At 40.8% G+C, this 288,358-nt stretch overlaps 8 protein-coding genes, 2 long non-coding RNA genes, 6 other non-coding genes and 3 pseudogenes across 18 annotated transcripts; 12 read left to right on the top strand and 7 right to left on the bottom strand.

Moving 5' to 3' along the window:
- Positions 1-21,973: 21,973 nt before the first annotated feature.
- Positions 21,974-24,335, bottom strand: LOC142107007 (uncharacterized). The gene is made up of 3 exons (XR_012679842.1): positions 24,254-24,335; positions 23,610-23,725; positions 21,974-22,582 (listed from the first exon to the last, which is right to left on the bottom strand). It is a non-coding gene; the product is annotated as an uncharacterized LOC142107007 (long non-coding RNA).
- A 96,125-nt stretch (positions 24,336-120,460) lies between these two features.
- Positions 120,461-126,304, top strand: LOC142108013 (uncharacterized). Of its 2 annotated transcripts, XR_012680071.1 has the most exons (11): positions 120,461-120,566; positions 121,029-121,120; positions 121,967-122,022; positions 122,212-122,320; positions 123,221-123,305; positions 124,134-124,186; positions 124,376-124,484; positions 125,288-125,340; positions 125,645-125,714; positions 125,988-126,020; positions 126,196-126,304. It is a non-coding gene; the product is annotated as an uncharacterized LOC142108013 (long non-coding RNA). The 2 variants fall into 2 exon arrangements; XR_012680070.1 differs by having other exon boundaries at positions 120,467-120,566; positions 125,645-126,304.
- On the top strand, positions 121,559-121,628 carry LOC142108069 (small nucleolar RNA SNORD50). The gene has a single exon (XR_012680092.1). It is a non-coding gene; the product is annotated as a small nucleolar RNA SNORD50 (small nucleolar RNA).
- LOC142108061 (small nucleolar RNA SNORD35) lies at positions 122,060-122,149 on the top strand. The gene has a single exon (XR_012680088.1). It is a non-coding gene; the product is annotated as a small nucleolar RNA SNORD35 (small nucleolar RNA).
- Positions 122,599-122,666, top strand: LOC142108065 (small nucleolar RNA SNORD50; annotated as a pseudogene).
- LOC142108070 (small nucleolar RNA SNORD50) lies at positions 123,729-123,798 on the top strand. Its single transcript, XR_012680093.1, has one exon. It is a non-coding gene; the product is annotated as a small nucleolar RNA SNORD50 (small nucleolar RNA).
- LOC142108062 (small nucleolar RNA SNORD35) lies at positions 124,224-124,313 on the top strand. The gene has a single exon (XR_012680089.1). It is a non-coding gene; the product is annotated as a small nucleolar RNA SNORD35 (small nucleolar RNA).
- On the top strand, positions 124,768-124,835 carry LOC142108066 (small nucleolar RNA SNORD50; annotated as a pseudogene).
- LOC142108064 (small nucleolar RNA SNORD35) lies at positions 125,482-125,571 on the top strand. The gene has a single exon (XR_012680090.1). It is a non-coding gene; the product is annotated as a small nucleolar RNA SNORD35 (small nucleolar RNA).
- On the top strand, positions 125,848-125,915 carry LOC142108068 (small nucleolar RNA SNORD50; annotated as a pseudogene).
- LOC142108059 (small nucleolar RNA SNORD34) lies at positions 126,054-126,130 on the top strand. Its single transcript, XR_012680087.1, has one exon. It is a non-coding gene; the product is annotated as a small nucleolar RNA SNORD34 (small nucleolar RNA).
- Positions 126,305-129,131: 2,827 nt separating the features above from the next.
- LOC142106569 (trans-1,2-dihydrobenzene-1,2-diol dehydrogenase-like) lies at positions 129,132-141,127 on the bottom strand. The gene is made up of 7 exons (XM_075189553.1): positions 140,954-141,127; positions 138,189-138,300; positions 135,357-135,520; positions 132,705-132,957; positions 132,260-132,384; positions 130,476-130,626; positions 129,132-129,278 (listed from the first exon to the last, which is right to left on the bottom strand). Exons 1-7 carry the CDS (start codon positions 141,044-141,046, stop codon positions 129,175-129,177), a joined length of 1,002 nt encoding a protein of 333 aa, XP_075045654.1. The 5' UTR covers positions 141,047-141,127; the 3' UTR covers positions 129,132-129,174.
- Positions 141,128-150,831: 9,704 nt separating this feature from the next.
- On the bottom strand, positions 150,832-167,953 carry LOC142106891 (trans-1,2-dihydrobenzene-1,2-diol dehydrogenase-like). The gene is made up of 7 exons (XM_075189938.1): positions 167,075-167,953; positions 162,635-162,746; positions 159,399-159,562; positions 153,690-153,942; positions 153,484-153,608; positions 152,896-153,046; positions 150,832-152,825 (listed from the first exon to the last, which is right to left on the bottom strand). Exons 1-7 carry the CDS (start codon positions 167,162-167,164, stop codon positions 152,716-152,718), a joined length of 1,005 nt encoding a protein of 334 aa, XP_075046039.1. The 5' UTR covers positions 167,165-167,953; the 3' UTR covers positions 150,832-152,715.
- Positions 167,954-171,258: 3,305 nt separating this feature from the next.
- Positions 171,259-183,610, bottom strand: LOC142106579 (tubby protein homolog). Its single transcript, XM_075189568.1, has 15 exons — positions 183,533-183,610; positions 182,281-182,336; positions 180,899-180,940; positions 180,661-180,712; positions 179,909-180,050; positions 179,381-179,521; positions 178,551-178,658; positions 177,517-177,669; positions 175,997-176,115; positions 175,586-175,762; positions 174,924-175,036; positions 174,232-174,346; positions 173,176-173,274; positions 172,625-172,796; positions 171,259-171,736 (listed from the first exon to the last, which is right to left on the bottom strand). Exons 2-15 carry the CDS (start codon positions 182,334-182,336, stop codon positions 171,603-171,605), a joined length of 1,623 nt encoding a protein of 540 aa, XP_075045669.1. The 5' UTR covers positions 183,533-183,610; the 3' UTR covers positions 171,259-171,602.
- Positions 183,611-187,401: 3,791 nt separating this feature from the next.
- LOC142107260 (nucleobindin-2-like) lies at positions 187,402-223,367 on the top strand. 2 transcript variants are annotated; one of them, XM_075190569.1, is made up of 13 exons: positions 187,402-187,509; positions 191,955-192,069; positions 193,825-193,932; positions 194,939-195,071; positions 196,516-196,619; positions 206,075-206,260; positions 206,445-206,535; positions 208,422-208,480; positions 210,719-210,811; positions 211,263-211,352; positions 214,169-214,339; positions 220,044-220,155; positions 222,406-223,367. In XM_075190569.1, exons 2-13 carry the CDS (start codon positions 191,959-191,961, stop codon positions 222,525-222,527), a joined length of 1,380 nt encoding a protein of 459 aa, XP_075046670.1. In that variant the 5' UTR covers positions 187,402-187,509; positions 191,955-191,958; the 3' UTR covers positions 222,528-223,367. The 2 variants fall into 2 exon arrangements, with proteins under 2 accessions (XP_075046670.1, XP_075046671.1); XM_075190570.1 differs by having other exon boundaries at positions 187,449-187,505.
- Positions 223,368-224,309: 942 nt separating this feature from the next.
- LOC142107259 (uncharacterized) lies at positions 224,310-228,825 on the bottom strand. Its single transcript, XM_075190568.1, has 3 exons — positions 228,559-228,825; positions 226,240-227,428; positions 224,310-225,395 (listed from the first exon to the last, which is right to left on the bottom strand). Exons 2-3 carry the CDS (start codon positions 227,413-227,415, stop codon positions 225,186-225,188), a joined length of 1,386 nt encoding a protein of 461 aa, XP_075046669.1. The 5' UTR covers positions 227,416-227,428; positions 228,559-228,825; the 3' UTR covers positions 224,310-225,185.
- Positions 228,826-245,134: 16,309 nt separating this feature from the next.
- LOC142106839 (ferritin heavy chain B-like) lies at positions 245,135-252,018 on the bottom strand. The gene is made up of 4 exons (XM_075189875.1): positions 251,782-252,018; positions 248,656-248,802; positions 247,352-247,477; positions 245,135-245,452 (listed from the first exon to the last, which is right to left on the bottom strand). Exons 1-4 carry the CDS (start codon positions 251,881-251,883, stop codon positions 245,297-245,299), a joined length of 531 nt encoding a protein of 176 aa, XP_075045976.1. The 5' UTR covers positions 251,884-252,018; the 3' UTR covers positions 245,135-245,296.
- A 9,832-nt stretch (positions 252,019-261,850) lies between these two features.
- LOC142106586 (ferritin, lower subunit) lies at positions 261,851-267,323 on the top strand. The gene is made up of 4 exons (XM_075189586.1): positions 261,851-262,003; positions 263,332-263,478; positions 264,358-264,483; positions 267,036-267,323. Exons 1-4 carry the CDS (start codon positions 261,902-261,904, stop codon positions 267,180-267,182), a joined length of 522 nt encoding a protein of 173 aa, XP_075045687.1. The 5' UTR covers positions 261,851-261,901; the 3' UTR covers positions 267,183-267,323.
- Positions 267,324-272,800: 5,477 nt separating this feature from the next.
- Positions 272,801-279,432, bottom strand: LOC142107067 (ferritin heavy chain B-like). The gene is made up of 4 exons (XM_075190208.1): positions 279,174-279,432; positions 275,092-275,238; positions 273,832-273,957; positions 272,801-273,144 (listed from the first exon to the last, which is right to left on the bottom strand). Exons 1-4 carry the CDS (start codon positions 279,273-279,275, stop codon positions 272,989-272,991), a joined length of 531 nt encoding a protein of 176 aa, XP_075046309.1. The 5' UTR covers positions 279,276-279,432; the 3' UTR covers positions 272,801-272,988.
- Between the last annotated feature and the right edge of the window lie 8,926 nt (positions 279,433-288,358).

The following is a 288,358-nucleotide window of genomic DNA, read 5'->3' as shown; positions in this document are numbered from 1 at the left end:
TAAGACATACCCCATTGCCCAAAGTCATACAGAATCCCTACTGGAACACACTAATATCTGCTCCACAAAACATCATTGCAGTCAACCACTTCATTGCCCATCCATAACCCACGTTTGGGGACATTAAAGGAACGTGCTGGGGCAGCACGGTGGCATAGTGGTTAGCACTTCTGCCTTACAGCACTGGGGTCATGAGTTCAATTCCCGACCATGGCCTTATCTGTGAGGAGTTTGTATGTTCTCCCTGTGTTTGCGTGGGTTTCTTCCGGGTGCTCCGGTTTCCTCCCACACTCCAAAAAAACATACTAGTAGGTTAATTGCCTGCTAACAATTTGACTCTAGTCTGTGTTTGTCTGTCTGTATGTCTGTGTGTTAGGGAATTTAGACTGTAAGCCCCAAGGGGGCAGGGACTGATGCGAGTGAGTTCTATGTACAGCGCTGCAGAGTTAGTGGCGCTATATAAATAAATGGTGATGATGATGATGATGGTTATTCTTACCCTCTAAGACATGTTGGCCTTATTCAGTGGACTTTGAATTCATAGTTTTGCTTTCTTATGATCAAGTCTGATCACTTTAGTTTTTATTCATCTATATTATTAATTTCTCTTACAGAGATTCTATTCATTTATGTTTTTTCCAGCTTTTATTTTACTTTAGATTAGATTTATTCCTGTTGCTAACACGATTGTTACAGCCCTGTTGACAACGGCGTACACCTCTTTCAGCTAACACCTTCAATAGTGATGATTTATTTCATTCCTATTCATTTGTAAGTATATTAATTGTACTTTGAAGCAGCCCACTGAGCAAATACGCATTTGGAAGACTTTATCACTAACAGATAGATAAACACATTTCAAGCACAGGAATATTGCAATATCATATTGTGAGCTTTTCATTTAAAATATTCTATTTGCACTAGCTTTACTAGTTTACTTTAACTGCTAGAATAATACTGTATATTATTTTATGATGTCATAATCTGATTCTGATATATTTAGCTGCTTGTACCTTTATAAGTAAGACTGTTTTAGCAACATATTTATATTTTAATCTGTGGCAATACACACCTACATATCCATATATTCATAACTAACTGTGCTAGTCCAAATGACGGGCCTATCATTATAGGTCATCAATATACATTTCAGTTGAACGCAATATTCCAATTGCACCTGGACTAGTTATCCTAACCACTCCCCTTTCCTAAATATCCCGAAGTCTTTAGACCCTTACCCCGCTTTATATGATGAAAAGTGGTGCTTCTTATTAAAGGATCTAGGGGTAAATGTATCAAGTTGCGTGTTTCCGGCGGGTTTGAAAAGTGGACATGTTTGCCTATAGCAACCAATCAGATTCTAGCTGTCATTTATTTAGTACATTCTACAAGATGACAGCTAGAATCTGATTGGTTGCTATAGGCAATTTCTCCACTTTTCAAACCCGCTGGAAACTCGCAGCTTGATACATTTACCCCCTAGACATACCTTTTAGGAATCCAGGCAGCACATTAATATCCCTTCCCTGTGTATACCATATGAGCGCTACCCCTAATTTATTTTGATTAAATCATGAACAAGAATTAACTGATTAGTATTTTAGGAGGAAAATAGAATAGTTTTGTTTATTGAATGGGATGGGTCTCAATTGGTGGTAGGTTGGACTTTGATAAGACATTATATTCTTGTACAGTGTGTCTTTGGAGATTTCTCTGTCTTTCTGCACAATGAAGCACACTTCTAATTTGTAGTGGCATATCCAAAAAGCATAGAGTATGTGCAAACAGTTAAGTTTACTGGGTGGACCATCCAAGTGCACTGGTGTTAAGCCAAGGTTTTGAGGTGGACATTGGGTATGCTTTAGGGTCAGTTTAATAAATAAGAAAAAAGTGCATTGGTATATACTAGACTTCCTAGCAATGAAGCTTGTATAGGGTTAAGCCCTTAGCTTGACCACCTAGTATCCTAGTAAAAGAGTGTACTTCTTTAAGGAAAAGGTTAGTTAATAGATCCAGGTGATACTAAAGTGTTTTGAGATAATAATCAGGTTATAAAAACATAAAAAGATATAGTACATAAAACGATATAATACATAAAACATAAAAAACACTCCACATGTACAGGTTGCTGCCTCACAACCAAAGAAACTGGATGGTCGGTCCAGATATGTTAAAACAACGTACAAAAGACAGGATGGGCGCCTAACAGTGTATTGTTTCCAGGTAATAGTCCTATATGCGTACCAAATATGCGTAGAAACGTGTACATCAACAGGTTAATTATGCAGGTCCGATCCAATCTATTCCTTAGACCTATGGACTAGTCACATCGATCAGGGTAACAGAAAGAACACATATAGTGTAATAGCGTAATAAGTTATAACCACTGTGGGTCCCACCACCACACTGCACACTCCAATTGTGAGTAAGCGTACCAAAAATATAGAAAAAAATGGGCTTATCTGTATCTCTTATTGCATATTCTTCATAGAGATTCCTCTGCATTTCTCCATGAAGAAAGTGTCTTTGTCTCAGTAAATCCGGTGTCTGCACAGTGAGATGAGGCAGAGGGGGTAGGAAATGCTGCTGGATCCTGCTTCAAACTTTGTGTCCCCCACCTATATTAATGCCAAGTATAGTCAAGTCCTAACTGCAAGTGTGAACCAAGCTCTAAAACTAATGCTCCTACCTGTCTCTGAAAGGCACATATCTAATACACCCGTAACATAGAAAATATTCTAATAATAGTGGTAAATAGAGAAGATGCAGTCTAAAAACACTTCAGGTTACCACCAAGGATATGGAGCAAACAGTATGCTTCTACTCCATCCGTTTTACGCTGTGGACTAGCTCACCTGAAGAGCGAGTGACAGGATAGGCCCCAGCACTAGCACTACAAGGGAAAGTAAGAGATAAGAGAAAGTAATTAGAACAACCTGAGAGGTCAGCTGAAAATGTGGCATTGGTCTGACCAGGTGGTAGGATGAACAGGCACCTTAGAGATTTTCTAAACCAATGTAAAACATATTTCTCACAAGTACATTTTTTGAATAAGGAATATTTATGAAGAATGCACTATAAAAACAAATGTATCTAGTGCAACCTTAGAACATGATAGTTTTTTGATCCAATAGAGACTGCTAGGAAAGGTGCAGAGACTGATAGGACAGGAGTGTTCCCATTACCTACACAATGGAGGCTGCCATTTTGTTGACTGAAGCAATGTTTATGAGAAAACTGTAGTATGTTCTGATCGGAGGAGCAACTAGCGAGCTGTGGGCCCCGGTGCAGGAAAGCGGGGAGGATGGCTGAAGGGAAATGGGGCCCACAGCTCGCTAGTGCCGACCCTCTGCATCAGCCGTGCAGCAGGCCCCATTATCTCCATGGGCCCCGGTGCCTCGCACCTGCTGCGCCAATGGTATTTCCACCAGTGGTTCTTATCACATTAAGAACAGATACTACAGATGTCGTCACTTTAAGGATGTTATAGACACAAAAGATTCTCATCTGCAAGCTAGTGATCACCAAAACCGGTCATGAAGCATTGCTCCGGTACTACCTACTCGGTCGATATTTCACCTCGGTTACCGACCACGCCCCATTACAGTGGATGCACCCCAATAAGGAGGTGAATGCCAGGGTCACAGGGTGGATCCTGGCATTACAGTCCTTTAGCTTTAAGGTGGAACATAGCCCAGGAGCTTTGCATAATAATGCTGATGCCTTGTCACGGAGAGATACGCTCCCCGGTCGGCTGAGTCGCCTGATTTGGTGAAGCCAGAGAAGGGCGAGGTGGCAAAAAGGAAGTTTTTGCCAAGAAAAATTTCCGCTTCGCCAAGTATGGCAAAGCTAAGGGGAAGGGTATGTGACAAAGAGGGTTATTGCCACACCTTACCTGCATAGGAAAAAGTTAAATCTCAGAGAGTTTGCAGGTACAGCCTGTAACATTGTTAAATTCCCACTCAGTCTTTCCCACAGCACACAGACACACAGATGCACAACATGGGTGTGATTGATGTGTATGTGTATAAAAGGTTTGTGGGATCTGGTGGGCGGGGCTTCCGATGCTGGCAAGCAGCCGGATGACAGTCAGGGACTGTGGGCTGAGATAGTGTGTTAGGAAGCCATGGATTATTTGTGCCTGTGATGAGCTGTATTATGCTGCAAATAAAACAGCTACTGCCTGAGAATACCTGGAGCAAGGAGTCTCTATTTGGTGATTTCTATAATATATATACCCATATGTATATATATATATATATATATATATATATATATATATATACAGAGTGGAAATGTATTGCAATAGCCTTCCATTGAAATTACCAGTAGATGTTGTGTGTATACTGTTTTGGCAACCATGCTCAGCATTCATTCCAATAAAGAAATTCCTCAAATGCAAATCAAAGGTTGTAGAGACAGTCAATGGAAAAAGGGAAGGCCCACACCTAACACACATAGGTGTGGACCCTCCCTTGATATATATTGGTTTGTTTGCTAGTTACCCTGGTCTCACCTCAGCTATATAAATGCTGTGATCACCTTAACAAAGCAAGAAACATTTCATGCTGCAGTGGATTATAAAAGAAACTTGAAAGTACAATGAAAAAGAACCAGAGACCGTGACGGATGAAAGGAATTTTGTACCAAACATATAGATGTATGAAGCAAACTCAATTCAATATTTCCCATTTACTCCAGTACATAATTGAAGTCGGACATTTTATGGGCTGAACCAATATTGGAGTCTCAAAAAATGCCTCAGTGACGTGACCGCTGTTTGGTTTTAGCATTTTTGACATGACATATCCATAAATGAATAACATGGCAAAAAAAATGAACAGTTCTGAATAGAATTATAATGACTTTCTATGACTTACAAAACTCAAAATACAAATTTAGCTGAAACATAAGTAGTAGATACCTAAACATAAAAAATATGCTCAACTATATCATGTCCCACTATATTGCTTTTTCCCCATATTGTGCGCCCTAATATTGAGTCTTTCCATATTATGTCTCCTTTGTATTGATTCTACCCCATATAATGCCCATGTGTTGATCCTTATATTATTTGTGTGTTCATGCCCTCCATCATAGCAGAGGTATGATCTCAGTGTTAGTCCTGTGAGATTAAAGTTTATTTTTATCTCCCCATTAAATAATACATAAATGTTTTTTGTTTTGTTTTTTTAAACATCATAGGGCCACCAAGGTTCTGCCTGAAGGCCATTTGAGACATTTTAGATATTTTTTCCTCTCACCATTCTACATATACTTTTCCAATCCCTATGCTGGCTTTCTGAGTTCTCCAGAATCCAATTCAATTTGTTGACCCTTAACTACAAAGTTTTCAACAAACCCACCCTTCATATATCTCAAATCTCATCACAAAACATTCAACCTCTTGCCCTCTTAGATCTATCTAACATTGTATAACAGTAATCTCCATATCAGGAAAGATCCTCATGCCACTGGGCTCTCTCTCTCTCTCGTCTTAAAGAAGGACTTTGAAACTGCTGATATGTCCGAATCTATTGTCACCAATAAATATTGTCCGATGCGATCAATGTGGTTCAAAAAGCGCGACTGAGATTTAATAGCAATAAGCAGTAAAATACAATAAGAATTTACAACCGATAGATACGCTCCACGCCCTGGATCCAAGATCAGTCCGTCAAAGCTGATGTCTGTTGGCAAGAGGCCATTCCTGAATACTGTTTGGTTTAGAATAAAAATGATGATGTCACAAATATACACAGATAACACCAAGAAAGTTCTTCATTGGTCCAGGGTTTATGATGTTCCAGTAGACTGCTGGTCATAGGTCAGTTCATTGTATCCTCCTTCCAAAGGTGGCGGCAACTCACTCCAACTGTTGCATAGGTGTTACGTGTTTTTCAGCCGAAAAATCAGTTTAAACTGACCCATAAATAGAGTGCTTTTGAGTATTAAACTCGTACTATTCATAACTAATGATCGCTACTCTGTTGAAACTGAATTTCTGCTGGTAAAATAAGGATTAATATGAGACCAAAACACCATACGTTTCTGAGGACCTGAACCATAAATATCTTTATTGCAAAATTATCTATGTATAAATAATCTTTTATTAATTTATTAATAATTGTGGATTGAAACTTTAGAAAATGTGCACTATTTACAGGTGTAAGTGTAAATGTAAGTGTGTAGGTTGTTTATCCGTGTGATTGTGTTAGTAGATGTAACATACTAATCAATACTAAACCAATATTAATCAATTTAGCCGACTTTATCCAATTATTCGACTTTGACACTGCCATTGTTGCATTTGGCTTATCCAAATGAATTCCAAGAATAAATCTATACGGTTCTGTAACTCAATCACATAGCATAAATCGTCAACCATCATATCTCCATCTATATATGTATTTTTGCCAATTTCTGTCCTCTTAATCTTTCAGAATGTGGAGTTTCATTTGCATTGTCAGACAAATGTTTTTGGCAACCAAATTTGCATAAACTCCATCTCGATGGCCTGCTGTTTATCTAATGAGCTCTGCTTCTTTCTGCCCCGTCAATCTCCATGATGCATGTTGTCTAACTTTCAAAATATAGTGTACGGTGATCTTTTATGTTTTTTGCTATGGGTAAAGCCCACCTTCAACTATCTAAATGTTTAATGATGCTGCTGTCAGTTTACCCACCTCTTTTCAGGTCTTGTAGCTTCACTGTCTAGGATGGATGCCCTCTACCATTAAAAATTTATTTTGTGCTTAGTCTGTATTTTTTTTTACATTGACATTTTAATCACAAATTAGAAAACATGAAGAACATTCTCACAAAACTATGCAAAATCTGACATTAGCACTTCTGCCTCACAACGCTGGGGTCATGAGTTCAATTCCCGACCATGGCCTTATCTGTGAGGAGTTTGTATGTTCTCCCCGTGTTTGCATGGGTTTCCTCCAGGTTCTCCGGTTTCCTCCCACACTCTAAAAACATACTAGTAGGTTAATTGGCTGCTATCAAAATTGACCCTAGTCTCTCTCTCTCTCTCTCTCTCTCTCTGTGTATGTTAGAGAATTTAGACTGTAAGCCCCAATGGGGCAGGGACTGATGTGAGTGAGTTCACTGTACAGCGCTGCGGAATTGGTGGCGCTATATAAATAAATGATGATGATATATATGAGTCCCCTTGTTTAATTCACAAGGGTAGCATTACAGCACATATTACTATTCAGCCAGATCTACCTTACTCATTGCATAAACAACCACTTTTAAGTAAAACAAAGTATCTGGAAGCTCCTCTCTTGCCTCTCAATGAATGCTCTGCTCAATGAGAATTGTGCAGTCTTTCAAGTTTTTCATTATGGGTAAAGCCCATAATACATCATTAATATTCAATGGCAGTAGCCCACTATTAAAATAATAATAAATCCAGACCAGTGGCACAGTGGTTACCATTACTAACACAGTGCTACGTCATGGGATCAATTCTGCCCTGGGCCCTTTGTGTGCGGAATGTTTGTTCTCCCTGTGTTTGTGGGGGTTATCACTCACACATCTGGTTTCCTTCCACAGTCCCAAACATATATATTGATAGCTTAATTGGCTGTTGACAAAAAGGATCCTAGAGTGTATTTTTCTGTGTTAAAGATTGTAGGCTGTAAGCTTCAATGGGGCCAATGACTGACGTGAATGATTACTTATTCTCTGTATAGCACTGAGTAAGACGCAAGCACTGTATAAATAAAACATAATAATGTAAGTGTTACAGCTGTTGGACAATGAAATACACCAAAGTTTAGTATTTTCCATATATGTTTTAAAGAAAATATGTTGGTTTGACTACAAAATAAAACTCCTATGAGTTATACTGGAAGTTGTAATCTAAAGATGTCTCTGTGATATATACATTCAAAAGGTGGTGTGGAAGAGGAAAGGAGTGGAGTTGTCACTGATACCAAGAGGCTGGAGGTTGTGCTGAGAAGGTGCTTAGATACTTAAAGTGAACTTTACAAATTGTTCCATCATTCACACACAACAATAACAATCACATATTAAACAGTGTCCTCACATGTTAAATCACCAGTGGTGACCCCCTCATTATGAGCACAGTGAACCCACACAGTAAATCAGCACAGTGATCCTGTCTTGTATAGAATATATTATGGAGATCAGTACACCATGTAAGGCCCATATTGGTAAATGATACGTCATGCAGAAGACACACTGAAGGCCAGAAACCATACAGAGCCTCAGTTAGAACTGGATTAAGGCTTTGAGGGCCTATGACACTTAGGACAGGGGCCCCTATTGTCTAAAATTAAGGTCATAGTGTCATCATTCAGAAGAGGGAAAAACTATGTTATTGTTACCCTCATATCTCCCCCCCCCTACGTGTCGCTCTCCCATTGCAACTCCTTCCTTGACGCTCTCCCATTACAGCCCCCTTTGTGTCACTCTCCCATTGCAAACCCCCTCTTTGATGCTTTCCCATTACAGCCCCCTCTGTGTCGCTCTCCCATTGCTGCCCCCTCCGTTTCACTCTCATTGCAGCCCCTTTCATGTCTCTACCACTGCAGACCCTCCATTTCTCTCTCATTGGCCCTATCGTGCCTCTCTCATTGCTGCCCCATACCTATAGCTGATGTAAATTCTCACCCTTGCAGCCTCTCTCTCCCCATAGGTCTCCTTGCAGCCCCTCTCCTCTCCCATAGGTCTCATTGTAGGCATCCCCCCATAGGTCTCATTGTAGCCTTCCCGCCCCACCATAGGTTTCATTGTAGCCTCCCCTCCCCACCATTGGTCTCATTATAGCTTCCCCTACCCCCCCTATAAGTTTCATTGTAGCCCCCCCTCATAGGTCTCATTGTAGATTCCCCATTATAGGTCTCATTGAAGTCTTCCCACTGTAGTTCTCATTGTAGCCTCCCCTACTCCCCCTATAAGTTTCATTGTAGGCTTCCCCCTTATAGGTCTCATTGAAGCCTCACTAACTTATTTTTTGTTGTGCTGTAGAGACAGGTTAAGGGGGGCATCAGGGGCATGTCTCAGGGGGCCGCCTTGCGCCTAACTCTCGCTGCCATACAGAATTATTAGTCTCATACATTTTTAAATGCATGAGTTTACTCTTTCTGTATAGACTCCTTGTAGCGCTGTCTGAATTCTTTGAGAAGTTTGTACAGAGAGATTAGCCTCATGCATTTAAAAATGCAATAGACTAATAATTCTCTATGACTGCGGGACTCAGGTGCCCAAAGGCCCTTGTGAGGGGGAGCCACCAGGCCCCCACTTTATCCATCTCTAGCCTCAGTGTAATCTGTCCTACTTAACCAGGCTTCAGTGCTGCATCTGATGTAAAGTTGCTTGTATCTTCTTGTCAACAGACGACATTACACTCTGTATTTATAAACTGTAACAGGAAAGAAGATTACCATTGTATTATTATTAAAGTGGTAAACAAGGGATTAGGGAATGTTGGTATTTCATTACATTTTATATGGAAAATGTGACTTGCACACTGTTATTGTATTGTGTACAAGTGGGGTAATGCGACTTACTTCTAACTCAAGCCACATTATTATACTACAAGTTAACCCGTGCATGATACTCATGTATTCTAGTCAAATCAAGCTACTTAAGGTGTTAAAAAGGTTCTTGTCATGCATTTGGGGCTAGGCCAGGCCTCCTCAGGGGAAGAGCGTTACTTCCCGATGTAAACGCCCTTTTTTATAAGTGGTTTTGTCCACATGTCACCACCTCATCATTCTTCTCAATCACCTCATCCTTCATCTTCATCGCCACATCCTTAATCTCCATCGTCTTACTGTTCTAAAACCTCTCGATACACAACGTTTCTGCTAAACACCTTATCGCTGTGCTCAATCAGTCTTCCTTGAAGGGCAGTATTTATAACCTGCACTTTCACATCACTGCTTCTCCGTACTCATGAAAATGCGACATACAATTGTCCATGGCCAAACACAGGCTCTGGTAAATAAATACCCACACGGTCAAGAGTTTGAGCCCTCAACTCATAAATTTAGCCTTTACTACCCCTCCCATGGGGGGAAGGGGGGATGATGGAAGTTAACTGACTTCACTATTATAATTTTTTTGTCAAATAATGTCAGTATACCAAATTTCAGGTCAATTGGATGAGCCCTTTCTGAGAAAATAGTTTTTTCCGCACACACACACACTAACACACGCCGCTAGGCTTATATATATTAGATTGTTATTATTTAAATTTTTATTCATGATGTACAGCTGATTCCAAAATACTGCTGTTTTTAGTTGGATGTATCTTGAGAAGACTCCCCTTTGTCTCTCCCTCTTTCATGCTGCGCCCATCATGTTGTTTTTTTCTCCCCTTCACTCACCTTTCGATTGCCTTCTTTATTCTCTGCTGTTTTCTTTTCTACTTTTTTTCTTCTTTTCTTCAAGTTCTTTTTGGTGTTTGCGAACTCCTCCCTATGTGCTCCTCCCTGCAAATGATGGGCGTGATGATGTCACGCCCGACATTGAGTGCGCAGGAAGGAGGGCAGGAGAGGAGGACTCCGGTCCGTCAGAGAGGAATTTTGTTTTTATTTCTTTTGGGCCGGAGTAGAAGCGGGGGATGGCAGGCAGGGGAAGCACCTCTCAGGCTTCACCCCTTCCCCAGCCTTGCTTACCGTATTCCACCTACCCTATATTTCCCAACATAAATCTGGATAAATTAAGTCATGGCCCCTAAATTACAAACTATCTGTACCAGACGTTGCAACTTGTTTTTACTTAGCATAGTGTCCATCTAACTAGGTTTCCACTTTGACCTATTGTACTCCAGTCCAACATTTATTTTAAACATAACATATAATTATATACTTGTTCAAGCAATTTATATTGCAACATTACTTAAAGGGGTAGCCAACACCTGGCAGCATTGCAACCTTTATAGCAATGTGGCCAGGGGACTGGAGAGCGGTGGTATGTACCTAGCTAAAAAGGTTGCCCCAGGCTTGTTTGTGGGTATCAGATGATTGACTCACATCCTACCTTGGTATTACTTCTGCAGCCACTACTGTCCAGTCCCACAACCCATGTCTATAAATGTTGCAATGTGACTGGGAATTTCCTGACACTTTGAAACAGTGTATTTCATTGAAATTGTATACCATGTTTATACTGCGTATTAATTGTTTACTCAGTAATGTGTGAAACGGTGTCATAAATTGCATGTCTTTATTGAGCAAAAGTTTTAACAGATTTAACAGAATAAATCTGTCTAAATTGTAGATATTAAAAAATTTCTTGGGAGCAGTCAAGAGATTTTTTGCAAATGTTACAGTTGACTCATTGTTTAAATATAATGTTGTCAACATTACTTGATAAGTAATACCAGCATGTCATGACAGGGGGTTATAAATGACACATTTCTAACATATTCTCTAAGGGAAGGGAGCTTCAGTAGATATTTTTATTATATATATATATATATATATATATATATATATATATATATATATATATATACACACATATATTTCTAGACACGGTGTTACCACCACATGGCTGTTATTGGGCCCAGCAGTGAGGATGGATGGACTATGCGCTATGGCGGCCTCCGCTCTGCTCATCTGTGAAAGTGCGGGGTCAGGGTTTGCTCAGTGGAGCCCATTTGGGTTTTCAGTCCAATGTGTCACTCACCGGACTGTGAGTGCTTCTTCCCGGACATTTAGGAACCGTGGTCGTCCTCCATCCTGAGGGACTGCGCATGCGCAGCCCTTTCCATACCTCCAGTGTATGTTCCTTTAACTAAATTGGCAGATCAGGCAACCTCCCTATATTAAGCACCTGTGGTCAACACCACGTTGCCTGATCTTGGAGTCTCATTCCCCATGAGTCTCTGAAGGTGTTCCTGTGTTTCCTCGTTTATTCAGCCCAGCTGATCCCTGTGGTTTCCAAACCACTTCTACCTCTGTGGTTTCCAAACCACTTCTACTACTGTGGTTCCCATACCACTTCTACCATCTACTGTATCATCGTGACTGTGAGCTGATTCCTATCCGCTGCCTCCGTGCACTACAGTCTTCTAACCACTTCAACTCTACCATGTATCATTGGGACTGTTAGCTGATGCCTATCCGCTGCCTACGTGCACTACAGTCTTTCATTCACATCCACTCACCTGTTCATGATTGTGACTGCCAGCTGATTCCTATCCGCTGCCTCCGTGCACTACAGGCTTCAACCTGCAACTCGTCTGTGTTTCATCATCGTGACTGTTTGGCTGATTCCTATCCGCTGCCTCCGTGCACTACAGGCTTCAACCTGCAACTCGTCTGTGTTTCATCATCGTGACTGTTTGGCTGATTCCTATCCGCTGCCTCCGTGCACTACAGTCTTCAACCTGCAACTCGTCTGTGTTTCATCGCGACTGTTTGGCTGATTCCTATCCGCTGCCTCTGTGCGCTTCAGTCTTCAGCCCTTGTCAACTCTCCCGTGTTTCCTTGAGTCTGCTGCCACTATTGCTACCCGCTACTCTCCGTGACCAACTGTTCCAGTTCAACTCTGCTCCGGTGTCCCATCGTTACTGCACCTACTGGTTGCTATTGGCTACCTCCGTGTTCCCGCAGAGACCCGCTGCTGTTACTTCTCAGCGCTACTCATCCATCTACTACTGATCCGCTCTCCACGCCTTCCTGTGTTCCCTGCTGGTCTACCTACCTGTGCGCTGCACCTGCTAGACCACCGCTTCACCCATCCAGGGACTTTGGATCCTGCCGGCCTCCTGCCCTTCAGGTATCTCTGCACTCCTGTCTGACTGCCTTCTCCTGAACCACGGTATGCATACTTCCCATTGACTGTGCTGTGTATTGCATACCTTGCTGGACTGTGTTGGTTCTCCTCTGGAGTGTACTATCCGCTGAGTCTATTGCCATCATTGACTGTGTTATCTCATGCTGGATTACTTCTAGAGACTTTCTATATTGACAGTGTTGTTCAGTCATTTATACAGTTATATTGTGCATATTACTGTGGATCAAAGTCAAGGTGTCCGTGTATATATTGTGCATATTACTGTGGATCAAAGTTAAGGTGCCCGTGTATATATTGTGTTGCAGTCTCTCCCCGTGCACCTCCTCACATATATATTCAGTGGTACAACTTGCTAGTAGCAGACCACTGACTCCTGTTTACAGTTTCACCCGTTCCAGTATCCTCTCACATAGCAGTGGTACAACTTGCTAACGCAGACCACTGACTCCCCGGATACCTCCACTTGGATTCCATTCCTTCACTCAGACAGCGGTACAACTTGCTATCCGCAGACCGCTGACTCTCATCACCTCCTCGTTTCTGTTGGACATTCCTCCTCACTATAGCAGTGGTACAACTTGCTACCGCAGACCACTGACTACCTTCACGTGTCCTTTGTCCATACAGTTCCTCGTGTATTACTACTTCCATATTGCCAGTGCTGCTAGTCATAGACTTTCCTGAGCATCTCATCATCTGCTATTTCCTGTTCCGTGATCACCCTGCTACCAGAGTACCATATTACCACCTATACTGCTCTGGTAAGCCTATCACCTGGTGATCCCTGGGTAAAGACTCCTAGTGCCCGTGACAGTAAGATCAGGCCATGACAGACCCAGATACGGAACCTACCGCTAAAGAGATGCTGCAGCATCTGGTCAGCCGTGTGGAGCAACAGGATGCTCGCCAACAGCTGTTACTTCAATGTTACCAATCTTTAACCTCCCAAGGAACATCTGGACAGACCGTTACAGCTAATGTTGAAGCTCCTGTGCTTTCCTCCGTTTCCCCAGTGCCATCCTAGGTGTCTACAGTTCCTACGCTTCACCTGCCTACTCCGTCAAAATATGACGGGGACCCCAAAACTTGTAGAGGTTTCCTTAACCAATGTTCAGTCCATTTTGAACTTCAACCTCAAAATTTTTCTACCCATCGTTCCAGAGTGGCCTATCTTATCTCATTGTTTTCTGGACAAGCCCTGGCTTGGGCTTCCCCTCTGTGGGAAAGAAACGATCCATTGTTACAGGATAGTGCCGAGTTTATTTCCACCTTCCGAAGTGTATTCGATGAACCAGGTCGTGTTATTTCCGCTGCATCTAGCATTCTCCGTCTTCGCCAAGGATCTCGCACTGTGGCTCAGTACGTCATTCGATTTAGGATCTTAGCCTCTGAACTTCAGTGGAACACTGAAGCACTAGTTGCCGCCTTCTGGCAGGGGCTTTCCGATAAAATTAAAAACGCACTGACTTCACAAGAACTACCCTCCTCTTTAGAAGATTTGATCTCTCTTTGCCATCGGGTAGACCTGAGGTTTCGTGAAAGAGAACCTGAGAAAACAACTTCGGTTAAAACACCTCTTCTCTCAAATCCTCAATTTCACCCAGCTTCATCTCCGGTGATACCCATGGAGATAGGTCGCTCCAAATTAACTTTGGAGGAGAGGGACCGAAGAATAAAGAATAGACTTTGTATCTATTGTGCCGATTCTACGCATATGCTCAATTCTTGTCCCAGGAAATGCCGGGCTCTAACCAATACTGGGGAGATAAGGTTAGGGTTCCTGGAGTCCTCTCCATCTTCTACGAAATTAAAAGCCTGCGCTTTTGATGTTATGATTTCCTTTGCTACCAAATCCTTTGAGTCACAGGCATTGATTGATTCTGGAGCAGCAGGAAATTTCATTTCTAAATTCCTAGTGAATCAATGGTCCCTACCAGTGATTACTTTGAAAACACCGATTACTGTGACTGCTATGGATGGATCACGTCTCATCAATGGTCTCATCACCCAGAGTACGTCTCCAGTAACGCTTCAGATTGGTGGGTTACACCATGAAGAGATTTCGTTTTTTATTCTTCCTGTTACGACAAGTCCGATTGTCTTAGGCCTTCCATGGCTTCAATGTCATTCTCCCCAGATTGATTGGCGCACTTCTCAAGTTACATCTTGGGGAGCTGAATGTCATCATCGTTGTCTCTCTCAAGTGGTTTCATTCAAAAGACAGCATTCGTCTATTCCACCAGGTCCTCCTCCACAGGATCCTTCATCTACGGATCTGTGTGATAAGGTTCAGTCTGAACGCCTTCCTCCTCATCGGGCGTTCGTGACGTCATCGGACGTTGAAGATGGATCTCAGGAGTCATCTTCAAAAAGTCAAGTGATGGTGGTTCACGGTCACCATCCGTCTTTTCCGGAATTTCCTGCCCTCCCTCCCACCCAAGTTCCTGCTGTGGAGACTGCTTGTCAGACCTTCAAAAATATCTGGTCTCAGGTCAAAACCTGTTTAAAGAAGACATCTAACAAATATAAGTCTTTCGCAGATAAGAAGAGGCGGGCTATTCCACCACTAAAAATTGGAGATCGTGTCTGGTTATCTACCAAAAATATTCGTTTGAAGGTTCCATCTATGAAATTCGCCCCTCGTTTTATTGGTCCATATAGGATCATTCAAGTTATCAATCCAGTATGTGTTAAACTTCTTCTTCCTAAGAATCTTCGGATCTCCAATGCCTTCCATGTGTCCTTGCTCAAACCTCTCATCATCAACCGTTTCTCGACTCCTCCCTCAGCACCGCAGCCAGTTCAAGTTCATCAGGAGGAGGATTTCGAGATTACTGAGGTATTGGATGCAAAAATTTCGCGAGGAGTCCTCCGTTTCCTCGTTCATTGGAAGGGCTTTGGTCCTGAAGAGCGTTCATGGATCAAAGCTGAGGATCTTAATGCTCCTGCCCTTCTGAAGAAGTTTTATTCCAAAAATCCGGACAAGCCCGGTTCCAGGCGTTCTGTGCCCACCTTTAAAAGGGGGGGTACTGTCACTCACCGGACTGTGAGTGCTTCTTCCCGGACATTTAGGAACCGTGGTCGTCCTCCATCCTGAGGGACTGCGCATGCGCAGCCCTTTCCATACCTCCAGTGTATGTTCATTTAACTAAATTGGCAGATCAGGCAACCTCCCTATATTAAGCACCTGTGGTCAACACCACGTTGCCTGATCTTGGAGTCTCATTCCCCATGAGTCTCTGAAGGTGTTCCTGTGTTTCCTCGTTTATTCAGCCCAGCTGATCCCTGTGGTTTCCAAACCACTTCTACCTCTGTGGTTTCCAAACCACTTCTACTACTGTGGTTCCCATACCACTTCTACCATCTACTGTATCATCGTGACTGTGAGCTGATTCCTATCCGCTGCCTCCGTGCACTACAGTCTTCTAACCACTTCAACTCTACCATGTATCATTGGGACTGTTAGCTGATGCCTATCCGCTGCCTACGTGCACTACAGTCTTTCATTCACATCCACTCACCTGTTCATGATTGTGACTGCCAGCTGATTCCTATCCGCTGCCTCCGTGCACTACAGGCTTCAACCTGCAACTCGTCTGTGTTTCATCATCGTGACTGTTTGGCTGATTCCTATCCGCTGCCTCCGTGCACTACAGGCTTCAACCTGCAACTCGTCTGTGTTTCATCATCGTGACTGTTTGGCTGATTGCTATCCGCTGCCTACGTGCACTACAGTCTTCAACCTGCAACTCGTCTGTGTTTCATCATCGTGACTGCTAGCTGATTCCTATCCGCTGCCTCCGTGCACTACAGTCTTCAACCTGCAACCCGTCTGTGTTTCATCGCGACTGTTTGGCTGATTCCTATCCGCTGCCTCTGTGCGCTTCAGTCTTCAGCCCTTGTCAACTCTCCCGTGTTTCCTTGAGTCTGCTGCCACTATTGCTACCCGCTACTCTCCGTGACCAACTGTTCCAGTTCAACTCTGCTCCGGTGTCCCATCGTTACTGCACCTACTGGTTGCTATTGGCTACCTCCGTGTTCCCGCAGAGACCCGCTGCTGTTACTTCTCAGCGCTACTCATCCATCTACTACTGATCCGCTCTCCACGCCTTCCTGTGTTCCCTGCTGGTCTACCTACCTGTGCGCTGCACCTGCTAGACCACCGCTTCACCCATCCAGGGACTTTGGATCCTGCCGGCCTCCTGCCCTTCAGGTATCTCTGCACTCCTGTCTGACTGCCTTCTCCTGAACCACGGTATGCATACTTCCCATTGACTGTGCTGTGTATTGCATACCTTGCTGGACTGTGTTGGTTCTCCTCTGGAGTGTACTATCCGCTGAGTCTATTGCCATCATTGACTGTGTTATCTCATGCTGGATTACTTCTAGAGACTTTCTATATTGACAGTGTTGTTCAGTCATTTATACAGTTATATTGTGCATATTACTGTGGATCAAAGTCAAGGTGTCCGTGTATATATTGTGCATATTACTGTGGATCAAAGTTAAGGTGCCCGTGTATATATTGTGTTGCAGTCTCTCCCCGTGCACCTCCTCACATATATATTCAGTGGTACAACTTGCTAGTAGCAGACCACTGACTCCTGTTTACAGTTTCACCCGTTCCAGTATCCTCTCACATAGCAGTGGTACAACTTGCTAACGCAGACCACTGACTCCCCGGATACCTCCACTTGGATTCCATTCCTTCACTCAGACAGCGGTACAACTTGCTATCCGCAGACCGCTGACTCTCATCACCTCCTCGTTTCTGTTGGACATTCCTCCTCACTATAGCAGTGGTACAACTTGCTACCGCAGACCACTGACTACCTTCACGTGTCCTTTGTCCATACAGTTCCTCGTGTATTACTACTTCCATATTGCCAGTGCTGCTAGTCATAGACTTTCCTGAGCATCTCATCATCTGCTATTTCCTGTTCCGTGATCACCCTGCTACCAGAGTACCATATTACCACCTATACTGCTCTGGTAAGCCTATCACCTGGTGATCCCTGGGTAAAGACTCCTAGTGCCCGTGACACAATGTGATGGAACTGAAAGCACAACTGCGTCCTCACTGGACATGCTCAAAATAGCAGGTCTTTGGAGAGGTGAGAATCCATCTCTACCAAAATACACATTTTAGCACTTCCACTGAACTTATGAGTGATGCCTATGAATGAGATTAGTATGTGAATACAACTACATATTTATATTAGTTACTGTTGGCTAATCCAATCATGCTCCAAATCAATAGTTTTATTACTTGTACCTGCAAGAGTTAAAGTGAATCCATCATCTCAATCAGTAGAGGCAGACATTTTTTCGGATGACCAATAATTATGGGAATGCACAGTGTCAAATTACAGGATCTAGTAACAATGAGGACGGGGTGCCTAAAGCTGAATTGTTATTCTGCCCTCATTTTGCGTAGGTGACCATTTTAAAGATTGTTTTGGGTTGCATTCACAAAAGATATTAAGGGGCATTTATGTTAGTTTTGGGCAGCACAGTGGCTCAGTGGTTAGTACTTCTGCCTCACAGCACTGGGGTCATGAGTTTGATTCCTTACCATGGCCTTATTTGTGTGTAGCTTGTATGTTCTCCCTGTATTTGCATGGGTTTCCTCCAGGTGCTCTGGTTTCCTCCCACATTCCAAAAACATACTAGTAGGTTAATTGGCTGCTAACAAATTGACCCTAGTCTCTCTCTGTCTGTGTGTATGTTAGGGAATTTAGACTGTAAGCTCCAATGAGACAGGGACTGAAGTGAGTGAGTTCTCTGTACAGTGCTGCGGAATTAGTAGCACTATATAAATAGCTGATTATTATGATGATTTTTGTACACATACAGGTGAATTTGAGGGGCAAATTCCCTATATCTGTGAGTGTGCAGATCAGGTGCGCTCCTTGCTGAGTGATGGCTAGCCACTTGATTGCTCCTACTGATGCTCCCACATACAAAAATAGGATTTTCTACAGTGCGGACAAATGTTTTCCTCTCTTGTTGGTACGCACCAGGTAAGTTGTTCATTTTTAATGGGATGATTTTTGCACCTTCCAGGAGCATTTTTGTGAGAGCATCTTTTTCTAGCCACATGTATAGCTATGTAAAGAACATTCAAACACACAACAGTGACACATATAGTAAAGACATTCCCATGTAATACCCTGCATATCACAGGTATATTACTGTATGCACTTATTCAAAAAACTACAGCTCCGCAGAGTGCCTCTGGGAAATTAAATGGAAATTGCATCTGCTATTTTGGAATGAGCAAACTGCAGTGAATGAACTAGAAGGTTCCAGGAGATTTTTGGGGAAAAGGGGAGGAGGCAAAAATGGGCTGTCTAGTGTGAGAAATTATGTGTGTGACTGCTGACTGCTGGCTGAGCTAATGTAGGATCTCCTCACAAAGAGAGTCTTTCACAAAATTAAGAAAGACTCGTTCCAAGTTGAAAAAAAGGGAATTTGGAGACCCATGTACCAACTTGCTTTGCATTGCCTCAGCTGCCCACCCTCCTGTGTGTACTCGGAAAGAGTTTTCAGCACACCCGGGAACCTTGTCAATGATCGGTGTAGGAGGCTACTTCCTCAAAATGTGGAAAAGAAGATGTTCATAAAATGAACTTCAAGTTCCACGAGGAAGGCCTTTCCTGCCAATTACATCAAAATACTGAGACTTCTGGAACGGTGGATTCCAGCGGTGATGAATTAATAATGTGTAAGGATGATGTACAAACTGATGAGGGTGAGGATGAGGCTGAGGATGAGGCTGAGAATGATGACAACAACATCTTGCCAAAGTAGAGGTCATTAACAGCACTGTTCCCCTAGGTGCCTTAAGCCCATTGTTACCTTGATTTGTGGTGGCCCAAACAAACCAAACACTTCAGCCACAAGGACTGGCACTTTGTGGCTGAAGTTTTTGGTTTGTTAAAGTGTGCATGTCCTTTTTAAGATACAACATAATGGTGGGTCGGAGGGCCCAAGGATAATTCCATCTTGCACCACTTTAAATTTCTGCTACCGCTGTGTGCCAATGTTACCTACATGTACTATATACTGTTGTGTGCTTAGAAAAAATCTTAGACACCCATTGATTATGCAGATGACTCAATACAACATTTTGACATCTGGTCTTGTCTACTGTAAAAGAATTGACCAGAATTAGTGACACCTCTGCTGTAACTCCACCTGATCCTACTATCAACTATCAACATCCAAAGAATGGTGGAGGATTATTTTATATTTTTTTTGAACGGTATAAAGACAACAGTTTTATTAACAAAGAACAACGTTGCTTGCAGAAGTAAGGTAAGCATGGATGTCTAAATAGACGTGTATATGTATTACCTTCCACTTTGCTGATGTTTCATGAAGTGTTTGTAACATCAAAGGTACCTAACTATATTATAATTTTGTGGGAATTGGGGCTGATTCCAAGCTCAGTGATGAACTTGCTTTTTGCTGTGAATTACAATGGCTCTTTTTAGTGCATTTTCTGGCACCCTGGATTGGTGTGTGTCTGATAAAAGCACGCATCCCAGGGGGGTCAGCGCTCGTTGCCATGTATTAGCTGTAGAATTACTTCAGTTATCCAAGAAACGGGTAGAGCGATCAAATGAACCATAACGGGTTTCATGATCCAAGGACAATTCCATCTTGAACCACTTTTCTTTTCTGCCACTGCTGTGTCCCAATGTGTCCTGGATGTGCTAGGAACTGCCGTGTGTTTGAGTCATTGCTCTGTCGCTTAGCATTCAGCCAGGTCGCTGCAGTATTTGTTCGAAAGTTTATGAAAATAATAATGTGACCTGCAAATGACTTGCAATTAGTGTTATTGAGGTTAATAATAATGTAGGAACAAAAACAGAGCAAAATTATGTGATTTTAGCATATTTTAGCAATTTTTCTAAAAAATACAGATCTAATACCAAAACCAGAACACGGGGGTCAGTGAACAACTCTAATTATATTTGTGGCCATATTGAATTTGTGTCTAATTTCATTTGTACACAAGAAAATTATTCCTGGATTTTTTTTATTTTTTTTTTATTAAAATCAAACCTAATAGTGAATGCATTTTTCATTATCAAAACCAATATAAACAAACTTTTCTTGTGCTTATGACCTGGTTGGGTGTAAGTGCGTCTAACGTAAACCTGGCACATATGTAACTGGTGCAGCTCTGGATGTATCTTCAGATGCCTCTGAGTCAGTGCATGGGTGTAAATGCGCTATTATTACATGCAGCTTTTAGAGCTTACTATTTTTATGCTTATTTGTCCAACTCAGCATGTCCCCCAACCTGTCTACAGGTTACATGACCAGAAATTACTGACACTGACCACTGACACAAACAAAATGTCATTTAAAAAATGTAAAGAAAAAACAAAACGCAAGATATAAAAACAACAAAAGTAAAATATGTGCTCCCTAAATAGACTGTTGTTGTCTTTATTTTTATTGTCAGATATTATATTTCTGTGTAAAGGCTGCAACATGTGTCAGACTCCTCTGTGCAGCTTTTCACTCACTCCAAGTCTCACAGTCGGGTCTGTCTCCATCTTCCAGGAACAATGTGACGCGGTGGTGCCTAAATACGCTCTCTGGGCTCCTCTACTTCCCAATCATATATCCAATAATAATCGTTATATCAGAGAACACACCTCATATATGGCATTTGTATCAAAAAGTGATCAGAGCTGGTTTATTGTGATACAGGTGGGTGTCATGACACACAATGATTTGGAGGTGGGGCCCTGCACCCCCCCCCCCTTCCCCTTCTTCAGGTGAAGTCACTCCAAGCAGACAGGAAACAGGTGGATAAAAGCAGCAGCTGTATGTGACATTGATGTATCTTTCATTTACACACAGATCTGTTTACCTCTTTTTGACCACATATCTCTTTTATGTATATTTCTTATGAATAAATGTAATTTAAATCATTTTAATACCTTTATCTTCTCTATACCTGTGGTTTACTTTTAATAAGCTAAATTTTCATTCTTTCAGCAACTCCTGTACTGCCCTCCATTACCATCTCTGCCCCCAGTCATTATCTCACACACCACTTCTCTTCCCATTTCAGGAGTATTTATTAAAAAAAACAAATGAAGAACAAGCAAAGTATATTTTAAAATATATTTATTAAGGTTTTTTATAAATTAAAATGTACATTTGTTATTCTGCATAATAAAATAGGAAAATATGGTTACAGATTGGCCTATGGCTCTTACAAACTTGTTCTATAAGAGAACCAAGATAGCGGATACCCCTGGACTCACTAGGAGTCATCCTTCAGCTCTCAGGAGAGGAAAAAACCCCTGTGGAGGAAACCTCTGGGGAACCATGGCTGCAAGGACTGCCCTTCCCTCTGGGCATTAAGGGACTATGCAGAATTAAATTACTGAGCCTTAATGAAATATTCATGTACAAAGTTAAAATGAAATGTTTGTTGCCCAATTTGTATTTCTCACAAAGATGCGCAATTTGCTGAATCGGACGACCATCCCCTTTTTAGAATCGCATATAGTAGTAGCACCCTGCTAGAACCACAAATCTTAGAATGTCCAAACAAGCTCAAGGTCATTTTTTTAGGGTAGTCAAGCTCCAAGTCTGCAGGCACATCCAAGTGAGGTATACATTTTTGGACAATATACTTACCTAATGCAGGCACATCCACAGGTTTATGATGACATACATGTCAGAGGATGGCGAGGTGCAGAGGATGTCGTCAGTCTGTGCAGGAGAGCTGGTGATGTCTGCTGGTGCTGGGTCAGTGTCCTGGCTGTGTGTGACAGAGGTTGGAGTCTTGAAGCAGTGATATCAGCAGTTACCATTATGATGTCACATCATGACCTCACTCAGCTCAACATTCCATATAGAGGCAGAGTCCACAGGCTATTTATCGCACATCTGTCCATATAGTCCTCTGTCTCCAAGGATTTATTTTCTTCTCATTTACTTTCATTCAACTCCTATCACATCCTGTCATTTAATATATATTATTTATCTGACACACTTTTAAGTTTATTTCTAGACATCCAAATGTACTGTTAATTAGATCCATGACTATTAGAAGATTGCTGTTATTAAAAGAAAATGTGTTTTACCTCACAAAGACACAATGGCCAGGCCTATAGTATTTATCCCTGTAATTGACATTATTAAAATATAACTAAAATAATGATGTCCAAATAAAACACTGCTCCCCATCACACAATACACTGTTATTGGCATTACAAGAATATTAATATTATTTAAGTAGTTTAATGAATCTCCTCCTTTCCCAATAATACTCCTTTGGTGATGGTCCCTCCCCTCTCCATAGCAGGGGAGATATGACATAGAGGGTCTGAGGCTTTCAGTTAATGACATTAGGTTATGTATTTCCTACTGTGGGGAGACAAGTAGCTGGAGGTGATCAGTAAAGGTGCCAGTTATATGTGACACCAGGACCCTGCTTTATAGAGTACATGATGGGTGAACAATAAGAGGGACTCCTGAGGTACCATTACTGGGACGGGAGGGGATGTAGTAAATGTAAATAAAGTTTAAAAAAACATTCAACAAAAATGAGCAAACAGTTCAAATTTGCTCTTAATTCTACATGAAACTCACTTACATGAGTGATCAGTAAATGTCATTATCTGCTCTGATAAATCTAATTATCTGATAATTTATACATAACCATACTTGCCGCTAGTGGATATCCCCTCTGGGGGCAAGCACACAGCACTGGCTCATGAGCAGCGGCCCATCCTCAGGGGTGGCTTTAGTATTGAAGTAAATATGTAGTAGCTGTGTTAACTCACCAGCGCCGCTTCTTCCACTTGTACTGATGTTTTCATATCTCCCACTGTCTGGCTCAAGTCAGTGAATAAGTCATCGCAGCAGATAGGTAGCAGAATATTTTGAAACAGCTCGTATCCTGGGGTTAGATGGTGGATAGTGGGGTGTATGGCAGATTGTGCAGACTGGCTGAAGTATGTCCTTACCACACATTCTAGTGAATGCCCGCAGGCCTCACCTCCATAAGAAAATATTCTGCCTCCCAGTAAATGCTCTCTGCAACCCAGAATATAAGTGCTGGAGCCTGTTACTCTGCATAAAGGACTGTCTAATGGTAGCTGATTGGGCTTTTCTAATGAAATCTATTCCTATGAATCCTGGTAACTGAAGCTTCTCAAGAATCTGAATTCTAGGCAAATAAGCATTTTTGTTAAAGAGTGTATAACTTTTCCTTTCGAAGAGCATTGTTAGGACATGATGTACAGATGAAGAACTTGCTTGCTACCCTGTAAATAATAACTTTCTGGGCACAATAGCAATTTTTAAATGGCTCCCTTCAAAAAGGTTTCTAGATCGGGATACCCTTTCTCCCCTGCCTTCACTTCCCACACTGAGTCTCCAGCTGCCCCCTCTTCCACCACTGCCCCCCTCTCTGCCCCTCACTTACTGCTCAGAGAGGAAGTAACACCAGAGTAGAATCCTGGATAGAATCTAATCTCGAGACCCCAGAATGTCACCTCACGTACATGGTATTCTTGACCTCAAATCATAATAACTATTTTCTTATAGCACAGTAAAAGGGTAAGCACCTAATTAGGCTTTCACATTGATAAGAAACCACTTCCTTAGTAGACAGGATAAAGCAGCTTTATCCTACACAGCAAAATACCTATAATTTCTATGTGCATTCTATTAAGAGAAAGTGTTAGAAGTAAGAGTTAAATTGAGTACATCATACCTCACACAATTTAGAATCATGACTAATCAGGACAAAATAAGCACCGCCCACGTTCGGCCCACACTCTGTTCACAAATGATTACATTTGTGTAAAATCCACCAAGCCCCATCTTTTTTGCAGGCTGCAAATCAGGATGTCCCTCAAAATAGGGACAGTTGGGAGGTACGGATCATTCAAATCCTGTAAAATAAACTATCATACATTGTATAGAGCAGTGTTTCTCAACTCCAGTCCTCAGGACCCCTAACAGTGCAGGTTTTCCAGATGACAAGGGAAATAATTATACCACCTGTGGATCTGTTACACTGTGTCAGTCAGTAATGATTACACCTGTGCTAAAGCAAGGAGACATGCAAAACCTGTACTGTTAGGGGCCCTGAGGACCAGGTTTAAGAAACACTGTATAGTACATATTTTTACTGTGTTACTTGTGGCCTATTCCATTTTTTAGGATTCTCACCTGCATACATCCCAATATGTAGCTCAGAAACCAATCTGCTCTTTATTATAACTTTCCTCCTCCAACCCTAGTGATATTGCTGCCCATTCAATTAATGCAACTTAAGCCCTGCTCATCTTGGGTGCATGGAAGGGGAGGATATTGGTTCTAAATCAGTGTTTCTGAGATTTTCAAGTGCTCCAATGGTGGCTGTTGCCTTTTCGGAGACGGGCTGAATACACATTGAATAATTTTTACTGTTATTAATATTTTACAAATTTAACTTTACCTGTTTGAAGAATTGTGATTATTATATGTACATTGTATGCCCGTTTGGTTAATGACAGCACAATAAAACGTGTGTTTTAATTGAAATCCATGTTCTTTTTTCTTTCTCTCTCATGTGATGATTTGAGCTCAATCAATTATGCATCAGTTGCGGACGATTTTCAGTAAAAGAACTTTCTGTAGGTGTTATTGAGAAGAGAGAAGACTTCTTATTCAGATGAACATTCTTTTATTTATGCTGATATATCGGCATTTATGGGAACTCTGTCATTGGAACACTAGGAACTGTGAGTGATATTGTGATCAATAGGACTAATTCATTCCTTCTGGATACTTATATTAAGCCAATAGTATTGAGCTATTACTTCTCTACACTGCTGCTACTTATCTGCTGCTGTGGTAAAGTCTTATGCCACAAGCAAGGAGAATAAACCCACAAGTTTATGCAGTTTTGGCCCTGGCTTACTTATTTTATTTCAACACTACTGGGGGGACCTTTACCTCTCTACCATACCACCGGGCCTGTACAATCCTTCCTTATACTACTTTTGGGATGCCAACCATCTGCCACGTTATACCCATACCTCCCAACCATCCCGATTTAGGCAGGACAGTACCAATTTGAGATCTCTGTCCCGCCATCCGATCGGGACAGCTTTGTCCAACAGGTTTGAAAGTTGGGAGATATCACCTGTCACTGCTGTTCACAGATCCCTGTGTTCTGGTTTTGGTTTTGGTTCTAAAACCATCTTTGTGTTTTGGTTTTGGCCAAAAATTCTCATATGTTTTGGTTTTGGGTCTGAATTTAATTAAAAATTGTGAAAAATAGGTAAAATCATGTGATTTTGAGCTGTTTTTGTTCCTACATTACTATAGCATTAATATTCATTTACAGTCATTTACAGCCTATTTTCTAATGAAGTCACCCAAAAACTGAAATGATTTGAGAAAATTGCTGAAGCATATAAAGTGTGGAATTCTACCTCGTTACTATCTCTTGCTGGGTGGGATACATATGTTCGACAGTTACATGATCGACACTTATATGGTCGACACATAATATAGATAGGGTTGGAAAGTCAACAATAATGACATCGACAATATTATTAGTTCGACAATTGACATGTAGACAGTATTATTAGGTCAACAATTCGAATGTGAATTAGTGGAACCAGTGAATTAGTGGAGTCAGAGAAACAGAGAGTTGCTCGTCTGTGTTTGACTTTAAGCAGCACACTACCCCCAAAAATATCTCTTGATCATAAAACCCAAGTTTGACTGTGAAAGCAATTGTGTGAGGGACCCTATCACGTCTGTACTAGTAAGCGACCAAAAGACAGGGAGCTGTATTTAACACCACAAACCAAATAAAGCAAAACATTTTCTTTAAAGAACCAATTGTATTAATTTGAATGATATTGTGGAGCAGCGTCTACACTGTAAGGTAACAGTGCCTGCTTTCCCTATCTCATTGGGCATTCACATGGTGTGACTCCACTTCAAGTAGCTTTACTCCTGTTGCCAATCATGGCTCAGTCTACAGATCAGGAGCATCCCAGTACTAGTACTGTCAGTAGTAATACTTTTTCAACCTCTCTGAGTAAAAAGTCTATGGGGTATATTTACTAAACTGCGGGTTTGAAAAAGTGGAGATCTTTATAGCAACCAATCAGATTCTAGCTTTCATTTATTTGGTGCATTCTACAGAATGACAGCTAGAATCTGATCCACTTTTTCATACCCGCAGTTTAGTAAATATACCCCCATGTGGGTAGAAAGTGTAAGAAAGGGCGATCCAAATGCAAACAACTTATGTCAATCTCTTGATGGAAGTTATTAAAAGTAAATCAGTGAAAGTTCAGTCAGGTTGTGGTTCCAAAGCACAAAAAGATTATTTCGCAAGAGAAAGTAAGTTCAAAAGTACCGCCAATATAGTGCTAAATTACGGCTAGTAGCAGCAGGAAGCTTCTATAAGAATGCTCTGCTGTCTAAAAGGCAGAGCTGATTTATTTATGCACAAGAGGATACAGGGGGTCAATTATATAATAGGAGTTTCAGTCACAGTTACTATGGTCACTTTCCTTTAGGTCAAAGTCCAAGGACAGTCCAATAACACAGTTCACTATATGTCAGCTCGTCGGTTCTTTGTTTTTGAGGCTTGGGTCTCTCCATGGCAACTGTGAATGTGACCAACTGCTCATCCCCCCAGTCACCCACCAGGTACTGGTTACACATTTCCCCTTAGGCTCCCGCTATTAAAGAGTTACATAAAATATGATTTTATACACAATGAAACATTAGTATTAATAAATTAGATGAGATCACAACAGTGTATGATATGATAGCAACTAACAAAAATGTGTGCGCTTTATTGCATTATTAATATGTAGTCCAGAATACAATTTTCAAATTTAAACTAACTCCCCTAATGCAATCCATGATTCCCAGCAGACATGCTTGCGCGTTACAGCTGCTGCGTTTGCAAGAGGAATCAAGGGGGATAATTGTGGATATGAAAATGTTACAATGTGTTGTACTTGAAGAAGATAATGAGGAGAATGATGTTTGTGTCCAAGTAAGTCAGTCATCAGTAGTACCACCTCATGCCCATGATAAGTGCATTATCATACATGGCAAATAGACCAAAAAATCTACCTCTTACATGTGGAAATACTTTTAGCCAAACCCAGACAACATTTATCAAAGCATCTGTAGTCTTTGTGACACCACAGTAAGTAGAGATAGGCACCACCTACCTTCATCATCATCATCATCATCATCACTTATTTATATAGCACCAGCAAATTCCGCAGCGCTTTACAATTGGGTACAAACACAGTAATAAAACTATATTGGGTAATACAGATAAACAGATTTCAGATTTAAACACTTGGGATTTTAAAGCAAGAAATATATTTGTTTTTTGGTGGTGTGCTACTCAAAGTCACACAGCACCCTGCTTTTTCTCCACTAAATAGTTCAGATATCTATAAGATCTATAAAATACTATTACAACAACCAGTAGTCACTGCTTGTCTACTTTTCAGTCTCTCACACCCAATTGATCAGCACACAATTCTAGCAGATTGATTTCTGAATAAACTGCAGTAAAATCATAGCTATTGCAATAAACATAGCCTCTGTCACCATGTCCAACCCTCTACAAGCAATTTTCTGATCACAGAATTGCAGCAAACATCCTACCCACATGCTATCCAGTGTCGGACTGCGGCATGATGGGCCCACCGGGAAAACCAATGTCTGGGGCCCACCTAATACCATGTAGTGCTGAAAAGAAGGTGTTGGGGGGCCTGGTGAAATTAAGACAGGGTGTTATAATTTTAGACAAATTTTAGACAAATACACAGGCAATACTGTGTGCACTACTGTTAGTTGCACGCAGTTCTTCCTTCACAAGCAATACAGTGTGAAGCGGGACATAGCTCCCAAATCTCCTTGTAGTCGGACCAATTCCTGACTAAGCAAGAGAGTCACCCAAATTTGGAACTGCCCCACCAGATTCACGACAGTTGGCAGACTGTCCTGCTCTCTCCTACCTGTCTTGTCACTTTCACCACCTGTGGCTGCTGGTGTCTTTAGATCACCTGCTGCTTATCTGGATCCTTAGAGGCCCTATTGGAAAAAAAATGGGTAGGTAAAATTTAGAAAATTCCAACCATCCTCGGCATTAAATCAATAGCGCCCACATTTAATAATTAGGCCTCTCTCCAGGCCCAACATTAAAATATTAGTACTCACATTTGATAAATAGATCTATTTCCCTCCAACCAATCCCAACATTGAATTAATAGCATTCCCATTTAATACCTAGTACCCTCCCTTTAAACAGCCCCAGCAATAAATTAATAACATTTACTTTTAATATAACCATTTCCCACGACCATCCTCCCAAACTCAGCCCCACATTCAATAATAGACCCAAACCACCCCAGTATTAAATTAAATCTCCCTTCACCCAATCCTAATTTAATAGGCCCCACCAATAAATTAAATTGCTCCACTATCACCCCACAAATAAAATAGCATCCATTAAATAATTAGCCCTCACCTAAACTCCACCATTAAATTAATAGTCTACCTTCCACCCATGTACTATTAAGACAGCCCCCCCATTTACTCACACATTATAGCCCCCCTTATAGTTTAGCATAGACAGCCCCCCTATAGTTTAGTATAGGCAGCCCCCCTCTTACCATCCCTATAGTTTAGTATAGTCAGCCCCCCTCTCTCCATCCCTATAGTTTAGTATAGGCATGCCCCCCCTCCCTCCATCCCTATAGCTTAGTATAGGCAGTCCCCCCTTTCTCCATCCCTATAGCTTAGTATAGGCAGGCCCCCCTCTCTCCATCCCTATAGCTTAGTATAGGCAGCCCCCCTCTCTCCATTCCTATAGCTTAGTACTGTCTTAGTACTGTGGCAGCACTACATTTATATGCACCTAGAATCTGACCTATGGGCACATAGCAGGCCCCAGTTGTCTCATGGGTTTGAGCCTTGGGTGGTCACACCTTCATCGCTACTACCCTGGCAGCCACTCTGTATTGGTTAGTTCTGGTGAGACCTCACACGGAGTACATTCATAAAATGTAGTTCATTACAGCTAGTGGTTAGACTCAAAGTGGGGTCTCACCATGCTCATGTGTCCAACTCATATCAGGCCCAATGTCCTTCCACCACTATGATTTAGTTCAAGTGCTGACACTATTGCAAAGTACAGCAGTGGAAGTTGCTCAATCAATTTATATTGCAAAGTATTCAGTTAGTCACTGACTTATGTCAAATTTCAATCACAATTTAAGTTAAGTAGAGATACTGTAAAACAAGTAATTCCTAGCATAAATGTTGCATAAGAAAACCAAGCCCATGTAACACATGAATTCTTTAAGAACTTAAAACTGCCTTTGACACTGTTGATTACCCTTGTCCTATACACCCTTCACTCCATTGGCCTTTGTGACACACTTTTTTCCTGGTTTACTTCCTACCTATCGAACTGCTCCTTTAGTGTTTTTACCTCTGGCATATCCTGCCTTCCACTCCCACTATACGTTGGGGTCCCACAAGGCTCTGTTCTTGGCCCTTTACTTTTTTCATTAAACACCTCTTCTCTTGGGACACTAATTCGCTCATTTGGTTTCCATTACCACTTCTATGCTGATGACACCCAAATCTATATCTCTTCTCTAAACCTCTCTCCTTCTGTACTATCGTGTAACCAACTGTCTTTCTGCTATCACCACATGGATGTCCCAGTGCCACCTAAAGCTCAACATGTCCAAAACAGAGCTTGTTATCTTCCCTCCTGCCAGAGTCATCACCTGCCCTCAAATCTCTCTCACTGTCAATAACACCACAATTTCGTCAGTTTCCCAAGTCTGCTTCCTTGGTGTCACACTTGACTCCACCCTCTACTATATTCCTCACATCCAGACTCTCTCCCAGTCCTGTCGACTCCACCTTAAAAACATATCCAGAATACGCCATTTTCTTACTCAACATGGTTCCAAAACTCTTTGGAGTTTTCTCCAATCATCTCCCGTTTTGACTATTGCAACCTCCTGCTATCTGGCATTCCTAACACCCATATATCCACACTTCAATCCATCCTAAATGCAGCTGCAAAGCTGATCCTCCTCTCTCACCGCTCCACATTTGCTGCATCCCTACACTGGCTCTCTGTGTCCCCCAGAATCAAATTCAAATTACTCACCCTTACCTACAAAGCCCTCAACAACACTACCCATGTATACATCTAAAATCTTATATCAAGATACTCTCCCTCCCACCCTCTTAGATCTACCTCTGACCTTTCTCTTCTCTGGTAACCACCTCTCACTCCTGCCTTCAAGACTTCTCCCGTGCTGCTTCCCACTACCAGCCTCAATCAGAATTTCCCACAGCATGGAAATCTTTAGGCGCGCTTTGAAAATCCATCTTTTTTAGAGGTGACCTATAACACTCAAACTAATATACCGTATTTCCCCATGTATAAGGCGCTCCCATGTATTAGACGCACTTTACTTTTGGCCCTGAAATTTGTAAAAATTTTTTTACGGTAGCTGTCAAAAAAAGGCAGGGAGTGTGTAATGGCCGGCTGCTCTGATTGTGATCGGAGCAGCCGGGCAGCACACTCTCCCTGCAATCGCTGCCACTGTACCTCTGCCCCCCTTCTCCTGGATCCCTGCTGACACTCTCTGCCTGTCCCCGCCTGCTGGATACCCGCTGACACTCTGCCTGTCCCCGCCTGCTGGATCCCCGCTGACACTCTGCCTGTCCCCACCTGCTGGATCCCCGCTGACACTCTGCCTGTCCCCACCTGCTGGATCCCCGCTGACACTCTGCCTGTCCCTGCCTACTGGATCCCCGCTGACACCCTCTGCCTGTCCCCGTCTGCTGCATCCTTGCTGACACTCTCTGCCTGTCCCCGTCTGCTGCATCCCCGCTGACACTCTCTGCCTGTCCCCGTCTGCTGCATCCCCGCTGACACTTCTCTGCCTGTCCCCGCCTGCTGGATCCCCGCTGACACTCTGCCTTTCCCCGTCTGCTGCATCCCCGCTGACACTTCTCTGCCTGTCCCCATCTGCTGCATCCCCGCTGACACTCTGCCTTTCCCCGCCTGCTGGATCCCCGCTGACACTCTCTGCCTGTCCCCGTCTGCTGCATCCCCGCTGACACTCTGCCTGTCCCCGCCTGCTCCACTCTGAACCACTCCTCTTGATTCAGCTGTGCCCTCTTCCACTTAGAATGTATGCTCTCTAATAAACAGAGTCCTTCATACCCTTTGTTTTCATGTCTGCGCTTATTTTGTCTACCTTGTATGTCACTGTTTTATGTATGTGCTGTTTTTCCTACTGTACGGCACTGCAGAGCACTGTGGTACCTTACAAATCTACGATAATAATAATAATAATAATAATAATAAAAAATAAAAAAAAGAACACTATTAAATGGGGTTTAATATGACAACAAGTCACAATGCTTATTAAATAAAAATGATGATAGCAAATTGACATACAGAAAATATAAATGTAAAAGATTTTTTTAAAAACATAAATCAACACTGAAATGGTCATAGTATATTTGCATACTTTTTTGCATAATCTGCTGTCTGGGGAATTTTAAGTGGCATTGACAATTCACCAGTAGAAGACTGAGTCCCAAGAACTGACAATTTCTAATATAATTTCATTACTTTTATGCAGTCTTCCTTACCTCAACACTCCTTTCTCGGTCACACCACTGAAAGAAGTGCGCTGAAATGCTATTGTTTTACAGCCATTTTGAAGCCTTCTGTACAAAACATCTTCTAATTGTGAGTGTTATAAATAGTGTAACTCTCTCCTAAAACATAGCAGACGTATGATATAAAGTGCATAGGAAACATGATTGTTATATGGATTCTATAGGAAGATATTGCTTCACTATGGAGATGGTATATATTGATGACACATTTAATTTGGCTGGTTCCACTGGTTACAAATTTGTACAGAGGTGTCCACAAACATGGAGTAAGGAAAGAATTGTTTTGATGTACTTCCCCTATGGAGAAATTTATAGCTAAAGGAGTATGGTTTACTTGCTGTCTGTGACACCAGGCATCTCTAAATAAAGTTTTAAAGAAAGGGGACAAAAGATAGGTCTCTGAAGCATACATCAACATACAGTAACTCCTTCTTTGCATACACATAATGCTTTGCTGGAAGCTATGTTATCTAATACCAGTCCTGACCTCAATTATATGTTTTGGTTTTTTTTGTTATGCATTTATTTTTTAGTGTTCATTAGAAACAAATAAACATGCCTTTTACAAATTAATAAACATTCAGTAACATCATTAGTGGCAAATTATAGCAGTGTTAATTAAATATTCCACATTTTATGATAAGAGGAATGTATACATCTAAGATATAAGGGGGGGCGTGGGGAACAACAACTAAATGTTTCTCGAGGGATGTAAAGGGAAGGCAGTAGGTTAAGGAGAAGGGAACTGTTGAAGTAATAATTAACAAAAACCCTATATTACCAATTAGTTCAGTAGAATGAACCAATGAACTTGAATGTTGTGTTTGTGCTTTTAAGAGAACGGAAAAACACATATTACATAACAAGAGACATGTTTTTAGTAATGTTCCATTATTTCACAATATCTGGATAAGGCCAAAGATATATTGGCTCCACATAAGGTTAGGATGACCCTTCCGAAAGGCCCTCCAAGAACATTTCACTTTAATGGTAGAGACTTAAGCTGGGTACACACTACAGAAATTTCGACCAACTTTTTATGCAGAGCGATTTTACATGCGATCGATGATCCGATCGCTCGGTCCATGGACTGCATACACACTAGCCTTGTTTAGGACGATAAAGGGAAGAGTGAACGTCTCTTTAGCGACTTTTTACAGCCATGTTGTCGTGAGCAATGACTGTAATTTCGTACTCACTGTTGTGGATCGGTCGGAAATTTATACACACTACACAGCGGAAACGAGATCGGACCGAAAATATTAAATTGGTACGACCAACCAAATGAGGCGATAATCGTCCATTTGGACAGACTTTTGACCATCGTGTCACTGCACACACTGACCCGATATTTTGAACGAGCGGTCGTATGTCGGCTGTTTGAGCTGATTATTGGATGAAAACAGTGTAGTGTGTACCCAGCTTAAGAGTGCCAGCAGTGATGTAAGCTGGGAAGGTATGTTTTAAAGTAATAAGGAGTAACATCTCTATAAAAGTATGACTTAATCAAATATAGAGGGCCAATTGGCATTTGAGACCCTGGGCGTATGTCTGCTTCGTCCAGTATGGCTGTATCTATGTATAATATAATTTTAATAATAAACTATAGAAATATTATATTTTGGAAACCTGCTCATCTAGTTTATTATTTAAAGAGAAAAAAAAGAGAAAATCTTAGACAACATATAGTAGATCCTCTAATCTATTATCAAGTATTACATTACATGAGAGCTTAGTACAAATTATTGAATTAGTACAAATTATTGAATTAAATAGTTGGGTATTTTAAGTGTGAAGTCATGGGTGTGTCTAAATATGTTTTATACGTGTCTGATTCTTTGAACTTCAGCGAACTAAACTAGGTTGACAATGACATAAATCCTGCATATCTATCTTGGTCTTCGATAATCTTAGAAAAGCCGATCCTTTTAAACCACTTGGTTATAGATGGGGCTTTATCAGATCTTTCATGCATGGGTATTACTGCCTTAGCAGCGTAATTTAGGTGTTTATATTCTTTTTCTACATTTTCTGAGCTTGATAGATTATTGCCTAACCTGATAGGCTGAAATAAACTGTTAAGTATCTTCTTGCATTTTACCATTTTTTACATTTTTGTTGCAATTGTATTTGACAAACCTGGAAAATATTATTGAAACTTTATTTACACTTTTCATTATAATTCTTTAACAGTGAATCATCCTAAACATTTTTTGCATTGCTTTGACATTTTCTTTCTTGGGTGTTGCTGTTGTCTGCATCTCGTGTTTCTTTTTCTGAATATCGTTTATTTAAGCCCTATAGTAGATATCTGTTCATGCTAGTGAAACCAACATTACTTGTTGGATATAATTTATGACGGGATGTCACATTATATAAATACAACATAAATACAACAATAAAGACAGCACTACTTACATTCCTTTAGATAAAAGCTAAATGAGGGCCAACAGAGCAGTGCAGGGACGTCCTAATAGAGATTTAAGGCGTGCTTGTCCTGACTTTTGAAAGCACAACAAACAAGACACAATAAGGGGCTTATGTAGAGTTCAACCTGTGACTTATCTTCTTTCGTGTTTCTTTTGCATTTCCGTACTGCGCATGTGCCCCAAAACAACGTTCTCAAACATCCATATCCATATGATCATCATCACGGACCTTTGCACTGTAAAAAAAGAGAAACTAGTTTTCTTTTTTACACTTTGTAACCTCCCCTCCAAAAAACATAATCTAAGTACCAGCATTCAATAGCCTGGGTTGGTTGCATCAATTGAAATGGGATGAACAGGTCAATCTATGACAGTTTGGGACAGTCACAATATAACAGGTCAAAAAAATACAGTACTCCTTTTCCACCCTCCCAGAAAAAAACAGCTGTAAGCACTAGGGCTGACTTCCATGGGGGAATCAAGCCAAAAAAAACACGTCCCCCTTCTAGGAAGAAACAGCACCCTCATCAACTTGATAATGATGACTGGTATCGCTACGACATCATGTTATGCTTAAAATGCATGAACATATGTTTATACTTAAAATAGTATGTTACATGTATGTTGCGATAAGTGCAACTCTACACGGGGCCCTTAATGATTTAGGCATGTTTACCAATTCAGAATTGTAATTACTGTACGTCATTTCTAAGGAACGCTCTGATTCCTTCTTAAGAGCTAAAAAACTGCTCCATCGCAAACAATCTTCATAAATATCTATGCACCGGTGGTAGTCACTTTAACGATGCTGATAACACCGACAGTGACTACCACCGCCAAAAATTCACGAAACCCACTTACCCGACTTGTAATAATTGGTGACTGACCTTAAGAATGACCAATGCAGTACCCGGCAGTGTATTAATAAATCACGATCATCAGGAATAACGGCAGCCTCTTTTCACGTCATTGTAAAGTGCGACCTCTAAATCACTATTTTTAAAGCAGCAATGCCGCTTCAAAATCGGAGATAACTGTTAAACTTAGCCTTAGGGTTAGTTTTAGCGTTAACCCTAACGCTAAGTGTAATGCTAACCCTAACGCTAAAACTAACCCTAAGGCTAAGTTTAACAGTTATCTTCGATTTTGAAGCGGCATTGCTGCTTTAAAAATAGTGATATAGAGGTCACACTTTACAATGACGTGAAAAGAGGTTGCCGTTATTCTTGATGATCGTGATTTATTAATACACTGTCGGGGGCTGCATTGGTCATTCTTAAGGTCAGTCACCATTCATTACAAGTCGGGCAAGTGGCTTTCGTAATTCTATTGTCAGCCTACTGCTTGTCCTTTAAACCAGCTCCGCAAATTCGTACCCCACCCCTATGCGCAGTGGCGTAAAACTCAATGCAATAAGCTGAAAAGCAGTCACAGTGCAAATGAAGAAATACAGCTCTTGTGCTCAAGTGTACTACACCGCCCGGTCGTAAGTGACCTCCAATGACTATAGTCACTAATCATCACTGTTTTCAGAACACAATGTCAATCTGCTAAGAACTAGCAATCCCTCAAATGAAATGTAGCAAACTTGAACTTTCTTCTTCATCTATGATCAATTGTAGCCAGGGGGTGAATTTCTGAGGTGACATAGAACCGGTTTTCCTCTCTAGAAATGACTCATAAATCTAAGTTAAATTGCTTTTTCTTTAAAGCATTTTTTTGCTGGTTCAAGGTTCTCAGCTCTCTATGTCCCCCCAAGAAAATAACCTATGATTGTTGCCACATAAAGCTTTTAGATTTAGGCAAATCAAGTAAATCAGTTATTAGACAGTATCGGATGCATATTGATTTAGGTGGTTGTGTTTCCACATACATTATATTCTACTAAAGCAGGGATTAAGGAAAGTTAACTCAGAAGAACATAAAGACTACTGAAATGGAAACATCGGAAGCAATAGCATTTATTACCCCCATATTTAAATAAGGCCCTGTTTAATAAGAACCAAAATGGGTGTAATATATGTAAAAAAAATAGTTTATCGCATTTGTGTAAAGACAGTTTACTTTGATACATAACACACTTTGAACCAGCTCTATGTGTCCAACATATGAATTAAATTTCCTAGGACGCTGTAATGCATCTAAGCATGTTCTCTGCAGTACAGTCTATGGTATGCCAACCTAGAGACACTAGAGCCACCAACTTAACATGTTCATTGAAAGTGGTTACAGTGTACGGTTATTGTTTAACTGTGTTTATAATACTTATCTGCAACAAATCATAATTTATAAAGCCTAAAGAAGTGATGGGCAACAGGTGGCCCTAGGCTTCCGAGCCTTTACCTGTGACCCCTCCTTTATTGCTAGATTTGTTTGTTATAACTTGTAGCAATTGTTTAAAATGCTTGCTAATATGATATTACACATAGTTGTCTCTGTCTTTGATAAAATGGAATATTTTAACTCATTGCTGAGATTTACGGTAATGTGCTGCCCTTTCAATGGTTAGATGGCTGGCCAGTGTAACCCCCGAAATGTATCAGATTGCTATCACTGGCCTAAAGGAAGAGAAACAGCATAAGAGGGACTGTACTGTATGTAGTGGTCATTATTAGAAAATAGGGAAATTGTCAGGACCAAAAAAATGTATGAAACATGTATAAATGAATGTCATATGTATAAGACTGGCACTGGAAATTAGGGACAGTTGATAACTATAAAACTGTGTAAGATCATCAATATTTATATATCATCATTATCTATTTATATAGCGCCATTAATTCCACAGCGCTGTACAGAGAACTCACTCACATCAGTCCCTGCCCCATTGGAGCTTATAGTCTAAATTCCCTAACACACCCACACACAAAGACTGTGTGACAGAAGCCAATTAACCTACCAGTATGTTTTTGGATTGTGGGAGGAAACCAGAGCACTCGGTGGAAACCCACGCAAAAACTGGGAGGACATACAAACTCCACACAGATAAGGTCATGGTCAGGAATCAAACTCATGACCCCAGTGTTGTGAGGCAGAAATGCTAACCACTAGACCACCATTCTGCCTATTACAATAATGCTGCTTTACTGATCAAATACACTTTAAATGCTTCTTTAACACATGGCCTCTGGTAACATTTATTTTAATTATTGTTTATTTCACCCTCTAATTAACAAGTATGTCTGGGCTGATACATACTTTCTACAGTTGCACAGTATACAGTTATTCACAATGCCTTCAAGGGACAATGGCATACCGGACAAACAAGTTTGGCTGGTTGGTTCATTCTCCCTGATTCATTGCAATGTAATGTGTCTTTTGTCTTCATATGAATAACTCAAGTACAATCTTCCGGCATTTTACTGTAACATTAAGATCACATAGATAGCAAATAGAACATTGTTTAATGTATACCAGAAATTCCTTTGAGATTATAGTGAGCCTGTATTCAGGTGGAGAACTGGGGGGTTATTTAATGTAAAGTGACTTCCGCACTGAGAATTAAGAAAACAAGAAACATGTGTCCTGTCTCCTTATTCCCCCAGAATATTTAGCTCGGCCCAGTATGTTAATTTGCTTAATTCAGCAGAGTCGATTTTTCGGATTGAGCTTTGCTCTCTCACAGACTGTCTTCCTGCTTATGTCACAGCTACCCTGCAAAAGCCACCGCGCGAGAGAGCACAGCGTAGTAGAAAGAAGGACTCAGAAACTGAGCTACACAATTAACATACTGAGCCCCATTTAAGGAAGACTCTTTCCTGGGATAATAGGAGATTGCAGATATCGCATGCTCTTACAGGCTGAACACTCATACTTGGCCAGCTGTATTTCTACACTGCATGTTAGAGTTGGGCTAGAGTAGACCATGCTCAGCTTACAACTGTAGATCATGTGGTGCATTCCCCCACTGCAGCACAAAGTGGGTTTGCTGGGTGCATATTTTGCACTCATTAGCTGAACTCTTATTCAGACCTATGCTCTATATTCCACCCATCCCTGTTCAGCCATTCACCTTTGTAAGGGCTCATATGGACTGTAGTCCCTCTTTCCATAGAATTTAGTGAAGTTCAGAGCAAAATCCAAAATAAAATATTGCCCTGGATACCAAACACAAGTAAACTATATTACAGGTTTTTAGAAATTGTCTTATTTTGGGTGTTTTGGTAGTCTCAGTCCTTGGTGGAGGTTTGGGATGTACTGTATTTGTCTTAAAATGGTTGGTATTAATTACAATTTAAATGCAGCTATTAAAGAACATTGTGGCAGAGTAGTTGTACAGACAGTGGAACAAGCTTTGAGAGAAGGGATGTTATGTGGTGTGGGGGGGGGGGGGGGGGCAAGATATGCAGGAAAACAAAAAAAGGTGGTAGATAAAGAGGACTGATGAGAAGAGAGCAGAGAATGAAATAGGGATAAGACCACAAACATGAAATGAAAAACTATATGGAGTTAAACAGGAGGTAACAGAATAAAACAAGGTAGCAATAAAAATCAAGCTAAGTATCTTCTAATCATGTGTCTGATCATTATCCCCGGTCCAGAATCTGGAGGGAATACAATTATGGCTGACAGTTGCACTGACTGGCTCTCAGACTCATGGCATGTCATTTAATGGCAGAGGGGTAAAGCGAGCAGTATGATCTCCCAGGGAAGATATAACAGACAAAGCTCATAGGGGTGTTCCAAAGACTATCTGCTCACTACAACATGTGTCACGTGACTGTGGCTGCCATGGTTACATGACACTGTGGAAACTGCAAAGGTAAAAATTAGTATTAGCAGAGTGAAACCAAGGAGAAATCGTAAATATCAACATTCTTTTTATAGCCTGCAACTGTGATTTATGTTAAAAAAAAACACACCTCATTTTTCATGGGATTACGGCTTTAGAAGCAGCTCTCATATTTTTGCAGCATTGTGTGAAAGCTTCTCATCTGCACATAGATTGAACTTCACAGCTTTGAAAAGCTCAGGCAAGTGGGGGAGACACGGACACTCAGTAGGGCAGGTATGAGGCAAAGGGGCAAAGCAGACAATGGGGAAGGGGAGACATGAGGCAAGGAGAAAGAAACAGAAGAACTCGCATTAAAGAACACCATGCTGAAAGAGAAGGCAGAGGAAATATTGGAAATAAAAGCATCACAGGAAAAATAGTTGGGGGCAAGGTAAGTGTTGTGTATGTTTTAAATGTGTAGTAGCCAGAAGAGCAGCAATAGGGGTTGCTGCAATCATTTTTGCTCTGACATGTGCTATTATCACTCTGGCTGTCTCTCACTGAGTAACATTCAGCAGCCAATTGGAGTTCACTGAATGAGATACAGAATACTGATAATATAGGACAGAGCAGGATACTAGCAACTAGAGATGCTCACTGACCCCCGAGAAGTGGTTTTGGTTTTGATTTTGGATCTGGATTAGCTTCGTGTTTTGGTTCATTTGAAGTCAATTTTGAACACCTCACAGGTCACATTATTATTTTCATATACTTTCAGACAAATACAGCAGCGACCTGTATGGATACTAAGCAACAGAGCAATGACTCAAACATACGGCACTTCCTACCACATCTAGGACACATTGGCACACAGCAGTGGCAGAAAAGAAGAGTCAGAAGAAAAGCCTGCAATGCCTAGTATTTGTATTTCAGCAATGACAATCAGTAATGGAGCTCTTGTCCTTGGGCGTATATAACGCCATACACTTTTTTGTGCAAATTTAGAAGAAAATCCTGCAAGGACTAGTAGTTGTATTTCTGCAATGAGAATTACCAATGGAGCTCTCCTTTCTGTGTGTTACCTATATAACACTGTAGAATTGGACTGCAGAATTACATCAACCCTGTAAGCGCTATTATTTGTATTTTTCTGTAATGAGATTTAACAATGGACCTCTCCTATCTGTGTGTTACTAATATAACACAGTAGAATTGGACTGCATAATTACATCAACCCTGTAAGCACTATTATTTGTATTTTTCTGCAATGAGATTTAACACTGGATCAATGGAGCTCTCCTGAATGTCACTTGTATGTTCGGTTTTTCCGATGAACCGAGCCTGAGCCTCTTTACTAGCAACTCCTCGCTGTCTGCACACGGGTGCTCTCTTCCATTACATTGACAGCACAAGAAGGGTTTAATTAATACTGCTTTATGGCAACTGTACTGCATAATGAAGCCAGTGACTGAGCTGTAGCGTCGGGTCATGGGCACAGCACTGTGTACTGAGAAATGTGAGCTCAGTTCCAGGATCTATATAAGTGTATATATAGTGTTGGCATGGGCGCTATAATATATTCTTTTGGCATGGGGTAGATTAAAGTGAAGATTCAGCAGTCCTGACAATTAAAGATGTATTTATTTTCCAGTATGGTGGAAAAACACTTTAGTCATTTATTCTTACATGATCAGAGTAATTCTTTTATTAAATAAAGGCAAATGATAACAAAAAAGATAGATTTATTTTGGGGATACCAAACACAGTCATTATGGGCTTAATGTAGGTTTGCACACAATATAAAGAAAAGAAACGCAGACCAAAAAGAAGATGTATTTACTTACTAAAGATACGCATGCCTCTGCATAGTATGTAAAATGCGTGTACTGCATGAAGTCACTTGATGATGATGATGATGATAGTAATAATAACGAAGATAATAATAATTAGGGAATAAGGTAAAAAGGTTTTTGTTGCTGATGAACAGGTTTCAGAAATCCCTGTCATACCTAAAGTATTAACGTATGCGGATGCTTGTAGAAAAGAAGCGCCGGAATGCCCTGGCATCGAGGGGAACTGTAATTCTATAATAAACACTGTGGCAAAGTCACATTTATTTAAATAAACATTCCCTGAGATATACCCTCTTTAATCCCCTTTATTGCACACCTAGATCCAGAAAGAGTCCAATCAAATTCTAGTTATCATTTGTTTAGTACATTCTACAAAATGAAAGCTAGAATCTGAATGGTACAGGTGTAGAGCTGGCCCATCTTGCTATACACTGTTTTTACAGGCGGCTTTCTTGGGCATCGATTATGCCCAACATGTGTCCAACTCAGCCTCAGGCCCAAAGTGTTCATAAATGTTGTTGAGAGCATAAACATGAGTAATGACTGATAAGGTTACTAGAAAGCAAGTATAAACCAGATCTATATGATAGTCCTGTTTACGCTACCTGATTCCTAAGATCACGCAACTTGACACATTTTAATTAGTGCCAGAGCAAGTTCATCAGGCAGTTTTAGGCCAAGCAAAACAAAGGGACTAACAAAATGATGCTAATCTTATAGGTTGTTTAATTTATTTGGGACTCAGCCCAGTCTAACTGCTTATTGTTGATGCTTCTTTCCACTGTACAATAAACCTTCCAACATGTTAAAAACTTATACTGTAAACCATAAATAACAACTCAGACACAGGCATAAATTTGGCAAGACCTAGGTCCTAGTTTAATTAGAATAAATTGTTGGGAGAGAAAGTAAAATGCGAAACAGCTAAAACAACTAAATACTGAACCAAACGAGTGGATGGTCAATTGGGCTTCTCTCCACTAAACCAAGGATATCACCCCCTACCAAATGGCCTCCAAAAAATCCGTTCCATGAACAGCCACAAAAACTGTCTTCAGTGAGGTGAACCCATCTTGTCTAAACCATGATTAAGGGACGTTTAATTATCAATACCCTCGAGAGTCCAACCAATAATGGCCATCGCCCCAATTATTATTCTTTAGTTTTTTTATTTTGGAGACATCTCATACTATGATTTAAATAGTAGGCCCTCAACTGGAAGGTGAAGCCAATCATGCCTGATGACGAATGACATGGTCCACTGCAATCAAGCTGTGTGCAATTTCCACTTCCCCGGAGCTCTTTAACTAAAATGCCAGTGGACATGTTCAGTTTGCAGAAATCTCTTCATGCTGGAGTTACTAACTATCCCGGTCAGGAGATCCTAGGGATATATTCTACCAGCACAACTTACCACTGGACATCTAACTTTGATTGCACTCTAAAATCCAGACTGATTTAAATCAGCAACTTGACGGATCTTTTGTAATCAAGTAGTACGACAGGTATGTTGGGAGAGTCTCAACTACTGAGACCAACATGACCATAAGGATGACCACATGGGTCATATAGTGCATGGACATCCATAACACAACTGAATGACCAACCACCCATATCCATGTCGACACCATGAGCACAGGTTCATGTCAAATGGTGTCAGGACGGATAAATACACCAGCAAAGGGATGCTGGGTAAAAGGAAGGGAGGTAGGGTGGAGCTAATCAGGCCTTTGCACGAGGAATAAAATAGGAAAGAATCCCTTGACTAAAATTGACAAGCAGCAAAGCCTTGGATTGCCAAATGTAGGAGTCGGACATATTACTTTCTAGCAGGTCTGACCAATGTCTGGTAGGCATCAGACTTGCATCACCCTGTGCTATAATACTGCGGCGGAAGACCCATATAAAGCCACAGCAGTAGCGGCCCCAATCCTAAACAATTGGGTGCCATCATGTTTTGGGACAAAGTTAATAAATTCCAAGAACCTCCTAAAAATTGGAACACCTTGACATGTAGTTAGAGGTGAAGCATTTCTGTGTATCAACAACATCCCTCTCCAGTCCCCTAACTATGTGCCGTACATAAGGCAACCACACATATAGTTGGATCAGCCAGTGGAGGGTCAGTGACCCAACATTGTTTACCCAGATCGGTCGTTCTTCGACCTGTGAATTTGGAATCATATGTGTGCCACGGAATAACATGTGTTTAGCTAGCAACCTGGACTTTGCAGTGTGTGTAGATTGCGCTATTAGTTCTTGTAGCTATTGGACTTCCAACTTCCTAAATGCCTTATTGCTTCTTCCGAAGAACCTTCTAAAGCCGCAGCTCTAATCAAATGGGTGTCAATGGAGCAGAAGGGCTCTGTCCGGTCTGCTTCACATGCAGACCGGACATACAGTCAGGTCTGCATGTGAAGCGATGAACACCTGTCACCTAAATGGTCTTTCATGGGCCTCCAAATTTAGTCCAAAACAGCGAGTATTGCCGCTCTAGCCCCACCTATGAAACCAATAGTGGCAGTCGACTCACAGATTTTTAAAATTTATAGAGTAGTAATAGAATCCATTCTGTATAGATCATAATAAGTTATAGGCACAGGGAGGTGCTACCACATAGCAGAGTAGAGATTGACCATATCAGAAAAGAAGAAAAGTGTGAAAATGTGGTTCAACAATACTAAAGAGTCTGAACACTGTCATGTGAATTTGAGTTAAAAAGCCAAGGTATTTTTTCCAAGTAAAACATGTACCTATATGAAAGTAATGAAGGTAGTGTTCCAACGAAGTTACTAAATGTGTAATATGTAGTGGGTCAAAAATTGAACTTTGGAATGAGCTCATCATTATAGTATTTGTCTAAAAAATATATTTTATAATATATTCTCAAAATAGAAATTAATGTAGGATAAGTATACTGAGATAAGCATGTCCCCTAACTAGAATTCAGTGTAGGTAAATAATCTAATCTAATTTAAAGATAAGCCCCTTGGCAAACACTGACTAAAAATCTATTTACGCTCTGCAATCACAAATCGTTGGATAGCTGAGATTTTCCATATAGCTTGGCACAAGTTTAATAATGGACCAAATTAGTGTCAAATCACACTGAGCAAACTGCATATCACTAATACCACTTTCATACTGCCGCCCCGGCAATATCCCGGGTAGTTAACCCGGGATATTGCCGGGGCACAGGGCAGTATATATAACAAGATTCCCGGGTCGGGCGGGTTCATACTGCACCTGCCCCACCCGGGTTTTAGAAAAAAAATAAGTGTTAAAAAAGATTTTAATTAAAAAAAAATACATAAGATATGTTTACTTAACTTATTTTCAGCCAGCGGTGTCTCCGGTGCGTTGCCGGCTGTCAGGGGGACCTCTGGATACTAAAATTACGTAATTTCTAGTCCATTAGAAGGAGACACCGCTGTCTGAAAATAAGTTAAGTAAACATTTCTTATGTATTTTTTATTGATTAAAATCTTTTTTTTTTACCTCACAATTTTTTTTTTTTACAGTATGAATGGTGAGACCCGGGAATTACACGGGTTGCACCATTCATACTGCAGGCTAGCGGGGTCCAACACGGGAATTACTCCTCGCAAAATCCCGGGTCTAAGTCCCGGGATTTTAGACTCGGGATTTTGTGGTTGGACTATTCATACTGCACCAAGACCCGGGTTTTTCAGCGTGCCTCTGCAAAAACCCGGGTTTTTGGTGCAGTATGAATGGGGTATAATTGTGTGCCACCAATAAGAAAGCTACAGAGTATACCCACTTCCTTATAGATTAAATCAGAATTCAGGGACTGCAGTTAATAAAATCACAGAATAGTCATAGTTTTTTCCCAGCATTAGTGAGTCACTGAGTGGTGGGCAGCCATGAGAAACTAACAATCCCTCGCTACTATGCCGCATACCAATACAACATAAAAGTTGTGTGATTCCTTGAACTTATCCCAGCAAAGATAGATAAACTGAAAGGTACGACACATTAGCTTTGCAGCTGTGCCGCATCCTCACTATCCCTAGCAGACCGAAGCCGCATTGTAAATCTACACTAGTAATATACACTGTTAGTTGGTGTGTTAATCCTGTAGACATGTAAATGGTGGACACAAAATCCCCAGCGTAGGCGCCAACTCACGTGTAGTTGCTATGCTTTTTCAAGGCAAAAACCAAAGTAGATGCAACGGACATATAAACTTGCATCAACCAATCATCAGGTAAATGAATAACCGTGCACAGGCTCTAGATGTATCTGCCTCTAGTATTAACTACTTCCTACAGCTTCTAATCCTGTAAGAAAATGCTGTTAAAGGTACGCACCAACCTTGTCTGGATATTTTGGTACGAAACCTGCTGACCTCGGTCAGAAAGCTGAAGATACAGCGCAATTTCACCTTCCAACATGATAACCATCCAAAAACACACCCAAGTCAACCAACTAATGGCATCAGATAAAGAAAATCAAAGCGCTGGAATGGCCATTGAAAACCTGAGGAATAAACTAAAAAGAGTTGCACCAGAGCTCTCTCCAAAACTAAACTAAAGAGAGTGCACCGAAGATCCCTTCACAATCTGGTGAACCTTAAACTTTTTTGCAGGGAAGAGTTTAGTGGTGGGCACACTTATGCAACCAGATTTTTTTGGGGATTTACTTATTTTTCCCTAACAATGATCTTTTTGTTTTTCACTTGAATTTTCTTGGTTGCAAGGTCCCAATAATGGTGGAAATAAGTCTGACATGATTTATCTTGATTTCTGGTTATGCATACTGTAGCTCCAGCATACTCTGCTATACAATTGGGAACAAACACAACTGAAACAGATATTAACAAACAGACAAAGGCAGCGAATAGCGAGTGTAGATCCTGAAGCATAACCATATAACCATAGCAGTTGCTACAATTTTATCAGTTAGATTGAAAACATATATATTTTCTGCATAGAAAAAATAATGTTATAAGATCAAAAATGGCACATTGCTGTAAATAAACAATGTATACAACTATGCCTGTACACTCTCTAACAGCATTAAGTACTTCCTCTTAATAACACTGAACAATACTTGTTGTTAATAGACCAAACAAAGCACAGTTTGAATACTGCTATCGAGACGCTATAGATCTCTACAGCCAGCCTCTCCCTAATGTAAACACTTTAATGTATTTTTAGAACATGAGTGCATTTATAGCAAATGCTTAAGCATACAGTATTTTTTATTATGCTGCAGAATCTACTTTCAGTAAGTGGAAAAAAACATGATTGTTTGTAAATCAAATCAATATAGATTGAAAGATGGATTGGTTTGCTAGAAAAGGGAAACACATATTTATAATCTCATTAACATGCACATTAAATGACACTAACTAAAAGCTTTAAAACTAATGTGTTACTGTCATCAACATACAGAATTGTAGATGCTTCTGCTCTTTGCATTCAGGAAAGTCACTTACTAAAAGGCATCAATCATTAGTCACTAAGTGTATGTCTCAGGTTTTTCTAAGAATATGTAACTTAGATTAGTCACTTGTTTTCATACTTTCATAGACATTTAGCACAGTCATAGGAAAAGGAAACCTTGATACTTTTTAATTTCATAACCCTGCACATGTGCTGTAGGATGGAGGGGATGCTGGCCCATACAGATTGGAATGATATGGTGGAAGGACTTGATCAGTTCCTTGCCCTAAATGGCTGAATGTGCCCTATCTGTCAGCCTAGGCAATCTGAGCCAGTCAGGGCAGGAGACTGATTCCTTTTTTATTAACATGAATATGTGGTTGTTTGATTTTTGGGTTGGTCATCACGATTGATCACTAGACAAGAATTAAAAAGTTACACCTTCTTTTGAAAGAGGAGACTCCCCTCTTTCAAACTAGGGTGTTTATTTTATTAAGCAATGAGAGAGAGCTTGGTCTTGCCTCTGAAAGGGTCTCCTTCCCTTCTAGTCCGTGTACTGCCAGGTGTAATAATTTATACCACTTGGTTGAGCAATTTGTAACTAGGAGGTTGGAGCCCAGTGCTTGGTGACCTCTGTCGAGCAGAAACTTGTCTTTAAAAGCAATAACTCTGAGTGAACATTTACAAACAGTCTTAGAATAAGGCATGTAACACTCTGGGGAATGGCAACAGCAGGAAGCTGTTCCAGGCATATCATTCACTGTGTAAGATTAGTGTCACAGCTTTGTATATTTTGTACCTCTATCACCGCTCTGTCACTTTCACTCCAACACAGTTAATCATCATCACCATTTATTTATATAGCACCACAAATTCCGCAGCGCTGTACAGAGAACTCATTCACATCGGTCCCTGCCCCATTGGAGCTTACAGTCTAAATTACCTAACATACACACACAGACAGAGAGAGAGAGAGAAAGAGACTAGGGTCAATTTGATAGCAGCCAATTAACCTACTAGTATGTTTTTGGAGTGTGGGAGGAAACCGGAGCACCCAGAGGAAACCCAAGCAAACACAGGGAGAACATACAAACTCCACACAGATAAGGCCTCTTTCTCTGCAGAGACCTTATCCTTTAGACTATATCACGTGCTTGTTGCACTCTCTCTGCCCCTCCTGGGATTCTAACGCTCACTGGAATTTGCGCAGGCTCGGACAGTCTTTCCATCTGGTGCACTCTCAGTCTTTCTTGGTTGATTTGACACTAGTGTCATCTTGTTGTCCCTTTACTCACTCATTGGGCTATAACAACCTCTCTGGTGTCCTCTCTGCCCCTCTGGATCACATGAAGTACGGCTACACTGCGTCTAGAAGCAACCCCCTCCATAGAGTCTCTTACATTTTCTCTACTCTCTAGACATGGGGATTCGATATGGCAGATTCTCAATGCTGCCACTATCAATTGGCTTCATGCTGCTTTGGCAGCGACCCCCCTTCTTTAATGGGGGTCTCTTTTTTTTCTATCAGTGTTTCCTCTTTAGTTTTGTGGGGACTCCTCCCCACTATATATGCAGCTCTGCGGTCATTACTCCCTCAAATCTGACCCATGTCGGTCATCTTCTCTCAGTTATGTTGTTATTTGAACCCTCATGGCAACAGGCCAATGTTGCACTCCCAAATTTGCCAGGGTATCCCAGGACCACCTTCTATCTGTCCCTGGCTCTCATTCTCTCTCCACACAGGTCCACATCAGCTCCTACCAGCCTTATGTTGCTAAGCAACTGTGCCTGGTGTGTCTCCTCTGAGACTTAGTGCTGGGCCACACATTCAGTCACTGAGAGGTCTGAATAAATGATCCAGAGGGGTGTTACATTTATATATAACCAGGTCCACCATTAGAGTCATACAGGGGTACCACAGTAAGGGGCCCAGATGCGTTAAGTGGCCCGCTGCCCACTGATAATCGCAGGGCCTCTCTCTCAGAGGGCCCCTTGCCGGTTGGATCATGTTTGATCCACTATGTCGGAATAACTGTGTCCATATCAGACACACTGCGGACACATCTAACACTCATAGGCAACCTGCACAGGCTCTGAGTTCTGACACTGGCCACCCAGTGTAGGGACAGAAGGGGAAGGCGACAAGTGACATCATGGAGGAGTGTCAGTGAGAGAACACAGACGTGGTCCATCTGACTGCAGCTTACTGGGAGAGGACAGAGACATCTCACTCATATACTGCTGCTGAGGAAGGATTAGTGCAATCAAGGCTGCAATCAAGCTCATTGATAGTGTGGCAGACTTGATAAGTTTGAATGGGCATGTGGAGTTTGAGGGGATGGCATGCGGGAAGGTCTGCTGGGTATTTAAGGAACATTTTGTGCAGTCTGAGGGGCATGTAAATGGCATGTGGGGGGGACTGATGAACAATTAATTGGCATATGGGAAGGTGCATGTAAAGGGCACGTGGCAAGGTCTGATGGGAATGTAAGGGACACATGGTGAGATCTAATGGTAGGTGAGAAGATCTGATGAGCATGTAAAGAGCATGTGGGGGTTCTGAGGGCATGTGGGAAGGTCTGATGAGCATGTAAAGAGCATGTGGGGTTCTGATGATATATGGGGAGGTTTGAGGAGCATGTAATGGGACTATTATGAGGATGTGGGGAGATCTAACGGGCATGTAATGGGCATGTGGGGAGATCTGATGTCAAGTGTGGATGTCTGATAGGCATTTAAGGGGAATATGGGGAGGTCTACTGGTATGTGTGGCGGTCTGAGAGGCAGGTAAATGGCATGTGAAGAGGCCTTATGGATATATGGGGCGGTATGATGGGCATATAAGGGTCTTGTAGGGAGGGCTGGGAGGCATGTGGAGGAGTTTTGGAGCACATAAGGGATCTGAGAGCTTGTGGGAAACTGAGTGCATGTGAGGCTATTGTGGACCATGTGGGAGGTGTGAGTGGCATGTGGTGGATTTTGTAGCAAGTGAGGGGCATGTGGGAGTTTTGTGAAATAAGTGATGTCGGAGTGCCAAGGTCATTTTTGGGATGTTTTTTCATTCTCAAAATGTAGGGTAATGTGCGGCCCTTTTGAAGTTTGATTGTATGTAGTATATACTGTGTGATCTGTGTTATGTACTGCATTTGCTTATTGATCAGCTTTCAAAATTTCATTCTCCTATACATTTTTCAAACAGGCCCCAACAGACAAGAAACCAGCAACATGTTGTGGTTAATAACAGGTAGGAGAGATCAACACAGTCCACCAACATGGAAGGTGTATTGCATTTGTGTGCTTCAGTCTCCATGGCTCTACACTACACTTCTCTGTCCACTGTGCCCAGGGGAGATGAGGGTCAAGTGTATGTGCACAGGGGTGGCCTTGTCTGTTTCATTTGTACTAGACCCAACAATTTTTGTTGACAGCCCTGTATAGAAGTTAGACTGATTCAAGTTAAGATGAAAGCCCAGGGATTAATAAGACTCATAGTCACAACCAAGGGCCTGGAACAATGGAGGATCAGAATAACATGAAAAGTTGTAGTCTGGTTGAAAGCCAATATATATATTTTAGGCACAGCAGGCGTTAACCCCTAAATGGCTGTACAGGTGAACACAAGGGCAGTGCAAAGATCACAGTCATAGAAGAGCCAGGGTCTGGTACACAGGAAATTGTTAAGTGCATAGCAGGAGTGAGACAATGGTGCTAAGGATTTGCATAAATCCATAGAACCCTTCTATAATCCCTATGGAACTTATGCAGTTTGGGGCTTTCCTATCGACAACTAAGAAAAAGTCCCTGGGCATCTGCCTTTACTATGGAGTAAAGGGTCATTACGTATATTCCTGCCTTAAGAACCTCCAACTGTATAACATTGCCCACATCCGGCCCTGCCTATCTCAGGATACCACAAAAACTATCATCCATGCACTCATTATTTCATGACTTGATTACTGTAACCTTCTCCTCACCGGCCTTCCCCGCTCTCACCTCACTCCCCTTTGTTCTATACTCAATGTGGCCATGAGACTTATCTTCCTTTCATGCTGCTCTTCTTCTGCCTCCCCTCTCTACCTGGCCTTACACTGGCTCCCCTTTTCAAACTCCTGACCATCACTTACAAGGTCCTCTAACACACTACTGCCCCTTATCTCTCCAAACTCCTCTCTATCCACCCTCCCTCCTGCTCCCTGCGCTCATCCAACAGCCGTCGCCTCTCCTCGACCTTGATCACCTCCTCCTTCCCACTCCCGAATCCAAGATTTCTCCCGAGCTGCCCCTCTCCACTGGAATGACCTCCCAGGCTCCATCCAACTGTCCCCTAACTTGTGCTCCTTCAAATGGGCACTTAAAACTCACCTCTTCCTCAAAGCCTATCAGCCTTCCACCTAATCCTCTCTCCATGCTCATTCTCTTCCCGGCCTTTACTCGCTCCTCCTGCGCTTGATCCCCTCTTCTGACTCCCTTTGTATCTGGTGTCTGTCTGCCCTCCCTTTAGGATGTAAGCTCTTATGAGCAGTGCCTTCCTCCCTTCTGTCTTTACACCATTTCTTCTGCTCCAGCTTCTTTGTAATTGCTATGTCTGGAGCTTCTAGAGTCTTGGTTTACTCCGTTTTTGTTTTGTACTGTTCTACCCTGTAATGTCTACTGTTTGTACTGTGTAGGGTGCTGCAGAAACCTTGTAGAGCCTTACAAATAAACAAGAATAATAATAATAATAATTAAGAAGCCAGGAAATGTTAGGGCCTATGTCTGTAGAAGGAAGCACATCTAGGTCCAAAGGTATTACCTTGCATGCTGGAAACTTTGTTGTTGCATGTCAAGTTATTATTTGGGGAGTTGCCTGTTGACAATCTTGCTTTCATTGATAGCTGTTCAGCAGGGAATTTCATGGACATGATGTAAGCTAAGGCAATGAAGGTATCCCCTTTGATACTTGAGTCGGATATCAACCTTTATGGGTTGGAAGGTAGTCCATTATCTGAAAGTTCTATTGTTTTTAATACTCCCCAGATTATGTTAAATATCGGTTCATTGCATAAGGAAATTATTTACTCTTCTCTAATGCATTCTCCCTCATTTCCTACTGTGCTAGGATTTCCCAGTGTTGAATGCAATCTTGAGATAAAATGGAAATAGAAAGAGATAGTAAAATAGAGTGAGTATTGTTCAAAATAATGTTTGTCCTTGAATATATGGTTGTCTATAGCATGTATAAAGAATGTTCTGGCATAGCATGCTGAATGCGAGGATGTGTTTTGCAAAACTCTGCAAAGAAAATTGCCTCTGCATTGAGACTACTATTGTGTCATTGAATGCATGCCAGGTGCTACATTTCCTAAGAACAACGTTTTTGCACTATCCAACCATGAATCTCAGGCTATGGAAGCCTATATCCAAGAGAATTTGAAGATAAAGGGATTTATGGGACATCTACGTCCCTGGTGGGGACTGAATTCTTTTTTGTGTCTAAAATAGATGGGAAATTATGCCCTTGCATTGATTGCAGAGAACTTAATAAAATCACCATAAAAGGCAATACTCCCTTTCATTAATTTCTGCACTCTTGTCTAAAATTGACCTCAGGGGGCCTATAATTTAATCACTATTAAAGAAAGGTATGCGTGGAAAACTGCTTAATGAGTACTTAGTAATGGCCTATGAAACACCCCAATTGTATTTCACGATTTTGTGAATGAGGTCTTTAGAGAATAAATGGGCAAATTAATGGTGCTATATTTTGATGGCATACTCATATTATCATCTTCCTATAAGAAACAACATTATCAGGTCAAAATAGTATTGAAGAAATTAAGGGATAATCAGTTGTGTGCTAAACCCCAGAACTGTGAATTTGAAAAGGATAAAGTAGTGTTTCTGGGCTATACTATTTCTCCCAGTGGATTCTGAATGGATCTAGTTAAAGCCATAATCAATAGAATACTACCTTGTAATCACAAAGCCGTACAGAGATTTCTGGGGTTTTTCAATTTTTACACCATATTTAGTAAATCATTTTCCACCATTGTGACACCTATCACAACCATGAGTAAAAAGGGAGCTAACCTATCAGTATGGTCACCTGAAGCTCTAGTGGCTTTTAAACTGTTAAAGGATAGAACTGTACCCATCCTACAACATTCTAATACCAATCTTCCATATCTTGTTTAAGTGGATGCCTCATAGATAGCTGCAGGAGATGTATTGTCTCAGAATAGTAGTGTGGATGGTAAATAACACTCTTGTACCTACTTTTCTAGAAAATTTGCTTTTGCAGAGCTGAATTATGATGTAGGTATGAGGGAATTATTGGCCATTAAATGGACAAGCGAGGAATGGAGGCATTGACTGGATGATATGCTCCATTCTATCATGGTGTGCAGATCACAAAAATTTACAGTATATTGAGTCTGCCAAAAGAGTGAATCCCAGATAGGCTCTCTGGGCTCTTTTTTCCTAAGGTTAATTTCACAATTTCCTTCAGATCTGGGCCAAATACCAAGGCAGACACTAGCCCCATAATGTCCGTTCTGGTAGTTTTGTAAAAGAACATGCTGAAGTTTTAGAAAGTGTACCTATCATTTCATGATCATATATTTTGTCAGCTCAGGATGTGCTCTGGTTTTTTATTTGCCACTCAGGAGCAAGCCCCATTGGAGACTCCTAATAAATGATTATTTGTACCTGAAAATCTTGGACAGGATAACTTAGCTGAGATTCATTATATCAGATATCAGAAGATATCAGGTCCCCATGGTATCAGTGAGAACTGATATAGGGGGTTTATAGGGGGTATATTTACTAAACTGCGGGTTTGAAAAAGTGGAGATGCTGCCTATAGGAACCAATCAGATTCTAGCTGTCATTTTGTAGAATGTATTAAATAAATGATAACTAGAATCTGATTAGTTGCTATAGGCAGCAACTCTACTTTTTCAAACCCGCAGTTTAGTAAATCTAGCACTGGGTTAATTGAAATGCAGGTGCTTGTAATATAGAAGTGCCAGCATATCCATGGCTGCCAGGGCATGCTGGCACTTGGTGAACCAAAACAAACCAAGGGCCCACTGGGACCTGTAGTGTACCAGGGAAAAATATAACTAGAACACAAACACGCAATTTTGAAAATTCATATATTTGAAATAAAAACACCCTTAAACTCCCCTCATCCCTCCCCTGTTATGCAGTCACATTTATAACCAAGGAATTTCCCACATCCTGAACTCAGGGCATATTCTCAGCTGTAAATACTTGAATTGATTAATCAATAAAACAAATAATTCATACAACATTGCACAGGATTAAATACATAAAAGGTTAAAATACAATAAGGTTAGGATTTACATACAAAAAGGATACAAAAATCATAATGAGAACCAGTACTATTCCTTATATAATAGACAGAACATCCCTCCTTCAGAATTTATACACACTATTGGAAGCTTCAATCATCAATCCGGATTTGTACACCATAAAAAATGCTTCAATCATCAGTCAGGAACCATTTAAGTTCAAAATTCTGATTCAGCCCCCTTGGGGATAACTGTACTACAGTGACCTGCAAAAAAAAATACTTACCAGGATGCAGATGACTTGATGGGACGACTTGCTCTGTTGCCGACTGTTGAGAAACTGCGACATATGTAAAAGCGGCGATGGACGTACATGCCTGTCTTATTAATGTCATGTAAGTATTATTTTAGGAGTTAGGATTAGGGTTAATCTAACCTTAATTCCTAACCCTAATACCACTAAAATAATACTTACATGACATTAATAACAGACGGGTCCGTCTATCGCCGCTTTAACACAAGTCGCGGTTTCTGTTTACATCATTTTGTAGAGTCGGCAACAGAGCGAGTCGCCCCATCAAGTCATCTTCATCCTGCTAAGTAGTTTTTTTTATTGTAGTACCGTTAATAGGTACTACACCCATCCAAGACATCAGGCTCACCCTGAATTCTTTATTATTCCATATGGATTGTTATTCCCAATATGCCAAAAATAAATTAGCATAGATCGGGGCGAAGCTGGTGCCCATGGCAGTCCCAATGCACTGCAAATAATACCATCCCTCATAGCAAAAATAATTATTAGTAAGAGTAAATTGGATACCTTCCAATATCAACTCTTTCATTGGAGGTTCTATATTTTCTTTATCTAAGAACAACCTTATGTCCTCCAAATCAACTTTATGTACAATACAAATATAAAGGGATTTAATATCTGGGGCAAACAAATACATCCCTCCTCCCATGTAATGTCTCTAAGTTTTATTAAGACATCCCAGGTATCTTTAAGATAGGAACGATTCTTAATCACTATGGGTTGTAGATGATGATCCACACATTGGGATAAATTAGATGTCAACGATTTTGTTACTGCAACAATGGGACGTCCTGGCGGGTTCTCAGCATCCATATGGACTTTGGGGCAAATATATAACACAGGAGTAATAAGATACACAATGGTCAAATATTCTATATCTTTTGCATCCAAAGAAGCTTATAGGCGTTTTCTTTCAGCTTCACACAGATTGAGCTAGAGGCCGTGTTAGACTTTATTTCATCCCAATCCTCTCTATCCAAGGGGCCTCCCAAATCCTCCTCCCAGGCTCGCTCATGGGAATCTTGGATGTCTAAGTAAGGGACTCTCAGCTCTCAGTATAACTGAAATATAAGGCCATTTGTAGAGGATCACCGGAGAAAAAGTGACTCGAATGAGGTCAACGGCCTGATTCTTAAAGTTAATTTAGTGGTGGAGTGAAAATTTCTTAGTTGTAGGTATTGAAAAAAGAAGGTGTTGGGAATATTAAATTTGATTTTTATGTCTGCGAATAAGGGAAAAGAAGCGTCTGTAGTGATATCATTAAGATAATAAACATCATTGCTTTTCCAAAATTCAAAGGATGAAGCTATACGACCTGGTGGAAAATCTGGGTTGTCAAAGAGAGGAATGATTGGACTAGGAGCCGGGGCGAGATTAAACTTTATGTTTGCTCGGTCCCAAATTAAAAGTGAATGCGATACAATTTGGTGATGAATAGCGGACCGAGGATATTTAGTGCGAGGGAGCCACAGGAGAGAGGAGGCGGAAGAAATACTCAAGCTCTCAGCTTCAATCGAGACCCAGACTCTGGAGGAGCCTGAGGAATTCCACAAAATACATTGGGCAAGTTGCGCTGCCAAAAAATAGTTTCTATAGTTGGGGACCCCCAAACCACCATCCTGTGTCGATCTTCGTAGAACAAGAAGCCAGACTCTTGGGTGTTTCCTACCCCACATAAATTGTGAAGTGTAGTGTTGTAAGAATTTGAATACATACGGGGGGATGCATATGGGAAGGGTTTGAAAAAATTATAGTAACCTGGGCAAAATATTCATTTTGACTGAATTAATACGTCCTATCCAGGAAATTAGATTTTTACTCCAGGTTTCTAAGTCAGATTTAATTTGGGATAGTAGTTTTGGGTAATTAGCTTGGAAAAGCTGATTATATTGTTTAGTTATATAAATACCCAAGTATTTTATCTTTTTTTGGTGCCATTTAAAGGGGAATTTTTGAGTAAGAGAAGATCTCATACTATCTGTGAGGTAGAAATCAAGAGTTTCTGTTTTTTGTGGATTGATTTTGTATCCCGAAATGTAACTGTAGGTTTTGATGTCTGCGAGAAGGGGGGGGGGAGAGAAACAGCGGGATCCGAGAGAGTCAAAAGAACGTCGTCGGCTTATAATGATATTTTGTGTTCGGATTTCCCTGTTTTAACTCCATGTATCGCCCCGTTAGATCGGATCTTTGCCGCTAATGGTTCAATTAACAGGGCAAAGATTAAAGGCGAGAGTGGGCATCCCTGCCGAGTCTCATTAGAAATTGAAAATGAGGGGGAAGCGACTCCGTTGGCCACTACCGTTGCTCTAGGGGACTTACACAAAGCTAATAGGCCGCCTAAAAACTTACCAGAAAAAACTATCGACCTCAGAACCCTAGACATAAAGGTCCAAGAGATGCAATCAAATGCTTTTTCTGCATCAAGTGCCATTATTAGTGATGGTGATTTACCAGAATGAATAGAATGTATGAGGTCAATGGCCCGTCTGGTGTTATCTATAGCTTGTCGGCCTGGTATAAATCCAACCTGATCTGGGTGGATCAGGGAGGGAAGAAGGGTGTTCAAGCGGGTAGCTAAAAGTTTGCCATAGATTTTAAGGTCCACGTTTAATAAAGATATAGGTCTATAACTGGAACAGGAGGTAGGATCCTTATCTGGTTTTGGTATAACAACGATAGTGGCCAAGGTCGTCGCCTCGTTAAAAGATGAACCTTTTAAGATGTTGTTAAAAAAAATCTGTAATATGTGGAGCAAGGTCTCTAGCAAATTTTTTATAATATTGCGCTGTGAATCCGTCCGGGCTAGGAGCCGATGACGATTTCATTGCTTTTATTGCTGAGATCATTTCTATTTGGGTGATGTCCGCATTCAAGAAAGTGGCATCAGCGTCCGAAAGATGTGGTAAAACAATCTTTTTTTAATTACAACCACAGTTGTAAAAAATATCAATGTAAAGTGGTTGATGGGTCTAACAGTTGGTTGGTATTTGTAAAAAAAAAACCAGCTAATAATACACTAATATTAATATGAAAGCATAACAGCTTAATTTGTTAAAATTTTTCGGATAAATTGTGCGAACTTAAACCAAGAGTACTCTTGCATAAGGAACACATAGGAAATTCACACAAACATGGCAAGGCTATACAAACTCCAGAGAGATAAGGGCATGGGGTGAGGATTCAAACTCAGGTCTCCACTGTTGAAAGTAGAGATGCTCAGGCTCGGTTTTCTGAAAACCGAGCACACCCGAACTTAGGGGATCCAAGTAGGCTCGCGAGACAGCGCGTTACTTTCACACATCCTCGGATCTGAATCGAGGCAAAACCGTCATTTTTGCATTGTCGGATCTCACAGGTTTTGGATTCCATAAGTACCTCCCTCCCCAGGAGATCCAGCGCCATTGCTCACACAGAAACAGGGGCAGCAGTGTTTTTTTCACTCTCCACTCTCCAGTGACATTGCTCAATGCCATTGCTCACACAGAAACAGGGGTAGCAGTGTTCTTGTCACTCTCCAGTCTCCAGTGCCATTGCTCATACAGAAACAGGATGGGTAGCAGTGTTCTTGTCACTTGACAAAAATTGACTGGAAATTATTGGAAATTAATGTTATTGAGGTTAATAATAATGTAGGGATAAAAAAAAGAACCAAATTATGTGATTTTAGCAAAAAAAAAAATAAGGATTTTTAGAAAAAAATCGGGGATCCAAAACATGCGGTGGCGCTTTTGCCAAAACCAAAACACGAAGTTAATCCAGATCCAAAACCAAAGCACAGGGGTCAGTGAATATCTCTAGTTGAAAGGTGAATTTTATAACCATTAAGCCAACGTGCAAGTGGAACAATATGTGCAGGATATAGACTAGAAGGAAAAGCTGAGCATAAACTTCTCTCATAACAAACTTTTTTACTTTTATAATTTTTATTAATGTCAATAATTATACAATGATATATTATACCCCTAAATCTTTGTTAGATGCAGAATTTAAATAATTAGCTAAGAAAAATTATTTATGTATTATATAATAATAATAATTGGACTTAAAATTGTTTGGCATTTTTTGCCTTCTGTTTTTTTTGGGGGGGGCGGCACTTATAAAAAACACAGATAAGAGGAAAAAAAACTATATTTGTTTGGGTTCACTTTCACTTTTTTTGGAACAGGTCCTTGTCTGTGTTGAAGCTTAACACAAATTTCCGTGTGAATATAGGCATATTCCACAAAATGAGTCAGGAATCAAACTCATGACTCCACTGATGAAAAGTTGATTGTCTAACCACTAAGGCAACGTGCAAGTTGAAACAATATGTGCATGATATAGACTAGAAGGAAAAGCTGAGCATGAACTTCTCTCCTAACAATCTTTTTTACTTTTATCATTTTTATTAATGTAACAAATAATCAATTATATTATTATTATCGATTATGCAATGAAATATTATAGCAATAAACCCTTGGTACATGCACAGTTTAAATATTTGGCTATGGAAATTCACAACACAACACATGCATTACATGAAGGTTTGAGGATAAACAATAAAGAATTACACACACACATTCTCTTATTCTCCGACATAAAAAAATGTGTCATCTGTAATTTAGAACTGTAAATAGCCGTGGAATGCGGATGTAACGGCTAATAATTCTCAAACATAAATATTCATGCACGATACAATGTGATCACCAAAACATATACTAGCGTACTCTTCTATAAGTTACACATTGGAGTACATCCATAGAAATATGGGGATATACAAAGTCCACACAGATACAGGCATGATTGTGGATTCAAACTCATGACCCTACTGTTGGCAGCTCATTTGTCTAACCTGTAAGGTCAGATTGAAACACACATACAACACAGCACAGCAACTAATAGCAACCTAAAGTGTTAATGAGTATAATTAAATGAACAATTGCACACACCTTCTTAGTAACCGACATAACGGATCATGTTTTGTTTTATAGAAAGTAAAGTAAGAAAGTCTATGCTAATTCATATCAGAATAATTCGCATCAGTAAGAAATGCAATTATTTTTTTAACCAGTATAAAAGTAAACAACAGATTTTCATAACCAGCACTGCACAGACCCAGCATCAGATCTCGTCATATGATACCACAGTAGGTCATACACCTGTATATATTTGTCTCATTACAATCCACAATAATAGACTGCTTCATGCACACTTGAAGTTTGTTAGGACCATATAGTGTGTTTTTCTGGTGTGGCTTTGCATAGTGATCTTTTATTTGTATTGAGAGTTATATTTCAGTTTACTCCTTTATAGACACTTCAAATGTTTGTGTTTGTAAGATATTTTATGTTACACAATAACAGTGTATCTCTATTTTCATATGTAATGTGCATTTTATTGTGTTTAATGTGTTAATGTTTAATGTGACTTAAAAATTTTAACCCAATTTTTGTATTTTTTAGTTGGGGAGGGAGGAGTGTTGTGAAACTTTTCAATCTAATATCTATTAAGATAATTCTTATGTGTTTTTGCATTTTCCCATGTTGCATGTTTATCTGACAGATCCCAAGCTCTCCTGAAACTGGGGAGGCAGGCCACTTCAGGTTCAACACTGATTTGCAAGGTAAAATATTTTTCTAATATGGCTTATATCACACTTTTAAAATTCTCTGACACCCTAATAATACAATTGTTTGGTGATGAAAGTAAAGGCCTGTTTCATTTTTATAAACATAAACAAATGCATGCACCAGATAGTTTAGACTTAAATAAATGTTTGCCTTTGAAATCGTGCTGTAAGGGCTGCGTCTGCCCCTGCTGATATTATAAGATGTGACATTTATAGCCATAGCACTTCGACAAATAATGATGTAGCTTGACTGTTAGAGTTTTGTTTAAGATAGACCAAACTAAAGGCTTTCATTGAAGTACTACCAGGCCTTAGCTGGGACATGTCTGCCTCACCTGAAAAATATTCTGTAATTAAGCATAGTCTGTTAATCATATATCTAACTCACTATATGAATTTTCTTTTCTGCCCAGGTAAAGTGCATAAACTAAGTGTTGTGTGTTCATAGATTTTAAGGCACTCATTTGTCAAAGTTTTAGAATGGAGATACTTTTCATTCTGTTTCATTTGAGGATAAGTGAGAAACAGACACCATTTTAGAAAATAGCTAAATGTTTGTAATTTTTTCCAACAGACCTTATGAACCAGCTGTCAGCTGGAATACAAAGGAGGTGCGGCAAGGATCATTTCATGGAGTAAGAAAAAGACATGAAGGAGTTGCCCTTTTCAGCATGTAAGTATCTATAGTTAACAATTTTATTCCTTTTAAGTTATTAGGGGACCTGTGTTACAGTAAATGCAAAAAATTGTAGATTTTACAGCTTGAAAGTACAGGTGTGTACAAAATACACACAGTCAAGTAATAATTTGTTTCAAAACGGCCTAAGGTTCTCTTTTTCTCTAATATTTTTAACATATAAAGAAGACAGCCATTATGGGTTCCAGCATGACCTGCTTTGCAACACCTCTAACCAATGAGAGAAAAGCAACATGCATGTGTTTGCATTTGATATTTGTAATTTTTTATTTTACAAAGGAGTTTGTATTTTCACTTTGTTTTTATTTTGAGTTTCATTTGATTACTGAAATAGTGTTAATAAATAAATATTAATAATTTTTTATTGCAATACTCATTCTCCTGTAACTCTCTGCTGCTTTGAACACTGGTTACCACCCTCTTCTCATACACATCCTTCACTCCATTGCCCATCTAGACACAATTCTCTCCTGGGTCACTTCCCAGCTCACTAACTACTCCTGTATTGTACCCACCTCTGGCACATTCCCCCCTTCCACTCTCACTCTCTGTTGACGTCTCACAAGGCTCCTTTTTTTCTAAATGTTATACTTTAATATTGTACATCTTTTGTTTTGGGGTACTAATTTGCTCATTTGGCCTCCAATACCACCTCTACGCCAAGGACACCCAAATGTACATTGCTTTCCCTGACCAATTTCTTTCAGCACTATCTGTTTAAAACCACTGTGCTTCTGAATTTGCCCCATGGATGTCACAATGATAGCTAAAGCAAATTATGTTCTATACAGAGCTCATTCTTGTTCCTCATGCCAGAGTCACCAACTGGCCTCCAATCTCACTCACTGTCAATAACACCAGTATATGCTCTGTGTTGCTTAAAATTTAATTCCTCAGTAAGTTTGTTAGGAGGATAAGAGAACCAGATTCATGAAGTAAATTAGGGTCAAAAAAATGTATTACTTTGATCCTTATCAAAACCATATAAAAAAAAGTACCGTATATACTCGAGTATAAGTAGACCCGAATATAAGCCGAGGCACTTAATTTTACCACAAAAAACTGGGAAAACTTATTGACTCGAGTATAAGCCTAGGGTGGGAAATGCAGCAGCTACTGGTAAGTTTCAAAAATAAAAACAGTGCTGGATATCGTTAACACTGGGCTCCCAATAATACAAACGTGAGGTTGTAAATGAATATATCAAAATTTATTGTTATTAAACATCAATAAAATTTTATAAGTACATAATATATACCCATATCCTAATAAATTGTACACAAATGGTTAAACTAAATCCTCTGCACTTGGTATCAAGCCTAATAGGTGAACACAGATATAAATAACATTCACTAAAGACAACTCAGATCATTAATATATAAATCAATGAGACAGTCTGTGGATACTAAATACATGTGCCAGTTAAGTTTATTCGCCTTTAGAAGGTGATGAGCAGTTACTCCTAAGTGTTCAGAACACTACAGTAATTTAGGCTTTAGTAATGCAAAAGATGCTGCACATACACTAAATAGAATTTGATAAAGCTCAGATAAAGATAAGTTTGATTTTGTTTGCTGGAAGAAATATTTTAACAGAACAATACAATTTGCTTTGTGTGATTTAACCCTTATTATACTTAAAGTTTGGGATGTTTTTAGACTTTTCAATGATTTCACAGTTATGCAAAAGAATCTTCAGACACTTATTAATAGGTGACAAAAAATTAAAATATTGGACTTTATAAAACTGCTGCAAATAATTGCAGTGGACAAGTCAGGGTACTCACATGTGTCTCTGACCAGCGGGGCTAGATGGAAATGTCCCGGTCTTTAGCTTTGACTGACAGGCTCCTTTTCATTTAACTTTATTGTTCCATGTGCAATGAACACACAAAAACGGGCTACAATAAAATGGTGGCTGACAGTGATCCACAGAGGCTGCAGATGCCTGCAGATGAGCGGGGGAGACTGGAAAACGGAGACCAGGTAAGTGGGACTCGAGTATAAGCCGAGGGGGCTTTTTTCAGCACAAAAAATGTGCTGAAAAACTCGGCTTATACACGAGTATATACGGTATTTAAATTACAGACACATTTTTAAACCATAAGTAAATTACTGTCTCCTTTTTCTGGTAGTTACATCTCAATTTTGCACTTTATTTATACTCTTAAATGTACAACTCAGCTAGACAAAAACTATCACACTTATAAATCTAGTGCCTGTTATCAGTTGCTTGCAATTACAGGTTCCTGCTATATAAAGAGCCAGTAATTACGAATAGCAGAGTACATTTCCCATCTATCCGCCCCCTCTTTGCTAGGATACGATGAATGAATGAATGACAGGCAACCATTTTACACACAGGTGTCTAAAAGATCCGCGTGTGATGTTATCTCGATCACACGCGTGCATATAACCAATCAGAGCGCAGAAAATTGGAGAGTAGTATTCTACTCGTGTCATACCTTCGCGAGGAGAGAGCTGAGACTGCGGACCGAGGGATGCCCTCAGGACATTATGTCTGGAATGAGATTAAGCTGCAGGCCTTCCAAAGGGTCTGCAGATACATCTGGCGGCGTTTTCAACGCCGCCGCACGGTCGTGCAGCTCCAGCCTCGCTGGAGCAACCTTCGCCAATGCCAGCCCCAGCTCTTTGCTGAGCTTAGAGAGGAGATTAGGAGATGTGAGTTCTCTATTATTCATATAAAATACTATAAGATACTGTAAAATACTAAGCCAAAGATGTCCTCATACACGATATCTTGAAATATCGTCGAAAAATCAAAATATATTAAAAATTATTTTAAAAAATGAATATGTTGGCCCAAAATTATTAGTTATTTAAAATATTTATAATGTTGATATTTTGAATATTACCTTTAAAAAATTGTTATAAAAAAAAATTGTTGTGTGTGTCTTTTGCAATTTAATTACAAAAATATGTGTTGAGGGTATTTTAGTCAATAATGGATGGTCATTTAGAACATACCTTAATATTTAATTTACATTGGTCCCTTTGCACTACATCTTAATTTATTTTATCATTATTTATTTATAATGGTACCAGCAACTCTGAGGCGCTGTACAGAGAACACAGTCCCTAGCCCAATAGAGCTTACAATCTAACAACACCACACACAAACTGTCAAAGTAATTATTAACAAAAACCCTATATTACCAATTAGTTCAATAGAATGAACCAATGAACTTGAATTTTGTTTCTGTGCTTTTAAGAGAACGGAAAAAAACACATTACATAACAATAGACATATTTTTAGTAAATTTCCATTATTGCACAATTCATGAACAAAACAACAGGTTATATAATTGTCATGTGATTGTATTTTACAATATCGCCGGATAAGGCCAAAGAAATATGGGTCAAGATGACCGTCCAAAATGAACATGTCATTTTAATTATAGAGACTTACATTGCCAGCAGTGATGTAAGCTGGGAAGGTGTGTTTTAAAGTAATAAAGAGTATCATCTCTATAAATGTAAGAGTTAATCAAATATAGAGTGTCAATTGGCATTTGAGACCCTGGGCATATGTCTGCTTCGTCCAGTATGGCTGTATCTATGTATAATATAATTTTAATAATAAACTATAGAAATATTATATTTTGGAAACCTACTCATCTCATTTATTATTTAAAGAGACGAAAGAGAATATCGTATACACAAACACACGCACTTTGATTGAAGAAGTCAAATTGAGTTGAGGTGGGAAATAAAAAAAAAACATGGGGAGAACATACAGGTAAGAATCGTTAAGAAAAGTGAGTCAATAAAAGGAGTAACTTGGTGAAAACATGTTTGATTGCTGGTATATTGAAAAAGTTGTTATATATTTAGAATTTGGGTAAAGCTTGTCATAGATCAACTTTCAATGTGTCAGTTTGGTACCTGAAAAAAAAGAGCCATTAGTTTTCTTTGGTGCCAAAAAAAGAAAATGTTAGTCAACACTAACATTATTCAAAGATTCTCTAATTTTGTGTTTACATAGCTTAACGGGCCACAAAGACCACGCAGACAAGTTCATGTTTGGTATTTTAAATTATGATACCAATGCTGTGAGACAGAAGTTCAAACCACTAAACGTGCAAGTGTGGCCAATGAGTACTCTCTTTTGTTTGTAAATTAGAGCATGTCTTTTTCACAATTCATGTAATGTTTAAAGCATTTGCACATCATATAGTAAATTTAAAGTGCACTACATTGCAACATCTTTGGCCTAAACTGCATAATCAAACATTTCTTCCCATAATGAGCCACATAAGGAGGGGGGGGGGGGGGGGTTGGGGTACTTGTTTATGTGTTTGTTTACACTTACCAACAATTGGACAACAATCATCATTTGAGTGCTCGGCCATTTGCATAATAAACAGTAATGTTGTGGTTTGGAAATTAAGTTATGTTTTAAGTTATGTTGAGTCTGTGTACTAAATTTACAGTGTACTCAATATAACATAATGTAATATAATATACATTAATACAATGTAACAATATGTTACCTTTATCCATGTCTGCATAATATTTTTTTTAAAAATACAAACAAACATCTTCACAAAAAAGTCTAATTTTATTTGCAGTAGACAATCTCTATATAAATCAAAAAATCTTTTTTTTTTGCCTCTTTTTGCCTCTTTTGGTGGTGGAAAGTTTAGATCTACTTCTAGTCACCCATGATGTTGAGGGCTCGGAGGAAGCATCACAACTCTCTTGGTCAGCAGGGTGTGACCGATGGAGCGACGAAGAGCCAGGGGGTTAGGCAGGGATAGGCAGGGGGACAGGCGGGGTGTGCCGAGGGGTGTGCTGAGGGGTGTGCGGAAGGATGAGAAGAGCCAGGATGATAAGAAGGGGAAGGAGGCAGATAAATATAAAGTTGTGTATTATTAGGATTAGTGAGCTGAGGGTCTGGAGTAGGTGAAGGAGTGACATTTACTGAAGGGCGTTGTGAAGTTTGCATAATATTGACAACTTGAAACAAGAGGGTGCACATATTTGTGAGGGTAGAATTTTTCATGAGTTGGTCAAATTAGTGCTCAACACGGGTGAGGGTATTGGCCATATTACGAACGCTGAAGTCAAGGGACACAGTGGCAGATTCAAAGTGTTGGCTTATGTGCAAAAGTATCTGCTGCCTCAAGAGTTCCGCAGGCTCCCTCTGAGGGGCCTCAACATCACGGGCAGCCGCCTCCATATATATATTGGTAGGTGCAGCTTTACTTTGTGCCTCCTGCAGCGGCTCTGTCAAAATAATTAAAAAAAAAAAAAAAGGTTAAGTTTACATTGAAAATATAAAACATTACATTAATGACAATAGTGATGCATCCATTAAGATGAATCAGATTTTATGTTTAGGGTTAGATTACAACCAAAGATTAACACATTTGAGAACGAGAAAAGAAATTAGAGTCAGAATGATGTGCATACTGATAGAGATGCAACATCTTCATAAATAAAACACAAACATTAACAGACAACAATAGTATATAGTCCAAATGTACCTAGGGGAGATAACGGCCGTGTTAGGGGTGGGTCGCTGGCGGTATCAATTCTACCCACCCTAACAAGAGACTCCTCTGAAATTGCCACACTTGCTCGCTGCTCAAGGAGCGTTAATATGACGTCCTGGTGCGCAACCACCCGTTCCTTGAGCGTGCCTCCCTGCCTCTATAGTTTTTTTTCTTGAAATTTTGTTTATAGTCAGCCCAGCTGTACCAAAGAGATAAATATAGTAATTTAACAATTTTTAAAGTAAAAACCAGGGAACATCAAATTGTTCTGTTACAATTTACATGTCAAAAAAACATACGCACGCACACTGCTAAATGTGTGTTCCTTGGCCCGGGTGGATAATTGACTGAAAGTAACATGTAAATTTGTAAAACTACTCTTTGACACTACAATGCACATTTCCTAGGTACAAATCTGGCCTTCAAATACCAATGACTTACACTGTTAAAATATGTGTCAAGGTATCATGAGTCTTGAACTATGTTTAGAGTAATCTCAAAATATTTATGGATTTTGACAACCTATTAATTTTACCGTTTCCTAACTTGATTGTGCGCCTGCCAACAAGGAGCAATGGCATTTACTTGTTACATTATTTCTTCCTAATGGCGTGTTTTTTCAATGGCTGACAGACGTCTATTGTGCAAGTGGAACTTTTCAATTGTCAGTTCCACCAATATTTCTATTTCTGGAAATGTAAAGTTGTGTTGCCGCCTGGTTCTTGCCCCTTGGCCAGCATCTGACATTTTTTACTATAATCTTAAGAGAGTTTTCCAAATTAACAAACAACTACAAATGTAAAACATTTACATTGTTTAATCCCTCCCACCACCCCTAAATCGAATTGATTGCATGCTTAAGAAAATCAATGCATTCCTCAGGTTCCTACATAGTTTGCAAGTACATGAACATTAAAACATAAATGCTTATGCATTTGAATTATAGACCTGTAACGTGTCCAAAGGTGGCTTTGACTTGCCCCTTAGATTGGGCAGAACAGTCACCAAAAATCAGGAATGTCCCACTAGACCAAGCTTGGCTAACCTGTGGCACTCCAGGGGGTAAATGTATGAAAGTCTGATTTCTGCAATTCGCTGGAAATCGTCGACTTTGCAGCTTAAATTTAAAGCGGCGATGGCTTGTAAAGGCAAACTTGCCTTTACAAGCCATCGCTTCTTTAAATTTTCACTGCAAAGTCGCCGATTTCCGGCGACTTGCAGAAATCGGACTTTCATACATTTACCCCCAGGTGTTGTGAAACTACAAGCTCTAGCTTGCTTTGCCAATATATAGCAGCTTATTGCTGGAAGGGTATGCTGAAACTTGTAGTTTCACAACAACTGGAGTGACACAGGTTAGCCAAGGCTGCACTAGACTCAGAACATTTGTTAGACTGTCCTACCTGTTCTTGTCACTTTTACCACCTGTGGCTGCTGGTGTCTTTAGTTGTGGCTTGTCTGGATCCTGGAATGTTGGGAGCCCTATTTGGAAAAAATAATGGATACATTTAGAAAATTCCAAACAGCCAACTCCGGCGTTAAATCAATAGGACCCACAATTAATACTTAGGTCTCCCTCCCAGCCCCAAAATTAAAGTAATAATATTCCCATTTAATAAACCAATTTCCCTCCCTCCAGACAGCCCCTGCAATAAATTAATCGCATTTACGCATAATAAATATACCTATTTCCGGCAACTGTCACTGCCTTTAAATGATTCATATTCACATTTAATAAATAGACCTCATGCTCCTAAAACCCAGCACCACATTCAATTAATAGCCCGCAAACCACCCCATCTTAAATTAATAATCCCCACTATAAAATTAAATTGCCCCACCTTCACCCTACAAACAAAATAGAACCCATTATTTAGCCACCACCTACCACACACACATTACATTGCCACAAGCCCGCAGTGCCATCACACACAGATTACTGTGCCACTTACTCACCATGTTGTGCCTCTTTATGATCACACTGTGCCCTCCATACTGCTTTCGCCACCCCTTCTCCTGGCCCCCTTTTATCACCCTGTTCCATGCTGCTTTTGCTCCCCCCTTCTCCTGGCTCCCCTTCATAACCCTGTGCAATGCTGCTTTTGCTTTTCCCTTCACCCTGTGCCATGGTGCTTTTGCTCCCTCCTTCACCTTGTGCCATGCTGCCTTTGCTCCCCCCTTCACACTCTGCCATGCTGCTTTTGCTCCCCCTTCACACTCTGCCATGCTGCTTTTGCTCCCCCTTCACACTCTGCCATGCTGCTTTTGCTCCCCCTTCACACTCTGCCATGCTGCTTTTGTTCCCCCTTCACACTCTGCCATGCTGATTTTGCTCCCCCCTTCACACCCTGCCATGCTGATTTTGCTCCCCCCCCACATTCTGCCATGCTGTCTGTGTTCCTCCTTCACTCTGTCATGTTCCCCTCTTGCTTCTGTTCCTTCACTTACTTTATCTAATGGCTTCTTTCTTCTCTTCTTCTCTTCTGTCTTCTGCCTTCTGTAGTCTTGCTGACTCCTCTCTGCAGCGCTCCTCGCTGAACGTCGGGCGTGATGATGTCACGCCCGACATTCAGTGTGCACGGAGCAGAGAGGAAGGGCGGCGGCGGCGCGGTCACGTGACTAATTTTGTTTTATTTATTTATTTTTTTCAAGTTTTCCATTCCTCCCACCAATGAAGAGGGGAGTAATCATGGTCGGGGCCTACCGGGGGATAGCCCGACCCGCCCGGTGGGCCAGTCCGACCCTGGGTGTATGTAATTGAAAATAGTGCAATTCATTTCTCATCTATCAGTAATGGCCCTCAAACCCCTTCTAAGGACCTGAAAAATGAAAGAAAAAAAGGACAGATTCCATTCCTAGAGCAACTTCATCTGCATTTTTTACGGCACAGAGTACTCACCAGTATCAAAATGGTGGGCCGGAGCACCAAAAAGCCACATTTTTAAAATTTCTCTTAAAGGCTAAAAATTTTAAGGAGAGGGCAAAAGAGAGGTATAAGGATTATTTATATTGCTGTTGATATATGCACATCTTAACTGGCATTTATTTTTTGGTAACTAAGGAAGAGTGGCTGTGTTGTGTTGTTTTTTTTCTTGAAGTACTATTATCTAGCTCTTACATCTGTAGCACTCATGCTCTATTTTTGAACTTCTTGCTATTTTTTCTAAATGAATGTTGTCTTAGTGGATAGCCAATCCACCTTCCAACAATGGAGTCATGAGTTAGATTCCTGACTCACGCCCTTTCTCTGTGTGGAGGTTGTATGTACTCTCCTTTTTACCTTTGCAGTCTGGCTGGTCCATTGTGCAATATGATGTAGCACATGCCCCTGTGTTTCTAACTCCCATTGTCCTATAGACTGTAAGCTTTCGAGCAGGGTTCTCTTACCTCTCTGTCTGTATGTATTACCCAGTATTGTCTTATTAATGTTTGTTCCCAATTGTAAAGCGCTACGGAATTTGCTGGCGCTATATAAATAAATGTTGATGATGATGATGATCCTATGTATTGATTATGGAAGAGTACGCTACGCATTTTGTAGCAATCAGGATACAATTTTTGGGCATATATTATTTCTTAATATTAATACGGTGTTAGTCGACATATTGATGCTGACTACCACGACAACACTTACCCCAACATGATGACTCCGAAGGGTTCCTTTCCGGCAAGGATCGATGACTGCTGTGGAAAGCGACTGCAACCAATCCCGATGACTGAAGAATCCGGCGCGACTTCATGACGTCACTTACATCCGCTACGATGTTATCACTGCTGCTAAGGGGGTAATGTAAGTTAATGTAAGTATACGGCCATGGACAATCTACTTTACAAAGCGCTGTACATTGTCTATGGCCGCATACTTACAACTAATGCAATTAAACCACACCCACTAGCTCTAACAGAAAAAAAAGACACTTGATAAACACACAGAAAAACAAATCCCCTTCAATAAACACTCAGAATAATTCCCCAATGTATATCACTCTCTTAACACAGCACAGCAATCCTTACTGGATCTAACTCCACACTTTAAACAAACAGCACTTGAAATCAAACAGCAGTAGAAATCACAAGCTCCACTTGGGTCCAGGCAGTCTGCCAAAAATTATGTGAGGCTGGTACTATAGTGGCAAAGATTTTGTTCCTTCTCCCTGATGTTCTCTTGGACTGACAATGGTCATCTGATACTGTCAACATGCATAAACTCTTCATCAGACTCAGAAGTCTTGGGAACTGGAGCTAGAGCTTCTGCTTTGGGAGAGTTTAGAGTTACAATCACCTTTAAAGAAACCAAGTTATAAAAGGGAACATTTGAAAAATCAGTCAGCACATTGGGTAATAAATGACCATTTCTGTAAACACGCTCCTCCACATTTTTTGTGTAATTTCACCCTAGGCTCCAATTACATTAAGCCAGACAACATGACAGGAGAGGCAGGATCAGTCAAAGGCATGATCACTTGCAAGTCTACCAAATGAGTCTCTATTACTATGACTTTAGTCAGCAAATTCTGCAGATACCATAGAGGCTCCAGTTAGATCCATGGTAGTGGGCCAGATTATTCGGTAATGATTTATACCACTGGGCTGAGTGGTTTCTAACATGGAGTGGCAAGCTAGCTTGAAAAAGTGGACTCCTCTCTTTAAAAAGAGGATGTCCCATGTTTATTTCAAGCCCGAGGAAGATGAGATCTGTGCCTGACTCTCTTCTATCTACTTCAACGTTAGTTACTGCCTGGTGATCAAAGACAATCAGCAGGCAATAATTTAACAGTAGTCCTCTCGTTTGAAAGAGGAAATACTCACCTTTAAAAAGAGTTTTTCACATTTAATTAAAAATGAGGGGAGATTAGATCTCTTATAGAGATAGACCCTATCAACATTATCGGTCTCCCGCTTCTGCACTACAAACTACAGACACTGGCAGACTCATGGAGTTAGCAATAAAGATGATAGCTGTGCCACCTGAAAGTTAGTGGGGTTCAAGGGCATACTTACCTACTTTTCAGACCAGCTGTCCGGGAGGAGGTCCGTCGCGGGGGCTCTGCCCCTGTCAATCTTATGAAATTCTGGCCAATTGTAGCAGGAGGCGTGGCCACGATGCAGCAGTTAGCCCCGCCCCCACCATCTACAACAACGGGGAGATGCTGGTTCTGGGATTTTTGCCTGCTCTCTTGGGAGTCCGGGAGAACTCCCAAAAATTCGGGAGTCTCCCAGACATTCCGGGAGAGTAGGCCACTATGTTCAAGGGTTAGTCCAGGATTTATGTCAATTGATCACTTTTATGTTGTCAAGTGGATAGAACTTTCATACTGAACACACTGAAGGCAAAAAACGTTCTCTGCACAGTGCAAAATTCAAAACCAACTTTGGACCTGTCATGACCTCATTTGCACAAGTGTGACTAGATTTGCGCTGACGCACGTGGGTTTAAAGAGCAAGATAACTGCATTTGCAGATAAGCAGCAGTTTATTTATTATACAAAACATAATTAGGTGTTTTTCTGAAAACTATACCATTGTAAATGACAATACATATCAATTTAAAAAAAAAATAACAAGAAATAACTCCTCACATACCTAACACCTGCAGGACTAAAGAATGAGATTGTATAGAATTTTATGTGAAAATAGTTTGTACAGGCAGAGGGGGGGATTTGGGTGGAATTATAACATTCCTGGTCAAATGAGTAGAGCAGAACTGTGACTTCCTATTTTTGGAGCAAGATTATTAAAATAAGAAAAAGCCATGGTCCTTGCTATATGGAGGGGTGCGATTTCCACTCTGCAGACAGATTTTTAGCATCACCTCAGAGCATTTAATGTACCCATTTTGAGCCCCCATGTGGCACTTTAACAATAGAGATAGTCATCAGGTCCCCCTACTCTGGTCATTGATTTAAGCCATAATTGAAGTTAACTGAGTGATGTTTCAGGTGAAAACCACAATAGTTTTATGCAATGAAAGGGGTGAAAAACAATGGGCAGACTAGTCAGATGCTCTACTGAGGTGCTCATGGAGGTTCCTCAGCTATATTAGTCGGTATGAGCCTAATGATAGTGTGTTCCCATTATCCTAATAAAACATTCAGTAGTAAACAGAGCACTAATTAACATTAAACCTACGAAAGCACCTTTGAATCAGAGCTGATATTATATCGTCTTTCTCATTATATCATATATGTACTACACACCTTACAGTGCATATAGCAATGCTGTAGTACTTGTTAGTGGCTGCAACTTTTGCCCTTTGACATAACCAACCAACGTTCAAAGGCTTTTTATCTACAGGCATTGTCATTTCTGCCACTCAGGGTGACAAATCAGGAATGTCGTTGATGTGTGAAACAGGTCCAAGATCCTGGGGGCAATTCTGAGAAAATGAAAACACATTTTTTTAAAAAATAGAGAGAGAGAGGGAGTTATTGGAAAAACACAGGGGTAAAATGTGTTGTGTTACGCAAAAAAACGGACTTATGTGTTTATTTTGAGATGTACTTATCTTACGATACGTGCAAATCAAAATCAAAATAAATGTGTAAATGTGTCAGCAGATTAAAGTGTATTTTCATGTACTGCAGCATGTTGAGACACCAATCATCATCAAATGCTGCAAATACAGGGGGGTGCACAGCGTGGGATTTATGGGAAAAAGCCATAACCAGCACCAGGCTATAACAGGCTCGGTTGGTTATACTATAACAGGGAAACAAAGGGGCTATTGCCAACACCCTTTCCCGGTGGATGTTAGAGCAATAAATAGTTGGTTTTTTTTGTGGCACTACTGGTTCCAGGAAGCCAAGTATAGAGCAGTATCCATGTCTATTGGTTTTTTTTATTTTTTTGCTCATGGATTATTTACCCCCTCCATGGCCTTAGTGAATAATAAATTGGCTAGAGAGTGTTCATTTGAATTAAATTCATTTTTATGATGTTTTTTTTAACAGTATTTAATTTTGGTGGCACTACAGGTGCCAGAGAGCCCTGGATGCTAAGGCATGTTGGCGCTTGTAGTTGTTCAAACTGCAGCATGCCTAGGCAGCTATTGGTAATTCTACAAGCACCAGCATAGCAAAGCACTTTACAGCTGCAGGGCATGCTGGGACGAGTAGTGTTACAGAAATAAATGCTAATTTATGACATTTGTCTATTTAATACTCCAACATCCATCGTCATGGGTGTTAGGAAGATCTCTGGTGCTTTCAGAATAGGGTTGTGTTTTTTCTAGGGGAAAGGGGCACATTTTTGAGTGTGGGGGGGTCTGATGCCTCTAGGGAATTCAGCCCCATGATGAAGAAGGTTTCCCTGCTATAGTGTGACCAGCCCATCCTGCCATAGCCTAGTGCTGGCTACAAGGCTTCTATGGGGGGACCTCACACTGTTTGTCCCTCTGCACTTGCAACAACCTTCCCAAGCTATGATCACTATTGCTGGTATCACTGATAAACATCTTGGCCGTGAATCTTTGCTCCAGAGGTAGAGCAATAGCAAAAGATACATCTACTTAGAGGTGTTCCTGCAGCTGCCTTGTACTTTAGGTAGGTGAAATAACATCAGGGATATGCACAACAGTGTAATATGGACACAGTTCAGTACATGAGGTGACAACATAGCAGCAGCACAGTCAGAGCCGGCGCCACTATTAGGCAGCTTTAGGCAGCTGCCTAGGGCGCCGGCTCTGGGGCGGCAACACTGTGGCCGGCTAAAAACACTAATAATGTCGCATAATGCGGCCCAGCATGCCTTTAAATGTGGCCCAGAAAGAGTTTTGGTTGTGGCAAGGGAGCAGCACTGTTAATGGAAAAAAAAATCCTGCAAAAAAAAGAAAAGAAAATACTTACCTTGCGGTCACGCGATCACGTCAGCTGGTACTCCGGCTCCCTCCCTTGTCTCCTCCTCCGTGCGGTGCTTGCAGTGAATGTCGGGCGTGATGTCATCACGCCAAACATCCATTGCGGAGCGCAGCACAGAGGAGTCACCTGCGCTAGAAGAACAATCAGCAGCACAGAATTGGAAAAGAGAAGAGGACAGGAGAACAAGCCGATTAAAAGGTAAGTTAAGGGGGAATTTTTTTATTATTTCAAGGGACGCTGACCAGTGAATAAAAGTCACCTGGTCCTGGAGCATCATGGACCTTATCTCCCTGCTACATACTTCTACTTGTATTACTAATGGGGCATTATATATTATTCTCTTTGGCCCATTATAAGTTGTTATTCCTTAACTAACATAGTGGTGTAATTATCAAAACAGGTCACAATTTGGGGTCACAGTGATGTATATGTCAGGTACCGCAGGCCTGGTCAGGGCACCCTGATATACAATGCCTGGCTTAAATGCACTTTATTGATATTGCATCGAAACAATACAAAAAGTGATTATAGTATAATAACTAGAGAGGATTTTTTGAACAGGGCGATTGAAAGGTAAGTATAGGGGGATTTGAAAAAAAAGTGATATATATATATATATCACTTTTTTTCTCATATATATATATATATGTTAACTATGTTTTCTATGGTTTTTTGGATGATCAACTATCGTTATTGTTAGTGTATCTTATGTGTGGCCCAAACCAACTCGTCGTCTTCCAATGTGGCCCAGGGAAGCTAAAAGGTTGGACACCCCTGTATTAGGGGGATGCAAGGTTCACAATAAGAGTCCTAACACATGTGCCCTTGTATTTCAAATGTTTTTAGTCCTTCATTTTCATCAGATGTAAAAGAACTTGTCTGTCCTGTTATAGAGCAGTCTACATTTGATACAATATATTGAGATTAATGACCCCCTGAGGCATAGCATAAGTGGATCCTGTACATGAATGTGATGTATTTAAATCCTCTGCAGCACTTGGTGTTCTTCCCTTTAAATACCACGTACCAGAATCCTTCAAATTGATTTGCCCAGGGCAGCTAAAAAGTAGTCAAGTATGTTCTAGCTACACTTGTAATAACATAAGTATGCCCATCCATTTATCAAAATATTGTAAAGTTCAGGCTCCACTGCCATCCACATTGCACAACACCAGCCACAATGCCATTGAGAGTGCACCACTCAAGATTTACAACACAGCCCCAAACATATTGAAGATCCCCAACTCATATAAATAACCACACAGAAGCGGAACTAATGAGCTGTGGGCCCCGGTGCAGAGAGGTATGGAGAAGGGAACTGAGCCCCCCAAACCTCTGCATCTGCCATGCAGTGGGCCCCATTATCTCCATGGGCCCGGGGGCACGGCACCTGTCGCACCAATGGTAGTTCCGCCACTGCAGTCACATCATTTTTCAGGTCCAGTCATGTTGCACTGTCCTAATCATATTGCAGAGCCCCAGACAAATATATTGCACAGCGCCAGACAGATATATTGCACAGCGCCAGACAGATATATTGCACTGCCCCAGCCACATTGGAGAGGCGCACACACACACAGTGTTAGATCTAACACCACTGCAGGGTGTGTGGTTTCTAAGGGCCTGAGTACCTTTCTCTGTTCTCACAGTAGAACCCGCACATGTTCAGAAAAGGCCCATGATCTGCTCTTTTGAGAGCTGAGTGGTGGCCAGGGAAACTGGAGCAGCTCACCCAAATTTTGCTATGGGGACAACTATGCTGCGTTCCACCCCTTCCCTAGACATATTGCACTGCACCAGTCACATTGCACAGCTCCAGCCATACTACAGAATCCAAGCCACTTTGCACTTTTACAACTAAGTAGCACAACTCCAGCCCCAATACAGAGACCCACACCATTTGCACAGCCCTAGACACATTGACCAATTTTAAACATATTGCACTCCCTAGCCACATTGCAGACCCCAGACTTATTGTGCTGCACCAGTTATATTACACAGCTGCAGCCAAAGTGCACAGTCCAAGCCACTTTGAACTGCCACAACCACATTGGAGAGTCCCAGACACACTGCACAGCCCCCCAGGACTATGTGGAGATTCCAAAGTAATCCATCCCTGAGTGCCACTCCACTTGATTACCAACACTATCAGCAGCTAATTTTTGGTGGGGGCCTGAATACTGGTGGATAATGTTGGAACACTGTGATTGTGGAGGTTATGACAGGTGTTTTTCTCTCTGTGGGTGTGCCTGTGTTGCTTTGCTTTTAACCTTGCAATGATATGCATCATATATATTAAAACTAACCATAAACAAGTGACCTGGACCTGGACATGATTCTATACAGGGGTAATAGACCATCTGGGTCTTTCTAAACATGTCTATCTCTTCTTCATGTACCACCTCTTTAATGAATTAGTACATGTGATAACCCATGGGTTAGGAGTTACCACCTCTGAGGTGTTTCTGATTATATATGGTGGAGTAATAGGGTTTAATAGAGACCCTGTCCAATAGCTAAAAAAAAAACTTTTAGCTAAGTGCACAGGGGAGTGCTGTGACAATATATACTCTAGTCAATTTCATGTGCTGTTCCCTTGAGTTATGCTTGACTTTGTCCTTGAGTACTGAAAAACTGTATAAACTCTATTTGACTGTAGTTAGACTGAATGTTGTTAAGTGTGTTGCCAAGCGAGTCTGATTCCAAGCGTGAGCTCCGGAACTAAGTAAATGCCGTGAGGGGTCTAAGAATTACTGACTACCTGACAACTCCATATAAGAAACCATTGCAGATTGTAGTAAACCTGACCTCTCATGAAATTGAGTAACGAGGGCTTTGAAGCCTCACATGGGGAACTACTAGTAGGGACATGTGCATCTAGTGTATTCCTGAGGTGCCACAATGTGCCAACTACAAAAGCAGAGAAACCCAATGCTGAGTGAGAGCAAGGAAAAATAGAAATAGGCTGCAGTTAAAGAGATGTGAGGTTGTGAGGCAGAATGACAATCCCGAAGTAGAGAGAATGTAAGCTCTTCAGACCACCTGTGTGAGCCATTGTCTAAATGCGCACTGTAACAAAGAACTGTGCAGGAGAGAAAAGATTTTTATATTAACATGATAGAGCAAATAGGGTGATTTACCACTTACATTTTTTTTGTATGTATATGGTTATTTATATAGCAATACTGGATACATAGTGCTTTATAACATTTCCAAGAATACAAAACATGGCACAATATGAAATGATGGAAGATAAATACAATTTCACTACTAGGAGAAACATGGGGAAGAAGTCCCTGTCCCAAGAAGTTTACAATAGTAAATTAGGTATAAATTAGAGATGAGCGGGCTCGGTTCCCCGAGATCCGAATCCATCCGAATTTCGTCTATCCTAGTACCGAGCCGAGCAGGCTCAGTACTCTCCCGCCCATTCCGAATCGAAATCGAGGCAAAACGTCATTGTGACGTATTCGTATTTCTGAGCTCGGTTCTCGCGAGATTTGAAAAGCATAAATACCAGCCTCCACGGCGATCCATCGCCATTTGACAGAGGGAGAGAGCAGGGTTAGGTCACACTGGCTATATCAGCACAGGGACAGAGCAATAATTGGACACATTATTGTTTCTATTCAATACAATTCTAATATTAATACCAATTGTTACAGCAGTAAGAGGAGGATAGAGGAGGGGTTTTTTCAATTTCTGGCACTCCAAGTGCTTTTGGGGTGTCCCTTATTCCCCATTCTTTTGCAGTAATTTTTCTGGCTGTCAAAAGTGATATTTGTCAGCAGTATCTAAAACAATATTTAGCACTACAAGTGCTTTTGGGGTGTCCCATATTCCCCAGTGATTTTCTGAAATTTTTCTGGCTGTCAACAGTCATATTTGTCAGCAGTAGGTACAAAAATATTTTGCACTCCAAGTGCTTTTGGGGTGTCCTTTATTCCCCATTCTTTTGCAGTAATTTTTCTGGCTGTCAAAAGTCATATTTGTCAGCAGTATCTAAAACAATATTTAGCACTACAAGTGCTTTTGGGGTGTCCCATATTCCCCAGTGTGAAACACTAATGTTTCTGGCTGTCAAAAGTCATATTTGTCAGCAATATCTAAAACAATATTTTGCACTATAAGTGCTTTTGGGGTGTCCCATATTCCCCAGTGTGAAACAATAATTTTTCTGGCTGTCAAAAGTCATATTTGTCAGCAGTATCTATCTAATTAAATTTTTGGCACTACAAGTGCTTTGGGCTCATTAAAATGGATTCAAAGCAGTCCACATATGAGCAGAATCAGCAACCAGGTTCTGTCACCAGTCCTGATGGTAGTCATATTTGATGGTAGTCACTCACCTTTCCCAGTACGTTATCTGGGAAAGGCGATGTCAAAGTACATAGTCTTTTTAAATCAGGCAAAAAAACACACACCAAAAAAAAATTTAAGCGAAAAAGAAGTGTAACTGAGGAAAAGGTAAATGCCGATAAAAAAAAATTGCCAACATGCCATTCTACACACGCAGTGGCAAAGAAAGAATGAGGCCTTCACCTTTTCTATTAGTGGCAGATCCAAAAATGTTACCAAGCCTTCTTCTTGTTTCGTGACCAAGCAAGACCAAGTAATTTGGAGTCTAAAAGTGGTGCACAACTACTGTTACACGTCAAAGCCGAGCTGCAAGATAACAGTAAGGCATTAGAGGATAATGTATGTTCTGAATCAGAAATAAAACCAATCCCTGTGGAGAGTCCATCCAACAGTGGTATGTCTAATCGTGAGCATTATGTTAGTGTACCCATAAAGAGGGGCCCTTTCAGCAGTTCTGCTGATGTGTGCCTGAACAGCCCGAGTGTAGCCGGTGATACACAAATTGAGGATGCCCCTTTGGAAATAGAAGAGGATGAGGGGGAGATTTGTGTAAGCGACGAGGGCGCTAATGAGGATGTTGATGAGGATGAGGTTGTTTGTGTAAGTCCTGCACCAGTGGCAGCAGTTCTGGCACGTGACAAGAAAAAAGGCCATTGTCATGCCTGGGCATAAAACAAAAAAATCCACTTCTTATGTGTGGAATTTTTTCTACCCAATCCAGACAACAATTGTATAGCCATTTGTAGTGTATGTCAAGCCACAGTCAGTCGAGGGAGGGATCTTAACCATCTTGGAACCTCTTTTATGTTACGCCATTTGACGAGAGTTCATGGCAAAGTGTTGGGAAAAGCTGAAAGTTCTTCCAAAAAAATTACAAGCACTCCATCATCAGCTAGGACCCTCCGGTCACTGACATCCCCACGGCTACAAAATACACCCACCACACCATCCTCATCAATATCCTCAGTAGCGCACAGAGTTAGCCCTGCATCCCGCTTATTAAGGCTGGATGACTCCTGCACTATAATTGATTCCTCTGAAGAAAGCGTTAATCCCACTTCTGCTGCTGTTGCTGCTGCTGGGGGTGAATCGTCAGCCCAGAGGACGGACAAGAAAAAGACCAGTCCTACATTTCAACAATTAACTGTGAAACAATCATTTGCTAGGGGAAGCAACTATGAGAGCAGTCACCCAGTAGCCAAGCGAATCACAGACACCATGACTGCCATGTTAGTGTTAGATCTGCGTCCAATATCCACAATAAACGCAGGTGGTTTTTCACAGTTAATTGAGGTTTTGTGTCCGCGTTACAGAATTCCATCGCGACACCATTTTTCCCGTAAAGCTATTCCACAACTAAAGCAAAAAGTGTGCACAAATGTAGAGATTGTGCTGAAAAATGCCATTCTGCCCACTGTCCACTTAACCACAGATATGTGGACAAGTGGAAGTGGTCAAACCAAAGACTATATGACTGTGACAGACCACTGCGTTGGTCATTCACCTTCACCAGCAGGAACAGGAGCAGCATGTACACCACTACGTAACATTTGTCATAGGCAGGCCACTCTTTGTATAACCGGCTTCACTAACAGGCATACAGCTGACAATTTGTTTCGCAAACTAAGAGATGTGATTGATACATGGCTTATCCCACTTGGACTCTTCCCAGGATATGTCATTTCTGATAACGCCAACAATATAGTGCGAGCATTACAGCTGGGTGATTTCCAGCACATTCCCTGTTTTGCTCACACCATCAACTTGGTCGTGCAGAGCTTCCTACAAAATAACCGTGAGGAGCAGGAGATGCTTTCGGTGGCCCGTAAAATTTCAAGCCATTTCAGGCATTCTGCCACAGCATGTAGGAGATTGTAGCAGCTCCAAGAGCAGTTTAATTTGCCCTGCCACCAACTTAAGCAAGAGGTGGTAACTAGGTGGAATTCCACCCTGTACATGCTTCAGAGGATGGAGGAACAGCTCAAAGCCATCCAAGCGTATTGCACAAGCCATGACATTGGGAAAGGAGGGGGGATGTATTTCACTCTTGCACAGTGGGGAATCCTTTCAGTGCTGTGCAAGGTGCTGAAACCATTTGAAGTTGTGACGTGTGAAGTGAGTGCAGATTCTGCTAGTTTGAGCCAAGTCATTCCTTTAATTAGACTATTGGAAAAGCAGCCTGAGAAACTGAAGGTGGAGATGAAAGCAAGCAATTCCGCAAAGTATGTTGGCCTTGTCGATCAAGTACTTAATTCGCTTCACAATGATCCTCGAGTTATTAAGATCTTGAACTCGGATAAGTACGTTTTTGCCACTGTGCTTGATCCAATCTTTAAGACCTACATTGAGCCTTTGCTTCAAAATGAACGAGATGTGAACTTTTGCAAGGAGCTATTGCTCAGCAAGTTGTCCGCTGAACTGGGCCTTGGCTTGACAACGTGTCCTCCTTCAGTTTCTCAAGCAGCTGCTGCTCGTAAAAAATTGAATTTTCAAAAATGAAGCAGGGAAGACACAGGGGGCAGACAAGAACAGTTTAACATCTGGGCTGGTTTGAAGGATTTTTCAAAAAAATGTGTGACCTTGCCCATAACTCCATCCAATATGAGTATTAACATGCAAAGGATGGTGGAGGATTATATTCAAGAGGTAATTGATATGGAAATGTCAGACAGTCCCTTTCCTTACTGGGAGGAAAAGCAGGCCATTTGGAAACCCATTTACAAACTTGCTTTGCAATACTTAAGCTGCCCACCCTCCAGTGTGTACTCTGAACGAGTGTTCAGCACAGCAGGGAACTTAGTCAGTGATCACCGTAGAAGGTTACTTCCCAAAAATGTTGAGAAAATGATGTTTATAAAAATGAACTACATCTTCCACGAGGAAGGCCTTCACCATCCAAGACATCCAAGCACTGACTGTTCTCTAATGGCAGATTCAAGCTGCGATGAATTGATAGTCTGTGATGATGACGTACACACTGATGAGGATGAAGCTGAAGATGATGACGATAACATCTTTTTAAAACTTTCTATTTAAGTTTAGGGTGCAATCTACCCCCAAAGAGGAAAGGGACTTGGGGCATTTCCATATCACGTACCGTCTTGAAAGGCTGCTGTTTGGGCAATTTCTCCTTAAGGGTAGGGTGTCATACACAGAGTGACCCAAAACTGTCTTTGTCCATTTCTCTTAATATTGTACAGTCTATAACAGCTGAATTGTTTGGTATTTTATACAAGTGGAGAGGGGCCTAGAGAGACAGAAACCAAACTGGCTTTCTCCATTTCAATTAATATTGTACAGTCTATAACGGCTGAATTTTTTGGTATTTTCGACAAGTGGAGGGGGGCCTATAGAGACAGAACCCAAACTGCCTTTGTCCATTTCAATTAATATTGTACAGTCTATAACGGCTGAATTTTTGGTATTTTATACAAGTGGAGGGGGCCTACAGAGACAGAAACCAAACTGGCTTTCTCCATTTCAATTAATATTGTACAGTCTATAACGGCTGAATTTTTTTGTATTTTCTACAAGTGGAGGGGGGTCTATAAAGACAGAAACCAAACTGCCTTTGTCCATTTCTTTACATATTTAAGTATAAGTGTAGAGTGTAATATACATCCAAAGACGATGGCTGCATTGCGTATATGCATAGATGGAGAGGAAGACAATCTGGTTTGTGTGTAGAATAAATGAAGGCCTACCAGGAATTAAAGTTTTTTTTGATAATTTATTAGCTTTACAACAACATTACTTATCCAAGAAACAGGTGGAGCACTAAATTTGGTTCTTTTACGACCAAAAACATTGATTTTTGAACAAAATAGCAAAACAAAACAAACAAAACCAAAACCAAAACCAAAACACGCAATGGCGGTTTGGCAAAACCAAATCCAAAACCAAAACACGACGGTAATCCAGATCCAAAACCAAAACACGGGGGTCAGTGAGCATCTCTAGTATAAATACACAGAAACAGTTGAAGGCAGTTTAGTGCATATATTAATGTGGATCAGCAGTGTAAGTGCATAGCCGGGGTTATGGGTTTACTTAATTGCTCCACTGAACAAGTTATTCTTTAGAAAGATTTTGAAGGTGTGCAGGGTGAATCAGGGCCAGAATAAGGGCCACATGGGCCTGGAGCTGGAAATCATGAAGGGACTATTGTGAGCAACACTGTGTCACCAGAATGAGTGTGGCAAACATCATAGAGGGCATAGGATAACATTTATACATCCCATCCAAATAACATCCATACACCCCCAGATAACATTAATCCACCCCACAGATAACATTAATACAATCCCCTCCCCACTTACCGATCCTTGAAGAGAGCACTCTGGTTTCTGTACCAGCCAGTGTGCAGACTAGAGGAAAGAAGTAGAAATAGAATGAAGAGGAGAAAGTGAAGGAATGGATCCTTGATCTGCAGCACAGTTCATTGGTATCAGATCAATTTAGGCCCCCTTAAGGCCAGGGCCGACCCCAATGTAATGTAATGAATTGTTGATCACTCGGATGGGGATCTAGGCCTTTCGCTGCTATCTGGTTGGCCTAGGAGGCCTGGGTTGCCTAATGGGTGATGCGGCCTTGGCTCCTGCTGTCTGCCATTATAGCCTGTCAACAGAGAAATCCAGAGTGGGTTCATTATAACTCATTCAATCTTATATGCTCGCAAATTTTCAGCATTCAAACATTTACATGAAAAACATACTCTGGTTGCTGTATTATGCTCAAAGTCCCCCCTGCCTATCCTAAAGAATAATAAACACAAAGGTCCTTCTCAAGCACTCCTACATGATTAGCACACTCCCTATCTAATGGTTCCACCAAATCTTATACATAGAAAATTAAAAACAAAAAGATGGGGAACACAGGCGATACTAATCTCTTAGTCCTCCAAAATTTTGAAAGCAGAAGATAAATCATTCAAGGAGACCTGTAGGTAAATTGGAATCTCCTGAAGAGTACCTGAACAATCTTCTATGTGCTAGTCTCGCTCAAAAAAAAAAATACTCAGAAAGGAAGACAATATTTTGTGTAGCATATTTAGTGGTGGTGAATGGTTCGGAGTTGGTGAAATCCATCAAGTGAAGACGAGTCATGACTCACGTGCCAGTTTTGAATCTCAAAATGAGGCAAAACGTTATTTCCGGAAAAAGTTTTTGCAAAGCTCTCGCAAGCTTTGGATCGATATCTTCGGTATGTAAAGCCCTCCCTCATTTTCTCAAGTGTCATTTTAGAACAGATAGCGTATAGGAAGGAGGTTAGCTGTAGTGCTCTGCTCTTAAAATAGTTTTCATAGAAAACAATAGAATTGTGTCGTTATTGTAAAGCAGTTCTGTAAAGGTTAGTCAACAATAATAGTTTTCTGATCAATTGCTTTTAATTTCAATCCCTCAGAGAGTTTACACTGACTAGTAGCTACTGGTTGTTGTTAATGCACATATAATAGTACTAGTAAATAGACAAAGTTTGATATCATTCTTAACTATGTAGTATATTTAGTGGAGGAAAACTGCTTTTGCTGTATGACTATTAGCAGCAGAATCCAAAAAACAAATAGATTTATTTCTTTTACAATTATTAAGATTTTTCCATTGAAAGTAATCTTGTGACATCTGAAATCATTTACAAAAAATCTGTGCGTTTGCGGGTGAGGTTCAGCAGCAGCTGCACACCCATAAAAACGCTATATATTCTGCTGTTGCTGACCCTTACATGCAAGCCCCCTTTTTAAATGTAGATTTCACTGAATGACCCTTTTAAAATTGACAAGTATTAAAAAATAGAAAAATGTAAAAACGGGTGTGCATGTGAGGGTCAGCAGCAGTTATACACACAACCAAAAAATACTACATATTCTAATATTTCTAGTTCTAATACTTGTCAATTTTGAAATGGTCATTCAGTGAAATCTATATTTAAAAAAGGGTGTGTGAGGGATTTTTATGGGCATTTTCGATATTCAGTGACTACATGTAGAACATTGTAGCTTCTGCAAAAAAAAAGTCATCTGCCATGTCACCAACTGAAGCAAGCCCAGTAGATAAATTAGACAACTACAAATATTTAGCATAAGGTGCAAGAGATAAAAATGTTGAAACAGTACGAACACACTAAATTTGGAACATTAAAAAGCATGCATCATTTAGAGTGCACAGGCGGTAACAATCAGATGTCCTTAGATGGACAGAGGCATCAGTAGATATTTAGACAACAAGATAGCCAATTGTAAAGGGCTACATCATTTGCTACCACTATATAAATAAATGATGATGCGAATAGATGAAGGTTGCCTACACCCATACTAAAAAAACATTAAAGACTATGCACACAATACATTGCCAGAGCCTTTATCGGTAGCCAAGAGCAGGATTTTCCTTACCTTGCCTATATATAAATAAATGATGATGCTGATAGATGAAGGAGGCCTGCACTCATACTAAAAAAAAATGCAAAGTCTACACACAAAATGCATTTTGAATGTTACAGGGCATTCATCATAGACAGTGAAGGTACAGTACCAAACAGAGGTCATTGGATGGACAGTGGTATAAATGAGTTTGACATTTATAAAGTAAATAGATGAAGGAAGCCTGCACCCATGCTACAAAATGTCAATGTCTATGCACACAATACATTTTTTAAAGGCCAGAGCATTCATCGGTAGCTAAAAGCAAGGCTTTCCTTACCTTGCCACTATATAAATAAATGTTGATGATGATAAAAGAAGGTGGCCTGCGCTCATACTATAAAAATTTAAAGACTTTGTACAAAATACATTTTTCAATAGCCAGAGTATTTAATCAGTAGCCAGGAGCAGTGCTTTCCTTACCTTTCTGCTATGTAAATAAATGTTGATGATGATAGACAAAGGTTGCCTGCACCCATACTTAAAAAATTCAAAGACTATGTACGCAATACATTTTTCAATGGCCAGTGCATAGTCGGTTGCCAAGAGCAGGGCTTTCATACCTTGTTTTACTTATATGCTCTGTGTCATAGTACTGCCCTTCTGAATCAAACCAGGGGTCTGGTATATATTTATGGGGAGGGAGGGCTGAAGCATCATTACTCCAGGGGAAGCTTCATCCATTCCCAGGGTAAAGGTAACTGCCCAAGACTTGCAGCAGTGGTGGTCCCCTAGACCCTTATATGGAATGTATATAAATAATATATTTATATGTTCTATTAGTGAAGTGTAAGAAATATTGAAAACAGACTTTTCAGAAAGACCAATAGTTGCCCTTCACACAAATGTAAGTATGTATAAAACTCACATTGATGCAGATTTGGTTGCCCAAAACATGTCTTGACAATACAATTGAAAGTCCACATTCTGAGAAATTAAGAGGACAGATTGTGGCCCTGGCAAAAAATGCATGCAGAGATGGAGATATGATGGCTGACAATTTACGCTAAGTGATGTAGTGAGAGAACCATATAGACTGATTAATTATTTTTGGAATTGAATTAGAGAAAGCAAATGCAACAATGGCAAATTACAAAATCCATCATTAATACAGCTCGTTGTATATCAGGGGAGGGCTGGCAAATTTTAGACCGGGGGGCAAGATTTAACTCAGCAGCCTGTTAGGAGCATTTTATAGGAAGAAAATGCAGGTGGCCCACTGATCCAGCCCATATAGCCCACAATGGGACCGATCCAGGGGGCAGATGCTTCCCAGCCTGCCCCTGCTGCAGGCTTTGGCCAAAATTGATGACGATTGGCACTGTTGTGAATGGTTCATTAGAAAATAGACTGGAAATGACTGGAAAAGAATGTTAATGCTACAAAATCACAATTGTTAATTAAATCTAGATCACAAAACCAAAACACGAACACGTTTTAGAACCAAAGTCACCTCCAACCAAAACACAGGGGTCAGTACACATCTCTAAAAAATTAGTACAACAAATAATAGAATTACCACCAAGGTGGTATTTATGGGTGGTATTAACAACCGTTTGTCACTGCATTTGTGGCAGATAAGAAAACCCTAAGACCATACTGAGTAATGATCACCAACACTCTTTTGTGCACAATCTTACTAGACATTAGGTGCCTGATACCACCCTTAGCTGGGATGGCAGTTACCCTCTGTGGGATTCAACTCACTCAGGTAGAGCAGAGTATATTCAAAATAAGACTTTATTACGACAGCACAACACCAAAAGACATTTACAAGATACAAGGTAATGATAGCATGTATCCTCCAGCAGTCTCTTGCAGTCAGCACTCCAAAGTAATAATCTCAGTCTCTTTCAGAGTCTTATCTTCCCGCAATATTACCACTACCTTTTAGCTAGACAGTTACTATGCTTGGGAAACTGGCTCACACAGACTCTGTCCTGGTAGGGTTTCCTCCAGCGGCACTACAATGCCTGCCCAGAGTCCTTTTAGCTGATGTCCTGTACAGCAGGATCCTCCAAGCTAGAATAGCTCTCTTGGCATTCTGCTCTCCCTATATTCTTTGCTGTATACACAGGGAGTAGGGTCAAATGTCTTAACCCTCCCCCTTACAGCAGGGGTCTATCAGTGAACACTTTAACTGATAGACATATGGTCTCTGTTACCTTGATTATACAATGGAATGGCTTGACTCAATTAATTATTTGGCTGCATACACTAAACAAAGGGTTACAATATAACATCAAGGAATGACACTTCACACTTGCGTGAAACAACAAGACATTTGACACATTTTATCTGCAAAATTACACAATCTGAGTCTGTGATACATTTTGATACAATAACATTTATATTGATACATATTAATATTTCCCAATGCTATTTCAGCCAGTATATTACTGTGCAGGCACATTGCATATCATCTAGAAGTTCTAATTAATTACCTCTCGGATTACCTGTTGACCTAGCTAATTAACATGGGCTGCCAGCTAGCTATGTCAAGTTACTTAGACATTGTTCTGATTACAAACCAGGTCTATGCCACACCTCATAACAATGGGCATTTGAGACAAATGGTAATTACTTTAGCCAAAACAAGCAAAATGACTTCTGCTGTCCTGTTATTTTCACACAATATGGCAATATTCTTTCTATTTCTAATAATACAATATTGCAGGTAATAGCAAGGGCAAAATGTACCTAATAACATGAAATACTAATACACATAATACACTGATGCTCTAGTGTATATATTTAGACGGGCCAAGAATTAAAAAGTACATTAAAAATGGGTGAGAAACGGGTGATGAATAAAAAGTTCTCAGTCCAGTAGCACCCTATTTCGTGATAAACACTAAGGGCCTGATTCATTAGTGATCTTATCTTGTGCAAAAGTTAAGATGCTTATTTTTAAGAAGAAACTGGGAGATAAGAGTGAAGTTAAGATGGATTTTCATCTTACCTTAAGAAACTCTTCACTTACGCAGTTGATTTTGCTTCTTCTCTCCCTTTTCTGAGCATGCACAGAGTGGATTTGCTTAAGATAAGCAAAAAACTGCAGATAAGATCACTAATGAATCAGGCCCTAAGAACGGTTTTGTGCATACAATCTGCAAAAACACTCTTTGCCACAGAATGCAGTCACACTCAATTCATCTTCGAGTGCAAAGGACACTTACTACAGCCTCTGATTTCTGGGTAGAAATAGGGCGGGGAAGGGACGGGCGCACGTAGGCAATGTACAGTAATGGCGTTCCTTTGGTGCTACGTCCGATTCAAACTCCGGCGTACACAGATGTATGCTGTTTTTCTACTGAAAGCCTGTGCCTGCTCGCAGTCTAGTCTACATCATAGTGATGACCATACATAGTATTGACAAGCTTGCTGTCTAATTGGAGATTGAAGTATTCACCTGCATACAAGTACGAGATCACTATGGTGCCATTTAGATAAAAGGATTGTTTTTACCAGTGTTTGCTGAAAATGATATGATTGTTATATACCAAAGAGGTTGGTGTCTATTTTAAATTTTACAAACAGTGCATACTTGGGCGAATGTTTATGTGTTTTTTTATGGTTTGTTATAAATTTTTTACATTTTTAACACATGAGTCTGGACGTTAGCAATGTTTTATATTATTAAATGTTATGTGAGTGTTGTCTAGTTACTACATGCTTGCATACATGTGGATTGCGGTTGTGTGCTTTAAAATATTTGTAACATTTTGCTTATTTTATGTTTTATGTATGCCTATGTAGAACCTATTTTTTTTTCCTTCTAGCTACTCTTCATAGGATTCCCAATACTCTTCCGGCTATAAAAAAAAACTTAAAAGCTTTTGGCCTTTGCGTCAAATGTAATGCTTAAAATAAATTGAAGCTGGAGTCTCTAGGTTTTTTTTTAAAAAAAAAAAATGTGTATTAAGGCAAACACAAACCACAGATGTCCAAAGTAAAATAATAACCAAAAATGTTTTATTTTTTTCATGCCCGCTTGCCCCTTGTGCCAACATTGGAGGAAGATTTGGCCTTGACCCCTGGCTTTTGGTTATCTATTTTGTGGAGGACAACAGTGGGGAAGAAGCAGAGGGCAGTGGGACAGCAGAGAGAGCTCTACTACCAGCTGGACCAACACTTCCACCTCCCAATTATTGAAATTTAGCTGCCTCTGAAGCAGAAGGGCTAAAGGCCTGACTTGGCCCTGCTTGCTCTTGGTCAGCCATGTTAACTAAAGAGGAGTAAAAAGATGGTCATTATTAACAATACTTAAATGGCCTGTGAAGTGGCTCACATAGGGCCTTGTACTCACCAGTGGTTTCAAAAATAAACTTCAGATTCATTCAAGAAAATGGACTACCTCAGAACAAGTGATGATCTCACAAAATGGTAGGGCAGAATGATTGTCTCTTCAGCTGCTATATTGGATATGCAGGTGTGTTCTCCTGCAATTACCTGTGTATGAATGGGCAGCCGTTGTCATGCCCCTAATTGCCTGGACAAGGTTGATGATTGTAAGTAATTGACAGGTAAAAGTCAGTAATTATGGATATGGTATTGAAGGGAACCATGACTGACGTGCATGCGCCCATACGTGCACTGAGAACCATCTAGTGCACAGTATATTGAAATGTTTTATTCACTTGCAAACATGCGCACTGCGACGTTCGCCCATGCTGAGCTGCGGGTACTAGCGGTAATGGTGGACAATTGTTTTAGACCTGCAGCTCTGTACATTACAAATGAGCAGAAAGACAATGCATACAGGACTGTACGCAGGCGTCTGAGGTTACTATTCAACCAGAGATGGAAAATTGTGCAGCTCAAGAGGTAGTAGAGCTATCTGAGGAGGGGGCAGCCCAAACTCCTCGCAGGCTTGAGGTCCGAGATTGCTATGTGAAAATTCCTGTTATATCTGGCCCATTACAAGGAAATATGGCTTGTAATAACCTTCACTGGACTGAAAGTGGTGCAGAGGTGTGTTTATTTTGACAATGATGGTAAATGTGTGGTATTTGATATTTGTAACCTAACATTATCTTGATGTCTCTTTGTATGTGGGAGACAGAGATAACATTTATAAATAAACCAATGCGTTAAATTTTTTTCCAACAATGCCTATTCCACCACCTACAACTACAGCAAAGGCCAGTGGCTCCAGGGAGAAGCAAGCCGCAGAGAAGTCGGCATCTGAGGAGGATTCTGAGGCGGAGTGTGTGTCTAAGTAGGAGGACACAAAACATCGAGCCCATGAGGAAAGGGGGGCCAGGAGGAGCATCATATCCCAGCTTTCCTCTTACTATATTCCCCATCCCCTGAAGGAATCGGAGGAGGCAACTGCCTAAAAATTTAAGTTATCTCGATGTTATAATATAGTTTTCACACACCGGGCCCGCCGATTTGGCGGTCGCATCCCGGCTTACCTAGTCAGACTAGCCCTCCGCTGCTCCCCAGCATGCAGAGTTGCGGTCCCTGGTCGGCACCATCTTGAAATCATGCGCAGACCCGTCTTTTGAAGCCTCCTTTCTACTCTCCTTGGCAGACGCCCCCCAGTGGACACAGTATTTAAAGCATCCTTTTTCATTCATTCAATTGCCAGTTCTTCTATGTCTCTCACCCTGAATGGACGTGTTTCTTCTGGCTCTCAGTAATCCTGCAGTTACTAGTTGCTATACTCTGATCCAGCTCCCCTGCTGCCAGCATTTCTGGACCTCAGTATCTACCAGCCGCAGACTATTGCACCCCCTTACTCCACTTACTGTGCATCCAGGCATTATCGGAACTATTGTGTATCCTGCTGTGACCAGTTAATATATTCTGATCCAGTTTCCCTACTACTAGTATCTCTGGATATCTACCTTCTACTGCAGATCGTTACCTCTCCTAGAGTTCGTTCCTTGCTCACATACCATACTCTTCCTGAGGACTCACTCCTCCTGCAGCACACCACTACCTGTTTATATCCTCTTCTTCCCAATGGAAGAAGAGGATATAAACAGTTGCTAAGATGCTAAGTGAAACCCGATGGAGAAACAATATCCTATTGTTTCTCCATTGGGTTTCACTTAGCATCAGCTCGGAGAACCACGACCTGTGGCACGAAAGCAACTAAGCCCATATTCCCTTGTGGGGGTCACTGGTGAAAACCTTTGTGTCATTAGACTCTGCGCCTCCCAGTAGGTGGCGCCAAACTAAGTAAACCCATAAAATGATTCTCTGACCTTTGAAGTGTGACAGTAAGTACTGGTCAGAGAAAATGGATCCTTCTGGAGAGCCCTCGGCATAAGATATGTTGCAACATTTAGTGGCACGTGCGGACCAACAGGATGGAACTCTGCACCAGCTACTTCAATGTCTTCAGGCCCTAGCAACCCATCTGGATTCACTTCAGACCTCACTTCCTAGCACACCACCAGCTTCAGCACTGGACTCGCGGTCTTTCCCCACTGCATCCTCATCTTCCGCCTCCCCCTTGAAGCTACTCACGCTTCCAAAATTCTCCGGTGATCCCAAGGCTTGTCGTGGGTTCCTCAACCAATACTTTATACAGTTTGAACTTTTACTTCAGAACTTTCCGACTAACAGATCAAAAGTGGCCTATATTGTTTCCCTTCTCACTGACCAAGCTCTGACCTGAGTTTCCCTACTTTGGGAATCGTATGATAGCACAGCATTTATTTCTGCCTTCCGTCGGATCTTTGATGAGCCGGGCAGGGTGTCATCCACAGCATCTAGCATCCTCAGACTCCATCAGGGTTCTTCCTCTGTAGCCCAATATGTTATTCAATTTCGCACTCTATCCTCCAAGCTATAATGGTACAATGGGGCCTTTTAGAAAGGCTTGTACAGACCATGTCAAGGATGTGCTAGCCTCTCAAGAACTACCCTTTACATTAGACGCTTTAATCACCCTGTGTAATCGAGGAACGTCAGAGATGGATCAGGAACCATCTCTGCATTTATTGTGGCGAGACTGGTCACATTCTTTCTGGTTCCCTTAAACGTCAGGGAAACACCAAGCCCTAACTCGCTCTGGGGAGATCAGGTTCGGATCATCTAAATCCTCTCCAAATTGCTACCACGTTTCCTCCCTGTCTCTCTATCCTGGACCATGGGGCAAGTCTCCTCATCCGCCTTAGTGGATTCTGCTTCCGCAGGAAACTTCATCGGCTCTGATTCATCAATGGGCAGTATGTTATTACAAAGCTAGAGAAGCACACCGCACCAAGCCTTCCATAATACTTCTCATCAGATATACATTTTACTATAATTGCTGTGAAGATATCGTATATCTGTGGGAAGGGTGCTCCCTAATCATTAACAGTAATCTAGTACAGAAATCCAGTAGAGAGGATAAGAAATGATTGTGTGGGGCACTCAGATGGAATATAAGGAAATGGTAGGTCAAAAAATAACTGTTAAATACAACTTTATTAAGTAATAATACTAAAACCATCTAGTAGCGAAATACTAAAAAGTGTATATGTGAGACATGAAAGACTGATATATATAACTGATAAAATGGACAAAAAGTGTCCAGCCGTGGCACTGCTCGAGATTTAGTCCTAAGCACAATCCATTCAGAACTTATATGTGTGCCAGAGGAGTGTGTTAATGGACGAAATATACTCTCTGTGGGTTAATAGTCACTATCTAAAATCAGATGGCATCAGGCTGGGAGATACTTATATTATTTCTTTCCCTTTCTACCCCCGTTACACCCTAGCCGTTCATAGACAATTAAGGTGGAGGCTGCTGAAGTAATGCAGGTCAGTATACTGAGATATAATGATCTTTAAACGGGCTTTATATATATGCTCTTAAACAGTAATCATCCTTAGACTCACAATATATTCTCTCCGATACTTCCACTCAATTCCCCAGAAAGCCTGATCTAAATAATGTTGATGCGGAGGCTACTCTCCCTGATAAACAAGTAAACTGCATTCACTGTTAACTCAGGTATTGGGTGTGAGTTATATAAGTGGACTGCAATATAAGTTAATATTGTCCTGTCTATTTGTATGAGAAAGCAGATCTCAATCGTCGGCGAACCCATCCACATTACCCAACACCCCAAATTGAAGTCCCCCGGGCAGGTGTAAATGAAAACAATTTAAAAAATACCAACGAAAAAAAAAAAAAACATGCCTCAAAATTATTTAAAAAATTAAGTGTTAGTTTAAGTTAATTTATTTGATACAGCTTGATAAAAAAAATGTTATGTGTGTGTTTGATTTAGGAAACGCAAATGCATCCTAAGTTACATTCGTTCCGTAATAATGGGACATTTAGAACATAACAGAATATCAGAAAAATATTTGTCTCTTTTGACTGGGTATTAACTAAATTACCATAACTCCCAGCAGGGCCAGCGGAACATGGTAAGTGGGGAAAGTGGATGAAGGAGGGGGGCAGCAGTGTGGATGAAGGAGGGGGACCGCAATGTTGATGAAGTAGGGGGGCAGCAGTGTGGATGAAGGAGGGAGACAGCAATGTTGATGAAGGAGGGGGGCATCAGTGTGGATGAAGGAGGAGGACAGCAATGTTGATGAAGGAGGGGGGCAGCAGTGTGGATGAAGGAGGGGGACCGCAATGTTGATGAAAGAGGGGTGCAGCAGTGTAGATGAAGGAGGGGGACAGCAATGTTAATGAAGGAGGGAGGCAGCAGTGTGGATAAAGGAGGGGACAGCAATGTTGATGAAGTTGAAGGGCAGCAGTGTGGATGAGAAGGCGGCTGCAGTGTGGTGGAGGAGAGGGCACAGTGTCATGGAGGAGAAGGCACAGTGGGATCAAAAGGGGGCACAGTGTGATGAAGGAGGGGGCACAACCAAACTAATTTGCCAAAAATGTAAAATCCTATCACAAAGAATACATATTCTTCATTTATATTATTCATATAGCAATTCTTGTTTGCTATATGAATAATAGCATGTTTAATGTATTTATTAGAGAACCGAGCACACGCGATCTTCGGGGATCCGAGTACCGAGCTGAGCCAGCTGGTACTCGGTGGTGATGGTGGGAGATTTTAACTGCCCCATAGAGGAGGACTGGTGCAGTTCCAGCAGCACCTGCTAAGCTAGATATTACATCAAGGCTGCTCCAGAAGATGTAGCCGAAGTATCCTTACGGTATGCAGTGTAATGCATGGGGGCTGGCTCTATTGGTTATACTGAGCTTCAAGGGCAAAGGTCAATTACGGAAAGTCAGAGGTGATGCTCTTCGGGCAGTGGCATCTGTCATCCCCTGCTGCATTCCACTTCACAATCAAGTCAGTCTTCAGTAGCATTCTGGGAGTCTGGTTTTAAAGAGAGGAGGTGGCCCTGAAGAGTTGGGAGAAAACACTGGAGAGGCTTAGACAGAAAGTTGGTTTGTGGAACCTCAGAGACCTAACCATCGAAGGGAAATCATTGGTGCTGCACAATGAGATCCTTCCCGTTCTGCAGTACATGGCACAAGCTTGGCCACTCCTTGCTGTGGTTTGCAAGACCATCACAAGGTGCATTGTCAGTAGAGAAACATCTCAACATATCTTTGGGACTGCCCCCATGCACAGGCACTGTTGGATTCCCTGGCACATGACCTTTAGGACAGTGTACCAGAGACTTGCCTTACATACCATTCAGTATTTCATGGAGTATTTCCAGGACTCACACCTATGTGTCTGTTCTTCAATAAAGCTTCAGGCCTGTGATCTTCCACCATTACTGCTTTCACCTACCTCCCCTCTGACATCCATTGCTTATTTGAAACTGTTGTATTGTTAAAGTGATGCATGGTTAGTACAGTACTTGATGTATAGTGTAATTGTAAAGCGCTACGGAATTTGCTGGCGCTATATAAATAAATGTTGATGATGATGATAGTGTAGGATATTATATCTTGAGTCATATGTCTTGTATTGTACTAAAAAGTATGTTTGATCATGTTTCACTGTGTATTGTGCTTTCAGCTGCGCAGTACACCTGCATGTAATATCTCATGTCTGTTTTTTTGTGTATGTATGCAAAATAAAGTTACATTATTCAATCGAAAAATCTGATGCCAGTGGGGAGTGTACAGAATGGTCTTTATTAAACTGTTGAGACTCTTCTTTTCACTGCTGTTGAAAATTCACATAGACCTGATAGAATCAACAAATACAATTGAGATGACACACATATGAAAGTTAAATGAAAATTACCACAATAGTGGAACACTTATACGTCATTCAGACTGCAAACAATTACACTAACTCTAAGCTAAACAGGTTTGGCATACACATGCATAAAGATAAGGCTAACAAAATATACTGAAATAACTATAACTGATTTCCTGGAATAAATTCTCTTCCTTCAATTACCTTCAATCATCAATCCAAAAGGGCACTATTTTTAAGATCCCTGCTGCAGGGTAAAGTGTTGAGTTGAATGCCACACAGCTAGAAAACATGAATGGGTTCATCATGTCTGTTATTTATAAACACTTTATTGGATAATGCACCCCTATACTGTGATGTATGTTCCTACTGCCAGCTAAGCATATGTTAGACATACTGTTATGCTATTTCTCTGTACAGGTTATGAGCAGCTTTAGGGAGATGCATCTGCGACCTCTTTGTGTAATATTTTCAGACCCTGACCACACCCATGATGCCATACTCTGCATCCAATGAAGTCAAATCCATCCCTTGTTAATTGGCTCTGCCCCCTAAGATAAGAGATTTTGAAAAAGAGAAAGCAACCACCTTTGCTGATTGGTAGCTCATGGGTGTCAACCTATGGGGGTGTGACTGCGTGGACCAATATGAAGCTGCAAGCTGAGATCTTCTAGCTTCCTATTGGTCCTTGTGATCATGCCCTCATTTAGTAGACATATTAAACTAGGAAACATTTTTAACCAGCCTAATATGCCAGGACTCATTTCAGAGAAACTGTTTCTGCATGTAGTTCTTGAGGATCTGCTAAGTGGAAAGAGCTGCTCAAATAAACGTTAAGCTGTTTAGCAGGCAGAGCTTTCTAGGAACTAGACATACCCCTCTGTGAGTCTAACCACATTCTATATGGCAATAACCGTGCCCCCTCCAATGGAATAGGAAGGTCTACTCATTACATATTGCCCAGTGCTGCAGATTGCAAACACCAACCCTTTATATGGGGGCCTGGTTATAATGCACCGGACTCATATCCTGGTTATATGCAGCCTTCCCTTTACACTTTAAGGGTGAATATACCACTGTAGCATTAATCAAATATCACTATAAGCTTAGTAAATAACCAATAGAATGGTATAGTAATAGTAAACTATAGTTGTAATGTTCTCCAAGTCCTATGTCCAACTGCAGCACAACTAAAATTAAAACAAAAATAAATGAAAAACATAAATAAAATGTTGAAAGGATCACACATATGCAGAATCTATAATTATGTAACATTTCCCTAAACATCACTAAATAAACATATATTTGGTATTTAATAAATGGGTTAAGTAGTTTCACTTCCTTTTAAAAATTATAGTTGTGATGCAGTATTCAGGGGAAACAGGGTTAGTGTTGTTTTTTTAACTATATTGACGACATTTGCTGATAAAGTCCAAGTTATTTTAACATGAAAAATGTTACAGAAAAGAAAATCCTACTGATCATATCAACAAAATAAATTTAAAAAAGTACAATTTACCTGTTAACCAAGGAAAAGCTATCCTATAGCCAGCGCAGTCGTGAAGGGGTTAAGCTAAAGTTTTTTATGTCAAATCTCAACAAGAGAATCATGACAAAAAAGCATACAAAATTACAATTGAGAACACAACCTTAATATACAACTGGTAGCGATCTGCAAGAGATATTGGGAGGCGGTGCAAACTGCAAGACCTGAATCCCCATTTGCACACTGTCCCATAGAAACAGAGGAAAGTAGGATGACGGTCTCCATGAGAAATTCTCATACATATTTCTAGCTTTCTGAGTTGCTTCTGCACTGTGATCAAGGACCCCTCCAAGAACCACGACAGTAAGAGCTTCTCAACAGGAAAGTGGTCCAACATGCTCAGACTGAGGGAAAAGAACAACACTTTCAATGGTCTCCAGCATCTGCCACATAGTTTTTCCTTGGGGGGCTATTATTATATATTATTATTATTATTATTATTATTATTATATATTTATTTATTAGGTGCCACAGATTCCGTAGCACTGGATATAGAAGCAAATAACAGATGAGGTAATGCACATAAGTAGCACCGATGACAGGACATGACATACGAAAGAGTCAAACAGTAAACAGACATTGAACAATAGGTAGAGAGGACCTATTGCTATTTGGAGGCTTCTGGGGTACCTCTTTGGTAAGTTAGCTCTCAATTTAAAAACACACATGTATGGCCCAAATATATGGGACTCTCATGGTTTAGAGTTAGGACCACCCTATTAGCAAAAGCGCCGTGGAGAGGCGGGTGGCTTCAACATACATTTGCAAATGTGTGCAACTGAGACTTTTGCATTTTTATCTACAGTAGAAATAGCAGACCTGTTGCTGGCTATAGCAGTGTGCTGGGGGATCTCTCTGTGTTTGTTCCTTTTAGGATAACCCCACCCTTTCATGCACCTGCTATAGCCTATAAATTGATTTGAGCAACTTCCATTTCTTTATTTGTCTGAGAGGCATGTTGGTGTCAGTAGCTGACGGGGAGTGCTGACATTGGATTGCTATTTGGAGGCTTCTGGGGTACCTCTTTGGTAAGTTAGCTCTCAATTTAAAAACACACATGTATGGCCCAAATATATGGGACTCTCATGGTTTAGAGTTAGGACCACCCTATTAGCAAAAGCGCCGTGGAGAGGCGGGTGGCTTAAACATACATTTGCAAATGTATGCAACTGAGACTTTTGCATTTTTATCTACAGTTTAAATAGCAGACCTGTTGCTGGCTATAGCAGTGTGCTGGGGGATCTCTCTGTGTTTATTTTAGAGGCTATGCAAGTCTTCTTCATTATGTTGATCAGCCAAGGTACTTCAAGAACTGTGGTGGGGCTGACCACATGTGGAGAAACTGCAAGGACTCAGCATACAGGAACTGTAGAATTGCAGGACACGAGACCAAAGACTGCCCCTAAAAGACATTCTGCAACCTCTGTGGCCTAAAACCTTTACTGCAGCAGCAGGAAAAGGACTGCCTGAAGGTGGGCCAGCTCCTACCCTGCAGCCCAAGCCAGCACAGAGGATGCAGAAGCCTCAATTGCAGCAAAAAGGAGGTTAAGAAACCTTCCAAACCTCCAGCCTCCTAATCTCTCTCCCTACTCCACTTTCCCCATCTCCCATTTTGATAGCATCTCCCTCCTCTCTTACAGTCTCAACCACCCCACCCTGTCCCTCCCGCTCCTGCAACCCATTCCTGTCTCACTCCCCCACCACTCCTCCCATCCCTGGAAGATTTCCCCCTCTTTTGCCCACTGCAGGGAAAGAGAAGAAATTGAGAAGAAAGAGGAAGGAGCGAGACAGTATAGTTGCAGATTGTGATTCCTCAAACAAGATAGAATCTTATTAAGGATCACTTTAGGCGAAAGTCTATTTTTACATTTCTAGAAGTCAGAAATGTGATATTTATATACTTCAGGAATGTTCTCTGCCTTTCTCTAGGTCCAATAGACATCTGGACATGTAGTGATCTCATGGGCCTTCCTATTGATCTGAGGGAGAGGGGTGTGTGTAAATCTGCAGGGGTTACCATTCTTATTAAGGGAATCCTCTTCACATTAGATTCTGTTCAGGAGTTTGGCTGCGGCAGATTGCTTATTGTAGATGGTTCCTGGTTGGGTGAGCCTATTAGGCTAATCTGTCTATATTTAACCCCCCTTAAGAATGAGCATTTAGAGCTATTTCAGACCGTGCGGGCCCACCCCACAACCAGCAGGTTGTGATGGTGGGAGATTTTGACTGCCCCATAGAGAAAAGCGACCAGCGAGCTTGGCGAAGATTTAAGCATTGGGCAGATTGAAGGTACAGAAGGCTTTTATGGTCTGTAAATACTGTAACAACATGTCGGGCCACTTCCAACAATGAACGCCATTCGCAAAATGCTAATTTAATGGCCAGTAATTCTTTATCGCCTATGGAATAGTTCCTTTCTGCTGGTAGAAATTTACGGGAAAAGAAAGCGCAAGGATGGCGTTTCCCTTGAATAGATTTCTTTTAAAGAACAGCTCCAACTCCCATCGTAGATGCATCAACTTCGAGAAAAAATGGAAGCGAGAGGTCGGGCTGTTTCAGAACAGGAGCAGTAGAAATGAGGAAAGAGAATGCTTCAATTGCTTCTGGAGACCAATGTCCTATAGATTGTACGCTTTCGAGCAGGGTTCTCTTACCTCTCTGTCTGTATGTATTACCCAGTATTGTCTTATTAATGTTTGTTCCCAATTGTAAAGCGCTACGGAATTTGCTGGCGCTATATAAATAAATGTTGATGATGATGATGATAATGAATGTTGAGTATTGGCACCTTTCTTGGTGAGAGCCACTAATGGAGCCACAATGGTGGAATATCCAGAAATAAAACATTTATAATAATTGGCAAAACCCAAAAACCTTTGGATGGCTTTGAGAGTATTGGGACAAGATCACTCCAAAATGGCCTGGACTTTTTCAGGATCCATCCGCAGACCGGTACCAGATACAATATACCCTAGAAAAGGCAATTCAGTGGCTTCAAAAGAGCATTTCTTCAATTTACAATACAAGTTGTTATTTCGTAGTCAGGAGAGAACTTCAATGACATGAAGACGATGAGACTGAAGATCTTTAGAAAAGATTAATATATCATCAAGTTACACCATCACAGAAGAATACAGAATATCACGGAAAACTTCATTGACATAGCTCTGGAAAACTGCGGGTGCATTGAACAAACCAAAGGGTATAACAAGATATTCATAATGGCCATCTCCTGTGTTAAACACAGTCTTCCATTCATCACCAACTCTTATTCTAATAAGATTGTATGCTCCTCGAAGATCCAGTTTAGAAAAAAATTTTGCACCTTTAATGTGATCAAATAATTCTGTAATTAATGGAATAGGGTAACGGTTCTTCACCGTGATGTTATTGAAGCCTCTATAATCAATGCAAGGGTGAAGGGTTCCATCTTTATTATTTACATAAAATAAACCAGCTCCAGCTGGAGAAGTAGAAGGTCTAATAAAACCCCTTTGTAGATTTTCCTTAATGTAATTTGTGGTAGCTTCAGTTTCAGGCAATGATAAAGGATAGACACGTCCTCTGGGTGGCACCTTACCGGGAATCAAATCACTGGGGCAATCCCATGGACGATGAGGAGGCAACCGTTCAGCGTTAGATTTATTAAATACATCAGCGAAAGAGGAATAGTGTGGTGGCAAAGCAGAGATGCTCAAGTCTGGTGAAGCAAGGAAAGTTCTTAAAGGCTTAACTTGAGTAAGACATCTACCTGAACAGGCTTTACCCCAGTCGGTGATCTGAGAAGAAGACCAATCCAATTGTGGCGAATGGAGGCGAAGCCATGGTAGACCTAATATAAGTGGACTGGTAGTAAGAGGCAAAACAAGAAAATAAATTTCTTCCCGATGGAGTGCTCCTACTTGTAAACAGAGTGGACCAGTACGATACTGAATAAGACCGTTGGTGAGGCGAGCTCCATCAGCACCAGTAATCGTAATCGTCTTCTCCAAAGGCACTGTAGAAAGAGCCAACTGCTTAACAATATGTAGCGAGATACAGTTCCCTGGAGCACCTGAATCCAACAAGGCAGTAGTATGAGCAACTGCAGCACAACTAAAATTAAAACAAAAATAAATGAAAAACATAAATAAAATGTTGAAAGAATCACAAAGATGCAGAATCTATAATTATGCAACCTTTCCCTAAACGTCACTAAATAAACATATATTTGGTATTTAATAAATGGGTGAAATAGTTTCACTTCCTTTTAAAAATTATAGTTGTGATGCAGTATTCAAGGAAAACAGGCTTAGGGCTAGATTTACTAAGCTGCGGGTTTGAAAAAGTGGGGATGTTGCCTATAGCAACCAATCAGATTCTAGCTGTCATTTGGTAGAAAGCACTAAATAAATGAAAGCTAGAATCTGATTGGTTGCTATAGGCAACATCCCCACTTTTTCAAACCCGCAGCTTAGTAAATCTAGCCCTTAGTGTTGTTTTTTTAACTATATTGTCTAAATTGGCTGATAAAGTCCAAGTTATTTTTACATGAAAAATTTGACAGAAAAGAAAAACCTACTGATTATATCAACAAAATAAATTTAAAAAAATACAATTTAGCTGTTAACCAAGAAAAAAAGTTATCGAAAGGGTTTAAACTAAAGGTTTTTTTATGTCAAATCTCAACAAGAGAATCATGACAAAAAAAATACAAAATTTAAATTGAGAACACAACCTTAATATACAAGTGGTTAATTAATTCAGGGATGGAACATAGAGGGCCTGAGTCACTAAGGAGAGCAGGGCAAAAAAAGGAGGAAATTTAATCCAAATTCATTTATTATTTTGCACGTAAAGAAAATACTGGCTGTTCTGTCATGTAGCGCACAAATACTTGATAACTTTATTTTTACACTGGTTGATCTAGGACATGTCCTACCCCAACTATAAATCTGTCCCCACATTTTAAATTTACCTCCCCCCTCCAATGCAACATAGTTTTGCCAAGGTGCAAAGTTACTTTTTTTTTTTTTTTTTTTGCTTTGTTCATACACGAGCCGCTACGGCCGTAAGAAGAAATATATATTGGGCTGGTTATACACATATTGCCCATTTGGACAAAAACAAGTAAGCAATCTGTGATTTACCTTGCACAGAGATCATTAAATGGTCAAAAGAATTGACTCTTATTTAACTTCACAGCGGAGTCTTTAAACAACTTTCCATACGTATGATAAAGATACATCTTATCTCGCTTGTGATACAATTTGGTTACATCATCATAACTTATACCGCTTTCATACTGCCGCCCCGGCAATATCCCGGGTTTTTAAAGCCGGGTTTTTGCCGGGGCTCGGATCGTCCCAGCTCAGAAACACCATTCATACTGCACCTCGGACCCGGGAATTTCCCGGGTTGACCCCATTCATACTGCACAAGTCTGTGCCCTGGCAATTTGTGGGAGTCATCACCAGAGCAGTTTTCATTGGCTGAAAAATGGTGATGTCATTGAAAGGTGACTGGTTTTTTGACGCATAAAGATGATGCAAAAGTGGGTGGTGATTTCAGTGAAATAAAAGCAATTTTCTCCAACAAACTCCGATTCTGCTTCAGCTTGATCTGCACTCCACCATCCACCATTTCTCCTAAACTCCTTCTCAAATCTTCCACAGGCTCCCACCGATGACATCATCCTCCAGAGACAGGCAGACGGCCAATCTGCTTGTTTTCTGTGCAACCCGGGTTGAAAAATCCGGGTTGCACCATTCATAGTGCAGGCAACCCGGGTCCGACCCGGGAATTACCCCTCGATAAATCCCGGGTCGTTTGAGCTCGCCCCGGCAAAAACCCGGGATTTTGGTGCAGTATGAATGGGGTATAAGTTGCAACATTTGGATTCCAACAGGAATAGACTTTTTTCAAATCTATTTATTGAATGTGATATGTTCATGTTATTGATTTCCACTTCATGACAACAATAGTGGATATTTTTACTGGCAATTTTTGATTACTCAACCCATGTCATGCATATTTTGCTCTCTATGCTGCTTGATTATCTCTCAGTGTAATTTAGTGAAGATCGGATCTAAAAGGTCCATATATGTTAGTATCAATGCTGTTATGTGGTAATTTTACCATACTTGATATTCACTGTATTTTTATTTTATGTCTATTTTGTGAGTGGTAGCTATCACTCGTCTAGCTATTTATTTATACCCATTATGGTTACTTTTTTATATTAAACATCTTTATATGCATCGGTGATTCTGTGCAATTCATTTACCTGCTTGTTCTGCTTATTGACTCAGGCCCAGAGAGTCCTGAGTGAATGCAGAATTATTCATTTCATAAATATTTAGAAAAAAAGAAAACTGCAAAAACAGTAAAAAAAAAAAAAAAGTAAATGCAATTAAAAGAAAACTAAGATTTTAACCCTTACGAAATTACGATGAGGCTTTGACATACAGTAGCTCAGTTCTTGCTTTCAAAATATAATACGGGCTGGGCTACTTGGGAACTCTGCACCTACATCCACATTTGGCTCTGGGTCACAATCGCATGTAATCAGGTTGATAAGAAAGATACCAATTCTATCGCACTTTTACAATTGTATGGGGAAAATTGCTGCAAGCTCTGACTTATCACAAGAAGGAAAGTGTGACAAGTACAGCTGGACCTAGAGGGGTTATTGAGTGGAATTTTAACTCATGAGCATTTGCGTTCTTACAATAGTTTACAAGCTACATAGGTCATAAAAGCAAATGTGTGTTTGTAGGTTGATCTTATTAGACTTTATCTAAGATGTGATATCTAATTATACATAATTTGTTTTAGGCATTTAAGACTTTCAAAAAAAGTGAAAAACTATCTTATTGAAGGAAGACGAAGCGTTTGACTCAGATGCGCCATCTCTTCTGTTTGATTTTACAGGACGTTTACTATATTGTTTTTTTATTATGTTTCTCTATTTCAAATGGGTTCTTTCAAGGATCAGATATGTTCTTTGCACAAGTAAAAATAATAAAATAATAATTAGGTCATTGCACAATCTTGTGTTCACAAAGCTGTAGTATCTACTGTACAACAGGATAAATATGTGGGATAGGATTCTTTGGTCTACAGCCTTGGAGCATAAAACTGGACAGGGAACTGTTTTTTTCCCATGACATTAGACTTCAGTAAAGTCACTTAGAATTTATCCTTAGGGCTGGAAAAGAAAACTACCCCTCAAACACGCAGGTACTGACAGCTTGTCACTGCACTACATACATATTTCACACTATTTTACATATAACTCAGTTGTCACTGTCCCCAAGCTCCAAAGACAGTCTGAGGGTTTTAAAGATATGTCTTTGAACATGAGTGTTCTTGAAAATGACCCTATATTTCAATATTGCTGAATCGCACAGTACAACTCATGTTATTCTCTATATTGAAAGTCATTCTAACTACCAATTATTATTTAACGAGCCTTATATTTCATAATGAATTTATTTAAAAGGAGCATTTAAGATGCCAAAAATGACTCTCAAGCCTTGGTGAGTTAACATCTCATGATGGGAATTGAAGTGCACAGAGGATCACTTAGCCAACAGCAAAGTGTCCCTGGGAGGTATTTAAAAATGGTGGCAGCATCAATTCCCAATCATATCAAAATCATTGTTCTCATACCTCCAGACAACAAGCTATATATAAATAAAAACCTCTATCCACAATCTAAAGCTGTAGATTCTCCAATAGTGGTAGCCCAATATTGATTTTTCTGGTTATGGCCAATCATTTAACTGGATTTAAAAGGAGATGGATGATTTTCTCTAGCTATATTTATTAGATTGCATTATCGTGGTAATTGATCTAGAGAATTAATTTAATTTGCAATTTATGGAGTCAGGAATGAATTTTTCTCACCATAAGGACAAATTGGCCATTGCGTTGCTAAGATTTTTTTTGCCTTCTTCTGGAACCTTGAAGTGTCAACCATGAAGTTCAATAGCTTGATATAGATATATGTGGTGGGTTACTGCAGCTAACTCAAGTTTTTTCAATTGATGACTAGTACTGCTAAAGGAAACTAGGTTTGCTTTTTTTCACATTGTTTTGCATCACTGGGAGGTGTTGGTGTGTTATTGTAACTTAGGTAAGAGTCATTACTTTTATTTTACAAGTCACGCTAGACAAGCTGCCATATTTGCCAACATTTTAAAATAATTACCAGAGACATTGTGTTGCCGGGCAGGTGCACGGAATAACAGGAAATGAATGACTGTGTGCTCTGAAACCAACAACATGACTTGTCTTTACGCTTTAAATACATCTCTTCAAAACTATTCATTCCTCAAGCCCAGAGAATAAAGTAGATGCTAAGAATAGCATAGTATACAAAATAAGAGAAATTCTACAGTGCGGTTGCCCAATACTGAAAAATAGGAATTATTTCAGGGATAAATCTTTAAAGACTGACAGTCCATGCAAATTAGGGACAGCTGGAAAATATTCCAATTGAAAAGTAAAATATCTGCAACAAGCAGCTCTAGCAACATATGCAAATAATCCATGTGATACTTTTACTCTTTGCTACAAAGTATTTTACATTTTACATATACAATATTTTACATATTTTCCTCAAATGTAAGACCATTATTATGGCTTTGTAGTGTATTTGTTAAAGTGACTTCTCAGTTCATTTGTGCAAGCACTTTTGCTCAATTGTAAAGCTTTAAATAAGAATGAGCACATGCAATGCATCTGCACAGTCAGTCTGGGAAAATACTACAGGAATAATTCTTATGCATGCCAGGAAGCATGCGCAATATCAATTATCCTTATTATCGTACATTTGTAAGGCGCCACAGTGCTCCGCAGTGCCATACAGTAGAGAAAACAGTACATACATAAAACAGAGACATACAAGGTAGAAAAAATAAAAGCAGACATGAAAACAAAGGGTATGAAGGACCCTGCTCAGTGGAAGTGGAAGAGGGCACAGATGAAACAAGAGGAGCCAGCGTGGCTCAGAGTGGAGATTGGGACAGCTGTGAGGGTGCATTAGTGTGAATAGTGTTATCGGGGATAAGGTAACCTCTAAAAAAAGAGATGGGTTTTCAAAGAGTGTCTAAAGATTCGAAGGCTGTGGGAAAGTCTGATTGAGCATGGTAGGGAATTCCATAAGTTGGGAGCAGCACTGGAGAAGTGTTGTAGGCGACATATATCAATCACATTTTTATGGACGTAGCCAGCAATCTACATTTGAAACCAAGTCAAAAAAGTAGAATACACTACAAGAGTTGTTATAACTGCCCTGGCGCCATCTTGTGGAAGTAGCTGAATAGTACAATAATAGTTCAGAGGACTGTATATTAACATTAAATAGTAAGTTTATTGATAAGTGGATAACTTTATATTAAACACCCTATGGCACAATATGACACAACCACAATGGAAGATGAAACTGAAGGACCTTTCTGGTGTATTATTTGCACAAATGTTAAAATAAAAAGGTAAACTCACAACTGTTGGGTCCTGCCTGACCCGACTCCCGGCTGCCGCATACCACCGCAGCCTGCGGCCTCTGCCTTCAAACTACCCGGCCTCTACCTCCCATCCTCCACTCACCGCTTGGCCCCACTGTGCCGATGGACGCTCATCCTGGTCCTCCTGCCTGACTCCCGGCTACCTTGAGGTGCACTTCTTGGGCGCTCCTGGATCTTGCTGCCTTGTCGGCCGCCGCCATTTCCACCTACTCTAGGCCGCGGCTTGGGCCTTTCAGCTGCTTCCGGTTCCAATTGCCTCCTGTAGCCTCCGATCGGCTGTTCCTGCGAGTCTGCGACCTGCTCCACTGCCTCCGTGGCCTGCTCTGGCGCCTTCGGTTCTGTGACCTGCTCCATCACCTACTCCGGATCCGTGACCCTCCATTACCTGCTTCTTCTGCCTGCCACGGGCTGGTTCTTCCGCCGCCTGGTCCGCTGCCATCTCGTCTCCTGCTGCCTGCTACTTCTTCCTGTGCCAGCTGCCTGTCTACCCGCCTCGCCTCCTGCTGTTTGATCCACACACATTGGCCTGGTTCACGCTCCCTGGTATCCGGAATTGCTCTGGTACACAGGCTCCATCTCTGCCTCCAATTTGAGCTCTGCATAGCCAGATCCTGATCACTGCCCGGACTGCTACAGTGACTATCTGCTGTGATCGGCCCTGCACTCCACCACCCCGGTCTCTGGACTCTGATCTCTCCAACCTGGACTCTCCTACCTCACACCTGGTACCGGCTCTCTGAAGCCTTCATTTACTTCTTTTACCTTCTTTCAATTGCATTTACTGGTAGTTAATCTTTTTACCTCTTCAATTTTATCATTTTGTACCGTATTGTACTGTACTTTATTTTAATTTATTGCACCGTACCTTTATTTGCTCTATTTCACTTCATCTGCACTTATTTTAATTTTACTGCACTGTATATTTTGCATTTCATATTGTCTCCGCCTCTGCCTTTGTTCCTTTATTGTACAATGCCGCCCCGCACCTTTCCTATACCTATCCTTTCCCCCAGCCCCCTTCTTCTGCCCAACCCTCACTGCCCTGCCTCTCACCCTCCCCCTCGCCCTACCACCCCTGATAATCTCATCCGCATCTCCCCTGCTCCCTCCCTCCCTTTCTCATGTGCCCTCTGGAACTCCAGGTCTGTCCGCAACAAACTATCCTCCATCCATGACCTCTTCATTTCCAAATCTCTTGATCTCCTTGCCATCACTGAAACCTGGCTTACTTCTTCTGACACTGCCTCTCCTGCTGCTCTCTCCTACGGGGGCCTCTCCTTCACCCACTCCACCAGGCCGGATGAGCGTCCTGGAGGAGGTGTGGGCCTCCTCCTGTCCCCTAACTGCACTTTTCGGGTAATTCCTACCTTACCTTCCCTCTCCTTCTCCTCCTTCGAAGTTCACTCCATTCGTCTCTTCTCCCCTATCCACCTCCATGTCTCTGTCATCTACCGTCCCCCAGGCCCCTCGTCCCTCTTCCTTGACAACTTCGCTGCCTGGCTCCCCCATCACCTCGCCTCTGACCTGCCCTCCATCATACTTGGCGACTTCAATATCCCCATTGACAACCGTTCTGACCCCGCCACCATCAAACTTCTCTCCCTATCCTCCTCTCTAGGGCTCACCCAGTGGACCTCCACCCCCACCCACTGTCTTGGTCACTCCCTCGACCTTGTTTTCTCTAATCTCTGTGATCTCTCTGACTTCTCTAACTCTCCATTCCCACTCTCTGACCACCATCTCCTCTCCTTCACTCTGTCCTCCTCCCCTACTCCCCCCTCGCCTAAAGCCACCCTAACTAGGCGCAACCTCGATGCTATTGACCCTATCTCCGTCTCCTCCTCTCTTGAGTCTCTCCTATCTACCCTCCCCTCCCTGGCCTGTCCTGACCAGGCGTCCTCTCTCTACAACCTCTCCCTCTCCACTGCCCTGGATGCTGTCGCCCCGGCCTCCGCTATCCGCCGTCGCCGCCTCATTGCTCAACCCTGGCACTCCAAACTCACCCGCTTCCTCCAAAGGTGCTCTCGCACTGCTGAACGCCTCTGGAGGAAATCTCGTTCCCTGGCCGACTTCCTTCACTATAAATTCATCCTCTCCTCTTTCTGCTCCGCCCTCTCCCTCGCTAAACAATTCTTTTTCAAATCCCTCATTTCTTCCCAGTCCTCCAACCCCCGCCGCCTCTTCGCCACTTTCAACTCCCTCCTCTCTCCCCCCCCTCTGTCCCGCTCTCCCTCTCTGCTACTGACTTTGCCACCTTTTTCTCTTCCAAAATTGAGGCCAACCGACTTAAGACCTCCTCCTCCCCCTCTCCTACCACCCACACCGCCTCACCCCCCTCCAACAACCAATTCTGGAGCTCCTTTCGTCCCACAACTGGGGAAGAAGTTCGCTCCCTCATCCTCTCCTCTCCTCCCTCTACCTGTCCTCTTAATCCCATCCCCTCCCACCTCCTTCGCTCTCTTTCTCCCACTGTCTGCTCCTACCTCGCTCACCTCTTCAACTTATCTCTCTCCTCCGGTGTAGTCCCCTCCTCCTTTAAACACGCCCTTATCTCTCCCATCCTTAAAAAACCTTATCTTGACCCCACCTCCCTCGCCAATTATCGCCCTATCTCACTCCTCCCCTTTGCCTCCAAACTACTTGAGCGGATTGTCTGCAGCCGCCTCGCCAGTCACCTCTCCGACTTTTCCCTCCTGGACCCCCTCCAATCCGGCTACCGTCCTCTCCACTCCACCGAAACTGCCCTGGCCAAGGTTACTAACGACCTCCTATCGGCCAAATCCAAGGGTCACTTCTCCCTTCTTATCCTCCTCGACCTCTCTGCAGCCTTTGACACTGTGGACCACCCCCTCCTGCTGCAAACTCTTCTCTCTCTTGGCCTCTCCGGATCTGTCCATACTTGGTTCACCTCTTACCTCGCTAACCGCTCCTTCTCTGTATCCACTTCCGACTCTTCCTCCCCCCCCCTACCCTCTCCCTGTTGGTGTCCCGCAGGGCTCTGTTCTTGGCCCTCTACTTTTTTCGCTCTACACTTCCTCCCTTGGTGCTCTCATCTCCTCCTTCGGTCTTCAGTATCACCTGTATGCTGACGACATTCAACTCTACTTCTCTTCTCCTGACCTTTCTTCCGCTGTCCTCTCTCGCGTGTCTGACTGCCTCACCGCCATCTCCTCCTGGATGTCCGCGGAAACCTTGTGGCGCCTAACAAATAAAGGATAATAATAATAACTGTTGGGCTTTGATCACATATATGTGTGTAGTGAAAAATGATGTGGATGGTGGCTTTAGATCTACCACCCTTAAGATGTACAATGGTGGCAAAATGAAGAAAAGAAGTGCCAGTGAAACGCGTGTTGGGTAAACACTGACCCAGCGTGCTTTCTCCACTGGTCGTTGAAATGCTGATTGATTTTGAATGATTAACTGACTGTAGAAAAATAGATCCCAAAAAGATATAAGCATTAGATTCCAGAATTAAGCCCTCAATTCTAAGAATAGCAATGATCTGCAAAGTAGTCATATAGGAATGTCCCAGGAATCTCATGAATGGAGAAGTACAATACGCTCTCACTGAGTAGTATTAGAGTAGTAGTGCGGCTATTGAAACAATATTGCACCTCTATTATTAGATGATGAGATACATCAGACAACTAATGATTGTGTGGATCCTAAGTATCCAGCATATGAACCACTTCAAAATAGATATTAATTAATTATGGTATGTCTAATTACCGAGACCCAACATGCAGAATACCTGCTAATTATTACTACATGTAAGATCACATTATTTATAATATCTGTTTGAATCTTATTCTATCTCACTCGAATTCGACTAATGGGAAATTGCTGTGAGCCACCATCTAAACTACCAATGTGCAATATGTCATTTTCACACTGGATTAAATACTGGTTGTGTATAACATAGTGAGATTATTAAAATAGTAACACTCCTTCGATATATGAATCCCTATAGCTGGATGACAATACAAGATTACTAGTGTCATGATAGACTACATCCCTGTATTACCAGAAACTCTTCAACACTTGTAGAAAATGCTGAAAAAGACTCTGGTTCACACATGAGATTGCTAAAAGTTTGAATGCGGCATATACGCAAATTGTTGTGATTGATATCACACGTACTACTAGGATACCACTATAATATATCTCAGAGAATGAATAATGGTAAAGTGGTAATACCTTTTTGAATCGCCAATTTGGATAAAGATAATAAATCACAGATAGAACTATTTTACCTACTATATGAATTCATTTGATATCTGCATCTATAAGGAGCAATTATGACTGACTGATGTATTATGGCTGCTGTGTGAGAATGTTATGAACTTGAATGCGGAATATCTGCTAATTATTGCTACGGACAGCATCATACAAGCTGTGAGGGATTTGTTTTTAGCACATTAGAGTTTACATATACATTCGTGAAATGGTAATATCAGTTGTGTGAGAGTAAAAGTAACTGTTTATTGCAAAGCAATATAAAACAGTCCACAATCATTTTGGAGATAATCCATTATAATTTAACTCCATGCATCTGAAATAATTCATTTCCACTATTCAATACTCACTTGCAACATATAATTCAATAAGGGCCATGAAAAGTAATATTGTGACAACTAAAGGATACATGATTTTCATTAATATGTAACCTCTATGAATATAAAAGAATGTAGAACCATATGAATTACAGAACAGAATTGGCCTAATTCATTAAGGGATGTAAACGTAAATTTTGTGCGTACGTCTCCAGACGTTTAGCAGCTGCTCCAGTTTAAACACGATCTCCTGTTTGCCCAGGACAATGGATTGATTTGAAATTGAAGATACAACAGTAGGTACTATATAGCGTAACAAAAGAAAGTCTAGAATGACATTAAACTCATAAAAGAGTTTATCAGTATTCATCAGACAACTACACTCCCAAGATATTAATCCTCCTGCATAGGATACATTTCTGTGTCTCAGTTGCGCAAATCCAAGGATTGCCTTATGGGCAGCACAGTGGCCTAGTGGTTAGCACTTCTGCCTCACAGCGCTGGGGTCATGAGTTCAATTCCTGACCATGGCCTTATCTGTGTGGAGTTTGTATGTTCTCCCTGTGTTTGCGTGGGTTTCCACCGGGTGCTCTGGTTTCCTCCCACACTCCAAAAACATACTGGTAGGTTAAATGGCTGCTTTAAAAAATTGACCCTAGTGTCTGTGTGTCTGTGTGTGAGTGTGTTTCTATATTAGGGAATTTAGACTGTAAGCTCCAATGGGGCAGGGACTGATGTGAATGGGTTCTATGTACAGCGCTGCAGAATTAGTGGCGCTATATAAATAAATGATGATGATGATGCCTGAAGGTGGACCAGCTCCTACCCTGCAGCCCAAGCCAGCACAGAGGATGCAAAAGCCTCAACTGCAGCAACAGGAGGTTAAGAAAACTTCCAACCCCCCACCATTCCAGCCTCCCTCTTAACTCCACTCTTCCCATCTCCCATTGTGACAGCATCTCCCTCCCCTTCTGCTGTCTCAACCACTCCCCCCTCTCCCTCCCGCTCCTGCCCCCATTCCTGTCTCACTCCTCCACCACCCAACCTAACCCCTCTCTCCCCTAAACCATGTCCCCAGCTGCTGCAGTACCCCTCCCATCCGTGGAAAACTTCCCCCCTCTTGTGCCTGCTGCAGGGAAAGGCTACAAATTGAGAAGAAAGAGGAAGTATATATATATATATTGGCTCGGTACTTTCGTGCTTTTTCGGATTCCAAAACTAGGCAAAACGTCATTGTGACGTCGTCGGAATCTATAAATACCGCCCTTCACGGCGAACTAGCGCCATTTGAGAGAGGGATACAGAAGGGGTAGGATAGAGTGTAGAGCAGTTAGAGAATTGAAAGAGGAGGGTGGTGGTAGTAGTGTTAAAGAAAGTAATCAGTGACATTGAGGAGAGCTCCATAGCTCCAGTGTTAAATCTCATTGCAGAAAAATACAAATACTATTGCTGCTGGTAGTGTTGGTGTAATTCTGCAGTCCAATTCTACTGTGTTATATAGGTAACACACAAAAAGGAGAGCTGCGTTGGTAATTCTCATTGCATAAAAATAAAAAAAAAACTAGTGCTGTCAGGGTTGGTGTAATTCTGCAGTAAAATTTTGTTATATAGGTAACATAAAAAGGAGAGCTGAGTTGCTAATTGTCATTGCTGAAATACAAATACTAGTCCTTGCAGGCTTTGCTACTGAATTTGCAGGCAAATTCAGAAGTGTTATATAGGTAACAGACAAAGGGGAGTGCTCCATTGCTAAATGTCATTGCTGAAATACAAATAGGAGGGCTAGCAGGCTTTTCTTCTGAATTTGCAGGCAAATTCTACTTTGTTATATAGGTAACAGACAAAGAGAAGAGCTCCATTGCTAATTGTCATTGCTGAAATAGAAATTAAAGGGCTGGCTGACTTGGTCTAAATCTGCAGTTACATTTTACAGTACCATAGGTCACTCAGAAACAGGAGAGGTGGCAGGGTTCAGTGCTGAAACAGAAATTGTAATAATAGGGCTGTCAGTGTTCTTCAAAGCCTCCAGTGACATTGTATTGTGTCATAGCTCATACAGAAACAGGAAGGGTGACATTGTTGTTGTCACTCTCCAGTCTCAGTCATGATGATACTAATCCCTCTACCTCATCTGCTAAGTTCAGGTGCATAGTGGTTTTAAGTCAGGGAAACAAAGATGTAAATAAAAAGCTTGTACCTTTTTAAAGAAAAGAAAAAACCTCTCTAAAAAGGTGAAAGTTTACTGTAGAAATACATAAAATTGCCAAGATACCATTCTACCCAAAATATTAGCAAGCATATCAGCATCAGGTAGCTCCCTTCTCTTAAGCTGGGGACACACTACAGAAATTACGACCAACTTTTTATGCCGAGCGATTTTACACGCGATCGATGGTCCGATCGCTCGGCCCATGGACTGCATACACACTAGCCTTGTTTAGGACGATAAAGGGAAGAGCGGACGTCCCTTTAGCGACTTTTTACAGCCATGTTGTCGTGAGCAATGACTGTAATTTCGTACTAACTGTTGTGGATCGGTGGGAAGTTTATACACGCTACACAGCGGAAACGAGATTGGAACAAAAATATTAAACGGTATGACCAACCAAATGAGGCGATAATCGTCCATTTGGGAAGACTTTCGACCATCGTGTCACTGCACACACTGACCCGACTTTTGAACGAGCGGTCATATGTCGGCTGATTTAGCCGATTATTGGATGAAAACTGTGTAGTGTGTACCCAGCTTTAGCTAGATTTCAGCACCTGCAATCTACACTGTCATTATATTCACCCTTATCATTGTGTATATCTTCCACAAACAATACTAATTGATCCCCGCTGGAATCCACCATCACAGAAGTCTGTGTACTTTGATGTAATTGTCGATAATGGCCTTCCTCATGGAATTTGTAGTTCATTTTATGGCAGAGCTGTCGTGATTTTTGGGCAATTCTTTTAGAGCAGAGCAAATGTCAAAATGTTGTGCTGATTCATCTGCATCACCACTGGGTGTCTTGTGAGACCTAAGGTTTTTCCTAGAACCAGTTTCCAGAGAAACTGGAGGAGACGTCATTACAAGATGTTGATAGCTCTTTGATCCTGTCAAAGCGAATTAAGTACTTACCCTACAATTACACTATAGTTAGTGGATTTGTTTAGTTTAATTCCCTCCTTCAATTTCTCTAGCTGCTTCTCAAAAAGTATAATTAAGGCAATCACTTGACTCAAGCTAACAGTGTCTGCACTCTCTTCAAAGGTGACTACTTCGCTGGACTAAAGTACATTCCCCCTCAAATTCTAGTCTTCTTGCAGCTGCTGCATTCTCCTACATGCTGTTGCACAATCCCGAAAATGACCCAACATTTTTCAGAACACAGACAGCATCTCCTGCATGTCATTGTAATTTTTTAAAAAGCTCTGTACCACCAAGTTGATTGTGTGAGCAAAACAGGAAATGTGATGGAATTCCCCCCCTGTAATGATCTAATAATATTGGTGGCGTTATCAGTAATCACATATCCTCTGGAGAGTCCAAGCAGGATAAGCCATGTTGCAATGACATCCCTTTGTTTTTAAAACAGGCTGTCAGCAGTATTACCTCTGACCTGCGCATTGTCTCATCTCTGATAACCACCTCCCACTCCCGCCTTCAAGACTTCTCCCGTGCTGCTCCCCACTTATGGAATTCCCTACCACGCTCAATCAGACTTTCCCACAGCCTCCAAATCTTTAGATGCTCTTTGAAAACCCATCTCATTTTAGAGGTGACCTTATCCTCAATAACACTATTAACACTAATGCACCCTCACAACTATCCCAATCTACACTCTGAGCCACACTCGCTCCTCTTGTTTCAGCTGTGCCCTCTTCCCTTTAGAATGTAAGCTCTCTAATGAACAGGGTACTCCATACCCTTTGTTTTCTTTCTCCATTCATTTTGTCTGCCTTGTCTGTTCTTGTTTTACGTATGTCTTGTTTTATGTATGTCCTTGTCTTCCTTACTGTACGGCGCTGTGGAGCACTGTGGTGCCTTACAAATCTACGATAATAATAATAATATGCCTCTTAGTGTAGCAGATGATACACAGAGTAGCTTGCCTCTGAAAAATGTGACGTACTTGGACATATGCTGCTGCTGTTCCTGCTGGTGAAGGTGAATCACCGACCCAGTGGGCTGTCACAGCCATATAATCTTTAGTTTGCCCAGTTCCGATTGTCCCCATATTTGTGGTTAAGTGTACAGTGGGCAGAATGGCATTTTGTAGCAAAATAATTACATTTTTATGAACCTTCTGGTGGAAGTGAGGAATAGCTTTTATAGTACAATGATGTCGTGATGGAATTTGGTAACGGGGACACAAGACCTCAAGTAATTGTCTAACACCAGCTGCATTAATAGTGCATATTGGACGCAGATCTAATACTAGCATGGGTTGGGTACGGTTTTTCGGTTGTGAAAACCTGACACCCAGTTTACCTACAAAGAAAAAACTAAGGAGTTAAAAACCGATGCAAATATTAATAGACCTTTAAATCAACTCTGAAGATCACCGATGATGCACAATTCTGACTGCAAATGATTTCTACTAAAGAGCTGTCCGGCACTACTGTTTCCTGTCATCGCGACTTGTATTCATCGGAATTTCAAGCGGCAATGTCGGGCCCCCACAGGTTAAGTGTTATAACACTTAACTCAACATTACCGCTTGAAATTCAGATGAATACAAGTCGCGATGACAGGAAACAGTAGTGCCGGACAGCTCTTTAGTAGAAATCAGTTGCAGTCAGAATTTTGCATCATCGGTGATCTTCAGAGTCGCTTTAAAGGTAAGTCTATTAATATTTGCATCGGTTTTTAACTCCTTCATTTTTTCTTTGTAGGTAAACTGGGTGTGGTAATCGTAGTAATCGTATTAACGATTACCACCGACTAGCATAGTCCCCATGGCGTCTGTGATCTGCTTTGCGACTGGGTGACAGCTTTCTTACTTCCTTATTCTAGCAAAGGATTGTTTAACAGTCAATTGTTGTAAACTACTAGTAGTCTTCTTCTGGGTTGAAGATCCACCCACAGCAGCAGCAGCAGCGGGACTGACGCTCAATAATTCTTCAGAGGAATCATGGTTAGTGGAGGAGTCATCTAGCCTAAGCAGCTTGGATGCAGGACTAACTCCCATCACTTGTGAGGATATTGATGAGGAAGGTGTTGGGGGTGTAAATTGCAGGTGCTGGGATCTAGATGAGAGAAGGGAGGTAGATTATGCTGGACTGCTTGTTGTTATTTTTTTAACATATGTTTCGGATTTTCCCAACAGCCATGAACTTTCTTCAAATGCCGTAACATGGAAGGGGATCTACTGAGTGTGGTTTTACAAACGCTACAAATAGCTAGACAACTGTTGTCAGGATTTGTGTAAAAATAATTGCACTCATAAGCGGTGGATTTTTGGTCTTATGCCCAGACATGACAATGGCCTTTTTCTTATCACTGGCAAGAACTGCTGCAATCTTTGTTTGAAAGTGTATGAAAATAATATTGTGACCTGTGAGGTGGTCAAAATTGATTGCAAATGACTTGAAATTAGTGTTAGTGAGGTTAATAATAATGTAAGATCAATAAAAGAGCCAAATTGGGTGAATTTAGCATATTTTAGCAATTTCTCTAAAAAATTACAGATCCAAAACCAAAACCAAAACCAAAACACATGAGGGTGGTTTTGCCAAAACCAAAACACAAAGCTAATCCAGATCCAAAACCAAAACCACTTCACGGGGGTCAGTGAGCATCTCTAATAATAATGGAGGAGCTTCTTTGTGAAGTTAAGTACTTTCGTGTCATAAAAGACAAAAGTATTATAGGAGTGATACCTTTATTGCCTAACCCCAAAAAATTATTATATTTGCTAGCTTTACAAATGAATGACTGGGGAAAAGGCACAACATTTAAGAGCTGTTACATCAAGAAAATTGTACAGGGGGGGGGGGGGATACATCATCAAGATAAGCTAAAGTAATAAAGAGGAGGTTTTCGTTATAGATGGAAGAGTAACAATCCTGCGAGTTCAGAGGTCTGCACTCTGCTGTGGGGTGAAGTATGTCAAGGAGCTTCTTGAGAGTTATTACTTTCATTAAGAAACGTTGACAGTCGACCCTGGATAACTCCTTTTAGCTTCATTATAGAGATCTCTTGGAGAGACCATATAAAAAAGACAATCCAAAATTGATCAATAAATGTCTTGGTAGGCTAAGAAGAGCTTTTTGGTGTTGTATAGTCGATTTGAGGTTATATATCCCGAGTTCCTTGTAGTATCATTTGTGACCACTAGATGGCAGTGCTACCTTAGGAGTGATAGATTTAGTCTAATACTGTACAGATGATAGGTTACTATTTGTAAAAATCCTTCTTAAAGATCAGTATTTGAAAAGTGATCCTTTGGCTCTTATATTCATTCCTTGTATCTTCAAGGTTTCTATCTCCTAGACTCCTTCCCACTTTTAGTTGTGTATGATAGGGACAATCCACATACACTTATTAGGAATAGGTTATGTTGTATAAGTGGCAAGTGCAGGCAAATCAATATGTGATATAGTTGCTATTAACAGACATTTAGCCAAAAGTGTAATTTGGGGATTCTGGGTGAGTAAGGTGGGTGCAGGCTTAAGCGTTTGCTCCTATTTTGTGAAAGATTAAGCACCCCCCGAATGGTTGCCACTGTTGATAAGAGGTGTCGCTTGAGCAGGTACGTCAGGGCTGGTGCAAGGTTTTTCAACAAACTAGGCAAAGCTTTTCTCACCCATGCCACCTCCATTTTACCAGCTTTTCTCACATGCCTCTCCCCTCTAGCTTATCTTTCATATGCACCCCTGCCCTGTGCGCCCTAGCCAGTATTTTTTTACCCATGCCCATTGCCCACCAGCATTTCTCAAACATGCCCATCTGCCAAACAGCTTTTTTTTCCTCTTGCACACACAATTTTAATAAACAGCTTAATGCTGTATGTATGACATTTACATTAGCTTTGTTTATGTGTTAATGTATTCTGCAGATTTAAATTAATTATACTAATTAACAAGGGAGAGTCAAATAGCGTGCAAATACTAATAAAATAATTGGTTGTTCAAACCTTAAGTTCCTTGAAATTTATAGTATGTAACTTGTTAGGTTTTCTGATTGTAACCCTCCCCCCCCCCCCCCCCATTTTCTGTAGCCCCCCTCTCCCTCCGTTTTGTTTGTATTACTGAAATGACCTTACCTTTTCTCATCTTCTCTGCTTCTTGCTTCTTCTCTTCCTTTTTCTCAGCTCCTCTAAACTGGCATCGCCGTGACATCATGACACTGCTGGAAGCCCCGCCTATCTTATCTTATATGTAGGGACAGCAGCATGAGGAAATAGCGAGTCGGGAGGGTGACCACAGTGATCGCACCGCCCTGGCCGACTAACTAACAATTCAGAGACATTTTTAGTATGGGTACCCGGCTACAGTGCCACCCCTAAGAGCCTGGAGCCCTAGGCAGCTGCCTAATGGTGGCGCAGTTCCTGACACCAATTGCACCATTAAGTGTACTTTGTGTTCTTCCATGATCAGGTGGCCTGAAATACAGTCCTCAACCCAGTGGCTACTATCGTTCTAGTTCCTGGTGAATTGGATTGGTGAATAATGAGCGCCAGTAGGTTGAGCTGGCTGGTGTCATAAAGTTGGCCATGGGGACTGTAGACAGCAAGGTATGACGGGAGACCAAGCTGCCTTACAAGCTATTAGACTCCTTCTGATTTTGTCCTGTTCCAGGTCAAATGCAACTTGTATCAGCTTCCAGTAAGGGAATAGGTAGAAGCCGCTGTGATGATTCTGCGGCTCTTAGCGGCACTTTCTCCCAGTGGATTAAGCAGAGTTACAACTACTTGAGCCACTCAACCAGATTCTCCAAATGTTAGGTACGGTCTTTCATGCACTCCAGCTTTTTTTATGATAAACTAGCTTGTAGAATGGCACTAGCAGCTGTTAAAATGGCTTGGGACCAATATTTTAAGAAGTTATCCCGGAAGTGAATTTGGCAGGAAAAGTCACCCTCTTAAGCTCTAGTAATAGGGCTGGAAGAGAAAAAGAAAATTGTCTCACGTGCTCAGATTTTTGAATGGTTGTGTTCCTGGCTGAACTCTGCAGTATAATCTGCAGTTTGTTAGTAATGTCAACAGTCTTGTTGTGCTGGATGTAGATTGCTGATCAGAGCATGGCTTGCCATTTTGGATGCCACGCCAGCATTATTAAGTACAAATCTTTCTTAGGGCATCACTGCAGACACATGCAGATCATAGGACACAATGGGGGAGGTCAATGTTTTGCATGACCACAGACCGGCCACCAGCTGCGCAAATACGCAATTGCATCACAATGTAACGGGTGTGGGGCCATGATGACATGAATCCAGATCTCACCCTGCCCTCTTTCAGGTGGGATCAGGGAGGTTGGCCTACTCTCCCTGGAGTCCGGAGAAAATCCCAAAAGTCTGTAGACTCTCGGATGTTCCGGGAGAGTAGCCAAGTACTCAATCAAATTCATCTTTTTCTGCATGCTAGATGCAATTCATTTATCATTATCCTCTGGCCTTTATACATTAATATTTATTAATACTAAAAATACCATATAAGCAAATTCAATAAATAACGTGATGGGCATGCAGCACTCAATGGTCCAGTGGGTCCAAAATCATAAATTTGTTTACCTGAACTGATTAAGTAGCAAAGTGTCCGTGGAAACTGTTAAAACATCTGCAACTATATCATTATTTTATCATTCATTCATGTACAGTCCAGGTTATCATTAGGAAACATGTCACGTTGGAAGAACTGCCTTTAGCATCTAACAATCACCAAGTGAATGTAAAAACAAACGTCTTGCAAGCTATAACTCCAAAGTAAAACTAGCTCTTTAGAATAATTATATAACACATTAAATATCAGGGGGCATATTTACTAAACCATATTTGCCTACTTTCTCGGAATTTCCGGGATGATCCCGAATTTCGGGGAGTCTCCCAGATGAGTAGGCAAACCTCCCGGATCCTATAAAATGCAGAAATTCACGGCATTGAAAAGCGGGGACAGGGCTTGAGTCAATAAGCCCCGTCGCCATTATTTAACACCTTGAATTGTTGCAATTTTAGTGGAAGCGTAGCTATAGTGACACGACAACGTTGTCACGCCCCCTCCTACCCTCTGTCGCATGACCTGTACTTCAAGATCTTCCGGAGTACAGATTTAAATAGTAGACAAGTATGTATTAAACTGCGGGTTTGAAAAAGTGGAGCTGTTGCCTATAGCAACCAATCAGATTCTAGTTATCATTTGTCTCACACATGCTACAAAATGACAGCTAGAATCTGATTGGTTGCTATAGGCAACATCTCCACTTATCAAACCAGCAGTTTAGTAAATATACCCCCCCTCCCCAGGACTATAAACTAGAAAACACCTAGGTCGCTTTCATTTGTGTTTTATACTTTATAATATAATAACAACCCCCCCCCCCAGAGATAAGCATTAATTTCACTACCCCAAAATGGCAGCTGCACAAATCAAAACGTGGGCATCCACTTCCCCCAGTGTTCAATATAACGCCACTTCCTGTGTAACGCCCACACGTTCCAGTAATGGCGCAGCACTGCACAGCTTCAGATTTCATTCAAACAGCTTGACGAAGGCACACCCATTGCCAGGCTTCTGAGGTCACATCCGCCGCTGTGCTGGCTATTTAAGAGGCCCCGGAGCAACATAAGATTCTCTTTCCTCGTGGTGCTCATGTGGCAGAGGTGAGTGGACGGAGCTGGTGGGTGGTCACGTGTGCTGCCCATGTTCCACGATGGGTTTTTCCTTTGTTAGAGCCTCCGTTTAACTAGTCGTTATATGAACCATGTTTATATTGCAATATGCAATATGCAATTATTTACCGGCTACTGTGGATGTACACAGCACACCCTGCACAAGTTGACAGCGTTCATCTTGAGCATGCGCTTTAGAAGCACTTTATCTCCTAATTAACCCCCATCTAGTTATGTTAGCTGTGCAATGATTTGCATAGGAATCCTTGTGCTCTGTATATATTCTGCAGCTGTCTTGGTATGGCCGCCCTGTCTACTGAGCTGACTCACAAGTGAGTTGTTTAAGCTTCCATTGGTCCCTATTACCATTACTGATCAACTACCTGTGTAAATTCTGCTTATAATGAAATGTCATGCAACTATATTGAAATGTATTTTCTCATTTGTTTTCAGTCTTGACGAACCTCTATTTGCTGTGGTGGTTAATAAATAATGGATCGGTCTTGTACAGCAATGCACAACAAGAGCCCTAATCTGCATGACAGGTATTCTACAATCCCTGATTATGTGTATTTCCTGTGAGTTTAAATCTCGTATTGCTGGCTTGCTAAGATCTGCACTGCAGTGTGCGTTTTAAAATAGGAACTTTTTCCATGATTAATCCGCAAAACAAGCCTATGTCTTGGAAAGATGCATCAGATTTGATGAGTGCCATGATAGCCATTCAGTGGTCTCGGTGCAACCTCTTGACCACTTATTTGTGGCTTTGACCCTTTTTGGAGTCGGACAATCTCAGTTTTAGCATATACTGCGTTCATGAGGTAAATGGGGTCCTAGGAAACTTGCGCTAGGCTGTAACATAGGATTTGGAGCTTCTATAAATGGATACTCTGTAGCTTGATTTTCAACAGGAAGCAGAAAAAAACACTTTTTCAAATCTTGTATATTGATGAACATAAAGGTGGTAAAAGTTAAATTTACCTGAACTGTGATGAGTCTATCCCGAACCTGACTTGTGATGACACACTTTATTATGGATCTGACTGCTGAGTTCATTTACCTGGTGATAAAAGCTAGGTATCAGTGAATGGTTGGGAGTATCTTGTATGGAGAAAACTATTTGGTTAGTTTCTAGACATGAAGTGTGGTGACATTGTAATATATACAGATTATAATGTAAGCACTGAGGATTGCTTGTTTCTAGTTCATATTGCTGTAAGGCCTCATAGGGATAGGTGTTTGACTTGCAATACTGTTTCTCTACTTTAGGGTCCTAAAACTGCATAAACATGAAGTCTGGTGGCCATAGTCCTGGATACTATTGGTTAGCAGTAGAAAATATCTTTGTGTATTTTACACTGAAGGTTTTTTTTTTTTTTGTTTTCTTTTAGGTATTTTGGACAAAACCCCAGCTGTGGAACCTGAAATAATCTATTTCAAGATTGACGTAAGTGTTAACTACACTTTTTGTTAGATTGTTTCAATGCAAATGATGTCTATTCTCACGATGGTCTTCCAAGCCTCCATGAAGAGGCTTTGACGATGATGCCAATTGGCTTTACTGATGCAGAATAGCACACTTGATCATGCAAAAAAAAATGTATTGCGGAGGTAAATATATTCTGCTGTGTTCTAGGTCTTTATATGAAGATGGAGTGAGATGTGTGTGGTCTGACATATCGGATGTCTAAAATGCTGATGGGTGGCCTGACTTGCAGTATGAAGATACCACCAATAAGTACCAGGTATGCAGCAACTTGTGACCATTTGGGCATAAAGCAAACGTGAATGTGTGCATGCTAAGGATCTGCTAGTTCCCTCCTTGAAAGGACATAGAATGGTTTTCTGGTTCAACATTACTAGCAACTACATGCATAGAGTATTAACTGGGTTTGGATATGTTACTAAATGTGTCCTCTTGTGGCATTGTGTCCCTGAAGTAACTCGTACACAATACTTCTATGACCCATGCATCCTGAAATAACTGAGGCTTGACTAAAAAAAAATACATATTACATACATTGAACAATGATGAGTCTATCCCGAACCTGAATTGTGATGACATAACTTTATGGATCTGACTGCTGAGTTCAAGATTACCAGAGCTGATCGGCGAACCAGGAACCAAATTTTCCATATACTATCTGAAGGCTAATTTGAGTAAAATGTAAATTGACCTCCTACACCCCCCCTTATCTGAAGTGACAAACGAGGTTTAGGCAGAGTAATGACTTTGTCCTGTAATGGTGGCCTGGCTTCCTCTGTTCTGTAGGTACCCCATCCTAAAGCAATCATGTTTATAACATTAGGCAATTATTTTCCGGCTGCTGTGGAACTACACAGCACACCCTGCACACGCTAACAGTGTTCATCTTGCTCAGGCACTTTAGATGGGGGTTAATTGGGCGATAAAGTGCTTCTAGTTATGTTAGCTGTGCAATGATTTGTATAGGAATCCTTGTGCTCTGTAAAGGTCCTGAAGCTGTCTCGGTATGTCCGCCCTGACTACCGAGCTGACTCATAAGTGAGTGGTTTAAGCTTCCATTGGTTCCTTTTACCGTTACTGATCAACTACCTGTGTAAATTTTTCTTATAATGAAATTTCATGCAACTATATTGAAATGTCTTTTCTCATTTGGTTTCAGTCTTGAAGAACTTGTATTTGCTGTTGTGGTTAATAAATAATGGATCGGCCTTGTACAGCAACGAGAGCGCTAATCTGCATGACAGGTATTATACAATCACTGATTATGTGTATTTAAACTGGTATTGCTGGCTAGCTAAGATCTGCACTGCAGTGTGCGTTTTAAAATGGGAATCTTTTCCATGTTAAATCCACAACAAGCATGTGTCCTGTAAGGATGCATCAGATTTGATGAGTGCCATGATATCCATTCAGTGGTCTCGGTGCAACCTCTTGACAACTTATTTGAGGCTTTGGCCCTTTTTAGAGTCAGACAATCTCAGTTTTGGAGTATATTGCATTCATAAAGTAAATGGGGTCCTAGGAGACTTGCGCTTGGCTGTAACCTAGGATTTGAAGCTTCTATAAATGGATACTCTGTAGCTTGATTTTCAGAAGGAAGCAGAAAAAACACCTTTTTAAATCTTGTATATTGATGAACGTAAAGGTGGTCAAACTTAAATTTACCTGAACTGTGATGAGTCTATCCCGAAACTGACTTGTGATGACACACTTTATTATGGATCTGACTGCTGAGTTCATTTACCTGGTGATAAAAGCTAGGTATTTCAGTGAATGGTTGGGAGTATCTTATATGAAGAAAACTATTTGGTTAGTTTCTCTGCATGAAGTGTGGTGACATTGTAATATATACAGATTATAATGTAAGCACTGAGGATTGTCTCTAGTTCATCCTGCTGTAAGGCCTCATAGGGATAGGTGTTTGACTTGCAATACTGTTTCTCTACTTTAGGGTCCTAAAACTGCATAAACATGATGTCCGGTGGCTATAGTCCTGGATACTATTGGTTAGCAGTAGAAAATATCTTGGTGTATTTTACACTGAAGGTTTTTTTTTTTGTTTTTTTTCTTAGGTATTTTGGACAAAACCCCAGCTGTGGAACCTGAAATCTATTTCAAGATTGACGTAAGTGTTAAATACACTTTTTGTTAGATTGTTTCAATGCAAATGATGTCTATTCTCACGATGGTCTTCCAAGCCTCCATGAAGAGGCTTTGACGATGATGCCAATTGGCTTTACTGATGCAGAATGGCACACTTGATCATGCAAAAAAAAATGTATTGCGGAGGTAAATATATTCTGCTGTGTTCTAGGTCTTTATATGAAGATGGAGTGAGATGTGTGTGGTCTGACATATCGGATGTCTAAAATGCTGATGGGTGGCCTGACTTGCAGTATGAAGATGCCACCAATAAGTACCAGGTATGCAGCAACTTGTGACCATTTAGGCATAAAGCAAACATGAATGTGTGCATGCTAAGGCTCTGCTAGTTCCCTCCTTGACAGTACATAGAATGGTTTTCTGGTTCCACATTACTAGCAACTACTTCATGCATAGAGTATTAACTGGGTTTGGATATGTCACTAAATGTGTTCTTTTGTGGCATTGTGTCCCTAAAGTAACTCGTACACATAATGCTTCTATGACCCATGCATCCTGAAATAAGTGGGGCTTGGCTATAAAAAAAAATATATTACATACATTGAACAATGATGAGTCTATCCCGAACCTGAATTGTGATGACACAACTTTATGGATCTGACTGCTGAGTTCGAGATTACCAGAGCTGATTGGCAAACCAGGAACCAAATTTTCCATATACTATCTGAAGGCTAATTTAATTAAATATAAATTAACCTCCTATCCCCTTATCTGAAGTGACAAACAAGGTTATTAGGCAGTCATGACCTGTAACAGTGTCCTCTGCTTTAGGATAGGGTACCTACAGACCAATCCAACACCATTCAGCTAATAGCATAGAAGATTACGTTTTAAATGCATATTTTTTTTTTTGTTTGGGGGCAATTACGCTGAAAGATAATTGGCTGCTTGAAGAGAGGTAAAAATGGTAATCCCTCCATTGCAGTACAAATGAATGTAGTAGTGTTCATTAAAGCTCATGCATGTAAAAGCAGTTTTCTTAGTGATCATGCTGAGTGCAGGACAGTTACTACTTGTGCAGTGATGGGGTTCATGCATGGTCTAATACTCTCTCCTTTTGCAGGAAGTGCAAATCATGAATCGGCAGATGGCAAGGAGACTCAAGGAGAAATAACGGTATGTTGCTCAGTTAGTCTGTTGCCTAGCACAATATATTTTAAAAAAAAACTAAATGGTTACCAATTTTGACCTATAAATCATGCTTGTCAGCTGACTGCATTGCAAGATATAAATAGATGATTATTTAGGATTCTACGGTGCAAATGATGTTCATTCTCACGATGGTCTTCCAAGTCTCATTAAAGAGTCTTTGACGATACTGCCAAATGGCTTTGCTGATGCCCTTCCAATATCTAGATTTGTGGTGTAGGTTTGTCTAATGTGACTGAAAACACTTAAATATTTTTATTTATATTTTCAGGTCCTGAAAGTCTTCCAAAAAGTAATGCCTTGGACCTGTATTGGCTCTTCAGAGGACATGAGGCTGTCAGGTATGCTGTTTTGTAAATGTTCTGTAATAATCACTTAATAGGTTGTGCTTGCAGAGCGCTGTAGGATTCTCATAGCTAGATTAACAAAGCTAATTTAAATGGATAGCTGATCTACTGCCATAGACTATAGCCTGAACTATGATGAGTCTATCCCGAACCTGAGTTGTGATGACACAATATTATGGATCTGACTGCTGAGTTCTAATTACCCCTGTAACCAATCATGACAAAAATATGGCATGATGGATACTAATGGTCGTCTGTCTCTTACAGTACGTTGAAAAGCAAAGGTGGCTGAACTACCTGGTAAGTTACATGACCTACTAAAACACTTATTTAATCTGTCAATGATGCTTTGTATTTTACCTACATTGTTTGAGTTCTCTATGAGAAAATACACACCTACTGAGACATACTGGGCCATGTGTCTGGTACATGTCATGATTTCTGCAGACTCAAGTTTATTCTCTTTTATTTTCAGTGACTTGGAATCTGGAGATGACTGAGGTGTTGCAGTATATCTGTTCTGCTGTCAAACTGGATTTAAAGACTTGTACAAAAAGTTACCAATAAAGATTCTAAAAGAAAAATTGGATTTATTTTTATTTCTGTAAAGGATGGAAAATGTTGGTTATTCTAGTAAAATTACTGGGTTAAACATGATGCAGCTGTTAAACATAAGTGTATAATATCCTGGGGAGAGGGGTAAGACAAAGTCTACTTGATTTCCAATCTGCACAACCAGTTCACTACCATTGTTGCCACAACGTCTGTGCTGTACAGTGTAGATGGGGCATAGTATGTATAAGTGGAGGTCCAACAAGCAGAACATGTGGGGCATAAATGTAATGTTGCCAAGAGACTAGACATAATATGGCAGGTACAAAAATGCAAGAGGCATAAAACAAGGTGGCTCATGATAAATGCATGTATTTGCAATGTGAGTGATTGTTGCACCCAGTAAGTATCTCCTGAGAATGTGGAGTGAGTCAGGCTGGGCTGGTGAGAGCTTGAACATGGTGTATGTTTAACTAGACATGGAAAGTGTGTAAACAGTAGCTGCCTAAGTGATCTCTATGAGGAATTGCAACCCACTGAACATTGGTTACTTCTGGTCAGTGTGATACTAGCCATACTTTCGGGGACATGTGCCTACATTAAAACATTTCACACAGGCCTCAACATTGGTGGCATTATATTCCTAGATACATGGGAAGTATTTATGCACAAGTTGCAATTCTGTATCATGCAGTGACAACTTGGCTTCAGGGACTTGAAGCATTTTCAGCATTCTACTGCCATGATGGAACATTTCTCCATTTCCCTCCTCGTATAAATGTTCTCCTTCATAGTTATAATCCATGTAGAGCTTTGGTCACTGGATAATTAATGTTTCTCTCTACAAAGGATTGTACATGGAGTGACAATGCTTTCTGGGTTTGGTGCTTGGAAGAAAAAATCTTCCACATTGAGGATTGCTCTAAAAATACCAGGGTCACTCTTGAGACTCTACCATGAAAGATGTCTTACACTATGCAGGGGATGTCATCAATGTCTACAACTGCAATATGTCAACATTTAAACTTCCTAAACTGTCCTAATGTCAATATTTATGAGAAATGCAAAAGCAAATTGGTTGGGTGGGGCACACCCCTACAGCTTAACTAGTGCTGGTATTGGCAAAATCAAGGGGGCAAAAAGAATGGTGTCCTACACATATATTTGCCAGCCTGGGCAGCTGGAAAATCTGCAGTGTGTGGTCCCCCTGCCATAATGCCAAGCCAGCTCCAGGCCTGTTGGTACAAATCTGGATTCACTAGGGAGATTGGGTCCATTCTGTTTAACCAGCCCCATGCTGATGGCATTAGCACTCTGCCAACATTCCTGGGTTGTGGGGTAACATTAAATAAATCTGCATTGTCCTTGGTGCACAACAGGTCCCAGGCTGCCATTATGTGGGCATGCTGACACCTGAGGAGCCACAAGCGCCAGCATGCCCTGGGACCATAGTACACCAAGGAAACATAATTACATCTGCAAGTGTAATACAATTTTATTTGAAATAAAAAGATCCCACATTCACACTCTGCTTCTTGCCTAGATCCAGGCTCTTCATCTGTAACAGAGCTAGGGATCACTGGCTTTGCAAAATAAAAAAAGATCTCAATACGTGACAAGCTGCTGCTGCTGCAAATGAGCTTTTAACGTCCATAGTCATAACGTGGGAATTTTCCATGGCTTGAACTCAAGCCCTGAGTGTTTGTACCTACTGTCCCTAGAGAATCCATCCCTGTGCTGGCTTAGTATTGGCAGGGGGAGGAAGGGAAATGGCATGCCTTTATTTTTATATATGTATAGTTGTCGACGCTGACATTGCAACACTATAGACCAGTGGTCAGGGAACGGGTAAATATGAAATTCCTGGGGGTAATGCTGCCGATTCACCTGCTGTCAGTTGGATTGTAGACCCCTTTAAATGTGAAATTGCTGTTGTACCAGAAGAGCCTCAAGGGTTGGCAGAGGCACTTCTTGAGCTTCGATGCAATAATGAAGCACATATTGGATTTGAAAACAAAGCAGATCTGTCATTTTTTGATGTCAACAGCTGCAAAGGCATTCAAAATTGCACATGAGGCAGCCAAGCAGTTGCTGCCTTTTACAACAACCTACCTTTGCGAACAAGGATTTTCCACTCTAACATAAAAACAAAGCAGAGAAATCAATTGGACACTGAAGACTGTATCTAAATTGCTCTGACACCAAAATGCCCCAATATTGATGCTCTCGTATCAAAAATGAAGCAACATTTCTCCAAAACCTGAAGTTTTGAAGCTGAAGCTTTTAAAGAAATTTTGAAAAGATTCAATAAAATTTTGAATTCCAATAATTAATATATGATTTACTTCCTTTCAAATCAAGGGGGTAACGTCGGCGTATCTAAATATATTTTGGGGTAAAAGGTAAAGTTCACTGACCCCTGAGGTAGACCTTTATGTCAGTGTCAACATATTAGATGTTGGTATTTTGCATGTGTGAACATTATGCATGTTAACATTTCAACTGTGAACATGTAGACCTTTTGGGGGTCTAATAGTGTAGACATTTTCATACCCAACCCAGATGTGTAAACCTCCCATCACTTAAAAACAAATTTGTTTCATTAAATTTCATGTAATACATTTTTCCTACAACTTGTGCTTAGATTAGCCTTTTGCTAACGGATCTTGTGAGGGGAAACCAGGGCTGCTTTCATGAAAGTGACTGGAAACTGCAAAATGCATTCTATCAAAAGTAACAAGTTGAGACCTGGTACAAAGATTCAATTTCTTTGGAGTAGACATGTATGTGCACCTCTCATTGCAAACAAAAAAAGCACCTACAAGGGCCCCCCTTCATCTCAAATAATGACACAAAACCTTGTGTTTTCCACTATTTATTTATGCACTTTAGATTTCTATATTCATTCTCTATTATAATTGATACCAAGTTGTATGTGGACCTCATCCATGATGCTGGCCAGCAACTCGCTCTCGGCTAAGCTCATTATTGGACTCTGTTTTAATCCTGAAACACCAAAGGGTATAGTTATGCACAGCTGAATTTACATATCTCTCACATTTTAAATTGTTTGCATTCGATCAGTGTTTCTCAACTCCAGTCCTCAGGACCCCTAACAGTGCGTGTTTTCCATATCTCCTTGCTTAAGCACAGGTGTATTCATTACTGACTGACACATTGTAACTGATCCACAGGTGGTATAATTATTTCTCTTGTCACCTGGAAAACCTGCACTGTTAGTGGTCCTGAGGACTGGAGTTGAGAAACACTGCATTAGATCATTATATGGTAAAATGTTTCTTATGATTTGTAGATGTGTTGTATCCCCCATGTGTGTCCTATTCTTTGCATTTTTTTTTAACAGGTGCAAAATTCAGTACAATTCAAGTTACTGCAAGACAATGCTTGTATGGCCACTGAGTTCATATTCCTCTATTATCCACTGAATTCATGTGGCATAGAAATAAAATGATTACACATCTCCTTTACGCACAGAAAACAGGTTTCTGAAATTTGATGTCCTCTGTCAATGACAGGCTGGAGTCCTGATTTAGGGACTGGAATCATTTTTGTTGGTATCCTGGTCAGACTGTCTGTGGGGCAGCACAGTGGCTAAGTGGTTAGCACTTCTGCCTTACAGCACTGGGGTCATGAGTTCAATTCCTGACCATGGCCTTATGTGTGAGGAGTTTGTATGTTCTCCCTGTGTTTGCGTGGGTTTCCTGCGGGTGCTCCGGTTTCCTCCCACACTCCAAAAACATAATGGTAGGTTAATTGGCTGCTAACAAATTGACCCTAATCTGTGTCTCTGTGTGTGTTAGGGAATTTGGACTGTAAGCCCCAAATAAATGGTGATGATGATGACTGTCTACAGTATAGACTATACACATAGGGTTAAACATGCAGCTTTGTGCTTCTAATGTTGAGCCAACAGAGGAGATTTGTTAAAGTCTTGCGTTTCTCCGAAATGTTACCATCTTTCTCCCTTACACATCTATATCAGCTATTATAGCAAAGTACATATTTTGTATCGCTGTACTGTAGGGAAAATGGATGGAGAGAGGGGGAATTATTAAGGGGGAGGGTAGATGTTTCTCTCCATTTACATTTCATGTGCTCTTTATCCCTCTCTTCCGCCTATCCTGGCCACGGCATAACATCATTCAGACCAACAGACAGGAAAATGTTCCCTCTTCATGTTACCTTTTAATAGACACTGTCGCACATGCTCAGCTTCATAACTCAGTCCTGTGCTGTTACTGAAGTTCAGGGCCTTTGTAGTAGGAGGAACAGGGTATTTGGTTTCTTTTCCATTAACGATTATTGAAGTTGGAGACCATATATGGGAAGGAATCTGGACATAAATTAAAAAGAATTACAATATGTAGTATCTAATAAAGAAGATAACAAAACATGGTTTGTATAAAGGAATCAATTTGACTATAGCGCTAATCTGGTCAATAAATTGGCTGCAAATGGGGGTTCTGCTCCTAAAATACAGCAGTACTATTGAGAGAAGCACTTTTACAGGGAACTGAGGCGATAACTTATTTTAGTTTCAGAGAACAGCTGACCAAAGTTCTAAGATGCACTGGTCCCAAGCCGTGCGTTATCGACTCTTAAGACAAGTACGTTTCTCAGAGAGGACAAATCGTTATAATCTTCCACCAATGCACAACTTCATTGTTTCTTTAAGGGCCTTAGGAACTATAGGCAAGAAATGCCTTAGGCTAGGTACACACTGAAGAATTTTCCGACCGACGTGTTATCTCAAACGATTGTACAAACGACTGATGTAGGCGATTCATGCCTACACACTGACACGATTCACCTTTAGATCTGTGCTCTTTATGTGGTCCTCTAGTCTTCAGAGAATAACAGCACAATATTCATTATTGTCACACTGTCACACTGATTAAAACCGCCTTGTTATAGCTATTCCACATGTCCTAACGAATTTCGTTCGCTTCTGTGACTCTGAAACAAAACTTTCTGTCTCAGAACGAACAAATTAATTATTCCTTCTACAGCACTCTCTACATTTATTCACCAGGACATGCATTGCTAGCATCGGCTGGAAAGGACACAACTCTGTAAACTCTATGAAGATCGTGAGCATGAGTGCATAGACACTACATGATTGGTCGGAAAATATTAAACAGTACAACCAACCAAATGAGCCAACGATCGACACTTTGGAACGACTTTCGACCATTGTGTCACTTTACACACTATCCCGTCTTCCGATCGTATGGTGGCAGATTTGCCCTATTATTGGACGAAAACGCTCCAGTGTGCACCTAGCCTTACTGCACTGTCAGACTTTTAGGGCATTTGGATGAACAAGTAATTAAGGAAGTTCCTGCTTATCACACATGGTAAGAATTGAGTTTCAAGATACAGACCAGATAGATAGGACCAAGTTTCATTAAGCATGAAGTCTGTCCAACCCAAGCCCTTCTATCGGGCATCATTCTTTACACTGCTGCAGATCTAAATGTGCTTTAGGTCCATGTTAAAAAGTTCTCCACATTCTGGAGGAAAGACAAGACAAAGACCCGGGGAAACAAACAGTCAGATTCTAGCTGTCATTTTGTAGAATACACTAAATAAATGATAGCTAGAATCTGATTGCCTATAGGCAACCAACCTCTCCACTTTTTTAAACCTGCAGTTTGATAAATTTACCCCCCCCCCCCCCCCGGACTGTAAATGTATCAAAAGGCAGTTATTTAAAACCACAGGTTCTCTGTAGCTGCCGCCATTTTTTAAAACTGAAATTTTATTAAAGGCAAAGTCCATCGTCTTTAATAAAATTGCCATTTTAAAAATGAAACAAAAACAAATGAAGTAGCACACAAAACATGGAGGCGCCAAAAATCAATAACTAAGAGGTACAGTACAAAAAAAAAAAAAAGGTAAAACATACATTAGAAGAATGATAATTTCCTTTGGCCATTGACCTGCTCTGGAGAAGAGGTGCTTACCTGAATCATTCCTTTGGTGCCACAGATGGCAGCTTGGTTTGGTAGTGCAGTCACAAGGGTACAGGTGAGTATAGCCTGGCGTTTCCCCAGGTACTGCAGGATAACTGTCACAGTTTCATCAGCACCTATTATAGAAATATAATTAATGTTAAAACTATTTTTGGATAACTCAGGCATACCTATAGACAGTGAAGACTGGAAACTCAGGGCGAATTAGGTCAGTTGTCAATCCAACCAAAAATGCCACTACCCATTTCCCTGTGACACTGTACCCCCCTCTAGCAGGCCATGTCCCTTTTGGTCTTCAAAAATCATGACTGTCTTGCGAAAATCTAAAAAGTTGGGAGGTATGTTATGTTTTCCATACCTTGTCTTGCCTTCAGGAAAAGTTTCCTAGTTTGCGAGTGTGCAGTTTTGGAATGATTACGGTGTGAGTAAAGCTTACCGGTCTCATACAGAAATCCTTTGGCAGTAACAGACTCTGGTTTTTCTCCATTGAAAACCATTAAGGCAAACTGGATACAGTAGCAACCAATGTCCAAGATTGCCCCTCCACCGAGTTCCTTCTCCACTGCCCGGGGAACACCAAGTAAGTTAGCACCAAATTCCGCCCGTACAACTTTCACCTCTCCAATCACTTTCTGATCCAGCAGGGAGCGGATCTGTTCATAGACTGGAAAAAAGCGGCTCCAGAAAGCCTGTACACAAATTAGAAAAAAAGAAACGTGGCTCATACAGTCTGTTAAACACCAGGGGGGGTAAATTTATCAAGCTGCGGGTTTGAAAAAGTGGAGATGTTGCCTATAGCAACCAATCAGATTCTAGTTATCATTTATTTAGTGCATTCTACAAAATGACAGCTAGAATCTGATTGGTTGCCATAGGCAACATCTCCACTTTTTCAAACCCGCAACATGATAAATTTACCCCAAGGTCTTACTGCACCAGTTTCACCAACATCTGATATCTCTTCTCTGAGATACATAGTGGAAGGAGCAAGGTTCCCAAAAGCTTCCAGCTTGCCTCAGTTCCCCTTTTCACGTCATGACTCTACGCAATGGGGCACTATTTTCGTACATTTTTATGGCATTAAACAGAAGAAAATAAATTTGAAACATGCGCTTCTTTTGTAAGTATTTTACAGAAGTTAACCCATAAAGAATATATCTTGGTTTTATTCTGCAAATTTTAACATTTACAGAGATACCAAATATGTGTAATATATTGGGTGCTTGGTTTTTCTTATGTTATTATGTGGAACAATAAAAAAATTTGTTGTAAAGAAGGTACCGTTTGTTTTGCTACAAATATCAGAACCTCCATAGTGTCTGATACATGGGAAAGCATATACTAGGTATTGTTTAAGTTTACCTCTCTATATGGAATATGAACAACTGTAGGGAGTTGTGCCTGCTACACAACTCACATATTTTCAGACATCTGCCCGTCAAGTCCTACCCCAATGATAACATAACCATTCCTTGCCCCAAGGACATACCACCAGGTTAATGTATTGAGAGGGTTATCACACATGAACAATATTGACAAGAGGCCTCTGGGAAAAAATAAAGGAATTATGGGGAAGATGTGACAAATAATCTCAATCCTAACACATGATGATTTCTGCAAGCAGACTTCGCAACACCATACCACCCAACAGTCTAAATATAGGTGGAACAATGCTCTGAACATTTTTCTCAGTTCATCCTAAACATTAATTTGAAGTTGGCATGTCTGTTAATGTATGTGTATTTGCATTTCTCCAGCTTGTGCAGTGGAAAACTGGTTAATGGGCCGGTGGTAGAAGACAAAGTTGGGGTCAGACTTCAATCTTCCTTCATTATCCTAAGTTGTGTGGGCAGTAGGCATGACAGAGGTTGACTGCCATGCTCCACTGCTTTGGGTTACTGAACCTAAGGAAAAAACATAATTTTTTTAATTTTGTTTTTTGCGATGTTTATTAATCATCATGATTACTTTATTACATGTATCATACTTGCTTGTGTGCATTTGTGATCCGGGTACCCCCAGGCTTTCTGACGATCTATGCTTAGAACGCTAAGTGAGCCAATGCAAGCAGTGTAGGATCAGTGGCCTCCTTAATGTTGGACAGGGCCTGAAGTAGACCCTACATAATTGGCAGTACAAGTGTTAATATAATATAAAACTGACAAATATGTGTTAATCCACTGTGAACCATAACTGTAGGACTAATTGTTTTGTAAAGTATGTTATAGTGTAATTATGCCAAACACATGTGATTTATTGTGCTGTAGGTTAATGTGGATGAAAAGTTTATTCAACAGGCAATAGATGACACAAATATAAGAAGGGTTTATAGCATATCCTAGGCTTGTAAAGTGCAGTCCATTTAGAATTATTATATAATGGTGCAAATTTGGGAGTAGCTAATGTTGGTCAGTTCATAATTAAAACGATGATGTTGGGTGTAGGGCAGAAGAGATATTTTGGTTAACACTTTGGAAGCATCTGAAAGGTCCAGGAGAACATCAGGTTCTCTAGGTTCAGCTACTACTGCCTGCCCGTACCCAAAGTCAAAAGCGGGGTTTGGAGCCTGCAGCTTACTCAGCTTTGCTGTAACATACAAGCTGAAAGCAAAAGATCTAAAGCATTTTTTTTTAGGTCCAAGCCTTTCCAATGTCTTCTATGGGGAAATAAACACAATAGCTGGACCTCACCACAAGACAACGCTCCAAAGAGCAGCCAACCTTGAGTCACTGCATAGAAACAAATAGTCCTCTCTAGCTAAGATGTGTTTATATCTGACATGATATCTAATTAATTGCTGAATGCAGTCCAAGAATGTAATTACTTTCTGCTAGCGTATTCCATACAGCAGAAGAAGAGTCTTAGATCCAGACACGTTCCCCCAATAGACCAAGACCTTTGGGTTTCTGTAATCATGCAGAAGTGAATTAGTCTATAGCATTGGGTCAGTAATTACCCTATCTTTTTCTAACTGAGGGAAATCCTTAAAACATGACCTGCTGCAGGCACTGGAGTTGGGAAATCCTGCATTTAAGAATACACTTTAAACATTCAGAGAGAAAATAAAGAGTGTACATAAATAACATACTTCCATTAAAAAGACATTGTTTTTCCTGGCAGCTGAGGTCATCTCTTTAACCTCCGTGATGTTCATGGCCAGCGGCTTTTCACATAGCACATTTTTTCCGTTCTCCAAAAACATCAGCACCACGTCTCTATGGACTGTATGGATGGCGCCAACATAGACAACATCTGGGGATAAAGAAGACACACATGTAAGTATGGAGGAGGAGATAGACACAATCATGTAGTTTAATTTTTAGACATTCTAAAACTGAATTGTATAACACATCTACCACCTCAATGCTTCTAAACATTAACAAAAATCCCCATTTGTTGTATTAAATGTAGTATGAATAAGGGAGTAAACAATTGCACGCCTATACAGTCCACTTCCATCAATGATACTGACCAAGCATTCACTAGTAGGCTAAAGCTCCATTTATTATTAATCACCTTGCAGAAGCAGTGATTAAAAAATTATATTTTCACCATATTCATCTATCTATATAAGTCTGTATATCTACATCTATACAGGAATACACTTTTTGGTTTTTTTTTTGGTTTTTTTTTAAGACAAGTTTTTATTAACAGTCAAGAGTATAAAATAACAGAAATCAGAGGCATTTACAAAATGACATAGCATGAACAATTGAAGGGTTGCTTCAGTCAATGAAAGGAACCATATTCGGGGTCCATGTAAAAGCGAGAATAGAGTGACTGTCTAGATTTTTGTATAGTTAAGAAAAGTCCCAGAGGGAAAGGAAGATGGAGTAAAGGGGAGAGAAAGGAAGCGAGTGAAAGATGGGAAACGCTGGAATAGAGAGAAGATAGAGAAAGAAAAAGAGGAGAATAAAGAGTGCAGAAGGCGATGAAGAAAGGGAGGGGGAAAAAAAAGGGGGATAGGAGTGGTGTGGCAGAAACCACCATTAGGAAGAAGGGGGGAGAGGGGTAGGGGGAAGGGAAGCAGAGTCTATGTAAAGGGGAATTGGTATTGGAAATAGTACATACAGTGTTCCCAAACCTTATTGAAGGTTTTGGAGGTGTTGCATAAGATACTGGTAATAAATTCTATTTAGTGAACTTGACAAATCCTGGCGACCCTTGTGGAGATAAGGGAGGGAGAAGTTTTATTCCAGTCTGAGGCAATTTGGCATGTGGCAGCAAAGAGGATGTGGTGAGCCAGTTTGTTTTGATGTGTAGTGGCAGAAGGGAATCCAAAGGGGCAGAAGAAAGAATTTGGGAAGAGAGATTTGAATTACTGATTCTATCAGGGACTTAACCTCGTGCCAGAAAGGAATTAGTTTTGGACAAGACCACCATATATGCAGGAATGTGCTTGCCTCAGAGCATGAACGCCAACATCTGTCCGAGGAGTCAGGTAATATCTTATGTAGACAGGTAGGGACATAGTACCAGCGAAACAAAAACTTATGGGGGGGGATAAGGCGATACGAGTAATTTCATTCAAATACCGGATCTCTCGGGTGTGCCATGGGGAGAACGAGGAGGAGGTCAAGCCATGGGGGAAATCTGGAGAACTGAAGAGAGGGATTACTGGGGAGGGGTGATGAAAGAAACCATGAAGTCGGGAGGCTAAGTACCAAATAGACAGAGAGTGGGGGACCATGGGGTGGTTCAGGGCCCTTTTAGGGTGAAGTGCTCTTGGGAGCCAAAGGAGGGAAGCAGGGGTGAGTAGACTCAGACTTTCTGCCTCAAGAGTAACCCATACCCTAGAGGATGTGGGACCGTTCTAAGGTACACATTGAGAAATTTGGTCTGATTGATAGTATCCCCCACCCAGAGACTTCTGAAGGATGAGTAATCTGTGTGGACATTTGCCCGCCTACATAAATTTAGAAGTTTCGTATTGGAGGAATTTAAAGACATAGGGGGGTATTCGGATAGGGAGGGTTTGGAAGAGGTATAATAGTCTAGGGAGTATGTTCATCTTGACTGCATTAATACAGCCAATCCAGGAGATGAATTGGTGGTCTAAAGTCTAATTTTATTCTAGAGAGGGTGTGAGGGAAGTTGGCCTGAAAGAGATAGGAGAGGTTTTTGGTTAGGAAGACCTCCAAGTATTTTAATTTTTGGAGTTGCCAGGTGAATGGAAATGTGTGATGTAAGAACAATTTGTCAGAATGGGGGATGTAGAAGTCTAGGGTCTCTGTTTTAGCCGGGTTGATCTTGTAACCTGAGAAGAGTCCGTACGTATCTAGCTCGGAGAGGAGGGGTGGAACGGAGGTAACCGGATGAGATATGCTAATGAGGACATAGTCTGCATATAAAGCAATCTTGTTTTCGGTTGAGTGAACCCGGATGCCCGAAATGGATTGGTTAATGCGTATTCTGGCCGCTAGTGGTTCCATAATAAGGGTGAATATTAGAGGTGAGAGGGAGCATCCTTGACAAGTGCCATTAGAGAGTGAAGCATTAATGGCCAAGAGATGCGATCGAAGGCTTTCTCGGCGCCCAGCGCCTTTATTAGGGAGGGCAGTTTGCCGGCATGAATGGCGTGTATCAGGTCGATGGCCCTCCTGGTATTATCTGGGGGGCTGCCTTCACGGATTAAAGCCGACCTGGTCGGGATGGATTAGAGATGGGAGTAGGGGATTGAGTCTGGTTGTTTTAGCCCCTACACCATTGCCCAGTTTCCTCCTTCACTCACTGTGTGAGGAGCATAGTCACACCTAGAGCTAGCGGAGCTGGGAAAAATGTAATTCGGTCCAGGTTTTGGCATTTATGTATAACATGTGACTAACCTAGGTACAGCATGATTCTAATGTTCAGGACTGTTCCTGGGAATAAAATATAGAATATATCTGACTTCCACTTATGCTTCAGAGTAACTGCTTACCAATGTCAGGATCTTTGGCAAGCTCTTCATATGAACCATACACCTTAGGAATTTTAAACGTTTTGGCAAATTCCTTAGCACGGCCGAGATCCCTGGCAGCCACAGCTATTGCCTGAGGGGGAAAAAAAAAAAATCAGAATAATTTTGTATTATATAGATATTTATACAGGAGATAAGAAATAACGTAAGCCAACCAACACATTGTCAGTGCTATAGGAGTGTAAAGTAGGATCTTGTCTATTGAAATTAATGTAATACCATAATAAAGAGAGGGTGATACAATTTACTAGTGAATGTAAAAAGAGTTAGACTAACCATCCTGGTCAATAAACCCATGAATTACAGACAGAGGAGTCATTTCTAAGGTAGGACTCAAAGCCACTTCTCTCTCATGCTTCACCTATACCAGTGTTGGCTAACCTGTGACACTCCAGGTGTTGTGAAACTACAAGTCCCAGCATGCTTTGCCAATATATAGCAGCTTATGGCTGGAAGGGTATGCTGGGACTTGTAGTTTCACAACACCTGGGGTGTCACAGGTTAGCCAACACTGACCTATACTTTAAAACTCCCTTCCTCATTCCACCACATACAAAGTCTCCAAGTTTTCATGGTCAACAGTGATAGAGAGGTCGGAAGGTGAGGAGACTCTTGATGGAGGGAAGACCATTAGTTCGACCCCTGTGAATGCTCCTGTACCTAATGTACCATTCTACTTTTTTTGTATCAAATGTACTTTCTCTTTCAGTTGTAGAATGCTTTGAGTCCTAATGGGAGAATATCTCTATATAAATTATTAATTATTATTGTTTTAGCAAACATGTGTACTGTGGGAGCATTCTTTTTTAGGAGTAACTGATCTGAATTCAAAGTACTAGCTAATATGGATCAAATCCATGAATATGAGCCCTTTATTTACCTTATTGTACAGCACTGAAGAATGTGTTTAACTGACACAATATAATTTGGTTCTAAGCTTTGTTTAATAAATCAATCTGTCCGTCTGGGGGCGGACTTAACACATTAGGGGTGATGTTTGTTAGAACTTTCACTTGTCTGTCACCGTCAACACCCAAACCTCCCAACTCCCCCCATTTAGGCAGGACAGTCCCTACCTGCAGGCTCTGTGCCACCTGTGTGGAGTTTGTATGATCTCCCCACGTTTGTGTGGGTTTCCTCCGAGTGCTCCGGTTTTCTCCCACACTCCAAAAACATACTAGAAGGTTAATTGGCTGCAATTAAATTGACCTTAGTCTCATGCGGTCTGTGCGTGTGCATGTTAGGGAATTTAGACTTTAAGCTCCAATAGGGCAGGGACTGATGTGAGTGAGCTCTCTGTACAGAACTGCAGAATTAGTGGTGCTATATAAATAGCTCATGGTGAAGATGATGATGACTGTCCTGATCGGGATAGCTTTGTTGCACTTGGGTCAGAATGTTAGGAGGTAAACAGAAAACAGAATGTTGGTATGTAGAATGTTGGGAGAAAAACAGAAAGTTGTAAGGTAGAATGTTGAGAGGTAAACAGAATGTTGGGAGGTAAACAGAAAACAGAATATTTCGAGGTAGAATGTTGGGAGGAAACCAGAAACCAGAATGTTGGGAGGTAGTCACGTGCCGCGCGCACCTGCCTCTGATGCACAAGGCAATGAAAGGGTATTTTGTGGATGGGAGAGGAGCTTAAAGGGTCACCTAGCACTATCAGAATGCTAGGCACTCCCCAGGGATGTAGCAATGCCCTTTTGTGACATGGACACGCACCCTTTCATCGACTGTCCCTCTTTGAAATCCTCCATTGTTGGGAGACATGCACACCATAGCTTCAGAAAGAAGATGGAGCCTTAGGGCAGGGCTGTAACTAGGGCTGTGCCATAGGGGGCGACCACCCAGGGCGCAACGCTAAAGGGGGACGCAGTTTAGGAAAATTTTAGGTTAACTTGGTTAAAATTGAGGGCTAGGGGGGCGGCATTTGCCTTTCTCGCCCCAGGCACTAGAATGCTAAGTTACGGAACTGCCTTATGGGTATATTTATCAAAGTGTGAAAAATACATGTATAACCTTTTTAAAAAATAAAAAAGGTTAGTGATTATGAGCCCTTAAAAGGAAAAAAAGGTCTTTCCTGACCCCATACTGGCAGTCAGACAATTACATGAAACATCACTCTATATTGTATTATTAATTCCACTAGCCATGTATATTCTATTTTTTTAGGAAAACGTCAAACATTTATTTTATTTTAAATTATCACACCTAATAAACATTGCCCTGATAATATTTTCCCAGAGTATGCAACTGTATCCAAATATTTATTTAAGGTAGGAGAATACAATTTCACTAGCCTCTAGCCACAGAGTGACCATGTTAGGGCTTCAAAGACTCCAGGTTTTCATGTTCCCTTTTTTTACAGCACAAAATCTACAAATTTGCAATGCTTATTTTTCCCCCATTATGCCAATTGCTGTAGCACCCAATTTAAGAAGGTAAGTGGGCATTGCACCTAGAAACAAATTCTTTTTATTTATCACCATAAGTATTGGGTGGATTTCATTTATCTCCAAGACACATGGTTGTCCCTTTTTTTTTATTTCAAAATTATGGAAGCACCAGAAAAGGCTGCTAAAAGAAAACCTCTGGGCTTTAAATGGTTAATGTGGTTTAGACGTTGTGCAGCAGGCAGTGTTGATTGGCCACACGGCTGGTCAATTTAGAACATGCAGGAAGTAAGTATGTCAGGTAATCAACTTTACGTTAATCATTGCACCTACCCGGTGATCTTCAGCTGGCAGCGTCTCCAGAGCAACCACAAAGTCATTGCTAATCTTTCCTGCAGAGCAGATACCCCACTTTGTGGCCATCATTAAAAAAAAAGAAGTGTGAGCTCCTGAACCTGAATGTATCCGGGAACTGCCAGAGAAAGGGGAATTTTCTGTGTCTGTGATTTATAGGACAGTCAGAGGGGAGTGTCTAGCTTGGCACGGTGTGCTGATCATTGCTGAAACCAAGCCAAAGTATTCTGCTGTGTTTACTTCCCTAAGCAGACATGTTTCCTGTTAATGTAGGTGTCTTGTTTTGCTATTGAAATCATTCTTTTTATTGTGGTGGAAATTTACAGTGCAGAATTTTGCATTTAGGGAGTGAATTGCAACTATAATACTCTAGTAAAAGTTTAAAGCTGGTACAAATCCAGTTTAAACAAGAGTCCAGTTGCAATTGAAAAATAATTAGATGATAAGGAAGGCAGCTATGCACCTAGCTCTGCATGTATAGAAGACAGCCTCCAGCCACACTGATCCTTTCCTGTTGCAACTATAAGGGGTACATTTATCAAGCTGTGGGCTGGAAAAAGTGGAGATGTTGCCTTTAGCAACCAATCAGATTTTAGCTGTCATTTTGTAGAATGTACTAAATAAATGATAACTACAATCTGATTGGTTACAATAGGCAACATCACCTTTACAAGCCTGCAGCTTGATAAATTTACCCCTAAATGTTTAAAATACAGGAAAACAATTATATACTTAAGTTAAAAATAATTAAAAAGCTCACATCATGTTCATGCTTGGAATAATATAGAAACAGGCTGAGGATTGTAATCGGTCCCCAGTCCTGTATTAGTAGAATATATTAAAATGGAAACTACAACTAGCCATGATCCCACACAGAACAGCTGTTGCAGGGGGTGGAGTGGTTATGGGGCCAGGAGGTAAGTGGGCCACCAGCTGGTGAGGTGCCCGCTCTAATAAGAAGCGCATGCTCAGAAGAGCAGAGCTGGAGTATTTGTAGGATGGACGGACATCACACCCCTCCCCCCCCAATAAAATTGCTGTGGTGTCTGGCGATGCAATGTTACATCCCTGATTCCATCCACCCCAATTTGTAATGGTGCCATCATCAACAAGTCCTGCTCATCTGCAATGGCCAACAGTGTGATGCTGTGGTTGACAGTAATTACAGTCAAGTACAGATTGTTCTTGGTGAAAGAGAAAAATTGTAGTGAATTACCTGCAGGACACATCTTTAAGAAAGAAAGGGGCCATCGGCCTTTGAGTCGGCAAGTGGGTGTGTGAGGCTTATTGTGAAACCCTTGAGGAGGGCAAGTCTTAAATCACTAATCTGGGGGAAAGATCGTGATCTTGCCTTTGCAGGAAGTCCGAAGGTGGCTTTAGGGTCTGAACAGGAGAGTGCTACATGTGGAAGAATGGGTACTTGTGGATGTACTGTAATTGTCAATGCTGATAATAAGTTATTGAATATGTAGCACTAATTTCAGGTATTGAGAGAGCAGAGCACTTTCTGTGTGTAGAGGACTAGGTGCTTATATATTACTGGGGTTGGGATATTGTGAGTGTGTAGGACTGTTATTATAGGCATGCAGCAAGATATTTTCTTGCTCAATGCCTATAACGACGCTCACAATTTTGCCTAAGAACACAGCCATGAATAAAGAATGGTACCAAAACATCCTCCAACTTCTAACCATTCAAGAACAGTTTGGTGACGAACAATGCCTTTTCCAGCATGGTGGAGCACCTTGCCATAAGGCAAAAGTGAAAACTAAGTGGCTCAGGGATACATGGCCAGGAAACTCCCCAGACCTTAATCCCATTGAGAACTTGTGGTCAATCCTCAAGAGGCGGGTGGACAAACAAAAACCCACAAATTCTGACAAACTCCAAGCATTGATTAGGCAAGAATGGGCGACCATCAGTTAGTATGTGGCACAGAATTTGATTGACAGCATACCAGGGCGAATTGCAGAGGTCTTCATACAGAAGGGTCACCACTGCAAATATTGACTCTTTGCATAAACTTAATGTCATTGTCAATAAAAGCCTTTGACACTTATGAAATGCTGTAATTTTACTTCAGTATACCATAGCAACATCTGACAAAAAGGTCTAAAAACACTGAACCAGCAAACTATGTGAAAACCAATACTTGTCTCATTCTCAAAACTTTTGGCCATGACTGTACAAAATCTACTTGTCCATATCTGTGTAACATATCTACTTGGGATACATCATCAGCTGATGGTGTCTAAATCGAAGAACAGGTATTTGGCTACAAAAAGAGAGTGTTTCCAGTGGCCTTTGGAAAAAAAGGAAGCAAATCAAAAAGTCTATATTAAGGGACATAAAACAGTATATATACTAAGCAATCTTTGTTGCACTTGAACAGAAAAATTAACACTATAATATGAAAAATGTGAGGAACAAGGGGTTAATTCGACACCAACATCGTTGCACCTCCATTCACACAAAGTATGGACTGTGCTTGGTAAATGTTTGACAACCATATTGGCAGTATCTGAGCCATGTTCAAGCCGCCAGGGTTAATTCAGGTAGGATGGCAGAGGTAATCGCATCCCCAGTGATTAGGCTCTTTTGTTTGAGATCCACGAAAATTGCCTTTTTAATTTCGTCAATGGTGAGTCAAGCTGGGTACACACTACAGAAATTTTGACCAACTTTTTATGCCGAGCGATTTTACATGCGATCGATGTTCCGATCGCTCGGTCCATGGACTGCATACACACTAGCCTTGTTTAGGACGATAAAGAGAAGAGCGGACGTCCCTTTAGTGACTTTTTACAGCCATGTTGTCTTGAGCAATGACTGTAATCTCGTACTCACTGTTGTGGATCGGTCGGAAGTTTATACACACTACACAGCGGAAACGAGATTGGAACAAAAATATTAAACGGTACGACCAACCAAATGAGGCGACAATCGTCCATTTGGGCAGACTTTCGACCATCGTCTCACTGCACACACTGACCCGACTTTTGAATGAGCGGTCGTATGTCGGCTGTTTGAGCCGATTATTGGACGAAAACAGTGTAGTGTGTACCCAGCTTAAGTTCCTCTTGAGAGACCAATTGTGTGCTCAGTGGGCCTGATTCATCAAGGAACGTATCTGGCGTTTTTTGCGGATAATACGATAATTGTCTCTGGGCATGCACAGAAAAGGGAGATGAGTAGTGAAATCCTTTAGAATCCGTCTCGCAAGCTGATATAATCTGTTGCGTAAGCTAAGAGTCTCTCAAAGTTAAGTGAAATGTCATCGCAACTGCATTTACGAAGTTTTCTGACCACTTATGTAAAAAAGGATGGGAGTGGAATGGGCGGAGATCTTAAATACGTTGAGAAGAGTAGGCATTACTTGTACTGACTTGAGAATAGTAAGCGTTCCCTCTGTCTGTGTCGGATAGTGAAGTAGATTGTTATCTTAACTCCTTGCTAAAACTTAATGAAGCTCAGGGTCATGTTTAAATCCGCAGCAGCTAACTAACAAGAAAATAAACTGGTCGAAAAGCATTGTTCGTTTAAAACACAACTAAATATGCGCCACATACATACATCTTAATACACTTCACATAAAATATTTTTGATTTTTTACTATTTATTTTATATTTATATCAAACATTAAACATTGTGTACATTTTGTTTAAAAGGAACCTCTTTTAAATCACAACCACCATTGTAACAAATTGCAATTTAAAGTGGTTGATGTGTCAACAGGTAGGTGCTGATATTTGGGGTTTTGGTTAAACCCGGAACGCCGGAATGAGTCAGCTTAATATTGCGCCCTCTCCTGCTTGGTGTGTCTTGAGTAAAGCTTGCTGAATTTTCTATGCCTGTATTGTGCATTTTGTTATGCTACACAGATATGTTCTCTGGAATGACTATTACACATATAACACATATTATATATATATATATATATATATATATATATTGGATATCCCACCCGGAATGGAGCGCTGAGTGCATTCCCCATCCATTCCAGCAGCCGGAATAAAACGAAAAAATATTTTATATGTTGCTTCAATATTAAAAAAAAAAGAAATTTTTTTTAATTCCAACCACAATTGTAATAAATCGCAATGTGAAGTGGCTAGGATGTAATAAGTCACAACTGCAGCGTAACAAATGTATTGCAAAGTGAGTTTTGCAAGAAGTAAAACCTCAGATCGTAAATTGTTTGGTATTTCCTTTATCTGATATTACAGCAATTGTATTAGTAATAAAACTGCAATTGATACATCTTCTTTTTGAGCTAAAGCATTGTGTAAACCCGACCTTAAAAAACGAGGATCCTGTAAATTTGTTAGGTTGGTTCCTCTTTGGAATATAACAACTGGAATAGAGATAATAGAGGTCTTAGTGTTGCATCTTGTTTTAAGATTGGATAACTGTTTTTGTTAATCAGCTTCATTTCATATGATAGCCTACTTGAATTTGGAGATAAAAGCCACATTGGAAAAATGTTGTGACGCTGTATTCTGACATTTTCTATCTTGTTTTTTTTATATGTGGACATGATTATGGTATCACCGCTGACCAAAAGGAACAAAAGGTCCAGGAAGCTAGTAGAGGTCCTGTAATACTTGTACACAAATTTAATCATTGGTATTAAGAAAATTAACAAATTCCAGCACTTCGTGTTCTCCACTTCCCCAAATAATAAACAAATTGTCAATATAACGGCCGTAGAGGACCAGGTCCATCCCAAATTCACCTCCAAAAATGTAGTAAGATTCACATAAAGGTTCATATAGCTAGGGGTGAACTTAGTCCCCATGGCCGTACCCATACCCGAGGAACCTGGATGGACTTTTCTTGAACTTTCGGAACTCTCAGAAATGTTACTTCCTGCATGGTATACAGACTTACCACTCCACACTGCTAGTGACGATTGTGTACCAAGACACGTATTCGTGTCATATAAATACACTTAGGTGCAATTCTAAACAAGGCCCATGATGGCTGTAGGGTGCATACACCCATTACCTACTGCTAGACTCCCTGACAGTCGTTCAGTTACAGCCTGCGGATACCTGGCCACCACCTTGTTCTGCTCTTATATAAGGCAGACATCTGCATGTTGCAATAATCTCTGTACTTATCTGGTTTAAAATTATTTGTCTTTGTTTAATAGTGACATCAACAAGCCTGTTACTCCAGCCCTAGGAGATGTTTGTAACCATTTGACTTGAGTTTACTTGTTCATTTTTAGTGCAACATTTTAACATACGTGTTCCAGAGCCTATGGAAAAAGGATGGATATCCAGGTTACCTGCAACATATTCTGGTGGGAAACAGTCTGCAAATGTCCCACTGTTCTTCTATCACCGCCTGTAGATAAGGGCAATTTTATTTCTTAATTAAATTTATAATAAACCACTTGATCTATATTCGGTTTCGTTATTGTTTACAGCACCTTCCAGATGCATATTGGTATTAACATTCTGGACTAATACCGGACAAGATTGTCCCCTGGTTGTCCTACTTTAATATCCCAGAATTTCCAGAGTTGATAGAAGTTCTCTGTCAGTGATTGGCCCTCACATCACCCCCCTCCTCGTGCTACCGCTCCCCTCTGAGACAGGCTGGTGAAAACACACACTGATGATGATGATGATGACAGTCGCCAGTGCTAGCGGCTTCTGATTGGCTGATTGCAATTCACCTCTGCAGCTTTCTTGATTGATATGATTTTCTGGGCCTATTTTGATTTAAGTTTTTGTTACTTTCTTACCTGCACAAGAAGGGAGATTACCCCGGTGTCTCTCTTTCATGCAATTCAAACCTAATAGTGCATGCATTTTTCACTGTGAAAACAAATCCTGGTGCATATGGGACTGGTGCAGAGCTGGATGTATCCGCTGATGTATCTGACCCAGCAGGTGGGTATAAATATATCTTACCTTTTTGATGCTTATGTGTCTCAAATGTTACGTGTCAATGATCACTGACACAAAGAAAATGTAATTTTAAAAATGTAAAACACAGATTTATAAAAACAAAAAGCAGGAGATATATATATATATATATATATATATATATATATATATGTGTATATATTTGATCCCTAAACAGACTGTTGTTGTCTTTACTTTTATTGTCAGATATTATATTTCTGTGTAAAGGCTGCAACATGTGTCAGGATCCTCTGTGCAGCTTTCTACTCACAGTCGGGTCTGTCTCCTTCTTCCACGACAAATGTGACGCGGTGGTGCCTAAATACGCTCTCTGGGCTCCTCCACTTCCCAATCATATATCTAATAATAATCGTTATATCAGACAACACACCTCTTATATGGCATATGTTTCAAACGCTGATCAGAGCTGGTTTATTGTGATACAGGTGGGTGTCATGACACACAACGTTTTGGAGGTGGGGGGGGCTGCACCCCCCTCTCCTTCTTCAGGTGAAGTCACTCCAAGCAGACAGGAAACAGGTGGATAAAAGCAGCAGCTGTATATGGCATTGATATATTTTTCATTTACACACAGACTTTTTTGTTACCTCTCTTTGACCACATATCTCCTAGATGTATTATTAGTTCTTATGACGTCTTATAAACGTCAGCTGCCTCTTTCAGGTGATCATCTTCCCTCCTTAGAGCTAGTGCCCCTGGTGCTCCCCATGTTTCTACCAGTAGATGGAGGAGACACACTAGGGAGAGAATGGGGCACTAGGAGTCATTGATACATGAGAAGAGACAATGCCTGTGCACAATGGGGGTTTGTTCACAAAGACCAAGACTACTGTGGATAGAAAGGACATGTCTTATCTTGTCTATCTACAGAAGACAGAAAACTGGAAATAACAAGGATGCATTAAAATCACTTGTGTGCACTTAGCCTTAGTCTATTCCTCCTTAACCATCAGATTTGCCTTTTCTAACCTTTATCTTCTCTATACCTGTGGTTTATGTTTAATAAGCTGAGTTTTCATTCTTTCAGCTACCCCTGTACTGCCCCCCATTACCATCTCTGCCCCCAGTCATTATCTCACACACCACTTCTCTTCCCATTTCAGGAGCATTTATTAAGAAAACAAAGGAAAATCATGCAAATATTCAGTATTTTAAAAAATATTTATTAAAGTTGTCTTTAAAATGAAAACATACATTTGTTATTCTGCATAATAAAAAAGGAACATATGGTCAAAATTGACCTATGGCTCTTACAAACTTGTTCTATAAGAGAACCAAGATAGCGGATACCCCTGGACTCACGAGGAGTCATCCTTTAGCGCTCAGGAGAGGAAAAACCCCCTGTGGAGGAAACCTCTGGGGAACCATGGCTGCAAGGACTGCCCTTCCCTCTGGGCATTAAGGGGCTATGCAGAGTTACTGAGCCTTAATAAAATATTGACATATTAAGGTGAAATGTCTATTGATCCTGTGAAAGTAAAATGCCTGTTGCTCCTGTGAAGGTGAAATGCTTGTTGCTCCTGTGAAAGTAAAATGCTTGTTGCTCCTGTGTAGGCGAAATGCTTGTTGCTCCTGTGAAGGTGAAATTCGTGTTGCTCCTGTGAAGGTGAAATGTTTGTTGTTCCTGTGAAGGTGAAATGCGTGTTGTTCGTGTGAAGGTGAAATGCGTGTTGAACGTGTGACGGTGAAATGCGTGTTGAACCTGTGACGGCGAAATGCGTGTTGTTCGTGTGAAGGTGAAATGTGTGTTGTTCGTGTGAAACAGAAATGTGTGTCGACCATGTGAAATGTGTGTTAATCAAGTGAAGGTGAATGACCAACACATTTCACCTTCACATGATCAACACACATTTCACCTTCACATGATCAACACACATTTCACCTTCACATGATCAACACACATTTCACCTTCACATGATCATCACACATTTCACCTTTACATGATCAACACACATTTCACCTTTACATGATCAACACACATTTCACCTTTTCATGATCAACACACATTTCACCTTTACATGATCAACACACATTTCACCTTCACATGATCAACACACATTTTACTTCACATGATCATGTGAAGGTGAAATTTTAGGGTAATCAAGCTCCGAGTCTGCAGGCGTTTATGTTTATGACGACATACTTACCTAGTGCTGGCCTTTTTTGCCGAGATGGCTACAAGCTTCTGTAGAAAATATCGGAGGGTGGCGAGGTGCAAGGATTTAGTCAGTCTGTGTTGGAGAGCTGGTGATGTCTGCTGGTGCTGGGTCAGTGTCCTGGCTGTGTGTGACAGAGGGTGGAGTCTTGAAGCAGTGATATCAGCAGTTACCATTATGATGTCACATCATGACCTCAGTCAGCTCAACATTCCATAAAGAGGCAAAGTCCACAGGTTATTTATCACACATCTGTCCATTTAGTCCTCTGCACCAAGATTTTCTTTTCTTTCAATCTACTTTCACTCAACTCCTATCACATACTGTCATTTAATATATAGAATTTATCTGACACTCTTTTTAATTTATTTCTAGACCTCTAAATGAACTGTTCATTAGGACCATAACTGTCAGAAGATTGCAGTTATTAAAAGGCAAAAAAAAAAATAATAATTTCATGGTTTTCTACCTCACAAAAACACAATAACCAGGACTATACTATTAGGCATTTATCCCTATAACACATTAAGAACACATAAATATGTCCCAATAAAACACTGCCCCCCTCCATCCTACTAAACACATTTATTGGCATTAAAAACATATAAATTTTATCTAAGAAGTTTAATGAAAGTCCCCTCTTCCTAATAATTGTACTTACATACATATATGGAATATAAATTCACAAAAGAACGCACAGAAAAAAAACCTATCCAATTAATGTCACCTGTTAATAATATAGGGCCTGATTCATTAAGGAGAGTACTCATCTTTTTACTTAAGTTTTCTCCTGGATAAAACCATGCTACAATGCCAGGGGTGCATATTAGTTTATTATTTTGCACATAAGGAAAATACTGGCTTTTTTTGCTAGATCAACCTTAAATTTCAGTGTACAAATAAGCTATCAAGTATTTGTGTGCTACATGAAAAACAGAATGTATTTTCCTTATGTGCAAAATAAAAAACTATTATCACTCTGCAAGAATTTAACCCTATCTACAAACTTAAGCTGAAGATTGTCAGTCAAACTCTTACAATTCCTCTTGAAATATGGCACCCTATCCCCCTCTTTGCAACTATTATATATATATATATATATATATATATATATATAGTGACCACATAGGGGAGTCTGGGGTACCATCTCCTGACTAACAAACAAAACAAACAGAAGTTTCAGCACAGTTACTTACAGGCAGATATATTTGCACCCCTTACATTGCAACATAGTTTTTTTTCGACAAAGTAAAAAACAAGCTGGTTTGGGTCAAGTTCCTGTGGTGTTTCTTTCATTAATTAATAAAGTCCACAAGCTGCACACAGATGCTACAGCCATGCTTGGTATTCAAACTCATGACGCCACTTTTGTGAGACCAAAGTTCTAACCACTAAGCTACCTATGAGATTCATAATTGGCATATATTTTGGATTAATAATTAAGAGTACTATTAACTAGAACTTTCATCTGTAGCACGCATGCTATATTGTTGAGCTTCTCACTCTTTTTTCAAAAAGAGCATTGCCTTAGTGGTTAGCTAATCCACCTTCCAAAAATGAAGTCATGAGTTCTAATCCTGACTCACACCCTTTATCTGTGTGGAGGTTGTATGTACTCTACTATGTATGTATCGCTTATGGAAGAGTATGCTAGGCATTATTTTTTTTTAACGGCCGGGACATAATTTTAAAAACAACATCAATTTTATAGATTAATTATGCATATTTATTTATGCGAGCGAATTACATGCATTTGCCTTGATATACGCTCAGTTCAACTTAAACACAAACAAACCCATCATACAATCTTTCTTTCATGTAGCAGAGTGTGGATTTAGCTCCTTAAAAACACTCCACAATCATTGGTTCTATGTTCACAAAACATGTAAATGTGGAAAGGAATAATGAGGTTACAACTGTTTTGCAGAAATATACACTGGTTATATTTTCACATTGGTAAACAAACTCGTCAGACCTCCCACATTTGGCGTGACATATACATTTCCTATCTTAACGTAGTGGAAGTTAATGTAGCGGAACTTTTTAAGCGAGTTAATTGCTTAAGATCGGTGGCGTCTTATATTCTGTTGCGTGAAGGACTGAAGGTGGGTATGTTTTTTTTACTTTGCGTTTTTTTATTGAATTGCAAATCTCTCATCTTTCACCATTTCTACTTAAAGTACTCAGCGCAACTTACAATGAGGAAAGATACGATCCGTCCCTTGGTGAATCAGGCCCAGTATCCCAGACAGCGTGGAGCTGCCGCCGGAGGGGCGGAGTCTGGATTGGGGACTATATATAGGACACATGCTGCTGCATCAAGCACACACTCTGCAACCTGGAAGAAGTGAGTGTCAGTGCTGGCGTGGGGGTTACAGCTCCAGCTGGACTGACTGAAGACTGGAGCACTACAGAAGGACTGCAAAGATTGTTGAGTCCTCTTACTGCTTCTAGAGTCCTCGTGGATCTGTGTGTCCACAAAAAGTGGAGTGACACTGAAGCAGGGCCACTGCCTCCTAGACGTGTGGCATTTGTACTCCCTTGTGTGATGTATGTCCCATTTATCGTAGTATAACTTTGTTAACTATTTATTGAAAAAGTTATAATTGCTGTTGGTTTTATTGTATTAATAAACATAATGCATATTTTTCTCCACACATTTGCCTGGGTGAGAAAATATGTTTCACACTACTGAGAGTAAATAGTCTATGGGTGGCCAAGTATTGTGACAATGGATATCAAGGATTCATCAAAACACCAAACACAGGATTTGTATATTTTAAATTTGTTCTGTGCATTCATATATATTAAAATAGCAAGTTATTATAAGTATCATTTTATTAAAGACTCAGGGCTAAATTTACTAAGCTGCGGGTTTGAAAATGTGGGGATGTTGCCTATAGCAAACAATCAGATTCTAGCTTTCATTTATTTAGTGCTTTCTACAAAATGACAGCTAGAATCTGATTGGTTGCTATAGGCAACATTCCCACTTTTTCAAACCCGCAGCTTAGTAAATCTAGCCCTCAGTCATTAGATATCTAAAGAGCATCAAGAAAATATATAATTTGATATATAAAACATCAATAATATAAATTAAAACAGGAATTAATCAGATTCTACCTAACAATCCAGTGTCATCTTTCTATACAAAAAAGTAATATACTGTATATTCAGTCCATTTCTTCAAATTGTATTGTTTTAAGTATTTAGATAGATATAGCTAGGTTTAATATATACCTCTGATAGATCTTTATGATATGATTATTGTGTTATAAGCGGGTCTTACCCAATAATTATATCATAGGAGACTGTCAGACCCAGAAATGTCACTTTTCTTATGATTGTAAATAGGATAAAAACAAATCTTTAAATTTAGCCACAATTCTGCATTTTCAAATACAATAACTAAAGTTGAGGTATATTTCATTTTACATTACCCAGACTTTTTTTTTAGGGAGATTTGATGTGTATGATATCTACATTCCCTTTCAATGTTCATTTTACTTTAATTATTATTTATTTTACACAAATTAAAAAAATAAATTTTATTATAAAATATATAAAAATATATTAACATGATTTTTATTAAACATTTGTGCAATGCAATAAGCCTAAAAGTATTTATTTATTTTTTTGTACATAATCAGACTCTGTCCTGGGGGAATGTGACACCAAGTTGCTTGCGAACCTCCTCCATGATGGTGGCCAGCAGCTCACTATCCTCCAGGGTAATTAGTGGACTTTCCTTTAGTCCTGCAATGCCAGAAGTTGTCATTAGAGCAGACATTATTGGAACATTTAGTCACATGATCATTTAAATTACCTTTCAGAAGACACTGGCGCACGTGCTCAGCTTCATAACTCAGTCCTGTACTGTTGGTAAAATGCATGGCCTTTGTGGACTGGGGAAGAGGAAATTTGGATTCTTTCCCATTAAGGATAACTGAGGTTGGGCACCACATGCATGAAGGAATCTGAGGAGGTAATAATATTTATATCAATGTAACAAATGACATTTCTTGTAGGGGTCTTTTGGAAGGGTCTTCTTGACCTTATTTGGAGCAAATATTTCCTTGGCCTGCTTGAAGAAATAGTCTAAAATAATGGTATTTACTTTGTTGATAGAGCAATCTACATAATACAACTAGTTGGCTGCTATTTTGTAACATTATTCTAATCAGATGTTCAAAGAGATCTGACCTACAGGCGACCAATTAGGCTACACCTGCGATTTTTAGTTGTAGAAACTCAAGAGCATAATCTCATAACTGAATTTACTTGTTTCGTAACTCCTTGTTTCCTATGTCTTCTGCTGCACAAGTGATTAGTAATTAATCTCCTCCATGGAGTAGGGTTTTATTTTTTTGGAAGGGGGAGGTGTTAACTTTTAGTGAGCGACAATCAGCAGTACCTGAATCATCCCTGTAGAACCACAAATGGCAGCCTGGTTTGGCATTGCAACCATGATAGTGCAGGTGAGGATGGCTTGGCGTTTCCCAGAGTACTGAAGAATTATTGTTACGGTTTCATCCACTCCTAGTAAAGAGAGAAACAATGATTGATGTTTGGAATGTTTTCTGTGTAGTGTGTTCCTGTTGTATCCGTTGTAGGGCTTACCGGTCTCATACAGAAATCCTCTAGCGGTCACAGACTCTGGTTTTTCACCTTTAAATACCATTAAAGCAAACTGGATACAGTAACAGCCAATGTCCAGGAGTGCCCCACCACCCAGCTGCTTCTCCACTGCTCGGGGAACGTGATACTGGTTTGAGCCAAATTCTGCCCTTACAACTTTTACGTCTCCGATTGCCTTCTGGGATAAGAGGCTGCGGATCTGATCGTATACAGGAAAAAAGCGACTCCACATGGCCTGTGATACAATGACATTTATAAGTAATGTAAAAGTTCTGTGAATTAGCTTTGAAGATTCTCGGTCTGAATTGGGTTAATATGTTGGATATTAAAATGAGCATAGCTTGAAAGATGTTTATAAGATTTTTCTAATCTTCACTTAAATAATAATTGAAATGAGCAGGTTTCCAAAATATAATATTTCTATTCTTTATTTAAAGATATTATGCATAGATATAGCCATACTGGACGAAGCAGACATACGCCCAGGGTCTCAAATGCCAATTGACAATCTATATTTGATTAAGTCACTCTTTTATGGAAAATGTTACCCATCATTACTTAAAACAGACCTTCATAGCTTACATCACTGCTGACACTCTAAGTCTCTATCATTAATCTTCATTAAAGTGACATGTTCTTGGAGGGGTCTTTTGGAAGGGTCTTCTTGGCCTTATTTGGAGCAAATATTTCCTTGGCCTGCTATTGTGAAATAAAGAACATGTGACCCTTACATAACTTATTGCTGTCTTCTGTATTGTGTAATATGAAGAGTAAAGGTCTACTTTTCTTCTTAAAAATACAGGCACTAATCTTAGATTAGTTCTATATATTGGTAATATATCAGCTTATATGTATTTTTGATATTTTTGTTAATTATTACTTTGACAGATGTCTTCACTTAAAGCATGTCTTATACCCAAATGTGACTATAGCTATATTAAAAAAAAAAGTTAATTGTAATGGAGTATTATCTCCTATCCATCACAATCAGAAAAAGATGCCTGGTATAAGGAGGGAGCTGGCTGGGCTGGGGACAACTGCCCCCCGGACTGGCCCATAGTTGGCTACCTTGAGCTGGGTCACTGGTGCAATTATTCGCTATGAAAACGTTCCTAATAGGCTTCTGAGCCGAGTCCTGCCCCCCAGGCTAAAGTTAGCCAGCCCACCCCTGGGAATAAATAAAAAAAAGCACAAATAGCAAAACAGTTAGTTTAAGAACTAACATTTAGTTAGTCTTTAAACTCTTTAAGCTTAATGTTTTAGACCATGTCCCTGTGTGCGAATCCATCAATCTCTATCTTTCGCCAAAGACATGGACCTATAGCATTCTGCGCAGGGCAGCAGAGTAGGGCACTCTCGTTTTTCTGGTGTCTTCTTATAAATATAGTGAAGAACAATCTTAAACTATCATATCTGTCACTGTACACAGGTGTTTCTGCATAATGTCAGACACCAGAGTTAAATGGAAAGTGTGTGGGGCGGTTGGTCTGTTGTTATCAAAAGCTATGGTTATAGAACATTCAAAATGTGGTTGTGATAAATCAGAGCTATAAAAGTCTGACAAACTTATTCGAACTGTGAGGTCCGCACGATGAACTAGGCAAGAGGGTCGCGGTTGAGAAATGTGATTTTGCTAAGCTGACGCCATCTTGTTGCCTTATAGCCATTTTGTTCTCTTATAGCTTAAAGATAGATTACATACAGCTAGTTTGTAGGAGTAATTCATTATTTGCAAGAAACTGCCCATGACCTTGGATATAGCAGATGGAGATAAACAACTCACCCCTGGGGAGTATTCCTGTGTGAAAATGTGAGAATGTAGCAAGATCTGTGTAATGGGAAGCATGAGTGGTTAAAACCTTTTGGGGCGTAGTTTTCTGTAATACGTGATTTTGTGCTATATAGCTGTGGACTTATAACTAATAAAGCAGAGCTAATTGTACACGCAAAACATGCAGTGTATTTAATTCTCTCCACCTAATGAGCTCATAACTGATAAACTGACACTTACAGGTGAACAATCTGATTTGGATTCGACACAGTGTACCACATGCGTTCCACTGCACATGCCCTTGAGAAAGTCCAACATTAGACGAAAAGCATTGGAACACGCCCACACTCTTTTTCCAGAAACAGGAAACTACAAACAGCACGTGCGTTCCACAGTGGAACAGATGCAATACACCACAACCTTCTTGCCTGGTTCATAGTGCGGACCTCACAGCCTTGCATCGGACCACACAATTCAATGCTGGGTACCCAGTTTCTACAGCTATTTGGACCACAACTACAAGAAAGTATTTACTTCCATTATATTGCTCAGCACAAAAGTATAGAAGATCATGGAACTGCACATCTTATCAGTTAGCACCTTTGTTTTATTTCACGGCTTTTGGATACCCCAGACGGATCAACATTGCCATAGACTTCACAGCCGTTAGAAAAAACATTGGTTATATACCATCACCATTTATGGTTCATTCATATTGACAGTAATCAGGATTTTTAATTCATATGTGGATTGCTGCTATATTATTCCACCTTTCTACCCAGTAACATTTACCTGGATATTGGATTTTAGTATTTTCAATTGATCATTCTATATGATATTCATAATGCTGATTAACTTGGTCTAGTATCTACAAGCTCTCACTTTATTTATTTATCATTATTTATTTGCTGTGCCATTTATTTGCAGTGTTATTTATTCTGTTTGTTTATTCATCTATTGTGGTAGTCTGCTCATTCATAGAGTGTTTTTATCCAATTTTAGACTTGTTTTTATCCATCTGTCTTGTGAAATAAATTGTGCATTACTTTACACCTTGAGTACCTCCCATACTTGCAGAAATAGGGTTATATTACAAAACTCACTTATATCAACACTGGGACAATTGAGCGCATAACCTATATCTGTTTGGGTGGGTACTAAATAAAGAGGTCCTAAAGCCCAACAACAATAAGCCCTACATGAGAACAACGCCAGTACAATGTTTTTTATTTTCAAAGCCTTCTTCATTGTACTGATGCTACACCCGGTTAATTGCTGTCGGGGTTTAGGTAGTCGGGGATGTGACTACCACCGATCTATTGTATTTGACCTTTAAGTGACGGGTACCCTTGGCTTTGCAGCCCTTGTCCTACTGGAGAGGGCACAGCACCTTCTAATTTCTAATTTTTGCCGTATGCCTATAATAAAATATTGTTCATTTTAAACAAAAAATCTGCATACATGGACACAATAAGATCCACAACAAGGAGGAGAAGGAATCCACCAACACTGATCCAGTGTCAGTATAACTTGTTCCTCGTACATAAAAATCATCTTATTGGGTAAGTCATTATCCTAATTGGACATTTATCTTTTCTGATTTTTTTCGAAGTACAGTATATACTATTAGACAGAGTGGATATGTAACTTTAAAAACTCTCTTTATCATTGTGAAAATATATCTGTGTTTGACAAACTACAGTAACAAGGAGAATGTCGGACATTTAGATCTAAAAGACTATTTTTGAAAATTAGGATGTCATGCTTCCAGTTTTCTATGAACATCGGGAAATCCAATTAAACTTTATGGATGAAACGGCTGTTAAGCCGAGAAACACATCAAGCAAGGCTGCATATGGTTGCAATACTCAAGTGATTATTCTTTAGAAGGAGTTGAGGACCTGCAATTGGCAATCTGAGTTTTTATTATTCGCATACTTCATACTAGTGAAACGCTCTTTAGAGCAAGATCATTCACGAGTCAGCACGAACATTCTCCCTCTGCGCAAGCGCTCATGAGCGTGATGATTTGACTCACTGGGAGATCTACAAGCTAGAGTGCCGAGCAGGTGATATAAACATACCAACTCACGTGAGTCTCAACACTTTGAATGTATAACGATTACACATACAATTGTGTTACTGTGACCACATGATAAAGATATAAGGAATATATGATATACCAACAACCTGGATCTTACCATAAACACTTGGGGATTTGGAATTGTCCTCTGCTCCACAGGAGCTGAGAGTGACTGCAATTTTGCTAATCTATTCCGTATTGGTGGATTCCTCTAATCTACTATATAAATGCCTAGTGGTGTGTATGAAAAAAACAAAACAAGCTGCAGCGCCACCTGCTGGGCAGAGTTATACACTGACCTATATATTTCTTGAAGGAGAAGTGACAGTTGGGAGTGGTTGGTGGTTGCCGGGGGTGACAGTGGGGAGTTTTTAACACCTTAAGTAGCTTGATGAAGGATGTGGCGATGAAGATGAAGGATGAGGTGATGGAGAAAAATGATGAGGTGGTGACATGTGGACAAAACCACTTTAAAAAAGGGCGCTTGCGTCGGGAAGTAACGCTCTTCCCCTGAGGAGGCCTGGGCTAGGCCCAAATGCATGACAAGAACCTTTTTAACACCTTAAGTAGCTTGATTTGACTAGAATGCATGAGTATCATGCACGGGTTAACTTGTATTATATATGATCAACTCTTGGAATTTTATTCATCCGAATATCGTCAATATATGTTTTTATTAGCAGATTATTAGTACCATCCTGAGAATATGTGCATTTTGATCCATATGATGCATTTGTGGTCCTCAATCATGCATGATTAGTAATGAATTTGTTTTATTTATATTAATATTGTCAATTTTATCTATTTATCTGTGCCAATAAATTGTATAAATGGTATATGAAGCACCCACTTTTTGTATATATGATCCAGTGTGAGTATAACTTGTTCCTCGTACATAAAAATCATCTTATTGGGTAAGTCATTATCCTAATTGGACATTTATCCTTTCTAATTTTTTTCGGAGTACAGTATATACTATTGGACAGAGTGGATATGTAACTTTAAAAACTATCTTAATCATTGTGGAAATATATCTGTATAAACTACAGCAACAAGGAGAATGTCAGACATTTAGATCTAAAAGACTATTTTTGAAAATTAGGATGTCATCAGCTTAATGCCTTCAGTTTTCTATGAACATCGGGAAATCCAATTAAACTTTATGGACTATGGACTTTACATTAAAGTGATCACAGACTTTATTAGGACATTACCAGGCTCACGGTTCAATTTTTTACTACACTCTCTGGGCCTGATTAATTAAGGAAAGTTAAGCAAAACATTGACTACATTTTCTTACTCAAGTTTTCTGGACAAAACTATGTTGCAATGCAAGGGGTGCAAATTAGTTTATTATTTTGCACATACGGAAAATACTGTCTGTTTTTTTCATGTAGCACACAAATACTTGATAGGTTATTTGTACACTGAAATTTAAAGTTGATTTAGGACATGCTCTACCCCAAATATAAATCTGCCATCGCATTTTAAACTTACCCCCCCCTCTAATGCAACATAGTTTTGCCTAACTTACTTTTGCTTAACTTTCCTTAATGAATCAGGCCCTCTATTCATATAAAGGTGAAGAGCTGCTCTTTTTATTTACTGTGGGTACTGTAACTGTAAATTATGTGGGAATTACGTGAGCACTGAGTACCAGCTTAAATGGGTTACTTTGAAATGTATACGATCCTTTGTGAAATAAAATCTATCATTTAGGTGATGGTAGATTTTGGAAATGGAGATATTGTGGTCTGTAGGAGTGTAGTGTTTTTAGATAAGTATTCTACTAATTAAAAATATATATATATATTTTTTAAATAAAGGACAGTAGTACCTCCATAAAAAAGACATTGTATTTCCTGGCGGCTGAAGTCATCTCTTTAACCTCCGAGGAGTTCATGGCCAGTGGTTTTTCACACATGACATTTTTCCTGTTCTGGAGGAACATCAGTACTACTTCCCGATGGACTATATGTAGGACACCAACATAGATAATATCTGCAAGACAAGATCAGCCACAATCTAGTATAATTTTAATTATAAGGGACACTAATAGTATATTATTTTATATTCCATTTGTATTTTTCTAATATAAATATTAAAGGGTGAATGTATATATTGATTATTGTTAAAGGCTTTATCTAGTTTCTGATGGTGCTAGTTGCAGAGCTCGCCGTTTAGTACAGCTGCCATTATTTGCTTTCTGTTTTCTATAATAATTTTAGCTCCGCCCAGAGTAATCCTGTTAATCTTATTGATCTGTGATAATTTTCTGACAACATGGGGATTGGCCTGTTGTCCGTGGGATAGTATATAATATCCTTGGGGTGTGGCCAGATCCAGAAAGGACCACAAACATGACAACAAACAAACAGGTAGCAAATACAGCACCCTGAGTTTGCTCATAGCCTGCACAAACAAATAAGGTATAACTAGCATATACATCACATTGTATTAGGCAATTTAACAAAGAAATTATTTGTAATTACAGTCCCTTTAAATTGTGCATAGGTTCAAACCTCCCAACAGTCTTTATTTAGGAGGGACTGATTTGTGAACTCAGAAGGGTGTGCGGCATTTGTGATAATGTGGACGTGGTTTGGGTGCATCTAGTCATGGTTTGGGCGGTATGGTAAAATTTTGGGAGGTATGTAAGTCAGTGATGTCTGAATAACTAATTGCAGTGTGGTATAAACTCCAAAGGTTTTTGATTTAAACTATGAGCTCACATTTTACAACTCTTTCTTACATCCAGACAATGAAACCAGTTTTTTTAAAGCATCATGTAAGTATCTTCTGTTCACACCTGTGAATTAGATAAATTCACATTTCATACTATCTTCCTTTCTAAAGCCTTCGTTCAGATTTGTTTTGCTTTGTATTATGATGTCAAAACTTAGTAAACTGTGGGCCAAAGAAAATGACTTACACCCTGATTTCCTTGTAGTGTTCTAATATGCCACTTCATAATATAGCTCTCCAACATCACTGCCCACAACATTACTGATGTCTTATGTGTACTGACACATTTTTAGTGTGATAACTATGCTTCTGCTTTTTCCACTTAATTTCCAGCAGCAACAATCAGAGCTGAATTAGATTATTGATGCTATAGATGCCTCTAATGCCACTTAATTGGTTCCTCTCAAGATTCTGTCACTAGAGAATAAGTGGAAAAAGCAGAATCTGTGTAATCACACTGAAAATAAGCCAGGTTAGCAGGTGTGTACCATGCTGGGTATCCACAACAACCATTTGTACCAATATTATTAGCCATCCGGTATTTATACATTCTTTTTAGGATGGTGTTTATATATGTAATCCAGGTGTTATTGTTATTGAATAGTTTATCCATTTTATTTTATTTTTTTTCTTGGTTTTTACTTATAAAGTGTTCTATTTTTTGCTTCATTTACTCATTATCGGAAGTTCGCAAGTGAAGCAGAATCATAGATTCTTATGAATATCAGTTCACTCTATTTCACGTCAGTCAGTAGCTAAAGGCAGCTAAATATTACTATATCCAGTCCCTCCAACATAACAAATTCCACCTGGTACAAAGTGCTCCTGAGTTACCACCTCATTTACAATTTATTTTACCTGGACTGAACTAAACTAAGGGTGTTTTTAAAACATCAATTAATTCATCCCTGCATCAGAAACTAGCAATGTGCCGTCTCCAGTAACTGCCAGGAATTGCACCGTAGCAGTGCCAGTAATCACCAACTACCAGGAATTGCACCGTAGCAGTGCCAGTAATCACCAACTACCAGGAATTGCACCGTAGCAGTGCCAGTAATCACCAACTGCCAGGAATTGCACCGTAGCAGTGCCAGTAATCACCAACTACCAGGAATTGCACCGTAGCAGTGCCAGTAATCACCAACTACCAGGAATTGCACAATAGCAGTGCCAGTAATCACCAACTACCAGGAATTGCACCGTAGCAGTGCCAGTAATCACCAACTACCAGGAATTGCACAATAGCAGTGCCAGTAATCACCAACTACCAGGAATTGCACCGTAGCAGTGCCAATAATCACCAACTGCCAGGAATTGCTCCGTAGCAGTGCCAGTAATCACCAACTGCCCAGAGCCAGGAATGAGCATAGTTAGTATGTGAAATCACCAACTCCCTGGAGCCAGGAGCTACCACAGGACCTGTTTCCAAATACTTGCCAACTTTATAAACCTCCACTATGGGAGATCCCGGATGGTAGGTCAAGTTGCAAGTGCAGGGGAAGCGCAGTGTTGCAAGCCGTGTCACTTTTGCCCCTCCCATGTGGCAAAATGCTATGGTAGTGTCATCAGGCCACAAGGGCAGGCTCCAGATGATGCAATTTGCAGTCAATCTTGTCATTGAGGCCCCAGCCCCACCTACTTCACTAGATGGTGAGCGGGATCCAGGAGAAAAGATCTATTCAGTGCAGCACTGCGACTATATCCATGAACAAGTATGGCCATCAACAGTTCAAATTTTTAGTCCGCTGCATGTATCGAGTGTACCCCATACTTGCCAAGTTTTTATATCTGTACCCCGGGAGATTGGAGTACAGATCATGTGACAGAGGGTAGGAGGGGGCGTGACAACGTCATTACATCACTATAACCCCGCCCCTACCATAATAGAAAAAAATCACGATATTGAATAGCGGGGGGGCTTGGGGCTTAAGCTCTGCCCTCGCTATTCAATGCCGTGAATTTTGCCATTTTACAGGATCCGGGAGGACTCCCCGAAATTCGGGAGCCTCCCGGAATTTCCAGGACAGGGGCAAGTATGATATACCCCTCACCTTTTAGATTGTAAGCTTTGGGCAGGGACATCTTTACCTTATGTTTCATGTCATAGTATGTTGTTTGTTTCATGATCACCTTAATGTACAGCTTTGTGTAATATTTTGTCAGCTTATAAAAGAGATAATATAATCCCTGATAACTGTCATAGAGGATGAAGTGCATAGTTTAAGAGCAGAGCATGTTGTAGAAGAATGGGTTATGCTGGAGGGTCTTTGTACCACTGGACCCTATTCTGCTTTATTTCCCCCACTATAACAAACAATTCCTCCTCACCAACATTTGGGTCCTTAGCAAGTTCCTCATATGAGCCATACACTGTTGGAATGTGGTGAGTCTGGGCAAATTCCTTAGCACGCTTCAGGTCTTTGGCTGCAACTGACACCGCCTGCGGAGGGGAAAAATAAAGTGTTTAGTATACTGTAGGTGGGTCTGGATAAAGTCACATACCCATTGAAATGTTTACTTGTGTTGAGTTCCGTTGCTGTATCATTTTTTTACAGCATTACGTTTTACATTTCCATTTATTTATGCATTTGAATGCATTGGAAAGATTACAAATGCTATTAGAAATACAAGTAGAACGCAAATCGGACTAATTTATACCTGACGTGTGTTTTTTCTAGCATTAAATAATAAAGTATGTTAGAAATGAATGGTCTTGGAAGAGAGGTCCCATAATTTGTCTATGCAACGCAAACAGGGCCGGATTAACCATAGGACTAACTGGGCTACAGCCCAGGGGCCTATGGCATCCAGGGGGTCGTTGAAAGTGCTCAGCAGCAGAATTGATCGGTCGGGGGCGGGGGCACCCCAGCCCGATCAGGGCTGCCCCAGGGGCCTCCATTCCCCTAATCCGGCCCTGAAAGCAAACGAGAAGTTTATTTCATACTTGCCAAGTGGGCAGGATGCAGGTGATTGGCTTGCTCTCCCGAGAGGCCCGGAGATCTACTCAGAATTCCTCAGTCTCCCAGACATTCCGGGAGAGTGGGCAAATATGGTTTATATTTCTGTCATTTCCTGATCATATGATATTGATATGACAGCAAGAGACACATGCATTCCCATCCTACCAGATCACTGTTTTCCCCAAGCTGAGTAATCAGGAAATGATCAGAGTTAAAAAATAAACCATACTTTCCCACTCTCCCGGAATGTCCCAGATACTGACGAATTCCGGGTAAGTCTCCGGGACCCTCGGGAAAGCAGACCATTCAACACAAACTATATACGTAGTAATTATAATAATTGAACTTGCAGGTCTTGAGAGTATAGGTGGTGAATGTAATTTAATGTACACACATCTTGGACAAATAAAAAATGGCATACCTCCCAACATTGGCGGCACTAGTCTGGGGGTCGTGACCACGTGCAGCAGTGGGCGTGCCTAGCGTTTTTAAAGCGGCTAGGCTGTCCCACTCTCCCCTTCACAGTGCACAGAATACCTCCCAACCTCCCCACCACCGTTTCATATATAGCAGAATTCTTGTAATATTTCTGAATTATATAACGAATATAGTTTAAACAATGACATAGAGATGGCAGTGCATTTTAGGTCAGCTCTGTGCCTACACCTCCCAAATAATCATGTTCCCACTAATATAATACAAATACAAATGTGTGAAGGCAGTGGGAAATGACATTGTCGTACCAATGAGTGTCGTCACGCCAAGGGCACGGTTATTTAGAAGATTTATAGAATACCATCTCAGTGATCTCCGCTGCCTTCCTGGTGACACCGAACATGTGGACTAAGTGTCCTGGCTCTGATTCTAGCACCAAGCGTGGTGCTAGAGGAAAACACCAGCCTATACCCCACCACTCTAAGCTGGCAGATCACCACAAGAGTGCCCGGGCACCATGAAAGCCTTCTTCTTTAGAACCAGCCAAGGAATGAGGATCAGTTAATATAAATGGTGAAGGACAGTTATCGGTGACAGCAGCTGATAGTTTTAAGATCTCTACAGTGACTGGTTCATGTTCCATGTTTCTGCCTTCTGCTGTTTCTCCTCGTTTTGCCCATGTACCTCCACTGGTAACCGCACAGAAACACCAGTCGCAGATGGCTGCTTTATTATTGGTGGCCGATAATGCTGCTGCCAAGCAATAGCCAATCACACTTTCCCCATCAGCAACAAGTCTGGGACACTGTATAATTGAGGTGGCTGGACCCTGCTCCCGCTTCACACAGCTCTGCTTGAAAAGGGAGAGCTGCGTGCACCTAACAGTAGTGCACGCAGCATTGCCCATGTATATTATGGGGATAGGAGAGCAGCCAAGCCATGTCTAAAAGTACAGCCACACCCCCATGTGGAAACCCCCTCTACAAATCCTGCGTTTGCCGCCTGAGCAAATACAATTGTTTTTCTGCTACTTTATGTTTCAATTGTTCCCCAAACTCATTTGTAAGCTCATTTGTGCAGGACAACCTTTACCTTCTGTTTCATGTCATTGCCCTACGGAAGCACTACGGAATCTGCTGGCGCTATATAAATAAATGTTGATGATGATTGTACGTAATTTGTTTGTGTCATGATCCCCTTGTGTAATAAGTCAGCGTTTGATTAAAAAAAAAATATATATAATAATAATAAGATAATAATACCCTTTAGCTTCAGAACATTTGCTATAAAATAATTATGATTTTCAGCCATAGTCCTTGGTATTATTCCCCATTTAATATTTCAGAACTGCAAAATCTCATTGATGAATGTATACATTGATACATCACCCTCTAGATGATAAGTAAGGCCTGGAAATGTACAAAAAACTTTGGAACAGTCGAAAAGGCTGTAGCAGTGCAACATAATAAAATAACTAAGTATTGGATGCGCTAACAGCATTAAATATGTTGGAAACATATATTTGTTGAATGCAATGTTGTGTGACACTACTGCCCCTTGGTGCCTCGAAAATACTACTGTGCCAAAAACAACTTTATTCAAGTATTGGAGGACAGATCTGAGCCATTGGGCCTGATTCATTAAGGAAAGTAAGGCAAAAAAATAAGTAATTTTTCTCCTGGACAAACCATGTTACAATGCAAACTACTTTATTATTTTAAACATACGTTAAATACTGGCTATTTTGTCATGTAAAACACAAATAGTTGATAGCCTATTTGGACACGGAAATTTAAAGTTGATCTAGGACATGCCCTACCCCAACTATAAATCTATCCCCACATTTTAAATTTAGCTCCCCCGCCAGTGGCGCACGCAGGGGGGGGTTTCTGGTTCTCCAGAAACCCCTCCCCTCCACGAACCAACGGTACTGTACAGCAGCTGCGGCACTGTCAAAGAAGTATAATACAGCACTGCCGCGGATGCTTCTTGACAGTGCCGAGGCTGCTGTAGAATTCAGACTCGCCGAAATGGAGCTGCTGGGGGGGGGGGGAGGGGGCGTAAACCCCCCTTTCAAATCCTGCGTTCGCCCCTGCCCTCCAATGTAACATGGTTTTGCCAAGGTGCAAAGTTACTCTTTTTTTTAGCTTTACCTAAATGTATCAGACCCATTATGTTTAATTGTGAGTATCTAGAGTAGTGACACTGGGAACTATATAGCCGGCACAATCACCAACTTACCAAAATATCTATCATTGCTGGACAGACAGTGGAGGACACATACAGATTGACAGATCATTGACGTTGAAAAAAAAATGTCCAGACACCAGCACTCAAAGTTAAATAAATATATATATATATATATATATATATATATATATATATATATATATATGAGAATATAAATATTCCAAATAGAAAATATTTATTTAGCAGCAAAATTAAAATAAATGTTATAATCTTTTAATTAAAGAAAAAGAACTAAGCGTTAATAAATAGTAATGACATTTTCTTTTCTTATATTGCAGAATATATATGAATTATAGAAACAAGTAGAACAGAAATAATAAAAATAGTAATATCAATAATAGAATTCTCCTTGATAGTTATAAAATTTACATGATGCAGTTGGGGGCAGTTTATTTAACTACTTTTATTTTGTATAATCCAATTGTTGTCTATCAATTCTCTGATGTAAGAAGATGCCAATTCGTTACTATTTACTAATGTGCTGTTCTTCACATCTATTATAACATTTGTTTTTTTAACATTTTCTCTAATTTGAATGAAAAAGAAATATTTTCCAGTTGGAATGTTTATATTTAATTTATAGTTTTCAACCTTGGGTGTTTGGGTATTAACCTCCAGTGGTGGATCAGTGCGTTGCCTAAATTGTTTTAATCCGTAACCTGGAGACACCAATTGATGAACGCATGTTAACCACATTTATTCTCATTATCTACATGTACTTTTGGTGAGTTGTGCTGTGCAAGAACCACAATATTCACCTGATATCATTGCTGTTATCTCCAGCCTTTCCCTGGCACTTATGCAGCATGCCTGCATTCAAATCTTCAGACCCACTTTTTGCATTGTCATATATACCCTGTTTATCCTATCACCTACCTTGGTCTGTTCCTGCTTCACTTGGCCATGTCTTGCAATGCCAGGCGCCAGAGCCGTAACTTGAAATCTTAGCGCCTGGGTCGAGAGGGAAAACCGCCGCCCTCTAGTCCTCAATTGTAACCAAATGAACCTAAAATATTCATAAACTGCGCCCCCTTCAGCCTTGCGCCCTGTTGATTCATGCAAGTTCATCTAAAACATCAGTGCCCATCTATGTGCCATGGATGCAGGTCTTGGTGGAACTCACCTGGTGGTCTTGAGCTGGCAAGGTCTGCAGCGCTACCATAAAGTCATTGCTAATTTTCCCTGCAGCACAGATACCCCATCTTGTGGCCATCGTGAAAGAAAAAAAGCTCAGCTCCTGACACAGAGAGGATCTGAGTCTGTATGTCTGACAACCTGTCTTTATATAATGATAAAAAGGGGAGTGTCTAGTTTACTGCCAGTAACATTCTGCTGACAAGTCACTGGCAGAGCTTAAGCCAAGACCGTATGCCAACCTGTGTTAATGTGCATAGGGTGGCATGTAAATAACTCTTGCTACCACTAGAGGGCACTGTGCATATAATAAGTAAGGGAATGATTCATTAAGGAGAGTTAAGCAAAAGTAAGTTGGGCAAAACCATGTTGCTTTGGAGGGGGAGGTAAATTTAAAATATGATGGCAGATTTATATTTGAGGTAGGGCATGTCTTAGATCAACTTTAAATTTCACTGTATAAATAAGCTATTAAGTATTTGTGCGCTACATGAAAAAACAGACAGTATTTGCCTTATGTGTAAAATAATAAACTAATTTGCACCCCTTGCATTGCAACATGGTTTTGTCCAGAAAACTTGAGTAAGAAAACTTACTCAATGTTTTGCTTAACTTCCCTTAATAAATCAGGCCCTAAATGGTTATCTTCTTTCTATACTGTTTTATATAAAAGAAGTTTGTTTGTTTCTTTGTTTGTTGGCAAATTTCTTCCACAGCTCTCAAGGTATAGCTGACAAATCTTACATAGCTAGTATCAAAAAAGTAAGCTATTAGATCACAGAGTGACAAATATAGGAACATAATTTTTTGGTAGTAAACAATTATTTGACTGCTGGAAGGAAACCTCATCACAGAACGACATAACGAAAACGCGACCCTGCATGTGTAAGAATATATATATATATATATATATATATATATATATATATATATATATATATATAACAGTGCTAGCTATATATATATATTGTAACAAAAGGAGGCATTTAGCTGGCAATATGCAGAGAAAGCAGGGAAGTAGAGTAAAACATTTGTGCAGTAATGCACCTAGATTGAATGTAAAGACCTATGTATGAAAAGCAATAGTTTAAATTTGGTTTAACTTACATGACTTGAAATCCTTCCTCTCAGCAAACAGACAGGGTCTGTTTGAATTACAGAGCCAGTGATGGGCGTTTCCTTTTAAAGAGAAGGTGGGTGTGTCACCTGTCCATCAAGCTAAGGCTGGGGGAGGAGTATCAGGTATAAAAGCTTGTTTATATCATTTGTGCACTGAGATCAACGCTGGGTAAACTGGCTGGTCTTGAGAGAGCTGAGCTATGTCTAGCTAGCGTTTAGGGTCTCCAAGTATTGCTGTGAAATCTGTACGGTGTCAAAACATTTACCATCCTGACAATAAAACTACATAAAAAGGAAGAAGTTGTTTGCGTGTGCTTCAGCAGTAGCGGGCTCTTGCCATAATATATATATGTATATCTAATATATAAAAGCCTAGCGGCGTGTGTTAGTGTGTGTGTGTGTGTGTGGAAAAAACTACCGGGTGACAGAGTGCTCAAGCTGCAGCGCCACCTGCTGGGCGGAGTTATATACTACACTAAATTCTTAGCATCTACTATATAAATGCCTAGTGGCGTGTGTAAAAAAAACAAAAAACAAGCTGCAGCGCCACCTGCTGGGCAGAGTTATACACTGACCTATATATTTCTTGAAGGAGAAGTGACAGTTGGGAGTGGTTGGTGGTTTCCGGGGGTGACAGTGGGGAGTTTTTAACACCTTAAGTAGCTTGATGAAGGATGTGGCGATGAAGATGAAGGATGAGGTGATGGAGAAAAATGATGAGGTGGTGACATGTTGACAAAATCACATTAAAAAAGGGCGCTTGCGTCGGGAAGTAACGCTCTTCCCCTGAGGAGGCCTGGGCTAGACCCAAATGCATGACAATAACCTTTTTAACACCTTAAGTAGCTTGATTTGACTAGAATGCATGAGTATCATGCACGGGTTAACTTGTCTACTATATAAATGCCTAATGGCGTGTGTGAAAAAAAAAAATCCAAGCTGCAGCGCCACCTGCTGGGCAGAGTTATACACTGAGCTATATATTTCTTGAAGGAGAAGTGACAGTTGGGAGTGGTTGGTGGTTGCCAGGGGTGACAGTGGGGAGTTTTTAACACCTTAAGTAGCTTGATGAAGGATGTGGCGATGAAGATGAAGGATGAGGTGATGGAGAAAAATGATGAGGTGGTGACATGTGGACAAAACCACGTTAAAAAAGGGCACTTGCGTCGGGAAGTAACGCTCTTCCCCTGAGGAAGCCTGGGCTAGGCCCAAATGCATGACAAGAACCTTTTTAACACCTTAAGTAGCTTGATTTGACTAGAATGCATGAGTATCATGCACGGGTTAACTTGTATATATATATATATATATATATATATATATATATTTATTTATTTATTTTTTACATGTGTTTATACAGTTAATAATAAAGTGGGTTACTTAACTTTAATTTAAATACTTAAAATCAAATTTTAATTAATTAATTTGTAATACACATTCAAAGTTTATTAAGTTATAAGTCTGTAGAGTGCATACATTATCCTCAACTAAAGGACTAAATTGAGGTTAGTTGGTTAAGGGAAAAATAGTTCCTTCCATTAGTAAGTGATTAACAAAACATGTGTGCTGAAATGTTTGTTTACTTTCTTTAGGGGTTTGTTACAGTTTTTAGTTTTTGGTAGTTCTGTGTATGACCGCATGGAAAGTACATTAAGACTGTTGGTTGAATCATTGATCCCTATGATCACCAGGAGAAATGCAGGATTCTTGGAGAGGGTTTTCCAAATGCTTGATTTCAGAACCAAGCATAAAAAACCCCAAACAAATCCCACACTTGCCACAATTAGAATAGTACAATGTACAAATGTAATAAAAAAAAGTGGGGGGGGAAATGCAAGAAGAATGAGGGTATCAGAAAACTATACATTAAAAAGCTGTGCAAAATGAATACTAATCTCCCCTCACATCCAATTAAAATAAAACTAAATTACAATTGGGGCCTGATTCATTAAGGATCTTAACTTAAGAAACTTCTTATTTCAGTCTCCTGGACAAAACCATGTTACAATGCAAGGGGTGCAAATTAATATTCTGCTGTTTTGCACATAAGTTAAATACTGACTGTTTTTTCATGTAGCACATACCCCTTCTTTCCCTCCCCCTTTCCCTCTATCTACTCTTTCCTCTACTTGTCCCCTCTCCCCCCCCCTTTCTATTTGAGGTTATCCTGACTCATGTGGATACATCTAGGCTGTCCGGATTAACCCTTCATTGATGTACAGTTCAACCTTTTTTTTTCCATTTTTTGCCAGTACTGTAAAGAGACCTGATATCTATGTGACTTCATGCATTAGGGATTTTGCAACCAACTACATGTAGTTTGATATTAATATTTTTGTTACATTATGCACTGATACACCATCTGAAGCTATTATATGGTTAACTGTTGTTCAGCATTTACCTATATGGTTCTATATTATTCAATATCAGGTTGACTATTCATCTCATTCTGCTCTATTATCACCTTGCGAGCGCAGTTGGTACTTATTTGTTTACCACGAAAATCTTAGACTGCAGACAAAGTGTTAAAGTTTATAATGCAGGCACTATCTGAGAAGTTCCTATAAGGTTTCTCTCCTTCAACCCACAGAACTGTCGTGATTCAAGTTATAAGTGTGAGGGAAAGTGGGGGGGTTATGGTCAGGAGGAAACCTACTTAAGTTCGCCCCTAATCACTGTATGTAAGCCGTATTGCCTATTCTCATTTGAATGTGAGTAAAATGTAAAACGGTTATCACTGTGGCTTAGTGGTTAGCACTTTTGCCTTACAGTACTGGGGTCATGAGTTCAATTCCCGACCATGGCCTTATCTGTGTGGAGTTTGTATGTTCTCCCCGTGTTTGCGTGGGTTTCCTCCGGGTGCTCCAGTTTCCTCCCACACCCCAAAAACATACTGGTAGGTTACTTGGCTGCTATTAAATTGCCCTTAGTCTGTGTGTGTGTGTGTGTGTTAGGGGATTTAGATTGTAAGCTCCAATGAAGCAGGGACTGATGTTAATGAGTGCTCTATACAGCGCTGCGGAATTAGTGGCGCTATATAAATAAATAGATGATGATGATTAAATGCAGCAATTATGACTTTTACAACTGTTTTCTGCTGTCTATGTGAAAATTCCTTCCTCCAAAGTAGGAAAAAGCCCCAATTGTGTCATGACTAGCTGCCCTCTGTTGCTTTTTACTCAAATAGTCTGTATATACACAAATATCTTTACATACAAATAACTCAGTACAGTATTTCAGTATGATTGATACACTTTTTAGGCAATCAAAGTCTCTATTCCTCGCAGAGGCATTACAATGTGCTGTAATAATTACTTTCCCTGTGTTTCTGCTTAATGATAAAACTGGCAGATACTGTGTCTCCCACAGATGTTCACGTGTCCTGTTCCTCTTGCACTCTACTCGCAGACCAGTTTGCTGTCGAAGCTCGACAGACAGATACCAAAGGCTTGCATTGGACACAGCGGGTAATTGAAATCCATGGTGAAGACATCATCTGCGACACGGCCGAACTGCATGAGAATGTTCTCCGCTGCGCAAGGAGAGAGACACACTGTTATCAGCTGATAATACTGAACAACTTGATTCATATCTGTTATACATTGTAAAGGGCCACTTAGTCTTACTGAGCCAATGAAAAGTGTGTATTTACAAATCTATATGTAACAGATGTTTTAAATGGTTGGTCCATGGTCATCTGGAGAAGTGCGAGTTACTGCCTTTAGTAGTCAGGATACAGCTTAAAACCAGTCTGATGTGTATAAAAATGCCATATTCTCCATACCACAAGGACAGGCACGGTGGCTCAGTGGTTAGCACTTCTGCCTCATAGCACTGGGGTCATGAGTTCGATTCCCGACCACGGCCTTATCTGTGTGGAGTTTGTATGTTCACTACGTGTTTGCGTGCGTTTCCTCAGTGTGCTCTGGTTTTACTAGTAGGATATATGGCTGCTATTAAATTGACCTTAGTCTCTCTCAGTGTGTGTGTATGTTAGGGGATTTAGACTGTAAGCCCCAATGGGGCAGGGACTGATGTGAGTGAGTTCTTTGTAGAGCGCTGCAGAATTATATAAATAAATAGATGATGATGATGATGAAGACCCAAAATGATTTCTTAAAATTGCTCGCATCCAGTGGTGTTCCAGTATATTTTCCGAAAGGGGCTTCACTCTGCAAACGCCAGCCCACACATGCTCAGAAGAGCATAGCAGGGGCCCCGAGAGGGTGAATCGGCATTGCCATGCGCCGTTCCCTGTAGTAGCCACACCCCCTGCCGTGGCAGTAGTTTCCGCCACTGATTTTCATTGATTTTCTCACTGTTGACACTGATCTATGTATCTTCAGTCTGAGTTGTAAGAGAGAATTTCATAGGATTAATGAGTGTACCCAGCATTCTCCCGTCCTGAGGAGATACTCACAGTCATCAGCATTTATAATCTGGAAATTCTTTACAGAGGCCTGAGTGACGCGCCCGTGAAAGTTCAGGACGTGTGACTGGGTCTCCTCGCTCCATGATGGTGCCTTGTTCTGCAGATTAATTATATCCTCCATATTTCCATTCTGATATCGAGACAGTAGAGTGTCACGTTCCTTTACAGAGCAAAGAGAACATAATTGTTGATAATAAGTGGAATTAAGTAAACACCCAAACATATTTCTCTCAGCTCTCACAAAATGGCTGATAGCATTGTGTATAGACAACTTTAATGTGAACCTGTCACCGACACACAAACAAGGCGGCCATGTTATAGGAAGAATTTATATTCATCAGCTTATGAGCTAGAAATAATTGTTTCTAGAGACTTAATCGGTTGCATATTGATTCAGCCCACAAAATGGCTACCTCGGTTGTATTTAGGTGACAGATCACACCCAGAGCAGCACCTTCCACTGACACAAAGATGAAGAAACACAGATTACACTGGCAATAAAGCTTTCTTCAGCACGGCTAGTTAAATGTCAGACTCACATCCAGTGGCTGAATACACAATCTCTCGCTGTCCTGGTTCATCCCAGGAATAATGACATTCATTTTTCGGGGGCCTCTGAGTCCGAAAACGTTGTCTTGCTGTGGGAAGGTAAAAAAAAAGGATACAATTCAAACATTTGGGGGTATATTTACTAAACTGCGGGTTTGACAAAGTGGAGATGTTGCCTATAGCAACCAATCAGATTCTAGCTGTCATTTTGTAGAATGTACTAAATAAATGATAGCTAGAATCTGATTGGTTGTTATAGGCAACATCTCCACTTTTTGAAATCCGCAGTTTAGTAAATATACCCCTTGGAGTACATAATAGATGTCTATCAATGTTCTTCATATGTAATATATTACCAGCTTGAATCAGCACATTTCAAAGTGTTTCCACTGTTCCTCATTTAACCTTTGATTTTGAACTATAATCTTTACCGGGCACAGAGTAAAGTGCATTTTAAGATGATTTAGCTGACAATGGTGCTGGAAAATTAGTTAATATTGCAGATATAAATAAGAAGAAGTTGCTGTACTGTTAGTTCATATATAGATACTTAAAGTATCTATATATATATATATACTATACTAAATCCAATATATATATATATATATATATATATATATATATATATATATATATATATACTAAATCCAAGTACTTTTCGTATTTCATTTGGATGTGATGTCACTACTGTATAATGGGACTTCTAATGTTGCCAAATATTCATTACTGAATTAAAATGGCCACAGTGTCATATTGATTGACACTGCTGGGCTTCACCCTGCTTCTTGCGTATAGGGATGTAAGTTCCAGCTGCCCTCACCAAGCAAAAAGTGATCTGCAATATAGGGTAGGCTACTACTAATGTACTGATGGCATCAGAAATTCAATGTAGAGAATAGGTGACATGCCCCCTTTAAATATTTAAAAGGATATATTTTTAATTATGTTCAATGTTTTTGGATGTGATTTAAGAACTGACGAATAGGTATTGCCTACAATTCAGTTTTGCAAAATGTATAAAAATGTTCCAGAGGAATAGAACTTACATAGGATACGGACGCCAACTCTTGTCTGATCGGTTCCCTCTCCTGCACGAAGGGTTTTGACTCAGGATTCACTCCATTGTCAAATACTGTGAATCTGGTTCCAAGCAGGTTTGACCTGGAATGATGGGAGTAATAGGGTGAACAAAACAAAGTACACACTTTCTCTCTCTGCACACAGGTTTAGTTTCTCTGGGTCACCAGAGATGCAGGAAGCCATAGCCCATCATAGGATGCATTGTGCACTGTTCACTAACATTATTATTACCATTTATTTATATAGCGCCACTAATTCCGCAGCGCTGGACAGAGAACTCATTCAGATCAGTCCCTGCCCCATTGGAGCTTACAATCTAAATTTCCTAACACACACACACAGACAGACAGACTAGGTTCAATTTGTTAGCAGCCAATTAACTTACTAGTATGTTTTTGCCGTGTGGGAGGAAACCAGAGCACCCGAAGGAAACCCATGCAAACACGGGGAGAACATACAAATTCCTCACAGATAAGACCATGGTCGGGAATTGAACTCATGACCCCAGTGCTGTAAGGCAGAAGTGCTAACCACTTAGCCACCGTGCTGGCAGCTACATTCAGCTGAATATCGTATATCTAGATGATTTTTGAGCAATGTATTAAAACCATTAAAAAAAACCACAATAGTGATAAGTAATAAACACAAAATCAGTTACCGGATTTTCCCAATGTAGCTTTCTCCACCTCGGGAGAGGTCTGTGGGATCCACTGAGATGAGGTAGTTGGAGGCCTTACTCTTCTTTCTCTTCCTCCCAGCCATAAGGAAAAGCTGATAAAAGCAAATTGCAGTGACTTAAATGAACTGTCCTTACGTACACCGATATAGCTCTGCCTCATTATATCCAGTTTAAAACACAGCCCAAAACTGGCTTTATAGAGAGGATGGTATTATAACACTACTAAGAATATCTTCAAAGTTGTTGGGGTATATTTACAAACCTGCAGGATTGACAAAGTGAAGATGTTGCCTATAGCAACCATTCAGATTCTAGCTGTCATGTTGTAGAATGCACTAAACAAATGAAAGCTAGAATCTGATTGGTTGCTATAGGCAACATCTCCACTTTTTCCAAACCTGCAGTTTAGTAAATATATCCCATTGTCTTCTTGTCCAACTGCGGGTTTGGAAAAAGTGGAGATGTTGCCAATAGCAACCAATCAGATTCTAGATTCTTTGGCTGAAAGAAGCTTCTTTCAGCCAAAGGAACTGGGACAAGGAATGAATCTAATGTATGTTTGGCTGGGTTGATCAAAGGATTATTAGAATATACAGTGAGAAATGTTATTATGGGAAGTGCACAATTATTTTTGGAGTTACCCTTTTCCCATCATCTCTCTCTAGATGCAGGTAGTAGGTAGGGTAGATGCCTTTCTCTATTCCTCTCTTGTCCCTGGTGATACGGCACTTGAGAGTCATGCCGTGGGGAGCTGGACATAAGGCAAAATCTTTTAGATCGTCAATTTCCATAGGTGCTGTTATCTGGGAGTCTTCTTCCTAGTTTTACCATAATAAAATGATTATTACATGTTGATATTTTCTTATAATTGTACTGCAGTCTAGAAATGAAGGGGTTTTATAGAGGTGCATACTAGACATTTTTTTGAAATAAAGGGTGGTGGGGGGGAATAAATAAACAATGACAATAGAATATAAGTAACAGTAAAGTACATCTTTCCTTCAACAAATGAAGACAGATTTATCTTCACGTTATAGACCTTATTATCTGACCTTATTGCCGGCAGACATTGGTCTTGTGTATGCAACTCTACTAAGTATATCTTCAAAGTCATTGTCTTCTACTCCGTCTGCATCTCCTGCTTCATAAAAGGTATTTTTCCTGGAGTTGTCTGTACATTGTTACAAGGAAGAGTAAATCATGCGTAGTTATTATGAAATGCGCCTTATCATTAATGACAATGGGCCTGATTCATTAAGGAAAGTTAAGCAAAAAACTGAGTTTTCTTACTCAAGTTTTCTGCACAAACCCATGTTGCAATGCAGGGGGTGCAAATGAGTTTATTAGTTTGCACATACTGTCTGTTTTTTCACGTAGCAGGCAAATGCTTGATAGCTTATTTGTACACTGAAATTTAAAGTTGATCTAGGACATGCCCTACCCCAACCATAAATCTGCCATCACATTTTAAATTTACCTCCTCCTCCAATACAACATGGTTTTGCCTTACTTACTTACTTACTTACTTTTGATTAAGTTTCCCTAATGAATCAGGCCCAATATGGCTATCCCTGCCATCAATATAAGTAAGAGCAGAAATATGGTGTTGGGGATGGGGGCAGGGGCAAACGCAGGATTTGTCGAGGGGGGGTTTCCACACCACGCCGCCAGTGGGTGTGACCAGCATGCATGGGGGCGTGGCTATAATTTTAGACACTGCTTGGCTGCTCTCCAACTCTTCCTATCCCCATAATATACATGGGCAATGCTGCGTGCACTACTGTTAGGTGCACGCAGCTCTCCCTTTTGAAGCAGAGCCGTGTGAAGCGGGGACAGGGTCCAGCCACCTTAATTATACAGTGCCTCAGGCTTGGAGGGGGTTTCCAGGCACTAGGAACCCCCCTACCCCCTCGGTTTGCCTATGGGGGGGTCTAATTGACTGCACACCGGCAGACAAATGTGAGTGGGGGAAACAACTGACACACTAATTAGCATTAATTGCTTGAGTGGACATAAGAAAAATATATATTGTGTTTGTGTGTAAGAGTTGCACGTTATGCCTCATGTGCTGTAAAGGGGTCATTGGGGAACATACTAGTAGGTTAATTGGCTGCTATCAAATTGACCCTAGTCTGTCTGTCTGTGTGTGTGTATGTTAGGGGATTTAGACTGTAAGCTCCAATGGGGCAGGGACTGATGTGAGTGAGTTCTCTGTACAGCGCTACGGAATCGGCGCTATATAAATAAATGATGATGGGAGGCAGTGCATTCTCTATTTGTTTATCTTAGGAAGAACAGGTCTTCAAGTGACAGGGACATTGTCATGGGCAGGGGAAATGAAGGCAGGCAGGAAACCAGAGACAGAGAGTTAGATAGTGGAAGTAGCTGGGTCCTCCTGCAGTACAGTGTTGTGATTTGAGGCTCTTGTCAAACTGATGTTGAAAGATTGTGGGGTCAATACACAACTATATGAAAACAAGTTCATACATCCAACTTGAAATATTTTAGTACAAAGAAAGACATAGGATATAATATATGCACTTCTGGGTATCTGAATTTAAAATCTATTTACCTAGTTTTTGAGTCTTCTTTTTGTTCCGCTTTTTGACCGGTGCAGGAGGCACTACTAGATCCCCTACAGACACTGAATTCTCTTCTTCGCTGGAGTTCTCAAATGCAGACATCTTCCCTGAATTCATTTCTTGTAGTAAATCCTGGGCAGCACCTGCGTGGAAAAGGCCAATAGGAAAGGGTCATGCTACGATGGGAGGTGATGGAATGTTGGTCCTTCTCTCTGTAGAGAGCCTGTATCACTAATCGTATGAGGTTGCAACTTTTATATTGCGCTGTGTTTTCCTTCTCTGCATATTGAGCTTGTAGTGGCCTTGTGCACAAGGTATTACGGTACCTAAAACATCAATGATCATAGAGGTACAAGCAAAAATGAGTAGTAGTAGTAGTTTTAGCTACCGAACAGCCTGCGGAGATGTATTGCACAAGGATCCTATGGACGTTAAATTGAAGTTTCAACTGTGTGTGATGTTGGTGCAGTCTTGACCATGGTTTCCTTCACATCAGTTTATCTTGTTTATGAGATGTAGGGTAAAACTAAGAAATATTGATGCGACCTATAAAGGAATACTTTCAGGAAAATGTCAATTGCCGTTGACAATGACCGTCAATCTTATAGAATGCAATATTATGGAGTAATATGAAGGGAAACATTTCTGATTGGTCAATCAATATGAGTGGAAATATGTTTGCAGCTTGGGGAAATATCTGCTGTAGAGAGGCCCAAACCATTATAAAAAGGGGGGTTTCCTCTAATACCAATGTCTCTTTCTATACACAATTAACTTGCCGCTCTGAGTGAAAGATATTAGGAACTAGCATGGGTGACAGTTTCACACGCCAACATTCAAGTTAGAAGCATTAATAATTTATCTGAAATGTCCGTGAAAAGACACAGAAAACTAAACACGTTTAATTAGTAACGCCATGGACAAACATTAAGCGAAAAACTTGTTAATGAACGTCCCTCATCATGTATTAAGGCAACAATGATTATTGTATGTGGGAGTTATAGAATTGCTCATGATTACAAACCATTCTTGGTCTCCTGCTTTAGGCTGGCTGGGATTTGTACTTTCTTGCTTGACAGGGGGCGAATGTCTTCAAGAATGGTCTCCTCCAAGTCTTCATCTGAAATTTCCACTAATAGGAAGGAGAGAATAAAAAGTCACACGTTTGATGCTGCAATAGTGTAACAGTCAGCATAGGCAAACCGAGGGGGGTTTCCTAGTGCCTGGAACCCCCCCCCCCTCCAAGCCTGTATAATTGAGGTGGCTGGACCCTGCCCCAGCTTCACACGGCTCTGCTTGAAAAGGGAGAGCTGCGTGCACCTAACAGTAGTGCACGCAGCGTAGCCCATGTATATTATGGGGATAGGAAGAGTTGGAGAGCAACCAAGCACTGTCTAAAATTATAGCCACGCCCCCATGCATGCTTGTTACGCAAACCTGCGGCGTGGTGTGGAAACCTCCCTCTACAATTCCTGCGTTTGCCCCTGGTCAGCTACTATTACTTACTACAATGATATTATTTCATAGGGGGGGGCTAGAATGGTTACAACGCCGGCTACACATGCTACGATACTGCAGCCTATATCTGCAATTGGTCTGATATCGCAGTGGGCGTGGCCAAACACGACTGCAATGCCCTCCTATAATCCAATCAAAATTGTTTGGATCATTATCGGACATGGTGGCAAATGCGGTCAGAACATAACCGCAGATGGCTGACAGCTACCTGTGAGTACTGTCATCTTCGGACCTCACTTACAGGCCCCAGTCATATCAGACATTATCCAGCCGCTTGGTCTGGGAAGCCCTACGACCTTGTCTTGTCCGTTTTGGCCACGATCTTGCATATTTTACCTTCTTGAAGCTCTGTCTCCTTCTTCTCTAGCACAGAATCAGCCTTGACCTTCCTTGAGAAGCTGTCCAAACATACAATATTACTGAGGCAGGGGGTGGCGGGAGTGTCCTCTGATAGGGCAAGAGCGTCCGCTGAGATACCTGGATGTTTTTTTTGGTCATAAGATCAAGAAACAAAGACATTCTATTTGAAAGGAAAACGTATCTTGTATATTAGCGTTCACTTTTTATTTAAAACGACATGCCTCGTCTGCTGGTTTGCATTTACAGAAAGATATGGGAGCTGCCATATTGTTGCCTCATCAGAGGTAGTTAGAATAGGTCTCTTACATGTTCATAAAGTGGGAGCCATCATTTTGTAAGGCAACAACAATGGCTCTTAGTTTCCTCCATAACAAATGCTCTGTCATTATGAAGATATATTTCTAAAGAAGCGGTTGATACAGTGTGCCTTTTATATACATCATGCTTTTGTTTTATCAAATGAACAATATGAAGTCCATTTGTATTGTGATCTATGTTCCATACCCGTAAATATGCTGCATTGCGCCGGTGGGGCCTGCTCCTCTGTCTTCCGAGACCTGCGCGGCTTGGGTTTAGAGTCAAGGTTGGTTTGTATCATTAGGGGCTCTTGGCGTTTTCTTTTCTGTTTCTTTTCAAAGAGTTTTTGCTTCAGAGCAATAAAGAATGATAAACAAATTATACTTCATATCTCCTTTCATGCCAAACTTCCTCTGTCATTTATTTTTTTACTGCCCTCTTTTGGTCTGATCTAGGGCCTGATTCATAAAGGATCTTAACTTAAAATACTTCTTATTTCAGTCTCCTGGACAAAACCATGTTACAATGCAAGGGGTGCAAATTAGTATTCTGTTTTGCACATAAGTTAAACACTGACTGTTTTTTCATGTAGCACACAAATATCAACTTTAAATGTCAGTGTACAAATAAGCTATCAAGTATTTGTGTGCTACATGAAAAAACAGTCAGTATTTAACTTATGTGTAAAACAGAAAACTAATTTGCACCCCTTGCATTATAACATGGTTTTGTCCAGGAGACTGAAATAAGAAGTCTTTTAAGTTAAGATCCCTAATGAATCAGGCCCCTACACATCTTTATGGCAAAACTCCACCACTGGCTATAAAAAGTGTCTGTGTGCATTCTAAATTGTACTTTACAGTGTCCCCCCCTGTGTGTGTTGTATTTTACGATGCATTATTGAGCTTATATATGTGTAATGTTTATTGCCCCTTGTTTTAAATACATTTTTATTTTACCTGCAGCTCCAGTCTTTGTTGGCGTACATTGCGCACCTCTTCTTCCACCCTACTGTGGTATGAAATAATAGAGAAAACTATACATACAGTATATTGTTATTATAGATATTTACTAACATGGGTGCAAACTTACGCAGCGCAAATTGCCTTTGTGAACATACATTAAACAAGGCTTATGCTCAAACCTCTAAAACAATCGATTCGATGGAGTGGCCTCTTAGGGTAGCTTATTTCTTACCTGGTTGGAGTGGTTATAGAGACAGTTGAAATATCTTCTGGCCTGCATTAAACAAAGTGTAGTTCTCAATAAGATGATACATAAAAGTCTATCTATTTGGATGGATCTGCCTCAGGGGAAAAGAACATTTATGCACACACTAGTCCTGACAACCTTCGGCAGGCTAAGTGAACTGTCTGCTGCCTCAGGAGTCAGGGAGGTCTACCGCTGATTTGGGAGGCTCCCGCACTGTACGGGAGTCTCCCGTACGTTGCGGGAGAGTCGGCAGCTATGACTTATTCATCTCTATCTATACTATATAATGTGTTTATCATCAATCCTATTCTAACATATACGGGGTGAATAAAAGTCAAAACGGAAAAACAACAGTTGACTATAACTTTTTATCTCATAACGTATTTATTTTCAAGATTCAATTATTCTGGAAACAACTTTAAAGTCATTCATTCATTCATTTCCTCTATGAAAAGGTAATTTGTTTAACCAGCTGATCTATCATCATTACCAGGGGCGCACGCAGGGGGGGTTTACGGTTCTCCAGAAACCCCTCCCCTCCGCGAACGAACGGGCACTAAACATTGCCCTTTACTGTACAGCAGCCGCGGCGCTGTCACAGAAGCGTCTGCGGCGGTGCTGTATTGTACTACAATACAGCACTGCCGCGGATGCTTCTTTGACAGCGCCGTGGCTGCTGTACAGTACAACATCGCCGAAATGGAGCTGTCTCTCTCTATTTTCTTTTGGGGGGGGGGGGGGGAAATCCTGCGTTTGCCCCTGATTACTGTCCATTAATTTGACCTGAATACATTTTATATCAATAATAATTGCTGGGGCACTTTCCCAGATACACAGGATTAAGATGGACACAAAGCTGCTTATCCATTAGCTGACGACAGCTGCTCAAGTGGATTTAGCCAGCAGCATCATGTAAACTATGTACCTGGTTACCACTCAGAGTAGTGCTAACCAGATGCAATACAGTGGTAGTTTTAGGGGAGGGAAGGGGGCTGTGGATGGCCTAGCAAGTTTAAATGATTGTATTGTAAATGTAACCAGCCTCTACAATGCACCTAACAAAAATATAGAGCTATTTGGGGCATCTGAATACAGTACCCAACGCTGCTCTATATAGTACCATACAGGTATGTGACATTGTAACGCTAGATTTTATGAGTGTGTGTGTGTCTGTGTTAGGGAATTTAGACTGTAAGCCCTAATGGGGCAGGGACTGAAGTGAGTGAGTTTTCTGTACAGCGCTGCAGAATTAGTGGCGCTATATAAATGATGATGATGATTATTCACACACAACAAATTAAGACAGCTACCCTAAAACACACATGCAATTCTAGTTAGACTCAATTGAAAGATGAAAGGATACTTACAATTGTTTCTCCAACATTGTATTAGGAACTTCAGTACTTTCAGTACCCAAAGCCATCTACAGTGAACAAAGAGATCGCTTCAACGACATTGACAGTCTAGCATTCAACCTGCCACTACTTCCAGTGAGAACTGATATCTTGAAGTGAAAACGTTTTCTGTCTATAAGGTTCTCTGGCTGTACCCGAAATCAGTACAGGTTCAACAAGCTCGGAAGCACTGCGACGTGTTGAATCTTTCTGAAGACTGGCATAGCAGTTCACAAAGGGAGGGACAGAGTACATGTATAATCTAACCATACACATGAACATCAGTAAATTGGGATTCTCTTAATCAGCTTTATTAGCATGGCTTAAAAGCTTGGTGACAAGACAGTCTTCTGTGACATGGCAGAAACCTGCAGTGTACCAGAAGCCTGAATCAACCTTAATGGCAACTAATTATAAATCTGATAATGCTTATGTGTATAAATTACACTTCTTCGGCAGAAACACTATGCCAACAGCTTCATTAAATGAAAAGATTTCCCTTGATGGAGTCATACATTTTGTAACCTAGGGAAGATGTATCAAACATTTTAAACAGGAAAAGTGGAGGTGTTGCCAATAGCAACCAATCAGATTCTGGCAATCATTCTCTAGCATGTACCAGATCAGAAGTGGGAAACCTTTTATCTGCCAAGGGCCATTTGGATATTTATCTATCAATCGCGGGCCATACAAAATTATCAACTTTCCTGCTATATTTGGTCAAACATTTAACTAATTCACCCCTAAAAATGTATTTTGGGCCAGTGGAGAAGCGGGGCATGGCAGGTGTGGGGAGCACTTCTCAGGCTTGGCACCAAGCACCCCTCCCCCCTCCCTCATGGCTTACTGCGTTCCGCTGGCCAAGCTGGGTAGGGCCAGACCAAATGACTTTTGGCCTTATACGGCCCGCTGGGCGGATGTTCCCACCCCTGTACTAGATAAAAGATAGCTAAGATACTATACTGTGCAACACCTCAACATAATTTTTAGAAGGTTTGATAAATCTACTCCTCTAACCTATTTCAGTAATTTACTTGGCTAAAATGATTCTAAAATCTCCCATGCAATATTCTAGAAATAAATATAAATAATTGCATCACAAAAGAGGACAGACAGTAAGGCTTAACATGAAATCGCCAATCAGAGCGGCCGGGCGGGATCTCTGCCGACAGCCACATGAAAGTATTGTGCGGCTGTCAAAAAAAAAGGGGGGAGGGGCACTTACCAGCACACACCCCTCTTCCTGGATCCAGGACCGTCTTTCAGCGGACAAGGGGGCCCAGCGGACAAGGGGGCCCGAGGCAGTACTATAAAAGAAAAACTTGTTGTTTTTTTTTTACACACACACATGTGTTTATATATATATATATATATATATATATATATATATATATATATATATATATGGGCCCCGTTGCACTGCTGTGACTGGGGGCCCACAATGTTGTTAAAATAGCCCTGCATGGATTCGCCAATGTTCATAGCCAGAGGAAACAGCACCTTTGCTCCCGGAGCCACTACTGCTTAGCTGTAGTCATTCACGTCCAGAAGAGCCTAGTGCTGAAAAATACAGGGGAAACAAAATAAAAAAAAAATAAAATATATATATATATATATATATATATATATATATATATATAATTTATTTATTTTTTAAGAAATTATCTGTAGAACTGAAAAAGGACCTTTATAATATCTAGTATGTGGATTTTTATATTTTTTATTGAGTTTTTCAAATTTACATTACAAAGCTCAAGAACAAATAAAAGAATTCCTTACATTTAAACTAAACCCGAAATAGAAATAATATAAATACATATACTCAAGGTTGCATTAAAACAAATGTATAATCATAACATCATATCTGCATTTAATTTTTATAGGTCTCGCATTAGCACATTGATTCCAACATGTTATTTGAATACATACACTATATGGACAAAGCTATTTGGCCACACCTGTCAGTTATTGAATTGAGGTGTTTTAATCAGACCCGTTGCCAGAGGTGTATATAATCAAGCACCTAGCAGTCTCCATTTGCAAACATTTGTGATACAAAATTGGTCGTTCTGAAGAGCTCAGTGACTTCAAGCGTGGTACTGTGATAGGATGCCACCTTTGCAATAAGACGGTTCGTGAAATTTCATCCCTGCTGGATATTCCACGGTCAACTGTAAGTGATATTATTAGAAAGTGAAAATGTTTAGGAACAGCAGCAACTCAGCCACGAAGCAGGAGACCACGTAAAATCACAGAGCGGGGTCAACGACTGCTAAGCCGCATAGTGTGTAAAAGTTGCCAACGCTCTGCTGATTCCATAGCTGAAGAGATCCAAACTTCCACTGGCATTAATGTAAGTACAAAATCTGTCGGGCTGAAGCTTAATGGAATGGGTTTCCATGGCCGAGCAGCTGCATGCAAGCCTCACATCACCAAGACCAATGTCAAGCGTCAGATAGAGTGGTGTAAAGCACACCGACACTGGACTGTGGAGCAGTGGAAACGTGTTCTGTGGAGTGATGATTCACGCTTCTCTGTTTGGCAGTCAGATGGGTGAGTCTGGGATTGGCGGATGCCGGGAGAACGTTACCTGCCTGACTGCATTATGCCAACTGTGAAGCTTGGTGGAGCAGGAATAATGGTATGGGTTTTTTTTTCAGGGTTTGGGCTAGGCCCCTTATCTCCAGTGAAGGGCAATCGTAATGCTTCAACATACCAAGTAATTTTGGACAATGCTATGCTTCCAACATTGTGGCAACAGTTTGGGAAAGGCCCTTTTCTATTCCAACATGACCATGCCCCAGTGCACAAAGCAAGGACTACAAAGACATGGTTTGATGAGTTTGGTGTGGAAGAACTTGACTGACCCGCACAGAGCCCTGAGCTCAACCCCATCGAACACCTTTGGGATAAACTAGAACAGAGATTGCGAGCCAGGCCTCTCGTCCAACATCAGTGCTGACCTCATAAATGATCTACAGAATGAATGGGCACAAATTCCCACAGAAACACTCTAACATAGTGTGGAAAGCCTTCCAAGAAGAGTGGAAGCTGTTATCGCTGCAAAAGGGAGACCAACTCCATAGTAAAGTATATGTATTTGAATACAATGGCATTACAGTCCCTGTTGGTGTAATGGTCAAGTGCCTGAATACTTTTGTCCATATAGTGTAGTTTGATTCATGAACCAGAGACTATTTGTGTAACATTATCAGAAAACTCAAAATTATCATTTAATCTAAAAGTAGGTGAGCACAATCCACAGCCCCCTATTGGTGCTATACAACTTGTGATTCTCTGTTGGTCCAGTCTAATTGGGTACTAATCTGTTAAACACTAATATAAAAATCCACAACTCTGTAATAACTCCATGAACTAAGAGCATAACTAACAGCTCTTTAATCAATAATTACCAAGGATCCTATTACAGCTATAATTAGCCCACACTGATTTCTATCTTGAGGACATACCACAACATACTATTTAGATAAATATAATAATAATGAGATTACTCCCAATGTACGGTATTTAACTCACTACACTTTATATATTTTAGTAAATTCACTGGAACACTATCTTCATTGAGATAATATTAGTCCATATTTTAATAAAGAGAAATAAAATTGTGCTTTTTTAAATTATCGTAACTTATATGTAATAAACTTCATAGTATTTGCACCACGATGTAACACACGCTCTCTCTTCTGCCTTTAAGGCCGGGAATGACGTCAGAGGGGGAAGTCCCAGCTTAATCTCAATTGCTCCATAATCAGGCCCGGCGCTCCCATTAGGCAAGGTTAGGCAGTTGCCTAGGGCGCCAGGCTCTGCTGGGCGCCTCAGAATTAAAAAGCTTGAAGTTACAGCAGAAGGATCTATTTGGTCCCATATCTCACAGTTTCAATCCATTCTATTCTCCCTGACAGGGGAACCGTTCAACAGCTGTCAGTCCTCTTGTTTCTGATAAATGAGTGAATTGCTGTCTGTCTAAAAATAATCTTAAGTTTTGGAGTAGGGCACACTAATTAGAGAGAGAGTTAGTAAATGGAGGATCATAAAGAATATAATTAAATAGAAGAGATCAGAAACGCGCTCAGCAAGACGCCAACACGCGTTTCGCTAGGTGTGCTTTATCCAGCCAATCCATTAACCATTGTCTGGACAAAGCACACCTAGAAAAACACCATATTTCACTTAATCATGTCTTTTTGCAGATATTTTGCTGGTTTTTAATTGTATTGCTATTTTAATTTGATTACAATAAAGGTTAAATTTTAACATATAGACAGGAAATTTCATGCAATTTGGATAAGTATAATGTGAGTGAGCACCGCTTAAACCAGCACTTGTTTTCTTGTGTTTGGCTCAGTGGTTAGCACTTCTACCTCACAGCGCTGGGGTCATGAGTTCAATTCCCGACCATGGCCTTATCTGTGTGGAGTTTGTATCTTCTCCCTGTGTTTGCGTGGGTTTCCTCCGGGTGCTCCGGTTTCCTCCCACACTCCAAAAACATACTGGTAGTTTAATTGGCTGCTATCAAAATTGACCCTAGTCTCTCTGTCTGTCTATCTGTGTGTGTGTGTGTATGTTGGGGAATTTAGACTGTAAGCTCCAATGGGGCAGGGACTGATGTGAGTTCTCTGTACAGCGCTGCGGAATCAGTGGCGCTATATAAATAAATGATGATGATGATGATACTAGATCTCTATATACAGGAGTTGTCTGGAAGGAAATATCATAAGAGAAACCAATATTAGCCCCATAAATAATGCTCCACATCCCATGGTTCCCATTGACATAGTCACTTCTATCTCTATCCAATTTACTCATAAATGGTTCATTGAAAAAAATGTGCTGGCATCTTAAAAGCCTTAATACTACACAACAATTGTGGAAAAAAAAAAGGTTATATACCTAGTTTTAAACATATTCTTATATTTATTTGGCTTCTACCAGCCCTTACAGATGGTTAATTGGTCAGTTATACATGTACCCACTACAATACATAGTGATCAGTTGTAATAATACCAGGTAATAGCAGATACGGGAGGCCACGCCCACCGATGACGTCTACGATGACGCTGCCCCAACGTGAGGGCGGAAGTGAATCATCGGCCTCCCCATTACGCCACGTCCGTCTTCGGGACCCGGCTGTACAGTCCAGCAGATACTTGGAAGGAGCACCTGCTGCCAGCGCGACTGTGGGTAGGGATCTGATCCTATGTTATAATGTTACTGATGGTACCTTTATTGCTTTATATACACCTGGGACTGGCATTGTCTTTATACCTCTTTACAGTCACTGGCAGCAAGTTAAGGGCAGCTCACTCTCTAGATACATATTAGTCATTGTCAATCTTTAATTTAACTCCCTAAATTGTCATTTTATATATTTTGTTACATTTACTGTATATTTAACAAATAAAATCTCTTTGGCATCCTTGCCTGCACACTACTGTTATATGTGATCATTAACTGATGGTGCATCAAGACCAGTCAATTTAACTAATTTTTATTTATTGTTAAATTTGTATTTATTTATCATATTTACTGCTCTTAACATATTGGCACTGTATGACCAAATCTGATTTAAGTCCACTTACTGCATTCTTTATTACAATTTATTTTGACACATGCCAAAGGGCATAACAGAAGTCCATCAATCAGTTAAGTCCCATACTGTCATCATCATCATTTATTTATATAGCGCCATTAATTCTGCAGCGCTGTACAGAGAACTCAATCACATCAGTGATTGGAGCTTTGATTCTAAATTCCCTAGTATAGACACATACAGACATACAGGGAGACACTAGGGTCAATTTTTGATAGCAGCCAATTAACCTACCAGTATGTTTTTGGAGTGGGGGAGGAAACCAGAGCACCCGGAGGAAACCCACCCAAACACAGGGAGACCATACAAACTCCACACAGATAAGGCCATGGTCAGGAATTGAAATCATGACCCCAGTGCTGTGAGGCAGAAGTACTAACCACTAGGCCACTGTGCTGCCCATACTATACTATACACTAAGTTCTATACCCAATACCTTATATTTTAAAGATTATACTCTACTTTAACACACTTACACTATCCCATCCCTTCTCACCTGCCCCCCTCTATTAGGATCTCCCACTTTTTTTTTTGTCTATATTCTAAATTAATTGATATTTACATGTATAGCCTGGCCTGGTTACATCTGAAAATGTTTACTGCAAAGAGCTTCTATTGATGATGGTTGTTTTTACTTATGCTATTAATTTTTGTCTTTGTATTATTATGAGTATGGGTAAGTGGTCTAGATGTGTTGAGATAGATTATAGTGTATTATTGCCTATGTGTTTATACTTAAAGCCTACACTAATTGCATCTGAAAATGTTTAGCGCAAACAGCCTATGATGATTATGGTTGTTTTTTACACGTACTTCTATCTAATCTCCTAAATGCCATATTTGACATCCTGACATAAGCTTTTCGTGCATTGCATGAAGTTGCCACATCCTGTTCACCATTGTACTGCAGATTGCTGTGTGTTTCTTGATTTGTGGGATGATGTGTACTGAACACCGTGTCCTGGTAGGATCTTAAGTTCGCTTATTGTTCAGAAGATCTGGGTGTTAAAGAATCTGAATAATCATAAGAGTGTATTGTAACTGTTTTCAGCAACATAGATCTCTTGGAATACTGCGTTCTATTATATCCCCCCCCCCTTCCCTTTCACTGTGTTGGAATAATTTGTGACTGTTATCCTACTGCCAGGTATAGGCAACACATTATTATTTGATCTTGTGATTTGTATATTAATTTGTTGTTGTGAATTCATGCTTGGTGAGATGTAAAATTGTTTAAAATATAAATACATTTAAAAAAATATATTCATTGTAACAAACTGATCATTTTAATCCCTTCACTGTACATTGAATGCTAGTATGCAAATAATATTCTGTTTAAAGAGTAACTTATCTCCTTTTGTTTACTGAATGTTTAGATATAATTAAGAAATAAGCCTATGGTATTTACTTTACCTTTTAATATAATAATTCTGGCTTGCGGAAAAAATATAAAGTGAAAAAGTGTAAAATGCATATACCAACATACGCATATATGTAGTGGTATAAATTAAATTGGATTTCAGACTTGCAGATTTTTAATTAGCTAAATTTTCATATTGCCCATTTGCATCTCAATTTCTTCCACTATTTAGCAGCTGTCAAACTGACCCTTTTTACATTGTTTTTGCTAATGTGCCTCTCCACTAAGATTTAGGGTTTTATTGTATTTGTTTTGTTTATTACACTTGTTCCCATTTCTATTGTTCTCTGGGTCCTGCAGTCATGCTCGTAATATTAAATTCCAGACAATTTAACTATGAAACCAACCCATATCCCAGTGGTTGCACTACATTTTTTCCTTTCCTCTTACAACCTTTTTAAGAGGTATTTCTCTCCAAAAATATTGTGGCTGTATGTCAGTTATGGTAAATTGGTTTATGATTTCCCAAACTCTACATACAAGCTGTGCAGCATAATAAGAACAGATACAAGTTCGCATCTTTATAGGTTCCGATATGAGAGATATGGACAGCTATCTTTAAACCTATATATTTATTACAAAAGGAGGTGTAATACATTTCTCTATATATACATATATAAATTGAGCGGCGCGCTAAGGTGGTATAATACTACCAGTTTTAACAGCTTTTTGTAACCATTTATCACCTTTCACTTATCATTTTTTAATATTTCGCTAATCAATGCTATTCCAATATGGAGTTTATTTTAAAATTGTTTTGTTTTAATGCACATCAATAAAATTTACGAGTATTAAAGTTTAAACTTTGAGTGCCCCAGGGACACATTTCTCTTTCTGCTCTTCTAATTAATATAATTGATTTGAGCTTGTGCCAGTTTTAAAAGGCGTCAGGGATACCTGTAGACGCGTTAACTTGATCTATATCTGTTATATTCTACATCTGTTAGAGGGCAGAAACAGTGCACATATGGGCCTAGATTTACTAAGCTGCGGGTTTGAAAAAGTGGGGATGTTGCCTATAGCAACCAATCAGATTCTAGCTGTCATTTTGTAGAAGGTACTAAATAAATGAAAACTAGAATCTGATTGGTTGCTATAGGCAACAGCCCCACTTTTTCAAACCCGCAGCTTAGTAAATCTAGCCCATGGTGTCAAAGATGAAGTTTTGTATGGACTTCGATATGTACTGCAACTCTCCTCTGTTCTCATTCAATAAGACTATTTACATATTTACATATTAAATTAGTGGAGGCCAACACACAGCGGAGAGAACCATTTTGTTAGCCAATCCATTGCTCTGCCGATTATTTGACTGTTTTCTATAGTGCCTGATGCCTCAGCCATGTTAGCAGGAACTGTGATTTGATGAGCTTGATTGATGTTTTTGCTGGAACATTGGGTTCAGCCCATGAAATCGCTTTCTCCACTTTGTGTTGGTGACACACAATAAATGTTTGTTGTAACATTAGTCACTTTATTGATTCGTTCCCCCTTCCCCCACCTTGTATGTTAAATCCATTACTTCATACTGCTCATGCAGCCATTAGCATGCAATAGAAGCTGCAGTAATTGGGGGTAGGTGGATTTCCCCATGCAACCACGACTGTATGACTAGCACGCTTCTGTACATGGCAAGTTCACCCATGCAGTCAAATGACTGAGCGAGAACACGACCTGACACGTTTAATCAGAGCCGTAACTTAGAATTCTAGCGCCCTGGGCGAGAAAGACAAATGCCGCCCCCCTAGCCCTCAATTTTAACTAAATTAACCTAAAATATTCCTAAATTGCGCCCCCCTTCAGCGTTGCGCCCTGGGCAGTCGCCCCTGTCGCACAGCCCTAGTTACTGCCCTGCGTTTAATCCCCTGTAGAATTATTCTGTCCTAATGATATTGTTGTTACAACAGGGCAAATCTAATGTTTTCAGAATTATTACCATCAAACTGCGATGAAAATTAATTCTCTTTAGTATGTGAAAACTGTACTGATTTGGTTTTCTGTAAATACAACGTGTATGTTCTCCAGCACAATGCTGATGTATTCAGGCCAGAGTTACAGCAGCCATATTCAGTCTCTCCAATTCAATCTCAAGAGATTAAGTGCTTAGAAATCTCTGTGTGGTTTTATGGTACTTTGTGAAAATTAGTCACCTCAGATTAATCTCTGTTAAAGAAAAAAAAAAATGTCCCTTCCCTGTGCTCATCCTATTATAGCGAAAGGACACAGCTAATTACTTGAAGTTCTTGCAATTAAATGAAACCATTGTGCCATTGAAGGTGATAGTTGCATATACCGTGACTTACAAATTAAATTACTGTGTAGATCACCTGTTAGGTAACAAGCTAATACACAATGTGCGAATGCTGGCAAGCAATGCGCCATCAATCAGGCAAATAGAAATCGCTCATGCAAATTATTTTTCGGATTTTTTTCGGATATTTTGGATTGTGTTTGGGTTTTTGTAAGGCTCACAGATTCTTTTGGGTGTGGTAATAACTTGCCTATTTTTAATCTTTTCCATAGACCATATTTTCCACACCAGCGCACTCCCTTCCCTTATAATGATGTATATATGAAGTATTCATACCATGTTTTGTTTTATTTTTTGCTTTGCAGCACAATGAAGATCCAATTTCTTCTGCTATTTTCCTTCCTCGGGGTCATTTTGGCAGTACCAATAGAACGGGCTACTCCAGACAAAGAAGAACCAGCAAAACCAGCAGAACCTGCAGTAAGTGATTTCCTCTGAGGCAATTCCTTTCAGTTACCCAAGAAATAAAGTTATGGTATTTGTGCACAATGTGTGATCATATACTGGGACTTCTGTTTTTTCTCCTAGCAGCTCTCTCTGTATCCCTACGCAGAGAGCAGCTGGAGAAAGCGATGTGCGACTATTATTTGCATATAGGCGACTCTTGGGACAGACCATCTTGCTCGTCCCCTTCTGTCTCTATTATACGTAATTGAAAATTAAATTGCTTGATAATAAGACAGGTGCCATTCATGCTGGCAATTACCTACACAAATTAGTGAAAACACCGAAAGATAACCAAAGTGTGACTGAAATACAAAAAGGGATTAACTGTAAAAGATTGTGGAAATCTATTTTTAACCTGTCACCTACACACACTGGAGGCAGCCATTTTGTGAGATGAACTAATATTCATGAGATTCACAAAATGGATGCCGCCACTGTGTACAGGTGACAGGTCCACTTTAATCTGTAAAAGGTTATTTCAGTTCATTTACAGTCCTGGGATTGACACCACTAAAATGGCAGCCAAGCTTCTTATTCTTTGTAGATGCTGGGTTTTTTCCTGTACATCTAGAAAAAGGGTTTATACGTTTATTGCGGCCCGTACACAGGCAGATTTGGTAATTTGGCCTAATCGCCAAAGTAGATCTGTATCCAGTTTGGGCGCAAACTAGGTTGGAAAGATCTGATCATTTATGACTTAAGCTGGGTACACACTACACAGTTTTCGTCCAATAATCGGCTCAACCAGCCGACATACGACCGCTCGTTCAAAAGTCGGGTCAGTGTGTGCAGTGACACGATGGTCGAAAGTCTGCCCAAATGGACGATTGTCGCATTATTTGGTTGGTCGCACCGTTAAATATTTTCGTTCCAATCTCGTTTCCGTTGTGTAGTGTGTATAAACTTCCGACCCATCCATGACAATCCTCCGATACACACGCCCCCCAGGTCGAGGAAGTATGTAAATTTGTGATGTCTGTACCAGTCTCACGTGGTGCGTGGACCAATCAGCGATGATGCCCGCAAAGAATGGAGCATTCCATTACATACGAAGGGATTTTATTACTAGGGAATAATCATTGCATTGCACTTTACCACTTAAATGTTTTTCTAAATTTTATGTATGGTAATAAACTTCTATTTTATAGGAATGAATGAAGAGACCGTGTTGCCTTCTCTTTTTATGCGGCTTTGGGTGTTAACTATAGTGAAAGCTCTGCCCCTTTATGCTAATGTCTTTGGTATATCGTTACATCCCTGCAAATGATGCTTCAGTGTGTACGAAATTAAAATCATTGCTCACGACAACATGGCTGTAAAAAGTCGCTAAAGGGACGTCCGCTCTTCCCTTTATCGTCTTAAACAAGGCTAGTGTGTATGCAGTCCATGGATCGAGCGATCGGACCATCAATGGCATGTAAAATCGATCGGCATAAAAAGTTGGTGGAAAAATCTGTAGTGTGTACACAGCTTAAGACGTGTGAATCTTGTGGTGGGGTTGGCTGATCACCCCCCGTGCAGATTTCTGTTATTGGCTGATGAGATTTCCTGTCTTGGATTATGAACACCAGGGCCTATCCTTGTTAGATTTTTATTCCTGAGAATAATTGTGTTGGGCCAAAACAAAGAACGTTGACAGGCCCAGTGTTCTGTTACCTGCGCGTCGACAGATGGAGCATTCCATCAGGATATCAAACCTACTATTTAACAGTATGCTCCTTGTCACAGGACACAGGACTGTACTATGATCGTTACCTGCGGGAGGTAATTGACATGCTGGAGACAGACAGCCATTTTCGAGAGAAGCTTCAGGCTGCTAATGCTGAGGATATTAAGGTAAGATTTCGTAATTGAGCCAACTCACTCTGCCTTGTATGCAAAGAGCTTTTTATTGACATACTCCTCCTTATTTGCATTTGTGTGTTGATTTTGGCTAGGTGGAAGAGCAAAGTACGGTTTAAATCATAGAAACGCACTAATTTAACCGAGATGAGTAAAGTGTGACACTCTGTAACACAGTAATAATAATATGCACATAAATATAATCATTAATTTAAAGGTTTATCTTCAATGCTCCTACATATTGTTCCTCTAGGCTGCTTGAACACTCAAACAATTGTGTGCAGGTTTTTTTTCTCTTGTGCAAAATATATTGTACTGAAAATGCCTAATAAATATATACAGGTATACATAAAAACAAATCACAGACTCTTTACAATGCCTCGAAAAAAAAATAAATATATATATAATAGATTTCATGTCTGATATCCCATTGCAGGACACTGCACAATACTTTGTGCTCAGCAATGCACCTTTCTACATGCAATATTAAACCTCTCAAGATATGGGAACTTTTACATATATCAGCAAATGTTGCAGTACCTCTTTGCTGTTGGATTGGCTTAGTTTAGTTGATCTATAATGCGTAAAGGGACCATAGATCTTACCAGTGTCTGTCCATGCTGCTCAGTTTCGACATCGAGCACATGACACATCGGTGAGGACCGACTGTAGACCAAGGACTGCAAATGCCCAGCCCTGAAGATAGAGCGATAGATACGCGCTACTAGAGTGTATATTAGACATGGGATATAGATTATACTTGGGTAAACGTCCCTAAAAGTGGACTTATCCTTTACATTTTTATTTGTGACCTATTTTCTGTCGTAATTTTATTTGTGACCTATTTTCTGTCGTAATGTTTTAGTCTATTGCATTGTTTTTCAGTTGTGTGTTTATTTTTCCCCACGTTCTGCAGTTCTAGTAAGGTACTGTGGTTAGGATATGACGAAGAGAGATATATGTCCTGTTAGTTACCAGCTTTGTTTGCTCCTCTCTGTAGAGTGGTAAACTCAGCAAGGAGCTGGATTTTGTGAGCCATCATGTGAGGACGAAGCTGGATGAACTTAAGCGGCAAGAGGTGTCCAGGCTTCGAATGCTGATCAAGGCAAAGATGGATGCAACCATGGAGGAAAGTAAGTAAAGTGGAATCGCAGGGTTTTAATGGAGGTCTTCACGAAAGCACTAAAGAAATGTTCACCCACTTAAGGCCATAGGTAGCGGTCGGATGGGAGTTACTCCCTTCGGAACCCCTCCTGTACATCACAATTGCAGTTTGGACCTTTTGCATGGTGCAGACTTTGCAGAACTTGATAAGTGGTTATCAAAGATCGGTGTGACATGAAGATTTCTGCAGAGTTTATCTAATCAGCTGGCCTTAGACAATGCTGCAGTTTGGACATAGGGTATTATTTGTGTACACACACACACACTAGTACAAAGTAGCCATCTGTAAACATAAACCCCAGCTATCATTGATAACTTCAGTGATTGACTCATTAATTCTGATCCATCTGTTCCATTCCTTGGCCAGACATTATTGTTCTTGAATAAGTCACCAAATAATATCGCTAAGGATTCCCACACAGGGTCTCTTCTAATTGGAGAAAACTCCCTGCTAATGTGGAGGTACTACGGCTTGTCTGTAAATTGAACACCGCTCCTGCACTGAGCGATCAGGTGGCTGAGGATCAAAACCAAATTGGTTCTTTGCTGCCCACTGGGCACACTGGTCTGCTGCTCAGTTCTGTTCATGGCCAGGTCACAGCCCCATTGCCCCCTAGTGTTTGTCCACATAGGCTGAGTGCTGCATGTAAACAGTACTGATGTTGGTTACATCATGGGGTGCAATAAACTGGTTAGATCACTGGTTATATACATGGAGATATCAACCTGCGCAGTCATATCAAATGTTTATTTCTTTATTACCTCTACATATTATACTATAGATACTGAACACTTACAAAGCGTCAACATTCATGAATATAGTGCTAGGGTTATCAACAAGTGCAGAATATATAATTATCAGCACTACTGCAGATACATTTATTTACAGACACCGGGCCTGATTCATTAAGGAGAGCAAAGCAAAAACAAACAAGGAGTAACTTTGAAACTTGGCAAAACCAGGTTGCATTGGAGGGGGAGGTAAATTTAAAATGTGGGGACAGATTTATCGTTGGGGTAGAGCATGTCTTAGATCAACTTTCCATTTCATTGTAAAAATAAAGCTATCAAGTATGTGTGCTAGATGAATAAGCAGCCAGTATTTAACTTATGTGCAAAATAATTAACTAACATGCACCCCTTGCATTGTAACATGGTTTGTCCAGGAGAAAACGTACCCATTGAATTAGGCTCACAGTCTTTTAGTTCTATTCACAGTATAGATGTAATTATTCACCTCTGAGTGAAGGTAACCTGCACAAGTAGTGCTGTATATGGTGAGCCTCCGTCTATCCTTGAGAACCATATACATGACTCAGTTGTCGGCACCCTTTCGGGGTGTGTTGACAACAGAAGTCTGCAGCAGGGTATATATCTCCTTTCTAACAGCCTTGTTTGATTTCTGTCACTTAGATGTACAGATTGACCACGTTGCTTTGCTGAAGCAGTTTGAGCACTTGGACAATCAGAACCAGCATACATTTGAGGCCCGGGATCTGGAGATGCTCATTCATGCTGTAAGTAAGATGTCTCCTCAGGGCCCATCAGGTCCTTAATCCACTTGGTCCCCGAATGAAACTATTACGGTTCCTGCATTTGGAGCTTTTGATGCTGTTTGAGATGTATTTTGTTCTATAGTGGATATCATGTACTGTATGATAGAACTTATTATCCTTCTTTATAGAGCACCAACATACTATTATTATTACCATTTATTTATATAGCGCCACTAATTCCGCAGCGCTGTACAGAGAACTCACTCACATCAGTCCCTGCCCCATTTGGGCTTACAGTCTAAATTCCCTAACAGACAGACAGACAGACAAGGATCAATTTGTTAGCAGTCAATTAACCTCCCAGTATGTTTTTGGAGTGTGGGAGAAAACCGGAGCACCCGGAGGAAACCCACGCAAACACTGGGAGAACATACAAACTCCTCACAGATAAGGCCATGGTCGGGAATTGAACTCATGACCCCTGTGCTGTAAGGCAGAAGTGCTAACAAATTAGCCACAGTGCTGCCCACAGCGTCTAGTCATTCTTCTCAGTCCCTGCCTCAGTGGAGCTTACAGTCTAATTTCTCTAACACGCAAACACACACATTTGGGCCAGTTAGGGTAACCTACTAGTATATTTGTAGACTGTGGGAGGAAGCTGGTTTCGTGCTAACTACCCTTCTTTATAAAGTCCTAATTCAACCAAGTTGTTCATTTTTTTTTATATAATTGGGGGTATTCAATTGTTGCTTTTAACGCGCTAAAACAAAAAAAACGAGCGCTCGAAAAATATTACAGTTTATACGGTAACATGCGCGTAAATACCGTTAATACGGTAGTTTACTCGCTGAATTTCATCTGCGAGATGAAATTTAGCGAGTAATTACCGTATTAACGCTAATATTTTTAGAGCGCTCGTTTTTTTTTGTTTTAGCGCGTTTAAAGCAACAATTGAATACCCCCCATTGTCTGCTAAAATGGGTGCCAGAGTCACTGTGTGTATTGGCAATTTTAGGCTGTCTCCAAACATTGTCCGATAGCAGCCAGAAGTCATATTCTGTACTGATGTCACCTTATAAGGTTAAAATAACTACACAAATAAACACTCTGCACTGATCTTATCTATATCAAGCTTCATAAAACATAAAAATCAGAACATGGACTTTCTTTAGGGTTGGTGTTTGCTTGTGAATAGCTTGTAGTGCGTTTTAACTATCAGTGAAGCATAGATAGTCATCAGTAATGGATTTGAACCCTAATATTTTCTTCAGAAAGCAGTGACCTGCAATGGTCCTTTGTGGGTGAATGTGAAAACTGCAATACGCCCATGTACATCCGGCCTGGACAACCTGTGGCTCCCCAAAAGCCCCATCAGGTGTTGTCTGTAGATAGCCAACCGATAGTTGGCAGGGCATGCTGGGACTTGTAGTTTCGCAACACCTGGAGAGCCACAGGTTGGGCAGGCGTGACCTACATGACATGTAAAATTGGAAACGCTATGGTTGGATTGCAACTTACTTGTTGAGAGCTTCTCTTCTTTAGAAAACAGGTATTTTAAGAATATTGATCATATATTAAACTTTACTCTGTTACTTAGACTATAAGATTGTACGTTTGCTATAGTCAAGCATCTACCAGTATCATATATTTCATAAATGAATAGCTAAACTCCTGATCCTAATCATAGTGTTATCTGTGACATTGCTCAATGTGCAGCAGTGTAGTAATAGTGCATGGTAAACGGTTAGCAATTATCTTTTATCAGTCCGGTGCAAGCTTGTGGGTGTACGTTGTGTTGCTCAGGTTCACTGGAAATTTGCACTTCTTGAGCAATGCTACCACATAATCCTCATTGTGTCTGATATACATTGTGGCTGAGTGTCTTTTTTTTTAAATTTATTTTTTTAGCTGTTTTATTTTGCATCTTTTCTTAGAGTGCTGTAGATAGGTTTGTTACCTGCACACTGCAACCATATAATCTGTAGAGAATCACAGTAAGGGGTATATTTACTAAACTGCGGGTTTGAAAAAGTGGAGATGTTGCCTATAGCAACCAATCAGATTCTAGCTGTCATTTTGTAGAATGTACTAACTATATGATAACTGGAATCTGATTGGTTGCTATAGGCAACATCTCCACTTTTTCAAACCCACAGCTTAGTAAATCTAGCCCTAAGTGTGTAAAGTGGGCCTGCCATCTACACACAATGGAAACATACATTTTGTGGGCAGAACCAGTATGCCATATGTGGTATATCAGGAGAGAATTGCTGCATTACTCTGATCACAACATATATTTCCCAATATGATCACTATGTTAAACAAACCTATTTAGATCAGGGTCCATTACAGGGGAAGTTATCCTCATAAATGTATTTGCAAATCGTGAACACAACCGGAGCACTTTTTAATTCACTATTTTTAAATGTCCAGTAGGTTCCATACATATTGGGCATTTCCTAAGGGTAGTGCGTTGTTGGGTGTAGTATCTATCACCACTTTGCCTGCTGTCTGTCATGTTGTGGTTCTTCCAACCAGGCCACACCGCAAATGTCATCTAATGTCCCAGTTAACAAGAGGGTGTTCGAACAACGACTAATGGCCTTCTGAGGTTTTCTTTCTGCCTTTTGTGCCATGGAAGTCAATGTAGAAAGACTTTTTTTTACTTTTTGTATAATGACCTTTCTCCAGGACACAGGATCTTTTACAGATGTGGAGAAGCACAGTACAAATACTGTTATGACGTCACGTGACACTTGCACCTGTTTTTGCAGGTTAACACGTGGATTTGCAGACCAAGATGGCCACGCCTGGCTGGGGGTGCAAAGCTTCACTCCGTCCGCTGGGAGGAATTGGGCAGGTTAGGGACTTTCCTTGTGACGCAGAGAGGTGGAGATCTGGATTTTAGTCCTATAATTTAAATTTTGTGCATTTTGCAGCTTCCAGTTGCATTTTTGTGGCAAAGCATATTTCTCTTTCATCCAGTCTGGGGGACACTGCTTACCATGGGGTTGTGGAGGGAGCTTGGGGAGTTGGCACCTAACTAGTTAACTTTTAGTACTGCAGACAGACCCCTCCCCTCTACAATCCCCCTGCCCCCTCTTGTCCAGTTTTTTTTAGGTGCCCACGGAGTTGGGCAGTGTTTTTTAGTACTTAATGTAATTTTTCTATTTTTATTTCATTTTATTTTATTCTTTGTATTTTTTTACAGGTGGCAGTGCTGGAGTGTGTTCTACTATAGAGAACACACTCACAGCTGAGCAGCGCAGGCACTCCCCTGTCAGATGAGATCCGGCGGCTCTCACTGACTGGGACAGAAGAGAATGGGTGCCTGATTTAGGAGTGACAAGCGGTCTCGCAGACCGCTGTCACTCCTAGAGCCTCCCCTATAACCGGTGCTGCCACTGCAGGCATAGAGCGCCGGTTATCGGATAGTTAATATGCCGGCGAACATCTTGGATTGGGTCAGAGCGGCTTTACGGAGGAGAAGAGAAGGGGGCTATACCAGGATCCCCCCTCATACATAGAAGGGGGCATCGGGTATCATCCGCTGCGGAGACCTCAACCCTGGAGGTCTCCACTACTCTGCCACATAACCAATTTTTTATATTTTATACGGACCACAGAATCGGCTGCAGAGACAGCATTACTGAAGGGGAGAGCTAAGACATAGAGCTCCCCCCTCCTTCCAGAGAGAGATGGTTTATCCCAGTCTTCTGGCACCAAGGAGAAGCCCGGGAAGAGAGAACAGATCTGAGGGAGCAGGCACCAGGATACTGCTGTTGGACTTCTCCCCTGTTTGGCCTATGGGCTAAGTATCTGATTTACTTAAACACATATTCTGTATTGCTGTGTACAAGTGGGCTAGTAGGAGTTATATTATAGTTCTCCTACTTGCTTAAGTATTATTTGTGTTTAAGATAATTACAAGTACAACTTTTATATCTAGATTAGTTGATTACTTGTAGTTTACACTTTTCTCTCCACACATTTATACCTCTCTCTCTACTCCGCTAAATTCAACAATTTAAGTCTGTGTGTTTGGTGTGCCTTCCTTTATTAAAAATGTCAGATAAGGGAAAGAGCCCTATTGCAAAATATTTTACATGTTCCAAATGTAATGTAAAATTACCTTGTGGGCAGAAGGACCCGTTGGCGCTCAGCTCTGTCTGCGAAGCAGGGGTACCCCCTGCGCAAACCCAGCATATTTCAGCCCCACTGACGGAGGAACCGGCCTGGGTGACCTCCCTGTCACAGTCAGTTTCCTCTTTAGCACAGATGATTTTCAATCCAATCAATTGCTATCTTCTGTGGCTACTTCGGTGGCTAATAATTCTAGTACTCAGTCGGGCCTCCCTGTTACCACAGGTTCTATTGGAACGTCTATACCAGGACCTTCCTCTTCTCATACAGACCAAGCCCCTGTTCCCACAGAACCGGCATGGTCTGCAGCATTTATAAAGGGTTTGGATAAACTAAACCAGTTACTTGAATCCCCAAACATTCCGCCTGCTAAAAGGAGGCCTAGATCTGATAATACCCTTATGGTCCTTTCAGACTCTGAGGAGTTTTCAGAGGAAGAGGGGGAATTAATTCTGATCCTGACCAGGTTCAAACTTTGGGACAGGAAGAGGGCTCTAAAAGCCAATTTATTAATGATTTGGTTTTAGCAGTAAGACAGGAGTTGGACCTCCCAGAACCGGAGGATCCTACTCCTAGAGACAGAAGTCTCTTTAAGAAGGCCAAAAGAAAGTCTATTCGTTTTCCCCCTTCCGTAAGGATATTGCAGAAGGAGCCTGGAAACAGCCTGATAAGAGGTTCTCTGTTCCCAAAAGGTTCTCTTCCCTGTATCCATTGCAGGAGGAAGATGTGGTTCGCTGGGAGAGTATTCCATAAGTGGATATTCCAATAGCCAGATTGGCCAAGCACACTTTACTCCCAGCTCCTGGTTCTGCATCTCTGCAGGACGTCAATGACCGCAGAGTGGAATCCCAGCTGAAATCTATATTTGCGGCTGTGGGTTCTTCCTTTAGGCCCACATTTGCTTCAGCTTGGGTTGCTAGAGCTATGGAAGCATGGGCAGACCAGCTGGCAGAGGCCTTACAGGACTCTGATTTACTTCCCCTGGCTTTGCATTTGAAGGAGGCATCGGGGTACCTTTATTAGGCGGCCCAGAACACAGCGGCTGTATCCTCTTCTATTCAGGCTGCATCTATTTCGGCAAGAAGAATGTTATGGCTGAAATCCTGGGAAGGAGATGCGGAATAAAAAAAGTCAGTGGAAACCATTCCTTTTTTCTGCAGCAGGTTTGTTCGGCCCGGAATTGGATACCCTGATCTCACAGGCAACGGGGGGGCAAAAGCACTTCCTTGCTGGTATTCCCTAGCAGGAGCCGAAACCCTCGGGTCAGCTCCTTTCGTCAGTCCTTTCGGGGGACCTCCTTGCCTAGAGGACAGTCCTTTAGAGGCAGACAGCCCAATTCTTGAGGCTCCTCTGCCAGGGGGAGATCCTCGTTTGCAGCTAGGCGCCAGGCCTCCAAGACCCAGGAGAATCCTGCGTCCTGACGACCATTCTGTTCTCCTGGAAGGGGCGCCAGTGGGGGGACGTCCGTCTTTGTTTCAAGAACAGTGGGCAGCGTCCTCCCAAGATCCTTAGATTCGGGCATTATATCAGAGGGGTACAGGATAGACATGCTGGGCCCGGTTCCACATCGCTTCTTCATGACTCCGCTCCCCCGAGATCCATCAAGAAGGCAGGCGATACAGGATTGTGTCGCCTCTCTTCTTTCTCAAAGAGTTATCTGCAGGGTCCCAGATTTCCAGAAGGACAGGGGTTTTATTCAGACCTGTTTCTGGTCAAGAAGCCGGACGGCTCCTTTCGTCCCATCCTAAACTTAAAGGGCCTCAATGTGCACTTACGGGTGGACAAATTTCGGATGGAATCCTTAAGGTCGGTGATAAACGGCTTAGAGAAGGATCAGTTTATGGCGTCCATAGACATAAAAGACGCATACCTCCACATTCCCATTTGGAGCCACCATCAGACCCTCCTAAGATTCTCGGTGGGATCCTTCCACTATCAGTTTCGGGCCCTCCCCTTCGGGGCCTCTCCACAGCGCCGAGGGTTTTCACGAAGATCATGTCAGTAATGGCAGCATGTCTTCACCTTCAGGGAGTCCAGGTCGTGCCTTATTTGGACGACCTGCTCATCAAATCCTCCACAGAAAATTGCTTACGTCATCACTTATCCCTCACCTTGGCGGTTCTCGAGGGCCATGGATGGCTAATAAATTTAAAGAAATCCCAGATGGTTCCGTGTCAACGCATGGTTTTCCTAGGGCTCATTATGGACACCAGCCAGCAAAGGGTATTCCTTCCTGTCGAGAAGATCAGTTCTATTCAGAGCATAACAACTCAAGTCTTGTCTTCTCCCAGCCCCTCAATGCACTTGTGCATGCGGCTGCTGGGAAAGATGGTGGCCTCCTTCGAGACTATCCCCTTCGGTCGAGCCCATTCTCGATGTTTTCAGTGGGATCTTTTGACAAAATGGTCAGGATTCCACCTACGCTTGGATCTTCAGAGGATCTCTCTATCTCAGAGGACGAGAGAATCGCTTCAGTGGTGGCTGATTCAGGATCACATGACACTGGGCAGGTCCTTTGCTCCATGGTCATGGATCATAGCCACGACGGACGCCAGCCTGAAAGGTTGGGGGGGCAGTAATCCTGCACCTCCGGCTCCAGGGGCTTTGGTCGGTTCAGGAATCAGCCCTGTCAATAAACGTGCTGGAGTTGAAGGCTATTCTTTTGGCCCTCCGGGGGGCCCAGTCCCTCCTGCAGGCCACCCTGTCAGAGTTCAGTCCGACAATGCCACGGCCGTGGCATATGTCAACAGGCAGGGAGGAACCAGGAGTGCGCAGCTCAAATTCTGGTTTGGGCAGAACAATATGTTCCAGCAATATCGGCAGTATACATTCCAGGAATAAGAAATTGGGAGGCAGACTACCCAAGTCTGCCAGTAATTCTAATAGCTCCCTCATGGCTGCGCCGAGTCTGGTATGCGGACATAATCTCTATGGCAGAAGGACAGGGTTTCCGTCTTCCGTCTCGAGACGACCTTCTTCTGCATGGTCCCTTCCGTCACCAGAATTTACCTCGGCTCAGTTTAACGGCATGGCTGTTGAAGCCAGCCTCTGGAGGGCTAGAGGTTTTTCCTCCAGCGTAGTGAACACTGATGCGAGCCAGAAAGCCAGTTTCAGCTCGCATCTATCACCGGATTTGGAGAGCCTACATCAGATGGTGCGAAAATAGGACATGTCACTCGTCCTCATTTTGTCTCCCTCGCTTATTGACTTTCCTTCAGGATGGCCTGGAAGCAGGGCTTCGGTTAGGTTCCCTAAAAGTCCAGGTATCGGCACTTTCAATATTTTTTCACCTGAAATTAGCGGATTTACCAGATACTAGGACTTTCCTCCAGGGAGTCTTGCATATTCAGCCTCCCTATGTTCCGCCTACAGCACCATGGGATCTCAACCTGGTACTGGATATGCTTAAAGGGCCTCCTTTTGAGCCATTACTTGTGGCAGATTTGAAGTGGTTGACCTGGAAGGTCCTTTTTGTTTTGGCTATTGCATCTGCACATAGGGTTTCAGAATTAGGAGCTCTGTCTTGTCGGGAACCATATCTGGTTTTCCACGAGGACTGAGCGGTGTTAAGAACCCTCCCTTCCTTCGTTCCAAAAGTAGTTTCGGCTTTCCATCTTAACCAGGAAATTGTAGTTCCGGTCTTCTCGTCTACTTCCCATTCGGATCATCAGTCTATGGAAAAGTTAGATGTGGTTAGGGCTCTCCGCATTTATGTCAAAAGAACTTCTCAGATTAGACGTACTGATTCTCTGTTTGTCCTTTATGATGCTAATAAGAGAGGCTGGCCAGCCTCAAAACAGTCCATTGCAAGATGGATTACGTCAACCATCAGGCAAGCTTACATAAAGGCTAACCGTCCTGTGCCGGAGAGACTTACGGCCCATTCCACCAGATCGGTAGGGGCGTCGTGGGCAGCGAGAAATGAGGCTTCTGCAGACCAGCTTTGCAGGGCAGCCACCTGGGTCCTCTGTCCACACCTTTACAAAATTTTACCAGTTTAATGTATTTGCATCTGCGGATGCAAATTTCGCTCGTAGTGCTTTACGAGCGGGGTTTTCAGAGTAGTCCCACCTTTAGGGGGCTGCTTTAGAACGTCCCCATGGTAAGCAGTGTCCCCCAGACTGGATGAAAGAGAAAAGCGGATTTATGTAGTTATGTTAAATCCGTTTCTCTGATTCCGTCTGGGGGACACTGCGATCCCTCCCTTCTGCTTTTCTTCTGTGTGCTCTTGTTTGACTGGCCTTTTCTCCTTGGGCTTTTTAATTAACTGAACAAGAGGGGGCAGGGGGATTGTAGAGGGGAGGGGTCTGTCGGCAGTACTAAAAGTTAACTAGTTGGGTGCCAACTCGCAAAGCTCCCTCCACAACCCCATGGTAAGCAGTGTCCCCCAGACGGAATCAGAGAAACGGATTTAACGTAAGTAGATAAATCCTCTTTTCTAGGTACACTTACTCTCATGATTAAGTTAAAACGGGCAGGACAAAATGGAGTGCTCTAAAGTAGAACTAGGTTAAACTTTTTGCAGTGTTGTTTTACTTTGTACCTGGTGCACTTTCTGTTCGTTCCGCAAACTCTCATAGCTAGACACGGAGGAGTATACTGTGGGCCGTTCCAAGGTCAAGGAAGCGGGCAGACACCTTGAAATGTTCTTAGTGGTCAGATATGTGTATTAGTGGCACAGGTCCTCATTTTTATTATTTTTGTGGAATCCTAAATGAGCCTCAGTGAGTGTTCAGGTTATGCAGCCGCTAGTAGTCCTCTGATGTCCCTCCTGCTCCTCATCAACACTCCAAACAAAGTGCTACTACTCCGTCTATGGAAGGAGAGCAGTGCAGAGGAGGTGGGAGATTTAGTGCATACAGGAGGAGAAGGAGGCCTATGGAAATACATAAAGGACAATGGTAGCGCTTCAAATGGGCTATTAAGCTGCGGTCTGTAGCTGGTGCTATCACTGAATATACAGAAAGCCTTTATGTAGAAATGTTTATGTAAACATTTCTTTATACTTTTTAGATAAATCACATGGTAAATATTTATACACGGAATTAGTGTTCCTTTAAAAATAGCTGTTTTTATTTAGTGATAATATTTTAACATGTTTTGTAGAACATAATAAGTTCTATCCTCGTTTTGTTTAATATTTTATTTTGTTACACTAGAATATAATTTGTTTTATCCATTCTCCAATATGTATATTTAGGATGCCTATACATCTTTTATAAGTGGTTACATCATTTCTGTTGTGTCGTGCCCAGTTTGGTAGCTCCCACTGAGTTCAATGCAGTTTCGCAGTTGGCCAGGTGTTAAAGAATCTCCCTCCCAATGTTGCTTAGGCCACCAAAGATCTGGAGAATTACGATGCTGCCCGTCACGAAGAGTTCAAACGCTACGAGATGATGAAGGAACATGAGAGGCGGGAATATCTGAAGTCTCTGGACGAGGACAAGCGGAAAATGGAGGAAGACCATTACGAAGAGATGAAGAAAAAGCACAAGGAGCACCCTAAAATTAACGTACCAGTAAGTGCTTTAACGTCTAGACTTGCACTCATGGATGATGAAGCCAAGCCACACAACGTTGGTGCCATCCGGTGTGTCAACCTTCAGCCCAATAGTTCTTGTTGAACCATATCTCCCATGATCCTCAGTTAGATGCTGGCATGAAAGTTGATCGTCATCAATGTCTTAATGTTTCCATCATTAGGGAAGCAAGGATCAACTGAAGGAAGTCTGGGAGGAGACCGATGGCCTGGATCCTAATGATTTCAACCCCAAAACTTTCTTCAACTTACACGGTAAATACAATATTGTAACATAATAAATATAACATATGTAGAGAGAGAGATGTAGAGAGAGAGAGAGAGAGATGTAGAGAGAGAGAGAGAGAGATGTAGAGAGAGAGAGAGAGAGATGTAGAGAGAGAGAGAGAGAGATGTAGAGAGAGAGAGAGAGAGATGTAGAGAGAGAGAGAGAGAGATGTAGAGAGAGAGAGAGAGATGTAGAGAGAGAGATGGAGATGTAGAGAGAGAGATGTCTCTCTCTCTGTCTCTCTCTCTGTCTCTCTCTCTGTCTCTCTCTCGAGAGAGACATACATAGATATATATTATAATTTGGGGGGGGCATTCAATTCGACACAAAATGCCGCAATGGTTCTCCAGACTTGTCCCGAAGACACATTGTGGCAGAGTTTTTCTTTCTCAGATCTCTACTCATTTCCCCTCACATCTCATACGGATGAGAAGAGAGTGAGCAGAGATTCTGTACTGTATTGATGAGCAATGGCCACAGCCGGACATCGCAGTGATGTTCAGCGCCACATCGCCAGGAATTTAATTTCTTTGTTTAACCAACCTTGTCATAATCCATTTTCTAAACATAGATATGTCATTTTACTGTGTGACCATACTTTTTTCTTTTATGTACAGAGATACACCCTTGGTTCTTAAAAAAATAAAAATAAATATATATTCTGATGCTGATCTGTCTTTATACTAATGACTTGATGATCTATTTTACACTGAAGTTAAGCTTCAAAAACAAATGTGGTATCCAAGGTTGCCTATCTCTGCTTTTATATGGTCTCCTGGATAACTGCATACCTTTATACTAATCTGTAAAAACCTTATTTCATAATCAAAACTTATAACCAATCTGAACTCCAGACCTGGAACGGAACCAAATGAGGCATAATGCAGCTAAAGACTGCATACCCAAGACTGCCTTTTGGTTTATAGAAACATAGAATTTGATGGTAGATAAAAACAACTTGGCCCATCTAGTTTGCTCATTTTGTAAACTATGGTAACCTTAAACCCTATTTGACCTTTAGTTCTTTGTAAGGATATCCTTATGTCTATCCCAAGCATATTTAAATTGATTTACTGTATTAGCCTCAACCACCTCTGATGGGAGGTTATTCCACTTACCACCACCCTTTCTGTGAAGTGGTTTTTCCTCAAATTTCCTCTGAACCTACTTCTCCTTCAGTGTCAGTACATGTCCTCGTGTTCTAATACTTCTCTTCCTTTGAAGAATGTGTCCCTCCTGCACCTTGTTAAAATCCTTTATATATTTGAAAGTTTCTATCATGCCCCCCACCTCCCCCCCTCGTCTTTGCTGCAAACTATACATATTAAGATCTTTTAGTCTTCCCGGGTAAGTTTTGTGATGTAGGCCATGCACCATTTTAGTTGCCCTTCTTTGTACAGTCTCTAATGTATTTATATCCTTCTGGAGATATGGCCTCCACAACTGGAGTATTCTAGATGAGGCCGTACCAATGACCTATACAGTGACATTATTACTTCTTTCTTTCTGCTACTGATTCCTCTCCCTATGCAACCAAGCATCTGACTTGCCTTTCTCATTGCTTTGTTACATTGCTTACCTGCCTTTAAGTCACTTGAAATAGTGACTCCTAGATCCCTTTCCTACTCAGTAGTTTCCAATTATTAGACTGTAGCTTCATGATGAAAAGAATTCTCAAGAGGACAGTGGACCTCTTTTATGTGCATTGTTTGTATTGAGAAACAATTTTTGCAAAGCACTCAGAATGTACACCATGGGCCCCCTTTATAGATCGGAGTAAATCCAGATAGAATGGGCTATATAGTGCGTGTGTGATATTCCAAAAAAATAGCAAGGTGCAGCAGGTAATCTGTTATATACACTTATATTTCAGACACCAATGGAGATGGCATTCTGGATGAGCAAGAACTGGAGGCTCTGTTTACAAAGGAGGTAACTTGAACTGCATTCTAGCAGAAACTATTGTTGGAATGGATGCATGGAATTTGATATGTAATAAAGGTCTGCTAAACCACACCTATACGTTTCTCTGTACTCAGACTACTAGTAATAATGCACAGCACTACTTCTGAGAACATATGCCCAAATCGTCATTATGGTGGTACATACAGTTCAGTTAATATTCCCCCCCCCCTCCTAATGTGCACAAATAATCATACCATTAATTTCATGAGTCTTGTGTTACTCTAGTGTTACCGGCGAACAGACAGCACACTGTGTTAGTACTAGAACACTGTTCTTGCACCAGATCCACATAAAATGAGAAAAATACATTTTGAGATGGGGTGGATCTGATATCCAAATCTGTGTTAAGATTACCATAGCGAGACCCAGTGAATTCATTTGAGAGAACAGTTGTAACTCTAATAGATCACAAAAGATTACTATAATCTCCTCGTAAAATAGTAGAAAAAAGAGCAGTTACTTTGCTGCCCCTGTCTTGTGAGGCTTACAGTGAATAACACTACAAGGCAGTGTGATGGTTACATTGATTGCAGCACTAGAAATTGCGCAAGTTAGTGAGCAACATAACAGCTGAATAAAGCAGTCTGACGTGTCCTTAATATTGAAGTAAAGATAACATACTGAATTGGAGGAAGGCGACTTGTACAACTGCATCCGTTGATAGAATGTTCGGGACTTAACCCCATTATCTCATATCCTTTCTAATCAACGTTACTGATTTAAACTAACAGTAAAACATTTGTGTATTGAGGAATCCATAGAGAATATTGAGGATTGATCTCTACATTATTCTTTTAATCAGTATAGTCATTTTGCAACTGTGAAGATTGTTTGTTATTTTGTTTTTTTTTATCACTTGTCTTATATATATATATATATATATATATATATATATATATATATATATATATATATATATATATATATATATATATATAATATATATGGGCAAAACATTTGCTTTTAACTGCAATACAAATAAGATAACCTTAATGTATGTTTCCCTGTTTGGTTGATATTTCACCAAATGAGGACTAGCAACACCCTGGTAGCGACAAAATGGGATTTTACACAAAGCAAGTTCCAGTCAATACCAGTTATACATATATTTGACTATTTATAGATTATTTACAAGCATACCACAAAAATAATGTTCATGGTGTTTGTCAATTGTGCTAGTTGGGAATGGCTGTAAGGAGGAATTTCTGACTTGTAAACATTTTGGGATTTTATCGTAAGTTGCTGTAAATATTCCAGGGTATGTTTGGGGGAAGTATTTTATTGATGCAGTCCATACTATCCCGGCATAGACCATAACAGGGACTCATTCAGATCCGGTTATGGTAGAATACACTAGTTCCCTAGCTGTTGAACCTTAATAGGACCCCGATGGCTCCCTGCTATATCTCAATCCACAGCATCATGTATTTATGAATGTTCGAAGATGTGTTCTCATATTGGATCAGCACCTATAGCACTGGTCAGGGAACAGGGGTAAATTACCCCAAATGGGGTAAAAATGAAATTCCTGGGGGTAATGCTGCCGATTTCACATGCTGTCAGTCGGATTGTAGACCCCTTTAAATGTGAAATTGCTGTTGTACCAGAAGAGCCTCAAGGGTTGGCAGAGGCACTTCTTGAGCTTCGATACAATAATGAAGCCCGTATTGCATTTGAAAACAAAGCAGATCTGTCATATTTTTGGATGTCAACAGCTGCAAAGGCATCAAAATTGCACATGAGGAGGCAGTCAAAAAGTTGCTGCCTTCTCCAACAACCTACCTTTGCGAACAAGGATTTTCCACTCTAACAAACATAAAAACAAAGCAGAGAAATCGATTGGACGCTGAAGACTGTATCCAAATTGCTCTGGCATCTAAATGCCCCAATATTGATGCTCTGGTATCAAAAATGAAGCAACATCATTTCTCCAAATCCTGAAGTTTTGAAGTTGAAGCTTTCAAAGAAATTTTGAATAGATTCAATAAAATTTTGAATTCCAATAATTAATAATATATTATTTCCTTCCTTTCAAATCAAGGGGGTAACGTTGGCGTATCTAAATATATTTTGGGGTAAAAGGTAAAAAAGTTCCCTGACGCCTGACCTATAGGGTGTATTATAGTGATGGAAAGAACAGCGTACATTGTCTCAGTCTCCAGTCTGACTTCAGACCTGATAACATTCTCTGTGTTCTGTATTTAGCTGGAGAAAGTTTATGACCCAAAGAATGAAGAGGATGACATGGTGGAGATGGAGGAGGAGCGGCTGCGAATGCGGGAGCACGTCATGAAAAACGTATGGAGTTTTTCTTTATTATTGTAATGAGTCGAGCATGATAAACATACATTGCGAATAACTTGCTTCCCGGCTCCTGAGCAATTTAAATTGCAGTAGGATTGAATGAGTGCTTGTTAGTACAATGCATGGTTCATATCTAAATTACATTTTGGGAAAGATTTCCATAAAATCTGGCGTTCCCTTGTTTCTGTCTTCAGGTTGACTTTTCCTGTTTTCAGGCTATGAGCACCTCCCTAAATGTTTGATTGGTACTACCTGTCATTTTTTTTTAGCCAAAATTATAAGAAATAATCTCATTTCACAAAGGATTGGTTTATTTATGCCCTGATTGAGTGCTGGGATATTTATTTCCTTGTATACTATTGTTCAATACAGTTTAACGAATGAATTGTAAGTTAAGAATAGCAGTATGTGGGTGCTATTGTTAACTGGAGTTTTTGCTGTTTAGGTGGATACGAATCACGATCGTTTGGTGACACTGGAGGAGTTCCTGAAATCCACAGAAAGGAAGGAGTATAATGAGGCTGGTGGTTGGGAGGTGAGGAATTTTATTAAAAAAAACAAAACAAAACAAAAAAGAAAAACCCTTTAAAACACCATAGCACTGCACGACAATCTATCTGGTGGCTAAAGTGTTAAAGGGACAGTGTGGCTTAAAAATGTCAGGATGATTTACTAAAGCTGGCCACACACTTCTTGATCCTATAACTTGGCTTGAGCAGAAAGCATTAATCTGTTTCAAGTTCTGGTCAGTCCGGCACCCGGACTGCATAATCGGATGGCATAGGTCCTGTCGGTGCACTTGGCAGATAGCCACATGCAGGCTGAGAGTGGTAATCTGATAAGCGGATTTTTTTTTTTTCTTTTCAAACAAATGAAATTATTAAAATTTTGGGGGTGACAACAAAATACATAATTGTTAGAGGACGGAAGACATCAGGGGGAGGTACATTGAATCACATCAAACATGTACTTCAGACAATAGCAAAAATTAATTACATCAAAAGCTGAAGGTGCTGTGTTATTTTTACAGAGATGAGGAAACCTGTGATGGGGCTAGATGCTCAGAATAATAGGAACTCCAATCAAAGCATTTAATCAGTGGGGAAGAAGCTGACGAGGAATATGGGGGGCCTAGAGTCTCCATAACATAGCTCCTATAGATTTTGGCTGTAACAATTGAGAGGCGGGGGAGGGGAGACTTCCAGGATTGTGCTGTAGCAATAAGGATGTGGCCAGTTACATATTTCTTATAGTTTTGGAGTGGAGGAGGGTGTAAGTGCAGCAGAGAGATTTCTGCCGATGGGGCTAACGTTACTGAACTCGCCGCATTAATCAGATTGAAAACTTCTGTCCAGAGACCTTGCAGCTTCGGGCATGACCGGAAGGTGTGTATCAGGCTTCCCACCTCACCACAGTTCCTCCAACAAAACTTTGACACATTGGGCATAAATCTATGAAGTTTCTCATGAGTCAAGTAGATTCTCTGTAAGATCTTAAGAAGCAGTTCGGAGTGATTGATGCATTTTGACATCTTGAACACATTTATAAATATACTTTTCCAGTCGTTATCAGTTATAGACATTTGTAGGTCTACTTCCCATAAAAACTGAACCAGCATTTTGCTATCCTCACTGGAAGAGAGGAGGAGTAGGCACAAGGAAGAGATGCCACCAGTTCGGTTGGACGAGGATAGCCTCCTAGTTATGTAGGGGAAGGGGGAGCAGGGACAACATGGTGTCTTACTTGGGACTGAAACCAGTGTCTGGACCTGTAAGTACTTATAAAAAGCCCTTTAGGGAATATTAAAGTGGTCTCGTAAGTAAAGTAAAGGAAAGGAGAGAAGTGTCCTTCATAATGAGGCGTAGATTAACAATACCCAATTCTTGCCATGACGCCAAACTCAAGTTGGGAATTAATTTAGAAAGGCCCAACATTGACAGGTTAGATGAGGGGAGAACAAATTCACGGGACAACGTTACCAGTGTGTCGCATGCCTTAAGAGAATCGCGGATACTTGTCAGAGTAGAGGCCTCTAAAGATGTTGTTTTAGCTTCTAGCCACAAAAGGTCTGTCGAAGGTATCTGACAGGAAGAGTGTTTCTCGTTGAAGACCCAGGGCTTGGGTGTTGTGGGGGCCAACCAATCTCTGAGCTGGTCTAAGAAGCAGGCCAATTGATAGAACTCCAGGTTGGGAGAGGCCTTTTAGTTTAGATCTCGTCATTCTAACATTCGATACTCAAGGTCGTTTACCTCTCCAAATAGACTCCAAGGACACTTTGTAAAATGTTGCCAGTAGCTGGTGAAGGTAAACGTATGGAATAGACCTAAAGAGATATAGGGTTTTTGGAACAAGCATCATTTTTACAGCTGCTACCCTGCCCAACCACGAGACCTCATAATTAGTCCACGTTTTCGTCAGTGACATAAAGTGGGTCAAACGGAAAGAGTAGTTAGTTATCAGGGAGTCAGAGGGAAGTGGACAAATTTGTATACCAAAGCACTTCAGTGAAGAAGTTTGCCAATTGTGATTAAATTTTGTCTTAAGAATTTCCTGATGAGCAGTAGGGGTGGCGATAGCTAGAACTTCAGTTTTGGATACATTGAGTTTGTAAAGCGATGCCTCAGAATACTGTTAAAGAATTTGGTGGATGGCGGGTAGTGAGGCCTCGGGGTCGGACACAAACAGTAAGACATTAAACGCAAAAAGGCAGAGTTTATGGCACATATCCCCAATGACAGGACCTACTACCAAAGGACTTGATGAGCGGATTTTTAAACAAGCCACATAAAGATCTGATCGGTTCTCATATCATCCATTTAAAATCACATTTCCATTGCTGGAATGCACCCTTCCCATGTCATCACTACAGAGATTGACTGTTACTGTAGAAATCCCCATCCTTAAATGACTTGGGGAGGTGGGTCAGGGAGGATGTCATCAAAGGGTAATTGCCATGAGATTGAGCAGTACAAATTCACGTACTGTAGAATTCCCCAGCTTCATGTTGTGTATAATGTATCTGGTAAATATTAACAGGAATAGATACTATATTAGTTATGTTGTTGTTGAGGTCCACTTTCTTGAACATCCAGTTATTAATAGGATTAATGTAGACAGCAATAGACTGTGCCCTCTAGTAGTCACATTATTATGAAAAAAACAATTGGATGCTGGCTTTTGTTATAAGCGGTTATTAATCGCGGGGAAATTGTTTATTTAAAATTTAAAAAAAAGCTATGGTGAAATGGCTCGTGTATTTTCTAGTATACTGTTCCCTTAATATATCATTGGCTGACTGGAAGATATATAGTAAAGTAAGATCCATTGACCTAAATATTCTTTCTTGTTCAGACTGTGGATGAAGCCCAGATTTACACAGAAGAGGAGCTGCGTCGATTTGAGCTGGAGCTGGCTGCCCAGGAAAATGCCTTAAACAAGCGAGCAGAGGAGCTACGTAAGGAGCATGAAGATCTGCAGCAGAGACAGATAGAGCTGGATGCTCAGAAGAAGGAATATCAACAGGTAAGTGTAAGGCGGTCACACGTGTTAGGATCTAGACGGTCCACATGGGTGGGCAACGTTGGGCAGATACATATTTCAGCCATCAGCCAGAGCTCCTATATCTCTCCATTGTTGCCAAATCAGACGGAGGCAGCTGCTCAAGAGCTGGGTTACCATTAGGCAAAATGAGTATGATTGAGGGATGACAACGCACGCTGTCACATTGCAGTCGTTGATCAACTACATTTTCCCATAAGTCCCAGGGTCAGAGGTTGGCAACAAGTAACCATGTATGGACGCAAACCAATCGCATAAAAGCAAACAAAATCTGTCAGCACTGCAGCACGTACGGGCACCTGAAGATGCAGATCCCAAACCGTAAGCAGGGCCATCTTTTCCATTGGGCACGGGGCCCCACGGGCAAGGGGGCCCAATAGGCACGGCTCTTAATGAGAATAAATAATCCTGCAAAAGAAAAAAACCTGCAAAAAAACCCTTCAAGGGTCACTGAGCAAGTACATCTATATATCTCTATCTCTATATATCTGTATCTGTATACATCTATATATCTATATCTAGGGGCCCCGGTGCACTGCTTTGCCTGGGGGCCCATAATGTTGTTAAGATGGCCCTGACCGTAAGTTCTAGTTTAAGGCTACGTCAGACATAAGTTTGCTTGCATTTACTTAGGCAACAATTGAAGGTATATGTACACTACTTACATGGTATGAAAACTTTTAAATGTCTATTTATAAGTCATCATATTTACACATTGTGTAAGATTCATTTCCATTCTGGGTCTATATTTGGTCAAAGATCAGCGCTTTACAAATATTGTCACTATTAGGGTGCTAAGAACAAAAGTACAACAATAAAGTGAACACTTCTGAAACAGAGTGATGGAGTTCAGTAGCTAATATAGAGCAGATATAACATCAGTCAAAATCGCTTGTCATCCTTTTGGCTAAGATCAAGTGAGTACCTGTCCGAGTAGGAATTCCTGCACTTGAAAGAGCCATGGGAGAGCTTGGTCTGGCCAAGAGGCCAGTAGCTTGAAAGCCTGGGATAGTACCCCTGGAGTAGTGACACAGGGGTGCCTGAACTCACCTGGGGAGTGGTGACCCTCACTTGATTCAGCACTTTCGCACGAACCCCACTTTCAGCTACACACTCTTCCTTGCCCCAGCCTTTTGGCTAGGTAGGAATAATTTTTAACATCTCGGCGGAAAGGCTGGGGCCATTTTGCATGGCACTAATTTATTTATTTATTTTTCTCACTGTTTGTCACTTCACTTTTTTTATATGATTTTTTTCACGGATTGGAGGAGGTGCTGGAGCCCTTATGGGTCCTGATCCCAAGAATCTAGGGGGGGGGGGGGGGGTGGTTTGGTCCTAGTGGCTCCCACCCCCCTGAACCATCTGAGGTCTCCTCTTTCAGGGGGAGGCATAAGTACCAAGGGGGAAGTTTCGGCGGAACCCTTGGTTAAAGGGACCCCCCTCCCTAGCCTTGCGGCCTTATGGATCCGCGGGTCGGGGATAGAGGGACCCTTTCTCTTTTGAGGAGAGTGTCTGAATGGCACCTTAGAGCACGTTTTTTAAGTTACTCACTTATTTTTTCGAGCACTAGGGTGAAAGCACGTTTTTCAGGCTTTCAATTAAAAGAAAAAAAAAAGAAAAAAATCAGTCAAAACAGTTGATAACTACATTCGCTGATCAGATTTTGGGGAGGGAAATGGTGAAACGGAAATTGAAAGTGAAGAACAAGTAGACCGTAGAGGATGATTGAGGGTGACAGCGTGGCCTGCCGCCATGGAGGAGGGATAGTGGGAAGGGAAGAAGCCAGGTAAACCAGACTTAGTAATGAGGGAATTAGACTGAGAAGGGTAGGTGTATATGGAAGTGTGAGGCCCAGGGTTACCACACCTTGTAGAAAGATTTAGAGGTGTTGCGAAGAGTACTAGTTATAAATTCTATTTTATATATGTGCCAGATTCTGTTGATGATTGTCTGTATGGTTGGAGCTTGAGGTTGCTTCCAGTCTGCAGCTATTTGGCAAGTGACCGCTGAGACGATATACCTAAACAGCTTCATCTGGTACTTGGTGGCTGCCAGAACTCCAAGCGAAAGGAGGAAGAACCTGAGGGAGAGGGGACATAGAAATCTCTTGTCTACTCTGTTGCACCTCTGAGATCCAACCAGAACGTTGCTAGTTTGGGACATTGCCACCCTATGTGAAGGAATAAGCAATCTGTCGAGTAGCCTCCAGCATCTGCTAGATGTGTCAGGAAAAATCTTGCTCAATTAGTTGGGGAACAAGTACCAGCAATACAGGAGTCTATACGTGTTCTCCTTTACCTTAACACAGTGCTAGAGGCTAGAGTTATTTCTTCCCCACCCTCGTCCAGAATCTTCCTCATATCACCTTATTCATGTGGGTCTCTCATAGAAGGCTCTGTGGATTTAAGTTCGGAGTACAAAAAATGTAAAGCCTTTAGTCATTGAATATCTGAGGGTCAGAGACTCAAAGAAAGTTAATGGTCTGACGCAAATTTGAGATTTGACAGAGGAGAGGAAATTCCTCAACTGTAAGAACTGCAATAAATATTTATTTGTTGTATTAAATTTAGTTTGTCATAGACTGGAATCGTGACTCTGGGAGCCAGGGCTAGCTTACATGTTGTTTTGTTTTCTCCATCCAAAGGGGTCTGTGTGCGGTAAATAATTGGGATGTGAAGTGCTGTCTTCATGGGGTTGGTCTGGGGGGAGACAGAGGAGTCTGCTGAAATACCCAAACCTTTCACTTCAATCAAACTTGTTGAGTTTGGGGTGTTCCATAATATAAACTGGGAGAGCTGCACTGTAAATAGTAATGGTTGAGGTTAGGGGGACACAGACCTCTCCCCTGTACTGACCTCTAGGGTTTGGAGCTCAACTCTTGCATTTTGTGAGGAGTATTTATGGAGGGACACGAATCAGAAGGGCTCAGAAGAGAGATGGAAATCTGGGGAAGACGTTCATCTTGACAACATTTGTACGTCCTATCCAGGAGATAAATTGATTATTCCAACCCTCAAGGACAGATTTGATCAAGGACAGCTGTTGGGAAGACTTAGGCTGAAGTAGCTGCCTGTACTGTTTAGTGATATGAAGTATTTAATTTTTCTTTGGGGCCATTTGAAGTGTAGTCTCTGGCCCAGATCTGCTCTGATTGAATACGATAGATAACGGTCAAGTATCTTCTTTTTTTGGGGAATAATTTTGGAGCCTGAAAGCCTTATGTTTCGATATGTTAATGGAGCAGGGTTATGGATGAAGTCGGCAGTCTTTAGAAGAAAGAGGTCTCTTATATAATGGGGGCACTCCACAATTAACCTGTAATTGTTAGCAATCAAAAACATGATTGCTTAAAAATATATAATATATATCATGCACATATGTTTATGACCGACAAAATATTAAAATTAATAGAAAGAAATGATATTAGATAGAAAAAGTGTTTAGAATGTGATTCAACAACAATGAGACCTCTTTGTTCTAGTGATATGTCAGATTATTCCTTTTATTCATTAATTGTGTAATTAATTAGAGTGGAAAACTAGATGACGGCAAAGTTCTTGTTCGCAGATTCCCAAATCTGGTTAAGTTCCAGTTTCTGTGAACAAACTAGGAGACCCGTTGCCAACAATGTGTGGGTTTAAACTCCAAATAGGCAAATGGTGAAAGAGCAATATTGCAACATATGGTCAACAACAGGTCTAGTCCTGGACCAAAAATGAGTTGCTTGCAAATCCTAGTTCCTGATGGAAAAGAAAATATACTTTCTTGGTGGAGAATCCCAGTCACTGGCTGGAGGTCTCTTTGAATTGTGACAGGAGCAAGGAAGGCATAGTGTCATTGGTTCTCACAGCAGCCAATAGCCTATCTTTAGTTTGGAAATAATGAAAGTAAACTATATCTCTTGGCCTCTGTTTGGTTGTCCTTTTTGGCACAGAGTGTTCTGTGCAGTTATTCATCAGGAGTTTGTCACCTGAGGGGTCTGGAAGTAGTTGTGTATAAAGGCCTTTGCCGGGTGGAGTTTACCCCAGATTCTTAGTTGTCATTGCAGCGTCCTGAGCTATCTTTCGAAGAGGATGACACCGTTCATCAGTCATCTTGAGGGGTAGAGCTAGAAGAACGAGATTGGTCAGGTATTTGTGAAGAGGCCGCAGATATTTTGGTGTATATTGTGGCTGTGCCGCCCATTGTAGATTTCTTGCTGTTAGCAGACAGTAACCCAGAAAAAAATGAGGATAAAAGGAAGTAATAGGTGGGGGAAAAGGGGAGACAGCTCACTTCTATTAGCTATGTATAGTAATGGTCTCCATTGGGCCTGGGTGCGACGGAGAGCTCATGTCTTGATAGGAAGTGCTCTAGGTATTTACCGGGTTATGTGAAAGGCAGAGAACTTTCTGTTGAAAGAGCCAGTATATGTATATATAGGTGCTATATGGAGCAAAATGCAAACCAGCGGGCACCTTCAATTACAGTGAAGGCTGTGAGTGTAGCAGTCGCCACTGGAGGGCACTAAAGCCTTAGAAATATGTATCTGGAATATTGCAATTGAAGATTTCAACAAAACATTGGAAAGTAGACATTAGTATGAAGCAGTCACCTGCAGTATGCACAGCCTAGAGATTGTTACGCTGCTGTTCATTGCGGAGAGTAATTAGATCAATACTCCAGGAGAGTGCGGTGTAGGCCTACAGTCATCATCATCATCTATTTATTTATATAGCGCCACTAATTCCGCAGCGCTGTACAGAGAACTCACTCACATCAGTCCCTGCCCCATTGGAGCTTACAATCTAAATCCCCTAACGTGTACACACACACACACACACACACACACACACACACACACACACACACACACACACACACACACACACACACACACACACACACACACACACACACACACACACACACACACACACACACACACACACAGTCTAGTCTAGACACTAAGGGCAATTTAATAGCAGCCAATTAACCTACTAGTATATTTTTGGAGTGTGGAAATGCACGCAAACACGGGGAGAACATACAAACTCCACATTTAGCTTATAGTGTAAAATTAGTCCTATCACTGATTTTGGTTCATAAGACTTAATGTGTTGAAAAAGTATAGAATAGACAATACATTGAGTTGATTTAATATAATACAAAATTGAAAGGCGCATAAAACACTCAGTATATGAATATACTACCAATTCTTTCTTTGTAGACACCGCAGGGTCAGAGAAGCTCTTTACTTGTCCTTCTGAAGCCTCGGGACCATCTAAGATTAATATATTCACTTTGAGTGTAAATTGGTGTTGGCAGCTTGCATTTTAAATTTGGTCTTAAGCTAAAACTCCTTCCACAGACTGTTTTACAGAAACCAATCATAGATATGGTAGAATAAAAGGTAGATAATCATGAAAACTGGTGCACAAATGACTGCAAAAATGGTGCTGTAACCTATAGCAACCAGATAGCCATTTTTTTTTTTTTTTTAGTGTTTAGAGATTGAAAGCAACAGTCTGCTTGCTACAGGTTGTAAGGTATTTATTTTGGGAGGGTGCAGAGGTTTGATCACTTACCCCATCTGTGTCTTGTACAGCTAATGAGCAATTACTGTGAGACTAGGGTTAGGGGCAGTTTATAATCTTACTACAAACTGTAAATTCTGTCTTAATTTCAGGCTGTTATTCAAATGGAACAGAAGAAGTCCCAGCAGGTTGGAGTTCCTGCTGCTGGCCCCAATGAGGAGCTGAAGTTTCAGGCTGAAGTACCCCAAGTTACAGCTGAAAAAGGTAATAATCTGCATATTAAATTGGAATCTGCCTTTTTTTTCTTTTTAATTCATAATCAACAATTGATAATAAGATTTACAAATATATATAACCTGCCTTATGATTGAAATGTAGCACTTATGAATGCTATTTAAACCTACTGTGTGCTTTCCAAAGCTGGACTCCGAGCAAAACGTATCAAATATATTTGCAAGGGCACAAGTTGTTTTTTTTAAAAAAAAAAAAAACCCCAATGCTCTCTTTTAGTGTAACTTCAAAGGTTACCAGCTCGTCACATATAGCTGAAAGTCTTTTTGTAACTGGAAATGAAAAGCATACAGGTTTAAGCAGTATACATAAGTGTCAAATTTCATCCTAAAGGCATTAGAAGATAGGTTTGACTTAATCTTCCTTTCCATTACCACACAAGGTGTTGTGTTATATCAACTTGCAGCTCACATATTAAACCTCTAGTTCACGACATATTAAGTACAAAGCAAACACGTTTGTTCCAGTCCAAATCATCTGTCAATGATTAACTGAAAAGTGCTATTTTATTTCCCTGAAAGCAGCCAGTACTTTATTATATGTGCTTAGACCTAAGATAATGGGACCATCAGTTATGATTGTCTATATTTTAATGTCATTGAGTGCATTTTCAAGTCTTTATCTGCAAATTGTGTGTTATACACAAATAGAAAAACCAGAAACACATATTCATTTGCCCACATAGAACAGCAGCACCCAAAAATGTATAAAGTAAATGCAACAAAAAGCACAAATAAGTTCTAAAGCTGGCAAGTTAAAACCTATGGAAAATGGTCAATTGTTAAGACTCTGCAGCCACAGTGGTAGCAGGACACTTAGACATTTACTCTATACCTCATCGCTTTTCTGGGGGCAAAGCCATGTATGCTATTAGAAATAATAACTATTAGAAAATACTCAGTTTATAGACATAAATACGTATAAAAGATGAGATAGCTAAATGTGACATTATAGTGTCATTTTTATTAAAACTACTATGGGATACGACCGTTAATTAAAATGTAGGATAGTAGTGGATATAGGGTAAAAATAGGACTGCAATATTGAGTCTGGGGGATTTTCACAATTGAAACAGATTGGCGGTTGCTTACTCTGGATCAATTTCAAATATAAGTGCAGGATCGCAGGAGATCCAACATAGGTTGAACTTGATGGACTGGTGTCTTTTTTTCAACCTCATCAACTATGTTACGATGTTAAAATATGTAATACCAGTGTACTAATTGAAACCTCTACATCCCTTTTGTCTCAGTGTCCCCCAAATGTATACAGAGAAAAAGATTTAACACGTATAAAAATCCTCTATTTTGCCAGCGCTCGTATTAGTATAGGTAGGAAGGAGGAATTAAAACCAGGTAGTGGTAGAAAGTAAAGAGATTTTTCCACCCATAGAATTCCATTCCCCCCTAATTAGCTCGGCGTTACTATAGTAGTTTTAACCCGGCTTTCTAAGCTGTGAGCAAAAAGCCAGCGTTGAAACTACCGTAATAACGGTAATTAAGTGCATCATTACCGTAATAATGCACAGGCCGCGTTACTTTTACCCGTAATGCAGCCAATTGAATTCCCCCTAGGGTTAGATCTGAAGGCCTGAAGTAGAGAGGTTGATAATTCCACAGTCAGAGTCTGAGAGACAATGGAATACCCGAATTTAACGCACAGGAAGATGTGCTGTTGGGCACTAGTCAATCTGATGTAGAACGATTTATGTAACACAAGTTTTATATCTCATGATTACTAAAACAAATTAGCAAACTTTTAGGGACCGCAGATCTGTCGTGGGCAAATTAAAATGTCTATTGACCATCACCCCAGCTTAAGACCACCTACACCCAATCACATCACCTACTCCAGACCTCCAAATACAGATGCATTCTACTGAAATCCAGCTGCTATGACATTCCCTCTGCATACACCCATCTTCTTTAACCCTTTGTGTACTTGGCACACCTTCAGTTCTACGCTCCTAAAATGTAAACAGAGCCACAAACCTCATAATGCAGAACGCGTACTTGTTATATATTTTAAAGTCGTACACACTGCCACACGTGCACCAATAACCAACTTCATGCTCGTACACTGTTGTAAAACCACAGCACAGGCTGTAGGAAGTGGACGGTTTCACACACAGACATTCCTACAATTCATTACAATACGGACTACAACAATACTGTGATTATTGCAATGATAGCATTTGACTTTAGAGTTCTCTGTTTTAAACAGCTAAACCAGAAGAACCCCATAAGGGATCAGATGTTCACCCAGGACCACCCGCAGCAGTACCAGAAGGACAGCAAGCACACGAACCAAACCAGGAGACGCACGTTCAGCAAAACCAACTATAGACCTAAAGGATGAGAACACAGCAGGGCAGCAAGTATTTGTGAACTCCCTACATGAACTTCTACACTCTGAAAATTTGAGACAACCCGGGGTACCAAAATCCATAGATGTGTAACCCATCTCTGACATCGGGAATCTGACTTGTTTTACAACAATAACCGTACGAAACTCCAATATGATGTAATGAAAACTGGGGGAAATTTAGGCCGTTTTTACCCACAGAAAAGCACCTTTTACTTTCATTACTCTATTTATTCAGTTCCTGCCAGGAAGTCTGCTGTCCATATGTATTAGAATAATTGAGGCTCTGCAAGTCAGGTCTGTAAAAATATATATAGCCTCTCTTCCAGCAAAGATAACATTAATTTATAGCTATAACTTGGCTCAGACAGATATAGCTATGAATTTGCCACGTTACTTTGAGCTATGTTTGTAGTCTTTTAAAACAGAACTATCATGTTCTATATTACATGCAGTATCAGTACTATGGCCATGTTTCCCAATGCTTTGTTCTATTCCTGGTGCACCCAGCATTAGGAAAAGGGTCAATGTACTGACGTTGTGAGTTCTGCTCAACACCCAGAGCAATGGATGACACCCCCAAAGCTAAACACCGCTCTGTTAGTACCTATAAGGAGTCAGGGGGAGATATATCCATTGAGAGTAGCAGAAATGAAACACAAATTAGGTGACCGCAGTAGATTTCCAGACACTGGGAACCACGCTGCTACGTTGTGCAGCTCAAGGACACAGTTTTGGTTAAAATACATGTAATGACACTTTTAATTCAAGAAATATTTTAAGGATTTTTTTTTCACTTAATAAACAAACAATTTTGAAAACGTCTGTACTATTTATTGTATGTAATATATGCTACTTACAGTAGGACTTTATTTTAGATTTGTAAGAGTATGGTGGTTCATCATTTTGCAATTGGAGACGAACAAAGCAGATATATTGCCATTGGCTGGGCACATCTATCAATACATCTGGTATTGTCCTACCATTAATGACCGTGATGTGTAAATGTAGCTTATAGGATATGTAGGGTGAGGCTTAATAAGTTATCACACAGAGGTTCAGTACATGTTGTGCTTCTAAAGATGCACTTTTTGTAATGTGTGTGTGTGTATGTGTGTCACGGGGGGGGTATGGACACCGTGACTTTGGTAGTGTATATTATACAGATTGATGGGAGGCAGAGATTAAAAAAAAGAAACCAAAAAACTGGGCGCACCCACGGTGTGGATAGCTTGCCATTCAGTTTGGTGGGAGTTTGTGATCAAGTGCATATTACACTTTTGTCCATTTGCATGGATGACTGATGATGGAAATGTATTAATTTTGTAAATAAACGCCATCCCCGCTTGTGCTACTGAACATTTGTCAGAGGTTGCGTACCAGAGTTCTTACGTTGGTCACACAACTTGAATGTTTGATCAAGAAACTTAGTGTAAAGTTCCCTTCAGTTTGAAAGCATTCAACGATGGATTGCAGACCTGACAGCTTGGGACTTCCTGCACCCTGGGGTACTTCTAGGCATTTGTTTTTAAAATCACATTTACATATTGTCTTTCTCCCCCTGCTCTTCTACATAGAATAGAAACAAAGGTCAATGATCTATCTTGTTCTCAGTGGATAAATTGTTTACCTTGATTTACATTCCATATTTCAACTGACTTACTCCATTCATATCTGTTTAAGGTCATCCTACCACTATTTCCTAGTGGGGGCTGTACCTGTCATCATTGTAAATTCTAATAATAAGTCACCAATAATACAAGTTTGAAAGGTTGTATTTTTATATAAAAGCAAACACGTTTGAAAACTCTCCAGTGTATAAAAGGTAAATATAACAAATAAATATTCATATACGAAAATAAAATATCACCTCAAAATTATGTTTAAAATAAGCATTTCCTCCATAACAATTTGGAAACTTATAGGGAATTTTTTGGGTACCACACCAGAGATTCTCCTTTGCACCTCTGGGGTGGGAAGTAGAATCTGCAGAGTGCCCCATGAGACTGATCAGGAGACGCGCCATTATACTGAATTGAATTGGCCACAAGAGGAGCCTCACAAATGAGCACTGCAAACAATTTCAGTCATTGTCTTAGTGTTTTGTAAATGCAGTTAGTCAATTCACCCTGTAAAACTTAAATTATAAAATAAAAGTTCAATGCACACTCCAATTTCATGTGTGTGAACGAGTAGGACATGAAAGGCTAACAGCAGCCACTCATGACATTGTCTACTGAAATTAACTATGGAAGGAATGTGACATTTGCAGCTAGGTGACAATCTTATGGTTCATTGTGTTGTCACAACAGCATAGTCATACTTCCTTATGGCACAGAAGTTTGGCTTATTAAAAACAACAAACAGGGTTGTGCTTGGCAATGCACCATTAATCTAGTGCATGTGATAAATACACTTATGAATTAACACTGAATTTAAACAGTCTGGACTGTGCAATTCTGGCTTAGCAGTGCAAAGTGGAAGTTAGTTCTGTGTAAGTTTGGAGTGTAAAATGTACCATCTAAGTAATTATCGCCTAAAGGACTCCGACACGGAACATTTGTAAATCGGTCCTGCATTTTTTTTTTTTGGAATGAGGCTTCACAAGTCCATTACAACAGTCCAGTCTATTAACAATTTCAGTTTTTCTTGCTTTGGGGTCCAGCCCAAATCCTCTCTCTGTGGCAAGGTTCTAGGCAGTAGCCAATAGCAGCCTCTGTATCCGCTATACGTCTCTGAAAGCGGCTGCGATCCCGAGCATATTCTTCCCAGGGTCCTTTGCGAGCCATTCTGTGAGCATAGTCCCAAACAACTATAGGGTGCACAGCGACCTTGGATGAGAAGCGCACCTGAAGGAATAAAAAATCTTGTTAAAATCTATACTGAGGTTCACTTTAAAGCTTACAAACCATTCTATAAACACTCCATAAGAAACAGTACTTAGTTGGTCTACTATGTAACTAGGAGATTCAAATGTTACTGGCTTTTAAATTTAGCATGAAAACTTATTACTAAGCAAATGTTCACCAATTGTATGGACCTTCTAGTACATCAAGCACTACCACAACTAGCATCCCTGAACCACTCCCCATATTCATGTGCTATACATAGAATCGGCTCAGTTATAATAACCCCAGTTCTTTGTATTACAAAGGACTTCCATGATGAGACCGTAGCCATGTGACTGGTGACTATGACAATCAGTATTCCCAGACTTCCTGAGGTTAGCGTGTACTCCCACAGATCACCTGATCATTTCAAAAGGTGGCATCAGGTCCCACAAGAGACCTTATGCAATTGCATGAAATTTTTTTTTATCTACTCTGTGCTGAGTAAGACCAGAAGAGTCACTGTATACAGTGTCAAAAGGAGAATCACCTGGGTGGGTATTATATGATGAATAGTTTAAGTATGACATAAAACCCATCATCAGGGAGTGAAGGATAATATAGCTATGTGGAACAGCAATAATAATTCTAGCAGATTTTAACCCGTTTAAGACACTTTCTTCAGCACCTATAGCCAAATTACACCAAAAATGGAATACTAGCATATCTCCATTGACTTAAAGCTAAACGATGAAGCCATTTGTATCTATCCCATGCTACATTTCATTTAAAAAAAACCCCAAACAAAACTACTGCTATTTGCACAGTATACATTGTATACTTTACTTCATTTTAGCCTACTTACTCTCTTTATATGTTTTTTTTCTTGTTCATCTGAATCTTGTGAAACTTCAAGCTCATCCTTCTTCGGGAAACACTTGTGAGAAGATTTAAAGCTTGAAAGAACTGGCTTCTTACAAGGTGACTTTGCCGTACATTTCTGCTCATCATCTACAGTCCCACACGCTACTTTGAGTGTAGCAGAACACTTGGCACGGTCTGGGCTACCGGAAACCTTACGCGTTTCGAGACTTTCAATGGACACCTCCTTCCCTTGCACACTCTGTTGCTTAGAACTTGCTATGGGCATGGCAAACGATAGGGGGTTGTATGGGTCATCACTTTGACAGAAAGATGCCCACAAGTCTTCATCCTCCTTATTGAAGTCTGTATTATTGTCTTCATCCCAATCATCCTCATCAGACCAATCGCTTTCCTCCTCATTGGATTTTGGAGCCCAGACCTCTTGCATACCACTGTCTACAGACATATCTTCAAGGGAAGTGTCTTTTTCCAACTGTTCATCACCACCCTCAACGTCAGATTCTTCGGATGGGAGCAAAGGCTCCCCATCCTCTGATGGTATGCAGAACATGGACAGAATGAATGGGTTTGTACAGGATGATAAAGGCATCTCGCTGCTTACCATCTTGTCCATGTTGCAGACGGTGGAAGCCAACTGTTCTACATCCATATACGACTCTTCCCGAAACTTTCTCATATTTAATATACTAGGCAGCTCTTCGTCTTCAGGAACAATCACTTTGACCGAAGCACTCTGATATTCACAGTCATTCTTTATAATGATGGTGTTCATTGTTTGTCTATGACACAGCAGCTTGTATCTTGACATGTTGTTAAAGTACACTCTGGTCATCTCTAATGCCAGTAAAATATTGATGACACGCCAGCACGTTCCCAGCACTGCCTGGAAAGCTCTACTCATCCAGCCACCAGAAACCATCTTCCAGTACCAAGCTCTTTTCTGCAGACGATTTCTGACCAAGGAGATAAGAGTCTGCATAATTCTGGCAGCCATTGTGAGGATGACCATGTCTGTGCCCAATTCACAGTGAGGAACTTGCGTTTCTGGATACTTTTTCATGTTGTCCAATTGGAAGGCAGTTCCCCTATGCCAATATGTGAGAGGAGATGTAAGGTTTCTCCAACTTGAGCCAAAGCTGAGGTAGTAAATAGCCATTCTGTATTTAATGCTGTTGAAAAAAAAAGTTACAATTTGTTAGATCTAAAGTCATACCGATATTTTAACATTTATTTTATTATAGGGATAAACTAGAATGTTTAGATTAAATTCCAAACTCCTTACAAACTAAATGGTCTGGGGGAAACCATTAAATACCAGTCAACTGCTAAACTTCTTAGAAGACAAACTATTAGAATACTGAGAAATGTGAGTGACATCACAAACAAACAGTGAGGTACACACCCATTTATGTAATGAGGGCTTAGTCTAATGTTCAGGTGTTCTACTTTCCACTAAACCCACAAATGTTTACTGTACAACAATCCACCTGACAGTCAACGCAGGAGCAGACTTGCTGTGATTTGTTTTTATGGTTATAAAAAGTAATTTGAGTCACAGGCTACATCATTGGAAAATAAGATGCAACACAATTCATTTAGCATCTCAAAATATGAACACAAATATAATCAACTAGGAAGGATTTGAAAAGCTCTAACCATATATTTTAATGTTGGTTTTAGCATTGTAACGTGCATGTAGTCCCCATAATCCATTTATCTCCTTTGTTCATGCATTAGTGAATGACTACTACTGGAACACTCCACTGATTGCCCATTGTGACCAATTCAGAAACCATGATTTTCCTTCCTTTATCAGCATAAAGGCCACATGATCTGTCAAATCCCACATACATGCTCTTCCACTCTCATTGGACTGAGTGACCAAACATCACATGATCTCCCACTGATGCAACTATTGTAGTTCAACTATGCAAATGGGAGTGACTCATGTACAATCACATAGGGTGTGCATAAGAGCCAGATCCTCACTGTCTGTAAAAATCCCAAACTAAATTCACTGAAAAAGCTGGATCCACACAAAAGAAAAAAAAAAAAAAAAAAAAAAAAAAAAAAAAAAAAAGCTGTGTGTTTATTTAGTGTGGATCCGGATTGTACCTTCTCCCAGCACATAGATTACAGTGAGAGGAGGAGTGGGTCTCTACATATAATATGCTATAATACAGAACCAGCCTGTTCTTCAGCGGCTGACGGGCATGCTGGTACTTGTAGTACCACAGGCTGCCCACATCTCACATCTGGAATAGATAGGGTAAATGGAGGCATTATAGGTGCTACATACCAGATAGCAGAGATCAGCCTGTGACAGCGGCGCTCCAGCAGAAGTTAGTGGTGGTCTCCTGAGCAGGGGGATCCTGAATATTCCGGTGCAACCCGAGGAAGGAAATCGCAGGACGCAATTCAAGTCTTCTGCCTGATCTCTTGCTCAGTACACAGCACATTGGAAGGTATCGCTGTGAATCCCTTGGAATAAAACTATCGCTATAAGCCATGCCTGGTCATCGGAGCGCTCGTTGTATCTGGTTTATCGTTGTGTTCAAAGGCGTAAAATAACTATGGCGGAGCGGGCAGCGTTTATATAGAAGCTCTGAAGACGTCGAGCACGTGAGTAGGATGGCCAATGAGAGAGAAGTGGGCGTAGTGCCCTTTCCCAGGAAAGTACATGAACGTTCCATTCGTAACTTACAAGGAGATGTTTAGAACACTGTTGCCATGGAGATGGAACGTCACTGGTTTAGATAAACACATACGTAGTGAGAGCAACTAGAGAGGCCGGGAAATAACTAACTGACAGGAAGAGAATCGTTAGGAAACTACGTAATCACTGTTTCAATAGTGGGCATTCCAAACACAGCTAAAGCTTAAGTGGTTTTATTATCAGTATGGGTTTGTAAAAATAATAAATAAATATATATATATATATATATATATATATATATATATATATATATATATATATATATATATATATACATATATATTAGATATAATAATAAACACAGTGTGACATACATCTTATCTAAACAGAAACAGTCAATAAATTGTATAGTGAAAAGAAAGCCAGTTTGTAGGAAGCACTGGTATTGTGCTTCATTTCAAAATATAATTACCGGTATATATTTTAATAATGTTAATATAGCAAATAACATTGGCTGCTCTGTTTACCTACATGAAAAAAACAGTCAGTATTTAACTTATGTGCAAAACAGAAAATTAATTTTCACCCCTTGCATTGTAACATGGTTTTGTCCAGGAGACTTAAATAAGAAACTTCTTCATTTAAGTTCCTTAATGAATCAAGCCCAAGATGTTTATATTTTTAAACATATCCACTGCCACTGTACTGTATATAGTTGTCATTTGTCCCTAATTTCCTGGGACAGTCCCAATTTTTAAGGTAAAATGTTGTTCCTGGTAACATTTTTTTTAAAATTTGACCAAGTGAATAGTATAATTCCTCTTTCTATATAGTGAATACATTTTTCATTGCTTTTATTGTGAGGGTTTTATAAATTAATATTTATCACATAGGGATTTTCCCTAAATTACTGACAACATATATATTTCTTCATTGAACTGTAGTTCAATCAGAAACTGTTTCCCAAGAAGACAGCTGTAGTAAACCCAATAGATTCTTTATGTACATAGCTAATGCAAATATACATTTACAAAACACACATCATAATTGCTCTTACCAGGAATGCACAATGCAGTGTTTTTTTTTTAAAGCACAGTACAAGACGCGCAGACACACATACGGTAAATACGTTAATAGAACTTGTTAATAGGATTTGTGGAGGTAATTTCTTTAGAAATGTCAATATTTAGTTGTATGTTGTAGGCTTTTTGTATTTTGTAGGCTATGAAATAAGAATGAGAACTCCTAGTACTACACTGAACACATTTCTAGAGAAATTATTTTTTTCTTTATCTCCTGCAACCATTGTGAGACACAAACTAATAGCTTCTCAAAGGAGGCCTAGAGCAGGTCTCGCCAACACAAAAGCATCAACAGATCCACAGGGCTAGATTTACTAAACTGCTGGTTTGAAGAATTGGAGATGTTGCCTATAGCGACCAATCAGATTCTAGCTTTCATTTTGTAGAATGCACTAAATAAATGATAGCTAGAATATGATTGGTTGCTATAGGCAACATCTCCACTTTTTCAAACCCGCCGTTTAGTAAATATACCCCTCAGTATCTTTTAGTGTCTTATTAGCTACTATCAGACCCATGTGACACTGTAGCAAAATTGAGACATTTTATTTGGTCGTAAAGGTATAAAATACCACAGGTCCTTAAGCAGTTAATCTCTGGTAGGATCTTTTATGCTATACAAAACCTAGACGTGGCAGGATTGGATGGCCAAAGGTTTTTCCTTATCTAGCGGATACAAAAAAAAAATATTCCTTTCGATATGTGTGTACACTGACTGCAGTCTGAGCAAGGGCAGATTCCTAGTTTACCTTGTGGAAAGAAATATAAGTGGACTTTGGATCGAGCCAGAGGACTCTGTTAAATTGACTATACTCCTTCATAGTAATTCCTGCTTCTTATATACTGATGCAGGAGGAAGCATGCAGTAATCATGTAATTCATGTCCCAGACACTGCTTGCCTCTGTCTACTTAATCTCTTTTTTTTTTTCTGAGACCACGTGACTCCACAATGCCGTGATTGGAGTTTGGGTGAATGGGGGGCGGAGCTTATTTTGTGCTTATTTCATGGGGCATATTCAATTACCATTTGCGGCTGTGATTACACGCGGCCGTGCATGCGGGTCCCGATACTGCAACATAGTGGATTTGGGGTGCGCACAGAAATCCATGATAATGACGCTTTATATGTGCAACCGCAAATTGTAATTGAATACCCCCCCATGAGTCTAAATGTTGGGAGGTATGCATGGCTCTTGTGTGAACTGAAGCATATGGCCAGCAGCAGATACCTGACCCTACTCCGTTCTGCTGTTTTGCATCCGGGCCAGCCCACCTCCTACCCCTGGCACAGGCACTTGCAGGGCCGTAACTAGGGATGTGCGATAAGGGCGACCGCCCAGGGCACACTGTTGAAGGGGGGGGGGGGGGGGGCGCAGTTTATGAATATTTTAGGTTCATTTGATTACAAATAAAATTGAGGGCTAGGGGTGCAACATTTTTCTTTCTCGCCCCAGGCGCTAAAATTTTGGCACTTGGTACCCCCATGACCCCTTTGCGCCCCTGGTTAAAGTGACTAGTCCAAGGTTACCAAGAGCTGATTTGAACCCTACAATTTGTTCAACGTGATTACTTAATGGTCTTAGCTTTCACAGCTATATGAACACTGCTGTGCCTAGTGTCACGTATCTTCAACAGTGCACAAAGTTCATGAATGTTACTCACCCAGGAAGCTGTACAAGTTATTTATAGATTCCAAGCTCAACCATAAACTTCTATGAATCATGGCTTTGGATTACAGGAGAGTGTATAAGAGGATCTGTCACCAGAGTCAGTTATTCCTAATAAAGTACTTTTTAATGTCCTCCTAGCCCCCAACATTATCCCAGGAGAGGGTCCCAAACTGAGCAGTAATCTTATACTTTTATTATAAGTAACTAAATACTCTTGGTCTGGTGGATGCCCCTCTTTAATACAGGGTCCTTAATGAAAATCTGATAAAACACTACAAATGCACAGCTATTGAACGCACAAAAACAGAGGGAAGGACAGACAGTACTTACTACCTGGAATCATAAACACAGACTTTGCCGGAGCATTTTCAGAGGTTCTGTGAATACCCTGCCCTCTGTTCACATGACAAAAACTGGCTCTAAAGTAACATAAAGGTGACTGCAGGTGGACAGAACTATCTGAAACCAGTTTTATCTACTCAAGGACACATTTGCCAGTCCACACCATCTCTTGTAAGCACTTCACCATTCTCTTTGTCCTGAAAAAAACACAAACTACAAAACATTACTTTGTCCAAATTAATTTGCACACCAGATCGTTGAGGAATGTTTCATAAAACATATTCAAGTACGCATCTGAGCCTGCGGCTTTAGCTAAAGGATGGTATTTAATAGCTAAAGATATGTTCAGGGGTCGTTTAAAAACGTAAGATCAGTGTCAGAAAGTTTAGGTAAATTGACTGAAACTGTTTAGCCATACAAGATTGGCAGTATGTCATAATTGTCCACGGGACTTTGCATTTGTGGACATTTCCTTAAGCATTGTTGACATCTTCAAACATCACAGCTTAATTGATCAATTGTTGGTCCGGACTGATACCATACAAGCATTAATATTGTGGTTCTCCGTTCCACAGGATTTTGCAATTGTGGACATCACACCAAACCTGTTATCTGCAATGATTGTTATGTAAATTCCCTTGTGATTTTGTATGGATGTACATTTCTACATCTTTCACTGTATTGATATCTGAGTTGCAACTCACCATTTACATGTGTATTTAATAAATGTTTATTACCCATGCTTTAATCTGTTAGCCACATTTTCTCACAAGCGCCCAGGGAATATATTTTGGTATTGTCCAACAGGGTTGAGCTACCCTTTACCCGCTACTCCATCCCTGCCCCCCAGCCCTCCATCCAGTCCCCATTTCCCCATCCCTAGTGGCTGCTACATCGACATCTTGTAAAGGGAGCGCTGATCTAACCCCACCATCCAAATTGACTGAATGAAAACATTTTGTGATTACGATTTCTGTTGGTTTGTGGAGATTTGGACCTTACTTATAAATGGTGTTATACCTTTTTTAGAGATGTTGTAGAGGCGCTGGGGTTTATGCAAACAAGGCCGTGAGAAATATGGAGCTGTCGAGATTGGCACAGGTCTTACCCTATCACCTGACCTACTCCTTCCCATAGTATCTCATACTTGCCAACTCTCCCGGAATGTCTGGGAGACTCCCTGATCTGCCAGAATGTCACTCACCGGACTGTGAGTGCTTCTTCCCGTATATTTAGGAACCGTGGTCGTCCTCCATCCTGAGGGTCTGCGCATGCGCAGCCCTTTCAAACCCTTCAGTACCTGTTCCTTTAACTTAATTGGCAGATCAGGCAACACTCCCTATATTAAGCACCTGTGGTCAATACCACGTTGCCTGATCTTGGAGTCTCATTCCCCATGAGCCTCTGAAGGTGTTCCTGTGTTTCCTCGTGTATTCAGCGCTGCTGATTCCTGTGGTTTCCAAACCACTTCTACCCCTGTGGTTTCCAAACCACTTCTACCCCTGTGGTTTCCAGACCACTTCTACTCCTGTGGTTTCCTAACCACTTCAACCCTCCTGTGTATCATCGTGACTGTTAGCTGATTCCTATCCGCTGCCTCCGTGCACTACAATCTTCAAGCCACTTCAACTCTGCTGTGTATCATCGTGACTGTTAGCTGATTCCTATCCGCTGCCTCCGTGCACTACAGTCTTCAAGCCACTTCAACTCTGCTATGTATCATCGTGACTGTTAGCTGATTCCTATCCGCTGCCTCCGTGCACTACAGTCTTCAATCTACTTCAACTCACCTGTGTGCCATCATGACTGTTAGCTGATTCCTATCCGCTGCCTCCGTGCACTACAGTCTTCAATCTACTTCAACTCACCTGTGTGCCATCATGATTGTTTGGCTGATTCCTATCCGCTGCCTCCGTGCGCTTCAGTCTTCAGCTCATCTCATCTCTCCCGTGTTTCCTCGAGACTGCTACAGCTGATTCCTATCCGCTACTCTCCGTGCTCAACAGTTCCAGCTCAGCTCTGCTCTCCCGTGTTTCATTGTTGCTGCACCTGCTGGTTGCTATCCGCTACCTCCGTGTATCTGCAGAGTCCTGCTGCTGCTACTTCTCAGTTCTACTCGTCCTACAACAGCTGACCCGCTCTCCATGCTTCTTCGTGTTCCCGCTGGTCTCTACTCGCCAGTCTGCATCGGATCTGCGCCTCACTGTTTTCATCTCATCTAGATCATCGCTACTCTTCAGGGTCCTCCAGGAGTCCAGTCCTACATACTACTGCTTCCTGAGTATTTGTTCCCCTGCTGGTCTACCTACCTGTGCGCTGCACCTACTTGATTACCGCTTCACCCCTCCAGGGACTTCGCATCCTGCCGGCCTCCAGCCATTCAGGTATCTCTGCACTCCTGTCTGACAGCCTGCTTCTGAACCACGGTATGCATACTTCTCATTGACTGTGCTGGTGTATTGCATATCTTGCTGGACTGAGTTTGTTCTCCTCTGGAGTTTACTATCCGCTGAGACTATTGCCATCATTGACTGTGTTATCTTGTGCCGGATTACCTCAAGTGACTTTCTATTATTGCAGTGCTGTTCAGTCATTAATATATTGTGCATGTTATTGTGGATCAAGTTTAAGGTGCCCGTGTATCCCCTGTATTGCAGTCTCTCCCCGTGCTCCTCCTCACATATATATTCAGTGGTACAACTTGCTAGAGGCAGACCACTGATCCCTGTTTCCTGTGTCACCTGTTCCAGTATCCTCTCACATAGCAGTGGTACAACTTGCTAACGCAGACCACTGACTCCCCGGATACCTCCACTTGGATTTCATTCCTTCACTCAGACAGCGGTACAACCTGCTATCCGCAGACCGCTGACTCTCATCACCTCCTCGTTTCTGTTGGACACTCCTCCTCACTATAGCAGTGGTACAACTTGCTACCGCAGACCACTGACTACCCTCACGTGTCCTTTGTCCATACAGTTCCTCGTGTATTACTACATCCATATTACCAGTGCTGCTAGTCATAGACTTTCCTGAGCATCTCTATCATCTACTATTTCCTGTTCCGTGATCACCCCGCTACCAGAGTACCATATTACCATCTATACTGCTCTGGTAAGCCTATCACCTAGTGATCCCTGGGTAAAGACTCCTAGTGCCCGTGACACAGAATTAGTTCCAAAATGCCGCGATTCACCAGGAAACCCGCTGTAAAATGACGCGGGTTGCGTCATTACGTCACGGGGCGGGGCTAAAATGACACTATTCTTGGAGCCCCGCCCCCTACACGCCCACCTTCCCCGGCAGGCTCCCGGATCATACTTGCCATAAGTTGGCAAGTATGTAGTATCTGCAGAAGTCGAAGTCCGGTTCTTCCTCCACACAGCTCACCGGGTAGTAAAAAAAAGCCGACCTCCACATTACCTAACAATCCTTTCTCATGTGACAATGAAATGGTCTGTTTATTGATATCTGAAATCTTAGCATGTCTTTCCATTCTGAGGTGATTAGCTTGAGCTATTGCTTCCGGGCAAACATATTTAGGGCTTTTGAGTTGAAAGAAGTTATGAGTGGTTGATTTGAAAAAATTGAGTGTTCAGACATTAATCATTCAGTATTCAAGATCTGGTAGAATATTGTTTGGGCTCAAGTTAGAAAGAGTTGCGTGTTCAGACTAAAGGGTAAATTTACTAAACTGCGAGTTTGAAAAAGTGGAGATGTTGCCTATAGCAACCAATCAGATTCTAGTTATCATTTGTTTAGTACATTCTACAAAATGGTAGCTAGAATCTGATTGGTTGCTATAGGCAACATCTCCACTTATTCAAACCTGCAGTTTAGTAAATATAAGTATGCAAAGAATCTCTGTTTTAGTTGCAATGAGTATTCACCACTACCATTAAATCAATTCTAGTGTATGTTGGATGCACATGTAAGAAAAAAACATGAGGAAAGTTCAGAATTAGCTAGTAGGGCATCAAAATCATATAAAATAAATTCTATGTCTCACAAATACATCTGGGGAAGATTAAAGTCTCTCAAAGGACCATTGCATTGTTTAAGATGAAGGGAAATGTTTATATGAGAATTGTGGGGATTTTAATGGGACAAAGTAGTTTACTCCATTGCATTGTCACCATGTTACCCTTAAGCTTATGAAATCTTTATTTCAAAGTTATGCCCAATCAAAATACAAAAATAGCTGACATGTGGCTCTGAACAACACTTTCCTCTGGTTAATGAACCTCACATTTGGGTGAGAAAACTTGTTTAACATATACCACATAACGCAAGCTATAAGATTATTCAACATCCAAGTAGATCATATAGGTCAGGTTCCCAGAATGGACCAAATGTAAGTAAACAAATCAGTAACATAATTTGGTAGCTTTTTAAATAAATTAATTTAAATATGAGTATTGCAGACACCTTGGGCCTGATTCATTAAGGAAAGTAATGCAAAAAAATGAGTAACTTTGCACCTTGGCAAAAACTTGTTGCATTGGAGGGTGAGGTAAATTTAAAATGTGATGGCAGATTTATAGTTGGGGTAGGGCATGTTCTAGATCAACTTTAAATATCACTGCACAAATAGGCTATCAATTATTTGTGTGCTACATGAAAAAACAGCCAGTATTTATCTTATGTGCAAAGTAATAAACTAATATGCACCCCTTGCATTGTAACATGATTTTGTCCAGGAGAAATCTTACTAATTTTTTGCCTTACTTTCCTTAATGAATCAGGCCCAGTTCACAATAAAATAAAAAAATTGAAACATGACATCTTTTAAAAAACATATTCGAGATATTTAGACAGTTTACCAACTGCATAAGAAAGAACACTGTCAAATTGTATGTTTAATGCGTTTTCACATGATTGCATTGTCTATCTTGGTGTCATGGGAATGTGCTTATGCACCATCTGAAAGGCTATTTTTTTTCCGTCTTTTGAACAATTGTTACAGTGTGTTTGCATCATTTGATTGCATTGCACTGTAATGAACTAAATTGCATTGTCTAGAAGAAGCTCCATCGTGTATTTCGTTAGCGATTCCCCAGAGATATGAATTGCCTGGTAAGTAGTGTAATGCAATTACTTGGCGATGATGAGTGCATAAGACACTGAAACGGTTTGTACATATAATGCATTCTATCCATTAGAGCAGGGGTGTCCAACCTTTTAGCTTCCCTGGGACACATTGGCAGACGACGAGTTGGTTTGGGCCGCACATAAGATACACTAACAATAACGATAGCTGATCATCCAAAAAACCATAGAAAACATAGTTAACATATATATATATATATATATGTATATATGAGGGAAAAAAAGTGATTGATATATATATATATATATATATATATATATATAGATATCACTTTTTTTTCAAATCCCCCTATACTTACCTTTTAATCGCCCTGTTCAAAAAATCCTCTATAGTTATTATACTATAATCACTTTTTGTATTGTTTCGATGCAATATCATTTAAGCCAGGCATTGTATATCAGGGTGCCCTGACCAGGCCTGCGGTACCTGACATATACACCACTGTGACCCCAAATTGTGACCTGTTTTGATAATTACACCACTATGTTAGTTAAGGGATAACAACTTATAATGGGCCAAAGAGAATAATATATAATGCCCCATTAGTAATACAAGTAGAAGTATGTAGCAGGGAGATAAGGTCCATGATGCTCCAGGACCAGGGGACTTTTATTCACTTGTTAGCGTCCCTTGAAATAATAAAAAAAAATCCCCCTTAACTTACCTTTTAATCAGCTTGTTCTCCTGTCCTCTTCTCTTCTTTTCTCCAATTCTGTGCTGCTGATTGTTCTTCTTGTGCGGGTGTCTCCTCTGTGCTGCGCTCTGCAATGGATGTTGGGCGTGATGACATCACGCCCGACATTCACTGCGAGCACCGCACGGAGGAGGAGACAAGGGAGGGAGCCGGAGTACTAGCTGACGTGACGGCGTGACCGCAAGGTAAGTAGTTTCTTTTCTTTTTTTTTTGCAGGATTTTTTTTTTGCCATTAAGAGCGCTGCCCCCTTACCACAACCAAAACTCCTTCTGGGCCACATTTACAGTGTAAGACCTTTGTAATTTTGTTGTTACATGATACACTAACACACAAACATAATAGCCAATGTAAAGGTTTTAAGGACACAGATAAAAGCATACTTGTTACCTACACAAAGTAGAGGCAGCTATTTTGCTGGTTATCCAATATTCGTGAAAAAGCAGCATTTAACTTCTCTAAGAAACAGTGATGTCAATGGGAAACATGCTGATTATTACTGTTTTTAAAAACATTTTTTATAATGAAATAAATAAAAATGTAAAAAATATTTTTCTGAACAAACCAAGTTAACCCTTTTAGCTCAGATATAAGTCACTTAACATATGCAGATCACAGCCATGCATTCCCTCTGAACATTAATGTCCTTTCCTACTTAGAGTAGACTAATTACTGCTTTGTAAATCAAAGTAGCCCACTAGGTGAGAATCTATTAGGCAAATGCAAATGATAAAGTCTACCTATGCATGTATATAAGAAATATTAACTTTAAAGGACATGCCTTCATATTTTATATTTTGGGAAATCAGTATGCCAATCTTAATTAGGGGCAAAAACCACACAAGGATTGTGAAGTATAGATAACAACTGTGCAGGAAAACCACAGTAGTCACATATCATTCGGAATTGTAGTTCATATTGTTGTAATGCCATCATATTGATATGTAAATGTACAGGAGGTAATGACTGGTTTATTGAAGGGGGAGTTATGTCTCTGGGATATACCCGAAAAAAGTTATGGACGGTCAAAACTTTTGGGCTATTTTTAGACAAACTATAATTGACACCCAGGGGACATTTCCTCCCCCACATTAGCATAATCACTGCCGCTCTGAATGCCCTAACAGTTAAACCTGCTGAAATACCCTGTGTGTGAGAGGGCAGTTTGTCATCTCTTGGGGTGCAATCTAATTGAAGGACTGTCCATTTAATTCTGCCTTGTCCCTGGTATACAGATTATGATACTTAAGTTTTATTCTCTGTAACTTCATCCCATTTGTTTTTACAACTGTATGGCATTTATTTTTTTGTATGTCATTTATTATATGATATTTTTTAATTATATTCAAATGCCCTGTACTGTTATATATTAAATTTAAAATTGAATATGTTTTGTCCTTGATACTCTAACAAATCCATTAGCCTTTTATGAAGAGTACTGCTTGACCATGTTAACCCTTTGACTGCTGGCGTTTGATTTGTCAATCCATTTGACTAACAAGCCTAGTGTGTGCCAGCATGTACATTTGTGAGTTTTGATGTGTTAACCGTTTGAATGCTGGTGTATGCATTGCTAACCTGTGTGTAACAAGGAACATAGGGTGTGCCAGCAGGTGCATTTGGGTGCCAATATCTTGGGGTCCTATTGCCTATTCAGTAGGTGGTGGCAGATCATAGGTGTGTGTGGATGGGAGGGCAGTGCTTGGGGGCGATTGTAGCTGAACAAGCTGGTCAGTACACAGTAATTCAGTAGAAGGTTAGAGGCAGAATAGTTTGGATGAGTTAAGAAACAGAACCCGTTGCTCAGGTACTGGTGAAAGGGCAAAGTGGCTTAGTGGCTTAATGACATCACGGTCATGCGCTTGAATGCGTGCACCTTTGACCTGCAATAAAGAGTGTGTTATATTGTGATGAACAATTATTGAAATAAGATAAGTAGGTAGAGTGTAGCGATATAGTGATCGAAGATAGTAACCCGTAAGTTTTGCAGCAATTCCCAAGTGTACTTTACTTAGTCAAAGTTCTACTCTTACAAATGACAAACTTGAAACTATTTCTCTAGACCTCTGCAATGGATTTGGACAGTATTACTCTGGTTAAAAGATCCTTTTCGTGGAAAAAGGTTTGCTTGACTCTCTAACTAGTTTCCAAGGTATCAAATTGGCCACACATGGGTGGGATCTGGATGTAGGTCAAGCAGCCGGATCGGTTCCGGATTCACTATGGCCTTTTAGTCGCAGCTTTTGTGGTCAGTAATTGGCCATTTTTCCAATGGACCTCTTTAATCCCCGCTTGTTGTCTAGTATAACTGAGGTGACCAATTGAGTTATACCAACAATAACGGATTACACAGACATCACCACTATAGCTGCAACTATATCTGGCTAGATTAGGAGAGATTTTAGGGGAGAGTCAATTAGGAGCATTGTGCAGCCGGACATTAACGCGATGTCCGGCTGCGCATGTTACTGCCAATTACGGTAAGGAATCTCTGCTCATTTTCTGGGAAATTACGTACTCTTATTACATAAACTGGTGTGCAAACCCAAGAGTATTACATCTACACCCCTGTGATATATTACAAGATCTTTGCTATTGTTAGTGAAACTTTGATGCCATGTCTACTGTGTTTTACATTTATTTTATAATTCAACAACCAAATAAAATCATTACATACTTACAATGTACAATCAACCATACAGTAACCATTTAAAACCACACAAATAATTGATATGTAATAGTGTTATATTTAAAGATAATACTAAAACATCATTTTCCAGTGCTAAGAACAGTAAAGATAAATATTGCAGTGATTTCAGAATGAAGAAACAGTGACACCTTGTGACATATTTATAGATAATCACTTTCTTTCTTACGTAATTCTTGAGCAGCCGCAGTCACCTGCTCGGTTATCCTGATTTCCTAGTAGTAGTAGAAACTGTTGTAAAAAGAACCCACTGATCTCACCTAGATGTTTTTTTTCTATTTCCTGCACATTTTAGGGTTAGGTATTTTATAATCGGTTTTATTTTTCTTTTCTGCAAACTTTATTGCATTGTTTCCTTCACTTTCCAAAGTACTGTACCTGATTTTGGGCATTATAGTTAGTCATAAAAGATTATTTAATGCAACTTTTTTCTCAGTGTACAGGCAGACTGTACTGGTACCTGTCGGGCATCTCCGTAGCAGAGTTTGTAGCCGATGATGAGCTTTTTATGGCCCGTGTCTCGTTTCGCAGGGCACACAAGAGCAGGAGTGAGTATATGCCAATGCACCCTTCTTAAAGTAACAGTGCACATATCTGTCATCACTCAGATACCCAGTATAGGTTTTGCTTACTGACGTGGGTATTGTACTGTTCTGTATTGTATTACTGTTGCTCAGCTTGGATTGGTTCCTGACCATTGTGCTTTGCTGCTTGGCCTGACCTTAGTGGATGGGCAGCATGGTGTCCCAGTGGTTAGCATTGCTGCCTCACAGCGCTGGGGTCATGATTTTGATTCCAATCCTGTGCCTTATCTATGTGGAGTATGTATGATCTCCCAGCGTTTGCGTTGGTTTTCACCAGATGGTCCGTTGTCCTCCGACAGTCCAAAAACATACTGGTACATTGTTAAGGCTGACGGCAAATATCATAAACTCGTAGAACAGGTAACAGAGGTCTTCACCTATAGCAGCCGCCTTTCCCGTAGAGCTGAACGTGCTCACATGTACTCAGATGCCCCAGGTCTTAAACTCAGAGTAGTACAAGTGTATAATCTTACTGTAGCGCAGGTGAGGGCCAGGTGGTACAAACAGCGAAGTCCAAAATGAGCCGAGGTCAAAGGGTAGAGCAGGCAGCGGTAGTGAGGTCCAGGCAGAGGTCAGGGCTGGCGGCAAACAGCGTATCCAGGTAACAGGCAGAGGTCAGGGTCACGAGCCATTCAACAGAGTTCAGTAAGCGAGCCAAGGGTCATACACGAAAGAATAAAAAAAAAATAACAAGAGCAGAGGAGCAGAGAAAGAAGCAGGTGTCACTCACCAGACTGTGAGTGCTTCTTCCCGTGTGTTTAGGAACCGTGGCCGTCCACTATCCTGAGGGTCTGCGCATGCGCAGCCCTTTCAAACCTTCAGTACCTGTTCCTTTTAGTTAATTGGCTGATCAGGCAACACTCCCTATTTAAAGCACCTGAGTTCCATACCTCGTGGCCTGATCTTGGAGTCTCATTCCCCATGAGCCTCTGAAGGTGTTCCTGTGTTTCCTCGTGTATTCAGCTCAGCTGATTCCTGTGGTTTCCAGACCACTTTAACTCTCCTGTGGTTTCCAGACCACTTTAACTCTCCTGTGGTTTCCAGACCACTTCAGCTCTCCTGTGTTTCATCGTGACTGTATTAGCTGATTCCTATCCGCTGCCTCCGTGCTCTACAGTTATCAGCTCACTTCAACTCTCCTGTGTTTCATCGAGACTGCACCAGCTGATTCCTATCCGCTGCCTCCGTGCTCAACAGTTCCAGCTCATCTCAACTCTCCCGTGTTTCATCGTGACTGCACCTGCTGATTCCTATCCGCTACCTCCGTGTACCTGCAGTGTCCTGCTTGCCGCTACCCTTCAGTTCTACTCGTGTCTGCAGCCAGCTGATCCGCTCTTCGTGCTTCTACAGTGTTCCTGCCTGTGTCAACTCGTCAGTCTGCATCGGATCAACGCCTCGCTGCTTTCATCTCGTCTAGACCATCTCTACTCTTCAGTGTTATCCAGGTGTCCAGTTCTATATACTACTGCTTCCTGAGTATTTGTCACGGCTGTGCTGTTCAGAGCGTCCCGGCCGTTGCCATGGCGACATCTGGGACGGAAATCGGCACTGACGCCCCAGTCGTCATGACGATGGCCAGGACACATCTGAGGGGCCGGAGCGAGTCGCGGCGGTGCCGAACCGCCGAGGCTCGTAACATACATAAATTGGCTTCTGACAAAAGGGACCATAGTCTGTGTGTGTGATAGGGAATTTAGATTGTAAGCGCCAATGGAGCAGGGATATATGACTACATATTTTCTGTGCTGAGCTGCGTAATATGATTGGAGTTATATAAATAAGGGCTAATAATAATATTTTGACCTCACTATTTAGCCTGCTTATTCTGTAGTGTAAGAAGATCATTTCATTGATGACATTTTTATTACAGCAAACGATCTGACAAGTTTGACGAATGAAGGAGGCTGGTGAGAAATCAGTCACAATCTCATGACTGGCTTTATAAAACTTGGGAAACATCAGCTATCACCCTACAGACATCTAAATTGTATAATATTGTTTCCATCCTGTTCTGGATGGGAAAAGTCCATGGTAGGAGGTGTCGAATTTCTTAATTTTTTTTCGTCTTCCGCCTCTCTAACGTTAATGGTAAAATGACCCATATGGGACTTAATTTCTGCACCACTACAACAGAACATTTCCGGAATGGAATCAGGATTCTTGTTTCCTCTGTTGTGGTGAAGTTCATGAAATCTCGGGAAAGCAAATTACTTCTGAGTCTCTACTGAAGCTTTAAATGAGGAGGTAGAATGAGGATTTTGGATCTCACCCCCTCTGGATCGCGGACCGTTTCGATTTGACTACTGAATACATTTTGGGGGCAGCCATCCAAACGGCCGATTTCTTAAAGCAGAGACCTCCATTATACCATGTTTTGGAACTGAACCAGGAGATAATTCTTAAGCATGCAGATAGATGGCGCTCTCCTCATAGATCTTATGACAACAGCCAATATTTCCAACTATAGAAATTTTTATTTTCTGTTAACAATGATTCATATGAATTCAACAGACTCCAATAAATGTATTCTTATAGATAAATGGTGCTTTTCTCTATTTATCACTGCTCCTGCCAATAATGAAAATATTTCCTAGTGAAAGTTGCTTTCTTTGATGACTTATAGATTGAGAGGCGGTCTATTTAAGGTATGTCTACTTAAAACATAATCCCCAATTACCACCAAGTATATCCCCTGCAGAAAAGTTAATTAAAACGTATTAATTCGATTATAAGTCACCCTCCCTTGTCCGCAGCATACCACCAGTTTTGACCTGTGTTTTAGACTGGCTTTATAAAGAAAGCACCGATGATTGATCCGACCCTCTCCGAAGGGCAAGTTAACATCGTAATATTTTGCAGTTGGCAAGAGACTCTACGGCAGTGTTTCTCAAACTCCAGTCCTCAGGACCCCCTAGCAGTACATGTTTGCCATATCTCTTTGCTGGAGCACAGGTGTATTTATTACTGACTGACACAGTGTAGCAGGTAGTATAATTATTTCACTGGTCACCTGGCAATCCTGCACTGTTAGTGGGTCCTGAGAACTGCACCTGGAAGCTCTTTAAAATTTCTTGTCTGGCAAAACAATATCTTCCTGTTGCATATGTGCATGCAGTAGAGGGATGCACAAGTGCAGAGCCGTGACTAGAAATATTAGCACCTGGGGCAAGAAGGAAATTCGTCACCTTCAGCTGTAACCAAATTGGTGTAAGATATTAATTCCCAGTGCCCACTTTATATTTGCACCCTGGATGGCTGTCCCTCTTGCCCAGCCCTAATCTGCCTAGTTCACCACATCAGATGGAGTAAAAAAAAAAAATCTGCAGCCACTCATTTGGTGCGGTCTTGTCATGCCAAGCCATGTGCATACCCTTTAACACAGGGGTATTTGTACAAGAGAAGGTGCCACAGATGCGCTATATGCACTGCAGAGCCACAGTGTTGCAGCTTTGTTACTCACCTAAATTATCTCAAAAGAAAAAGTGATAGATCCTGTTTCATAAAGTTTTTCTCTCTGAAAATGAATGAGTTTTACGTCTGTCATTTTTTTGTTCACATGTTATTTGAAGATAATTAGTTCTTTTGTGGGCAATGTTTTAAAATTGATTTGCATCAGGAATGCGTGTGTGTGTGTGTACATTATAGCCACTTAGGGCTAGATTTACTAAGCTGCGGGTTTGAAAAAGTGGGGATGTTGCCTATAGCAACCAATCAGATTCTAGCTTTGATTTATTTAGTACTTTCTACAAAATGATAGCTAGAATCTGATTGGTTGCTATAGGCAACATCCCCACTTTTTCAAACCCACAGCTTAGTAAATCTAGCCCTTAGTTTACAACAGTGCATATAAATCTTCATGTGCTATGTGCATAGGGTATTTTCTGTATGACACCTATGTCATGTCCTATGTGGAATACTTTTCTTAGTCTGTAAATTTGAAATCTGTTTTACTTCACTTAATACAGACTTACTCAACTCTACACATTTGCTCTAAGTTTTCTCATTTGGCCCCAAAAAACACACACAAAGGATTAATGATGTAGATCTTGTATTGGCATGTACAGTAAAAACTATCACAGCACACATCTTATATATCACTTTCACCATATGTGTAATTCAAACCACTAAAATGACATAACATTGGTTAAATCAATATTCCGATGTTTCTGGGTTCACTGTGATGCAAGGTCCTCTTAGCTGCTCCCCTCCATGCTGTGCTTGTCAAACAGGTACTCTCCCATGCCGTTACGGGGGGCGTCCAGGCGTTTCAGGTTAGTAATGTGGTTCCCATACTTCTTAATGTGCTCCACGTGCTCCCTCATAGGCTCAGACTCCAGGAAGTCACAGAGCTGCAGGTGTGAGGAAAATGTAATTAATTCTTAGGAGAAATCTATGTTTTATTATTATATAATATAATTATTAGACAGGGTGGTCCATAAGTGTGGAAACACCCTTTTAAAAATTAGAGTTGCATCCAAGATGGCCAACTTCAAAATGGACGCCATGCCCTAAAGGTTTTCCACCACACCCAGCTCATATATGCAGGGCCGGATTAAGGGAATGGAGGCCACTGGGCTAAGGGGGCCTCCATTTCCCCGTGAGGGCCCCTGACCGATCAATACTGCTGCTGAGCACTTTCAAGGGCCCCCTGGATGCCATAGGCCCCTGGGCTGTAGCCCAGTTAGCCCTATGGTTAATCCGGCCCTGCATATATGTAGATACTGGATTAATATTTCCTTACTCATTTCTTTTTTAAAAGGCTGTATAATATCCTCGATTACTTGGGACTCCTCTTCTATTTTATACCAAAAGACTGCGTTTTTTTTCAAAGTACCTGTGGAGGAAGCCACTTTGTGGGCTGTACTAATATTCAGGAGAATGTGGGGAATCATTTCACTATGAACTTGTGACATCACAGATACATGAAGTTCCTAGTTTACTGATCGGCTGCATTCTCATGAATATTTGGTTCTGATCCCAAAATGGCTGCTTCCACCACTCTTCAGTGATGTCATTACTTCACGAGGAATGGATAGGCTACCTTTTCATGGGTCCAGCCCACAAAATGTCTCCACTGTGGTTTAATGTGTTCATGACAGGCCACAATTTAATATAAAAAGGTAAATGGACATTGGAGATCATTTACGAAGTACAAAATGGCTGCATGCTACACAAAAGCCGCATTAGATATTAGGGCAGCACAGTGATAATGGCTAGAACTTCTGCCTTACAGTACTGGGGTAATGCGTTCAGTTCCCGACCATGGCCTTATCTGTGTGGAGTTTGTATGTTCTCCCCGTGTTTGCGTGGGATTCCTCCGGGTGCTCTGGTTTCCTCCCACACTCCAAAAAACATACTAGTAGGTCAATTGGCTGCTATTAAATTGACCTTAATCTCTCTGTCTGTGTGTGTATGTTAGGGGATTTAGATTGTACGCTCCAATGGGGCAGGGACTGATGTGAATGAGTTCTCTGTACAGCGCTGCGGAATTAGTGGCGCTATATAAATAGCTGATGATGAGAATTAATACTCCACACAGGGATGTTCAATTCTTAGCCGTAGCTTTCAGCTAGAATACTCTAATACCTTAGTGCACTACCTGTGGATGAGCAGGGGGATTTATAATCTTACATTACCATCTTGGGGCTAGAGTAAAACAGAATAATAATTAATCTTACAAGAATACACCTTTCCTGAAACTAAGAACAAAAAGCCTGTGCAGTTGCCTATTCATTGGGGAAATCAACGTCAATATCACCAAGGTATGGAATAATTTACATATGTGTTGATGAATTTTACAAAGCACTGTTAATCTTGCCAACATTTTAAAAACAGTTCTTGGGATGCTTTGCTGCCGAGTCTTTGAATATAAACACATCACTCGTGATACTGGCACAGAGAAACTTGGAGCGCTACAAGGAATTTGTTTTATTTCCTTTTTTAAAGATTCTTCTTCAATAACCCATAAATTCCAGAGAACACATATGGCAACAATTGCATTCAATAGGCAGAAAAACTGGAATTTTATTGTTTGGTCAGTGCTGAAAAATAGAGACATTTCTCGGGAACACAAAATGTCCTAATCTTTCAAATCTGGGATTGCACCTTAAATTTCGGTGACTATGCACCGTTTTATAAGGTGGAGACATTGTCTAGCACATGGAGTGTGCTTATTATAGTACAAGACCCTCAGCAATTATCATCACCTCAGGATGTACCTGTGTGTGTAATTTACATCAGTTACTCACATGGGGATCTTTCCTGTCAGTTGCCACATTATGTAAATCCAGCGTAGCCTGATTAACAGTCTTCTCCAGATTCAGAGCTGTTTGCATGGCATCCACGGTACTTCCCCACTCGTCTCTCTCCGGTTTCTGGGAAACAGGATAACACATGGCATATTAATTAAATATACATACATAAAGGCTTGATGGTATTATTTACAAGTAGGTGGAGTAATGTACTCTCTCATTGAATAGCACAGTGTTTCATATGGTTACAAGGCAGTCAGCCATTTTATTTTATAGTTTGCCATAAGATTTCGCCAATGGGCTTGATAAGAAATATCTATAAATATTTTTATTATAAGCCCTTCCGCCTTTTGAATAATTTCCATTCTTCTCCATGTTCTGTTTAGATGTACTTTATTGCATTAATATTGGTGTCCACTATAATGCATATATTTGTTTGCAGTATTTTTTTATTATTATTATTTGTTTTAACAGGTGCACTACACGTCTCACCAGGCCTTGGATGCCTGGGCATGCTGGAATTTGTAGTTCTACAAGCACCAGCATGCAATAGCCGCCATGGATCTGCTGACACTTGTAGTTCTACAAGTGCCAGTGTACCCAAGCAGTATAGGTATGCCAGGGCCTGTTAATATCAGTAGCGCACCAGCACATAAATGCTCTATTTTCTGTTTATGACCCCAGCACCCACTGGCAGGAGGAGACTCAGGGGTATATTTACTAAACTGCTGGTTTGAAAAAGTGGAGCTGTTGCCTATAGCAACCAATCAGATTCTAGCTGTCATTTTGTAGAATGTGCTAAATAAATGAGAAGCAGAATGAGTGCAACAGATTGGGGCTATTTTATTCATGGGGGGGGGGTATTTTCTTTACAGGCCCATTTCACTTATGGTATCAGGGGCAAACGCAGGATTTTTTAGAGGAGGGTTTCCATTACACGCAGCCAGTGGGCGTGACCAGCATGCATGGGGGCGTGGCTATAATTTTAGACAATGTTTGGCTGCTCTCCAAATCTTCCTATCACCATAATATACACGGGCAATGCTGCGTGTTCTACTGTTAGGTGAACGGAGCTCTTCTTTTTCAAGCAGAGCCGTGTGAAGCGGTGGCAGGGTCCAGCCACCTCAATTATACACTTCCCTAGGCTTGGAGGGGGGTTTCCAGGCACTAGGAACCCCCCCATCTCGGTTTGCCTATGGGTATTCAGCCCATTACTGAGCTGCCTCTCTATTAGATTCTCAGTGCTATTAGCAAGTCCTTTTAGAGGCATGTAATGTTGAATCTCTCAACCCAGACCTCACCTTGATGTCCTGCAGCACAACACGACCCCCACGTTTGTTCTGGTATTTCATGAACTTCTCTGCATGCTCTCTCTCCTCGTGGCTCTGCTCCTTGAAGAACTCAGCTACATGATGAAGGGCCACATCGTCACGGTCAAAGTAGAAAGACTGAAGTAAAGGAGAAGATTGAGTTTTAATATTCAGTGTTCGTAGGTAGAAGTCGAAAAGTTTATCAAGATTCTATTTTTTCTCACAGATCAGGAACTGTATTTCATAATCAATGTTCATGAGGCGCCAGATCATGCAGCACCATACAGTTATATAGAAAACAGACACGTTACATCATACAGATCCATATTGGAATAAGAGAACAATCAATAACATCAGTATAAAGACATAAGAAAATATTATGACTAAAATAGTATGACTTTAAATAAAGGGAAAGATTATTATTGTAAGTAACCTATTATACACAACAACAGGTCGCTTTGTAAGAACACTGATAAGTGATTTGAAAATAGAAGGAAAAAAACAAAACACTAAAGTAACTTCAGAGACAACTATGTCTATATAAATATCTACTTGAATATGTAGTAGGTATACGTCAGTCAGACCCACTAGATGCATTTTTTGAGGTCTCCAATGTTGCTTCACTGTTTACATGAAGCTTCTTTACAGCAAATATTGAGTACATTATTAATATTAAATTCTCAGCAAATGTCATTATCAGACATGAGTCACATACGTTTTAAGACATATGATTGATGCTGATATTCATTTCCATCAATTAATCCCAAACAAGACCTAATGCTTTTAATTGATGTTGATACCTGACTCACCCAGTCATTGTTGACACTTATCATGATAAACCAATTTTTAATTTTAATGAGACTTATAAATAAATGAGACTTGATACAGACACTGAAGGACTCATTTACATTAGGACTCTGTGTGTGGCTTAGTGATCAGCACTTCTGCCTCACAGCACTGGAGTCATGAGTTCAATTCCCGACCATGGCCTTATCTGTGTAGAGTTTCTATGTTCTCCATGTGTTTGCGTGAGTTTCTTCCGGTTTCCTCCCACACTCCAAAAAACATACTAGTAGGTCGATTGGCTGCTATCAAATTGACCCTAGATCTGTATATGTGTATGCTAGGGAATATAGACTGTAAGCTCCAATGGGGCAGGGACTGATGTGAGTTCTCTGTATAGCGCTGTGGTATTAATGGCGCTATATAAATAGCTGATGATGACTGTACTTATTCTGTATAAGGCCTGCAGTACCTATGTGTCACCAGAGGTGCTGCTGTTAGGACATTGGGCATCTCCTCACCTGCAGGAGTTAATGTCATTCCCCTGTCGGATCACCTGCACCTGCTTCCCTGACTATTTATTCCTGCCCCTCACTATCAACCATGCTGGTTATCTATCACCTTATCCTGTGCCCTGGACATTCTGTCCACTATTGTTTGGTTGTAACTTTGGCTCTATCTTCTGCCATAATTCCAAACTCAGTTTACCTGTATTCCTTCAGCACCTTGTTTGCAGCATTTGCCTAGTAATCTTTTGCATTGTAAATTTCTTTCTTTCAATCCTGCCACACCCAGGTTCTGTTATACGTGGACTGTATTCTGATAGTTTCCTGACATTCCTGGATTGTGTTTGTTTATTGAATTGCTCAGTAATTTTCTGCAACTGAGCATTTATGGTTCAATAAACTGATATCCTTCACCTATTCTGGACTACTCTGCTATCGCTGCAACAACAATTTAATCATTTTTGTCACTTCTCATCACCCAATTTTTTTTAAATTATTGTTTTATGACATCTGACAAGTAACGGATATGTAACTCATTAGTCGTTTGTCAGCATCAACCAAATATTTGAAATGTAAGATTGGGGTGACTGACAACCGTGATTGAGTCAGGGGTCAGCTTCTGACAATGTCATGAAAAGGACTCTAAGGAAAAACATTGTTATACATGCCAGAAAATATAGGGTTCACATTGTTTTGCAAGATTGACCCAGATTTTGCCAAATCTAAAAATGGAAATAATTTTTTCCCCAGAAAAAAAACCCCATCTAGTAGGATTCATTGTTACTTCATTTGACACCCAAACAAAAGACAAATGTTGCTATTTTCTGTTTAATAAGTATAGGAGTCATATATAGGCTCTATTTAGCAACCCTAAATGGTTCTCCTACTCTTGTAACACTACAACCCCCATGATCCTTTGTCCAACCACAGAAGCTGTATTTCATTAACAGATAGACATTCTAAGAGTCCAGACTCTTGCATTAGATAATTCATTTACCATAGCAAACCATGATAGAATCTACATATAATAAAAGTAACAAAACTAATAGAATAAGGATGCAACTTTAATTTTTAAAAAAACTTTAAAATGATGTGTCCACACTTATGGACCAACCTGTCCAAATCATTAGGATCAGATTAATCAAGATTATATGCAAAATAAAGTATACATTTTTCAATAATAAAAAAAAAAGTTTAAATATTGAATTATCTGGAGGTTTATTGTGCAGAATATCACATTATTGCTTCCAGAAGATAAAATATCATGCATGTCCATCTGGCTATTTTTAGTATGCCAAAGAAGGTTCCCATTCAGTTCTATATTAGGCAGAATATTTTGCAACCCAATTTCATATTCTGCTTTATCCTAAGATATGGATAAACCATATTTACATTTAAAACAATGAATGAGATAATATCTTAAAGCCTGATTCATTAAGGTTCTTAAATTAAGAAGTTTCTTATTTCAGTCTCCTGGACAAAACCATGTTACAATGCAAGGGGTGCAAATTAGTATTCTGTTTTGCACATAAGTTAAATACTGACTGTTTTTTCATATAGCACACAAATATCAACTTTAAATTTCAGTGTACAAATAAGCTATCAAGTATTTGTGTGCTACATGAAAAAACAGTCAGTATTTAACTTACGTGCAAAACAGAATACTAATTTGCACCCCTTGCATTGTAACATGGTTTTGTCCAGGAGACTGAAATAAGAAGTTTCTTAAGTTAAGATCCTTAATGAATCAGGCCCTTAGTTTTTAAGTTAAGTTTGTTTGTGATGCATATCTTAGTGTTGGGTTTCTATGAGGTTCTGCACAACTTACCATGGACATGTAGGTATAAGATGCATACATCTTGAGGTTCACCAAGCGGTTGAGAGCTGCCTCGCTGTCATGGCTGTAGTTCTGGCGCAGTTGAGAGTTCATCTTGGTGTCTAGTTCGGAATCTTGGGTTTTTAAGATAAATGTAGAATCGTTTATCTGTTGCTAGTGCCAGAGAACTTTCCGTTCAATCACTGTTGAAGCAAGAAGTGTTTCTGACTGTGAGTTTCCAACCACTATGAGGCCTTTTATAGTTTGTTGAGCCTCATAGGCTGATGCCACACCTCACAAGCCAATTAACACATCCTATTTCTGCTGAATCACCGGTGCACCTGAGCCCACAACCTGCTAATGTTACAGGTTATAGTATGTCAGTCATTAGGAAGAATTTCTGCACAGTCATGTTATTCCCCTGACAATTCCATCTAGTTATGGAATATTTCCTAAACAGCGGAAAACTCTGCACGTATTCTTTACATTGTTGTCCGCTTCTCCTTTACACATGAATGACGTCAAAATGTTATTCTTCAACATCTTTCCTTTAGACTCAGTGGGTCAAAATATTTGGAATTTCAGGGTTTAATGCAGTTTTTATCTGAGGTGTTCCCTTCCTTCGCCAGAAGGTGGAGAGCACAGAGCATGGATTCTCTAACTCACTCAGAGAGGGCTCAAGCTTTTTCGGAGGGCTGTATTGGAAGATATTACTGATATGAAGGAGGTTGCTTAAACGTGAAATACATAGATTTAGTACAGTAGAAGAGGAACTTCTTTGCACTTATGTCATAAAAACGGCTCCATAGTCGCCAGGAATAAATACTTTCTTAATTCTATTAATTCTTATTTCTTAATTAATTTTTATGTTCATGGTATCACTAGCACAATTCAGTGAGTGTAGTAACTTCACATAGAGAGCGAGCCATTCCACTACCCTGTAACATATTTGCAGTCCTTCAACACGGTAGTAAGACATTTCCTCCGTCAGACTTGTAGTAACACATTTGTTCACCTCCATCCCTCCCCTGTAATACCATATTAACAACCCCCATCACCTCTGTAGTAACATCTCACTCTCCATCACCTCTGTATTAACAACCCCCATCACATAATGATTTCTCCCTATAGCACACAAGCCCCTCCCATCCCCATAGCAACACATTCCCCTGTGCATTACTCCAAGGCAGCATGAATGACTTGATCTCACCCAAGAGACTAAGCTGTGCAGTAGTACAGGGACTCTCTGGAAGCATGAAGCTAATTCATTCTGATTCTCTGCAATAGTGACCTCACAGCCACAGTGTAAGCTGGTACAATGAAGGACAGATACCGTTGTCCCAGAGACCCGGGGACAGAAATACTGCAGTATTGTTTCTGTCCTGGCATCCCAGGTTTGCCTGTATCCATCCTGCTTCCAGCGGGCCTCAAAAATGGCCTTGCCCGCCGCATGTGTTTGTTGTGCACCCGTGGTTTACACAGTATACACCAATCATCATCACCATTCACTGATTCCGCAGCGCTGTACAGAGAACTCATTCACATCAGTCTCTGGCCATTTGGAGCTTATAGTCTAAATTCCATAACATACACATACAGAAAAAGAGAGAAAGAGACTAGGGTCAATTTTTAATAGCAGCCAATTAACCTACTAGTATGTTTTTTTGGGAGTGTGGGAGGAAACCGGAGCACCTGGAGGAAACCCACGCAAACATATAAACTCCTCACAGATAAGGCCATGGTCGGGAATTGAACGCATGACCCCGGTGCTGTGAGGCAGAAGTGCTGACCACTGAGCCACGTGCTGCCCACCAATCTGTCACAACGTTAAAACCACTGAGTGAAGTGAATAACATTGATTATCTTGTTACAATGGTACCTGTCAAGGGGTGGGTATATTAGGCAGCAAATGAACAGTCAGTTCTTGAAGCTGATGTGTTGGAAGCAGGAAAAATGGGCAAGTGTAAGGATCTGAGCGACTTTGACAAGGGCCAAATTGTGACTGCTAGACAACTGGGTCACAGCATTTCCAAAACGGCAGGTCTTGTGTTCCTGGTATGCAGTAGTTAGCTCTTACCAAAGTGAAGGTTGTACAACCAGCAACTGGGTCATGGGCGTCCAAGGCTCAATGATGCGCATAGGGAGCGAAGGCTTGCCCGCTTGGTCCAATCCTACAGAAGAGAGCACAAATTGCTGAAAAAGTTAAACCTGGCTATGATAGATAGGTGTCAGAACACACAGTCCACTGCAGCTTGCTGCGTATGGGACTGTGGAGTTGCAGACCGATCAGAGTGCCCATGTTGACTCCTGTCCACCGCCAAAAGCGCCTACAGTGGGCAAGTGTGCGCCAGAACTTGCTCATGGAGCAATGGAAGAAGGTGGCCTGGTCTGATGAATCACGTTTTTTTTTTACATCATGTGGATGGCCCTGTGTGTGTATGAGGCATTTACCTGGGAAAGATGGCACCAGAATGCAATATGGGAGGAATGCAAGCTGGCAGAGGCAGTGTGATGCTCTGGGCATTGTTCTGATGGGAAACCTTGGGTCCTGACATTCATGTGGATGTTACTTTGACACGTTTGAGAAACATGACAAAGAGTTGAAGGTGTTGACTTGGCCTCCAAATTCCCCAGATCTCAATCCGATCGAGCATCTGTGGGATGTGCTGGAAAAACAAGTCCGAGGCATGGAGGCCTCACCTCACAACTTACAGGACTTAAAGGATCTGCTGCTAACGTCTTGGTGCCAGGTACCACAGGACACCTTCAGAGGTCTTGTGGAGTCCATGGCTCGATGGGTCAGAGCTGTTTTGTCAGCACGAAGGGGACCTACACAATATTAGGCAGGTGGTTTTAATGCTGTGACTGATCGGTGAATATGTAACGTTCCTATACATAAGACAGACATTGGGCAGGTAATGTACCCACAAATCTGCTGATGTTCTGCAATATTGTGCAGTGAGAAATACATATTTGTGCATAGCTTGTTTGTCACCAATGGATCGCATGCTCTGCACGTAGTGAGAGATCCTCAAAATAGTAGAGGCTCTGCCAGTCATCAGCTGACGGCTATGACATAAAGCACCCGGAAAAAAAAAAAACACACAAGAGCTGCACAATTGTAAAATTTGCTTATGCATTTATGTTTAATGTAGTTTTTATGTGCGTGCAAATGAAAAGTACATGTCCATAAACCATTTCATAAATGCTCATAATTTCTGTTGACTATCCACACTGGCTAATAACTATTCCCAACGTGTCAACTTTATCTTAGTACAGAGTCCTTTGTCTGCTACAACAGCATTCCTTATCTCTTATCTCTGCTTGGCAGAACCTTTCAGTTGGTCTCAATAATCAGCATGTTTTGGCTGTTAATTCATGTGTGGTTACAGGTTAATGTGGTTACGGCCGTCTGTAAATTGTTTTGCCCAGGACTTGTTAATTATATTGCTGACGAGAAATGCAACATAAGTGTAATTACATCCCTGACTCACCAGCTCCGTTCAGGCGCAAACCAGTATGGACCATACGAAGTTATAAAGACCTATTGAAGCATAAGGTAATTAAGGCTGCCTCACTGATGCACATTGGTATAGTAAGAAACTGTTTTCCGGTTTCATGACAGACATGTTGGCTTATGTGTGCAATAATGCCACAGTCCATAAGATATGAGAGGTAACTTAACCAGGTTTATAGAGCACTTCTGCCTCACAGCACTGGGGTCATGAGTTCAATTCCCAACCATGGCCTTATCTGTGTAGACTTTGTATGTTCTCCCCGTGTTTGCGTGGGTGTCCTCCAGGTGCTCGGGTTTCCTCCGACACGCCAAAAACATACTAGTAGGTTAATTGACTGCTATCAAAATTGATCCTAGTCTTTCTCTGTCTGTGTGTGTGTGTGTGTGTGTATGTTGGGGAATTTAGACTGTAAGCTCCAATGGGGGCAGGGACTGATGTGAGTTCTCTGTACAGCGCTGCGGAATCAGTGGCGCTATATAAATAAATGGTGATGATGATGATCTTTAAATAGGTGAGGTACACAGCTAACCTCAGGGTCGGACAGAGGCCCCCAGAAATAAATGTCATCAGAATGTGACCCTGAAAATCATGCTCAGACCATATAGAAAAATCTTAGGATCACTTAGCCTACAGTTTGTTAATGATAGTAACCATAATAATTTTCTCTCACTGTGGGGTATATTTACTAAACTGCAGGTTTGAAAAAGTGGAGATGTTGCCTATAGCAACCAATCAGATTCTAGCTGTCATTTATCATCATCATCATCATTTATTTATATAGCGCCACTAATTCCGCAGCACTGTACAGAGAACTCACTCACATCAGTCCCTGCCCCGTTGGAGCTTACAGTCTAAATTCCCTAATATAGACACACACTCACACACAGACAAATAAGGAAATAGACAGAAAAAGAGACAGACAGACAGACACTAGGGTCAATTTTTGATAGCAGCAAATTAACCTAGCAGTATGTTTTTGGAGTGTGGTACATTCTACATAATGACAGCTAGAATCTGATTTTTAGTTCCCCAATACTGTTGACTAACCAAGGTACTTGGCGGTGTTGTATGTGCGGTTCGATAAAACCAGGAGTAATAGTGTCACATCCCAGAGAACAAGGATGTGACACACGGTGGCTCAGTGGTTAGCACTTGTGCCTTACCGCACTGGGGTCATGAGTTCAATTCCTGACCATGGCCTGGGGAGCTCGGATCACGGGTGGGGGGGCCCTCACGGGGGAATGGAGGCCCCTCTTAGCCCAGGGGCCTCCATTTCCTTAATCCGGCACTGGTCGCAGGTATACATTTGCATTTTGCTGGACCATGAAATCAGATTCTGCAAAGCAATAGCTTAGTGTGGTGTAATTAGAGTGTAAATGTATATTGATCAACCATGTCACCTTCAATAGTCACAGCATTTAATATACATGTGCAACAAATTAATAAGCAAATACTACGCTCTCAATGCCACCTATTATATGTCTTACCTGATACTGCTGGGTGTGAAGATATATATATGCAGCAGCTACCTAACACTTTTCAAGAACAATGTATCATGTGTAGGGGATACATTTTCAAGTAGATAGTGTGACATATGAAAATCACCTGACACTCCTAGCATTGGGTGACCTGTTACAAGTAGAGATGTTCTCTGACCCCCGTGTTCTGTTTTTGATTTTGGTTTTGGATCTGGATTAACTTCATGTTTTGGTTTTGGTTTTGGATCTGTATTTTTTAGAAAAATTGCTAAAATATGCTAAAATCACATAATTTTGCGCATTTTGTGTTCCTACATTATTATTAACCTCAATAACACTAATTTCAAGTTATTTGCAGTTAATTTTGACCACTTCACAGGTCACAATATTATTTTCATACACTTTGAAACAAAGACTGCAGCAGTTTTTGCCAGTGATAAGAAGGCCATTGTCATGTCTGGGCATAAGACCAAAAACTCCACCTCTTATGTGTGGAATTATTTTTACCCAAATTCTGTCTAGCCATTTGTAGCATTGTAAAGCCATAGTCAGTAGAGGTAGGGACCTTAACCATCTAGGATCCTCATCCATGTTACGGCATTTGAAGCGAGTGCATGGAAAGCTGTTGGGAAAATCAGAAACTTATACTAAAAAAATAACAACAAGCAGTCCAGCATCAGCTACCTCCCTTCTCTCATCTAGATCCCAGCACCTGCAATCTACACCCCCCAACGCCTTCATCATCAATATCCTCACAAGTGATCAGAGTTAGTACTGCATCCACGTTGCTAATGCGAGAGGTCTCCTCCCCTATCCAGGACTCCTCAGAAGAATCCTTGAGCGTTAGGCCCACTGCTGCTGCTGGGGGTGGATCTTCAACCCAGAAGCAGACCAAGAAGAATACTACTAGTAGTTTACAACAATTGACTGTTAAACAATCCTTAGCAAGTATGACAGCTGTCACCCAGTCGCAAAGCGGATCACAGACGATGGCGATGTTCATGGCGACTATGCTAGTATTAGATCTGCGTCCAATATCCACTATTAATGCAGCTGGTGTTAGACAATTAATTGAGGTCTTGTGTCCCAGTTACCAAATTCCATCACAACACAATTTTACAAGAAAAGCTATTCCTCACCTCTAGCAGAAGGTTCGTAAAAATGTAATTATTGGGCTACAAAATGCCTCTCTACCCACTGTACACTTAACCACAGATATGTGGACAAGCGGAACTGGGCAAACTAAAGATTATATGACTGTGACAGCCCACTGGGTTGGTGATTCTCCTTCACCAGCAGGAACAGCAGCAGCATGTACCCAAGTTTGTAACATTTTTCAGAGGCAGGCTACTCTGTGTATCATCTGCTTCACTAAGAGGCATATTATTATTAGTAGTAGTAGTAGTATTATTATTATCGTAGATTTGTAAGGCACCACAGTGCTCCACAGAGCCGTACAGTAAGGAAGACAAGGACATACATAAAACAAGACATACATAAAATAAGAACAGACAAGGCAGATAAAATAAATGGAGAGATGAAAACAAAGGATATGAAGGACCCTGCTCATTAGAGAGCTTACATTCTAAAGGGAAGAGGGCACAGCTGAAACAAGAGGAGCGAGTGTGGCTCAGAGTGGAGATTGGGATAGTTGTGAGGGTGCATTAGTGTGAATAGTGTTATTGAGGATAAGGTCACCTCTAAAAAAGAGATGGGTTTTCAAAGAGCATCTAAAGATTTGAAGGCTGTGGGAAAGTCTGGTTGAGCGTGGTAGGGAATTCCATAAGTGGGGAGCAGCACGGGAGAAGTCTTGAAGGCGGGAGTGAGAGGTGGTTATCAGAGACGAGACAAGGCGCAGGTCAGAGGTAATACCGCTGACAACCTCTTTGTAAAACTAAGGGATGTCATTGCAACATGGCTTATCCTGCTTGGACTCTCCAGAGGATATGTGATTTCTGATAACGCCACCAATATTGTTAGATCATTACAGGGGGGGAATTCCATCACATTCCCTGTTTTGCTCACACAATCAACTTGGTGGTACAGAACTTTTTAAAAAATGACAATGACATGCAGGAGATGCTGTCTGTGTCCCGAAATATTTAGGGTAATTTTCGGGATTCTGCAACAGCATGTAGGAGAATGCAGCAGCTGCAAGAATAATAGAATTTAGGAGGAATGTACTTTAGTCCAGCGCAGTGGAGAATACTTTCCGTGTTATGCAAGGTGCTGAAACCACACGAAGTATTCACCTGTGAAAAGAGAGCAGACACTGTTAGCTTGAGTCAAGTGAGTCCCCTAATTAGACTTTTTGAAAAGGAGCAAGAGAAATTGAAGGAGGAAATTTAACAAAGCAATTCCGCTAATTATGTTGGACTTGTAGATTAAGCACTTTATTCGCTTTGCCAGGATCCAAGACTTATCAACATCATTACATCATTACATTTTGGCAACTGTGCTTGATCCTAGGTTTAAGAGCTATTTATTTTCTTTCTTTCCAACTGACTCAGATCTCAAGAGATGCAATGAACTCCTGGTCAGCAAGCTCAAGCTCAAGTGATACATAACACAATGATGACTCTTCATTCAGTTTCTCTGGAAATTGCTGCTAGGAAAAAGCTTAGCTTTCCCAAGACACCCAGTGGTGATGCAGATGAGTCTGCCCAACATCTTGACCTTTGGTCTGGTCTAAAAGAATTGCCCAAAAATCGTGGCAGCTCTTCTATAAAATGAACTACAAATTTCATGAGGAAGGCCATTACCGGCAATTACATCAAAGTACACAGACTTCTGTGATGTTGGATTCCAGCGGGGATGAATTAGTATTGTTTAAGGATGATGTACACACTGATGAGGGTGAATATGATGACAGTGTAGATTGCAGGTGCTGAGATCTAGCTGAGAGAAGGGAGTTAGCTGATGCTGGTATGCTTGGTAATATTTTGGGTAGAATGGCATGTTCGCAATTTTATGTTTTACTACAGTAAACTTTAACCTTTATTAGAGAAGTGTTTTTTCTTTAAAAAGGTACAAGCTTTTTATTTACATTGTTGTTTCCCAGACTTAAAACCACTATGCACTTGAACATAGGCTTTAGCACATGAGGTAGAAGGATTAGTATCATCATGACTGAGACTGGAGAGTGACAAGAACAATGCCACCCCTCCTGTTTCTGTATGAGCTATGGCACAGTAGAATGTCTTTGGAGACTTTTAAGAACACTGACAGCCCTATTATTACAATTTCTGTTTCAGCACTGAACCCTGCCACCTCTACTGTTTCTGAGTGAGCTATGGTACAGTCAGAGGCGAGCTGGCCCGGGGGGAGGTGTCAGACCACTACTCGGGCCGAGGGGGTAGGCCGGCCGGCCGCCCCCCGAATGCAAAATTCAACACTTACCCCGCGACCGCATCTGATGACATCAGATGCGGCCGCGTCAGCGCACAGACGGCCGCATCACATGACAGGGGATGCGGCCGCGATGACGCCAATGGCGGTACCAATGCTTCACATATAGATACATTGTAAGTATTAAATACATTTTCAGAAACTTAGGGCTAGATTTACTAAGCTGCGGGTTTGAAAAAGTGGGGATGTTGCCTATAGCAACCAATCACAATCTAGCTGTCATTTTGTAGAAGGAACTAAATAAATGAAAGCTAGAATCTGATTGGTTGCTATAGGCAACACCTCCACTTTTTCAAACCCGCAACTTCATAAATCTAGCCCTTAATGTGATTGAAAGCCAAATAATGGAGGGCCGCCAGTTGATCACATAGCAGTAGTCTGTACTACTTTTATACCTATCTTCGGACAAACAAACATAAGGAAATTCAATATGTAAATGTATTATATCAACATACCTTCCAATGCACACAGTCCAATTGTGTGACAGACGTTTTGGGAACTTGTCACACAGTCTATTTGGTAAGTTCATCAATTGATGAAATCCCTCGGTAGGAATATGGCTGAGCAGCTGGTTAATAAGTTTGCTGTTATGTGTGAATGAAAAATGTGTAATTTTAAAGCCATTAATTTTTAATCAACTTCTAATGTAGTTACACAGTACCAATTTGACACATCAATGGGGAGAACATACAAACTCCTCACAGATAAGGCCATGGTCGGGAATTGAACTCATGACCCCAGTGCTGTAAGGCAGAAGTGTTAACCACTTAGCTGCTGTTCTGCCCACATTTAAGGCTACCAGGTGAGTCATGTTAAACCAATGAGGGACAATCTTCAAAAGGGCTGTACATTACTCTTAACCTCAACCCCTCATTAGCCCAAAATGCCCACTTACCCAAAGTAACCCTGTGCCCTTCAGAACCCCATTATACATCTCATACCTCCCACTGGTGCTTCCTGATCTTCCTGTGTTTTGCAGAGATCAGTAGAAGCTCGGCAGGGCAAAAAGCAGAGAATAAGACCTGGGACTGACTGGGAGAAAAGGTCAAACATTACTCAAAAGTAAGAAAGTGCTGGAGGCCACATGTGAATGATCAGAGGACCGTCTGTTGCCAGGGGCAGGGGGCATCTGCCCCCCGGGCCGGTCCCATAGTGGGCTACCTTGGGCTGGTTCACTGACCTGCCTGCACTTTTTCTCCTTTATAATGTTCATAATAGGCTGCTGAGCCGAATCTTGCCCCCCCCGGACTAAAATTTGCCTGCCCTCCCCTGTCTTGAAATGAACATGCAAAATTGCATTTAGTTCAGATACATGATAAATATTTGCATAGTATGGACTGCATGAATGCAACATGAACTTACTGCAATACAGCCAGACAGCATTTCATATATATATATATATATATATATATATATATATGTCTGGTTTAAAATGACCAATCAGGCACATCTACTTATACTGAAATGATATTATTCACATTTAAATATGCATAATAATAAAATAAGTCATAATGCATTGCACAATATTACCCAGTGTGACTCTGGGTTATCTATAGCACTCAGGTCAGCCAGAGCCTGGCTGTGCTTACTATCAGAGAGCTGTGGTGGATGGGAGGAGAGAGATAGGGCTTAGGAGGGGCTTCTCAGCGGCTCTATATAGGGGGGAGGGGCGCATTGGCCCAATTTCATTCAAGTCTTTTCTGTGCCTGGAGTAGTACATAGAGAATCATGGAGTCCCAGGTTAGGCATAACTTCCACCAAGACTGCGAGGCTGGCCTCAACCGCATGGTGAACATGAAGTATCACAGTTCCTACGTCTACCAGTCCATGGTGAGCCTGTCTGTGTCAGTGTGCCCCCCCCTGCCCTCCGTGCCCCTACAGTGTGCCCACTAGTGCATACAGGGTCTTTGTTGTGCATCTGAGTAATGCACATGTATATGTGTCGTATCTAAAGTATTTCCCCTGCAAAACTGCAGGACGAGATTGCATATGTGTATTTGTTTTGCCCCCCTGCCTCTCCGGAAGGCAGCCCCCTCCTCCGGCTTCTCATTACATAACACTGACCTGTTTCCACACACATGCTCCGGTGCAAATGCTCCAACAAAGGCAGATCACGTTTCTATAGATATTCATTAATAAACACAACTAGTTCTTATATAAAGTGTTTTCTGGAAATGGCCTTATGCCAAGTGTTACAAACACGTTTGCAATGTGTGTTGTCTGGATGGCATGTAAGATCTGGGGACAGCAATAAGGCAATCTGTATGGACTAGCTGATATGTCATGTATTAATGTGAGCAATTCTGTATATGACCTTGAAAACTGCTCGGATTGCTGTACTTTGATCTGGAGTCTTAAACTAAACATGAATTGTTAAAAGCAACATTATAATGTAAACACTGAAGATTGACATATCCGGTATAAATTCCTCTGTGCAGTTTTACTGACAACCTTTAGGTCTGAGATTAATTGCTTTGTTAAAAAACAAAACGGAAAAAAAAGCACTTCTCTTCAAACTTATGAGGGATCTGTCAACCATTTTGCATCCGTCTATGTACAGAGACATCTTCATAAGATTTTATTTCTCTGCTCCTGAATTTTGTACTGACTTTCTGACTGAATTATTCTGGGCCTGGAAAGTTCATTTATGTAAAATGCTTGGTTGATTATAAATGTTATTGCGATTTCATTAAAAATCATTACTAGATGCGACAGCCCTTCTTTTGACTAGCCAAAAATATACCCATAATAAATTGATTTTATTTTGGTTGAAACCGCAATACCATAAAAAAATGAGGTGTAGTTTTGTTTTTTTTAACACCACTGTGACAGGCTATAAGTAGAATGTTGGTGTTTACCATTTTCCTTGATTTGTTTCTTCAGGCTGCGGTTAATGTTTTATAATTATGCACATTCCATGGCATCCACAGTCACACGACATATGATGTAGTGAGCAGAGACGCTTTGGGATACACCTCTCGTTTTTTTTTTTTGTTTTTTTATGTAAAATCCCCTCCCCCTGCCATCACATGTCTTGCTGAGAGCCGTGAGCCTGTGTCTGTGTAATGTTTAATGGTTTTTAAATGTCAGTGGCTATATTTGTTTAAAATCATTGTGTGTTATTTTTGTATAACCAAGTTTCCTTTGCTCTCCTGTAGGCCTCTTACTTTGACCGTGATGATGTGGCACTGGATAATTTCTCTAAGTTTTTCCGGGAACGTTCAGAAGAGGAGAGAGAACACGCAGAGAAGCTCCTCAAGTATCAGAACCAGAGGGGAGGAAGAGTCTACCTTCATAGTGTAGAAGTATGTGTTAGTCCTTCACAGATCCCCTCAGCCATTGTGGCCTACTTGTGTTTTTGTACTGTATTGTGCAGCTATCTACTAATGTATCAAGAGCTATAATATCATAATTCTGCTGATCACTGTCCGAAGAAGGAAGAGAATGTTGGGAGTGGTATAATATGGTAGTGTTTGAGAGTTGATTAGTTCTCTATTGGTCGGTTGTTAATGCAATCTTTTAGGAAGCACATAATGGCATCTAGCGGACAGGAAAACAAACCTGAGATTGTAGTCTTCATATTTTGGATTTAGAAATTAAATATAATTGAGTCTTTATTTTTTTCCCTTTGTCGCTAGACATTGGTGCATAATCTTAGTGTGTTGCACATATTTCTATTGACCTGTAGATATTACTGCTGTTGTTGAACTGTACGACAGAACCGATTGGCTAGATCTTTCCATATATTGCGGTATAAACTGACGTTATAGAATAAACCTTTATCTATGGTGTCTACAGATGTTAAAGTTTTGTAAATGTTCGTGCCGTCCTTTTTTGTCATCTTGGGTTCTCTTAATTTATTTTTTAAGCAAGCCAATATCTTAACATGCTTGTATCAATTGCAACATTTAAAGTGCACTTGTTGCTTACATATAGTGGAGTATTCTATGTAGATTCATTAGAATGTAGCATAGGTGCATTTTAACCAACTTCCTCATGAGGACATAACTGTATGTATGTGCAGGTGCTCTGTGCAATGCTGAATAATGCGTTTTATACTGTCATGGTCCATATTTCCGTTCAAGTTGTTATGTACAGGAGTCTAGGCAGAGCTAGGTCATCCCTAGGGTTTTGTACACATCTGCTAGAACAAATAGTTATTACTATATCAATTCCACTTTCAGAAGCCAGAAAAGGACGACTGGACTAATGGTTTAGAGGCGCTACAGACTGCTCTAAAGCTGGAGAAGACTGTAAACCAAGCTCTGCTGGACCTACACCGTGTGGCCGGAGACAAGACTGACCCGCATGTGAGTAGATTGGGGTCTGTTCTACATGTGCTAGAAATGTTGTTCAGAGAATGGTCATCCTATTGGCCAATGTTCCTTTTGTGGTGGCAGAACAATGCAAAAGGGAAAAACCTTTTTTTTTTTAATGGAATGCATTGTGCGTCAACCAGAGTGTCGTCCTATGCTCTCATATATAAATGTAATGGAACACCTTACAATATACAAATGTAACACAGGTCTCCAGTGTATGGGTCCTCCGGGAATCTTATTGCCCTTTTAAGGGCTTGTTTACATATAGTGTATGTCCTGGGAAACTGCAGGAAAACTTGATTTTTTTTTTTCAGGTGTTCTCCTCTACATACACAATCTCTTGCATTGGGTAGTGTATGTTAACATAGGAGAAATGGGACCTACCATGAGCTAAAACGTTAAAACAAGCCCATAAACAATGTTTTAGTTGATGATTGAAAAGCACATTGAAAGCCGTTCAGTGTGAACAAGCCCTAAGCCTTGCCTTACTGCTTCCACTTGGGTCCTAACCCCTCCTCCTGTTTAGAAATATGATGCTGTCACCTAGCATCACCTTTACCTGAGGCCAGCTCTGTAGAGGAACGTTTTCAAGATTGCCACCTTCAGAGCTCTAGCGTGATGCTGTCCATGTTATGGGATTAGCTGGGGAGGAAGGTGTGTTGTGAATTTGACACGTGATTGGAGGAGACTAATGCCTGTACTATCAACATATGCTTTTTCATTCTAGAACATTCAGTTGCATGGGTGACACTGACCTGCAAAGCCAGAACAGAATATCATATGGCATATTCAAAATATTTTTATATGTGGTAAAGATCTCCCAGGCAAGAACAGTGTTCTCCCCAGAAAATGTTGCCGGGTGGGGGCATTTGTAATACTTTGGAATCATATTGATAAATGGAGGTTATTGCCCCCACACCTGCTGGTCAGACTGGTGGTCAGTGGTCGAACATACACTGCTGGCTGTAGTACTCACATAGTGCCTGTCATACTAGGAGAAACAATGGTTTGTTCTATAATAATAGGACTCTGTTGGGTCCAAGAGCTGGGTGGCTAGTGAAAGCATCTGGGTGGAGCACCTGGGAAATGGGTGCTGAGGAGAACATTGAAGTAGTGGGTTTGCATTGAGGATTTTTGATTTTAGTGAATCTTTGTTTGGTAGATTTTAACGCTCTTTATCTGGCCACGTACTCATGTTGTGCAGTCGCTGAGTAAGTCGTGTATATTACAGACAAGTGAATTTATAAGTGTTCTATAGTGTTAAAATAGAAACCCCATTCTGTCATTTTAAATGGTCCAAAGCAGTGTTTCTTAAACCTGGTCCTCGGGACCCTTAACAGGCCATGTTTTCCATATCTCCTTGCTTTAGCACAGTTCTATACGTTACTGACTGGCACAGATTCACAGGTGGTTTAATTATTTCCCTGGTCACCTGAAAAACATGCACTGTTGGGAGTCCTGAGGGCTGGGTTTGAGAAACACTGATCTAAAGGGAGACATTAAAAGATAATGGGCAAGTATTAAATGAGGTGTAGCCATGGAAAACAGAAAGGCCGGGCTATCTCATCAGGTTGTCCCTGCATTCTGGAACTGTAATCATCTCCTGCAGCAGACTGTCTATGTATACAATGTAGATGTCATAACTATGCACTTGTATGTCTGACTTCACAAATTCAACACTCGTCCCAGAGGGTGGGTCAGACTTTTAGGGGGGTATTCAATTGTTAGCGTTAACGGGAAAAAACGAGCGCTCAAAAAATATTACCGTTTATACGGTAATATTGCGTGAGAAAAGCGTTAATACGGTAGTTTACTCGCAGAATTTCAGTTCGCCGCTCAGGGAGCGGCGTGCTGAAATTCCGCAAGTAATTATCGTATTAACGCTAAGATTTTTTGAGCGCTCGTTTTTTCCTGTTAACGCTAACAATTGAATACCCCCCTTAGAAGTTGTCGTAGTCCAAAGACGCATGTTGCACGAATTTGGGCCCTTTTTTTTTTTTTTTTTTTAACTAAAAAAAACAACAAAAAAAACAGGTTTGGATAACCTCTTGGATATGTAGCACAGTAACATGTCGTAATATCTCACCGTCCAACTAGATCTATTTTCTGAGCAGGTGATTTCACTCTTCACCTTCGGCTTGATGTTAAATGGTATCATGAGGCTGAACTTTATATTTTGATTGTTTATGCTGTGTGTGTTGCTGGTACACAGTATAGTTTCCATTCCAGCTTGCTCATTATGAACAGGTCTGTACAACGGCCGCAGGACTCTCTGCAAACTTGCATAAACTCTTACGTTGGCCAGTAACCGTGTCAGTGTATAACCACTGACCTGGGTCTATGCACTTTATTCCTTATGGCACGATGGATTCATGTCCCATATCTATACAAATAAAACTATATAGTGTATATGCTGATCGTCTCAAAAAAATGGATAACCCGTGGATTATTGACCCCTACGGCAGCCCAGCCATCCTCTTCACATTACACACATAGAAGCTGTATGGTACCTAAACATATTAAAAGAAACGTTTTCTCTGCAGATGACGGATTTCCTGGAGTCACCCTTCTTGTCTGAGAGCACAGAGACTCTAAAGAAGATTGGAGACCACATCACCAGCCTGAAGAAGCTGTGGGGGAGCCACCCTGGCATGGCGGAGTATCTGTTTAACAAACACACGTTGGGCTGAACCATCTTTTGCAGTATCATTCCTCTTATTGCTCCAGGATTTTGTCTAGACGGTGACGGACTGTTTTTATTAAAAAAAATGGAAATAAAAACTCTGATCATTACCAGCGTGACATTTGCAATAAAAATGCTTTGGAACCAATCCAGTTCTGGCCTCCTGTGGTTACCCCAGCCTAGAGCGGACTTTTTAAAGCTGTAAGTCTGCAACAGTAAAGGTCTCCGTAACATTAGGCCAGGGGAATTCAGACAATGGGTAGCTGGGTTTAATACAGCCATTTTGCTCAAATAGTGACCCTTTTTGTGGATAATAAAATAATTATAAATTAATTACACTATTATTCCCCCTCCCCAATTCATGTGTGTTCCAAAATGCCAAGTAAACTGTTGAGTAAATAAAAGACTTGTTGCTTCAGGGTGAAGCTCTCTATGATCTACAGAGGCTATTTTTAGTCTAAATACATTTTTTATAAAGGGTAATTGATTAGAAAGCATGTAATTTATCATGAAAGGTAGCATAAATTAAGAGAAATTAATCTTTTACATCTCTTGACAAAGGTCCAAGTAGCATTTCCTGTCCTGAATTGTCTTTAAAAGGATAGTAATGAATGAGAGATTAATCGCTCATGGTCAATGGATTTGATTAATTGCTTGAATTTAATGCAACAGTTAAACATTTCCCATAGATCGCCCTGTAGGGAAAAAGCTGATGCAAAATGAAATATGGCAGGAAAGAGATTAAGGGCTAGATTTACTAAGCTGCGGGTTTGCAAAAGTGGGGATGTTGCCTATAGCAACCAATAAGATTCTAGCTGTCATTTTGTAGAAGGTACTAAATAAATGAAAGCTAGAATCTGATCGGTTGCTATAGACAACATCCCCACTTTTTCAAACCCGCAGCTTAGTAAATCTAGTCCTAAGTGTCCACAATCGAGCAAGTGAAAATCATTCCTGTTAGAATGTATTAAGTCGCTGCCTGCATTTCTTGTCTAAACCATTTTATTCATGTCTGCCTAAAACGTGTATAGTCTGGACTGCAGAAGGTAGAGGGACGTTCATTAGTTTAATTGGTTTTCTCTGGCAAATAAAACAAATTGAGGTGCTGATTATAAACCGTTTCATCTTAGTTTCTATAATATGGGGGGGGGGGAATACATGTATAACATTAAACACTGATCAATATAAATGGTGAGCATTAGTCAATGAACGGGTTTATCTATATAGGGAAATATCATTTCAGTGCCATAGTTATACAAACCATCGTTCCATTTCTGATAAATCCCCACCCCGTGGCTATAACCATACCACGGCTTTTATTTTCCTGTGCAGCCAGCGGGTCACAGTGGGATGTACTAACTCTGCAAATGATTGCTTGTCAAAGCAGCCTTCTATGTTTTGGGAAGGCACGGCTTAGTGACTGCAAGACGTTTTATTGATGTTTAGTAAAGGATTTTATAACCTGCAAACTAAGGTCTTGTATCACCTTGAAGAACTCTTAAATCGAACAATCAAGTTCAACTGCTAAATTCTTGCTTGCACAAGTGAAATGGTAAATGGCAGGGATTGATTGATCCTTATGTTGTGCAGGACATGTGGACAGCAATGAAATGTTCGAAGGTGCACTGAAACCATAGCAACCAATCTACTTTTGTCTGTCTAGTGTAAGTTAGAAATAAAAGTGCACGTCTGGTAGCTGTAGTGTGTAAATAACCTCCTTAGTGAGAACTTTTAAACATTGTTAGAGGGGATCATACCCTAGCTTCAGAATAAGGATTACCCGATTGTGCGCACTCTGATAGATCTGATGAGTTAACACTTCCCACACTTGTATTTAAAGGGTTAACACCGCCAAGTAATCAACCTTTTCTATACAGGCAGTGATTTCATTAAGAACAATAAAGACAGCTTACAGGTTCTAAAAACAGTTAATAAAAAGATGACCTAACACACACACACAGTAAAACATGTAAGATAAAAGGAAAAAGTTTCAGAGTATAAACTTACATACAAGTTGTATAATCTGAGCCAATAGAAATTGGCTTGGAAAATGGACAGTTTATCAACGTTGATTGATTTCCCAAAAGACTATTTTTTTGTAAATGGTATCGTCTTTTTAAAGACACTTTTACACCTTTCCTCTCCTCCAGAGGTTGGTCTCCAGAGAAGGCCTGTGACACATTTTACAACCACAATCTTTCCTGTTTAATACCCAATTCTAAAAAGTAACATATCTTTCCTGGTGTGTCACACAGACCCAATTTTATCATTAATAAATCTACTACAAATTTATCAATTTTCAGATATAAAACAGGTATAGGTCCAGTAGATTATTTTAGCTGATACTGATTTCCCTGTGTGACAGACAGCTTTATTTGACGTATGAGTTTCCCTTCCACATACTATTTATGAATATGTGGTTGATCACTAAATATATTGATTGTACGTGGTATTTTGGAAATGGAATTATATTTGCCTATATAAAATATAGCAAGCCATCATGGTGTCTCCTTGTGTAAGACCACATGCTGAGCGGTTCCTAAAAGTCTTTCCAGGTGCCAAAAACCACTCCTACACCAGGATATAGCTCACCCCCAGGGGGCCTTTGAAGCTGACACAGGTGGCAATGTTATCTTGTAACACAGGATCCCTGTGTTTGCATGGGTTTCCTCCGGGTGCTCCGGTTTCCTCCCACACTCCAAAAACATACTAGTAGGTTAATTGGCTGCTATCAAACTGACCCGTGTGTATGTTAGGGAATTTAGACTGTAAGCTCCAATGGGGCAGGGACTGATATAAGTACGTTCTCTGTACAGCGCTGTGGAATTAGTGGCACTATATAAATAAATAAATGATGATGATAATGAATGGATAAGGTCCTAAGATTTATCAGCTATCCCATAATACCACTTTCATACTGCCGCCTCGGCAATATCCCAGGTTGTTATCCCAGGATATTGCCGGGGCACAGGGCAGTATAGATAAGAAGATTCCTGGGTCGGGCGGGTTCATACTGCACCTGCCCGACCCGGGTTTTAGAAAAAAAAAAAGTGTAAAAAAAAATACATAACAAATGTTTACTTTACTTATTTTCAGCCAGCGGTGTCTCCGGTGCGTTGCCGGCTGTCAGGGGGACCTCTGGGTACTAAAATGACGTCATTTCTAGTGTCTCCGGTGCGTTGCCGCCTGTCAGGGGGACCTCTGGGTACTAAAATGACGTCATTTCTAGTCCATTAGAAATGACGTCATTTTAGTACCCAGAGGTCCCCCTGACAGCCGGCAACGCACCGGAGACACCGCTGGCTGAAAATAAGTAAAGTAAACATTTGTTATGTATTTTTTTATTAATTAAAATCATTTTTTTTACTTTGCAATTTTTTTTTTTTACAGTACGAATGGTGAGAACCGGGAATTACACGGGTTGCACCATTCATACTGCAGGCTAGCGGGGTCCAACCCGGGAATTACCCCTCGCAAAATCCCGGGTCTAAGTCCCGGGATTTTAGACCCAGGATTTTGTGGTTGGACTATTCATACTGCACCAAGACCCGGGTTTTTCAGCGTGCCTCTGCAAAAACCTGGGTTTTTGGTGCAGTATGAATGGGGTATAAGTTAGCCTTTTCACCTACAGGTTAACGCAGACTATAGATGGATAACATGTTCTCTTGAGAGGGCGCACTAAAACATCCTGTTAAGCAGCCGGCATGCTTCTCTCCCTGTCGGCTTGGCAGTGAGACGCCGCTATGGCTTGCACTTCTTGTTGTCTTGGCTGGTCGCCTAGCAGCCGGGACTCTCTGATCAGGGATTCCGATCTGGTGACTGCAATCACCTGTCGCTACGGGACGGGACAGGGGGGACAGGGGGGGGTTAGCAGGTTACAGCCCTGTGCTTGTGCCTCATTACCTGCTCCTTTGTTGTATATTTGCAGTTTGCCTGTTGCTGACCTCCTGCCTGTTTCTGGATATTCTCTGTTCACTGCAATTCTTGACCATTGACTTGTTTCTGGACCATTCCTGCTTGCTGCCCTCAACTTTTTGCATCGGTACTGGTTATCCTGTGTATACCGCCTGGTGTACTACTGGTGAAGACCTCTCATTGCCTTGTTCTTAGAGTTTATTAGGTTTCCAATGGGAGCCATAACACTCTTTCAATCAGCCCATTGTGGAATTTGATCTGACCTATAATACTATGGGGCCTAGTCTTACAGCCCCTCTAAGAGCTGGTGGTAGGGATACAGTCTTCTAGCTGTTTGAATAGAGCTGGGTGAACCCGTACCTTTGAATACATTTACTGGAGAAATATCTGTCTAATGTTGTTATTTTATTTTTTCCTCTCGGCCAGGTGCAGGAAGCATAGACAAACCGATGTGGGGTTTCCTAGTGCCTGGAAGCCCCCCTCCAAGCCTGGGGCACTGTATAATTGAGGTGGCTGGACCCTGCCCCCGTTCACAAGGCTCTGCTTGAAAAGGGAGAGCTGCGTGCACCTAACAGTACTGCATGCAGCATTGCCCATGTATATTATGGGGATAGAAAGAGTTGGAGAGCAGCCAAGCACTGTCTAATATTATAGCCATGCCCCCATTCATGATGGTCACGCTCACTGGCGGTGTGGTGTGGTGTGGTGTGGAAACCCCCCTTTACAAATCCTGCGTTTGCCCCTGGGAAGGGACCAGAAGAGGCCTCAGACCAATCTAAGCAGTCAAAATGAAACTCCATGTCACAGTGCAACTTAAGCACAAGGATGGAGAGCTCTAAGACTGCTGTCAGCTTTTCACAGTGTTACATTCCTCCAAGTTCCAAGGTTATTATAGTTTCCAGATATAGTTAATTCTTGTCTTTCACACCTTCTTTACCGTTTGTCTTGACAGTTGTGTCATTATGTACCTTACATTGTTATGTGTTATATTACAGTAAACACCCAGCAGTAGTTCCAGGGATTGTGCTCAAGGGATTACAGCTCCCCCTCTCCCGTTCTCGTATCCCTTGTGTAGGGGTGGATTGTTCCTAGTAAGCTTCCTGAAAAATACATATACGATTGTGAGCGGCCTACACTGTGCAATGTTGGAAGGATCGTTGCCTAACCCACAAGCTGGTGCTAGGTGGTAATTTTCTTTCCCTAAAGCAAAGCAAGTTTACAGGTCATAGATCCATGCAAACCTGTATATTTCCATGTGTTACATGATACCATATTAAATAGGAACTGTGGAGTATTAGAATTGTAAAGTACTTGTCATGCTCTTGCACAATTTTAGTACATTGGTTGTTAACGCCAAATACTCATGTGCCCAGAAGATGGTTAATATCAGACATGCAAATAGGATAAGGCTGTAAATGTATGCTTAGTTAAATGCCAACTGTGAACAGATATGTAGGAGACGGGGGATTATTTATCAACAATCATGGTTTTTTTGGCCATTTTATCCCAAGGGAAATAATACGGCAACTTTATTAATGGTAAAAATATTGGGCGACTTAAAAATTAAGTGATCCTTAATAGATAATGCCCAGGACTGTTAGTTAGGCTTGCTTTGAAAATGAAGATATTGAACAGTTATGCAGCCATATTTTCTGGCTGTTCCTGCATCAGACCCATGAGCTGCAACAATAAGGATGGAGACGTCACATGAAGAAATAAGATTTATTGGAAGCTTGCTGACAAGCACAGTCACTGCTGCATTAAGATCACACAAGGATAAATACGCAATACCCCTAAGGAATAGCCCCTAGGGTTAAGTGAGAATCATTTATCCCACACAGGTAGAGGTAATTATAGATGCAGAGTAGACTGGTTGTATCCTCTCAGAAGGAGACCTCTTAGCTGCTCTCTCCCAAGGTGTGCTTGTCAAACAGGTACTCGCCCATGCCGTTCTGGGGCACCCCAAGGCGCTTCAGGTTGGTGATATAGTCTCCAAGCTCCTTAATAGCCTTCACCTGTTCTTCCAAAAACTCGGACTCCAATAAGTGACATGGCTATAAAACACAAGGATCAATTAAATAAATAATAAAAGAAAAAAACACAGATTATACATTACCGACCCCAATGGAGGTGGCAGTTTGAAAAATGCAACTTTTGCAATAATGGAAGTCAAGAAGCAAAAGCAATCCTAGAATTGTTATTTCTCAAAATTAAATAAAGTTGTGAAATACAACAGTGGTGAATGGTGGCTTAGTGGTTAGCACTTCTGCCTCACAGCACTGGGGTCATGAGTTCAATTCCCGACCATGGCCTTATCTGTGTGGAGTTTGTATGTTCTCCCCGTGTCTGCGTGGGTTTCCTCCGGGTGCTCCAGTTTCCTTCCACACTCCAAAAACCAACTGGTAGGTTAATTGGCTGTTAACAAATTGACCCTAGTCTATCTGTGTGTGTGTGTGTGTATGTTAGGGAATTTAGACTGTAAGCTCCAATGGAGCAGGGACTGATGTGAGTGCGTTCTCTATACAGCGCTGCGGAATTAGTGGCGCTATATAAATAAATGGTGATGATGATGATGTCTATGCACAGGAACTGGTTGAAGATTATGTGTTACCGTTTCAGGCAGGAAGGTAAACAGAAGAAAATAAATCTCTAACTGTACAATATAGCAGCTGCTATAAAGTCTGTGTAGGCCAGCTACTAGTATTTATACATGGTATGCAACTCAGTTTTTGGTCACTTACATGAGGGTCAACCTTGTCAGAGGCCACCTTGTGCAGATCCAGAAGGGCCTGGTTCACAGTCTTCTCCAGCTGCAGAGCAGCCTGCATGGCCTCCAGAGTGTTAGCCCACTCGTCACGTTCTGGTTTCTAAGAGAAAGATCAGGATGGTTTAGAATTGAGCATTTATCAGGATGGCTGCATAATGTAGAATTAAGATACCGGGAGAAGCCCATCTGTAATACGTACATTAAGCACTTGAGATTCAGCAGTGGATCATTGTTTTAGTGTGTAGAAAATAGTTCCTATATCGAGTGTATTACTAGATTACATCAGGGGCATCCAATTGGTGGCAAAAAAAACAATGTTTTGTTTTGGCCCCAGCTTTATTGACAACCAACACATAACTTACAATATACTGTGATATAGACAGTCATGAAGACCATGGACAGAACATTAGATGAATAGGAAATACTGGGACCATTTGTGGCTTCTGGTATTGTGAAGGACTGATCATACTCTTATGACACATCCCACCGTGATGATGACATGGCAGATGGATGGGGAGAGGGGGGTGAGTGGTCAGTCACAAAGGAGGGAGGACTTCCTACAGTGGCAACTGCAGAACACATCTGCCAATCAGGAGCTTAGAGAATAAGGTTTGGGAGATAATGTGAGAGAACACGGTTTACTTTGTGGGTTGTACTTCGTAATGATGAGAATTATAATGGAATCTGGGATACATACTGAACATGCTTAAGATATATGTAAAAAGGTGAAGAATTCAGAGTAAAGGAAAATTGATGACATTTTGTGCTATTGCTTTATTTTATATGTAAGATTGATATGTTAATAAGAATGTATAGAACATCTCAAATGAAGATATATCTGTATCTAATATTTCTCCATATCATTGTCCCTATGATGTGTTATGTGTAACTAAGTATATATGGTTATGTGTCCGTATTGTTTGAATGTATAGAATATGTGTGCAAGTGGCTAAAAGGAAATTATGTGAGTTAAATCCTACATCTACATCTGCAGTGTGATATATAGTGATACATATATTAAAGAGTTAATTTAGAGCAGAAAAGCAACCTTATTTCTTGGATAAACTGGAAACTACCTTTGCAAGTGCTTAATTAATTAGATTAGTTATTAAATGCTTATTAGCGTATTTGCCTCTCTATTAGATTCTCAGTGCTATTAGCAAGTCCTTTTACAAGCATTTAATGTTGAATCTCGGAACCCAGATGTCAGGGTTAGAACCCAGACTGCTCTCACCTTGATGTCCTGCAGCACAATGCGACCCCCACGTTGATTCTGGTATTTCATGAACTTCTCAGCATGTTCTCTCTCCTCGTGGCTCTGCTCCTTGAAGTACTTGGCTACATGATGAAGGGCCACATCGTCACGGTCAAAGTAGAAAGACTGAAGTTAAGGAGAAGATTGAGTTGTAATATGCAACGTTCGTATGTAGAAGCCAATAGGTAAAAATAAACAATATATAATACAGATAATATTTCACCTTACAGATCAGGAACTGCATTTCATAAGTTGTGTTTTTGCTTAACCAATGTTCCCATTTAGTGTTTGGCTACAGCTGGCCAAGATCTGGAGGTCTCACTGTACAATTAAGTTTTCATTTTGCAAAACCTGAGACTGCATAAGTCATGTACAGAGTGGAGGAAGCTATTCTGTGGGGCGATCCTGTATTCAGCTGATCAATTCCTTGGTTACATCACCAAGTGCCTGATATGTGTATTGATGCAGCCTCCAATATAGCTGCCTTCTGTGTGTAGACACATGTCACACCAACACTGCTACACTGTGGCCATACCTTTCATTTAGAAATATTTTTCCACAAGGAAGAGCAGATACTTTGGTAATCCTAAATGAAACTTGTCACATTATGGGGGTGAGACTTTCCTTGTGTAAGCAGTTTGTGAAAAACACGTTCTCTCCGCCCAGAGACTAAAGAGACAAGATAATAAATATGTACAATACTATAATTAAGCCCAGGATTCTTAGGTTATAATTCTTTATCATTACACTCAACATTTCAGTTTCTTTTTATGTTTTATGTATCAGGGAATAACATACTTAATTTCTATAAGACCTGAAATGACCAAATCTAGGTGTCAGTACCTAAATTGACCTATTTTGACTCTTAGAACCTAAAAATACTTAATTCTGTTACTTAAGTTGAAACTAGTTAAATTTACTGTGGAAATGTGTGGAAAAGAAGGCAGGCAGTTCTAGCTTCGCCTTGTGCGATTTGATTTCTGATTTGCGTCTACAGTCCACCAAGGTAACGCTGTCACATATGTATATGTCATACTTGCCTACTCTCCCGGAAATTCCCAGGAGAACAGGCATTCTCCTGGATGTGATGGGGGTGGATCTTGATGACTCAATTTGGTGTCATCAAGCTCCACCCCCTGCTTTGAAATGCCATGAATTTTAGCATTGCTTAGCAGCGGCCGGGGCTATGGTGACGCTAAAGCTTCGCCACGCTACCTCCTATCCCCTGTTACATGACTTCTGCTCTAGGATCTCCCGGAGCAGTGATTTAAAAAGTTGTCAAGTATCATCATCATCATCATTTATTTATATAGCGCCACTGATTCCGCAGCGCTGTACAGAGAACTCACTCACATCAGTCCCTGCCCCATTGGAGCTTACAGTCTAAATTCCTTAACATACACACACACACACACACACACACACCTACAGAGAGAGACTAGAGTCAAGTATGGCATATTTATGGTGTATGCGTTTGAAGGCTTTCCACTCTCACATGCTCCATGTCACAAGTCTATGGCAAGGACTCCACCTGGTCATTGAAGCAATTCAGGAGCAGCATTCTGTAGTCAACAAGATCATTTCTTCCGTGAACAAGATCTTTCTGAAAGCACCGAGTCGAATCATTATATTCAGGGAGAAGCTTCTATTGATATCATTCCCTCCGCAACCTGTAGTGTCACGGTGGGAGATCTTGCACTCAGCTGCCATGTATTATGCAGAAAACTATGAGAGCATCTTGGAGGTCATTGATGCACTAGATGAACGTGAATCTATCGCTACTGTGGTTGCAAAGAGAGCATTACACTCAGTGCCATCTGAATTGAGCTACATAAAGGCTAACTTTTCCCACCTAGAATGTGCAATCAAGAAGCTGGAAGAAACAACTCTCACAATGACAGAAGCGCTTCAGGTCACGCAGGAAGTGAGGAACAAAGTGTCTCCTGGACTAGTTGGGGCACCCATAGGTCAGAAATTGGAGGCTGTGTTGGAACGCAATCTTGGTTTCAAGAAGATTGAAAAAGTGGGTCTTGTTCTCTGTGGTGAGAGAGTTCAAGACACTCTGCCTTGGAATCCTATGGAAATAGCAGCTATGAAATTCCCACCCCTTACCTCATGTGACGCAGAGTGCAGTTTTAGTGCACTCAAGCCAATTTTAGAGACAGAAGAGGTTTTACTCCTGAAAACCTGTTAAAGTATTTGATTGTTCATGTTAGGAGTAAGAATGTTCTAACTTAGGAATTTCAAATGAGTAGTTTCCATATACGGAGCAGGACCTCACACATAATGGTGTATTGTATTTAATTGTCACGATAGGAGTTTCAAATGAGTAGTTTTCATATGTAATTCATATATAATAAAGGCACAGTGTTCTAAACATAGTGATATGTTGCGTCCTTTTGTTTTATTTTCATACAACCTATAAATTCCTAAATTAAAATATTTAAAATCTATAATCCTAACACATGGATTGACAACCTAATTTTAGTTTTTTAGATACTAAAAAAAAAATGCAGGATGTGTATGGAGAACTAGTCCCTTGCAAGGTGCAGATACTGACCGGGAGGGTGGGGGAGGGAGCACAATGGAGAGGATTGTTTGTAGCGTTCTTTATCGAATGATATAACTGTTACTGTAGCATTTTAAGTCATAAGGAATATATTATTTATACAAATAACTGATGTGGGGCTAACTTTGGACGCAGACAAAATGGATGTAGATAAATCAGCTATTAAAAACGCATCAGATGTCTAATTTATGTCAATGTAATGCCAGCCACTGACACCCAGAGGCTGTGCATACACAGAGTACAGTGTCAGAGCCAGGGTCTGTGTGTACACAGAGTACAGTGTCAGAGCCAGTAGTTGTGCGTACACAGAGTACAGTGTCAGAGCCAGGGGCTGTGTGTACACAGAGTACAGTGTCAGAGCCAGTAGTTGTGCGTACACAGAGTACAGTGTCAGAGCCAGGGGCTGTGTGTACACAGAGTACAGTGTCAGAGCCAGTAGTTGTGCGTACACAGAGTACAGTGTAGGAGCCAGGGGCTGTGTGTACACAGAGTGCAGTGTCAGAGCCAGGGGCTGTGCGTACACAGAGTCAGCAGAGACTGTGCATACACAGAGTACAGTGTCAGAGCCAGAGGCTGTGTGTACACAGAGTACAGTGTCAGAGCCAGAGGCTGTGCGTACACAGAGTACAGTGTCAGAGCCAGAGGCTTCCCTGCAGAGGAGGGGTGAGCTGCAGTTGAGACTTACGCAGCGTGTGTCAGAACTGCAATGGGGAAGCTGCCTGCCTGTTAGCATCCATGTCAATCATCCTTGCAGTGAAGTGTGGAGTACTGGAGTGTACTATGTTATATAACATCTAGATAACATTAAGAACTGTGCAGGAGGAGTAATAATATATTTGCAACCACATTAATATTGCTCATTAAGAACTGTGCTGGAGGAGTAAGGAGATGTATATATTACTGTATTGCTGCAACCATTATGATTATCATGCTGGAGGAAGAGGAGTGTAAATAAAGAGTTCAGTTTGTGATAGAGATGGTCTGATGCCCAAATTATTGTGACTTTATTGCACTGTACCACAAAGTGCCATCACCTGTGCCCCACTAATTACAAGGAAACACCTGCATGTGCAGGGACCCCCTGGTCATTTACACCCATGCCCATCAGCTAGTCAGGGCTTGAGAAGGAGGTGCACTGTGTACCCTTTCACCCCACACTACACACAGTGACAAGGGGTTACATAAAAATAAAGCTATACAAAAAACACCCAGTATTCAACTTATGTTCAAAATAAACTAATTTGCACCTCTTGTGTTGCAACAAGGTTTGTCCAGAAGAAAATTTACTCATTTATTTGTCTTACTTTCCTTAATGAATCAGGCCTCCTATATATTTCCATCTGCTATGGAACTACAAGACTATGCTGAGACTTATAGTTCCATAACAGCTGGAAAGCCACATATAAGAAACAACCTGAGAGAAAAACAAAAATAGGAAAGAGGTGGTTCTAAAAGCCATTAAGGTGTTCCTAGGTCTGTAGGAGATACTCACCATGGAGAGGTAGGTGTAGGACGCATACAGCTCCAGGTTCACCATACGGTTGATGGCAGCTTCGCAGTCGCGGTGGAAGTTCTGGCGCACCTGGGACTCCATTGCGGTGTTTGGTGGTTTTTGTTGGCGCAAAAGTCACAAAAAAAGGTAGTAATTCAGTAAAGATAGTTTCTTTAAAGAGATCGGAGGACCCTGAGCGTGTTCCGTTCAATCACTGTTGAAGCAAGAACTCTACTCAGAGCTAGAGATGGTTTGATCACAGAACAGAAGAGCTCACTATTTATAGCCAGCCCAGGAATCTGGGGAATGACATCACCTTCCTGCACTGACATCATCCATCAGTAACCAATACAATCTGGGCATGCTGCAACCAACCAATGAGGGAGGGGCAGCTTTCCTGTTTTATCCAACACAGTGTTGTTCAGTGTGGGTAGGGCTGAATCACTGGTAGAAATTTTATATTTTGTACACAGTGACAGATTGTACACATGAATATTTGCACACTTCTGGTGTAGTTGCAATGTAATCAACATCAGATGCATATTTTGTGCTGTGTCTCTGTTCACTTATGTCGTTTTAGGCAAGTTACCAAGAAATATAAGATAGTATTTAGTAAAAATATAACTGTCACATCTTATTGACATTGCTATACAATGTATATCATGAATTACTATATCAGGGGTATACACCTCAGTATGATTATTAACTCTATATTCAAAATAAAAAAGATCAAATCCCCTTCCAGATTGCTCCTGTGTTAATATTTTAATATATTTTTTAATAAAGATTTGACTATGAAAAATGTGTCCCTATATCTGACCAACTGCAAATATCACTTATTTTATGTGTGCTGCTGTTACACTGCACAGTACCACTTCTCTTCTCCTAGACAGATTATGTAGTTATAAGCAGTTATTCTTGTACAGTATGCATACATTATTGCACAGTACCACTTCTTTCGTTCTGTGTGCAATTTCCAGGAAGCCGTCTTGTACTATATAAAGTTTATATTACTGATATTGAAGGGACGTGTGTAAAAAACAGTTCTCCCCAAGAATTGGAAGCGAGGACTCTGTTTCACTGCTAATACTGATCCACCACACCTATTTAGGTGGGACTGTATCTTTTGTGGATCCATTCTTCTGCCCCTCTTTTCGTTATTGTTGTCTCCCATTTTAAATCTGTTATATAGACTTTTATGGGAACATAACTATACCCCACCCGTTCCTTACCCATAACCCAGTTGGCATCAATTTAAGAACATATCCCATAACCCTGCGGGCACAACAGTATCACTGCAATAATAGCAAACACATTTTTACAATGGGTGACATAAGGGCCTATTTATGAAACTAAATAGTGTGTTCAATTCCCGAAAACTGTCATTTTCGGGGATTAACTGCAAAATTCTTAATTACTATCACTGCATCGCAGCAGATATCATAGATATCTGCTGCTTTGTATAGCTCTTCGTTTTACTGAGCACTCCCCATAACAGTGTATAGGAAGTGCTCAGTAACGCTATTTACTAAAGTTTGATAAAAAAAAATTATTGCTCTTTTAGCATGTTAATGTACTCAAGCTGGCGTACATTAACATAATTGAAAAACTTCACTGAAGACAGCTCTGCTCCGAAGAGCAGAGCTACACAGCGCATGTGTGGAGGGATCATGGGATCCCTCCCTGTCACATGCTAATTTGTCTTTCTTTGTTTTACAATATGCTGCTCTGTGCGCATGCGCGAGTTTTGCGGTCGGTGCACGCGCAAAACGATTACAAAGAAGCCGAAGAAAATCACTGAAGGACCGTAAGAGAAAACAAAGTGTTAGGTAAGTAATACACTTCACAGGAACAGCCGTTTTTTGGAACACGCACATTCACTCACATCTCTCTATCATGCACCTACTCAATTTCCACTCTCCCCTATTTACTATCACCACGCTTCTCTTCAAACTCCTCTTCGTTCTCCATCATTCTATTTCTCCCTCCTCTATTATGATTCTCTCCTCACTAGTCTGTACACATGAACTGTTTTGTCTCTTGCAATCACCTTTTTATCCACCTTGTACTTGCAATCCCACCAAACTTTTCCACATATCTCCACTACCCCCATATCTGCACTATGGAACGCCAGATCTGTTTGTAACAAACTTATATCCATCCATGATCTATTAATTTCTAAATCCCTCAACCTCCTTGCCATTACAGAAACTTGGCTCACCTCCTCTGACATTACATCCCCTGCAGCTCTCTCCTATGAGGAACTCTCCCTCAGCCACACTCGAAGACCCAGAAGCAGACAAGGTGGTAGAGTAGGCATTGTACTTTCTCCAAGCTGCACCTTCCAAGTCATACCCTCTGAACCCTCACTCTCATTCTCTTCCTTTGAAGTCCACACTATCCATCTATTTCATCTTTACCTTCGTGTTGCTGTCATTTATCCCCCCCCCCCAGGTCCAGTTTCCCAATTTCTTGTCAACTTTACAGCCTGTCTAAGTTCAACATTCCCATTGATAGTCCCACTGCCTCTTCTGCCACTAAACTTTTTCCACTTGCTTCCTCCTTTGATCTCCCTCAGTGGAACTCATCTCCCACCCACTGTGATGGACACTCCCTTGACCTTGTCTTCTCCTGCTCCATCTCTAGTTTCACCAAGTTAGCCTTCCCACTCTCCGACCACAATCTCCTTTCCTTCAGCCTCACCTTAACTCATGCCCTCCCCCTGCACCCAAATACACACATATACAACAAAACCTAAGTGTGTCTGCTGCTTTTGATACAGTTCATCACCCTTTTCTCCTACACACCCTTCATTGCCTTCATGACACAGTTATTTCCTGGTTCACTTTTTACCTATCGAACTGCTCATTTAGTGATTCTACCTCTGGCACATCCTCCCCTTCACTTCCACTATCTGTTGGGGTCCCACAAGGATCTGTTCTTGGCCCTTTACTTTTTTAATTGTACACCTCTTCTCTTGGGACACTAATTCACTTATTTGGCCTTCAGTACCACCTCTACGCTGATGACACCCAAATCTATATCTCTTCTCCTGAACTCTCCTCTTCTGTACTATCTTGCGTAACCAACTGTCTTTCAGCTATCACCACATGGATGTCCCAAAGCTACCTAAAGCTCAACATATCAAAAACAGAGCTTATTATCTTCCCTACTGCCAGAATCACTACCTCCCCTTAAATCTCCCACACTGTTAATAACACCACAATGTCCCCATTGCCTTGGTGTCACATCCAGAGTTTTTCCCTGTCCTGTTGATTTCACCTTTAAAACATCACCAGAATACGCCCTTTTCTTACTCAACATGCTACCAAAACTCTTATCCATTCTCTCATCGTCTCCCGTCTTGACTACTGCAACCTCCTGCTATCTGGCATTCTGGAAACCCATATATCCACACTTCAATCCATCCTAAATGCTGCTGCAAGACTGATCTTCTTCTCTCCCCGCTCCACATCTGCCGCACCACTTTGCAATCCTTACACTGGCTCCCTGTGTCCTCCAGAATCCAATTCAAGTTACTCACCCTTACCTACAAAGCCCTCAACATCTCCAGCCCTTCATACATCTCAAAACTCATATCAAAATACTCTCCTGCCCTCTAACTCTGACCTGCGTCTTGTCTCATCTCTGGTAACCACCTCTCACTTGCGCTTCCAACCAAGACTTCTCCTGTGCTGCTCCCCACTTATGGAATTCCTTACCACACCCACTCAGGCTTTCCCACAGCCTTCAAATCTTTAGATGTTCTCTAAAACCCATCTCATTTTCAAAGCTTACCTTATCTTATATTAGCAGTTGGGGGCCATCCTTTTATCTCTTTATTGCTACTTGTGATTGGTCCACCCGCTCGCACCCTCCCAGAACCTGTATTTTGGCTGGGGTGATAAGAGGATCAGAGGATCAGAGGAGACTGTCTCTGGAAATAATGTGACAGTTTGCAACTATGTTTGCACCATCACTTATAGATCAAGAAGGCAAGTTTCTCAAAATAGCTCGTTGTCACTCACCGGACTGTGAGTGCTTCTTCCCATGTATTTAGGAACCGTGGCCGTCCTCCATCCTGAGGGTCTGCGCATGCGCAGCCCTTTCAAACCCTTCAGTACCTGTTCCTTTAACTTAATTGGCAGATCAGGCAACACTCCCTATATTAAGCACCTGTGGTCAATACCACGTTGCCTGATCTTGGAGTCTCATTCCCCATGAGCCTCTGAAGGTGTTTCCTCGTGTATTCAGCGCTGCTGATTCCTGTGGTTTCCAGACCACTTCTACTCCTGTGGTTTCCAGACCACTTCTACTCCTGTGGTTTCCAAACCACTTCAACCCTCCTGTGTATCATCGTGACTGTTAGCTGATTCCTATCCGCTGCCTCCGTGCACTACAGTCTTCAACCACTTCAACTCTGCTGTGTATCATCGTGACTGTTAGCTGATTCCTATCCGCTGCCTCCGTGCACTACAGTCTTCAATCTACTTCAACTCACCTGTGTGTCATCGTGACTGTTAGCTGATTCCTATCCGCTGCCTCCGTGCACTACAGTCTTCAATCTACTTCAACTCGCCTGTGTTTCATCGTGACTGTTTGGCTGATTCCTACCTGCTGCCTCCGTGCGCTTCAGTCTTCAGCTCATCTCATCTCTCCCGTGTTTCCTCGAGACTGCTACAACTGATTCCTATCCGCTGCTCTCCGTGCTCAACAGTTCCAGCTCAGCTCTGCTCTCCCGTGTTTCATCGTGGCTGCACCTGCTGGTTGCTACCCGCTACCTCCGTGTACCTGCAGAGTCCTGCTGACCGCTACTCCTCAGTTCTACTCGTGTCTACAACAGCTGATCCGCTCTCCGTGCTTCTCAGTGTTCCTGCTGGTCTCTACTCGCCAGTCTGCATCGGATCTGCGCCTCACTGCTTTCATCTCGTCTAGACCATCGCTACTCTTCAGGGTCCACCAGGAGTCCAGTTCTACATACTACTGCTTCCTGAGTATTTGTTCCCCTGCTGGTCTACCTACCTGTGCGCTGCACCTACTTGATTACCGCTTCACTCTTCTGGGACTTCGCATCCTGCCGGCCTCCAGCCGTTCAGGTATCTCTGCACTCCTGTCTGACAGCCTGCTCCTGAATCACGATATGCATACTTCTCATTGACTGTGCTGGTGTATTGCATATCTTGCTGGACTGAGTTTGTTCTCCTCTGGAGTTTACTATCCGCTGAGACTATTACCATCATTGACTGTGTTATCTTTTGCCCGGATACTTTCAGTGACTTTCTATTATTGCAGTGCTGTTCAGTCATTACTATATTGTGCATGTTATTGTGGATCAAGTTTAAGGTGCCCGTGTATCCTCTGTTTTGCAGTCTCTCCCCGTGCTCCTCCTCACATATATATTCAGTGGTACAACTTGCTAGAGGCAGACCACTGATCCCTGTTTCCTGTGTCACCTGTTCCAGTATCCTCTCACATAGCAGTGGTACAACTTGCTAACGCAGACCACTGACTCCCCGGATACCTCCACTTGGATTCCATTCCTTCACTCAGACAGCGGTACAACTTGCTATCCGCAGACCGCTGACTCTCATCACCTCCTCGTTTCTGTTGGACATTCCTCCTCACTATAGCAGTGGTACAACTTGCTACCGCAGACCACTGACTACCCTCACGTGTCCTTTGTCCATACAGTTCCTCGTGTATTACTACATCCATATTACCAGTGCTGCTAGTCATAGACTTTCCTGAGCATCTCTATCATCTGCTATTTCCTGTTCCGTGATCACCCTGCTACCAGAGTACCATATTACCATCCATACGGCTCTGGTAAGCCTATCACCTGGTGATCCCTGGGTAAAGATTCCTAGTGCCCGTGACACTCGTACTTCAACTACAGTTCTTGGTTCATTGACTCTATGGTTCTACTTGACATGCACAATGGGACAGTCCTGTATGGTGCACACCTGTGACTGTCAGAGACACATCAAGAGCTCAATAGGCAGCGCAAATTGATATTTGGTACCAACATTACTAAATTACCCCTTTGCACTAATAATTTTGTTTAAAGTCAAAGGTGAAATTCCCATATTGTTCCTGGATATTCGTGACCCTAAACATGAATCTTACTTCCTGCATAGCACTAAACCTGCAAAACACAAATTATCACTCATGCTTTCCACACAGTAAACATGACTCTGCAGAATTTACACTCTCAAGTGTTGGGGAAAGCTGTGTTTGGAGGGCTCGGCAGCATGACTTGGCAGAATTGAGGAACACAATGAAGAAAATTGAGGTGTGACGATGACCTATGCTGGTTGCTGGGTGACCGTGTAAGGGGAAAAGGTTTCTGTAAGAGTCTTGTCATGTGCTTCACTAATACTATCCATATAGTAAGATTTCACACTGATATTGTATTCATCATCATTATTTATTTATTCATATAGCGCCACCAATTCCGCAACGCTGTACAGAGATTAATTGTCACTCATAGCAGTCCCTGCCCCATTGGAGCTTACTGTCTAAATTCCCTAACACACACACACAGATTCACTTTAAGGAGCTCTGTTATTTTATCATTATTATTAATATTATTATTATTATTATTATTATTATCAGCAGATTTTGTTAGCAATACCAAATTATTTTAATAAACAAAGTAAAAATCACATTTATAAATGTGTGCATGGGTGACTATTCATTAACATTAAATCGACTAAATTAGTAACAAAGATTAGAGTCCTGGTTGGATCATTTCATGTTTCTTACTGAACCATTAGGAAAAAACAGCTGCATTTAGCAGCCCCCCTGGGTTCTGGCTGTGGGGGCCCTTTCACTTCCATCTTTTACAAGGATGTAAAATAAGTGGGTTCAACTAAAAATATCACATTGACAGTGACCCTGGACAATTCCAGTTTTGAAGGTCCACTAAATGCTACGAGCAAAAACATTTTATTTTCAATCCACATGTTCAAAAATACCACCCACTTCATCCACTGTGTAGGGCTTTACTGAGATGACCTACTGGGATCCCCCCTCCTTCCTCCTCTAATGGACTGCATCGGCAAGGTCCTGCAGCATTACCAAGCTGCTCTCCGCAGCCCTCTTTGGGTTTAGTGACCAGGAGGGTAAGGGGCATTGCATAGTGTTAGCTTTCAGAGAGCTAGCTTGTACAGATGACTGCACCCAGAGAAGGCATCAGGCTTAGATTTGGGCCTAAAGCTAGGTACACACTACACAGTTTTCATCCAATAATCGGCTAAATCAGCCGACATACGACCGCTCGTTCAAAAGTCGGGTCAATGTGTTCAGTGACACGATGGTCGAAAGTCTGCCCAAATGGACCATTGTCGCCTCATTTGGTTGGTCGTACCGTTTAATATTTTCGTTACAATCTCGTTTCCGCTGTGTAGTGTGTATAACCTTCCGACCGATCCACAACAGTGAGTACAAAATAACAGTCATTGCTCACAACAACATGGCTGTAAAAAGTCGCTAAAGGGACGTTCGCTCTTCCCTTTATCGTCCTAAACAAGGCTAGTGTGTATGCAGTCCATGGACCGAGCGATCGGAACATCGATTGCATGTAAAATCGATCGGCATAAAAAGTTGGTGGAAAATTCTGTAGTGTGTACCCAGCTTTAGACTTATGAGAGAAGCCCTGCACAGTGGAGTTTGTGCTGAGTTTCTTTGAACAAGGATAATTTAGTCCTCATTTTGGATAATGTCGTACACATCCCTGTCTGACCACCACAATTTCTGAACAGTGATGAAATTCTCCTTGTTTATCATCTTATTCTGTAGAATATATGAGTATTATAGTTATAATATTATTAATATTTATTTTACTACTTGCTTTTGCTGAGATTAAATCAGATATAATCGAATGGAAAGCACTGTCAGATCACACTAGATAAATGGTTAAGTATTTCCTAGAGCTTACTATGTATTCTATTACCTTTTCAATGAAACATTAGTCAGATATTAGACTTGATTTACTTAGCAATATATAAAGGAATAAGTAATTTTTACTACATTACATTCAATTATTATTTTAAAGACATTACATTATCATGGCTGATGTGGATACAAATGTTTATATTGCAAAACATGCTATTTTGGAAACAATATTCAAGCCATAATTATCATTGTGACTATAGAATACATGATGTATGTGACTGCAGAAGCTTTGCTGATTGTTCATTGCATCATCTATCTGGACGTTATGCTCTCAGTGCATCCAGATCACAGCACCTTAGCGCATCAAAGGGATTTAACACTTTCAATTGTGAAGACTCTGGGTTTTACAGTAAATGAGCCAAAGTCAGTTTTGAACCTGTCACTTGCTTTTATATTTCTGGGGCTCAGGTTAGATACCCCTTCATTCTCTCTGGCAGCAACCTCAGAAAAGTGGCTAGAAGTACGTTGTCTGGCAGGTATCATAATTACAATGTTTTCCTGATTTCCCTGACTCCAAGTTTTCTGCATGTTCTTATGCAGAGATTCTCAGAGTCTGCTAGGGTCCTTGATCTCACCTGCTGTGAGAACATGGGAATGTGTATCTACAGGGGAACCCACTGTAAGATGTATTGATATGATACAAACAGAGGTTGTCACACCGGAATACAAGTGTAATGAGGTACGCGGATGTGTTGGCACTGTTTGAACAGCGTGTAACATGTAATGAGGTACGCGGATGTGTTGGCACTGTTTGAACAGCGTGTAACATGTTATGAGGTATGTGAATGTGTTGGCACTGTTTGAACAACGCTTAGCATGTAACAAGCTACACCGAGGTGTTGCCCCTGGTTAATCAGCGCATACCGTGCAATAAGATACATGGAGGTGTTGACACTGGTATTTAGTAACCTTTGTTTCTGCCAATTCATGGGAACTTTTAGAATATTTGTGTTATTCAAATTATTGACCATCAATGGGAGAAAGAGAGTAAACAATACTAGTGACCTGGATATGATGACATTAGTTATAAAGTATAAATAAATGGTGAAATCCAAAACAGCGCTTCACTTTTAACAGCTGCCCGCTGGAATTCAAAGGGAATATACACAAATTCCCAATAAGTAACAGAAATTATTAGAAGTATATGAAAACCTACAGGCGCATATTAAATGTTCTATTTAAAGTATAGAAAGGGAAAATACTTAAATGGTAAGACGGTAATCCTCAGA

Source organism: Mixophyes fleayi, chromosome 11, assembly GCF_038048845.1.
Source record: "Mixophyes fleayi isolate aMixFle1 chromosome 11, aMixFle1.hap1, whole genome shotgun sequence".
NCBI classification, from domain to species: Eukaryota; Metazoa; Chordata; class Amphibia; order Anura; family Limnodynastidae; genus Mixophyes; species Mixophyes fleayi.
The sequence above is the reverse complement of the archived record's forward strand: the minus strand, read 5'-3'. Positions and strand labels throughout refer to the sequence as shown.

Bases quoted from the DNA above. Each gene is read 5' to 3' on its own strand.
- LOC142107067 (XM_075190208.1), bottom strand. From the start codon at position 279,275: ATGGAGTCCCAGGTGCGCCAGAACTTCCACCGCGACTGCGAAGCTGCC. The intron at 273,958-275,091 runs GTGAGAGCAGTC...TCTTTCTCTTAG, and splicing joins TTGTGCTGCAGGACATCAAG to AAACCAGAACGTGACGAGTG. The intron at 273,145-273,831 runs GTAAGTGACCAA...TGTGTTTTATAG, and splicing joins CTGACAAGGTTGACCCTCAT to CCATGTCACTTATTGGAGTC.
- LOC142106579 (XM_075189568.1), bottom strand. From the start codon at position 182,336: ATGGCTTTGGGTACTGAAAGTACTGAAGTTCCTAATACAATGTTGGAG. The intron at 180,713-180,898 runs GTAAGAAATAAG...TTCATACCACAG, and splicing joins TCTATAACCACTCCAACCAG to TAGGGTGGAAGAAGAGGTGC. The intron at 178,659-179,380 runs GTAAAATATGCA...CCTTCCTATTAG, and splicing joins GGAGACAGAGCTTCAAGAAG to TGGAAATTTCAGATGAAGAC.
- LOC142106891 (XM_075189938.1), bottom strand. From the start codon at position 167,164: ATGGCCACAAGATGGGGTATCTGTGCTGCAGGGAAAATTAGCAATGAC. The intron at 162,747-167,074 runs GTGAGTTCCACC...TCCCCTCCGCAG, and splicing joins TGCCAGCTCAAGACCACCAG to GCGGTGTCAGTTGCAGCCAA. The intron at 153,609-153,689 runs GTAAGCCCTACA...TCTCTTTACTAG, and splicing joins AGGATTTCTGTATGAGACCG to GAGTGGATGAAACCGTAACA.
- LOC142107260 (XM_075190569.1), top strand. From the start codon at position 191,959: ATGAAGATCCAATTTCTTCTGCTATTTTCCTTCCTCGGGGTCATTTTG. The intron at 193,933-194,938 runs GTAAGATTTCGT...TCCTCTCTGTAG, and splicing joins CTAATGCTGAGGATATTAAG to AGTGGTAAACTCAGCAAGGA. The intron at 208,481-210,718 runs GTAACTTGAACT...TTCTGTATTTAG, and splicing joins AGGCTCTGTTTACAAAGGAG to CTGGAGAAAGTTTATGACCC.
- LOC142107259 (XM_075190568.1), bottom strand. From the start codon at position 227,415: ATGGCTATTTACTACCTCAGCTTTGGCTCAAGTTGGAGAAACCTTACA. The intron at 225,396-226,239 runs GTAAGTAGGCTA...TTATTCCTTCAG, and splicing joins AAAAAAAACATATAAAGAGA to GTGCGCTTCTCATCCAAGGT.
- LOC142106586 (XM_075189586.1), top strand. From the start codon at position 261,902: ATGGAGTCCCAGGTTAGGCATAACTTCCACCAAGACTGCGAGGCTGGC. The intron at 262,004-263,331 runs GTGAGCCTGTCT...GCTCTCCTGTAG, and splicing joins CCTACGTCTACCAGTCCATG to GCCTCTTACTTTGACCGTGA. The intron at 264,484-267,035 runs GTGAGTAGATTG...TTTTCTCTGCAG, and splicing joins GAGACAAGACTGACCCGCAT to ATGACGGATTTCCTGGAGTC.
- LOC142106839 (XM_075189875.1), bottom strand. From the start codon at position 251,883: ATGAACTCTCAACTGCGCCAGAACTACAGCCATGACAGCGAGGCAGCT. The intron at 248,803-251,781 runs GTAAGTTGTGCA...CCTTTACTTCAG, and splicing joins CTTATACCTACATGTCCATG to TCTTTCTACTTTGACCGTGA. The intron at 247,478-248,655 runs GTGAGGTCTGGG...CCTGTTTCCCAG, and splicing joins TTGTGCTGCAGGACATCAAG to AAACCGGAGAGAGACGAGTG.
- LOC142106569 (XM_075189553.1), bottom strand. From the start codon at position 141,046: ATGATGGCCACAAAGTGGGGTATCTGCTCTGCAGGAAAGATTAGCAAT. The intron at 135,521-138,188 runs GTAAGCAGTTAC...CTTTATCCCCAG, and splicing joins TGCCAAAGATCCTGACATTG to ATGTTGTCTATGTTGGCGCC. The intron at 129,279-130,475 runs GTAACATGAAGA...TTGGTGTTTCAG, and splicing joins GCGACAGTGTCTATTAAAAG to GATTAAAACAGAGTCCAATA.